The sequence below is a fragment of the Stegodyphus dumicola genome, chromosome 4 (genome assembly GCF_044657685.1).
Source record: "Stegodyphus dumicola isolate Sdum_Otavi_A_Nest chromosome 4, ASM4465768v1".
Classification (NCBI taxonomy): Eukaryota; Metazoa; Arthropoda; class Arachnida; order Araneae; family Eresidae; genus Stegodyphus; species Stegodyphus dumicola.
In genome coordinates this window covers 40,685,680-40,974,037 of record NC_140771.1, presented here as the reverse complement: position 1 = coordinate 40,974,037, position 288,358 = coordinate 40,685,680, and the positions used below count along the sequence as shown (strand labels likewise).

The window sequence follows — 288,358 nt, the reverse complement described above, 5'->3', positions numbered from 1 at the left end:
TTCTTAGTCTTAAGCAGGATGTTCTTACTAAAATATTTTTGTCAAAAAAGCTGTACAGCAAAAAACGTAATTATCAATTGCTTGTTTGACAAAATTTTTTAACTTTCTCAGACCTAGTGGAGAGTCTTTTATAAGATACTAAATAATATGCTTAAACCTCAACACTAAAAGTAAAAACATATAATAAATAATCCACATATATATATATATATAAAGCATTCAACTAGGACTGTAGCCTTCAAAAACTGTTTCAAGTCAGACAAGAGCTTACAGGAAGGGTTATATATGGTTGCAGTGGCGATAGTACGTTGAAGTATCATAGATTCGGTAACGAGAGATTCAGAAGATTGGAAGAAAAGAAGAAAGGGGTAGTTATTAACGTTCGTCAATGTAATTACGTATAAGGGTCAGCTGATACCATGGTTTTCCGGTCATAAGAGGTCTAAGCCGAACTTCTTTACTATCTCACAACCTAACGTTGTTACGTCGGGTTGCTACGCTGCAACATCACAAAAAATAGTTTATGGATTTTGCCTAAAAGTTCTAACTTTTAAAGTTTGGTATATGAAGCTACCAATCACAGCGAAGCAAACACGAATTGGTATACGGTTGATGGTTTCGCTGAGTGAGATACACATTAATGTGTGTGCAGCTTTACCTTTCCTGTTTGGCTACGGCTTAAACCCTGTTAAACAGGTGTGAATGGACATAATGGCTTTTATGGCCTTGAACCAAAAAGCCTTATAATCGATAAAGTCTTCATCTGAACTACCTTCGGATTTTCTCTTTGCTAGAGCCATTGCCGAGATTAGGGGCTTATTATTTGCTCTAGCTAATGCAAAAAGCTTGAAACATGACGATATACTTAACTGCATATTATGAGACGTTTTCCTTACAATTATTCGGAGGCAACGAAATCATTGCACAAAAACTGACCTAAACCTCTATGCTGTTTTATAATCAAAATTTGCTTTTATACTAGCATTGCACAAAACAAACACTGAACATCATTTACGCTCTTTTTCTTTTCATAAAACTAGAAATCTTCTTTGGATTTTTTTCCATAAGCCAAAAAGAAACTAATAAAAGTACGTTTCTTCAATTACTAGTAAAATTCAAACTGGAAAGAGTCAAATGATGCAAAGAGAACATTTATAAATTGGAGAATTCTTGCGAATAGATTTTCGGAAAAGCGCTTATATACATAGCTATAAGGCCTGCTATGTAATCTTTAGTATATATCTACAGATTTATCTATTTATTTAGGTACAGCAGGATCTCAATTCTTCAGACTAAGGGAACTGCAAAATGAAAATTTTGGGTGATTTGTCACTGAAAAAGCTACATCTAGAATTTTGGTTGAGGTTCCAAGTCAAAACAGTGCAAAACATATCAAGAAACAACATGATCTAACCATATATTAGAAGTTTTTTACTTGCGTATTTGTCATGCTTAAAATTAATGAAAACCTTGCACGGTTTTTACCTACATTGCGTCCCTATGTAACTTTTAAGTCGATATCAGTGATAATAAGTAAATAAAAAAGATTCCTCTTAAGTTTATGAAACCAAATCCCGACCATTCTTCTTATACTATGTTGGTCCAAACTTGAGATCATATGAAACAGGCTATTCTATAAAACATTAGGAAGATCACCTATTTGAAGATAAAAAAATTCGCCCATTGATAGTCCGTAAAAGTTCAAGTGGAATAAATGGCAAAATTTTCAATATTTGAAGACTGTGATTTAAAAAACGTTGAAGAATAATTGAAGATTGTGCTCTTATTGAGCATCAGTTCTGATTACTGAAGATATCATCACAAACATTGATGAAGATCGTTGATTGTAGTATTGAAACCCGCGTGCAACCACTTGGTTTTTACCTGAATTGAAAGATCTCTAGACCGTTGACTTATAAGGTATACCGAATTATAGGTATTTCGAAATCGGCGAACAATTAAGCTCTGTTGCAAATTACTTTGACTACCATAGCATTTTTACTCTTAATTTCCATCTCAGAAATAGACGCTAGTACGAGCTGGGGATATAAATTTTCCGACAGGCAGATGGGAAATTTACTGTAATGTGTTAATTACTGTCTGCAGGAAACATAGAATGGAGAGATACAAAAGTCCTTGATATTTGATGAACACATCGAAGGGGCAGTTAAATAAGAATACAAATGATGTGCAATAAAATTTAGATATTAGAAAGGCAATATGTATGAAAGCATTTCATACAAAGGTATGAAATATATGAAAATATATGCATAGGTAATCACAACGTAGCATTGTGATGAATTATGCGTTGGCATTTAAAGGTGTTTTCAGTAGCAGGATCGTAATCAGCTAATTTAATAATATGGGCATGATTAGAGATCATAATGTTCCTGTTATCTGAAGAAGTTATGGGAATTTGCAAAACTATAATCTTGTGCAGGCGAAATTTCAAGATTTTGGAGGAGTGGTTTACTTCGCGCAAACCATGGTGCGTTATAAATTGCTTTCAGGACTTTGTTTTGAAATATTATTATTTTCTTCCTCTAAGTCTTGAACGCTGTTGCCCACACGGAAGCGGCGTAGAATAAAACAGAACAAAATAGAGAGATATGTAAGTTTTGTTTGATTCGCACATGCAGGTTTGGTTTTCTCCCCCCTATGTGATTGTAAATTGCGAGAAGTGTTGTCTTTCTTTTAAGGCATATACTAAGTGTTCTTTGAAATTTAGTTATTTGCCTAAAACAACTTTACGGTCCAACCAGCGGCCTTTAATACTTTACGGTCCAACCAGCGGCCTTTAAGAAATGTTGAATTCATTTCTTAAATTTCTGTTGTCAACAAATGTAAAGAAACTAAGTTGTAAAGTAAGTTGTCAAAATAAACGTTTATAAGATTGTTTCTTTACGTCGATTATTCGTGCCACGCTCGGTTTTAATTAGTTCGATAATCGAGGTTTTTCTCTATATATATATACAAAGCGGACGAATAAGATAAGCATTCAAAGTATAAGAATTCTTGTCGTCTAATAAATTTTATTGAAATTGCGCAGAAACTATTCCTACCTGGTATTCCCTACCAGCCGCTACGCGGCCAACCTTCGTCTGGCTTTTAAATGTACCCAAAAAAATGTCTAAAGGGAACACTAAACCTTAACTTTAAAAACTCCACAGAATTTTACTCTGTAGAACAACTTTATCAAAACAAAATCAATAAAAAATATATTACATATAAAAAAATTTCAGTGAAATAAGCAATATCCCTTAATGTAAATATTAGTTATCCTAAGAAATGAATTCTCTCGATAAACGTCCAGTATCCAAAAGAACATTAAATTTAAAAACTGCACAGAATTATCGCCATCATTTTTTCGAGTGGCAACAGTGTTAAATGGTAACAGCGATATATCAACAACAATGGCTGGGTGCCATTGTTGCTGATATAACGACACAGAATTAACGATTCGATGCGATTTCATCAAAAAACATAAAATAAAACAAATCTGATTCGAATTTCGAAAAAATCGCTTAGAGGTGCACTGGATCTTGTCTAGATGCACCTATGTATCAAATTTCGTAGCCCTGGATCTATAAGTTTACGCGCAGCACGAATGAAAGACACACACAAGCAGACAGACTCTTTCTTTTATTATATGTAGAGATTAAAGATCTTTAAGAGAGAAAACATTAGTCTAAGTTATTCGGATTATCATAAAGTACACAAGGGTTGTCTGCCTAAAAAGAGTAGCCTTTGTGGAGGTTTCTTTTTAAGAGAAATGGGCTCATATTCACATTATATATTTTTACAGCCACGGAAGCTCCCATGTAACCGGGATCTGAACTCGGGTCGAAATATCAGTGTTTAGTGGTCTTATCATTCGGTCGCTGGTGCGCTAGACAAAAAGGATTTAGTTAATTATATGCAAAACAGACACGGAGACGGGACAGTGGTTAGTGACACTGACTGGTGTACCGGAGGGCCCAGGTTCGAATACTGGAGAAGGCAGGGATGTGTTTTGCCTGTCCCGTTATAGAAGTCAACGGCGGTCTACCTACTAGTGCCTAATGAATTGACTACCGCTTCCAGCCTTTCTAGTGGTCAACGCCTATAATGGTAAGTGGTTAAAAAAAAAGACATGCAGAACTTGCCTCAAAGGAATAAAAATGTTAGCATTTAAATCATTCGCACCCAGAGGAGAAGAGTCTAATTTAGGAATTACGCAGAACTGCGTACCATTAAATAAAAAATATCTAATTTTAGCATTTCTCAGAATACTAATTTGAAATCAATGTTTCCAGTTTTTTTGTATTTATAATGTGAAACTTGCGTTCAGAAACTTAGTATTTTCATCTGTTTTTAGCAGTATTTAAATAAATAGTCCCCAAAACTTTTAATACTACAGTTAACCAGATAAAGATTTGCTTTAACATATTTGACTATGAAAAAGGTTTTTCTTACAGGGTATGTTTTGCTAAGTCCGTATAAAAATCCAACTTCTGCACATTTTTATTAAAAGGCATAGTTGACGATCATAATAACAAAATTTTGAAGCGTTATATGATTTCATTCATTTCTTAAACGAAAGTCGTAGGTCTTCTACCAGCCATTCAGTAAGGAATCATGCTTATTCAGAGCTATTAAATTCGTATTTATGTCACAAGCTTACAGAGTCAAGGATGGAGTCATTCGCAGGTATACGTAGAAGTGGATGGGAGCCCACAATTTCACCATTGGTCGTACAGGTACAGTCCCATAGCACTAACTATGCAGCTCTGTTTCACTCTTGATGGAGAACACCTTGGGGGATGAATCCTAAGATCTCCTACTTCTCTTTCTCTACCACAAAACAGCTCGACAGGGCATTCGGCTAGACAATATTTTAAGGGCTATCATGGGGCACAGACACTATACATTTACAAACATCCATGTCTTCGGGATCGGAGCCTGAACTCAGCGATACGGCAGTCAGCATCGTTAACAACTATATCGATCATGATCGCTTGGAGTCCTTCTAAATACTGTCCAACTACATTGATGAGGGTGGTCTGAATTTTGGTCTAGGCATTAGTCTTGCCTCAAAATAGTAACGCAGCAATTAAGGAAGGTCGTTTGTTTCTTTTTCCTTCTACAGCCTATGATTTTCAAGTATAACGTGAAAAACTCAGTAATATAAATACATTACGGTCCCACCAGCGGAAAAAATAGAAATATAGTTTTTTACTTTCCCCAATTTCCGCTCTTCGAATGTTTTTATTCCTGTACAGTTCTCTCACAGGCTATTATTTTCATAAACGTTCGTCACTGTTGTAGTTCCACCACTTTACCATGATATTAATGCTATTTGTTTGAACTTTGAATGTTTCCATAGTTTCCAGTTTTTTCGTAAGCTCTAACACCGCTTTTGGCACTAGGTCTTCCGTACTGTTAACCTCCTTACAGACCCTTGAGGTCTCTTACTGATGTTCTAAGCTGTTTTGGAGTTCATGAGATGGATGAAAGCACTCTAAATCTTAGTAGTACACTATTCAAAGTGTTTATTGTATCTCTGGATCTCTAAAATCGCAGACAAAATGATGGAAATTTTAATTTTACTTATTAAGTCAGAAATGCTAGCTGCGTAAGTTTTTGACATTTGAGGTTTATTCTTATTGAATCTCTCCTGCATTTTTGGCCGAGTATTAAATTGTAATCTGTAAGGAATTTTTTTCCTAAGCTGCCACTTTAAAGTATTCATTAAGACGTTAGTATTTGATCTTTCTCTCTTTTTTCTTGAAGCGTCTGTAATATCTCAACAGCTTCTCCTCGTAGCGCAGCAGTCAGATGTCAGCCTTTGGTGACGGATTCGAACTTGTTCATATGCAAGTTCATTTTATATTGATTTTTACGTAACTTCCAAGATGATTTATCATCATGGCAAGAGTTCGATAATTGGCCGAGGTGTCGTCCCGCTAGCAAGCTGTGAGTAGCGATATTATTCACACAGATTTGAAGTGCAATATCAGTCACAGAAGAATGAACATCAGTCACAGAAATTGGATATTGTTCGCAGATTGATCCAATTCGCTTCCATGAATTTCTTCCTAGAACGTCGTACTTCTGTTTAGAGTCCTCCATTAATTCTAGAACTTTCTTCAATGGTATTAGTGATTTCTTTATTTTTACATTCTGGATTGCCTCATTCAACTAGATTTTTACTTTCCTTTTTTCATTTTTTATGGCCTTAATATACATGTTAACGACTCTTAAATTGCGATAATGCTTCCTTTCATGATTGACGCAGCACTAGAAGTCATCTCAACATTTGCTTTGATTGAGTGGCAGTTATCATACCTGTAATGGCTTTCAATTGTTGCGCTTCCATCTTTCACATTATAGGCATTCGAAAGGATTTTTAATTTTGACACAAAATGTTGTATACTGAATTAATAACTTCTTCTTAATAACTGCGTCAGATAAGCAAGAAGAAATTGACACTTTATTGCAGATGCAGTAACCAACTATAATTACCTTAAGGAGAAAAAGAGATAAAGCAAACTTTATTTCTCGAAGAATATCGAAGATCACCATATTCATAAAAGTCATTCACAGAGAAAAGTTTAAAGCAATAATTAACGAGCTTGGTGTTCAGTACAATTACTCCAGCTGAATAACTGAATTAACTATCTGTATTGAATCCCAACTCTCACGCAGCCTGTATCCATAGGGTGCTGCAAGAACGTGTGGAACTTTCGAGGGAAAAAAATCACTATTAACCTTCGAAAATGCTTTTTGATGAGAAATCCTCAAATGTCTAACACTTGGCGACAAAAATATTTGCAATGAGCACCGCTACTTTTATCGAGGCGTTTTACTCATATTTCCGCCACTAATTGAAGTAATTTTATAAATTTTTAACGTTATTCGATTCAAATTGAAAGTTTTATAACATAACATATTATGTAAACACTTAAAGACACAAAAGTGGTTTTAAATTTGACTAAACAAACATACACAATAAAATTATTGCAAAAATTGCCATAAGTAAATAAAATAAACATTCTCAAATCCCACTACAAACGCAAAATAGGAGGAAATAATGCAGTTTATTGTTATTTTTCAAAAAGGAATTTTTTTCAAATGTTTCTTAATGGGTTACAGTTTAAACGCATTACGTGTTATCTCTAAGAATATACTCACTATATACATACTGTTGTCCATAATTTGAATATTGTGCAGTATCAGTATAAATTTAATGTGAAGATAGTAAAAAATTTTTTGGAAACCAAAACACAATAGAAAATATACTTGCTTATATTACATATATGATTCGTTCTTTTTATTTATTTTACGTACCCTTTACATGTGATTTGTAATCTGAGATATAATGTTTAGTCGTTATAGAACTATTGATTATTGATATGATATTCAATAGTTTTAGAATGTAAACAATAAGTATATCTGAAATTATAAATCACTTTTAACTTTTTTTTAAGTTAAATGCCTGATATATATCTAAAGGGAATCATGTTATGGATTGATTTTAATTGTTAAATCCTTTTCGTTCTTGAACCTATGCGCGGAAAATACATTTATTTTCTTCAGTCTCGAAAGTGCGCAAAAGTGAATAGGCCATTAGAATATCATTATTATATTTAACACGTAGTGTAATATAATTATCGGGTCAGTCCATAAGTTCGTGCGCATAAAGAATATGCGTGGAATTCACTATGACCTATTTACTAAAACAGTACAATTTTGAATTTATTTAAACTTGTCATCGTTTGACTAACATATTATTAAGTTCATCACCAACTTTCGTAAATATTTAACGCATTTTAATAGTACCCATAGAACATGAATATAGATAATCAGTACAAACGTTCTGTGCTACATTTTTTATTTTCGTGTGGTGAATCTGCCAGGTTTGCAGCGATAAATATTAATAGTGTACATGGTGAACACACTATTAGTGTAAGGACTGTCCAGAAATGGTTTAAAAATTTTAAGTTGGAAAAAGCAGCATTGATGATGAACCCCATTTCAGGACGTTTTGAACTGTTAGAACCACATCAAACGATTAATTCAGAAGTTTATAGTGAATAACTTTGCCGTCTAAACTCAGAATTGATAAAAAAAAACGCCCACGATTGGTGAATATCAAGAAAGTGTTATTTCATCGTGATAACGCTAGAGCGCACACGGCTCGAACAACGCTGCAAAAAATTAGTGAATTTAATTAAAAGCTTTTACCACAACATGCTTACTCCCCAAGTGATTTTCACTTATTTCGAGCATTACAAAATTTTTTACTAGGAAAAAAATTAAATTCGAAACAGGATATACACAATGAACCTTCTTTTTTTGCATCAAAACCAGTCTTTCTACAACAATGGCATAAAAAAGCTGGCTGTAAGATGGCGAGACATTGTAGATAATGGAAGAAAATATATAATTGATTAAAATGTTAAAGTATGGGTGACACATCAAAAGACTTTTTAGGGATATGAATGAGGGGTATGGCCTAGATATCGTTTCTTGATAATTTTTTTTTCAGGAAATTAACAGTGGATTTTGACGTGTGGTGCTTTGTCTTGACGCAGTCCTACTGATTGATGACAACTGTGGGTAAAGATAAGTTATTTAATATTTAAAAATTGGGTATAAAATATGTTTCTGATAATATATGGAGTTGATCTTAACATTTTCTCCACTCTCTTTATTTTTAATTTGCCGTTATATGAAAAATCAGCAGCAATCATAAATCACTTTGAAAAACTTTGTTTAGATTATTTGAACTATGTTTTAAGATTGTGTTCTCCTCTTTGATGATAATAAATATATCTCTTTTTATTGCAGTCATTCAAATAACCCAAGATTCATCTATTGTAACAACATTTTTCGATTTTTGTCTGGGTAAATGTGTCTCATAAAGAATTCTGCAGCACGTTCTGCGATATGTCATAGGGAAAGACGGTGCAAAATATGTTTTTTCGACTTTAGTCAGCATTAATCCCCTTTTTTATAGTTGACATGGAGCATTTTATTGATTTTGCAACTGTCCTTTGGCTTGGCGGTTTTTATTTTAAGGATCTTATCTTTGCAATATTCGAAATATTCCGTTTCTTCTTCGATTTGCATTTGGAACAGTTTCTTCTACTCCAAGCCAAACTTATGACATGTTTTTCCTTTCTCGTTGACAATATTACCTACTAGCAGCTTAGCTGCCAGCCTTCGTCTGGCTTTTAAATGTACCGGGAAAACGGCTGAAAGGACCAAACGTTAAATTTAAAAACTGCATAGAATTTTACTCTGCAGAAAAACTTCATAAAAAAAAGTTATTACGTATAACAAAATTACAATGAAATAAGCAATATCCCTTAATACAAATATAATTATCCTAATAAATAAATTAACCAACTTCACAAAATCTTAAGAACTCAAATGGTATAAAAGAGGTTAAGAACTTTGTTTTCTAAAAAAATCACTCAAAACTTTTCGATATCTTAAAAACAGTGAAATGAGCAATAAATAACATAAAAGAATACAAAAAATTCTGAAAAGCAAAGTATAATTAATGATATTTTATCTTATATTTTCAAGAGAAAAAAATTAGGTGCTACTTTGGTAGACGGTTGCACGGATTTTTGGCGATTTACATTGGCGCAATTGTTGGCGCGGTTTTTACAGTCATCAGCCATCTTGAAAAATGCTGTTTTTACGTATTTTATGCATATAGTAAAGTATTAGAAACTTAAAAAAATTAATATCGTTAAAAATAATGGATTAATTTTTTGTTGAAAACGTTGTTTTTTAAGATGGTTGGCAAATGTAAATAAATACATTTACTAAGAGTATAAAATGTTAAAGTAAGGTTAAATTATTACTTTCATATAATAGAATAAAAACACCGCTATAAAAACATTGCGCCAACATTTAATTGGATTAAAATATTACTTAGATTGGATATCGAATTAAAAACATCATACCAACGTTTGAAAGAATTAAAATATTACTTAAATAAGTTTTATAGGATTTAATTATTTAGCATTAAAGCATATGTGGCAATAAATATCTCAGGAATTTTTGAAAACATTGTATTAATTTTTTAATAAAAGTTGAAGTATAAAATTATGTACTTACATTTTTTTAAAGTATTTTACCTGTCGTACATTGTTAAATACCACAAAAAAAAAAAAAGGTTTTCTATCGATCTTTATCTGTGATCCATATCTCTTGCACTTTATTGAAGAAGCAATTAGGGAGGTTTTCTCCAAAAATTTAAAATAAATTTCCTCTGACGCTATTAACCATTTATAAATAAATCTTTGATTAGGAAAGCCAGGTTGGCCAAAATAAGGTCTCAAAAAGCAATTTTTTTATTCCGATACCAATAATTATTGGTAATTATCAATAACAACGTTCATCTTCGAAACGCACATATCCATTCCATTTGAAATCTGAGGAATCCTAAGAAATGAATAATAAAATTTTAAAATGGCGCAGTAATACACAAATATTCAGTAACCAATCAGGGAGCCGATTACATCACGCATAGAATTAAAATTATTTAAATAATCATTCATAATAAAATCATTTTTCAAACAAATGCAAAATTAAATTGTATTTTAATATTTAACAGCCATATATAATGTTTAAAACATTAGATTAAATTTATAGATATTAATAAAACCAATTACTTTTTAAGTAAGGTGACGTCATTGACTACATCATCCGCAACATAAAATTATATAAAATATTATAAACAACAAAATTTTTATTTCAAATAAAAATGCAAAATTAAATTGATTTTTAATATTTAGAAGCCATAAATAATATTTAAAACACGGAATTTATGCATAATAAAACGCATTATTTTTTAAATAAAATGATAACAAAGTATCGGTTATCATAAATAAATTATCCACCAATGGGTTTACTATAAGTCGTATTACTCGCCAAAAGAAAAATTGCCAAAATCCGCGCAGCCGTCTACCAGAATAGCACCAAAAATTGCAATGAGTTAAGCTATATCCCTTACTACAAATATTAATTAGCCTAATAAAAAAAATTAACCAACTTTCCGTTGAAGAAAAAAATCATGCAAAACTTTTCAATATCTTACAAACAATGAAATAAGCAAAAAATAACATGAAAGAAACTCAAAAAACAAAACATTCCACAATTTTACTCTGCAGAACAACTTTATAAAAAACATCAATAAAAATGTATTATATATATAAAAAAATGACAATGAAATATGCCAATCTCTTAAAAATAGGTGACATAAGAAATACGATGAAAAATTGTTGCCAAACCCATATTTCTAAAAGAATGAAACTATTCAAAATAATGCAATTTCATCAAAAATCCGTCAACAACAATAAGAAAGGAAAATTGTTGCCAAAATCACATTTTTAAAGATGTGAGATGTGAGAAGTGTACTCGGAAGCTTCATTTAATTTTTTTTTTAAATACAAAATATTATCATTTTTCCAAAATTCTTTTTGTAAAAGCAGTCGCAAGGATGAAATTTTAACGTGTCCAAAAATCAAAAAAAAAAAAAAAAAAAAAAAAAATAAAATAAAAAAAATAAACTGTACATTTTTAAACATAAACTTTTTTAGAAAAAATTCCGTTGAAAAGGTGTTAAACTCACTTTGTTAAATAAATTCGTATTTGATCGATTTATAGAAACACGAAATTTATTTTAAATAGCTAAGTGCCTATATCTCATGACGATGTGAAAATGGAGTGCGTAGAGTAAAATCTCGCTTTCCTATAGCCCATTATGTCTCAAAATGACGCGATTTCGTCACAAAACATAAAATAAAAGAATTCGAATTTCGAAAAAATCGCTTCGAGGTGCACTGGCTCTTGTCTAGATGCACCTATGTACCAAATTTTGTAGCCGTGGGTCTATTAGTTTACGCGCAGCTCGAACGAAAGACACACACGCACGCACGCACACACACACACACACAGACAGAGTCTTTGTTTTATTATATGTAGAGATCATAGCTTTAGATATAAAAAAACCATGGCTTTTACATAGTGTTGAAAGCATAATTTCAAAAATATAGTTGCAGTTAAAGCAAAAATTTTCAGGCAAACGAGTTTTTATAGCGAAGCAAATCGTCTAAAAATGTGCGAATTCTCCTCTGTATTCGCAGAAAGAGATGTAATGTTAGAATTATATTTAGTATAGTTATTTAAAATATTTCCACTGAGATCCATACTATAATTAAATCGGGATTTTTTACGATGCTGGTGTGTTCTCATCCATATATATCAAATTCCTCTCCCAGTCTAATTAATCTATTTTTGTAAACGGAAAATAATTTTAGAGAGAGGTGTAGAATAAGGAAATAATAAAAGCTTTTATAAAATAAGCTTTTATTCATAACTCATAAAATCATTAATGAACTAAAAGGAGAAAATCGCCCTATATTTTTAATCACTCTTGTATTTAAAGAAAGGGAAGAGTTTGTTTTATAATTTGTGAAAAGTTCAAAATTTTATAAGCGATATATTTTTAGATGTTGAAATTTTAAAATCATAAACATGAAATAGTCGACAAAAACCAAAGCTATTCTCGAAAATTTGGCAAAAAAATCAGAAATGGTGTTAAAAATTTGGCACAATTCTTTTTTAATTTTTTTCCCCTATATGAAGGTATAAACAGCAAATTTCTGAGAGTTTTTAGCTTTTTTATTAAATGAAAGAATGTACTAAAAGTCACTGAAACATTAAACAAAAAAATATAAATCGACTTTTGAAAAACCCACTTCATTGCATATTAATCCACAAACAGTGTGCGCACGAAATTTGATCTCGATAGCTTGTTAGAAAGTATGTTAAATATCGACGACAAATTTTAATCCTGCGACAAATACCATGAGATAAATAAATAAAAGTTTATAAACGAGGAAGATAATGTAAATAAAATAAACAGCAAACTAGTGTTTTAGAAAAAAAATCAATGAATGTTGACAACCTTATATTAGAAAAAGCGAATGCGTGTGCCGTAGTCGCAGTCATATGATCAATGTTCACATTTTCAGAGTGTTTAATGTTGCCATATTTTCTTTCATATTCGCTATTCTACTTATATTTAGGACGCAAATTTATCAAAGTATCTGGAGGACCTATACCTTTACCTGTAAAAATTGTTACTGCTTGGAGTTATAAAAAGGTTTCCAAGATTTTTTTAAAAATATTTTTGTCCTTCTGGCATGTTTATTCACAAAGTTTATGCGAACTGTTAAGACGCAAAATACATTATTAAACATCTGAGAGCATTGTAAAATATCAAATGTTTAATTTCATTTTTCTTTGTTTTGACTCTGTTTGATTTTTCTTTCTGGCAACAATTCGTAAAGGAATTTAAAAAGTAAAGGAATTCGTAAAGGAATCCTGAAGTTCGAAACTTTTGTTTTGAAAAGGAGGTAAGATGCTATTTTTATATATTCAAAACGAAGAACTTTTTGATTCTAATAACGCAATCCGTAAGATATTATAAGCCTTTTTATTGTGATCTAATTTTGCGATTTGTATTCTGTGTACTGTTTTAATATTATTTTTGAGATATTATGAGATGAATCTGTTTTAAGGCATGAGTTCTGAGTTATTGATACTTTAGTTACTATTCATAGTGTTAGCCGTGGCATCAGCATCTTGGTTAAAATGATTCAGAAAGTCAAAGAGGAAAATGTGGCTGAATTATTAAAAAAGGCGAAGAGAAAAATGTGTATATAGTGGACGAGAATCTGCTACTGGCGCATTTCAAAAATAATAACTACATACTTTTTATTTAGTAAAACAAAACATTCGAAAAAAACAACTTCAATAATATGTTTTATTTTAAATGTTTTGATTCTTCTGTCGCTCTCTCATTCTGAAGAGCTACAAAAATGATTTTAACATCGATACCAGTTGCGATTAAAAGAAAATTACCAAGATTAAAAAGATTATGTTTAACAATATGCATATGTATATAAGAAAACGAAAATAAATTGACATTTCGATTTTAAACCATTCCAGATCCGCACTCAGCTGCTGGAATGTTTTTGAAAATGGGAGAAATAAAAAATGTTTAGTTCTGTCTGTGCGCTGGATGAGTTAATATCAATATAATACATCAAGAAAATTATTGGAGATAGATCATTGAGGATTGGAAACAAGGGTTGAATGTTGGAGAAGACACAGGTATATTAGTTGACCATTTTAATTTAAAGCGTTATTCGGTTTGTTAGAGAATTGGAGGCTTACTGGTAGAAGCAGCTGTATATCAGCATGAAAGGTGTCGGCAACTTCTGGCATGTTATATAAACCGTTGGTGCATTAGCAAAAAGCATAAAAACATTGATTTATTAGCAATAATTCTAAAAGCTAAAACAAGTGTATTAACGAGAAAATTAAAAATACAGTAGCATATAAGTAAGGTATTTAAAAGCGGATAGCATAGTGCAAGAAATTTGCGATCAACTAATATAAACATTTTTTTTTTCTTAACGTAATTTAAGATTTAGCTTCAACGTCAGCACGTACTGACTGAATGATTCTAATGAATCAAGAGGGGTCCGGAGTTGACCCCTCCGGCACGGTTGACGTGGGTTTAAAAAATATCCGCATGTACTGTGCGTGGACGGGGGAGGAAGTGAACATTGTCATTTCCTGTTCCCGTTAATTGGTGGCCAGGATTCCACATCCATGATTCAATGTCTCGCCGGCGCCCGACTCATCAGCGTCCCATTAAATACGAATTCATCTCTCCTTCCTTTAATCAAGGGCTATCTTTTCAGAGATCTCTCTCTCTCTCTCTTTTTATATCTTGTTTAATTTGACTGGGTCGCAACTCGCATGGCCCGAGTTTCAGAGGAACCACTAATGAATCCTGTGACAAAAGATTTCCAGTTTTGTTACGTCTGATGGTGTTTGTCAGTTGAAAAGAAAAGGAGATGCAGAATCTTTTCCTTCTTTTATTGCTTTTCTTCTTTTCCTTTCATTTAATACACTAGTATATGACTCGATATCTGTTGCGACATTTGCACAAAGCGTCCATTAAATGCCACTCAGATCATGCAGGAAGTGAAGGAAGTAAAACAGAGTGGCTGATACTCAACCGTAACTGTAAGCATATTTATGATATTAGCCAGTATATAAGTTCATAATTTAGGGATCTGTTATAAGATTTGAAATTACAGAAACTCTAGCCTTTTCTTCTAAATATAAGACAGCATTATTATGTGCAAAAAACCTGAATAAATGAAGGCTTTGAAAATGTTCTTGAGTGTAAGATGGCTTTAAGAACTCGTGTCAGTATAAGACGATATGAGTTTTTGAAAGCTTTCAAAAAGGCAAAATGACTCTGTGCATAAAAGCATCTTTTACACTCGCAAACCTAGTATACTGAAGGGATTTAAGGAGGAAGATAATTTTGCAGGTTAACAGGCTAAGGGCTATAACATGAGTTAAAACTAAGTAAACTTGTTACTTTGAATATACATATTAAGAGTGAAGTGAAATTTTACCTTTAACGTTTTTTAATTTCGAGACTGTGCATATGAAACGGGTGGGGTTTCCACGAATTACGTTTTGAAGAACAGAAATCGTTTTTCGGAGACTAATGTGCAGCTTAAATAATGCAAAATAGTATTCTTTTGCTTGGTTAAAATATTCTAGAGCTTTAAAATAATTTATTATCATCTTTTACAGTAGCTCAACTAATTTAACATTTTTAAAAAGCAAAGAATAAATATTTAATTTATAATTAACCAAATGAACTCAGAAACTAACATGTAAAACTTATTAGCACTAGAAATGTCGAAACAACAAAATGCTATTAATCTCGAAACTAACTTTATGTCAACACTACTTTTGTATCCTAATCATTTTTGAAACCGTAGTTACCAAATGTTTGCGTAGTATTTTATTTAAAAAAATAAAGGACATGTATGTATGTATGAAAGTATATTCTTCGCATTGTGAAAAACAACGGTCCCTATAAGAGGCACAGAATTTTTAATACATGTGGTATTAAAAAGCACCCATCTGCCTAAAAGAGTTATTCATAAAAAATAAAAGAACATATAATGATTTTATTAAGTCCAGTTAGAATAATTTCATAAAAAATATTAAATATATTTAACTAAGAATCCCACGATTTAAATGCATATGGTCAACTTTCGAATTTGTTTTTGATTTATTTCATATTTTTCATAAATTGAAAAAAAAAATGTTTGCGATTTGGAAGCGAGAAGTGGCAACATTGTTGAAACAAAACATTTTTATCTTCAGAATGCCAGATTGTTGCTATTCGATATTTATCTTTCAATTTTAATCCATATATTTGTTTATTTGAAAGCGATCTTTTACCACTGCCACAAATAGAATGCTTATCATCTCCATGCATCAGCGTGTTGCCGTTCAGTAAAGCGTTAAGATATTTAACTTTCAAATTTAATCTCTTACTGAGTAGCAAACCGAGCGACTGAAAAGCAATAAACGCAATTTTTAAAAACATTTTTTCTACTTTTAAATTTAACTGATTTAAATAAAAATGCATTTAAATCGTGAGATTCTTAGTTAAATATGTTTAATATTTTTTATGAAATTATTCTAGTTGGACTTAATAAAATCATTATATGTTCTTTCAGTTTTTATGAATATTTCTTTTAGGCAGATGGCTGCTCGAGCGGCTAATTATCAAAAAAATAATAGAGTGAATATTAAAAAAAAGTGCATGGCAATCCCTAACACTCTATCTGGAATTTTAAAGATAGTCTGTTTTTAAATATTTTGTGATTTACTTTTTAAATTTTATGTGACGTAAGTGCAAAGAGAGCAATGCTTAATTATTGTTAAGCAGCTGAGAAAAAAAAAAAGTTCTGTTAGCAGCAGAGAGTGCAAGAGCATATTGGTAACAAGCGATGCTGAAGAGTATAAAAGACCTTTGCAGATCCTATAGTGCGAAGTTAAAATCCTTTCAGATTTTCTTTTTTGCTTTTGGTTTTAAACATTTCTTTTCCTACTATTTCATTGCGCGTTCGAATTTGAAAATAAGGTTTCACTGGCGCTATTTAACGAAAACTATTTAAATGCGGTAGATCGCGCACAACATCATTACTAAGTTTTCTGTCTGCAGTTATAAGTAATATAATTGCAGACAGAAATAAAATATTATAAATACATTATAAGCAAGCGCCACATAAGAAAATTCGCCAGCTGTAGGTACGCAGGATATAAAAATGGTTACAGAGTTTATTAATTTTAGATATACATTCAGATAATTGACAAAAAAAGCTGAAAGATAAAATTTAACATTTTATTCCTGTTTCTAATTTCATATTTTTAGTCCAAAGGAGCTTTGTCCCTGAAGGACTATTGTTTTCGTTTTGCGATTTAGCGTGGGAACCCTACAAACGGCGTATCACTTTTCAAATCGTCACCACCAAATACTGTCGCCCTGTATTACACTCATGTCCATAAATTAAGGATAATTCGGAGTCACGCGGAAATCGAACTCTAAAATAAATATATCACCTGTAAAATCATCACACACATCTTCAAGAATCATATGCAAATTTCAGGAAGTAACCAGATGACACGGATGGTACGTCACAATGAATTGTTCGCAGGCGCTTTATAAGCATTTCAGTGCAATAACCGAATAGTTATGACACAAGGGACGCATTTAGATGATTTTTTACATGGCAGAATTATCAGCCGTCTGGAATGTGGGCGCACCCAACTGGAAGTATCAGACGAACTTGGAATTGCCCAGAGTGTCATCTGCAGGCTTTGGCAACGATTCCAAGATAATGATAATGTGAGTAGACATTACAGCACAGGTCGCCCCAGAGTTACAACGCCGAATGAGGACCGGTATTTGGCAGTTACTGCCAAAAGAAACAGGCGGAGCACAGCCTCAGACTTGTCTCGTCAGCTCTCTTCAGCCACTGGTACGACAATTTCAAGGCAGATCGTGTACAGACGCTTAGGGCAGATTGATCTATATGCTCGTAGACCTGTCAGATGCGTTCCACTTACTGCAACTCACTGTCTCCTGCGGTTAGCCTGGAGTGGAGAGCATGCATAGTGGACACCGCAACAGTGGGCTTGTGTGATGTTTTTCGACGAGTCCAGGTTTAGCTTGCAGTCTGATTCTCTCCGGACTTTCATATGGAGAGCTCCAGGTACCCGTTACCACCAAGAAAACATCATTGAACGACACCGTTAAGGTGGTGCAGGAGTGCTCGTTTGGGATGGAATTATTCTGGGTTCCAGAACTGACCTGCATGTTCAAATTGGAACCATGACAAGCCAAATCTATCGACGTCATTCTGGAACAACATGTACGTTTGTTTCGGGGTGCCATGGGCGCACAATTTGTGTTTATGGATGACAACGCCCGTCCTCACCGTGCAAACATCGTAATCGAATGCCTTCAATCGGAGGTTATCACCTGTATAGACTGGCCAGCATTCTCACCGGACTTGAATCCAGTAGAGCACGTGTGGGACATTCTTGGCCGACGAGTTGCAGCCCGTCAACCTCCTCCTCCATGTCTACCGGAACTTCGGAGAGCATTACTTTTTGAGTGGTGTAATAACCTCCAAGATCGGATCGATAATTTGATACTCAGCATGCCTAGGCATTGTACGGACTGTATTGCATCGTCTGGGAGACATACAATGTATTAACAATCATACCAACCATGTAATATTGGTTTTTTGTAAATAGGTTTTTTTGTAATTTGCTCCAGGGAGAAAAATCGCTAATTTTTTTAATAATATCAAACATATAGCATCTTTTTTTGCTCTTTACCTTTTGTTTAATAAATAAGCTTTACAAATAAGTCAAATTTGTTTTGCTTCTAACTCGTCCTTTTGCATTATTCTTAATTTATGGACATGAGTGTATATTTGAAGAAATTAAATAATGAAGAATATGCAGAAATGTATGTATGTTTCTCGCATTATGATAAAACAACGGTACCTGGAGCCATCCAATTTTGAATGACGTAATCCTACTGCGAATATGGGCATGTGGAAGCCCAAATTTGAAATTATTTGGAATTCGTTTTATTATCGATTTAATATTTTCTAAAACTTTAACGAGTTTTTGATTAACAAACTCAATGATTTAAAATCGAGTAATGGCAATACTCTACGTAGAAAAAAGACCTTTTTATTTTCAGCTCGCGAGACAGTGTATCGGGAATTCTAAAGATATGCTCATTTTAAAATTAATTTGCGACATTGCTGTTGAACTGAATTTTATGGTTTAAGTGCAGAGAACGTGATATTTAATAAATAAAAGTTAGACACAAAACGTTAAAAAAGCGCCCCTTTGGACGTAATTGAAAATCTGAAAACTTTCGTATTTTTTTTTTAATCTAGAATTAAAAAGTACTTAAAATTAGACGTTTTATTAATGTTATATGATAACTCGCTTAAAAGTGGAAGCCCAGTAAATGTGTGCCACTAGTTATTGCGGAAATCGAGCTCTAATTGCAGTGTTTCTTAAAATAAAACAGATAATTTTATGAACTTAGGGTTCTGTGAAAATAAAATCTAACTTTTTATATGAACTCAAGGCTAAGAAGTTTAATTAGTAAAGCATCTATTGGTTTTAATAATTTAAAAAATGGTTATTATACGTACAGAATTTATGGAAATAGGAATAATAAATACATTTAACTAGCTATTTACTTGTTTAATAAAGAATGCTGTTAAACAAAAGATGAAGTTAGACCACAAACGTAAAAATGGACTTTTCTCTTTAAACCTGCCCTATTAATCTACACTTCAAAATCCAATTTAAAATTGATAAGGAATATTGATGTAAGTGAATAAATTCATTCGTAAAATCTTTGCAAAATTTTCATGGGTTTGAAAAAAGTTTTAGGTTAAACGCTAAAGCCACTTTTAAACATTAGTAAAATAGGAGCTTCTGCAGACAAACTATGTGCTTCGTCAGATGCCAGTCAATCCTGAGAAGTACAACAACTGTGCAGGAAACAATAAATGGAAGAAACTTTATTCAACCATTCATTTTAGCCTTAGTTGACAAAACAGATATAGCCTTGGTGAAAGCTCCATTTCTTAATTTTTAAACGAGGTTTTAGGGAATAAAAACAGAACATTTTTAAAGCGGTGGTCTCAAACTGGCAATCTGCAGGTCTCATGAAGCCTCCGAAGCAATTTTATGCGGTCTGCTATTGAATTTTAACTATTTATTTGTTGCAATTACGGTGTTGCAAAGTCTTAAGGTTTTAAATATTTTAAATCTGAGTTTAGATTATTTTCATTACCTTTAAAAGCTAATGTAAATAATGTACCAGAAAGCTTACAAATGCATCTAATTGATTTACAGTGTGATATAAATCTTATTCAAACATGGAAAAATTCAGATTTGATTAACTTGTATTCGTAGTTAAAAAAAAAAAAAAAAAAAAAAAAAAAAAAAAAGATGGGGATGCTCATTCAGTTACGAATTTTTTGCACTAAGACTAATCTCTTTGTTTGGGAATACTTTTGTACGAAAACAGCTTTTTTTTTTTTTTTTTTGCTTCGAATTTGAAAATTAATGAGAAAAGATACCGATTGACCAAGGAGCATCTGCAGTCCGTGATGATGGTAATTTCTAGTATCTTTTTCTAATGCAAAAAATATATTAAAAAAATTATATTTACATACAAGCATATATATTTAAAATTATGTGTCGAAAAAAAGTTTAATGTATAAGAGAAAGAGACTAAATTGCCATTATTTATTCTCAAGTTTTATCACACCTAAAACGTTTTCTTTTAAAATTGAAAATAATTTAAAATAATAAATTTAAATAATTTAATCTAAAATAATTAATTAACATATAAAAAAAGAAAGAATATGAAAGAATTCGGATTCTAAACTCGCACCAGAGGATTTTTACAGGATATTTAAGCTCCCATCTGAGCATCCCAGGTTACCAGTCTGCTCTTAGATTCACTCCTGCTAAACACAGTCTTCTTTTTTTTTTTTTTTTTTTTTTCCCGAGTTAATCCGAATAAACAGCCTTTTTTTTTTTTTTTTTTTTTTTTTTTTTTTTTTTAAAGTTTTATTTTTAAGTATAGGTTTTTTTTCATTACTTACGCCATAAAAAATTCTATAAGAAAATCACAAAATATTTAAAAACAGCATAACTTTAGAATTCCTTAAAGAATTTTAGGGTTTGACAGACTTTTTTTAAAAATATTCGCCATTTTATTTCTTCGAGAACTAGCCAATCGAGCGAACAGCCGCCTAAATGAATTATCATAAATATTACATATATATATATCTGGAGAGAAAAAGAAAGAGAGATTTAATGAGTCATTTCTTAAAAATATTTAATATTATTAACCAAACATTTCATGATTTAAATGCATTTTTATTCAAATGAATTAAAGTTATAAAATTGAAAAAATATTTTTAAAAACTTCGCTTATTGCTTTTCAATCACTTGATTTGCTACTTAGTAACAGAAAGATTTGGTTTGGTTTATTTGATTATGGCAAAGCACGTGAGGGCTATCTCGCCTAAGAGGAGGTAATGCCACTGTGGAGGACTTTTTAAGGGTGGCTAGGTCATATTCGCGTTACACGTGGCTAAAACCCCGAAAGCTTCCAAGCAGACAGCCCATCAGGTGGGATTCGAATCCCGGTCGAACTACCCGTGTTCAGCGACTTTACCGCTCGGCCGAGCGAGATTAAATTCGAATATTAAACACCTTACGCTTTACTCACTGGTAGTACGCTGGTACGTGAAGGTAATAAGGATTCTATTTGAGGCAGAAGCAGCACGTTGCTTTCAGATAGCCAAACTGGCGGATTAAAACTGAAAAATGAATATCTTACATTTTGGCGAATGTCAACTGACTGGTACCGTTGGAGATAAAAACTTTTATTTCGAACGGTGTTTTCCCTTCTCGCTTTCAAATCACTGAATTTGTTAAAAAAGAATTAGTTAAATTTGTACAAAATATGAAATAAAATAAAATCAAATTTGAAATTCAAAGTTCGGGCTTCGAGGTGCGCATGTTCAGTGGAGGACTACGTGCATTAAAAATTCGGTGACTCTAGGTACTATCGCTTTTCCATAATGCGAAGGTCCATCCATCCATCCATACAGATTCTTGCTTATTTATTTATTTTTACTTCTTTGTACGAAGTAAGGGAAGTATAGTAATCGCGAAAAATTAAGAATCATATTTCAAAGAAAATATCCATTTCAACTGATCTCGAAACCATTTGAACGATGTTTTTGTGTGACATCTGTACGAACGATGATTTAAACGATGTTTTGTGAACAAAATAAACCACAATTTTTTATCAAAAAGTATTCTAAATTGGATTTAAAATGGATTCAGAAGAGATTATTTTCCATGACGTTTGTACGTACGGATGTATGCATCTTGCATAACTCAAGAACGAGTAGCCGTAGAACGTTGAAATTTCGTATATGGGACTGCTATAACATGTAGCTGCACCTCATTTTTTCGGTGCAATCAGCTTCACCAATCATATATATATATATATATTCCCACTCTGTTACCTGGTATGTTCCGGTTAAGGTTTTATTCCTTTAGATAATCCGCATGCAATAGTTGTAGAATTATTAACAATTTAAAAGTACCGAGTTAATCCGAATAAATCGCCATTTATTTAGATTTGAAATTCAGTAGAATAGTGAATTAAGTCAGTTTAGCACCTTCAGTGTCTTTTTGACGTGCGAGATTAAGAGTAAATTTTAAGTTTCGTGCCTCGGAAAATCTTCCTTCTTGCTCCCGGTTGTTTATTTTTGTGTAAAAACACTAATTTTAATTGTATAAATTATTTTTTTTTCAACTTTCTAAACTATATTTGGTTTTTACGTTTTTCTGTATTTTACAATTTTTAATTAAGATGTTTTGAATTTTTGTGTATTTTTGCTTTGCCGCGAACTGACTGAATTAATTGAATGAGAAATATATCTCTAATGAAATTCGAGGAAATAAGTTTAAATGAAATGCAAGAAAAAATGTATATAATTTAATAGGCCATACAAGGAAGTCATGTGGTGTCCACGTATTGGACTGCGTATGGTGGCAACATTTTAAAAAATGATTCGAACACAAGTTTGCTTTTTGAGACTAGAAGTGCCTCTAATGGTAAGAAAAGTCTAAGAAATCGATTATTATAAATTGAAAATATGTAATTCTCAACACCAAAGCCAGGATTGTTTCAGTACGCAGTCAGAAGTAGGTTTGAGGGCTTATGAATGACCGAGTGGATAAGACCGCTGAACATTGGTAGTTTAACACGATTTAAAGACCAGTGAAGGAGTTGGCTGCTTGAGAATTTTCGTGTATTTATGAATGAATAACCTGAAATTCGAGCCAAATTTCTTTTTAAAGTTACTCACGAAGTTATCCCTATCCTTTGATAGATAGTATTCTCGTGCTTTGCCATGATTTGTATAACAAGCAATTGTAGTAAGACTACTTTGATGGAATGATATTATGTTATTTAGTGCAATAGTTAGTGACAGTAATAACATGGCTTAACGTTTTAACTTTATGTTCATTCATATTTTAGTAATATTTAAATGCAAATTTTCAGTTTCACTAAGTTAAATTAAAGGAAACATAGAATCTTAAATTCTCTAACATTTTTAATAAATAAATTATTATATTACCTACGTAAATTATGTAAATTATAATTAATTTATTAATAAATTACTAAAAAGAGGAATGGAATATTAAATTCCTTTTGTAGACAGACAGAATTAATTTAATTTTACCAAACTTATTTTTTTTTTAATTTATTGAAAAAACAAATAGTTAATGGCGACAAATTTGAATTCCAATTTTGATTTTGAGTATTTTTAATGGATAAATTAATTTTTTCGCTTTTCTAAACAGGTGTGCAATTCTTTACTTGTAATTACTAGTTAGAACTTGATTAAGTTACTATGAGTCTATAACCTAATTTACGGTCCTTGTGAAATTAAATATTATTTAATTTTAATATCCAGTTATTATTTTCATTTTTATTTTTTTAATTAGCAGCTGACTTTTTTACACGTAATCAAGCTAACATTGAACTTCGTTTACTTATCGAAGCTTCCGCTTTCACAGTATTTAAACTAATTGCAACGAAATTTTGCGTCTTGAGCGAGGGCAAATATTTGGATCAAATCTAACTTCAAGATATAACTATATTAAGCTTTTAACGGCTTTTATGTTTGAAAGCAATAAATAAAAAAAAAATCTTCTTCTACTATTCTTTGCATAACGTGAAAAAGCACCTCACGGCGGTTCTTCATATTGCTTCATTTTAATTAGTTCTATTCTGAACAAAATTTCATCAAAGCGCTCTAACATACTGCAATTTATTATATATCAACAGAAAAAAAAGTGGGGAAGGCTTTTGGTTGGAGAGTTGAAAATTAAAAGTGCAACAAATTAAAATTCCGGTAGCGAAAATTTAATTCTTTTCCCTTTTTCTATCGCAGATTTCCGTCTAGACGGTAAATATATGGCGAGCAGACGACTTCTATTTTTTTTTTTTTTTTTTTTTTTTTTTCTTAAACCCAGCGAAAAACATTTGGAAAAGATTGAAACGGTATAAAAAATTATTTATCTTTTAAGAACTGAAAAGAATTAATTAATTACAAACCTCACGCACAGAAAAAATAATAAAAACTACCGGCGCATTTTGAAATTAATAAATAATACTGACACACAAGCCAAAAAAAAAAAAAAATGGCGCGGAACTGGAGAAATTTAATCAGTATACTTCTTTCAAAAAATTAACGCCCTAAAGTTGAGAAAATTAAAATAAAACCTTGAGGGCGAAAATAAATTTATTAAATCCTCACTGTTTTCTTCTGGTTTTGTAGCACAATGTATAATGCAATTTTCGAGAGAAAAAGTTTGGGTTTTAATGCACAGATAAAATTACCGCATCTATGATTTTTAAAGAAAAGATTTTTTTCATCGGATTTAGGAAATATAAAAACAAGCATCTGCAAATAAAAAAAAATTATTTATGTTCATGGCCGGTGTTTTGGTTTTTAATCAGTTTGGCATACCACTTAAAAACAGGCGCCGAGAATGGTGGAATATAATTTGCTTCGTTGTGAAACGTAATTTAAATTTTTACGAACGCGTTTCGCATAATTTACTTAAATTATTCCTATGAAATTTCAATTAACTTAAATTTTTTTTAAATTAAGTTTTATTGAGTATTTAGGTTAGAGAATATTTTTCCCTCTTATGATTAAAAAGAATATTTGACAACAGTAAGGAACATAATTTGATTTTTAATTTCACATTCCTTGGTAAGAAAGAGGTTTAAATACACTTATGAAAACGTAAAATATTTGAATAATTTCGCAAAATTATCCATGAGAAAAATTGAATTTTAGATGATATTTGTTTTCCTTATTTATGACAAACATAATTTTGATAACAGAAAAATATAAGTTTGTAGCAATTTTTAAAACTTTATAAGGCTGCATTTTTATTTTGATATTAGAAATGCCCTTAATAGACTTTATCCAACATTCTTGAGCCAGTATACTCCCATGAATATATTATCCCTTAATCTTGGCAAGTGTTGCCAAGACATGAAACATAAGTTTTTAAATTTATCTTCTATAGGCTTAGCTAGTTCTCAGAGTGTTGCCATTCGGCAAGAGAAAAGATGTTTAATTTATTTTTTCGAATCTGTCTACCTGTAATTGCTTAATGATTGAGCAATTAGAAAGCAGTAAACTCATTTTAGTAATTTAGATATTTATTTTATTAAAGTACGTAGTTTTTTGAAGTATTTACCTTTATTCGGAAATTTAGATGACATGTAAAGATTTCTTAATCATTAAATTGAGTGCTGCTTAGTTTAAAAATATACAAAGATTTTAGATATTTTCTAAATTTTCATGTCGAAGGTAAAGAAAAAATTATCGTGTTTGTTTCTGTTTTCATTAAAACTACTTTGATTCAATTCGTATAAATATTTTTTTCTCCTTATCTTTATTCTCCTAATCCTTATCTGGAATAATATCTCATTCATAAGAGTTATTGTAATTTTTCCATTTTTAAAAGAAAAAAAATCAAATTTTTTAATCTTTTATTTAATTTGAAAGAAATTAAGGAAATTCTTAAACATTTCTTAAAGTTCATTTAAAATATATTTAACCTTTTTTAAATAATTTTTAAGACTACATCTTCAGGAATTTCTAAGAATCTAAGGCTAGATTAAATTCGTTTTTAGACAATTTTAAACCGTATCAAATTAAAGATGTTTTCAGTTTATAAGATCATTAAGCTAATTAACCAGTTATTATGATTTTGAGCTTTACCGTGATATCTTTCTTCCATATTCCTCACGAAAATGCAAATTAGCTTTTAGAGTATATAAGCTGAGAGTTTTGAAACTTAAAGAGAGCTTCTGGCACTCACGTCTCGTTATTAGAACTCCTCGCTAGCTCTACTTAAATGTAGTATTCAGGCGTTTCACAAATTTGTCTTTCTACGGAAAAAATGATTTAGCTACAGTTCAGATTAAGAAAGTATGCATAACTTAAGTAATCGTAAACATTGTTGTAATCAAAGGCGTAGCTATAGAGTTTTCAGCGCCCGGGGACAACTGAAGATTTTGCGCCCCTTTCTCTGTGCCAAGAACGGAAAAATTCATTCTAAAAGTTCGTAATTTCAATTTGGCGCCCCCTGAATGCTGCGCCCGGAGACAGATGTCCCCCCTTGCCCCACCCTAGCTACGCCACTGATTGTAATTAAAGGGAGAAAATGAGACGTATATTACTTGAATTTTGTAAATCTTTAATAAGTAGAATATGACATTTTTTTTTTTAAAATAGCTTGTGATTTTTGCTTTGAACAATGTCTAATGCAACTCATTAAACATTTCTCGGTAAAGAGTACAAAGCTTTTCAATACTTCTTATAAAGGGTTCTCTTCTTTCTTCATTTGGGTCAATGCCCACTACGAAAATCAGACAGCTCCGTGTTTAACAAGTCGTTTATCTATTTGTACTTTAAAGGCTCATTATCTTCTACACTATCTGGCATTATTTTCTTTTCCAATGGCGGGCACTAGCCATTATATACGCTGGCCGCCACTAAGGCCGGAAACAGGGGTAGCGTTATTATGGAGGCATCTAATATGTGAGCGCCATTGATTCTAATGAAGTATCAGACGATTTTCATACCTGCCTGTTCCGGGATTCGAACCTGGGCCCTCCGATACGGCAGTCAAAGTCACTAGCCATTTTCTCGACTCATCAGCGGCCGAACGGAAAAGCTGCTGAACACTGGTAGTTCGGTCTGGTGTTCGTGTCTTGGCGAACGGGCGGGCTGCATGGGCATTTTCGTGGTTTTCCCCATGTGTAACGTGAGTACGAGCCAGTTTTCCCTAAAAAGACCTCCACAGGGCATCCTTCCCCTTTCCGTTAAGAGCATTTAATAAGTTAGGTTAACCATTTTGCCGTCTGGGCGGCTTGGCTGTTAGTATAAGGTCATTCAATTTTTCACGATCATTCGTTTTCTAGTAATTCTTTGACTTCTCCTTCCATATCTGAAAATTCTTCACCGCCTATTGCTGAACGATTTTCTTGTTTTTTTTTTTTTTTTTTTTTTTTTTTTTTTTTTTTTTTTTTTGTTTTTTTTTGTTTTGTTTTGTTTTTTCAATCAATGGGAAACTTTTAACATTATTGATAAATTTTGGCCAGTGCTGATGGTAACAAGCATTCATCGTTGATAAATTCACTTATTCTCATGCGAGCTTAATCATTTCTAGGCAGTATTTTATGTGGAATTGCTTCCAAAATGCCATTAGCGTATGATGATTTCCTTCATCTAGTGCTTTACTTGCAGAGAAACATACCTTGCATAATATGCTTTGAATACTTTATGGTTTCTTGATCAATTGGTTGGATTAAGGAAGTAGTTTTTCGTCAAAAGAATTAAACCTCTATATTCGGATGCACTGTTGGCTTCCGTTTCGAGTCACCATTATAAAGAATTAGAAAACCTTTAAAATTGAGGTTTTGCTGTTTTAAATTATGTTTCACTTCTTTAATGAATGAATTTTCAAAGTAGTCATTAAGGAGGACTATTGCGAAGCGGCCGACTCTCTGAAGCGTACAGCATTTAATAGAAATTCTTGCGTTCGACAAATCGACAAATTAAATGAAGACAATTAAAACAACGTGCATACGCGAATTAGCGTTTCTCAAGTATATATATATATATATTATACTGATTGTGTGGAACGAGTAGCAATTGCATTGTAACATTCTTTATCTTGACCTAGGATAAATTAGGATGTTGACGAACTAAAAACGTAAGACTATCAACACAACTAACGGCAAATAACTAATTCCTTTTCTTATCGTTTTTCAAATCTTGTTGAACAAACAGGAGATACCTCATTTTCGCTTTAGGGAATTTTCATACATTTCATTCATTTTTATTCTCTTTGTAAAAAGTATTTGAATTTATTTGAAAAAAATGATAATTGCCTCTTTTATTTATAGGCAACGTTTAAAAAATCCCTATTTAGAGAAATTATGATTATATGTATTATAAAACAGCAGTCATTGAGCTATAATTCAGTGGCCCTTGAGAGTCTGTGAGTTAATAATCAGGGAATTCACGAATAAGTTTTTAAATAAACTTTGATTTGCTTTTTGCTTTCATTATGAACAGGTTCAAAACTCAGTCTTTTTTCAAAAAAGCATCAACTTGTTGAAATGCAATGTGATGTCTCCGTGGAAGTTTCTTGCTATAAAATAAATAACATTAATCAAATCTGCTAATTAAATTTAAAAAATTATTTCGGTCTCTGGTCTAAAAAATTATTTCGGTACGTGTAGAATTATATTGGAAACGTAGATCTGCTATAAAAATCTCTTATCACATCATAACTTTTTGCTCCCCTGGTGATAAGCATTTGACGGATAATCATCAGTTGGCACTTTTTTCCACTTCTTTTTGTAACCTATTTTTGAATATATTCCTTCGATGAAATTTTAAAATGTATCGGTTTTGAAAGTCTGTTATTCTTTTTATCTTCTTTTAAAGATTTAATGGAATTTTATTTCTTCCCGAAAATTATTTTATTATGTACTTCACATTTTTACTACATATTGCATCAGAAACATTTTTCAAATCTAGATGTTCTATTAGATTACCTTCCGATTTGGGAATACACTTACTATTATAATGTAATTATTGAGTACTTTATTTTTTTCTTATTTTCGAGTAAATATGATAAAACATCTTCGCAAATCTAATACTTTAATGAAGTTTAGTATTAGATTTGCGAAAATGATTAGATGTTTAACAAAACCTCTAATCTTCTTTTTGACCCATAACAAAAATTAACTTTTTTTCATTTTATATAATCTCTCCTGTAAAATCCAGTTGAATGTTATTAATTGATTTTTAGCGATTAAAAGAATCATGCTAGAAAATTCCCGATAAAGCGTTTCAAAAAAGGTAATTTTAGAAGTTTCGTTTCCAAAGTTTACTTGTGAAATGTTTCTCACCGTATATTCCGGTGTATAATGCGCACAATTAATACATATATGAATATAAATACAACTAATATAAAAATCATAGATTAAAAGTAAAGAAAAAAATCAGCCTAACAAAATTAGGTATTTACATGTACCTAAATGCTGTTTATTTAAAAGAAATGACGTATTTTATGAGCTTAAAAATCTTCATTATCGGATAACATGAAAAGTTCGTACATGTTCGTCTTCCATTATATCTTCAGGTACATAATTGAATTCTGGTTCATCTTCAGCATCATTATATTCTGAGATATAAATAAAGAATCATCATCCATTTCATCTTTCAGCAACACCAAACATCCTTGTTGCAGTACGATTTCCATTTTCTTTCGCAAACTGAACGGATTTGCATTTGAAACCAGCACTGTATTGTTTCGTTTGGCAGGAGCCATATTTACTACTAGAGAAACAAAGAACACTAGATGAACTGTAACTAAAGTTTCGATGTTCATTTCAAAATCACGGCTTCAGTAGCTACACAAAGAGAAAACATCTGACTCCTAATTACACAAATTCATTCGGGTCATAAGAGCATTCTTATTTTATATTCTGTTCTCCTTTTCTCGAAACCCTAGAATAACCTTCTCGTAGATAGCTGCACTGAATACAATCCACTCTCTGTCAAGAATTATTTACTCCCTCAAGCATTTCCCTTATAGCTTGCCATTTCAGAATACCATGTTCGGAGACCCGGGAAAAATTTTTGAATGAAGAACTTCGAAAGGTAAAAGCATCGCACATGTATCTTTCAGATTCCTTCGCAAAGAATAGGCTGCGCATGATACGGCGAATATACCTAAAAATTAATAAATATAGCTTGAAATTACAGGGGCGCATTATGCGCCAGAATATACGGTAATTTACATCTTTCTATTTTGCTTCATTTAGCCGCGAGGTTTTCTCAAGTCAGAATTTATGTAGATTTCAATGGCAAGCAATTTTATTATAAAGTTAGAAGACTTGCACATAGCTATATGGGAAAATTTTGGTCTTCCCGAAATCACTGCATTGATGTGGAAAATTTTGTTCTCTCTTGATAAGTACTCGTCTCAGGCTAAACCAGTGCTCGTCTCAAACTAAATATTACAGCGCAACGATAGCATTAGGTTAGTGAGTCAAAAGTCTGAATTTCTATCGCGGTCTTAGGCGAAGCTTTTAGCCTCTATTAGGATAGATTAAACTGTTTGGATTTATAACAGTTTTGTAGAAAGCTCGTGTTTAGCCAAATTCAGGTGACTGGTAATTTGTGGTATGTATTTTTAATTCAATCCTGCAAGTGGTGATGTAGATTAAAGTTAACTATAGGTAGAACTGCAGAGTTAATGAGGCAGGAATATCCCTCACTATGAATGGTGAATTTCTGGTGGGCTGCCCACTTCTACCCGTATCTGTTCCTGTCTTCTTATTTTTAGAGTTTAGAAATTTCAGAGGTGAAAGTTTCGCCGTAGGATTCATGTAACACCTCAAGTTGTTTGCAAATCAGCTAGCTAAGTTTATCTGAACTCGAGATAGGCATTATACTGAAACTGCTTGCAACTCAACTTAATTCCAATGTTCAAAGTGAACAAAAGAATAAAAAGAATAATTTTACTGTAAATATATAAATAATTTAGTATAACCTCTATGGCAGTTTTACTGGACTGTAATACGTTACTCGTAATTTTACTAGACAGTAGTATAAAACTAGAAATATAAAAAGAAAATTTATTGATTCTGTCTATTATTTGTTTTCTTGCAACTTATTTTTTTAATTAAATTCTGATGCTATATCTTTACCTTTCTTAATTTTACTGCATTAGAAATTTCCTAAATTATTTTATTATTTCTTTATTAATCATTACTATAATTAATTATCTGCCCTTCGCATATTTCAGACTGAACATTTTTCATTTTTTGAAAAATTCTTAGAGAGAACAATCAGTGATGCAGAGAGGATATATAAACAAGGATTAGAATAAACCAGTCATGCACAAATATCGTCAAGCCGCCGCTTTGCTTTAAAAGCATAAATTTCCTACTAATTTGGTGCACACGTCTGAGCAATACATCACTAATAAAGACGAAGACATATAGTCAAACACTTTCCTGAATCTGGGCTCGAGTAATTAATGACATAACGCAGGAAGTAAACGGAAAATCGAGAAAAATGAGGCGAGATATCTATAATTTTCAATCAATGGTCTTTAAGATTTCGCACGAGGGGAGGGAGTGAGCACCGAAATCAGAATGTGATGAGTGCTCTGGTTACGACAAATAGCCAGCCTGGCGGCGGGGTAGGAGAATGAGCGAGAGAAAAAACTCAATTGAGCCAGAGAAAGCTTTGTTTCTTGCCTTCACTCATTCCCGTCGCTTTAAATGCCCGTAATTAGTCCCTGGCCCGGAGCCATCAATTAGGCAATCCGCCGCCACTGCGAATCGGCGCTAAATCAGGCAGGATCTTTCCAGTTTTTGGCACATAATCGCCCTTCTTTGGCAAGAAATTTGGCGGATGTCTTCCTTATATCCCCATGCACCCAAATTTTCCTTTAACTTCCTCCCCCTTTTCCTAATTTTATACTCTTGAATGTAATATGTAATGGGTAAATCATCGTTTCCTAGATTTCAAAGCGTAAAAGCGTTTATTAAAATAGTAGTAGTGGTTCATACAGTACCTTCCTAGTTCTAAAGTACGGTAATAATTCCGGATATTAAATATATAAGTTTTATGTATATTAAACGTTGTGGGCAAGTTAATTACAGAAATGTTTAGAGGCTAGGTGTGCATTTCGAAAAGAACATTGTTGTTCATGTTGTCTTTCCTGAGAGATGAATCCGACGTAGAGGACCGATTTCCTGGCCACCACGGCCGAAGACGTAATCCCTTGAATTTTTCTTTTAGAACTACCCAACAAGTAAAAGTATGCCTAGATACAACCGATATCTTTGAACAACTAAGAACAACAGATTTACTATTTAACTAAATTGATATTATACATGTTACTAAAGAAGTCTGCATGGAAATAAACTGACATTTTTCCTTATTTTTACCGTTTTGATTTCATGATTCAAAATCCTAATTCATAACACGTTGAGGGAGGGTTCAAGATACAAGTTTAACTGAAAATATTTTTTTTTTTTCTATCTATTCGATGTGCAAATAGTAAAATAGTGATATTCTTAATTTGTTTAAACGAAGATATGTGTGAAAAATCGTTTAATCATTAAACAAAAATATCTAAATCAGATTTTGAAAATCGCTTTAGCACACTGCATTGTGATGACAAAGAGTATGTGTAAAAATCTTGAACTGGGCTGCTTGTCCGGAAGTAATAGGTTTAAAACCGATGACAAAGTTCCTCTCACAGTAAAATATCATTAGTGAACTACTAAATAAAAGCTTAGAAAATTATAACTACATTTTTGCGTTGAAGAAACGTGCTTTAAGTGTAAAGTTTTACGGTATTACTATCTTTAACGGTTAATAAAATCGTTAATATCGCTGATTTTTTTTATATTAACAGTTTTCTATCTATTAACACATTTCTTTATTATGATCTAAAGTACCATATGATATTTTAATATATGATAAAACTCCCTTCTTTCAAATCAGCGTTATCAGAAATATTAAGACTTTTATCACCAGGAGAAGAAATTAATCTACTTAGGCTCCCTGATCTATATTCAAACTTTAAGTGCAGCATTTCTTTTACAAGAGATTAAATCTCTTATGTTCAAAAGAAATGTAATATTTATGATATTACATATGAACTGTATAATGTAGCTGAGATTACCGTTAAGCTAAACAAAAGCAAATTTCTCCTATTTTGAATTTATCCTTCCAAAATTACGAAACAGTTTATTGCATGCAATAGCAAAACATTTTCTGTTTTGTTATGCTGTTTTTGCGGTGATGTGCATTCAATTTTGTGATTTAATTTTCTTTTTTATTTCATTTTTTCTGTTATTCCTAAATGATATGATTTTGTCGTTTTTGCTATTGATATAAACTAAAATTAAGTTAAAGAATCTTTCTAAATTCGCAGAGGTAAAAAGCAAATTTCACAGCAAATCCGCAATAATACATACTTTCAAAAAAAGGTTATTAAATGTCAACGAATGAGATTTGTCATTTTATATTAAAGTGATCATATTTTAAGTAGTAACATACTAGAGTGCGAATGACTAAAATATAGATAATAATATGAATAATTTCAGAAATTAATATATTTCACTTCTTTCATTAAAGGGGGAAAATCTATTTCTTTTTCTTATTTGGTATGGGTTTATGGGCGGTTTATCCCTAGTTTGAGTCATGATTTTTTTCCCACCGTAAAATAAAACATGCCAGTCCTGTACAAGTGTATCCTTAATCTGAATCAGGCCTAAATGAATTGATATATACATAATTATCTGCTCAGAAGAGTTATTTAGAATGTCATTTTCCTTTATTATTCTCCCTGACTTTGCTACTTGCTGAGATATACACTTAACTGCTATTCTTTATGATACTAGACATTGTAAAAATATTATAATTATTTTCGAGAAACAACAGTGAATTCCTTTTTATAAATTAAAAAGTTATATTACAGTAGGCATAGTTTATCACGTTTGTCTACGGCTATTTTAATGACATTAACCGAATGATAATATTAAACTATACGAAGAAATATTCTTCAGAATAGCAATGGGATTCAAAAAACGTAATATAATAGTGTTTTTATTAGGAAAGCACAAAACCTTGTTTACGAACTGTTCATAATATGTTTCATGTAAAAATTCATTTATGAACTGCCCATCACGTTTTTGGAAGTCATTTGACCGATGATGTATCCCTAATCTTAATATACTCGGTGGACATCCCTTATTAAAAGAGGACATTAAAACTTTAAAATTAAGCTTTACAGAAAAAAAAACCGTAGTTTGAAGCAGATATTTTCAGAAAAAAAGAATTTTTTTTGTCCTTGAAGAAGAGACCCTGTGTCCGATCACTTCCAAAATTACTTTGTCAAACTAAGATTGCTTTTTTGTTAATTTAAAATGTTGACCAAAATCGAAACCAAGCTATTTGGTGACTTGACGACATTTCTTTATCGCTTGGCACTTTTACAATCTAATTAGACTTTCCTAAAATATATTCTATAATATTTTGACCACATCAGTCGAATTGTTGATCACAATAAGCAATGTATTTTTGTATACAAATGGACGGGACTTTGGCAATTCGATATTAATAGCCTAGTGATAACATAAAAGAAGATCCCATTAAGCTTCATCTTTTGTAGCCCATCGAATAATGAATGAAACAAAACGTTAATTTTTCCATAACTTTCAATATGTATCACAGAGTAGCAAAATGCAAAGCGTATTTTTTTTTTTTTTTTTTTTTTTTTTTTTCAGATACAAAAATGAAAGTACTTCTTTGAATCGATATATGACAATAAAAACAATCCATGCATTTTAGCGGTATTATCGATAAATGTTTTTTAGCTAGGAAATGGATTGAAACCAATTTATAATCTCCTATGATTGCTACTATTAAGGATTTTTTTCTTATTATTAAATCTTTGTAACTAGTTGTCAGCTAAAGAGAAGCACTTCTTTTCTGAAAAAGAAGGTCTTTCGTGAAATACTTTTAAAGGTTAGAGAAGAACTGGGTTCAAGATGTTGAAATACAACAAAGTGTCGAGTGGCTACGTTCCATATCTTAATGAAGGGACCACTAATTCCTAAACCAGATTTAGATTAGAATCTCAGCTTACTACATCAGAGTTTTCGTGGTTTTCCTCATGTCTGACGTTGATACGAGGCTGTTTTCCTTAAAAATGTGTCCTCCACTAACCCATTCCTCTCTATAGGCACACGGCACTCGAATTGTTTTGCCTTGATAACTTAACCTAATATCCTAAATCATTTGGATAGGTTGAGTTCTGTAGTGGTCGTTGTACATAAAGTTAGACATGGCTGACTTCAGCTTAGAAGAAAGGTCTGATTCTGCGGCTGGTCAGTGGTGTGGGTCATCCATGGTTTCGATAACTTTATGATATAACGCTGTCCTCATGACAATCTCAAAGTGTGCTTTCGATGGTCAGTGAAAAGGTGTTTCAGCATTTAATTTGAAGATCTTCTCCGACCAAAAAGACAGCGTTTGTTGGCATATAAAGAACGTATTCGTTTCCTATAAATGAAATACAAATTTGATGAATCAGTTCAAAGTAATTCACTTAGAACTCTAAAACCCAGGCTGAAAATTCATTCCTACACATTCAGAATAAATAAAAAGGAGTTCTTATTTCTGTAATTTAAATTTCTTTCATGAACTATAGCATTGGCTTCTGATATACAATACAGAACTGTAAAAAAAAGGGGGGCAGGCTCCAATTGAACTTTTGTTAAGCGCTTACAGTACAGGAGTTCCTCTGTTTAATATGAATTATATTTTAATAAACGCAACTTAAATTTGAACCATTAAGTCTAACATTTATCTACTAATATATCTAAACTAATATTTAAAGCGATTTGGAATGGCTACAAGTGCTTTGGTGCAATAGCGGTAGCGGCGATGAAGATCTTAAGCATATTCTTCATGAGTGTGTTCATCATGTCCAGCAGAGAAAGATGCTTGAGGCAGATTTGAAGTATCCGTCTGTATCTTGGCCACCAAATATTTTCTGAAATTTTCAGACTTAAGAGAAAACTTCAAATTTACGAAAATTCGTCCTCAGTTAAGATTATTGAGTTCCCTATATTTTATTGCATTTTTAATTTTATTTTTTACTTAGTATTTTTCTCAATAATTTTTCCTAATTTGCAGTGCGTTTAATTATTTTACTAGTGCTATAAGTTACTTGTGGAAGCCTCGTGGTATAGTTTGCGAAACAGGAGGGAGTTGAAATTCGAATTAGCAAATATATATATACAAAAAATAAGAAATATAGAACTTAATTCACAAAGACATGAAGAAATCAAATCAAATTCAAAACAAGTAAAAACCCAAAATTTCCCAATAAAAAACATCAACAAATCAAAAACCAGAAGAATTTCCGAAAGCAACATAAAAATATAAAAATACCAAAATACGGAAATAGGAAGGGGATTTCAATTAAAATTTGAAATTTTTGTGATATATATATATATATATATATATATGATCGAAATAGAAATTGAAAAGCTAACAAGTAATCATACGTAAGACCTATTTGGTCTTAAAAATTTTTGCGCAAAATGCTGCAAAAATATGAAATAATAGGAAGAAACATTCTAGCGAGTTTGCTAAAATGTTACCAGGAGCTGTAGCTCCACGAAATAGTTCAACGCAGTATTACTAAAATATTAACATAGAAGAAATTTTTTGAAAAAATTATTTGAAAAAATTATTAACATGGAAAAAAGAAAAAACTGCTTACATGCGAAGTAAAACTGTTTAAAATTAATTAAAATTAATGTTGGAAAAATTGTGAATGCACGAAAAAATTAATCTGATCGTTGTGACATGTGAAAAATTAATACATATAAAAATAGATCGACGGAACAAGTTAAAACAAAATAAAAATGATTAAAACATAAATTGCAAAAATTATAATTAAAACATAAATTGCAAAATTACAAAAATTATAAAAATTACAAAGCGGAAAATGGTAAATTAGCCCAATCGGACCCTCAACCAGGCTTTTCAAAGGAAAAATAATTGAATGTCGAACCAGGCTAAATACCATTACGCGTTTCGCCGAAACAGACCATTGAAGCTCTTGTTTGATGAAAAACATTTTTTAAAAATAAATATGAATTGTCCCGAAAAAATCTTTTTTGGAGCTTCAATTCTCTGTCCCTTTTTCTCGACGCGTCCGCAGAAAAACACATTAAGGTATAAGAAAAGGTAAATGCAACTCCGAGAAATACAAAATTAAAATCAAAATCAAAAATAAAAAATAATATAAATAGCGGTCTGCTATTAGTCAAAAATTACAATAACGTACGGGCTGGTCCTGCTAGCTTAAAGGAAGAAAAAAACCTTTATAAAGACTATGGTACTGAAATCAATTAATATGCAATTAAACACGCATGAAAACAAACGCCGTGGGTCTTATTAGGACCAAGAAAAAAATTTAATTTATTAAGAAACACATAAAACAAAAGAAACTAAAAAAAAAAAACAGATCTGGGTTGTGGCGACCTCTTGATCGCGAAACAGATTTGAAAAGGGTGCAAATACCCTCCGTGTCCTACCAACCATCCCTCTCGTCGTGTGACGTAAGTGGGTGAAACAATGCTATTCCGTATAAGCCAATGCGCTTAGATTGTAATTTTTGGCGGGAACTCTCATCCCCCTCTTTGCTAAAGAGGGTTTGAGAGACGCGAAAAGACATGGAAAGAACTCAAAATGGCGTCAGTCAAGTTGTTAGAAGAACAAAACTGCTTCAAAAAAGTGAAAATGGCTAATTCAACTAAGATTACTTGTTTTGGCCACAAAAGAAAGAGTAAAATGGAAAAAAGTCATTTGTTAATAAAAGTCGTCATTCTTCAAGCTAGAGGGCGGTCAAGCTACTATGAAAAATGAAAAGGCCCGATTTGTTAATAATAGTAGAATTTGGCCATCTAAGTAATTCAAAACTATTAAAACAATAGTATTAAATTATAGTGCCAAAATCTTTAGAGGAAAGAAAATGTAGTGACGAGAATAATCTGTACGTTTTTACAATTTTTACATTAGATTATATGAATCAGCCATCCACTTTATACCGTCCCATTGGGGTTTAAGTATAAAATTTCATTATCCAAAACAAATTATCTAAAAATTGGTAAGGCTAATGCCAGCTTTTTTTAAAGTATTTTTAATTATTTTATGAAGAATTTGGTTATTTTTCAAAATTGTGACGAAGTAAAGTATTTCTTCTTGTAAGTGTTCTGTAGTATTACATATTCTTTTTATTCTAAGTAGCTGTGAAAAAATTGTGTTAATGATGATTCTTTTGGAAATATTACAATTCCAGTTGGTTAACTTTAGTGTAGAAAAAGTGAATTCTCTCCTCTTGTCGTAAACTTTGATAAAATTGTAATCAATAATATTTAAGTCAAGGTAGACTACATTATTTTGCACCGTATTTGTATTATTTAGTTTTAAGCAAGTTGGGCAGCTTCTATTTTGTTGTGGTTGTTAAAGGCAATGATATCATCAATGTAACGATAGATGTGTTGGTAAAATATATGTTCTTCTTTACTTAGTGAACGGACAAAGTTAAATTCTTTTGTGAAAAGGAATAATTCACACACATCACTTGAAAAATTACCTCCCATTGGAATTCCTTGAATTTGTTTAAAGATGCTATTGTTAAATTGAATATGAACTTTTAAATATCATAGTTTAGTTAACCTATCATAGATGTGCTACACAGGCTTCAATATAGTTAGATATAATTATTTAATTAAAAGTTCACTTTATGAAAAAATTTGCATGTTTCTTGCGGGTGGAGAAATATTGCTAAACTAAAATGTATGGATTTGTGGATACTCATATATAGAACTGTAAAAAGGAAGGCCTAAAGAAAGGGTGAAGATTTGAACTAAAACTGGATAACAAGGATGATGCAATAAGCAAGATAATCATCTTCATTCTGTTCTTACGAGGCTGTAGATGATAATATTGACCAATGTTATCCAAGAAAATTAAATATATAAGGCAAAATACTAGTTTTGCTGGAAACATAGTGTTTCCATATAATTGTTAAGTGGAGTTATCATAAATCAACTACTTGCCGATACGTCTGCTAGGAGAACATTAAGATTTTACGTTTTAAAATAAAATCTTATATCAAGGAGACATTTCCTCGATAGTCATTATTTATCTTTTATTTATTACTTATTTTATTTTAATAGAACGTTCCAGAACAATTTTTTAAGATGATGAGCTAGATTTTCTTTGAGACTTTTATTTTCATAAACATCTTCTATATTTAATTACTGATTTAAATATCAATCTTAGTACTCAGAGCAATTAAAATCTTTAGTCCATTATTTTAGTTTATTAATTTTTCCGTTTATTTTCTGATTTTACTGAGTAGAAGATGTCGTAATCATTTTGCATTTCATATTTTAATGCACATTTTCTTCATTTAAGCAACAAAATTTGAAATAACAGATAAAGATATGTACACTTACAAGGAAAACAGTCACATTATTTAATTAGTCTGAATTAATAAATCTCCGTAAAGATATGAATTTCTTGCACGCAGAGATATACATGTTTGTTAGTTAAGTTTAATCTTATAAACCTACTCTCAGAAGTGAAACAGACATGGACTGCGAGCTAAACGCAGCACCTTAGGCTGCTATGCCATCTTAACTTGCCTCGAAAGATTGAAAAATGATAAAATTACGAACGTATATTATTACGGATGTAATTGTAAGCATAGTGTACATAAGTTTGTGTTGTTTTGACTATGGTAATGCATTATAAGATCCATATGGCGGAAAAAAACCCCTTTTTATAGGACTTATAGAAACATTAGGTATTTTGGGGAAGCAGGAAAGATGAAAAATGAGCAACACCTTCACCGGGAATCGAACCGCGGACCTCTGGAATCTGCGCCCAGCGTACAGACCACCACACCACGAAGGCATGCTAAGAAGGCGGGAGAAATACCTTATAGACAAGAAAAACTGTCTTATGTTACGCGTTAAGAAACCTACGAAAACATTCACAGGCTTTTTCTTTTATTTTCAGTGTATATTGGTGCAAAACTTTCTTGAATATTTTTCACTTCTTTTCGATACGTTTTGCATTTAAATAATAATTTCTCAAAGAGTTTCTTTGTTATTTTAAGCGTCTTTATCATTCTTATTTTCTTTCGAGTTTTCTCAGTAGATAGTTTCACATTTCTTATTTTTTTCTCTTTCTTCATTTTTATTTTCGGGGCGAAATTAGCTCGACTTGGATTTAAATTCAGGAGAACGTAAGGTGCTTGGAGCCATCGTGTTTCTCTTCAGGGATAACTTGAATACAAGTTAAGTTTCTTTATATAAAAGTCCATTGCGTCAACATCTCCTCATTTAGGCAGATAACTCTGGAATGCGTTGGCAAAATTTAATAATTCCAATCAATTTTACTTATTTCTATTTAAACGATTTATTCGCTGCAACGGCACGGAATATGCTGCTTAAAAATAAAGAAACTTGTAATAATTTATTTCAAAATAAATAAAGCATTCACATAATAATAGGCAAATCTAAATTAAATTTTTGTCTAATTTTTAAGCAGATTTATGAGATGCATTGGACATCAAATGTTATTACATGGGCTTAAAGTAATTTGTAAAATCAAAATTATTTGAAAAATATGTAGAGAGTTTTGATTTACAATATTTTCTTTTAATTTTCTTTTAATTATCAAATGCAATTATATTATAAAGTACAATATTCGACCCAACTAGTATACATGTTATTTTAAAATTAAAATGTATATATATATACAATTTCTCATGCTGAAGAAGATGCGCTTAAAATGAATAATATTTTTTAACAGTCTGTGCTAAATTATTTATTTAAAATTTTAACTACCTTAAAGAATTCAATAACGAAATGGAACTTTTCTTAGGGAAAAACAGTTACATTTCATACGTTAACGTGTTAAATTTCTTTATTATATTTCACATTTCATATTATATTTCACATTTTACTTTATTATATTTTAATTATAAGTAAAAGATTCCATTTTTCAAAATGTTACCTTTTTAATATAAGAAAAAAAAATTAGGAAATTGGAATTTGCAAGGAAAATAAGGTATCTACGATTTTTCCCTTTCTTACTTCCTTGTACGAAGGAAGTATTGTAATTGCAAAATATTCTGAGTACAATATTTCAACGACTATATCCATTTTGACAGCTATCGAATGAAATTTAACGATGGTTTGCGTGACATCTGTACGTAAAGACAGAATAAAGGACTCTATTTCCGCAAACGAATTATAAAACTGATTTAAAATGGATTCAGAAGAGATTTTTTTCGTTTTTTATGCGTCTCGTATAACGCAAAAACGAGTAGCTTCAGAAAGTTGAAATTTCGTATATAGGATTGCTATAACATGTAGTTGTGCAGCTCCCTTTTTGGTTGCAAAAAGTATATATATATATATATATATATATACCCATTCTGTTACTGGGCTCAGTGAACTCAGTTTTTTTATTATTATTATATGTTGGTGAACTGTGCATTTTTTGCTTTAAAAATGATTGAATTGTGTTCTTATCTTCCGATTAAGGGTTTTATGCCTTTAATTAATTTAGGTGCAATAGGTGTAGAATTACCAACAATTTAACAGTTGTTTAAGTACGGCTAAGCCTAATTTCCTTTACCGCAGTAGCCATATTTGCTTACATTTGAAACCTAGCAGAATAGTAAGTTAAGTCTTTCTGCACCTTCAGTGTCTTTTTGCCAAAACAAACCTCTATCAGATTTTGAAAACAGTTGCTTTGGCTCGGTAAGAGGAAAGAAGTCAAAAATCAGTTCAAGGTTTAACCCGAATCAGCCAACCAAACTAATAAAAATAAAGGAACATATACATTTGGCTAAATATGTATGTAATAAACATACATATTTATAACATACATATTAAAGAAACATACATAAACGTAAGGCCCACCAGCGGCCGAGCAGTAAAGTCGCTGAACACTGTTAGCTCGGTCCGAGGTTCGAATCCCGCGAACGGGCTGGCTGCATGGGCGTTTTCGTGGTTTTTCCCATGTGTAACGTGTATACGAGCCAGTTTCCCTTGCAAAGTTCTCCACGAAAGCATCCATCCCCTTAGCCAGATAGCCCTCGAGGCTTTGCCATAATCACACACACACAAACATACATAATAAAATTGTATAAAAATTATTTATTGCCTTAAACATATAGAATAACGAGATAAGATGAAAGTTACACGAGTCTTATCAAACATTTAGGCGAATTTGCATGCAGTTCTAGAAGAAAATGAAAAGCACTACTCTAAGAAATTTATAAAAGATAAAGCATGCAAAAGTGTCTTATTGTTTTAATCTAACGTTTAATATTAGAAACCGTATTTTTGTCTTTTGAGGAAACCAAAAAATATTTCTGACTAGTTCTATTAAATTGAACCGAGCCCGCGCAATATCTCGAAATACGGCGAGGGAGGAAGGAGACAATTGAGGGGCGTAGTGTTAAGCTCCCAGCAAAATCCTTTGCTTTTCTAGTACAAGAACCGTGTAGCCACCAACGCCCATTTCTATATAGAACTGTTTGTCACATATATTATCTCTCAATACCATTTCTTCTAATCCGTTGCCTCTCGTAGAAAGCCCTTTGGCGATTAGTCAGACCTCTTTCTTGCAACCCGGAGGCACGGAGCCAAGAAGGCCAGGCAGACCATTGCGGGGGCGGTCACTCATCCTCCTCTATTAAAGCGAATCAGTGGTGGTTAAGTAATTTATGACAAAACCCTACTTTAATCACTTCCGCCGAAATTATTATTACTGCTGTGGAACCTGTGTCATCCCGGTTTTTAACACTCGGCTTGCAATTATCTCGGAGCTGCTGCTCTTCATTGGATTTATGGGTCCTTGAGGTTATGGACGGAAAAAGAATAAATATTGTTCAATGTTTTGATGTTTTTTGCTCTTCCGATGGTGATACGTCTTCCGCCTGTTGTTTCAAAGCCCCGAGACTAGCCATAACGTCACTGCCAATCAAGGAGACGAAAAAGAAATTGTCTGTTCTTGGAAGAATCTTCTACCATCTTTCAAACGGATTCTAAAACGAATCTATAGCCATCTAAATTATTAAAATCAAGTGAACTAAGATAAAGAAGCTTTAAATATCCAAACATTCAAAATTTAATTCAGGGAGAGCAGTATTATCTTTTGATTAGTGCTTTAGTAGATGAGGAAATGTTCGTAAATACATAAGGGCAAGGATTTTCAACCCGGGAGGGGGGAATTCACAGGAATTACATAATTTCTCCACCAGCTCCCTGCTGTGCAGTTATAAAATAATCTAAATCTCAATAGATGTATGTATACGTGTTTTTCGAGTTTATGGAAGGAGGGAGATGAATGATCTTCTCTCGGTGCATAAAGCATAACAGGCTGATAATCATTGATGTAAGGTTCCTAAGATATTAATTATACATTTAAAATATCGTCGAGTCGAAAGCTCGGCGAGAGGTCGATGGCAAGGAAAGAGGGATAGGAAATTCTCAAATCTCGTCTCTAAGACATTCCCAGGTAAAACTGAAACGAACCTAGGCAGAAGTCTGACTATCATGTCCAGGGTCTTCGCCAATGATAAGCGCTCTCTCTTAACCATGATGAATACGTGGATTTAATCGCGATCTTCTCAGAACAAGATAAATATCAATAACATAAAATTCTAGACCTTGTTTATCATGACGAATCCGAGGCCATTTACTATTTGTAAAGAAACTTAACTTTGCTATTTAAATATCTACGAATTATGTCGTGTTGAAAAGTAGAAACGATACAGTAATACTACTTATAATAATATTGAAAGAAAGTTTAGCAGAGTGTAGGGTTTAACGTTCATAAATCAGTTATTTTACTATTTTGTCCATAATTTCGTTACTAGTTTCATCGGCTCTCACAAGGATGCAAATTAGTTAATGAATTCAAGCGCAGAGTTTCTTAAGTTCAAGAGAGACCCTTGGTGACTATCGCTGATCTTACACAGTTACTTGTGAAAACTTGAGCCATAAACTAAAACTTGCTTTACTTTTCAATTTAGTGTATTCATTTTATTTGAAATTTTGTTTCTAATTTTCCGCAAGCTGCAAAGACTTGGTCTTCTACTTTTGCACAGGTATTAATTAACCAATATGGTAGAGGCATGTGCCCGCGCCCTCCGTCATTCACTATTGCACACGCTGTATAACGTCAGAATGATGGCTAAATACACAAGTTTATTTTAAATCTTTTTCTGAGTTGGTGATATTTTACATAGGAGATAAAATAATAAATCATTTACTTATCTTTATGATTACTGGAGAGTGATCCGATATCTGTTTAAAGCAATAAACAGGAAAAATCAATGATGCTGTTACCGGGATTTGAACTTTGGATGCCAGAATGTTTGAGCTTGCCCCACAAAGGCATGCACTAAAAAAGGGAAAAATCCCTTACATTCTCCTCCAATTAAAGTCACCAAATGCTGCTGATGACGAATTATCATCCATCGTATTTTAGTCGGGCGCCGCAATAGGGCGGTTAAAATTTCAGAAGAAAGAATAGCAGAAAAGTCACCTATGCCCTCACCGGGTTTCGAATTCCGAATCTTCCGACTGCTAGCTGGACGTGTTACCAGTTACACCATAAAAGCATGCAGTAAGGAAAAAGAAAAGTCTTTATTATTTCCCCAACTGCATTTGGCGACTGACTTTCCTTCGCAGTATCCCTTTAAGATGGAAGGATGTAAGGCGTTTTCTCCTTCTTGTGCTTGTTTTCGGTGTTCGGGTAGTAACATTTCCGGTAAACAACAGGATAATCCGGAAGTCATTATCCTGATAAGGGCATCATTAGTTTTTCATATTTCGGGTTCTAAATAAATACCTAATCGCTTTGTGAGAAAGCATTTTAGTGAGATGAGTAGGCTGAAATTCTAATATTTTCCAAGTTTTCCAAATTCCAAGTTTTGGAAAATACTGGGGAAAATGTCCTTCAAAAATAGTATTAATGGAATCAATAATTTCAAAAGATATCAGATATTTATAGGGGAAGGAACCTTTAATAGGCTCGTCACTAGTTTGTAGATATTAAGTCAATAGATTTGCAAATATTTTTGTAACAGGATTGAAAGTTTCTTTTTCATTTTTCATTGCTAAATTTTGCCCACCAGCGGCCGAGCGGTAAAATCGCTGAACACTGGTAGTTCGGTCCGAGGTTCGAATCCCGCGAACGGGCTGGGTGCATGGGCGTTTTCGTGGTTTTCCCTATGTGTAACGTGTATACGAGCCAGTTTCCCTTAGAAAGTCCTCCACGAAAGGCATCCCTTCCCTTAGGCAGATAGCCCTACTGTCCTTTGCCGTATTCTCAATACACACATTGCTAAATTAAAAAAAAATATATAAAAAAAATATTTAGCTCACATTTCGGATATAATTCGTCAGCCTTAAAATTTAGATTACGTTCCGTTAATTTTAAGAGACGTATAGTTTTGCGTTTTGCTAAGCGCAAATTGAACTACTCATTTACATGGTTGATTTAGACTCCTCCGCTTTTTATTAGAGTTTAAAGGCACTTACTTTTGGTTAAAATTCCTCATTAGAGAAAACGATAAGAGCAACAAATATTGCATGGACCAAGGTTTATCAGTTTTGTCCTGTTCCATACACCTATATCGCAATGAAAGTATCACTTATTGCCACTTGAGAAGCAAAGGAAACGCAAACAATCCTCGGGAATGCATCACTGAGTGGATCGCTTAAAAATTGACATATTAAGCAGGTGATCACTACAGTGAAACCAAGAAAAATTATTTAAATTAATCTCGAAAGATTTTTTTCAATGAATATAATATTTAATTTAGAATAAAGAAAAATATTTTATTTGCTAATACGTCGTTTATATTTAATTTTTAAACAGCTGTTGATTCAGCTTACATGGATAATTTAATAATTAAAAATCCTCAAAATTCTCAAGCTCCTCTTTTCTATATTACCAAAGCTGTCTAATTAATAGTATTCCAGTTACAACAAGAAAGCGGTAGATTATTCAAAGGAATTCCAAGAATAGGCAACATTCAACCAGCTGTTCTATATTTTATAATTTAAAATTCTTAAAGTCGCTCCGAATTCTGGCTAGATTATTTGTGAAGAAGAAAAGAATGATACATTCAGGTACAATATTGTTTTATCATTCGTCAAAACTAAATAAGTGAACCGATTTTGGAAATGTGTCCACCAACCGCATGAATTTTAATTAAGGAATTTTTTATCGGTTTTTCCCCTCTTGCACGAGACTAAGAATTTTAATAATACTAAGTGTATGATATTACATTCGCTTTCCTCTTTTTTAAAAGCTTGAATTTTCAACAAGAACATAGTTGTTATAAGATGTTATTTATCTTTTTGGATTTGATTGAGATATAAACTGTTTTTTCAGCTTCCAGCTATTGTTATACCTTTGCAAGCATAATAAACGTTAAACTAAAATTATGTGTGAGCTGAATGGAAATGAATTATATAAACTTGCAGTTCATACTTAATGCTTAAAAGTGTGTGTGTGTGTGTGTGATTACGGCAAAGCCTTGAGGGCTATCTGCCTAAGGGAAGGGATGCCTTCGTGGAGGACTTTCTAAGGGAAACTGGCTCGTATACACGTTACACATGGGGAAAACCACGAAAACACCCATGCAGCCAGCCCGTTCGCGGGATTCGAACCTCGGACCGAACTAGCAGTGTTCAGCGACTTTACCGCTCGGCCGCTGGTGGGCCCTAATGCTTAAAAGAATCGCGAATCAAAATTTGCTAATCAAATCTTTCTACAAGAACTTTCATGTTTTACCTGCTGATATGTATATAGGACCTATTAATATTGAATTTTTGAGGTATATTAATATCAAATTAAAACACAGTTTATATTATTCGTCTCTCCTAGATAAATATTAGCAAATCTTCTTAATTCAATAATTTTAATTCACTTAAAGTTTGTAATAAACTTTTGTAAAACTATACTTACTTAAAATGAATGATTATATGCTTATAATAATGTTGTTGTAATGGATACCAAGTTAGTTATTTTTTTCCGTGACATTGTTTAATTTTATCAGAAAATTTATATTTTTAATTTCCTATATATATGTATGTATGTATTGCTCATATCCTTAAGATTAATTCTTCTGTGTTTAGACTTTCGATTTTTCCTACGGTCGTTGTATTACGTTCATAATGTTATGTTTTCCTACCCAGCATTTATTATCTACGAAACCTGGCAAGTAGTTGCAGTGTACCAGGCAATGTATGAAAATAGGTATTTTATAGAATATGTAGACAAAATGCCTAGGATGAAGACTGGATGTCAGTGCATGAATCAATTAATATTTCACGCGTTTCCTAAGCATTCTGCTTAAAGAAAAAGACCGTTTATGTATCAAATGCTCTTGCTATAGTCTGTTTCTTTAAAATAGGCACTTAAAAGCCACTACCAGCCCCTTCCCACTTGCCATCGTAATGCTTGTCGTCATCGCCGCACAACACTTATTTTCTCTCTTTTATTTGAGGCAGTTCAAGTCAGCCGTAGTTCGCGCGGCTTTCATGAAGCGAAACACAGTAAATGGAAATGGAGTGGGTAGTGGGAAAAGATTAGGCGATTCGAATCACCTGCTGCACCTGTCGCTCCTATAGTTACGAGGCAATCGGAAGAAAAATCAGAAAATGACACTGACGATTCTATTTTAAAGTAACAGACTATAATTATGCCGTACTTTTCCGTTTGCTGGCGCAGGCGATAAAGTCGCCAATAATGGTACAATCGATGCCAAATGGATTATCCTCGCTGGTAACCTTTTACGCCTCATTTCCAAAACAAGTAGCAGCCATTTCTTATCAGAATGATTATTTCTTTCAATACTGGCATACAATTACATAGAATTTTCACCAGATAGTTCAATTTTATGCCCTAAGGCCATTCGCGGTAATTAAATCTATTAGGATGCAATCACACCTCTCACCCGAAGGCAAAAATATAGAAAAGGCAAAGTCAAGAGTCATCATTTCTAATGAGAAGGCACTAGTGAAGTAAAGCACTGCGGTTTTACATAATTTCTGAGTAAGCTATTCGTACGAATTGAAATAATTCTTGCATTTAAACTTGTATTCCAAATTAAGATTTAACTTGAAATTAATGTAGATAATTACTGAGAAAATTAGAATTTTGTAGCGTAGTTTACGTGAGATGAGATCACTTGGGATCACGTGGTATGAACCGGCGAATCAGGATGTTAAACCATGAAAGCATAGTAAATTCTTAAATTAATGTCTTTTTACAAATTTATTGTCTTTCTTTATTAGCTTTTTACAAAATTTTAAACGATATTAAAATGTCTATGTCTTTTAAAATAAAAAACTCTTAGAACTAACATTTATTAACGTTTTTTATGTGTATACTGTATGTTGTCGCCAATAAAGTCTGTTTGGCGATATTTGCGCCGGCGAAACGGAAAAGTAACAATTATGCTTCTAATGTTGCATGGTAATACATGTGAATTTCGATGCTCTCCTCGATTGAGAATTTGCTATTTCAACTTCAGTCTTTGTTTAGAAATGCTGTTTTGCTTTTGGTGATGTTGAGAGAGTTTGCATAGTGCGAAACGTTGTTGCCTGCTAAAGGAGCATACTTGATCTAAGTAAAACATGAGTTCTAATGGGTCAGCTTTACAAAACTGATGAACAGGATATATCAACCTATGACATGTCAGGAAAAATATATGATGAATAACGGGTGAATAATTTGACTGATATGTAGGCAGGTACTTGGTCGCAATTCCATGCTATACTTCATATAAAGGCTGCTAGATTCCTATTCTAGTCTTTGACAATTATATTCCATACCAGGACTCTGTACATCCCATTACCGCACCACGCTAGGCAGAATCACGGCTACTGGCCCCCTCGATAACTAGGAGGACACTCACACCGGATATTCATAGCAAAAGAACACACAATCTTCATACATTTCTTGACTTCTAACGTGATTACTTTATCCTCTTTAAGCACTGAGTAACCGCAAAGGAAAATGCAAATTTTCCCAAAAGAAATAAAGAAATACGCTACGTTGAATTTGTTCAGCAAAGACTCTAGTCCATACAGTGCTTATTAAAATGGAACAACAACCTGTAGTGTCCAAGAATTATGATGGCATATTGCACGACACGAAGAACTGTCTAAAGTACGAACTAGTCTTGAGAATCTCTTCATTCTTGCACTTGAGAAACCAGATAGACGATAAATGTAGAAAGTACATAGTCAAAGTGAAACATGAAGCGTTTTGTTTAACTGATTGTGTCGTTAAGATAACGCTTTTGATTCCTCCTTGAATACAAAATATCCAAGCCTGCTTCACTTGGTTCACAAACTAAGAATAATTTTCTTGAGGAACGGAAAAAAGATCTTAGCTTCAAAGGTTATTATTCTTGTAAGAGCTTTTATTCAAATATGAGTTTATATGAGCTTTTATTCGAATAGTTAATACTATAAACTACTTTCAGTTCGAAAATTCTATCTTTGAATATCTTAATCCTTAAAAATATTTTAAACATTGATAAACAATTTAACGTTAATTCGTTGGTGATTTAACAAAAATTTTGAGAATTCTTACAAAACAGGCAGTATTTAAAATCAACTTGAAACATGGTTTCTGCAAAGAAAGATAGCAGACGGGAAATTTGTTCCCTGGAAGAGTAAAAATACGTATTTTTACTGATATTGTATGAACTTAAATCCATTTAGTGCGAATACAAGTTATTATTACTTGCGCAATTGCTGCAAAGTTAGTTAATAATAATTTATTTCCTAAACCGTATTGATTAATTGATTATATTATCTCCTAAGTTTAATTAAAGTAGAAAATTGATTATATTATCTCCTAAGTTTAATTAAAGTAGAATTATTTTAAAAGTGTGCATCCATACTGGTAAGTTATATTTTGAAAGATGTTTTGAAGTAATTTGAAAGCAAAATGTTAATAATGTTTTAACGGGGACTGGAGTTAAATCATCACGAAGAATAATATTACAATTGTAAAAGTAAAAATTAAAACATGTAATTATTGTCATTGATCGGAAATTAGTTGACTTTTCAAGGGGAACAAACCAACTCCCGTTCAATGATCAATAGTTGATAGAAATACGTAAATATGAAAGTGTTTCGTCTTTACTCGAGTTATAAATTAAAGCCAAACCGGCAATTCTAGTCAGGCCAAATATTTCCGCGAATAGTTGTTACTCAAAGAACTGATTCTCATGAAGCATTTTAGTCAATTCAATTTGGAGTAAAAATCAATTACTGTAGAGAAATCTTGTAAAACTCGAGTAATCGTCCCCGACACTATCATCTTTATGTATTTGAGTACTATATTATTTGTAGAAATTAAACATTGGAAATTGTCATTATGAAATCGAAATCAAAGTAAAGTTGAAATAAACATAGAAGATTATAAAAAAGGTAAATAATGCAAACTTTGCAAAAACAAATCAAAGAGAACATAAAAATAATATAAAAATAAAATAGAAAATAATATAAATAAGATCAGTGAATGTACATGAAGATAGAAATATCTTCATGTACAAATAGACTATACAACATATAATATATATATATATATATATATATATATATTATAACATATAATATATATATATATATATATTATATGTTGTATAGTCTATTTGTAAATCCTCCAAATTGAATGAGGAATAAAAGTTTGCTGATGTAATCATTTGTCTTCAATCTTTATCTCCACTTTTCGCGGAAAATCTTTTGCGGGTACATATTTATATTTAAATAATTAAAATCTACCTTTACGAATGTTTACAAATTATAAATCTTTGCTCCAAATGCTTAGGAGGCTAACATTCAAGACAAATTATCTCGCTATCCTAGGAGAGTACTATAGATGTTTATTCTGTACTAAATGTTCCTAGACTAGAATATCTATTATATCAATTGATTTCCAGCCAACTATCGAGATTTCATAATCTAATTTAGAAGCAAAGAAATCTGCTGGCAGCATTTCTAATTGCCTTTAGAAGTGACTTATCTCTCATTCTTTCCTGCCTGTCCCTCGGAGAAGCGACTCAGTGACTGGTAGTAACTGGAGGCAGAGGAGGGGACACCTGATGATTAACATAAGTTAAAAAAGTGTATGTCCCACGTCCTCTCCTAGCCTGAGCGATACTTCCCACGGGTAATTAGAGTTCCGCTTCGGGATTTTATGTACTTTGAGCATAAATTTTGCATAACTAATCGTTTTTACGTTGGTTACAACAGTTCATGTGGTATAGAGCGGTATCTTGGTTTGCTGATAGAATTATAAGATACAGCATATGTGCATATACCACAAAACTAAATATAGCATATAATATCTGCATGCAACATGAACTTATAGTATATATACACTGCGGAAAAAAAGGGGGGCAGTTCTATATCTCCCATTCTACTAGGCCTATTGACGAAATTCAACTTGCGTTTTTCGTGTCTCGAAAGGGCGACTTAGAGTATATATTAGATTTATATATAACATTGTTTTAAAATAGGTATTTTGACACAAAATCGGACTTTTTTCTGAAATGACATGGCAATTTTTTTCCATATTTCGATTCTACGACTCAGCATACCTAAATATTCTATTTTGTAAAAGTTGGTGCGACATTTACGGAGAAATTTTAAAATTTATATTGGCGCATTTTTTCAGTTTGTGCTAAGAATAATTCCCTTGGCGAACTTCTTAATTTATAGCAACATATTTTCCTTTCCTTTTTTTGTATTGTATATGTGGGAAAATGTCACGTTCATTACTTTCAAATAATTTTAACAAAGTGCGTACACCACATTTGGTGTTATTATCGCTTGTCAAGAATATGCCAAATTTCAAAATACGCCAATTTATAAATTCACATATATCTTAGGAAATTTTGAATAAAAACTCTAATTTTTTGCTAGTGGGCCTAGCAATACATCTACTTTAAGATGATGTTAAAAATTTGATATGTTAAATACAAAAATATTTCCGAAAAATTTATAAAAAATATTTAAAAACACAAATTTTAAAAACAAATCATAAAACATCTGCGAATTATATTTGGATTAAGCCTAAATTTGGTATTCTGGAAGAAGGAATCAAATAAGTTTAATAAAAAAAAGCTATATTAATAAATATAAATCAAATTCAATTATAACATTGAGGAGCTAACATTTTGAGAGCTAATTTTTTAAAAACTACTCTTGCGGTTTTTACAAAACTTGGCAGTTTGGCATCATTTCAGTCGTAGAATTGATATATGGAAATATTTGGTGTGTCATTTCAGAAAAAGTCCGATTCTCAGACTTTCGCAGCTTTGGAAATTAAATGTAAGTTAATAAAATAAATTTATTTTCGAAATCAAAATTGAGATGACATTGTAGATACCATTAGACGTTTTGTATGGGAGCAACAGTTGTGAAAAACGTACAATACCTTCGCCAGATTTCTAACTCCGGACTCTTCGATTGGCGGGCCTTTCCAGTTACGTCACGAAGGCATGTGGTAAAGAGGGATAGAAACCTTACAACGTTTCGAATATTTAGCTATTCCATCAAGCATAAGAAGTTTCAGACTGTGGGACGGTTATTTAATTTAGTGCATTGATAGGAAACGATGACTGTGAACATATTGATTCAAAACACATGACAGAATTTGAACACAGGATAAAATTATGATTTGTATAAGACACACTTGTTCTATTATCCGTAATAATCGGTCTTCAGCTTTCTGTTTAGCTAGGAGCATGAAACGGGCTATAGTATCTTAAAAGTGTTTAGTTCAATTACGCCATACCATTTCTCATCCTCTATTAGAATTACACACTGGGCCTTTTTTAAAAAGAAATAATATATGTATGCGAACATTAATTTTAATTGTTATTCATTTTATTGTTAGTTCACACCATATTGAGAAAATAATTTTACAGATTTTTCCCTGTTAAAAAATCCATTGCTCCTAAGAAAATTTTGAAAGGAATAAACTTTAAAGAAATAATTAATTTACATAGAAAAAATAGTATAACAAATAATATAAAATATGAGATAAAAATAAGACTAATATACAATAAAAGTATGAATATTATGATAAATAATAGCTTGTGTAAATGAGACAGGCACAGCCTGCTTAACCTGCCATAATCAGAAAGAAATTGAGTATAATGCGAAGCTCGAAGGAGATGCTGATAAATTACGAAGCATTAGACGAAGTTATTGATTGCTGGGTAGTTGTCTACCGTGGTCTTTGTAAGCAACAAGACGCTTTACAGTACACTAGACTGAAAATACTATAAATTTTTAGCAAACTTCTTATATCATTTTGTTCTTTGACAGTTGTTAAGGTATCCTTAAAAATCTCTGAAAATCTGTGTCCTGCTTTTCAGTTCAAAGAAATAGTCACAGAAAGAGAGAGATACTTCTATTGAAATCCAAATATCAGCTACAAAAGACTTAGTTTTCGAATCTAATCATCAGGTTTAACAATATTAGGCTTTGTTGTTTCAAAATATGCTTTTTTTAATTAGCAGCACTTTTTTTTTCGGCTTACATATTTTGTGAAGTTTTAAAAATTATGCTTTTTATACGAAAGAAATCACTAAAGGATTATTTTGGAGCAAAGTGCTCATCATATAGCGGAATAAATATCTTTAATTAATTACACTGTAAGGATCTTAAGTTTTACTAACGTTTATTTTATTTTAAATCTTTACTATCACTTCTTATTTTCTACTTCCGGCCAGAATTATATGCGTTAACGTATTTATGCAAAGTTTGTCTGGCGAACGCCAAGTACTTAAGTTGTGGCTTTTTGCCAAGCGAGAGAGAGGAAGCAGTTAGTCGAAGCAGGCCGCTTACCTTAGAAGTTGTACTCAGTTGCTGGTTGCCTTCCAGGCCAGAGGTTTAATCCTCTTGATAACTTTAAACGTATATTGTAGTGTTCACAGTTCTCTGTACTACATACGGCTTCCTGTTAATATAAGGCCAATCTTCCACGTTTATTATTTTAAAGTTAAATTAGAGTTTAGTTTTATTTTTATATTTTTACGTTTAGACCACAAGTAGTGGGTCTTTGTATTCCGAAGTACGGAAGTTATTGTAAATAGAGAAAAATAAAGGGTTTTGTATACCCTTCTTGTGTATCCTGTCTACTTCCCACAGTTATTGAACATAGCTTTAGTAAGCTCTCTGTTCCGAGTCAGGTCCTTGCATGTTCCCGAAGAAAGTAAGACGGAACATTGAACCTGATAGTGGCGCCCAACGAAGAAGAATAACCATGGCCGAGTTTCAAGAAGAACCTGTGCTGCCTGCAGAAGCGGCTCAGAATCCAGAAATGCCAGCTGCCGCCCTGGAAGGATTTGGTTACATCGTCCAGACCATGCGCGCTTCGATGAAACCAGAAGCAACATTTAATGGAAACTCACCGGTAACCAGTTTTTTGGAAAAATTGGATGACCACTTCATGCTCTACCCCGTGCACGAATTTCAAAAAGTTACCTTAGCTACCAGCGCTTTGAGAGGCCAAGCGCTTAACTGGTTCAAGTGTATAGGCAGAAGTCTCTTCGGTCAAGCAGGAAGTCCCACCTATACTTACGAGAATTTCAAGACTGCCCTAGTAAAAGCCTTCCCTGTTGTAAGGGATCGTGCGAAATTAGAAACGGAACTTTTTAGTATATATCAGCAAAGAATCGAAAATCTCTCAAGCTTTATTTTAAGAAAAATTCACGTCTTCAAACTCTTGTATGGAAACCGTCCGGATCCTGAGATAATTCAAGTGATTTTGCCGAGGTTACTGCCCCAAGTGCAAGACTTTATTGAATTAAGAAATCTGACTACACTGGAAAAGTTATTTGAGCTAGCAATCCAGTTTGAAAGTAGAAGAACGGCGGACATTGAAAGAAGACGCCAATATCAACAGCGAAACCAATTTGGTGCGCCAAGACTACAGCAAACTCAAGCACACGGCTACGGAAGCAAAGCGAATCAGTGGGCAAGGAAACCCGAGCATTCAAAAACAGCCGGCGAACGTCGACAGTTCAATAGCAATCCAGGAAAAAAGTCTCAAGGCCAGTGGAAAAAGAAGGAAAGCACGGAAATGAAAAATAATTTAAACTAAAACGGATTTCTGCTGACGGGAGGGTGCGGAAATTCGAAGGCCACGAAAACCCCTCTTCCTTCAAGTTAAATACAGTAATGGTGAAAAATTTGACTCTTCCGAAGATTGAAGTGTTGGTGAATAATATCCCAGCCACCGCACTCCTGGATACAGGCGCGCAGTGTTCCTGTGTGGCAGAAGATTTTTTTAGGAAGTATTTTCGTAAATATCGTATATATAATTCGGATAATACGACAGTGTTAGCGGCGCAAGGACAAAAATGTAAGTGTATAGGTAAATTACCGCTGTATGTCCGTATCAAGGACGAACAAGTAAAGGTTATGTTTTTCATAATAAAGAATCTGCAAGCACATATTATTTTAGGAATAGATTTTCTTTCAGAGGCACAAGCAACGCTGGATTTTAATGAAGCGTCCCTTAAGCTGACGATGAAACCAGTTCGTGGAGAAAAGGCTGAACCGCCGATGTTAAATCTTGACCACCTGCCTAATGACGAGCAAGATAGAATCCGACAAGTGGTAAGTAAATTTGCTTCGTTATTTAGTGATATTCCAGAATTTACTCAGGTTACTAACCATAGTATTCACACCGGAGATCCAATGCCAGTTCGCCACAAAGCATACTGGTATGATAAGAATAAGGAAAAAATTATAGAATGGCATATCACCGATATGCTACGTAAAAAGATCATAACGCCCATCTCAAGTAGTTATGCTAGCCCGGTGGTTTTATGTAAGAAAAATAATGACTATCCTTTGACACATCCAAAAAGGTGGAGATTCGCAATTGACTACCGTAAATTAAACTCCATAACTAAATATCCGGTATATCCGTTACCTATTATTGAAGAAATTCTAAGGAATATAACATCCACCAAATATATGACGACTTTAGACTTAACGACTGGTTATTTTCAAATAGGGGTCAGGCCTGAGGACGTGCCTAAGACTGCTTTTATAACCAAGTCTGGCACTTATGCATTTTTGCGTATGCCGTTTGGCCTTTCAGGGGCACCGGCAACATTTCAGCGATGTATGGACATTGTGTTAAGGCCTGTTCTTGGAAAGTCCACATTTATCTATTTAGACGATATCATTATTACTAGTGATAATCTCGACCAACATGTACAGGATTTAAGACAGGTGTTTGCTTTATTAAATGAGGCCCGTCTAAAAGTTAATGTCGAAAAGTGCAAATTTGCAGCCCCTGAATTAAAATATTTAGGTTACAAAATATCTCAGAAAGGAATCGAGACAGACGAATCAAAAATAATTGCTGTACAAAAGTATCCGACTCCGAACACGGCAAAGAAGCTCTCTTCTTTTCTAGGACTTTGTTCATATTATAGGTCCTTTATAAAAGATTTTGCAGCTATTGCTGAGCCATTGTTAAAATTAAAAAGGAAAAAGGCAAGATTCTCGTGGACGGCCCAAGCCAATAGTGCTTTCGAAAAATTAAAACAAGCATTAACGCAAGCCCCTGTGTTGAAATTTCCTGAAAAGGATGAGAATTTAGAAATTTCAGCGGATGCTTCGGATTATGCGGTAGGAGCGGTACTTTCGCAAAATCAACAGCCCGTGGCATTTTTTAGCCGAACTTTAAATCAAACACAAAGAAACTATTCCGCGACCGAGAGAGAGGCACTTGCAGTTCTGTTAGCAGTGCAAAAGTTCCGAGTCTATTTTGGAAAGGCGCCAATAACAGTGTACTCTGATCATGCGGCGGTAACTAGATTGTACTCAGGTAAAAACTTATCCCCAAGGTTAATAAGATGGGCACTCAAGCTACAAGAATATAATCTGGTAATCAAGCATACCCCCGGAAAGGAAAATATCGTAGGAGATGCCCTATCCAGAATTAAAATAGATGAAGAAGGTAATACCGTAAAGGTGGCAATGCTCACAGTATGTACAATAAATTCCCGAGAAACTGTAATAACCGAACTGGGTAAGGATCCTGAGTTTGGAAGCATTTATGAGTATTTAAAGGATCCTGAAAATTTTAGCCACCAAGATATTGTGGCGATAAGAAATAGGGCGACCCATTACGAACTAATAGATGGTCTATTATTCTATACAAAAACTACGAATTCCAACAACGAATTTCGACCTGTTATCCCAGCTAGTCTTAGATTAAATATCCTGCAGGAGCTCCATGACAGCCCTTTAGCTTCTCATGCTGGTATTCGAAAAACTATCCAACGCGTACGCGAGGCAGTCTACTTTCCTGAACTGCAAAAATTAACAAGGGCGTATGTACAGTCCTGCCCAACATGTCAAGCAGTTAATTATATTAATTTCCGCCCGGCCGGGTTTCTAAATAGTATTAAATCCGAATTTCCAAATGAAATAATTGGCATCGATTTATTGGGCCCTTTCCCAAAAAGTCAGTTAAATAAAAGTCGCTATCTCCATGTTATGGTTGATCATTTTAGTAAGTGGACCGAAATTGTTCCCTTAAAACGAGCCTCCGCGAAATTAGTTACTGATTCTATTTTAAATAAATATATTTTAAAATACGGGGCGCCCCTAAAAGTTATATCGGATAATGGTCCTAATTTTGTAAGTAATGTATTTGAAGACATGTGCCAAAAACCTGGCATACGTCATTTAAAAATGGTCCCGTATCGGCCGCAATCAAATATAGGGGAACGGGTCAATAGAAATATAGTGAAAATTATCCGTAGCTATGTTAAAAATTTTCATAAAAGCTGGGATAACAATGTCAATGAATTTGCTTTCGCCCTTAGGACCGCGAAACATGATACAACGGGCAAAACTCCTGCTGAGTTATTTTTAGGCAGAAAGATTATAACGCCGTTAGATAAATTATTTTATGTGCAACAAAGAGCCCCAGAATTCAAAATGAGTGATATAGAAAAACTAATTAAAGAAGCAAAAAAGAATACTGAAGTAGCACAGAGAAAACAAAAGCTATATTATGACTTGAAACGACGGGGAGTAACTTATAAAGTAGGGGATGAAGTATTAAAAATTAAGCATTCACTTTCTTCAGCACCAGAAGATAAAACTGCCAAATTTTTTCCACGATTTGAAGGACCATATGTCATAGAAAAAATAACTCACGCTGTAGTAGTGTTAAAAGATAGAAATGGTGAAACCTGCTCCGCAAACATTGATCAAATCAAACCCTACTATGATCGTAATAAAATGCAAATATTTACAGATCTTTTGCAGGATCCGGCACGGCAGACACCGCAGGCACAAGCTCCAGAGGTGGAACAACGACAAGTACAAGGGCAAGCCATTAAGAGGCAGGAGCAAGTGAAAAGAAAGTTTCCCCGCGGAAAAATTGAAGGTAGCAAGAAAAAGAAGCCGTTCCACCGTCCAGAAAAGAGAGCTCACGAACACCCCCAGAATGAAGAAGGGAGAAGGACGACGTATGCAAAGAGAGCCAGGAGAAATGACGGCAACTATAACCCGGCTCTAAAACGGAAGATCTACTCATCCGACAGGACTCTCCGCAGCAAATGTCGCCGAACTGCGGAAGGGCCACCAGCGGCGGAGGAAAAGTTACAAGGAAAATTTGAACGGCCAGCAACGAGGTCCAAGCAGGAACACGAAAGAAGTTTCCCGGTTCCGCCAAGACCAGCTGCCATCAAACAGCCAAGACCACAGGCAGAGGCGAAAAAGAAGGTATTCAAGGGTGACCGAACTGGAAAAAAAAGAAAGCTTCTAGAGGAAGGCACTGAAGGGCGAGCCCGCACACGAAGGAGGATAAATCAAACAAGAATCTACGCTACTTTCCAGGACTGGGCTCAGAAAAGAATGTCCGAATATCACAAAGATAAGTAAAATTTTATGTTACTTTGCAAACTTAAGTTAATCATTCATTCTTACTGCAAGTGGCAGATTTCAAGAAGTTTTACCTCATGCGAGGTCTACTTTTATCGCCAAAAGGGCGAGAAATGAGTTGTTACCGATTTTGGTATTATGTTTTTCAATTACTCGCGCGTAAAACTAAAGTTGATGTATAATAGCGATGTGTAAATACTTAAATATTGTAAAAGTTATTGTATAAATTTTATTTAAAACTTTCTGGCAAGAAAGAAGTTTTAGTCTGAAAGACTTTTTGAAATGTAGTATTTCAGTATTTCAATGTAGAAAGAATTGGCACTTGCTTTGAAAAGAATAGAAGTTAACAATGTACTACTAATGTATGTTGTCAAATGCGTAAAATTAACGGCATGTTAATATGTTCTTATATACAATGTGAACTGTTATTTCAAATGTTAAGAAATACCGTGATATGGTAAAAGTGAAAGTAATGCCAAAAATTTGTTATTCGTGTGACTGTAAAAAGACCAAATCATGGTGAATTGTGTTAAAGGTTGAATGAATGTAGTTAGGCTCTCTGACGCTACACTTCAGAGTTAGCCACTTTCAGAATAGTACCTCAGGGTTTAGAGTTGTAGATAGGGTGTGTTACGAGGTCTTGTCATGTTGAATTTTAACACGTTAGTGTTTTGATTGTAGGAGGCAGTGTTGAACACGTATACATAAGCACATTCGTGTTTGGAGTTCTTTTACAACACATGTCAGAGAGCACGGGGAGAGATAATTAAAATAGTCATGAATGAAATAAGAATGTTAAGAGAAATATAAATATGCATGTTACTTGCCATTTCATTGTGTAACATTTCATTAAACTAGTTTTCCTTCCAGATCTCTGGAAGGAACCAGATTTGAATAAAAGCTCCTGTTTAGATGCAGTACAGATGAAAAATTGGGTGTCCATGGAGCTGCTATTGTAAAAACAATTTTTTTTTAAATTTCTAGTTTCTAGTCAGAAATGTTTGTAAAAGATTGGCCTCGCGTTAGATTCTAGAGCTAAAAGTTTTCAACAAGGTCGTTTTAGACCTCAGTTTCAAACTAATTAACTCTGGCGGGAAGTATGTAAGGATCTTAAGTTTTACTAACGTTTATTTTATTTTAAATCTTTACTATCACTTCTTATTTTCTACTTCCGGCCAGAATTATATGCGTTAACGTATTTATGCAAAGTTTGTCTGGCGAACGCCAAGTACTTAAGTTGTGGCTTTTTGCCAAGCGAGAGAGAGGAAGCAGTTAGTCGAAGCAGGCCGCTTACCTTAGAAGTTTTACTCAGTTGCTGGTTGCCTTCCAGGCCAGAGGTTTAATCCTCTTGATAACTTTAAACGTATTGTAGTGTTCACAGTTCTCTGTACTACATACGGCTTCCTGTTAATATAAGGCCAATCTTCCACGTTTATTATTTTAAAGTTAAATTAGAGTTTAGTTTTATTTTTATATTTTTACGTTTAGACCACAAGTAGTGGGTCTTTGTATTCCGAAGTACGGAATTTATTGTAAATAGAGAAAAATAAAGGGTTTTGTATACCCTTCTTGTGTATCCTGTCTACTTCCCACAGTTATTGAACATAGCTTTAGTAAGCTCTCTGTTCCGAGTCAGGTCCTTGCATGTTCCCGAAAGAAGTAAGACGGAACATTGAACCTGATAACACTAATGGCGGAAATTTGTGTAAAAAGTTTCATTTGAATGTTTTAGAATGCATAAAATAAAAATTAAATGATTTTAAACCACTCTGATTCCAAATATTGAAATTTTGAAGTTAGATATTAATATAAATATTTGGAAATTTTTTATCAGAATAAAAATGTTAATATATGTATAAGAAAGAAGAAGTTAGAAATTAATTGTTTTAATACGATGAAAATAAAAACATCAAAGAAATTGATTTTTATGAAGAAATAAAAAAGAGTGAAGTGCTATTAAAAAGATTTTAATTAGTTGCTAATTTAAAAGATTAAGTAAATTCAAAGCACATTTTTGAATATTTTAAGTTAGCTGAAGTTCTAAATTTAAAAACTATAAATTATTTTGATATTTGAAATTTATACATTTTTGTGTGCAAAAGAGAATTCAATTTGTTTTTAAGAAAAGTCAAAAACTCTGATTCCTTGAGTATATTTCTCATCTCGAATATCTATTATTTCCGACTATGTGTTACACTTAAATGCAATTAATTGATTTTGGAAGGACAATTTTCCTAACTGAGTTGAAATTTGTCTTTTTTCATATTAAGATTCAGAATTATTATTAATTTTATTATTATTATTATTATTGCTATAAAATAATTTATTTAACATTTCTTTCATTTGTTTTTTCTTTGTTAGATTTCTTTTCTGGAGAGCATATTGAAACATAAATTTTTATTATAATTTGGGTTTTAAAGGATTTTATAAAGCGACGTAATTAACGATTTTATAAAATGTCATTACTTCTATTTGTGTTTAATCAGTTTTCAGTTTTAAAAACGGCCTTTTAGTTCAATTCATTGATGACAACTTTAAAATTACAAACAAATGCCATTTCATGCAGCGGTTGAAAATATCGAATCATTACTGTCTAAACATTTGACTGTTGATAAATTTTAAGCGTAGTGTATTTTATATTTGTTGTATAATAAGATTATTTAAATTTTATCACTACTTAAATCTATTAAGAGCTATATATCTTAATAAATTTCACATGTGGCATTCTACTTAATGGTTTAACAAATTCTACATATTATCCATTTTCAAATAATCTGGCCTTTCATAATACATATTTTCATCCAAAAAAATCATCTTATTATGGTCATCATTGATTTGGAAAATTTTTCTAGAAATTATTTTCTCGAGAAATAAAAAACAGCAAATATTTCTTTATTTCTCTAAATTCAGAAAAAAAAATTAAGAACTCTTAGTTTAAACTGCAGGAATTTGTGTGTTTAAATATTTTATTAGGTATTATATATATTTACTGGTATTGTTAAATCTTACAATATGCTGGTAATTTCGCAGATTTAGTGGTCATCAAATTTTAACTTAAACGTTAAGTGCTTGTGTTCATTTTCAATCTTTGATTTCTTTTTACTGTTTATTATTGTTATCATTATTTTTATTTAATTTTTTAAATGCTCGAAAAACACTGAATTTATGCATATTAACCGCTTAACTGTCAGTTGCGTTTTTTGAAAATCATAAAAATACTTATTCTGGAAAGGGCGTTGTTTTCTAGATTTTTTATTGATTTAAAATTTCTCTGAGTAATATATAGATGAAATAACAAAATGTTTCTAAATTTGATAATTCACAAAATTAATATGACTTGGTACTTCCTAAAATACATTACAAGACGTAACGCTCGAGAAAAAGCAACTGAAAAAGAATGTTACCACTCAATCTGGTTTCCGTTCTATTATTAATCTTGTAAAAGAATAGTAGGAAATTCCATTATTTTATACTTTTCCTGTTTTTAAAGAAAAGAAAACAGTGGCATTTTCTCATTTTCATGCATGAAAGTTAGTTTTAGAAATGATTAACGTCGATTAAACTGTCATTCACATAAGCTTATACTGTTTCAGAATATCATACAAGAGTTAACACTTGCAGTTGTTACTGATATTTCTAAAATCCTAAAACTAATGTAGTACGATCTATTACAGAAATCAGACAATCTTACCTCAACGTATGTATCCATTCAACAGGGCAAGTCCGTTACTACTTTATCAGACTTATTATCAACACCATAAAAAAAAGTTACTGTAGAGTCTCTACTGTGTACGCCATTACTGTAATTATCAAATGATGAATGCAAACACAGTAAACTACAAATTTTCTTGTATAAATGAATTTAAGCGTCATAAAAGCTAACAAACTGCTCACAAATTTTCAATAATGTTCGAGCAAAACATATGCTAATTAATACTGCATCTAGATTTCCAAATATAATTTATAACATCACGAACTACTTGCACACATAATAATCAAATACAGATTTTCACTCTTAACTCTGTTGCTTCCAGTGTTCCTGCTAAGCAACAACACAAGCACAAGAAATAGACACAAGAGGTCATGAAACTAATGAAAAAGACATAAAAAAGAAGCACACCACAGGTTATATGGGTACATCATGTCATGAAATTGATGGAAAAGACCTCAGATATTACAAAAATTTATATATGTTATTTCTATCATAAAGACTCCTATTTTTTAATCCACGCATCAATATTTTGTAAAAGTTGTATGGTTATCTTTTTATTTGTTATTTATTTTTACTTCCTTGTACGAAGTAAAAAGGAAGTATTGTAATCGCGAAAAGTTTCAGGCAGCATATTTCAACGAAAATATCCATTTTAACCGCTATCGAATGCAATTTAACGATGTTTTCGCGTGATATCTGTACGTAAGGACAGAATAAAATACTCTTTTCCTCCAAAAAAATAATAAAACTGCTTTCAAATGAATTCTGAAGAGAATTTTTCGTGGCGTCTGTACGAACGTATGTACGTAAGTACGTATCTCGCATAACTCAAAAACGAGTAGCCTCAGAACGTTGAAATTTTGTATATAGGACTGCCATAACGTGTAGATGTGCACCTCGTATTTTGGTTGCAATCGGCCGCACCAAACGTATATAAATATATTTATATATATATATCCACTCTATTACCCGGCTCAGTGATCTCAGTTTTACTCATATATGTTTGTAAATTGTACATTTTTTGCTTTAAAAATGATTAAATTATGTTGTTTTTATCCTCCTGTTAAGGTTTTTATGCATTTAGTAAATCTGTGTGCAATATGTTTAGAATTATCAACAATTTTAAAGTTGTTTAAGTGCCGCTAAGCCTTTTTTTTTACGGCGGCCATTGATTGTTTACATTTGAAACAGTAGACTAGTGAATTTGTTGCCAATCTAGAGAGACTTAGCTTCGCAACAACAAAGATAACGCCTACATTTATTATTGCCAATTAAATCATGCTTAATCCTTTCTGGAATTTTTTCGAGGAAATAGGTGTTTCAGATTTACTTCGTAATTTTTAATACATATATTTTGAGTTTTTGTGTATTTTTGCCTTGTCGCGAAGTGAGAACTGAATTAATTGAATGAGAAATACTCAATTATCTGTGAAAAACTGTTTCCTTTTTGTTTTGTTTGCTTAATTTTTTTTATACATCAATCTAGATTCATTATAGTATTTGAATACAGCGTGTGGCAACGATTAGATAATTCTTCAAATGATATAAATTTATATGCATTCTGAGTTTTAATATGAACGAAATATAATACTGTTAATACTGTTAAGTGAATAATACTGTTAAGTGAATAATGCTGTTAAGTGAACCTAGTGCCAGACTGTCACTATGGTAAACAAATAGAGTGAATTTTAAAGAATACATTTATTCTATTGTGGTTTATGCGCTGTCGGCGAAGTAGATTTAATTCAATCCAATACGTTTAAATGAAATGCAAGAAAAAATGAGTATAATTTAATATTCCGTACAAGGAAGTCTTGTGGTGTACACATCAGATTTTTTATTTTTATTAGTCCAAAGAATTTGAGTCCCCGATGGACTATTACTTTCGTTTTGGGATTTTGCGTCGGACTCCTATAAATGTCGGTTCACTTTTCAAAGTGTTGCCACAAAATGTTAGAGTCCTGCATTGTATTTGAAGAAATTAAATAATAAAAAATCTGCATAAATGTATGTATATTTCTCGCATTGTGATAAAACAACGGTACCTAGAGCCATCCAATTTTGAATGACGTAATCCTACAGCGAATATGGGCATCTGAAATCTAAAATTTGAAATTTGGAATTTGTTTTATGATCGATTTCATAAAGTATAGAAATTTAAGCACGGAAATATGCAAAAAATATTCAACATTCTTGGAAGCTTTTTTCAAGTCATCCAAAATTCCATGTGTCCGGTAAACATTGCCATCCCAATGCGGCATAAATTTTTGATTTATCATCCTCACAGTCTGATAAATTGACAGTTCTCAAGGTTTTTGTCATTCATTGTGGCATAAAACTTTTAATTTACTTTCAGATTAAAATTCCCAAACACTAAATAAGTTAAACTATTTTACACAATAATAAACTGCTCCAAAAAAAAAGGGATGACAGTTCTATATTTTCCGTTCTACTGGGACGATTGACGAAATTTAACTTGCGGTTTTCATGCCTTGAAAGCGCGATTTAGCATATGTATTAGATTTATATATAGCATTGTCCTAATGTAGGTATTTTGACATGAAATCGGATTTTTTCTGAAATGACATGCAAATTTTTTAATTAATTATGTATGCGACTTAAATTATGCCAAACTGCCACGTTTTGTAAAAATCGCACGAGTAGTTTTAACAAGATTAGCTCTCAAAATTTTAGTCCCTCAATGCTAATTGAATTTGGTATATATTTATTAAACTCTCTTTTTTTATTAAGCTTGTTTGATTCTTCCTTTCACATTTCGAAATTTAAGTTCATTCCAAATAAAATTCACCCATTTTTTATGATTTATTTTTAAAATTTGTATTTTTAAATAATTTTTTTCATTTTTTGAAAAAAAATTTTGAATTATAACCTATAAAAGTTTTACAATCAGTCTAAAGTAGATATATTTCTAAGCATATCTGAAAGGAAAAAAAAATAGAGTTCTTGTTCAAAACTTCCGAAGATATACGTGAATTTATATATTGGCCCATTTCTAGAATCAAAATATGGAAAACAAATTGATACGTTATTTCAGAAAAAGTTCGATTTTGAGTTAAAATACCTATGTGTAAATACCTATGTGAGTCGAAATACCTATAGAATAGTGCTAAATCTAAAATCTAATATATATCCTATGTCTCGCTTTCGAGGCACGAAAAACGCAAGTTGAATTTCGTCAATCGGCCCAGTAGAACGAAATAAACAGAACTGTACTTTTTTTTTTCGCAGTGCACATATTAATAAATTATATGTTCTATTTTCAGTACCGTAATAAAATTCTTAATGCATCTAATTCATGTAATTTATTAAATATCTAATTGATGATTTTTGTAAATATTTGCACCGTTATTATAACAATAATAATAAATGCTTGTGATGTTACGGTTTTTTGGTACAGAATAAACATTTGCACGCCATCTAACAGCTAGTTTAAATTCGTTTTCGAAAGGTGACTCTTTCTCGCCCCTTAGCGCATTAAAGGCGGGGGGATCTTGACGAAAGTATACTAGGTAACGCGGCGACCGCTTCGACTCGTCTTTCGTCCTAGAGCGGGCGATATTTTGTGTAATCATAAAAAAAAAATTTAGACTTAAAAAAGTTTATTTAAACTCTTAAAACTACAAGAAATATTAAAAAAGAACTAAACACTAATTACAAAAAATATTTTAAAGTATATATATGAGAAGAATCTAGTATTTTTTATGAGTGCGATAATGTTGATAACACTCGACACGGTGAAGAGGTGCATTGCAAAACTCGCTTTTGAAGCAAGTCAACTTTCATTTTTTATGTGCCGCACAAACTACGCAATTTCGTTGGGCATATAGCTTTTTGCCTTTATTTTCTATCCGAATTAATTTGTGCTTTTTGTTGTCTAGCGAAAGACGTCCAGGCGGATCAATTTTATATCGTGGAGTCCGTGGTGCCGAATTCGATTATCAGGTTGTGACTCTTCAATGTCCATCAAATCGTCTGCATATATATCTTTATTTTAACGTGAAACCTGAAACCATATTGAAGAATTTCAAAATTTACTGTAAGTAGAATTTGAACAACCGAACAGCTTCAAACCACAAAACATACTAAATGCAAATGTAAAGTGGCGCATGGATTGAGCAATGTGGTTATCCGTGCGCTAGCTACAGTCGAGATAAATGCGCGAGCTACAGTCGAGATGCGCAAGCTCCAGTCGAGATAAATCTTAGTACTACGACTCCCGCCTTTAAGCTACAGTCGAGATAAATCGTAGTACTACGACTCTCGGTTTTAAACTACACTCGAGATAAATCGTAGTACTACCAATCCCGCCTTTAAGCTACAGTCGAGATAAATCGTAGTACTACGACTCCCGCCTTTAATATGTTAAGATTAACTTAAATGGCAGCTGTTTAGGTTAGGTTATTTGAACATGATAAATTGCACGTGGGCTCTCTGCTTAAGAGTAGGGATGCCTTCGTGGAGAACTTCAAATGTATAGCGAATGAGAGATAACATTAAAAATTATTAGCTCAAATGGGCAGATAACATTAAAAATTGCTAGCCCAGAAAGGCTTTAAGTCCCGAAACGAAATTTCACGTTGAATGGCTGTATCCCTTTTCAAGTTGTTGCTACCAAATATCAACTATATTTAAAGAAACTAAATAATGAATAATGTACGTGAATGTATGCAGTTTTCTCGCATTGTGAAGAAATAACGGTACCCAGAATCATCAAATTTTGAATAAAGTAGTCCTCCACACAAATATGGGCATCCGGAAGACCGAATTTGGAATTTGTTTTATTGTCTATTTCGTATTCTGTAAAACTTTAACGAATTTTTGATTAACAAAGTCAATGATTTCAAAGCGATCAGTGCAACACTGTACGAAAAAAAAAAAAAAACATTTTCATATCCAGTGTGTGAGTCTGTCTATCGTAAATTCTAAAGATATGCTGTTTTTAAATATTTTTTTAGCCCAAATGCTCTGGAAACGTGTTTGTATCTGTATATGGAAAACAAGCCCATTATTTGTACGTAATATAAAATCTGAAAGCTTTCAGATTTAATTTTTTTTAAAAGATTTTTATCATTTGAGTTTAAATTGCTGATGGCTAGCTAAAGGTGGCCTTTTTCGGCAACCTTTAGCTAGCCATCATTTTTAGTGGCCTTTTTCGAAATTTCCAGTGTTGGAAGAACATTGAAAGAAGGCTAGGAAATTATCAGAAAGTTTCTCGTCTAAAGAACACCTACAGTTCTTGATGATTTGGGCCTTCTGTGGAAATGGTCGACTTATAGTTAAATGTCGATGTTAAATGCCAATGTTAATTTATAGTTTGCGAAATACTGATAATTTTCAATAATGGTCCCCATAATACGCTTTCTTATATTTATGCTAAGAGAGTGTATTCGTATTTATACGAAATATTAAAAGTTTTCATATTAAAAATCTTTCATTTCACTTTTCTGCTTTCATAATTTTTCATTCAGCGTCATTAGATAGAACATAAAATAACTAAATCCAGAGATTGAGGAATTTCTGTGCAAATTAAACGCACAGATCCAGTTAATGAATTAATATATGTATAACTTTTTTTGACCGCTGTGTGCAAGAACATTCAAAAGAAATTAAATAATATTAAGATGGTAATAGTCTTTTAACGCTGAGTAAATAAAGTTTACTCGCGAAAGCTAAAATACGAGCGGAAGAGAGCTTTCTCGGTATCGCTTTTAACCGTTTTCTTCCGAAAACCTGTTTTCTAAAATTACAGCGGAAAATCTGTTCCTGTTCAAGATCAGCGCCTCTGTCAACTCATCACCTTCATTGGGAAACAAAACTTAAAAAGAAAAAAGGCGAAATCGTCTACACAGAAAATAACTCAATCTCGAAGAGATGCGCCGCTGGAGTGTCCATCTCTTACCAACTCGGAAAAGGGGCGTGTCAAACTTTCCTGACTACATCCCATCATCTAAGACCATCGTGTGGTTCCGCCGACGTCCGCCGAGAGGCGCTGGAAACAGCCAGGCGCGGCACGCGCGCAATGTCCGCCCGTAAAAACGAGTGAGTTATTGGCGGTGCAGCGCAACCGTCGCTCGCCTTACGCTTCATTATAATAATCGTTCGCTCGTTTTTTCCCTCGCACTTTCTGTCTCTTTTTTTCCCAATTATTTATTTATTTATTGAGTGATCATTTGCTCCGACCGCACGCCGCGTTCCGTCCCTTTCTCTCCCCCCACCACTTCTTTGATCTTTCTCCCCTCCCCCCTGTCTTTTTTGGCGCGTGATTTTATTTCTTCCTCGACGGGCGGACAGTGCGGTGTGATCTCTCGCGGCGGCTCTTCATCTGACCGGGAGGGTCTAGCGATGGGTAACGGCTATTCGACCGTCCCTGTCCGGCCGGAGCCATGACGGACGGACTCTCACTCGGAGTCAAGGACAGTCCGTTGAATTTCGGAGAAATGGGCAGCGCTTTTAGAGTGGTCACTCCAAAAAGGCCGAGAGAAGGTGAGTATCTCAGAAAGTTCCTTTTTTTCCCCTGCTTCATTCAGCTGAAGAATGAATTCTCAAAAAAATATGTCTTGAAATTATTACTCAGCTGTGTCGTGACGAAAACAAAGATACTTTTAAGTAAATGAAAGCAAGTGTAAAATAATGTTTTTGGAATAGAACGTGAGCTTATGTGCTGGAAGTAAAAAAAAAATTTGAGAATCACTACAGTAAGTCCTTATCGTCTTCTTTCATTATTCTTTTTTTTTTTTTTTTTCATTCATGAGATGCTTTAAGAGCCTTAACGTGTATAACCTCTTTAAGATGACCGCTCATGTTTAATTTGGGTCACTTGTGGAGGTGGTCGCTTTGGAGAGGTAATGTTCAGTACTTGTGTTTATTTGTGTTCTAGGAAATGCTGGTGACTTTCAGAAATGATCAGCCTAGAGAGACGCTCGCCGTGAAAGATTTCATTGTGCACAAAGAAAAGTTTACAGTAAATATATCAGTTAATAAATGATTAATAAAATTTAAACAATATTTATTTAATATAAAATAAAAATTTCATTAAAATTAAATATTCATAATTAAGAGTATTTTACCTTAAAATTAAAATTATTTATGTAGTTTTGGCTCAGATATTAACTCGGAACCCTTTAATTGATCCTATCTACAGAGCACGTTCAGTTAACCAATCTCATAGATGTGAAGTTATTATATACAATCGTTCTTTTTCTTGTTAAACATCTTCAAAACGCAAGTCCGTCTAATATTCAATGGAGTCATATTATAAGAGTTAACCCAGCATCTTTTTAATTTTAAATTGCCACTGGCAATTTTCATTTAAAATCATTTCATTTTAAAATATTTCCTTTCGAATTCCTGTTATTTCACACCGAAAGTATAACATGTTTATAAATACCGATTTGGCTTTGATTTTGCGTAATTATAAACCAGTATGACTCGCTTAATCACATCCTTTCTAAAATAATAAAAAATCTTTTATTTATTAATTTTAAATGTAAATTTATTTTTTTTAATCAAGTGCCATAAGCATAAATATCCCAAGCCAGCCTTAATTTCAAAATGATCGGTGCACAACGTTAGGTATTGATTGCATTTATAGCTTCAAAATTGCTTAAGATTGTACTTTCGAATTAATTTGAAACACACGTTAAATTATAATTTTTTAATATTGAATATAAGAAGGCGACACAAATTAGGGTCTTTTAGTTTTTTGTTCAAAAATTTAAGTTGGCGTATAAAATATATCGCTGTCTAAATGGTGATCGAAAATTTTATGTCCAGAAATTTGTATGTTTTAAATTTAATCTTAAAATTAAACTTTGCAAAAAATATCGTTTCATGTGATTTGAGTATTTCATAATAATTATGAAATAAGATGTTTTACAACAATTACTCTCATATTTATTACATCTTGTCCAAATGATAAAGCAAGTACCTCATTATAGTAAAAATATAGGCACCTAGGTCTCAGTCTATATTTAAGCGTTAAAAATATATTCAAATCACAAAGCAGATATGGATATATTTATTTTAGAATTCTGGAGTATCGCACTCCTTTAGAAAAATTCTAATATATTTTTGAAATTTAAAAGCAGAAAATAAAAGGACAAATCAGTGAACGATTAACGAGTACAGTAATTTCATTTTAAAATAAAATGTATTCGATACTGTCACTTAAAAGGGGGAATATATTGTGATACCTATAACATTTTGCCGCTGCATTGAACAAAATGTTAAACTAAACTCACTACAGATGTCCAGCGTTAAATTTGGAATGCGGATAAGAAGATTCATTAAATTCATTACAAGGTTAGTTTTTTTATCTGTCCATTCCTAGTGCGTATTATACAGTAGTTACCTTTTTAGTCATTTCTGTAGCAGGAACAACTACCAAAAAATCATCTGAAAATGATGAACACCAAATCTAATCCCAACAACAAGTTTGGATTAATAATGTCCGATATGTAAAATTCGTGCAGACAACTTTAAAGGGTTTTCAGAAAAGTGCAACAGGCTTCCTTGCCAAAGAATATTTAGAAGTTACAAGATGTAACAGTTGTTGAGAGGTGGCACTAGAATCTAGTAGAAGAAGCTCTTTCTCGTTAAATATCAGATACTGACAAAAAGGCCTTTATTTAATATGACCGCAATACAAATGTAAACAGGGATTTTAATGGATTTATCAGTGACATGCGCAGGATTTAGTTCGTATTTCAGTTAATAACAAGAAATATTTAAATTTAGGTTGAAAATATTTTCTAAAATTCATTACCATAAAAGAGAGAATTATATTAAAATTTTCCTGATTATTTTTAAATTTTCTTGGCTTTGTATGAATATAACTATAATTATATTTTATAAAATATCATTAAGAAGGAAACTCATTAATTCAGAGGAAATAATCTGAATGGTGAAAAATGAAATGTGAGACTTATCTACCGTACTTATTGGCAGTTTGAAGATTTGGCATCTTAAAGAGCTAATTACTTTTCTTGATTAAAACAAAGTTTGTTTTACTGTTAAGTGTATGATATTCTGCAGCTAAAGTTCATTAATGGCAAATTAGTGACTCATCTGATCTACGCCACGAAGTTCGACATGACATATCAACATTCATCAACATTATACAAAAATTAAAAAAAAAAAAAAAAAAAAAAAACTGAAAGCTTTTGAGATTTTACATGACGCCCAAAAAGGTGTTTTTTCATTTACACATTCATACACGTTTGGAAAGCATATTTGGTCTTCTCTAGATGGTCTCCCGCGCTGTAGATTATTATTATTTTTTTTTTGGTACAGTGTTGCCATTATTCGCTTAGAAATAGTTGACTTTGTTAATCAAAACTTCGTTAAAGTATAACAAAATACTAAATAGAAAACAAAACAAATTCATATTTCCGAATTTGGGCTTCCAGATGCCCATATTCGAATAGAGGACTATGTTATTCAAAATTTGATAGCTGTAAGTACCGTTGTTTTTCCGCAGCGCGAGAAACATTCATACGCTCATGCAGATTCCTCATTATTTAATTTATTTAAACATAATGCAGGGCTCTAATATTTTGTAGCAACAATTTTAAAAGTGAAACGCCGTTTTATAGCCTTCTCTCCATACTCTCAGAGATCATATTTTGGAGATACTATTATAAAATCTTCAAAATGAGTCATTTTATTTATGAAGACAAAATTTCTTTCTTTGGTTTGAAGTACACAAAGTATTCAACTTTAATTTCAGATTTGTCCTTTTTCTTTTCAGTATAAAAATGAAGTCACTTAAAAATAATTCTGTTGCGAACAATTCTAAACATTATTAATGAAGTACTTATAAATTTTCTTTTAATATTGACTAATGTGCTCAGTTAATATTTTTTGTAAACATTTACTCTAGTTGCATCAATTAAAAAAATGGCGTTTCTAATTCCATATGTAATGTATCTAAACGATATAATATTCTTGTTTATAAAATTAGGACATGTATTTAATAGCGAAATTAGTCTAATACCGAGTAAATTTTTAATTACTGTTATTTTGCGCGTGTTAATTTTTCTTAATCATGTTCCTCCATTTTTTTTTTTTTTTTTTTTTTTTTTTTTTCTATTTATTTCACGCATTACAAAATAACCTCAATGACTTGACTATACTTATACGACTTGACTTGAAGATGTTATAGAAACATCTTCAACAAAATCCTTCCAGAGTTTGTTGGTTTGTTGTTATTTCTTTATTCTCTGCTGTTATATCGTTATCATCTATGCGGCAAACGGCTAGTTTTCAGTGATCGGGATAGAAGATCTTTAATTTATGATTTAAACTGTAACTGAGTTTCCAAACAAACTGAGCGATTTAAAAACTGTAAGTTTACCGGCATTCATCTTTTTTTCCTTCTTTAAGTGTATGGTATTTCTGGTCTAATTTTGCTTTACTTATATTATGATGTTAGTTTCAATAGTGATTTTAAAGAAATGTTTCCTTTCTCGTGTCGATATTCCAGTTCTTATCAAGTATGATTTTTAAAGTTTAAATATCAAACCTTAAGATATATTTTGAGTTTTCCAGTGCATTTTAAGAGCAGTTTCAGATCATATGTCCGTAAGCGTATGCTTGGACTCACTGTTAAAATTTAAGATGATTTTTCGTGTTACGATTTCATGTTAATGATTTCAGATTCCTTTTTAAAGTATGCTTATACTAAACCATCACACCATCAATGAACTAAAAATTATAATTTTAAAGAACCATTTCTATACATCATAACTTTTCCGTTGCTGTATTTTGCTATTTGAATTCAGATAGGGTTTGGAAGCTCGTTGAATATTTTCCGTGTTATAAGACACTATTTTTCATTTTTTTAGTCTTTATTAATTCTGAATTCTATGATGTTTTAAAAAAAATTATTATATCAAAAATTGCGGAAAGTTTGTAAGTAATTATTTCAACAAATTATTTGTTAGATTTTTACTTATGTTCGAAGTTCTTCACAACGATCGTTCCGTTACAGCCACCGGCGTAAATAGCTGATGAAAGCATACTAATTCTATTTCTGTTAAAGCGTGTGATTTCTTAACACACGTTTTCCGGGAGTCGTTACAATGAGCTTAAGTTGTGGTTACAAATTAAGAACTAACTTCAGAATTTCTAGTAATATTTATTTTCTAGCGAAGTATCAATGCAACTGAATTGTTGAAATAACACAAATTTAAAGATATGTTTATTGAAAAATACAGGGATGATTTTTCAGATGTTGCACATTGCTGCCATCAAAATAACTATCTAAACTTACATTGGCATTTATTTCAGATAATTTCCGTAATAAATATAGACTTCAGGAGAAATCGAAAACATTTGCGACATTATTTTCCTCTTATAACTGAAGCTTTAATCTCTTTCCTTAAAATAAAGTATTTAAAGAAAACGGACGACTAGATAAAAGCATATTTCAAAGGAATTCTTATTATAAAATTTCGATTTAATGAATTTTTGTAATTTTTGGTATTATTTCTCAAAATAAATGTTCTGATTGTTTCTGTAAGACATAAATCCATTCTTACTAAACACTTCACCATCTTCCTCGAGACAGATTCGTCGATTTGAAAAGTGTTGTCAAATGTCAGCAACGAAATACACACGTATCCTGGATCGTTAAACCCGAGTCAGACTCGTCGTTTTGTGTTTTTCTTATCCTCAGAATGCGAAAAAAATAAAAAGAGGAGATTTATGGCCTAATTGGCCACGCTTTATCCACAGCAGTGTTTATCAGAATCTTACAAAGCCTAGAAATAGAAACTCACTTTCAGTTGGCACTGCTGTGGGAGCTACTGCCCGTTTGAAAGCTTGCCTTTAAGAGATTGTCTTTGTTAATTTTCAGATAACATATTAAGTCGCAAACATCTAAATAAATCTTGACAGCTGATGAAAGGGAGAAAGAAACATCTCTCTCGTAAGCTGAGGCCAGTTTCAGAGGCAAAAACTTTATCGTTGGGGGAGGGGGGGAGGGAGAACAAATATTTGTGTTTTGTGGGGTAGTGAAATGGTTAATATCACAACACTGTACGTAGTTTCAATGCTCAAAATCCTCCAAAAATCTAATCTCCCAAAGGGCACAAAAAATGTACTTGCTTGTAAGACTACACCAAACAAGCCTCAGCAGACTGTTAGGAAAAGTAAAAATGATGAAATAAATTATAGGAAGTACAATAAAGCAACAGAAAAGTAATCTCCGGTAAATCAAAGATGCTAAATAGCAAATAAATCCGAAGTAAAAAAAAATTACCTTGGAGAAAGAGGAAAAGTATAGTATTTTTGTTAAAATAAGTGAGTAAAAAACATAGTTTCGAAAGAAAAACTCATTAAAATAAAATTCAAAGAAATTTGAAAAAATGTTGAGAAAAGATTGACGGCATTTCTTTATTTCTCCCCTTTTAGGGGAGCAAAAGCAAAGGAGAATCAACAAAAAATTTAATTTTTATTGCTGTTCAGAGATCAAAAATCGTGCTTTGGTTTATTGCACTTTAATTTTTTTAATTTTAACAGTTTTTTTTTTTTTAAATTTTACTTATGTTTTCTTTCAAACCTAAAATTTTATTATTTTTAGCATAATTAATTTTACAAACGTAGGTATGTACTCGTATATTTGAATTTCCTAATTTTTGTACTGTTATTTTTATATATTTAAGTTCACGAGATTACTTATTAATTCATTATTTTCTAATTAATTAAGTAATTTAATTATTTCTAATTTCTTAAGATTAACTAATTGTTGTTTTTTTTATAAAAATTTGCAAAAGTATCGAAACACTAGTGTAATTTTTACTTTGAGGCATAAAATTATGTAAGATTGGAGAAAAAAGAAAAGACTGACTTTTCTAAGACTCAGTTTTTATAGTTCAGTTCATCTTTAAATACTTGAAAAGATAACTGGATTGTATTATGCCTTATCTTATTCTCAGATAATAAAATGAATAATTAAACAACCGAAATAAAATAAAAACTACCTCCCATAATTTGCTTATAATTTGTTTGATTAGACTAGTATCTGGAATAGCGCTTCTCCCTTCTTTCTGATCCAAACGCTGATCACCCCTACCTAAAATTTGCTCTTAAATAAGATGACTTACGCTTGAGCGAGCAACAAGAAATGCCTTCACTGTATATAAAACTATCACGGATGTCGAAATTTATGACGAATATTTCGACTTATTATAACAAGGAGCGTACTGTAAAGTGCTAATGCTTTACAATACACTCCTTATTATAAAACTGATGCAATGGTGGTAAAGTGCTTGAAGCCCAGAATGTGGATTTTGTTAATATGGGCAGTTTATCATATCGAAAGTTTAATTTTGCAGAAAATACAGAAGCAAAATGACAATCGAAATTTTGATATATGTTTTAAAAAAGGATGTTATAAACCCACGTAATATAATTTTTATTTACGCACACGTACAGACATATATTCACAGTTACGTACAGTTGCATTCGCATACATACTTGGTAATTGCAGTATTTTGTATTTAATCAGTTACAACATTTTGAATGCCAATGCAAGATTTTGAAATAGCTTTCAAATTACAAATGCGTTGTTTATAAAAGTGAATTATTTCAAAGCAATAAAAGAATATTTAATAATGTAAATATGTACTTTATTCTTGAAAACTGCATCTAATGGATATAATTTAAAACACATTAATTTGTCTAGTTGGTAATAGTGAGAACATTTGCAACATAATTTATGATTAATAAATAATCTACTTATTTTTGTGACACCTGTAATTTAGTGTTTCCTTTTTTTTTTTTTTTTTTTTTTTTTTTTTTTTTTTCTTCCTTTTACGTTACGTTATTTTAAGCTACTGAAGAATTTATCATTTACGCAGCCTGAAAGGTTGTTATTCCTCGCTGCGTAAGATCTATAATTTATCAAACACGCAACCTGACAAAATGTCAGTTCTCAGTGGTGTTGCCACTCGGTATAGTATAAAATCCTTTAATACACTTTTAAAGAAAAATTATTTAACTGAAAATTTTAAAAACAGTTCATATATTTCTTATACATTGATTTTATTTTTGACATCAGAAATGTCTAACCAAGTTTTCCATTTTTCATGCTGCCTCACTTTACGCAACAAAATATTTATTGTCAACAGCAATCAAAAATGTAAGATCATTCACTTATAATCTACTCTGCTAAATGAATTGACAGGGCTCAAAGAATTTGTTTTTCGATGACATATAAAATGCTTTCTTTATATCTGAAATTGAAATAGTATATAATTCAGTTACGCCATTTAAATGCAATATTTCCATTACTTAATAAGTTACACTTTAATAATATCTCAAACTTATATAATTTAATGCATGTGTTATATAGAGTTGACAATTTTTGTGAAATTTGTATTGTTTAAACTATTGAAAGGTATCAAACATGTATTATGTATCTGTCGTTACAGGGTAGTCGTTTGCCCGCAGCCTACAACCATTAATATTTTTGTACTTTTTTCCTAATTTTGTCGCTTGGTTTATTTATTGGATCCCAGATAAGACATGAACATTTGTTATTGTAACGGTTTTAAATGATGGGAAACGTAAAACTCGCGAATTTTATCTCCACTAACCTAGGTTTTCTCGGTTAAATTTCGAGTAATCTTAGACAAGCAATTCTTGCACTCTTTATTATTGAGTATCATCTGTCCTAAAAAAATGCTTTGAAGTAAACATTTTTCATAAAAGCGCATATCCACAATCTAATCCTAATCCTCAGCATACGGAGCTTTTATTATGTTCTACATAATTTCTATATAAATATTTCTTTGTATATCCACGCATGAGAAGTTTAATAAAGCGAACAAGAAAAATTTCTTTCTTGTTTCTATTTTATGGTTATATACGTATATTTACTTTATTTATAAGTTAATTCATATATATATATAAGTAAATTATTAAAAATTACTTATATTCATTTATGATTTCTACATTATTTATTTCCGGCACCCCTTTTCCACCTCATCTTTTTTTTTAACTATTTTTTTTATTATTATTACTTTCTAGAGCCACTAATAAGCATATGATTCGCGATAAATCAGAGCTATATATGTATGTTGATCGCAAGGATTTAAAGCTTAAAAGCACCGGTTTACAACATTTGAAATATTATCTCACAGATTATACAGAAGCTATAAACGAGGCAGCTATCAAATGTTTGTCCATTTACCGTTTCAGTGCCAGCGATCTTCATAACGCTACCGGACGAAAAATTAAATCTCGTTTTCAAGTAAATGGCTAAATCAAAATGTAGATTGTACTAATTTTATTATGTTTAACGCCATAATAAACTAATATTTTCTATATCGTGCATATTTTACAGTTTCTATATATTTTAAATTGTAACGTTGTTAGAAATTATCGCATTCAATGTGAGTTTTGGCACTGCGTAAAGAGTTGTAATAACTAGCCATAGACTCTGTACAAAGGAGGGCTTTCGATCATAAGAGAAATAAGATGAGCCTAGTTAATAGGCAACCAGGCATTGTTACGTTACAAAAACCAGTTTAAGAATTATGAGAATTTTATTCTAACTTTTCGACTTTGTGCCAGCTTGGTCTAAAAACCGACAAATCACAGTAAAGGAAACACAAACTGACATTCAGTCGACGGTTTCGCTGAGTCAACTGCGTGTTTACTTATGCAAAATTTTACCTTCCCTGAATGGCTATGGCTTAAGAATTATTATGTGTGAACTGACATCTGAGTCAACACAGGTATGAACAGGTGAAACACAGGTGTGAATAGAGTTAACGACTTTTACGCCTAAAGCCACAAAGCCTTCTTCTTAAAGTCCCAATCACATATGTTTCCGCTAAGAGGGGCTAGACGTCGAAAGAGACAATTCTCAGAACCCGCACATTTCTACGAAATGTATGTAGCTAGGTTACCATTTTCACTTACTAGACTTGAACGCCAAACAGTAATCGATTATCGCTCAGATTACGATCATGTAATCCTTCAAAAGCAGAACTTTCGTCTTATTGGTTCATCTCTACACGGAACAAAGCTGCAGCCGAAACATTTTCGGCAAGGTTTCAAAATATCCCGGGTAGCCGGTACATCGTTTCCGTAGCTAGGCGGAACTTCGCTTCTAGCGGAGATGTTTTTTTCTAGGAATCCTTCCGTTTAACACAATGCTACCAGAATCTCGTTTCTCAGAAAAATCCCGTCCAGCAAGGACCATCGCTAGATGTGATAACCTCTTAATGAAGCTTTACTTTAGAATAGCCGTTTCAAGGCTATCCCGTCTTCCAATTTGAAATTTAATAACTATCGCGGAATAAAGATTGAATCCTCCAATTCAATAAAATCTCCTAATCGTCTGCGTGCTGTGATGACGACAGACGTTACGACGGAAGTAAGGGGAGAATCCCAGTGATCTGGAAAAACCTACTTTAAAATAAGAGACTATAGCAACTTAAAATACCATGGTGCGAATTTTTGCGATGGCACCGAAAAACTTATTGGATGAGCAGATAACTTGTCACTACCTGGATTTCGTAAACTGAGCCAAATGTCTCTGCCCAGCCACATTTTTAAGTGTGTAAGGGGAGGAAGGGGGAGAATATGCGGAGCTAGCGCATTCCCCCATTCGGGATCAGCATGGTCATTCGAGGTCAGCAACTGAAAAACGCTTAGTTCGAATACAGCAGCGGAAGCAAATGCTTTTTCTTTTGCCTAGTCTCGAAAAACTTTTCTACAAGTTGAATTAAACTCGTAAATTTATTACAAAGATAATCTCTGCTTTTATGAAATCATCAGTTTATATTATTGAAACTTTATTAATTGTTAAGAGCATAGTTAATTAAAAAGCAATAATTTCTATAATGTTACTTATAGCAGATATTTAACATTGCCTTTCATAAGCACATCTATACATTCATGATATAACTGTTTAGTTAATAATAAAAGAAAATTCTATAAAGCTAGCTGTTAATTACTGTATGTTGCTATAAGTTAATACACTAAACAAAAATTTTCTCTTAGTTAAAATAAAATTCTCAGCATATTGGTGAACCATTTCTTTTCGATATATATATATATATACCAAGTATACTATTTGTTATACAAATAATTTTGCGACAATTTAATTGAAATGATTGAAAAATATCATCTCTGCCATACTATATTGGTTATTTTTAACTTTTAAATTTTAATGCTTCTGTTGAATAATTTGACTGCTTCTTTTAAAGGTTCATTTTGATCGATCAACGACAGAAAGCAAGAATTTTGATTTCGCTCATGATCACTCTTACTGGAAAATATTCGGCAGCAATTAATTTAAAAACGAATTCTGGTGAACTTTAGGATTACACTAGATTATTTGGACCACGGCAAAGCATGGAAGCACCTAAGGGAGTTCAAAGATATGACGCATCTTTAAATTTTTTTGCACGCCATAAAGACAAATGCTAGTCCGTTGTGAAAGTACTTGAAGGAATTGGAGAAACTCTTCTTGTGGGTCACATTTGCAGAGGGAGACGAAAGTCGTAAAACAATAATTTGTGTAACTGGAATTCCACGAAGACGCCATAATGGAGATGGCACAAATATCTACAGTTGTTTCCATGATCGTTTCTAATATTTTAAGATAGGAAGTTAACGCTGAGTCGATTAAATCACATTGAGTTTAAGGTATCTAGTTTTCGAGATTTAAAACACCGAGATTCTCATCTTGCTGTGTTAGACAGGAATTCCGAATTCTGATTGCAAAACTCCATCATTTCGGTAAACGGTATGAATGCCATCTGGTGCTCATTTAATTTAAGATTTATTGCCCGTTGGAATTGGTTGCCTTCTAATGGCTGGCTTTAAAGGAAGCGATTATAAAGTAATTATGGATAATACTTGTTTTGAATGGCAAATTAAGACAATTTTATTTTATTGAAGAATGAGAGGAAAAGTTGATATCACCCACTGGTTGTTAATAGAGAAAACATATTAATAATAAAAGCATTTAAATTATTTTTCATGGATCTATATTTCTATCTATAAGATTTGGCCTTGCCTAGCCCAATAGATGGATGCTTTCCACTTAAGCATTCACGGGGGGGGGGAGAATACCCTTTGCCGTTTCGTATCCAAGAGCTATAGCTATATATGTAGAATGCCCGACAGAAATGGACTGCTATTACTCCTGTTAGTGGAAGCTATTACTCCTATTATTTGCAATAAATTGGGAGGTCGTTGATGGCACAAATGTTCCAACATACATCGAAGATACGTTATGAAGAACAAACTTGCAGTCATGGCAGACTTGAATAGTAATCTTTTTAATTGCCCAGTCCCAAATAACATGTGAAAGTCATCGTGGCTGTTCTAGAACATTTACATTTTTTATATAGCTGCTGGAAGAAGAGAGCAGAGCAGCTGCATTCTAGATTGGCCTAGAAGCAGAAAGCGAGTGTGATGTAGAAAACAAGTGAGAGAGGAAATCGTAATTCGAAACATTTATCAGTTTCCACATCGATATAGTTTTGATTGGCCATTGAATATTCCTCTAAAATTATTGCTGGCTGAAGCCTTATGTATTAAAGCTGAATATTTGAGTTGTTTTCCTCATAATATTATGTAAAAATCATATGGCAAGGATTAACTTGGAAATGACACGTAATAAAGAGTTTTATTATAAGCAATTACTATTATTAGAGCATAAATATAGCAGAAATGGAAAATGCCCAAAGTAAAATGAAGAATTAATGAGCTATTGCAAATTAAGTTAGTATTTTTTATTTACATATTTTTATCTTACGCACATCTCCATACACACACACACACACACATATATATAAATAAATATCTTACTAAGTCCTACCTCGCAATTAGTAGTTCTGGGTATCGCTCCACTAACCAAGATGCCGATGAGGTTTGACATTAGCTAACTTAATAACTGCCAAATAATTAGTTTAATTTGTCTCTTTACAAACTTTGACAGTAATGTTTTGACTTAACTAAAATTTAGAACATTTATTCAATTTGCTTATTTGATTAATCAACTATGACAAGAGGAAGAGTAAACAAAGATTTGCCTTTGTGGAGCACTTTCTTGTATTACAGGTTCTGAAAATCTAAAAACATCCCTGCAGCCAAACTGTTTGCTGGATTTAAACAGTTTGGCTGCAGTAACTCATGTTGAATACTACCAGGATTCAGCTGTCTTATCCATTCAGCCACTGGTAGATTAACATTAGTTAGACAGTAAGATGCAAAATCAAATTAACTTAAATTTATTTAGCCTTCATATTATTTTACATGTTTCTGCGCCAAATAAAAGGAAAATTAGAATATGAAAACTTTATATAAAGTAACCTATCAAAGTAGAGTTTAGTATCAGAACCTTATTAAATCTATAAAAAATTAAAAATTAAAATCTATAAAAAATAGATTATAAAGAAATTGCATATATATTTTTCTCTCTTCTTCAGTCGTAATAAGACGTACTGTTCCTAGCTCATAAAATTAAACGTTAATTTTATGAGTTTTTAAATTAAATAACATTTAAATTCAACTAAAAATAATTCCGCTTTTAAAAGGTTCAGCGACTGTTTCTGTATTTGTTTGGACCGTAAAATAATCTAAAAAGAGTAAAATACCAAAATATTAAAAATGTATATTATTGTTTGACAAAGACTGAAATAGAAAAATGTATTGTTACGAATTTTACATATATGTAAATAATTTTAGTTATATGTAATTTGTATTACCTCTTATTATTACCAAATTACGATTATATATTATAATATAGCACGAAAGGCTCCAGAGTGCTATTTATCGCTAGAAAAACACAGCTACAGGGGTAAGTCGATTTAACGCAGAGGAAAATGGCTATCTTGCCACCGAACTGGTGACAGTTTTGGTAGTTATTTTCTGTGCCCAATTTGGCAATTTGTATGAAATCGACAAAACATTTTGATCCAATTCCCATGTAACTGTAACTGTATCTGGCCCTATTTAAATGTAACTATGTGCGCCATCTAGCCATTTCGAGAAATCGACGGTACTGGAAATTTCTTGGCGGCTGGCGGGAAACTATATAAGATCGGAGAGAGTAATAGTCTTAAGTTTGGTTCCATTTAGCTCAAAGCATTGAGATTTCAGAGTATTATGCAAGCTTACGTATTAGAGACTCTTTGCAATGTCTTGTGTTTAACATTCTTCATAGTTTCAAATGGTAATATTCATTGTGCTCGGTCATACTGAGAAGAGCTCTAGAAAAACTTTTGTGAAAAGTTTCAGAACTGTAACGCTTTTCTAGGAAAAATAAATTTCATAAACCTATTATCGGTTCTATGTGCATTCAATGCATTATAAACCTGTACAAACGTAACAATTTTTGGTGTCAGATACTGAACTTAATGCGGCTGACCATAGCGGGAATGAGCACTTAAGGCAACTGGTGGCACCATTGGCTACATTCAAAAAAAGAGATGAAAGCAGGCAAAGGAAAGATGGAAGAAGATGTAAAGTCCGTGAGAGAAAAGATAGGAGCTGTTCGAAGGAAGATCGAAAAGGGCCCTGAAGACTGAAGCAGATCAAGAGGAAATGAAACGAGAAATGGCTGCGGTAATAGAAAACAAATTCGAGGCTACAGAAGGCGAAATAGAAATACTGAATAATATAGAAGGCGAAATAGAAATACTGAATAATATAGAAGGCGAAATAGAAACTGAAAATAAAGTTAAAAGAAATGAAGAAAATTTTTCTGCAGTCGAACAACGAATAGAAAAATGAGTTTCCGCTGTCGAACACCAAATTGATGACAGAGTTACTGCTGCTGTTATGAAAGAAATTGACAGCTTGAAATCCATAGTGACATTAAACCAGAGTTATTGTTCCAGAAGGCTCGAGGTCTCCCATTCAAGGTTTGTTAGAACTAAGACCTGTCCGAGAGGGCGCCACCCCTCCCGGTCGCTGCAGACGGAACCAATTTCCCTTAAGCAAAGTTCATCGGAGGAAAGAATTCAACTCCAACTACTTTAGTCACTCACTTACGTTTCCCACGAGAGGGGTCACCACTCCCTCTAGCGGTAATACGTAAATACTACAAATTTCAGACAACACCGTCCCTCTGCACCGACAGAGAGGAGCCTACCCCCCTCGGACGGCCATCTAAATCTGACATGGTAGTTTATAAAAAGATGGATAAACTTTGTAAAACAACAATTAGCTAAGTCATAAAATCTACATGAAATAATAAAATGGTGAACATTAAAAGGAGTAGGTATTCAGCAAATGATATGTAACAAGCTCAGCAAATGATATGTAACAAACTCAGCAAATGATATGTAACAAGCGATGAAACACATTAAAATGACACTATAATAAAAGCTAAATTAAATTAAATAATAAAAACCTGTTTCTTTCAGGTATAGAAATAAATTATTATTGGCCTCTTTCCCGATTAAACGGTCAAGAGGCAAGTCACACTCGTTAAAGTGCTTTAATCTTAGTCTGTTAAAATTCGGACACTCTATTAAAAAATGACGAACAGATAAAATGCTATCACAGTAGGGACAAATTGGCTCACTCTCTGCTTTGAGAAGATGATTGCGCGTGATTCTGGTGTGGCCGATTCGAATGCGAGTCAAGAGTACTTCTTTCCTTCGGTTTCGAGTACTTTCCCAAAGTTGCACTCTAGGCTTCACACTTCTTAGCTTATTATTTAATTGTGCATCCCAAATTTCTTGCCATTTATCTAAAATTTTCTGCTTGATGGTTTGGCTGATATCTCTGAGAGGAATGAGTTGATTAGATTCCTCGACAGCAGCTTTGGCTGTGATATCTGCCAACTCATTACCTTTTATTCCTACGTGTCCAGGAATCCAGCAGTAAAGAATTTCGAATCCACGATTACCTTAAACGTCAAGAAGAATGGGATACTTTTTTGAAAGACAAGTCTGTGACTAAAAACATTTGGGACATGCTAGAAAAATTATTTTTGTGTTAAATAGAAGGAAAACAAAGCTTAACTAGAAGTTTGATTATTTATGTGATAAAGCCCGTTTTAAAATTCGTTTGATATCTTTCTGAGAGCCACGGCTTCCTTTTATCTTTCAGTTTCTACCTTTCAGTTTGCAGAAGTGGAAACAAGTACCTATTCAGTTTTAGCGATAAGTGGATACCCAATCTCCTCTAATTACTTTGTAACACTACGCGAACTTTTTCTTCGATTCTTGCTGATTTTCTAAATAATGGTCTATCGTCATATTTTGGTGTTACTTTGTTTCGCTTAGTTTCTTCCCTGTGTAAGCATGAACCTGTTTTCTTAAAACGTTCCAAACTATACTTTATAGCAGGCCGTGACCTTAAGATAACACCGAAAATGAATAAAATGACCAAGTATTCATTTTTGTCTCATTTTCCGCCAAAAAAGGTAATAAATATGGACATGAAAAATACTTCTTTTCCGTTAATTCTAGTTATGATGGAAAAAAAAAGAACTTTAACAAATCTAATGCTCATTCTTCCCTTTGTTTCCGAAAACTTGTAAAATACTTGTACACATTTCTTTAGATTTCGATTATTTTCTAACGTGTTTTATAAATTAAACAATAAAACGTATAGAAAGTGTTGGTAACCAAACATGTTGATAGTTTGATAAATACCAAAACCCGAATGAAAATAGGTTTTTATATTCATAAACTAAAACTGAATACTTGTTAGCTAAACAAAAGCCTGGCCACATTCATCCGGAAATCGAATTCTAAACATAAGAAGAAAAAACCCAGGAATTTTAGCTTCCAAATACGTTTACTTAATTAAAATAAAATTAATTTTCTAAAGAGGAAATAAATCTAATATTTTTTTAAAGGCGAAGGTTTTAAATATGATCAAAATTTTCTTCCATTTTCCAGGAAACCCACTAGCAATCGAATTCTAAACGGAAATAATTCTACCGGGTTTCTGATCTTGGTAAAAGGCAGGCTGTATGGGAATTTTTGTGGTTTTCCCTGTGTAACGTGAATATGAGCCAGTTTCTCTTAGCTATAACTCGACTAAAGCATCTTTCTCGTTAGGCAAGTAGAGTAGCGGACTTTGCCATAATCTATTAGAACCAAATTCCTACATTTATTAAGATTTCAAATTAAGCTTATTAAAAACAGTTTTTTTTAATGTCTGCTGCTTTGTTTTGAAAGAATGCTTATTCCTGAGGTAAGGGAAAATTACTGTTTTCAAATAGTCTATAATGAAATATTTTGTTCCTCTTTCAATATACAATGAAAACAGGCGAGAAAAACAATAATAATAATAATTTTTAAAATATATAATTTAAAAGCATTTTAAAGTTATTCTGAAAGTTAAATAAACGTTATTCACTATTATTCATTTTATCTTATCATAATAGGTAACAGTGTTTTGTAATTCATTCGGAATTGTAACTTCAGAACTAAATTTGTATACACCAAATATGAAGATTTCATAACATGTAAGGCAGTTACTTATCTTTAATGTTACAAGTTACTTATTTGAGAGATTCTGATATTGCGTAACTGAAAATGAAGAAAATCATTCAATTTAGAAACCTAATTAAGAAATCATTTCTGAGATTTAAAGTAAGTTTGGGCCTCACATATGAATAGACATTGGTTGCCTCATGAAATAACTATAAACCAGTAATCATTTGTTACTAGTGCCGCCAGATGGCTCAACCGCAAAAGAGCTTATTTGATTTACTTCGTTTACTTGGTTTATTGTTTTGTATGAATTATTTAATGTTTTTATTCATCTTGCAAGGTGTATTTAGCAGTAAATGCAAGGCAATTTAACAATAAATTACAAACATGTAACACAAGTTAGATTTATAAAATAACTATTTAACTACATTGAGCTATTTTAAGGTATATAAACACTATACAAAGCCATAACAGTGTAAGTGAAATATCTAATTACTTAGTTCATAATAAAAAATCTAAAACTTTCATACAACCTGTAATTAATTTTACATTATCCAAGATTTAGGTTTGGAACTTCCTGGCTTCTAGGATATCAAAACAATCCGAAATTTCGTGCTCTTAAATACTGACATTTATGATGCTTATTATCCTTAATGGAAATTTGTCTTTCAAATAAATCATAATATTAATTTTTTCTTTATAATAATTTTCAATGAATTCTTTTTTATAACGCGTGGACATGAAATTATGTTTGTATCGCGTTACACCAATGTTAGTCGAGTGCGTATGTGATTTATTAAAAGAGAAAAGCAGAACAAGAACAATTGAGGGATTTCCGTACAGGATTTATGAAGGTCAAAATAATGTTCTCCATTCATAAAGCTTGATATTGCTCGAGTGCTAGTGGGTTTGTAATTGCCATGGTGTTTGGAAAGAGTTTGCGAAAGGCTCGTTGAATGGTTGAAAAGGAAAGGCGGTTGTTAATGATTAAAATATTTGTGCGCAGTCGAACGAAACAAGTATGAAATTAATTTTTATGAATGGAACATATTTTGTTGCTTCATATTCTAAATGTTTTTACCAATTTTTATTTAGCGGAAATTAAAGCATGAATTTTGTTTGCGTGTATTTTTTACGCTTTCACAGAATTTTCTGGATATTCTGATTATTGTAAGGAGTGAAAAAGTGCATAATGTCGTTTTGTCGTTTTTGTATGGAATTGTCTTCAGTTCAAAATAGGGTTCAGACTTAATGTAAGGGGCAAAATAAAGTAAAACGGAATTTACCCAAAATGAATGGAGAGAAACCATTATGGTTAATTTATGATTAAGTTCTTACGGAAAAAATTAATATGGCTTATTTCTGCAAATATAATTTTTAAAAATAATACTATTTTCGAATATATTACTCATATAATGAACTCCAAGATTTCCTTTTTGAACTTTTTACTTTCATTTAAATCACAAGAAAAAAAATCTGAAAACTTTCAGATTTTATATTACGCTCAAAGAACGTTTTTCTCATTTACATATACATTTCGAAAGCCGTTTTGAGAGCATTTGAGTTACCGGCCCTTTGGGCTATAAATATTTAAAACAGAATAACTTTAGAATTTTCGATAGACAGAGCGCGCTGGAGATAAACATGTTTTAATCCGTACAGTGTTGCCAATGCTCGCTTTCAAACCGTTGAGGTTTTTAATCAAAATTCATTAAAGTTTTACAAAATAATAAATACAAAATTCAAAATCCGTCTTCCAGATGCACATGTGCGAATGAAGGACTACATTACAAATTTTCATGTCTGTATGTACCGTTGTTTTTACACAATACGAGAAACATACATACATTAATGCAGATTCTTCATTATTTAATTTCTTTAATGATACAGGACGATAATATTTGGTGGCAACAATTTGAAAAGTGATTCAACGGTTTTAGTGATTCGAGCAAAATGACGTTTCGAGACTAATAGCCTTTCTGGGACAATTTTATTTTTTGAAAAAAGTGTCAGAATTTTTTTCTTTTCATGATTATAATTTTTAAGTAATTATATCAATTGACGAAATTTTAATATATTGAAATGGCAAGAAATTGAATAGATGAAAAGGGAACGAAAGCTAAGAAGCTTACAGTTTGAACATACTCAAATAAATAAATAAATTACTGTCCCAAAATAAATAAATAAATAAATAAATAAGAAAAATAAAAATTCACTTCTCCTAATCGTTAAGCTTATGATTTTAAAAACGCATTTTGAAATATTCCCCACATTACTGGTAATCCTTACTTTATTTCATGGAATGACAAAAACTGAGCTTTACTCCAAGATCCAGAGGCTATAAAAAGACTCGCAAAGGAATATCGAGGGCTTTTTCTTAAACGTCACGATGCAGTAAACTTCATACAAAAAGTTATTAGTAATTCTTTTTATTTACTCCGGATATCTGATTTTGTAACTGCTATTTCTCCTGAATAATAATAAATGGTTCCTGCTTTTTTTTTAAACTTTTCATCTGGTAATTTAAGCTACGACTAAAGCTGGTACATCACATATATATATATATATACATCTATATACATACAGGGTGTTTCAGCAAATCCGTTACAAACTTTCAGGAGAGATAGGTTACATCTGGACGATGAAAAATCGTATAGCAATGAATGGTCGGAGAGACTTTCCTGGCGCGATAGTGACGACATAAATCACAAGAAAGGAAGGACACGAACAGGGTGAGAAATTTGTTTATTATACTTAGTACAGCAGAAAGCAAGAAATAAGAGCAAAAGCGGACAACGACTGTCATCAAAGAAGGTGTTCAAATTACCACCTCGGACTGTGATGCAGGAACTGTGCGTCATGCATCTTCCATGCGTGATGCAGATCTTCCATGAACCGGAGGTGTAAGGCCTGCTTCACGGTCCGGGGTCGTGATTTTGAAGACCCTCGTTATGACGATAGTTGCATATTTTTGTTCCTATTTCTTGATATCTGTTATACTAAGCATAATAAACATGTTTCCTCATCCTATTCCTGTTCTACCTTTTTCTCATCCTATTCCTGTTCTTCCTTTCTTGTGTTTTGTATTGTCACTACCACTCAGAAAAGCGTTTCCGACCATGCATTGCCATATGATTTTTCGGCGTCTAGTTGGACACTATCTCACCTGAAAGTCTGTACCCGATTTGCTGAAACACGCTGTATGTACACCTCTGAACATAACAAAATATAGCATTTATCTTTCTTACAAATTAAATCACGATTTCCAATTAAATAACGATTCCAATTAAAATTAAAACCCAATTAATCCAATTAATCACAATTTCCTTTGTCTAAATCTACAGCTCATTTCTATTACAAATAAAGTAGAACATAAATTAAAATATTAAATACGTAAGAAATTAGAGATACACTTTCGTATTTTCCTTTTTCTCTACCAAAATTAAATAAAACTTTTATTTTTGTAAAGAAAATTATACGACTAAAACTAAGATGCAGTAAATCCCTTCTTAGATGATCACCCAAGGTTCAAAAGATTCCAGATTATTTTGTGAAAGTTATATGTTTTCGGAGAAAGACAATTAGAGAAGTAGAAATGTAATTTATCTATTAATGACTACCATTACGTTTATAAAATTATTAACGAATTGCTAAGATAACAAGAAAACCATGTGGCCAAAAAATCATATTTTCTCTTAATTTTCTGAAATACACTAATGAGTCATAAAATATGAAAAGCAGATATTACGTAAAGTACATGAAAAAAAGCATAAAGTACAAAATTCCTACACTGCACATTTTGTTTAGCAATTTGAAAAGTACTTAAAGCTAACTCAAATATTCTTATAAATGAAATGTACTAACTTCTTTTGTGGCAGATTTAAATGTTTCTTAACTTTTAACCCGTGTATCTAAATGTACTACTTTTATTTTTTGTTTTATAGGTACTTTAAAGTTAATCAATAAATATTTGCGAAATACACTAAACTGTCAACTCCAAATTAAACGCAATAGCCTTCAGACGTCTTTGAGACCTATCGCAATACGTCAGAAGCAGAAACACATTGTGTTGGAGCCATTTCTACCTGCTGCCATTAATACACTGCTGGCCATCCAAAATGCAACACGAAGAAGGACAAGAGATATCATAACCAAGTTTATTTCAAAGATTACACAAAGTATAAATGCTAATTGATAGTTATTTGATCTCAGTCGCAGCCATCTTTGGGGGAAGAAGAGAAAAATCAGTAAAGAGTGTTTGTCTCCACATTTATCAACCCGTGCTATCCGCTGTGGCATTGAGTGAAAGGGTTACAGCCGAAAACATCGCGGCAAAAACATCGCGGACGAAAACGTCGCGGAGAAAACAACGCAAGGCAAAAACGTCGTGCTACAAAACATCGTTGGAGAAAACATCGCAAAGAGAAAACATCACAGTTCTAAAATATCGTGGTACAAAACATCGTCGTCGAAAATAAAGCGGTTCGAAAGCTTCGCAGTTTAAAAATATCGTCGTCGAAAATATCGTGGCAAAAATTAAAGTGTCTACAAATCATCGCATGACGATAACATCGCAGACATGCTTTTTTCAGGTTTTAATAATTGTAAATGGATATTCCCATAATGATTTGTGAGCGCAAGCTGTGAAGAAGTATAATTTTAATTTCACAATTTTATTAACTAATAAATTTTTGCTGAGAAAATAAGACGAAAACTTAAGCATAGAAAATTAATGCAACTTATAGCACTTAACAGAATTTTAAACCGACATAGTTAACTAAAAAAGGCCATTAATAAATCATTTTTATAAAGGTTTTACTGGTAATTTTTCATGAAAAATATAATCTATAAGTTGCATTTAATTTTCTATGCTTAAGTTTCCTTCTTACTTTGTTAAGCAAAAATTTATTAATTAATAAAAAAATGTAAAAGTAAAAATTATCCTTCTTCACATCTTGCGCTCACAAATCATTATAGGAATATCCATTTACAATTATTAAAGCCTGAGCATGGGCGTTATTGGAATTGATATCGTCCTGCGATGATTTGAAGACCCTTTAATTTTTAACACGATATTTTCGACGACGATGTTTTTAAACTGCGAAGTTTTCGAATCGCTTTATTTTCGACGTCGATGTTTTGTACCACGATGTTTTAGAACTGCGATGTTTTCTCTTTGCGATGTTTTCTCCAACGATGTTTTGTAGCACGACGTTTTTGACTTGCGTTGTTTTCTCCGCGACGTTTTCGTTCGCGATGTTTTTGCCGCGATGTTATCGGCGGACACCGAGTGAAAGAGGCTTTGGATGTGTTGTTGGGAAATGGCAGCCCATATTGCCTCTCCATGTAGCCAGAGTTCACCTGATGTAACCGCGGAGGTGGCATGCCGGGTTAGGCGTTCTCCAGTCATTAACCAGACATATTCAGTGGGCGATAGATCTGAAGAATGTGTATGCCAAAGTAACAATGCAATTTGGTGGGCTAAGCAAAAAGCTTAACCATTGCGTATAACGTGTGTTCGCCCAGTGACCGGTTGAAATGTAGCCGCCGGCAAGCCTTGAGAGGAAAACAGGCTGCAAAACCTAATATACAGCATTGGCTGTAAAGTGCACTGATAATGCGTGCTGGGGAGATGCAAAGGGGAATCTAAACCCCCCTCGCACCATAACACCGGTGCATGACCAATATAAAGATGCATAACACAAAAGTTGAACAGCCTCTGTCCACGGTGTCTTCAAACTGTAATCCGAAAATTGTGGTTCTACAGGCAGAAGCGTGGTTCGCTCGAAAACACAATATGATGCCATTCGGATGTCCATCTCCGATATTCAGTGCACTATTAAAAAGCAAACACTTGTTGTTCAAGGTAAAGGAAGCAATGGACGCCTAGAGAACAGTCCTTTGTACTGTAAATGATGTCGAATTGTTCGTGCAGGCATTCTTTGTGATATGGTTGAAGTGGCAGTGCGCTCCGTCAGTAGCATGCGCACAATATGTCTGTCTTCAAGTGGAGTGGTGGGACGAGGCAGTTGTAATTTCTCCTACTTGTCAGTCGTCCTCTCCTGCATCCGCATTTCACATTGAAACTGCAAAAACAAAAAATCTCACTAGACAAAAATTCACGTTATTCAAAATGGCTATCTTCCCTCCCTTTCCATATTGATTGTAAGGAGCGTTGCAGTCACCCATGATATGCGTGTGAATTTGCATATTCCATTGCGATATACACATGAAGCAAGTTTCATGCTGTTTGGATGCTTCCTTCATGATGTTGCATTTTGGAAGGCTAGCAGTTTATGTGTTACAGAGAGGAAAAAAAAATGAGAATGGGAATGAATAATTAAGGAATATGATGAATCATTTAAAGAGAGTTAAAAATAATCGAACCAAGCTTATGTGACAAATTACATTACTCTGAGATAATAATTAATAATTATTTACCATAAAAATAGCTTTACAGTTACAGTAAGAGCTAGAAATAAATATCATTGATTTATTTATTAGATGAAGTATTAAATAATTTGATAGAGAGACTTGACAGTTTTGTTGCGGTCTTATTACATATTTAATGGTCTCAATTGCATTTTTAGTTGTAGTCTTAGAGAATATTATTGTAATTTATGGTCACTTTCAGAAGTGGTAATTTTGGCTGCCGGTAGAGGATTCACTATATTAATTTTTACTGATGTAAAATAAGGAAGTAATAAAAATTAACCATACATTATATTATTAATATAATTACATTATATTAGTACATATTTGCTCTTACATCTGTAGTATATTTATGGTTTTATTGAAATACGTTGTGAAACGTAAATAAATTACGAACAAAAGTTAATTTTATTTAATCTAGAAATGGAATCAAGTAACTTTTTTTTGTAGAAAAGTTATATTGCAGTTAGTACAAATCTGCTTTGCATATGTACAACTGTTGCTCAGTTTCAGTATCTAAGGGGCTTACTGTGTTTCCTTTTGTACATTTATTTCAACTGCCATTGTGTACCCATACTAATAATATAAGGGTTGTTCAAAATGAAAAGGTACAAAACGTCCAAATAAACAGGTTGAAATTTGACTATGCCGTTTTAGCATAACGTAATGAGACTCTTAAGGACGCCAATGTAGTGTCCGGCATATTTGTGCGGATGCCGAACATGATGTAAGAGAGAAGTAGGCAACTGATGCGGCAGTGCGTGTGAGGATATCATGGCATTCACATTGCGAAATTCGGCGATTCAGGAGCAGCACCTAGGTGTTATCGGATTTCTGACTGTGGAAGGGCTTAAACCGGCCGATATTCATTGCCAAATGATGGTCGTATACGGGGGACGACTGTGTATCCGGCAAGTGAGAAAGTGGAGTGCCAGTTTTCGTGAAGGCCTGAAGTGTTTGAGTGATGACCCAAGACCAGGCCATGCAAACACGGTAAAGATGGCCGAACTTATCGACAAGGTGAACGACCTGGTGAGAAGTGACTTCTCAAAGGGAAGCGCTTCAACTCGGAGAAGAAACTGAAGGACACAGAGGAGCACTATCTCTTGCCACGGCTATAGAAATTCTGGGAAGAGGGAATCCTTCGACTCATGGAACAGTGGGATAGTTGACTTCAGGCCTCTGGTGATTACTTGTGAATAAAGACTTCAGTATATCCATAGTGTCGTTTCGTACCTTTTCATTTGAATACCCCTTATACATTGTACACCCTAAATTTTCTGAAACCGTCCAACCGCGATAGTGGTTAAGGACACTAACTGCCGTACTGAAGCCCCGGGCTCGAATCGCAGAGAAGGTAGGAATGTTTGTAAAGATTTAGTGTCTGTGGGGCATGGAGGCATTATAAATATGCGGCGAGCCGAAAGCCCTCTCGAGAGGTTGGTATTAGAGGAAGAAGGGCGGGAGACCCTCGAACCCGTCCCCCATGGGCTGCTTTCCATCATGGTCCAGTCGCAATGCTCCAGGGCCCACTGCAGGCGTAATTAACAATGACGCTTGGTCAACAGAGACACGCGAGTGGGACATCTTCTGCGCAGTCCGATATCGAACAGCATCTGCTGAATTGTGTGCTCCTAAACACTTGCACTTGGACCTGCATTTTATTGGGCTGTCAGCTGAGCCATTGTCTGGCGCCGATTTTGCTGTACCAAACTGAACAGCCTCCAATTTTCTTTTTCTTTGATGACGCGTAGACGTCCAACATCTTGCGTCTACTGCTGCTCTCACCGTCATTTATCCACTTAGCATAAATAGCATAAATACTAACAATGGCATATCATGAATAACCTACCAATCGTGAAGTTTTTCTGATACTCGTTCCGAGTTTGCGGACCATTCCAATCTACCCTGTATAAAATTTGCTTAGATTATCGAATTAAATGCCCTTTCCATCACTCGCAAAAGTAAGTGAAAAAATGATTCCTTAATTTTTCCAAGCAGCAATTAAATAGCATTTCCAAACTTTATAAAAATGTTATTGTTATTATTTTAGTTTATTTTTTACTTATTCTACAAGTTTGTGTTTCATATTTATGTTTATCGTTTATTTTTATATAGTATACCTTATTTTCGGAATTCAGGTGGGTCACTTGAAATTATAAATGAGTCACTCAGTGATACGTGGGTCATAGATTGCTGAGGTTGTAGAGATTTATTTTATTCTAACCAATCATTTTTAGTTTTCTTTCCCTTCCCTCCTGATTTCAGTTTCCTGCCGGAAAATAAATTTGTTGTGAAGTATATGTTAATCTAAACGTGTTTCAGAAGCAATATTTAAGCTGCGTTTCAAGAGTTCGAAAAGAGAAGTAGCGGACTTAGTTCCGAGTTTATGCTACGTGTTTTAAATTAACTCTCTAGTCGGTGTTATACACCTTTCAGTTTGTACTGATATTTCTAGGCTCGGCTTTGCTGTGTGCAGCCGATTTAACATTTAATTAAGCTAAGGTTAGATATCTTAATTTATTAGTGATTTGTTATATTTTTATTTTCTGTTACATTTGCGTTAGCCGCAAGTGGTGGTGATTCGTGAGCACCAAGTGCGTGCATCTGTTTTAATTTAGTTTAAATAAAAAGTTATTTAAAAACTTCTTCTTCTACAGTATTTATTTTTTAAGACATAGCGAGAATTCGCTACTTCGTCTTCTACATAGAATCTACAGTATATGCTATCAAAAAGAACAAGCAGAATCTATAAGGTTTACTGTAAAGCAAAAGTATAGAAAGGTGAAAAAGATTGGAGGATTTAAATACCTCTTGAAAGGTTAATTTAGATGCATGATTCCATTTTAAAAGTTAAATTAGATAGTTTTAGGTCTCCATAACGGGATGATTATGATTACTTGATGTGATTTAGTGAATCTACAGTATATGTACAGTACTACATAGATCTACAGTACTACAGTACTGTAGATCTCCATAACGTGATGATTATGATTACTTGATGTGATTTAGTGACAGTACAGGAAGCTGAAACTTTTGTACAAAGCCCTGTAGAAAAATAATGCATCAACGAGAAAATATGCTTCCTATATGAATTTGTCAAGCAAAAAAAAAAAAAAAAAAAAAAAAAAAAAAACCTTGTAGCTTCCAAATTATTTGAAATAAGATTCAAATTTTGGGAGAGTACATGCGAATATTTCAAAATACAACTAACTATAGTAAGTTTCCGAAGGCGAATTTTTGAAACGTTCTTTGCACGTTAAAATGTTTAGACAGATTGGTTTTAAATTATCATTTTTAGATACGATAAAATTTGTAATGAAATTCAGGGATTAAAACCTCTTAATAGGCATTTCCCTTTCTTCCGATTAAAGGGCTAAAGCCGTGTAAATACAGCCATGGCTTTTACGGTGTCAGTTTTGCATATCGATGAATAATTTATTTGTTGATTTCTTTATTTTATGTCTAATGAACGTTCTTTGTAAGGTAACGTATAGAGATTAATTTTAGTATTTATGCTAAAAGGTATCACTTGACCAAAGTTTCCTTAGTCAGAAAAGCTAACTTATTTTATTCTTTTCCTAGATAGGAACCAGGCCCACCAGCGGCCGAGCGTTAAAGTCGCTGAACACTGGTAGTTCGGTCCGAGGTTCGAATCCCGCGAACGGGCTGGCTGCATGGGTGTTTTCGTGGTTTCCCCATGTGTAACGTGTATACGAGCCAGTTTCCCTTAGAAAGTCCTCCACGAAGGCATTCCTCCCCTTAGGCAGATAGCCCTAGTGTGCTTTGCCATAATTAAATACACCATACACCACCTAGATAGGAACCGTATATCTACAACTGACTATTCAAAGAATAATCAACTAAAGGAATTCTTTGGTAATTACAGAAAAAGTATAAACAGTTTATAGGTTGAAACCATTCTAAAAGAATAATATCAACTCTGTCGATTTTCTGCCCTTTCGGTCTTTCTTGAGATATTTGCATGTTTTATTAGTTCTTAATTAATTAGAACTCTTCGTTTAAGTAAGTTGCACATTACTGTTTGGGCTATTTCCAGATTAAATGTAATTTTCCTCTGGCTGCAGTTGCCAAAAATACTGACATTTTTTTAACAATTTACCTTATTCTTTTTTTTTTCAGGCTGAAGTCTTTTCGCTTGACATTTCGACAAATTACAAATTAAGCACACAACAAAATTTTTAAAATGCTTCCTCCAATGATTTATACAAATTTCAAAATTTATGTTTCTTGCCCTTGGTCTTGGGAAAGATTACCCTTGGTCAAGTCAATCTGCAGCTTCATGGTTGCAAGCAATGATAAATTTTTTTATTACTTTTTCTTTAGTCTTCAGTTATACCACTTTTCTGTTCAAAGACTCTTAATGTACAGCAGAGTTTAGAAGCATTTTATGAGCTTTTCCAGATCTCTCTGTCAACATCAGTGGCGTAGTTAGGGTGGGGCAAAGGGCGACATATGTCGCCGGGCGCAGCATTCAGGGGGCGCCCAGCTGATGCTACTAAATTTTTTACTGAAATGTTTTCTATTCTTGGCACACAGAAAGGGGTGCAAATTCTTCAGTTGTCCTCGGGCGCTGGAAACCCTAGCTACACCATTGGTTAACATAATTTATCTTCCTCAAGCGGAGGATTTTGAAGATGGCAATCTTAAAAGATGGGATACAGAAGTTACATTTTTATCTCGTATCAGCTGGTATTCGAGAAGGAACCTCATTCATTTACAATGCCTCTAAAGAATGCTTTTGCTAACTTAAATTCTACCGATCCGAAGGAGCTCTGGAAACTATCCCGCAGGTACAGGAACCGGAAAGTGCAGAAAAATGTCGGTCGAACCCGTTTTATTGAAGCACTGCACACCTGTCATGGAGGTAGGAGGTAAGACCCTTCCTACCTCCATGACACCTGTAGGTAAAGTCACAGTCTACAATATGTTAAATGGATAACTAGGAAAAACTTTGATGGGTACGAGTAGGCTATTCTGTTACTGCAGAATCAGTTTTTTGCAACTCTGAGACGACAGTTTTTCTATGGATTAGGATGTACGTTTTGATTCCAGCAAATCTAATGTAATGAGTTTAATAAACGGTGGGTACTGTAATGTAATACATTGAAAGCTGCGCTATTTCCAGCCGAGGAAAGCCATTGGATAGTAATGCCTCATCACTGGGCTTTATTTTGAAAATTAGAAGGGCTGAAGCCCTATGAAAAGCACTCTAGAAAACTGAAATAAATAATAATAATAGTAAAATAATTCATTATTAATTAAAATTAAACAAAATGTAAAGAAATTAGCAAAAAATAATCCATTATGAATATAGCGAAGCATTTCTTAATTGGGAATCCCGTTAACATTTCAATTTCTATCAAAGCCTGAGAAGTACTAGAGCCTGGCTCTTGTTAAATTCAGCTCGGAAAAAGTTTCAATAGCATTCAGGAGATTCATTTTTAACGTTAAAAAATGCTATTCAAATAAAAGGGCAGGTTTGATGTAAAAGCATCGTTATTTAGGTTATTCAAATATAATTTTCGTTTGCATTGTCAATCAGAGTAGTAAACTCAAAACATATTTTCGTAAACTTTTCCCGGCCTAAAAATGCCAACTCTTGTGAAAATTCTGGATAATTGAACACTAGACAATGTAAAAATATACTGGTATAAAAGTAAATTGTGACAGGTCACCAGCAGGAAGATATCCTTATTCGTGATACATGAACTAGCAATCTTACAATGAAAAATTGTAAAATTATTTACAATTACAATACTCTTTATTACAATGCAAACTGTAATTAACATAATCCACCAAGAACAAAGGTATTTGAAGTCACCTATTGAGGAAGGGCATATAATACGCAAGAATAACATTTCATTATTCTTGCATATTATACTTTATAATATTTTCTTAAAATAAAATAATACATATTTATTTAGCTATAAAAATGTAAAAAGGGAAAAGAATATTTTACTAAAAAATTTGGATATGACTAGCTTCCAGATACTTCATTCAACATAATTTTTCTCGCCTCTTCGGTTAAGCCGGTTTCCGATAAGTAGAATTCGATTAAACGATGTTTTTTCATCTTTACATAAACATCTTCTTTTAAAGGAATGATGTTTATATAAAGATGATTGCAATTGAGTGCAAAACACACGTTGATAACTTACAGTTTGTGGTCAACTCGCATTTGTAAACTGATTAAAGGAATTATGCCTACTATTACGCTCTAAATGTCTGTTATCGTAGAACACTAAATGTGATTTACCGAAGTTGAATCGGTGTTATGTCAGATATTTCAGAAGAAAATACCATAATTCTAGATGAGTCAGTGAATTACAGAAAGCTCTGCATTTCTTCCAAACCAGCTTCCTTCTTTTTTATCGTTTTTGGAAACCAATTCTAGGCTTTGAATGTGATTTCACCTTCTGAGAATTAATCGATATAATTGGAGAACAAACACGGCAATCCTCTCTCGTTGGTTCATTCGCTGATGGCGATGAAGATACTACAATCGATATGCGATGGACGAATCGCAACAGCGGAGAATCCTCTTTTTTGCTTATTACCTCCCCTTGACCCTTCATCATGAAGTAAAAACAAAACCGAAAGTAAAGAAATCTTTCGAGTGTTTTTCGAAGCAAATTTTCGTTCGAGAGGCTGTTTAAGGAAGAGTTTGAACCATCAGATATTTTAGATTACAGTTGTTTTGCTTTCGCAGTCTGCTAAACATTAAAACAAGGATTAGAATTAAGATTTGTTGTGAAATTAAAATTAAAATTTAATTTTTCACAGTTTCGGATAAAATGTCGGATATTAAAATATTTATTTTAAATTTTGCTAAATTCGACACTTGAGTAAGAACTGTTGCATGCAAATTAGTCTCGAAAGGGTATTTTGCATCGGCTCACTATAAACGACATATCACTTTTTAAATAGTTGCCACCAAATATAACCGCCCTATATTATTTTTTAAAGAAACCAAATAAGGAAGAATCTGCACTTATGTTCATATGTTCTTAGCAATGTCAAAAAACGACAGTACCTAGAGCCATCAAATTTTGAGCAACGTAGTCCTTCAGCGGAACATGTGCGCCTAGAAGCACAAATTTTGGATTTCAAGTTTGTTTTATTATTAATTTAATATTCTTTAAAACTTTAAGGAATTTTAGATTGAGAAACTCAATGATTTCAAAGCGGGCACATTCAACACAGTACAGAATAAAACATTTTTATCTCCAGCTCGCGAGATTGTCGGAAAGTCTAAAGATATGCTGTTTTTAAACATATTGTGATTTTCGATGTTAAGTTTTATGAGGAGTTAGTGCGATACTTAATAAATAAATTTATCACATAAACAATTTTTAAAAAAATTTGAAAGAGTTAAAATTTTAACGATCGCCTGAAAGGATGTGTTAAGGTTTTTTATGCTCTCGCTGAGCTTGCTCTATTGTTGCACTTACTCCTGTTAGCTTTATTATTAAGCACCGTGTTCTCCGCACTTATGCCATATACAGTTCAACAGCAAAATTACAAAAATTGTAACAGCAGCATAGTAGCATATGTTTATAATTCGAGATGCAGTGTTAAAGTGTTGTCATAATGTTTTTCTATATTTTTTTCATGTTTTCTTAGATTATTATATCAATGTTCAGTTTTATTAGTAAGATGGTTTACAAATTTTTTGTTTGTTTTTTACTTCCTTGCACGAAGTAAAAAGGAAGATTAAGTAAATATTAGGATTTGTAATCGGGAAAAATTTCGGGTATCATATTTCAACGAAAATGTTGATTTTGACTGCTATCCAATGCAATAATGATATTTTTGCGAGACATCCACAAGTAAGAACAAAATAAAGGACTCTTCCCCCCCCAAATATATATATATATATATATATATATATATATATAAAACTGATTTAAAATGAATTCTGAACAGAATTTTTCGTGGCGTCTGTGAATATGTACGTATGTACGTTCATACGCATAACTCAAACACGAGTAGCCTCAGAACGTTGAAATTTTGTATGTAGGACTACTGTAACATGTAGATGTGCACCTCGTATTTTGGTTGAAATCGGCCGCACCAAACGTATATAAATATGAGCGATATCAATTTTACTGCAGAAATTGCTTTTCACTCAAAATTGAATTGGCTAAAATGCTTAATCGGAATGAGTTCTTTGGTTCTCTGCATTGGTTCTTTATCCCTTCTATTCACGGAAATGTTTGGCCTAGCCTGAATTGCCGGTTTGGCATCGACTTATTGCTCGAGTAAAGGACGAAACACCTTCGTATTTATTTCTTAATTATTGTTCATTGAACGGGAGTTGGTTTGTTCTCCTTGAAAAGTCAACTAATTTCCGATCAATGGCAATGATTACTTGCATTTAATTACTTGCTTTTGATTTATTTCTTTTTACAACTGAAATTTTGTTATTCATGATTTAATTCAGGTCCCCGTTAAACATTTTTAACATTTTTCGAAATTGAACTTACTAAATATGGATTCACTCTTTTAAGATAATTCTACTAAAATTAATCTTAGGAGATAATATAATCAATATTCTTTAATAAATAAATTATTATTAACTTACTTTGCAGCAATTGCGCAAGTAATAGTAGAATAACTCGATTTCGCACTAAATGAATTTAAGATCATACAATATTATGTATACACTCTGTTACTAGGCTCAGTGAGCTCAGTTTCTTTATTCTTATATGTTTGTACATTGTACATTTTTTGCTTTAAAAATGATTTGATTATGTTGTTTTTATCTTCCGGTTCAGGTTTTTATGCCTTTAGTAAATCTGTATGCAATATTTTTAGAATTATCAACAATTTTAAAGTTGTTTAAGTGCAGCTAAGCCTTTTTTTTTTTTTTTTTTTTTTTTTGATGGCAGCCATTGATTGTTTACATTTGAAACAGCAGACTAGTGGATTTGTTGCCAATCTAGAGAAACTTAGCTTCGCAACAACAAAGATAACGCCTTCATTTATTATTGCGAATTAAATCATGCTTAATCCTTTGAGTTTTTTTCGAGGAAATATGTGTTTAAGATTTACTTCGTAATTTTTAATATAGATATTTTGAGTTTTTATGTATTTTTGCCTTCTCGAGAAGTGAGATCTGAATTAATTGAAAGAGAAACACTGAATCGTCTGTGAAAAATTGTTTCTTTTTTGTTTTGTTTGGTTAATTCCTTTTATACAACGTTCTAGATTTATTATAGTATTTGAGTACAACATGTGGCAACGATTAGATAATTCTTCAAATGATATAAATTTTGTGCATTCTGATTTATAATATGAAAGAAATATAACGCTGTTAAGTGAACATAGCGCTATGGTAAACAAATAGAGTGAATTTTAAAGAGTGCATTTATTCTATTGTGGTTTATGCGCTATCGGCGAAGTAGATTTAATTCAATCCGATATGTTTAAATGAAATGCAAGAATAAATGCGTATAACTTAATATTCCGTACACGGAAGTCATGTGGTGTACAGATCAGATTTTTTAATATTAATGTTTGGTGTGATTACTTTATTTATTAAATATCACGTTCTTCGCACTTACGCCACATAAAATTCAGTTCAACGGCAAAATCACAAAATATTTAAAAGCAAAGCATCTTTAGAATTTCCGACAGACATATTTATATTTTACTCTCGCGATAAAAATATTTTATTCTGCACAGTGCTGCCGCTGCTCGCTTCGTTGAGTTTGTTAATCAAAAATTCATTAAAGTTTTATAAAATATGAAATTTGAAATACAGAGCTCGGGCTTCCAGGTGCACATTTTCCCGTGGAAGACAACGTTATTCAAAATTTAACAGCTTATGTAGGTACCTGTATGATAAACTGAGAATCTGAAAAAGAAAGAAATATAAAAATACATGGCAATACTTAACACTGCATCGAGAGTTCTAAATATATATGCTGCTTTGAAGCTTTTAAAAAATTTGTGATTTTATTGTTGAAATGTATGTGGCGTAATTGCAAAGGAAATGATGCTTAATTATAAAGCTAAAAAGAAAAAAGAAATATGTTAACAGGAGTGAGTTTAAAAGCAGACTTTGTAGACAGCGAGAGCGTAAAAAACCTTAACAACCCCCCTTTTTTTTTCGATTAATAAAATCTGAAGTTTTGAGGATTTTTTTTTTTTTTTTTTTTTTTTTTTTTTTTTTTAATGCTGATATTTAAGCCCCGGATTTTGAGCAACTATTATGATTAGAAGAAAGATTATGTAACCATATTCCGAATTATCAGCGGGAAATATATTTCATTTCAATTCATCGTAAACAGGACTTAAATTCAACCGGAGCTAACTAGAGACAAACCAAGGAAAATCATAATCCTAATTGCGTGAAATGCAGAGGTTAAATTGCTCCGGAGCCCGGCTTCGGTACTCTATAGTTTTTGGGATTATTCAAAATTCTATCCGGAACGCACAGGAGTCCTAAACCAGAAGGCTTCGGCGCTTCTTTTATGTAACTGAGCAACAATTCCAGTAGAAATTTGATCTCGAAAATTCAATTTTTTGCAATAAAATTATATTACAAATCTCTTATTAAATTTTAACTTATCTCTTTACATTTTTTTAAATTTTAATTATTTCATTACTTTAATCTTTAATTATTTAACTATTTCAATGATGATAGTTAATTTTATTTAATTAAATAATAATCATTAATTAAATAATAATTGTCAAATAATAATTAAAAATAATTAATTTCGTAACAATTAACTGTTTAATATTTAAATTATTAATGATTTTAATAGTCATTTTATATATTTATTTACTTTTCTTCGTCTTTGCTGACGGTCTTCCCGAGGTCTCTGTCGCTTCTGATTTTAGAAATTAAACCCTGGTGAAATGGAAAGTTAAATGAGTAAGTCGTGATTCCAGCTTTAGAGCTCTCCTCCAGACAGTATGATGACCTCTTGTCTTCTAATTTTTACTATTTAACTACTTGCCATTAATTTAACTTGATTATTTACATTTTATTTACCTCTTTACATTTTATTCTATTTTAATTAAAAATTATTTATTTTTTTCTATTTTACCTTTTTTTTTTTTTTTTTTTTTTTTTTTTTTAATTCACCTTTCTTCCCTTCTTCCATAGGTTTCCGACGCTTCTAATTTTAGAAGCTAGTAATTTAGATTAACGTTTTATTTATATTTAAAATTTTGCTTTTTTCTCCTTTATTTTTTCCTATTCTGTCACCATCCTCTCAGACAAAAACATTTGAAGGGAGAAATTTTATTTATTATTTTTACATTTCTAAGGATGTGTATTGCTTTTTGTTTAAGATGTTAAAAACCTGTCTTGCAAAAACTAACGTGCGAAAAGAACAGAAAGAATATTGAAGCAACTCTTAGGGTTTCAGTTTATTGAGATTACGGAATAGCACACTAAGGCAATCTGCCTAAGGGGAGGGATGCCTTCGTGGAGGACATTCTAAGGAAACTGGCTACACATGTTACACACGGGGAAAACCATGAAGACGACTATGCAGCAGTTTGTTCCCCTGGAATGGAGCCAAGATAGGAACTACCAAGATAACTAAAAGATATAATAAACTATACCACATAGTTTCCGTTAATAATTTTCTAATCTGCATTTCTCAAATAGTATCTTAACTTTTCTTTACAATATTTGAATATTTGAAAACAGAAATTTGGACAAAAAATAAATCGTACGCAAATCAGTTTATACATAAAATATTATATTTATTACTAAAATAAAATTTAAAGAAAAAAAAAAACTTTTAAAGGAATTTAGAGAATATTTTTTAAGCTCATAATGGATTTTGAAGTGAGGCACAGATAATGAAGGATGGTTGAAACTCCGTTCCATTTCAACCATCTTTTATGATCTGTATTATACTTTAAAATTTCACTACAGCTATGGTCTTCAAACTGTGTTCCGTGGAATCCCTGGGCTCCATAAGTCGAACTCCGAGGTTCTGTGAGTCAAACAAAATAAATAAATAAATAAAATAAAATAATCGGAAGGAAAATTGTAAAGAACTCATATTAGTTGACTAGCGATTATTAATTGAAAAATATAAAGATAAGGGATGGGGTTCCCCGAAAAATCTTTACAATTCTAAGGGTTCCGTGAGTCGACAAAGTTTGAAGACCACTGCGCTATAGGAACAATGGCTACCAGCATCTTGAAACGCTTAATGGAGGAAACGCAATGTATGTTTCCTGAGCAATACTTTTTAATGGACTTATTTAAATAACAGCTGAACTAGCTTAATGGTATGCAGTGTCAATATTTTAGAACTCAATAAAAGGTAATGCTCTTTAGTACCAATCTAAATAAAAAAGCAGAACGTAGGAATTCAGTTTTAGTAAAACAACAGAAGCCTTGACCGACGGTCTCTCTGCGACTCGTAATGAATCGCGAACTGGTCGTCCACGAGAGTCGCCCTGCCGTCTGCGACGAGGAGTGGGCACTCCCATGGGAAGTCTAGCTCACCTCTGGTTGGCTCACAGAAACCCGTGGGTGGGGACCTGGGGTACAGCCTCTCTGGCGACGGACGCCCTCCTTTCTTGGTCGTCTGCACTCAAGAACGTAAGCTGACTGGAATTTTTATTCTGTGTCCAAAAGACTTGCTGCACAGCATCGAAAAAGCAAACTGCTGAAGAACAATGCAGAAGTATGAGGAAGTAAAATTTAACAATGCTTGAAGCTTTAGTAAAATACATGTTATTGCCTATTTGATTTTTAAACTTTGATAAATATATCAGGATAAGTCAGTTGCTTGTATCCTTCATTTTGACAAACTGAGGCAGGGCCGGGAGCTCAAATAAATAATGCTTGCAGCGCTTCGTAAATAATGGACCTGATTTGGGGAAATGTCCAATTTAATTTTTGTAAGTATTGCTAAAAAAAAACTACCATTAATAATCTTTTGCTCGTTTTTAATTTTTAATCCCTTCGAAAATTGAAGCAAAAGTAAAAATAATAACTAGTACGGCCGTGGATTACATGCTTTTTACTTTTAACTACATACAACTGGGAGGGAAAGGCAACTGATCGTAAAGAAGTAAACAAAGTTGATAGGAAATATGAGAATGAAGTGAACCAAAAATGACTGAATGAAACCAAAAAGAAAACAATAAGCTTAGGGCACCGAAATTTCTCAAAACAAGAGTAAATCGATCACTCTAAGCCTTTCTTACTGTTCACGTGCTAGATTTGCCCCGATCTATATTTTTTTAGGCCGAAAGGGATATTAGTCTCCACACACGATTTTGCATTATTTCACTTTTTATTCTAATCTGTTGCATTCGGCAAAAAGTAAGATATCTATCAGATTTGTTTGCTTTATTTAATTATGGCAAAGTACTCGAAGGCTATCTGTCTACGGTGGGGGAGGCCTTCGTGGAGGACTTTCTAAGGGAAACTGGTTCGTATACACATTACACATAGGGAAAATCACAAAAGTGCCCATGCAGCCAGCCCGTTCGCCATAATTCGAGCCCCAGACCGAATTACCAATGTTCAGCGACTTTACCGCTCAGCCGCTGGTGGGCCTGTCTTACAAATTTAATTTGTTTGTTACTGATTAACAAAGTAACCTATTGAAAAACAATAAAGGCAGTTAGGAATATTATGATTTTTACTTTTTAATCGAATTAATTTAAGTAAAAATACATTTAACTCACGGTATATGTATTTAACTGAAAACATTAAATATTTTCATCGAATGACTTTATAGATATATTTTCACTTTTCAGACATGCAGAACATATATAACGTTCCGATGTTAGTTTAAATGCATGTTCGTTGAGTAAGTACCCTTTAAAATATTTCGTTATTCCACCTGGGCCATCTCTACTGATAAACCATATTAAACTTAAAAGAGCCCTTTTCGAAGAACATTAAAATCTAAACCTTTTCAGACTTTTTTTAACTGAGCATTTTTCCTCAAAAAAATAAATTACTAGAATAAAAATTTGAATCTCATTTAAAAAGAAAACTCGTATTACAAATGTTTTTGAATACTCTTGAGGTTATAAACGCGATTATAAATTCAGTTTGTAATTTTATGACACCATTTTTGATCGAAGCAACGGGCTACATCTAAAGTATTGTATCGACAAAAAACATTCGTAAAATGTTCTTAGAATTTGTGTATCTTAAACTTTTTCAAGCTACAAAAAAGAAAATGCCGTTAGACATTTGTAAATTAGTAATTTAAATATGTTCCTCTAACACAGGAAAAATATGTTAGAGTTTTATGAATCCTTTAATTTAAAACATTCAAATTTTTTTTTTTTTTTTTTTTTTTAATATCATGAAACGTTGTTCAAATTATCGTAGAACTGAAAAGAAAAAGTGATTTAAAAGACCATCAAAACTGTTCCTTGGAGCCATGGTTCCAAAAGCTATGGTTGTTGTAAATTTTAAAATAATTCTAAAAAACTACATAATAAAAAAGCAAGAGATTAAAAATATCAGCACTTCCGAATTTGAAACAAGGCTTACTTAATAGTATCAAATTGTAGGCTTTTAATATGACCTGTTAGATATATAGCGGCGGCTGACAAGACAAACATTTTGTATTAGGAAAAGAATGGTAAACTTTCTTTCCCAAATTACATTATAACAAAGATTTTGAAGATTGAAATAAAGTTTTATACTTTCATGAGGGAAAATCCAGTATCGTGATTAACATCTTAAGTTAAAAAAAGTTATTTTCTCGTTCTATCTAATTTATTAAAGTTCTGTCTAATGACCTATCTCTGTAATATAAATCTTATTTCGATTTATAAAATAAGACGGAATAGCTTATAGTCAAAGTGATAGCTTACAGAAAAATGAAATAAATTCTTTTATTTGCATACAAATAATGCCTCATTCGCGCTATCGTACACTCTAACTTTTACTATAGATAGTTGTAATCGTGGATAAAAACTATCTTGTACATATGACACAATATTCAGATAACATTTACAAATACTTTAAACTACGCAACGGCATAATTAATATTAAATAAAATAACAATAAAGTGTCATATAGAAAGTGATGCAGTATAGGAAGAATAGTCACTAAGTTGCAATGAGAAACAAGGTTAGGTTTTTAAGGAACTCAACCAAATAAAAAAAATAAGCAAGCAAATAATCAACAGTAAAGAATGGTTAGAAAAGTTCATTGTTAAAGTAAGATAAAAGTCAAATAAAGCACTCGCTCTTTAAAGAGATATAATAGTATTTTACCAAGAAACATACTCATTAAATTTGGCAATTTTGTTAGTTAAGTTTGTATTCTAAACAAATTTTTTTAAAAAAAATTCATCTTCAATATACAGATAAAAACGTATAATCATGCTAAAATGTACTGTTTCTTAGCGTTTACTTTTTTTTTCCCTAAATTTGTCTTTCGAAAATCGAGAGAAGGAAGTTATACAGATAGTTCAATTTGTGTAATTATGTATAAGTAGTAAAAATAAGAAAGTATGAAAAGAAAAAATAAGAATAAAGTAAGAGAATCTAAGAAAAAATAAGAAAGTATTCTAATTTCGTGCAAAATTATTATAAAAACTAATTAATATTAGAGATGTCATTAAAGAACAAAAGTATATAAATAATTCCTTCGCCCTTTTTTTTTTTTATTAATTTTATCGTACGAAAATCAAGAAGGAAAAATTAGGCGAATAACTTAAAATATCTAATAAAATATCTTCCTTTCTACTTCCCTTTAACTTGAATCTCCCCCTTTCTTATTATTGTCTCTGCTACTCCTTAGGCATCAAATCATCCTTAAATAATCCGAGAAGAGAAATGGGCAGCTGACTCAGCGAAATCATATGCCGAATGTCAGTTCGTATTTGGTTCTTTGTGATTGGTCGAATCTTGTATCAGGCTAGCATAAAGTTCAGAAGTTAAGAAAAAGAAATCGGCGTGACCTTCGCAGGTAGTTTGCGAAGGTTTGTTTTTGTTGGTAAGACGAATACAACCGCTGCGTGAACGAATCCATATTAAAATTTAGAGGAGCTCATTTTCTAAATTCATACACTAATGGCTATGTTAACGGAAATAAATATTTATTTGCATTTCTATGATTGGGATACTGCTGTTTGTTCTTCTTGTTTTATGAATTTTAACTTAAAATTCTATTTTTAATATTCATTATATTTATAAATTAGTTTTATTTTATAGCTTTTATTTTAACATTATATTTTTAAAAATGTCTCTTATTACTTTGAATCCAAACAAACTTTCGCAAACTACCTGCAAAAGTTAAGTCAAACTTTTTTTTTTTTTTTTTTTTTTTAAAGCTCTTCATTATAGAAGTTCAGGCTCCTGTAAAATAGGACAATTATGAAGTTCAGCCAATCCTCGGAAGGCGGTACAAGAAAAAAAAAAGGGGGGGAATAAATAAATAATGTTGATGCTGCATTGCATAGTATTATGCACAGTTTCAAGAAATTGCATAACATTAAAAATCCGAATTAAAAAAAAGGAAGGGTTGAAAGTCAAGCCGAACATGCTTATTTGTGTTGATGGCTTGAGAATGCCGTTTGAAAATAATTCTGGGCCCGTACGCCTTGTTTTACAGTGTTTAATATTGTTAAAGCCCGTCCGATTCTAATGCGAGTATTGTAAATTATGAACCGTTTCATTCCTATACTTCTCAGTTTTCTTTTAGGGCCCTCAAAAATTTCCAGTGTAATGAAACTGCGGTAGCTAAATTTTAGGTTATGTTATTTTGAATACGGCGAAGCACATGAGAGCTATATCCTCAAAGAGACAGATGCCTTCGTCAAAAACTTTCTAAGGAAAACTGGATTGTATCTACATCACTTATAAAACAAAGAATGAGTGGCTTTTCTAGTGACGACAGAGCCGCAGACACTCGATATGTGAGTATAGAGCCATTACAAAATAACGCTTGAGTGGTTTGTATAGTGTTGACTAGATAAGGTGTTATATAATTAGTTACCTAAACTAGTTAAATAAATTATTAGAAAAATGGTTGTATTTTAATTGTTTCCATTTTCTTATGAAAATCTACAGAACATATTCTTAAATAGGGGGGGGGGAATACTTACAGTTGAATTGCATAGTGTATGAAGAAAGATACACTATTTTTTTAAATATATGATAATGGTATAAAAGTTAACAATTATTAAAAGTATATATATGTTTCAAAATAAAAGACTTAAAGAAAGTTGCAAATTTAATTAAATTGCATTTTGAAAAGTTAAAACAAATTAAAATAAATAAATATAAAATATAAAATTAAAATATAATTCGCAAAATTCTTGTTTTTTCTTCTACATTTAAATCTATATCCTTTACACCTCTTTATAATTATTCTCATATTTTAATTAAGGAAACAATTAAAAGTGGAATCTAATCAAATAAATTTAAATCAGCTTGCATTTCTTAAAAAAAATAATGTATCCTTTTATCGCATTTTTCTCTCAGAATTAGCAAATTTTGCACTTTTAGTTTATAGTAGCAAAGCTTTAAAAATTAATTCTTCATCCAGACACAAAAGATGCTACTAAAAAAAAAAAAAAAAAAGGCCTCTACTAGATAATTTTACTCTCCGCTTTCCTAAAGTGTGCAGAACAAGACGATCGGTGGGAGGAAAAAATAATGTATTGATGTTGCGGGCAGAAAGAAAGAGATTACGAAACAGCAGCGCGTGGTAACTCCACTAATAAAATAAGAAAAAAGGAACAAGGGGTGAACGGGGGGGGGATCTTGATCCGTATCTAATTACACTGGCACTTCGAGGGGGAAATGCAAGTATCGAAAAAGGGAAACAACAAGAGACTTCTAAAAAAAGTGAGTAAGAACAATCAGAGGGAGTTGTGGATAATCCCCGGAGCCTCAAAAAAGCACCGCTATCAATCCTCTTATAGCACCTCAGTGAGGATTTTTCCTACCACGTAAGTTGACACGTGTCGCGGTGTCGTTGAGAAAACACATTGAGAAGAGGGACCGTTGTTCTCAACTCTATTGGCCACTTCGATGTAAACGCTGGTGGCTAGTTCAAGAACTCCTTTAAGCAAATGGTCAATACAAGTACTTGTTTGGAAATATCAAAACTAGACAATCACTTTGCTTCAAACAACCCCATTTAGAAGTTACTGACTTTTTTATCAAAATAAATATAAAATTTACTAGATGAAGTTCTTTCTTATAGATGAAATTTCTAAACCAAGTAAATAAATAAATAAATAAAATTAGTTAACTATTTCATTAATTAAATAACTAAGTACATATAAAAATTGAAATAAAATTCTGGGTGTTAAAAATGAGCATTCTTGTTGAAGTGTTAAAAATGAGCGTTCTTCAAATTCTTGTTAAAGCACGAACACTGCTTGTTATAAACTTAAAAACAGATAAAATTCGATAAAGAAAGAAGAGAAGATATTGAAGAATAAAGAGCTTGTTGAGAAAGGAGCAACACACGTTTAAGTCAAAAGATGACATTTTTTAAAAACTAAACAACACTTGTACAACATTTGCGTTTTAAATTTGGCAAAATTCAACCTCAAACTGTTTAACACATTTCTAGCAGGTGCTTATTGCTGTAAAGAAAAAAAAAAAAAAAAAACTCCGATCACATCATGAAAACCTAATTTAATTCTGTCTTTGCAAAAGGTGAAATTTATTCTTCGTCATTTTGTCAAAATTTCGTGGCTCGTTATATAGATTTCTTCTTCTCAAACTGAATAAAAGCTTATATTTTATTTTATTTTTTAATTCAAATTTTCTATTTCTTCAACAGCTGATGTTAGGATCATCGTTACCTCTTTGATATATATTTTTTTCGATTTCGTCTGTTTAAGCGTTGAAAATTTTGGATATTGATGTACAGGCAAGGAAAAACAAAGAAGTTAGGTTGAAAAATTCTTCACAAAGGAATTGTGTTAAGCGTGCCTCAGACTGAATACTTTTTCAAAGTGTTGAAATCATGCACTTACTTTTTTATTAAAAAGCCTGAGCAGTATTGAAAATTCTCTACTTACTGAAGGCTAGTCGCCCACCAGTGGCGGAGCGGTAATTGTCAATGCTCAGCGACGTTCAGTTCGGTCCGGGGTTCGAATCTCTGCGAATGGGTTGGTTGCATCAATGTGTAACGTAGATGCGAGTCAGTTTCCCTTATAAGTTCTCCACGGGGCATCTCTCCCTTTGGTGAATACCATTGTGTGTGACGCCGTATTCAAATTATTATTATAGGCCAATCAAAGCCTTGTTCCTGAAATCTTAAAATTATTCAAAAAAATAATTCTGGTTCGATTCGATAAATTCTTCGCTAATTCTAAATTCTTTTATCGTCTACCTTTTGTTACCCAGCTTAGATTTCGGCATTAATTCTCCTTCGTCCACCAAACCTCAAGAATTGTTGAAATTATAGATGAAAGCCTTAACAGGAAAGAAACGGTAGCAGCTAATTTTGTTCATACTGGGGAACCTTGAACTTGAATAAGCCTTTAAAATTGGTTACTTTAATTGAAATTTATCTAAAAATATCATTTTAAGTTCAACTATGCTAAAATGTTTACAACCATTTATTCAATCCTGAAATCATATTTATTCGGTATGTCATTTATTCAAACTCTTCTTACTAGACCACGTAAAAGAAGGAAACCCTGTTACAGCTATTCTTATTTAATATTTTTATAAATGACATCCCCCTCCCAAAAAATAATGAAATTATTTATGCTCAGTATCCAAATAACATTGTTCTCCTCTCCTTGGCTAAATAAGTGAAAAATTAACACAAATACTCATAAAAACGCAGTGGGTGTTTTTCTGAAAAAATACTTTGCATTGATGATATTTCTCTTGATGATAATGCTCTTTCCATTATAACTTAGGTTAAATAACTTGATGTAATTTAAGATAGCCAGTTTTCTTTTAGCAATTATAATTTATATGATAGAGATGAAATTAGTAAGGCCGTGATCAGTATCTATGAATATTTGGACTCAATTTATTATTGAGTATTTAGAAAAAGAGAATCAGTTATTTCCAGGTGATTCGCCATATTTTACTGTAAGCATCTACAGCTTAGGTAGCTACAGCTGCAGCTGGAATGAATTGATTCCAGTTAAAGCGATTGCAGAACAAGGCTTTGAAATTAATTTTCATGGTACTTTGCTTCTCTGGGAGAACTGTTCGTGAAGATTTAAAATATAAGTCAGCCCATCATCAAATTTTATTTTTAAAAAAGTGAAGCTATAGCTCGTAATCAGAAAATAGCATTGGCTATTATATGCTAATTTAGTTGAGCAACTTTATGAAAGGTTGGATACAATTCGCCGCGATAGAAGATTCTAAGTGTTTCTACGATTTAGAAAATTTCAACGAATTGTTGAAATTATCTCAGCCAGAGATAATGTTTGGTGACTGAAATATTTCTTTATCGAAAAATTCTCTTCTCTTTTTTTGAGACTTTCTTGTGTTTTATCGGAAACGATATTCGATTTAAAATTTTGTAATAGATATAAACGAAAAGAATAAGGAATTTTATAACGAATAATATTCACGCAAAAATATTGAACTTAACACAGAAAGAAAATTTAAATCATTGTCTAGGCCAGTTTTATATATTCATTTCTTGCCTTCGGTATTTTCCCCAGTAACTTACTTTGATAATAAATTTTGATTTTTGAATATCCATGAACAATGCAATGCATACCAAAATCAACAACATTACAATCACAGTAAGTCAGAAACAAGGTTTAAGATTGATCCAGACGTGTTTTAGAATTACATTGAATAAACAACTTTGACTTCATTTACTGTGTATTATTGGCTATCATTGCCTTGCATCAAGGGTCAGAACTTCAAAAGATGTGGTTACAAAAATTCCTCTCTGAAATTTCTTCTTGATATAATTCTTTTAAAAATTCCGATGGTAAAATAATGATTCCCAAGTCTCTCAATTTTGATAATGTCTTCTAGATTGCCTACCAATTATACTCATTATTTCTTTTAATATTACTATAATATCCATAAAATATGTTAGTGAATGACAAGCATATTTTTATAATCACCTGGAATACACAGACCACCCAACCAAAATCATGTGCTTCGTATTGCTTAACTTATTGCCTTTTCAGTTACTGTTGAGTTTGCGCAAAAGTTTTGAACTTAATATTATTCACATTAACAAGTTCAACACTTTTACAAATTTAATTTTGTAAACTCGGTTTGTACAATAAGCTATTTTGCTGAAATGTTCATTGATTGATTTAACACTTAGCCTGATTTAATGATTAGTCTGAATTAATCGTAGAAAAGCTCGAATTTCATCCCAAAAAATGCAGCTTAAGCATAATAATTCTGTTATTATCCAAATTAACAGAAAACACATTTTCGCAAACAATACCATTTGTTTTCAGTGATCATTAGAAAAAGTTAATTTAACCCTTCGAACTTTACGTTCTTCTAAGAACTAACATGATACCAACGCTCCAAAATTTATTTACGCATTGCGGCATATCCTGAGCAACATCACGATACTGCCCAAATGCAGGTTAAAATCTCCCCTCCTAGATATGCTACGAATACCAGACCGAAAAACGGATGCAGGCAGCCCCGGAGTGTCTATGAGATGGGGGAAAGGAGGAGGAAAAACTATGTGACAAGCAACGCGAGGCATCTGGGCCTAACCTAATCCGGGATCTCCAGAATCTATCTCTCTACGTAGCATACCGCACGTCATCCGAACCTAACAAGCTTATTACCAGCATCTTGGAAATCTCACCGTGGGAACTGACACGAGAGAGAAGGGCTCGCTTCATGTCCTGGAGCGCTTTTGCGCCCAGAGTTTTCCTGGTCAGTCAAAATCTTCAGGGTTTCACACAACTGCCAATTGAGTTGGAAAAATGTGGGGACGGTTTTTCTTTCCCAGTCGTTCTAGATCTTCTCCATCTCTATGGACGAAAGTGGTGCAACTAGAAATCTGCGAATTTCGATTTGACAACGTAGTCATGAGATTAAAAAAATATCTAATAATTCAACTACGTATGTGTTTTTAAACTCTATCTGTCAAACAATAGAAGATAAAGTATTTGTTCTCGGAGATAAAATGATTTAACTAGGTATTATTACGTCCAGAATTTTAATGCCATCTCTTAAGGCTATTCTACCTCCAGTTTTGATCAAAACCACAAACCACTGTAACGTCTGAACACCCGTGTTGGCTGAAAGAAAAGAACTGTTGCCTTTTAAATATTTATTTTAAAAACTTGATAAAAAGTTCTGGATTAGTAATAAATAACCTAATAAACCATTACAGCCAATATTCACACAATAACCGCTGGATGCAGGATTGTGTCTTCTTCTGAGTCTTTTACCACATAAAAAGCTGTCACAAAAGATCCTCTCTTTCGTTTTATTCGTCGCATTGTCGGAAAAATACCTGAAATGGGACAATTACTGTCCCTTATGTCGGGAAACCGCACCAGGGGATTTCCGCTACACCTTTCCTCAAAGTTCCCTGTCAATTAGTCTCTGAACAAAACAGGAAGTTCTTCTCATTAAGCACCTGTGTGTTCGAGGTGTGCATATGTTGTCATACCACCTTCGTTCAAGAAGGATAAAAATGTAAACCATCTTCTGCACTTTGCAAACACCGTGTACAGTTAAAGCATATCTAGCCTACTCTACTTATGTTGTGCTATACAATGTAATTAATTGCCTTGTTTTATTCCTTCTTCCAGCATTCCCTCGTGGTGTAAAGGTAGCACCCTCAGCGCATATTCGAGTGGTCCCGATTCGAGTCCCAGCGAGGGCATCATTGTTCATTTTTCATGTCTCTTCCTTCAAATTAACCTAATGACTCTGCAGTCCTTTAAAAACAATTATAAAGAAATTGTAAATATCTATAAAAAAATTTAAGAATATAGCCGCAAAAAATAGTATTTACAAACCCTATTTTTTATTATGTAAATGAAGACTTTATTGTATGTTAAAAGCTTCTAATAATCTTCATGCAGTATTGCGCAGCGCTTATTTTAATATTTGTGAATTAATGTCATTAAAATTATCAGGGAAATTAAATTTTTAGGTACTCGTAAAAACTAAAGTGATAAGATGTAAATTAACGAAGGAAATAAATCATGAATTTGAAATTATTTAAAATTATTTTACATACTTGAATTAATTATTTACATTACTTAATTATTTAATTATATTTATTACTTATTTATTACATTTATAATAATGTAATAAATATGACTTATTTATTACATTATTAATGTAATGTAATGTACATTACAATTACTACTAGATATGCTTTAACTGTACACGGTGTTTGCAAAGTGCAGAAGATGGTTTACATTTTTATCCTTCTTGAACGAAGGTGGTATGACAACATATGCACACCTCGAACACACAGGTGCTTAATGAGAAGAACTTCCTGTTTTGTTCAGAGACTAATTGACAGGGAACTTTGAGGAAAGGTGTAGCGGAAATCCCCTGGTGCGGTTTCCCGACATAAGGGACAGTAATTGTCCCATTTCAGGTATTTTTCCGACAATGCGACGAATAAAACGAAAGAGAGGATCTTTTGTGACAGCTTTTTATGTGGTAAAAGACTCAGAAGAAGACACAATCCTGCATCCAGCGGTTATTGTGTGAATATTGGCTGTAATGGTTTATTAGGTTATTTATTACTAATCCAGAACTTTTTATCAAGTTTTTAAAATAAATATTTAAAAGGCAACAGTTCTTTTCTTTCAGCCAACACGGGTGTTCAGACGTTACAGTGGTTTGTGGTTTTGATCAAAACTGGAGGTAGAATAGCCTTAAGAGATGGCATTAAAATTCTGGACGTAATAATACCTAGTTAAATCATTTTATCTCCGAGAACAAATACTTTATCTTCTATTGTTTGACAGATAGAGTTTAAAAACACATACGTAGTTGAATTATTAGATATTTTTAATTAATGTAATGTTAATTAATGTAATGTAATGTACATTACATTACATTAATAATGTAATAAATTTTACTTATTTATTACATTTATACTTAATTATTTTAAATTACTTGATAGATAATTTTTTAAGGAAAGAAACTGAAAGTAATACAAAATGATTCGCGAGAAATAAAAATTAGCAGTTAAATGACAATTAAAAAAACTTATTTTTAAATGTTACTGCAATAAAATTATAGTTGTAGTAAAAACCTCTTAATCATAGCAATAGTCTTAGAATAAGCATTCAGTATTAATTAACGGAAAATGACTAGCAGATGCTTTATAAATATCAGTAATAGGTGCGGTTGAGTAATAACAGTGATTTTTAAGTGCCTGCAAATTACTATCTAGATGTCTTACACTGTGAAAGATAATTATAAATATGTTGTTACTATCATTTCTACGCATTATTGATAGGACATTGTTTTAAACTAATCTTTTTTAAAAGTGAAAACAATTATATAGAGCTAAAAATTAGTAAGAATGATGTATATTGCTTTTAGTAAATTGTTCAGGTATGTTACTAAATAATGTTCTAATATCTCTCTCTATCTTTATATCATTAAACGATGAATAATCTATATGCATGTATGTATGAAATTTCTCGCATTGTGGAAAATAGCGGCAGCTAGTATTACCAAATTTTGAACATGCACTGTCTCATCTTGAACATATGTACCTTGAAATGCAAGTTTTGGCTTTCGAGTTTATTTTTTTATTAATTTTTTATTTTGTGCAAATTCAACGAGTTTTTAATAAAAAAAACTAGTGTTTTAAAATCAATTTGTTGCCAAAACATAAGATACTTGAGTTTCAAATTTATTCAGAAAATTCCGCGGTTTTAAAATAATGTATTCCCTTTCTGGAAATAAAATAATTTTGTCTTCCATGCGCCAGTGTATAATTATTCAGCAAAGCTTAAGGTATTTAATTTTCTTTCAAATTTAACTCTATGTTATTGATTGTTAATCAATAACATAGAAATCAAGCGATTTAGCACTGAGCGATTTAAAAGCATTAAATGTTAATCGCTAGGTCGATCCGTGAATCACACTAGCTGAACTCATTAAAATCACTCTCTTTGAGGCTGCGCAGGTGGCTAGTAATTTATAAAACAGATTAAAATCTCATACTACGCAAAATGACAGCAGCTATCAAAAATTAATCTGGTAGGTTTATTGGTTAATATTACATAATTTGTGTTGCATACAAAATAAAAGGTAAGTAGACAAATTTTCTAGGCTATTTGTTAGGCCACTTTACTGATAAATTGGATGAGGGTGTTAATGTAACATAAGGTGGTGCGAAAACAGCTCTTTTTACTCTTCTGATTGTAACAGGAGTGATAAAGTAATCAAATTACACCTGATCATATATATTTTGACTTTTAATAGTCAGGGTTTTGCTGAGTTTCAGAAAATCACAGGAAATTTGCATCAAGTACATATTAAAGACGTTTTGTAAAGAAAAGACTTATGCCAGTGTTGCTCCGCATCAAGAATCACTGACCAAATATAAAAGCTGTCCAAGTTGAATCAGAAAAAGATACTACGTCGGATAAAATGCTCAGATGTCAAATATACCAGTCGAAAGCCTCGAGAAATCATACACTCGGCACGGATTAGAATTTTTTATTATCACAGACAACGTGACCAGGAATAAACTTTCTTGTTCAGTTTCGATCATGTATCTTGGGGCATAGGCGGAGATGAAGCATTGGATGTATATCGAATAGCGTAATTCTTAACACAATACCAATAGAATCTTGAGCTCTCCAACTGAAAAATACTCGTACTTCTAGAATTCGTACTTCGTAGATTCTAGAAAATTCCTTTCTCGGTATGAAAACCTAGTAAAACTTTTTGTGAATTCGGTTAAGACAAATTAAGAGAAAAAGAAACTTTCACAAGAATATGAATTTAATTAACATGAATTGCATATCGTAAATCAGAAATTAATCACTGGACAACCGTTATTTTCGCTGAGAAATATTCTTTATACAATTCTTTTAACCTTATTCCTATTAAAAACGCATCCAATGTCTTCTTCAGTTAGTGAATTGTATTTTCCTGATGCCTTCTGCATGTATCAGAATTCATTAATGATTTTTTCCAATTTTCCCAACAGAATTTAAAACCTTTTTTAAATTTTAGTTTATATTTCTTAAATACTTGGCACTACAAACTCTTGCTTTATTTATAATAACATAATTCTTTTTTATTTGGCTTCTTTAAAGGATATATTTTGAAAAAATATGAGGAATATATTTTCTTCCCTGAAGCACAAGGAATTGTGTCATTCGCCAGTTTTTTTTTTTTTTTTTTAATTCACCGTTATCCTTCTAAAAATGATTTAAGTGGTAAATTCCGAAATTCTGATACGAAGTGAACATAGAAGTAAAAATGTCTTCCTTCCATTTGACTCTCACGCCAAAACGTTAAGCAGTCAAGTCAGAAAAAAAACGAATAAAAGAAAGGTATTTACTTCGGGAAAAAGGTATCCGTATGGAGTTGAATATTGCTTATTCCAATTCGCTAGAGGTTCTCTTTCATCCATTTTTAAGATATCCATATTCAATTAAAAAATTCCACTGTATTGTTCTTTTTAAGGACCTCAGGGAGCTGTTGTTGTTTTTACTTATCAGTTTTTGTGCGTTGCAAATAAGGGGCATCATGCCAATTGATGAAGCCTGATATCTTTCGCTTGCTTACCAAAACTCAAAATTATATAGCTCATCATTGTAACAAAATCAATCCCTCAAAATAATTTAATTGTACTTCTTTAAATTCTGCAATGGATTTTATTTTACTTCATAGGAATAAAATACATTTAAAATGCATATCACATTACATAAACGCTACAAATTTTTTTTGCGGTTAATATCGTCTATAACAAATGTAAAAATAGTATTAGTATATATATTGTTAGTTTTCTGAAACTATTTCCTTTTTAATTTAATTCCTAAAGCAGTCTTTTTCAAAGAATACTACTCATACTTAAAAATTAAATACAGAAGGAAACACCAGGGTTTTCTTAAATGGAAGTTGTTTTGTATTTAATTGAATTTTAAATTCACTAAACCATACCTTGCAACGGTTAATTTTGCTAAGTTTTAGTATTAATTTCATTTTCTTCTAATTTATTCACAAACGTCAAGTCCGTCTTGTTTCATCGTCTTCTGATTTGCGCTATTTTCATCGATGGAAAGTCTAGCTTAAAGCCACTTGCAATTTCTTCGAACCAAAGGATTGAAACTCATCGGTCCATACAATTCTAAAAGATAATTTTTTATTACCTTTTGTATGTTTTTAGAATTAGATTTTTAGGAAGTAGTAAAGAGAGTGCTTAATTGTAATCTCATTTCAGGCATCCCAGGTGTTGGAGTACCGACACTGACTGCTGCTTCTCTTCGGCCATCCTTCCCTCTCCTTGCGGATGGACTTCCAACGTACTATTCGGGACTTTGGTGTGGCACCCCTCTGTCCCTCAAGGACCCAACTCTACCCCTCTTCCCTCTCTTTCCCCACTACTTGCCATCCTATGGATTTTCCGTGGAAACCAGCTCTGCTCCAAATGCTGGAGAAAGTTCATCCGCTACAGCAGGTATTCCGTTTGTTATTTTAACACACAATAATGACTGCTTGCTATTTAAACACTTGAAAAGCTAAAAAAAGGTCGGAAACTTGCGTTAGTATTCTGCATTAATACTATTTTTAAAAGAAATCTTAATAAAGACTGTAAAAAATTCTAAACTGCTCTGCGAGGAATTATGAAACTGTTCAATTTGTAGAATGCAGTGTATGTGATCAGTGTATATTAGACAAAAAAAAGCAATTTACTGTTAGTGGGTTATTTAAAATGGTATTTTAATCCTAATTTCCTTCTTCGAAAATTATAATTCTCGTAATTTTTATTTTAATTTAAATTCTTTAATTAAGAAAAAAATTCGTCAACACAATAACAAGTACAGGACTTATAATTTAATAAATACAATAGCAGCTACAGTATTTACAGTAAAAATATAATAAGCTTACCTTTTAAATTTTTGTAATTTTGTAATATTTCTGGAATTTTATCATTTTTACTTAAAATTATAAGCAGTATATGGATTTTATTTACTTACAAATGGATTTTAATTTCCTTCATTAATTATTTTTCAAGCAGGTTTTTATTATTTTATATTAATTAATTTTATACATAATTAGAATTGCTTATTTATTTTTCAATTTTAAGTATTATTTAGTAGTATATATTTAATAAATGACATCAGAAGCGTCTTTCATTAATAACTATTCATGTAATTACTGGTATTCTTACTAAAATGTTTTAAATTTTATAAATGTTTTCAGTGTGTTGTTGTTTTGAACCTTCTTGTTATTCTTTATACGTGAAATGCGAGAAAATATAAAGAACTAACAGTATAGAGAATTATAAACAGTAAATACTAATTACGAATGTTTTTGAAAATACACAGGCAGATAAAACTTAACTGCCTGTGAAATGAAAGCGTGTAAAAATTCTTCGCCTAAAGATGCTTCTGACGTCAAATTAATTACTTATTATAAGATCCATGTTATTGCACAACAGTGTGTTTATTAAATGTTAAATATTTTTTACTATTTTTCTTTTTCATGAAATTTTCCGAACACAAAGACTTGCGAATCAATTTTATTTTCTTTTAAAATTTTAAATAATATATGTCATTCTAATTTTAAGAAATTCTTCATTCTTACGTCTTCTGCTGTGCATCAATCACTTGCAAACTGATATTATAATTTTTGATACTACACAGTTTTCTAATTTCCCTAATCATAGTCTACATTTATATACTGGAGACATTTTGTTGACGCATGCATTTAGTTATGTATTATTTATAATTTTTAAACACTCGTGCATTCCATCATCATTAACTTTTTATGCATATCATTAAAGAATACGTAATGAAATATTTTGGATTGTTTCTAATATAGACTGGAAATTGTGTTAGAAAGGCGGCAGTAATTTTACAGCATCTAATTTTTTAGATGATGTAAAATAGGCATTTATAGTCTTCTTCATAAACGTTGGCACTTATACAAATCCAGTTGTATATAACTTATTGAAAACAATTATCTTGATAACACAATCTTGAAAAATATGAATCTTAGGAGCTGATTTCAAACGAAAAGCTTCCAAACATTTCAAGTGTGAAACGAAAGGATTTCTATGTATAAGATATTTCAATTAATTTATTCAAATAAATTAATTGAAATATCTTATCCACAAATGTCCATGCCTTTTTCGGGATCTGAACCAAGCCTATGTCTGTGGTAATAAGTTTTCTTAAATATTACATTGAATAAATATTGAATTTTTTTAAGTTAGAAGCAGAAAAAAGTCTTTTAGAGTTAATTGATGGAAAAGTACAGGATGGATAATTGCTTTCCTTTCTTTAGGAAAGTGAAAAGAAAAACCTGATAGCTTGTAAATATTCTCTAACGACAATCGCGTAATAAGAAAAGTTCAAGGAACTCATCAAATATCGCGAATCTTCTGTCGCTAATCAGCGTTTGTCATTTACCTAATTTCAGGTAATTCAGGTTTCTTCTTCAGGTTTGTTTCTCTGTTCATTTGACAGACTTGATAAATTAGCTTTCTTTTATTTTTCTGCATTGACAAAATCTGTCAAATTTAGTTTAACTTTGTCATAATAAATTGCAAATTTTAGTGTTTTTATCATTTATTTATTTTGTCTGAGCAGTTATTTTTTTTAATTTCTTATTTTTTATAAATTTAAATTTTAATATAATTTTTTTTTTAATTTTTACTATTCAAAAGTGTTTTTTTAACAAAATATCTCAATTTCTTCCTCTCTTCTGCTACTTTTATCAATGCGTTCTACCGTTTTCATTGTTATCTTTTTAAGGCAATTGAATTTAAGGTATATAAGCAGAAAAAAGTTTTACTGTAGTAAATCAACAAGTTCGTTTATCATTTCAATTGCAGTGAATCTGCTATAGTTTATTGCTTGAAAATAGGCACCGGTTCCGACCCCTCCCCATGTGGGATCGTAACACTTGTCGTCATCACCGCCTCATTTGAGATCGTGTTCATTCGTACGCTTTTCATGAAGGGAAACACCCTAACGGAAATGAAGTGGAAGAAAAAGAATAGGCAAGTCAAATTGTCTTCTGTAGATGCCTTTCTTGAGGTTACAAGGCAAGTCGAGTGGCGGAACATTACCTTGAAATTCCTATTACAAAGTAGCGGAGTATAGCAATGGTGATTCATTAATCATAATATCAAATACCTTCATTATCATCATTATTAATAATAATGATGTTAATGAACATCAAACATCAAACTATCAAACATCTATAATAGTCGAAGCGTTTCCTAAATGTTTGCTAACCGTAAGGAACTGTAATATACGAGTATTATAGCCTGTTGTTTTAAAACAAGCACTTTGAAGTCATAGCAACCCTTTCCTCATTTGTAATCGTAACGTGTGTCGTCACCATTGCAAACAAGGAATTTTGGGATATTAGTAAATTAGAGGATTCGACTTTTTGCCCGCAGTAGCATTGCCTTGGTTATGAATCATGGTATGTCAGTGGGAGAAATGTCCTTGAAGTATCTATTCTAAAGTAACAGACTAAAATCACTGGGACAGGCAGAGGTGTGGAATGGCAGAGTTATAGTATTCAGTAAGCCTTCAAAATGCATGCATGCAAAACCTTTCCTCAAAGTGTCAATTTAAGATTGTGGGTTATAAAAAATATAGCGTAACACAACATTTTAAAAATACAAATGTAAATCATATGTTGGGTATTCTTATACAGTACTTGCTGTGCCACAATATTTTCCGCAAAGACATTTTACTGCATAGAACGGAGTTCTTTGAGCCCGTTGCGCAAACAAGTGCTCACAAAATCTGCTCCTCCTTCGGAGAGAGGAACCAAACTAAATGTAAAATTATCCAAACCATTCGCATCTCCTAAATGGTCAAACTTTTCCAAATGAGCTGGAATCGGACCATACCTTGTCAGAAAGCAAAACAAATGTTGTATATATATCACTAACGAGTGCCTTATCAGCACAAGAAACTAAGATATGGCATTTTCAAAACAGTTTATAATTAAACATCTTATCAATTCAAGGCTCAATAGTGGATTAATGATAAAACCTCTGAATACTGGTAATTTGACTCGGGTTCCTATTCCGGCAGACAGACTGGTTGCATGAGAGTTTTCGTCGTTATTTCACCTGCAAACTGAAAACTAGCCAGTTTCCTTAAACAAGCATTTCTCCTCTTAAGCAAACAATCCTAGTGTGCTGCAACAGGATCCCAATAATCCAAAATCCAGTCCATTCCTTTTAATTGAGGTAATGCTTGAGAACAATGCAATAATATTTAACATTTTATATTAAGAAAACTTTCCAACTTCCCTTGCTGAGGATTATCAAACACTCCTGCGTATGCAATAATGCTCATCTCGTAAGCTTTCACTGATGCTAGGCTTTAAGCATCTGTGGGGACCATGTGGTCTCTTCCGAGTTTAGCTTTCGTAACGATACATTTTAAGTTCTCCATTTTAGAAGAACCTACAGTTTTAAAAATTATCTCATTTCTCCCATGCATGCTGTCGTGCATGAGAGAAAGTGGTTACCAAGTTTAGGTAGTAAATTGGAAGATTCTTGTTTCGAATCACGGCTAGGTAGAATTGATTTTTCATGTTTCCTGGTCCAAAATATCAAATAGTCTCTAGACAGCCACAAATGTCCGTGCCTTTTTCGGGATCTGAACCAAGCCTATGTCTGTGGTAATAAGTTTTCTTAAATATTACATTGAATAAATATTGAATTTTTTTAAGTTAGAAGCAGAAAAAAGTCTTTTAGAGTTAATTGATGGAAAAGTATTAAGTTTTGAAAAGTATATTAGTTAATTATATGACTTAATTAATTCTAAGCTGAATTTAAATCAAAGAAATGTTAATTACATCGTTCGGGTGCTTTGGCATTCTTCTATCAGAATAATAATTTCGTCATTACAGTAGAAAAATCCATAATCAGACTGCATTTTCTTTCCAGTCAACAATGTTTATATTTCGTCTTTAAATAATGGAAAAGGACAAGCGATAGAAAAACAAACAAGGCTAGAATTAGGCGCTAAAACTGCTTAACAAGAAAATATCACCATCTTCTAATTTTGCAACAAGTTGCTTTACATCTGCAAAAAACGTCCCTCGAAGTAATCACTGCAGAAATACAAATTGTGATTATAGAAAGTGAAAAAAGAGTGGTGAAACGTTCTGCGCCCGTTTTTTTTTTCATTCTATTTTCCTTCTTCTGCTTCTTCTTCTTCCATCTTATTACTATTCAAATGAGGCAAAGGGGAAAACAGAATCAAATGGCGCGAAGTGAATATAAATACTGTAATAACCTCGGAGATTTCCTCGCCTGGAGCCAAAACTGTCGCCGAAATCGCGCCATTTCTCTCGGGGCGCAAATAATCTCTAGTTTGCATAAAATAATCCACTTTGGCTCATTTTGCTGATTTAATCCTCACTTTTCGAATTTATGATGAAAGATAATGCAGAGAGTAGAAAGAATAAAAAAAAGAAAGGTAAAAGAAGAAGCAATGAAAAATCTTTGCGAGAAAAGGAGAGAAATTATGAAAGAAAACATGAAAAATTTTTCTTGCATCTGTAGATGGTGAACTCAGAAATCACGATGATTGTTACTCTAAACTGCGTTTTGGGAGTTGAGTTTGATTTAAAACAAGGTATAATTACATCATAATGACTGAACTGAGATCTTATGCTTAATTGCATTCTAATTCTAGCTTTAGGGAATACATTAGTCTCTTATTTCATGCTTATTAATTATTTTAACGCTCTCCTAACGTTCCACCCGTATATGATCTCTATAACTTGCAAAACGCCTTTTAACACTATTTCTTATTTAAGACGATAAAAATGATTATCACATTTTGCGCATCTGTCTGAATTATCAAAACACATAAAAGAGAGAGAGAAACTTTCTTCTTGTGGTGCTGAGAATGTAATTCCATTCCTATTAATAGTTTAAACATTTGGTTTTGAGCTGAAACATTTTTAATGGTAATAATTCTAAAATTGTATTTTTAGATAGGTCTGTCATAACTAGAGTCAACTCTGGATTAACCGGTGTAATATCAGAAATGACGTTCAGGATTAACTCAAAATCGCGGCTGATACAAGAGCACACGGAAGAGAAACGAACACAAGCAAGAGGAATAATCTGTATTATAATTAACAGAAAAACCTGATGTGGCTACCACATGACTTCCTGATATGATCTATTAAATTATACAACTCTTTTCCTGCACTTCATTTAAACTTACTTCCTCGAATTTCATTAACGACATATTTTTCATTCAATCAATTCAGTTTTCACTCCGTGGTTAGGCAAAAATACCTAAAAACTCAAAACATCTTCATGAAAAGTTTAAAATACAATAAATAAATAAATAAATAAAACATCGAATACACATATAAACAGTCAAAAATCAATTTTTGTAAATAAAATTAGAGTTTCTATACATATTCAAGAAATTTCGGCCAACGAGCAGAAATGTAAAGTTATCGGTACACCAAAGTTTCATTTTTGGCCCCACTGGGCAGAGAGATCTTGAAGTTAGTGCATCAAGTGACTTAATTCACAATACTGCTAAGAGTCTTCATATGTAAACAAAATCCATCTTGTTATTCTTGGCTCCACTTACGCATTTAAATTGTTGATATTTCTACAATTATTGTATGCAGATTAATTAAAGATATAAAATCCTTAACCAGAACGCAATAACAATATAATTCAATCACTTTTAAAACAAATAAATACGTAATTTACCAACATTTAAGAATAAAAATACAGAGCTCACGGGGTCTGGTAATAGAGACCTTTTTAATATATTGAGGATTTGTGATAATAATTTTCTATCTTTCTGGGATAAACCAACAACTTTTCCTAAACGTTGTACTTTTAATCTAGAACCTAGTTAATCCGTCTACGGAAACCAAGAATTGACTCGAAAAACAAAAATATTGGCAATTATGTATGTAATCAGTATCACATTTTCAGGGATAGTCTTTTTTATTTTTTTCTCCACTTTTTATTTTTTATTCTTGTGCTGTTTGAAGAGATTTGACGACTAATTTGCTGAACATAGTCGCTGGACTGATGTTGAAATTATGAGGATTTAGATTTGTTTAGCTATTAATTGTAATATTCATGTATCAACAGATAGCATATTTCAAAACCGTATGGAGCACTTTATTTTTACAATATGTCAAAAGATAACATTATATTTATTTGACGTCCGTTATGCCCCGTGCTTTATGAAATGTGAAGTTGTTGAATAAAACCCTTAAAATTGGCGTAAAGAACAAACACTGCTTAACCAAAGTGATATTTATAATTAATAAAAGCAGTATTCCAATTTCTGTGTAACAGAATATTTTTTGAAAACTGTTAATAATAATTTTACATAATTCAAAAACTAACAAATATAACTTATAGCAATACTTAGTAAAAATGCACCAGTGCCCATAACCGTACTGAAGCAATAAAAGATTTAAAGATCTGTCTACATAATTATTTGGTTATTTTTTGAAACTTTTAATGAAAAAGATCGACGAAATTCCTTAGTTTGCATTAGATGTGGTGAGAATATCCTGATTAACTGTATAAATAATGAAAACCGAAATGCAATAAATGAAAATGAAAATACATGAAATTTCTATAAAAATCATTTTAGCACTGAAGGATTGTAATACATATTTTCAGTAGTGCGTACATTTCTGTAGATTTTTCGTTTTATTCAAAATGTGCTTTTATAACTTTAGTTGGCAGTTAAAATTTTCTACATTTGTATAAATATATTATTTCTTTAATATTAAATAAAGTTTGAAATTTAAGCGCCTAAAACTGCAAATGTGGGAATACGTTTTATTATACAAAATTTTATTTTACGTTTTATTAAAAATCTATAGGTGTTTTTTACAATATAGTTTCTAAAACTGTAGAAAATTTTACAAATATATATACAAGAGGACGTTTTGAAAAGTGTAATTAAACTAATGTATTTGAAATTTGTTTTATGCTACCAAAAATAAAATGTTCACCATTGAAATGACCTAACATTACGGAAGCAATCCTTGTGGATAATTTCTATGCAAAACTAGTAATGTTTATATTCTTAAAGTTAATTTCTCCAGACATAATGATCGTTCTTTTTTCACTTTTTTTTAAAATTTTCATTTTCTGAATACTCTTTATAGATTTCGCTTTTGATTTCGGAGAGTAAAATTTATGACCTAATGTACTCAATGCATTGAAGCTATTACTTAATTGAATAACAGAAAAATTTTAGGTTTTTATTACATTAACTTAGTAATAAAATCTAACAAGAATTTATCAATTGCTTCTCAACGTAACATACGACGCTTTGATATCATTATGAAATGAATAATTATAAGTTTTTTCCTCTAACATGTATGTCAGTGTGCTATTACCTAGTTGGCTATTCACAGTTTACATTACTATTTTTAAAATTAAATTAAACTATAGGTAAATTCATGTGACTTTCAACAAACACTGAACGACTGGCAACTGCTTTTATCTACGTTTTAACTTAATTTTGAATTTGAAAATTCACATCTGTTTTAAAACCTCTTATGAAATTTGTTTTCACATGTTTTGCTTTTCCTAGCTTTAATCCCGTTGATAATATGTCAGTTGTCAGATATATACTTTTCTTAATATAAAGATATTAATTTATAAGGTATTTCTCCCGCCTTCTTAGCATGCCTTCGTAGTGTAGTGGTCAGCTCGCTGGGCGCGTATTCCAGAGGTCCGTGGTTCGATTTCCGGCGAAGGCGTTGCTCATTTTTCATCTTTCCTGCTTCGAAATAACCTAATGTCTCTACAAGTTGGGATACGTGAAGAAATATGAAAAATTCTCGAGATAATTCAGTGGGATATTGACACAGTTTAATTTTATTATCATTGAAAGCAAAGCAGATTGCTCAAGAACATCAATTAGTAAAATTTTGAGTTGCCTTAGGTAAAAAACATTGTTTAACATATGATTTTTATTAAGGTATTCGACATTTATCTGAAGTAACATACAGTCTCTTAGTTATAAAAAGAAGAAAAGCTTTATATTTGTGTACAGTCCCCATTCATGCAGCTTCGTCTTTCTTCAAGCAGAGAATGGACTGTTCAGGTCAAAAATTTAACATGGAAGACGTGGAGTGGCGCTGATTTCCGGGATCAACAAAGTTAAACTCAGTAATTAACCCGCTCAATCTGGCAACAAGGAAGAATTTTTCGCCGATAGATTCAATTTGCAGCAAACTTAACTCCTTTTCTCAGGCAGCATTCACTAGATGCAAACAAACTGCTGATTAGAATATCAAATTGCTTTTCCATAGAGCTTGATCCAATAAACGTTATCGCTAGCTGCTTCTTGTGCGTTGCCGGGTCTTCTTTCGGGGAAGCGAAACTTCTCCTCGATCCGGCAGGCGACGCGTATTTTTAATTCCGGACGCATTTTTACGGCGGAATGGCTCCTGATTGAATTAAAGCGCTTTAATGTGTTTAATATTCGCTATCAAATTAGGCAATGGAATCTGCTTCGCCCGCTTTCGAAGGTTAGGGATTTTAAATCTTCATCTTCTTTTTGCAATCTGGATAAGAATCTTTGCGATTTGAAGAGATTTGCATTTCTGAGATCATGATGGACGTAAATCAACTTTTTGAATAAAAGCTGTGTTTATAAAAAACAAAGCTTCCTTTGTGAATGATTGGGGAAAGGAAAATGCATCCCAAATTTTTTTAAATAATGCTTCATCGTGAGAAATAAGTACAATGAAATATTTTTGCAATCATTCAGTTCATTAAATAACAGCAGGTTTAATTCTGGCAGAATATTCAGCTTATATCACGGAAGTGCTGAAAACTAAGTGATATATTGAATGCTTACAGGTCCGATGAGAGGTTAATAAAATTTATTTTATCCGAAGAGATATTTCAGAGTTTTGGAACTTTCCTCAGAAATACTCGTACAGGTGTTCACAGTTACACGAAGTACAATCATTAATTATGCACTTCAAACTACTAAGAAGGTTTAAAACGGGACATCACAAGCAAAGCGCAATTAAAAGTCTAATCTTTCAATAATCCGAAATCGGTCTGAATTAACAGTTCACAACAGCAAACATTAAAGGCAGATGCTCTCTCCAGCCTTATATAGTTTTTATTCTGCAGTCGAGATATTTCTAGTACTTTTTGCTTCTTGAAACTACTGGAAGCATGTTAGGGCCAGATGCCGTTGCACTAATATAGTGACCAATTACATTTTACTCAATTACAATACCTATTACAGAGATACAGTGACCCGATCAAAATGCCGACGAACGGTCGCCAAGTTTGGTATCTATTTACAATTTGCCCCCCAAATTTGGTAATGACAAAAATTAGTCACCAAAACCGCAACCAGCTTGGAGATATCTCGCCAATTTATCCAGATAGCCTTTACTCAATGTTAAATCAACTTACCCCTATATTCTTATTTTTCTATCTTAGCATCCTCTCTCTAGTTTTTCATGTTATATTCTACAAACAAAATATAACAATTTCGCATATAATTTCTTTAAAATTATAATATATATTAAATATAGCAAATTCTATAACTAATTATGAACATTCTTTGAGATTTTCGTTATGCATAAGTGAAGAGTTAGTGCAAAGAGTTAATTTCAATCACTAATAAACCATTTCTAACTAACTAAAGATTGGTATAAGAACTGTTTCCAAACTTTAAATCCATTCATAAAGTGCAATAAAATTTTCATTGCGTAAAAATTGGTATATATTACATTTACAGATGTATTGTGTAAAACAATTTTACATTTTAAACTTATAGGCAAAAAGAAAGAGACAGCATGCGCTCATGTGCTTTAAAATAACTACTCTGCAAATTTAGATTAAAAGAAAATGAACAAAAAATTACAAAATAAACTTCTTTTCAAAGTTTCAAGTTAATTAATGAACTAAAAAATAATTTATCATACAATCTAACAGGAATAAGAGATTAAATAATCCTGTTTACAAAATTCTGCTGCAGTTTTATATCACAAGTAATTAAAGCATGTTGTGCCTTTGATATATATTTGTAATATCTTATACCTTTGACAATTCAATTCGATTTCGTTATTTTGACCCACACTTTTATTTTTCGTGATATAAAATTTTGTATTAATTTTATAAAGAGAATAATTTCATCTCTTGTCTCCATTAAGCTAAGTTATTTTTCCTTTTAGTTCAGTAATTATTTTATGAATTTCAAATAAAAGCTTATTTATATATTTGTAAAAAGCTTATTTTATATATTTACAGAAAGCTTATTCTATGAAATCATAAAATAAATTTTATAAAACAAAAGCTTATTTTATAAAAAAAACCTTCCCCCCCCCAGATTTTTAGGTTTTAATGAACCGTTATCAAACAATTCAATCCAAAAATCATTTTAACGATTCTGTTACATAAAATGATAAAAAAAACTGCAGCTATTTTACCAAAAAAATCATAAATTGCCTTAAAAATCTCATATAACTTCATTTCGATAATAAAAACATTGAATTTTTAGAATTTCAGTTTGCTCATCAAACGAAAGTATCTGCGAAAAATTGTTTCAACATTAAATTGTAAAACATCTAAAAATCTGTTCACCGTAATTATCGCCTACAATGAGTGTGTGTAAAATGTGAGCTGGATAGCATAAAATGAGGCAGTTTGAAAATGAATGGCAAGGTTTTCACCGTAAGAATGAAAACTAGAACTAGTTCCAAATTTAGGTAATAATCAGTCATCACTACACTGCTATGCAAGTATTGTGACCCAAAAACCACATTTACAGGCGCATTATACTGTGAATCCTGGCATAACACTGCAAAATTTTCTCATTGCAATAAAGTAAATGACGCTTTTATATATATATATATATATATATAAGTTTACGTAAAAGTTATATTCACACTTTATAGATACTAAAGTTTGCGAAATGCTAAGGACGTTTATTATTACTTAACGTCTTCATTGAATAATAATTGCACTTGTAATATATTTCAACATTTTCTTTGCTTTATTAACTAGCCTAATATCATGTATAAAGTGTAAACGCAACTTTCATATAAACTGGTAAATCAAAAGGTTCACAACATTTGTTTCATTACGATAGTTACAGTGCTCTAGAATCGAATTCGTAATACTCTTCAGACACGTTTATCTGTTTAATTTACGCCTGTAAATATGGTTTTTTTGTTATAATCCTCACCTAACAGTGAAGCTATAACTAATTACTGGACAGTTTGCAGATTAGTAAGTCTTGTTGATTAATAATTATGCCCTTTTTGTTTTGGTTAATCGAGCTTCTATTAGAGCTAAATATTTTACAGAAGAAGCAGAATTTGAGATAAAATGAAAAAAATGCTCAAAATTTCCTTTTGCTTAAGAAATAGTACGATTATTACTAACATTTACTTCAATTAATATTTATAAAATGTGGGAAATATTGTGATAATTCATAATATACATTAAAGATCTTAATATATATAAATATTGAAGAAAAGTTTGCTTCATGTGATATCTACAGTATGGACGAAGCTATACTTTTACAATCTTTTCCAAAGTCGAGCCTTCGGAATAAAAAGTGACAAGTGTCATGGTAGGAAGTAAAGAATATTTAACTGTTTGTAATACAGACGGCAGTGATAAATACTGCTCCTTGGGGATCGGTAAGCCCGAGAAATATCGTTGTTTTAAAAACTTAAATAGTAATTTACCTTGCGTCCATTTTCACCGTAAGAAAGATTGGACCGATAGCTCATCGTTTCATGATTCGCTTCTTTGTTTTAATAGTCGAATGTGGCTCATACCAGGTATGTTCTTATGATACTGGGTATATGCATAGTCCATAACATACATGATCTGAACTTAAAAAATGTAAAAGTTCACCACCCAAATGCAACAAGTCGTCTTCAGCCTTTGGATCAAGGTATTATTCCCCTTACGAAGAGGTCTCATCGCAAGCGACTTGTGACAGCTAAGATTCGCGTTGCTGAAAAAGGAAACGGGAACACCAACTTGAATATGTTTGATGCAATAAAAGCTATCACCACACCACATTAAATTTTGAAGAAGGCGTGGATGTTTGTAAATGTATAGTGTCTGTGCGGCATGTCGGCACTCTAAATATGCGGTAAGCCGTTCAAGAGGTAGGTGGTTGTGGAAGACCCCCGAACCCGCCCCTCCGGAGTGCTCTCCATCCAAATTGGGGCGAAATTGAACAAAGTCTTATTGTCATCTGTATGGTGCTCAAGGCTCTTGCCAACGACAGGAGTAGTCTTGCATTTCTTGCCACGATGAATTTCGTGGACTTGTTCTGATGCTGCTGTCAGACAATTGAGTTAAGTCACAATAACAATATTATTCCCTTCTTCTTGTACTCACAAGTCATTAAGCGAAAATTCCCTTAACATTTTTACAGTTGAAAACGCGTATCTGGAACTTTATCATTATGCGATGATTTGTAGGTGCTTTATTTTTTACCATAATATTTCGCATGACGGTGTTTTAAAGTTTTGCACTTCTTTGGTTTCTGCCACGATGTTTTAGAGTTGTTGTGTTTTATTCTCGCTTTCCTTTCTCCTACGATGTTTTCCCTTTACGTTGTTTTCTCCGACATATTTTTGCTGCGATATTTCCATCTGTAACCTTTCATTTACAGTAACATGATTTCTCCTGCGTCTGTTTTCAACAAGAGTGTTAACACATTCATTCCTTCAATCTGACAATTCTGACATTTTTCGGGAAAAGAGAGTAATACTCGACACCATTGGACCGGTAAGACTACTTTCCGTCCAGTCAGGAATTATATATTTGGTGTGGCAAAAATACCCCCTTTTTTAAACACAATGCAAACTGTATAATTTGAAGATATCCATTGAGTAATATATTAAACACATGTGTACGAATAATTTCGGAAAAAGGAAATATTGCATTGGAGTGAATCTTAAGGAAAAGAATTTGGCATATTAGTGACATTCCGGATCCTATCAAATATGCAACTCGTGAATCCAGTGAGATCCTTTTTCATTTTCTGCTACTAGACAAATGACGATGTTTAGATTTCAGGTGCATATTGATTTCTCTATAGCAAGATGCACAGATTACGAAACGCAGTTTCTTCAAATAATATATCAGTTTGCGATATTTTAGTCTGTTTCATCATTAAGAAATATAAAACGAAGAAAGCTAACTAATGTATTTCTCTCGCCTTCTTAGCATGCCTTCGTGGGGTAGTGGTCTGCACCCTGGGCGCGTATTCCAGATCTCCGTGGTTCGATTCCCGGCGAGGGCATTGCTCATTTTTCATCTCTCCTGCTTTCAAAAATACCTAATGTTTCTACAACCAAACGAACAGAAGTTTTTTTTATAACACTGTCTTTCTGCATTCCGCTTTAATCTATTATTTAATCTAAGATTGGCTAATAGTTACAGCATTAGAAGAAGTTAAATTCTTAGCGTAAGTAAAGCTTTTTTGCACAAACCTGTCCATTTTATTATTTTAATTAAGCTCGTAAATTTTTACTGTACAAGTAACTATTTTTTTTTTTAATTTACAAATTTGCAAACAAGCTGTAAAAGTTCTTTCAAAGACGAAATGTCATCACTACTTCATATGGACATAACTAAACCTCTCTCTCTCTCTAGTTCCAAGCACATTATGCACAGTAAATGAAAAATCATGGTTACAGTATATTAAGTTACTTATCATAGTTACAACATATAAGTCACTTATCATAGTTACAGTAAATTAAGTTACTTATCATAGTTACAACATATTAAGTTACTTATCATAGTTACAGCAGTAATCATAGTTACAGCATATTTTGAAAGCTTGCTTTAAGATTTTCATAAACTTTTATTTTATTATTGGTCTAAAAATAGCTAACAAATACAACTTTGAAAAAATTAAATACACTTTTTTAAAAAAATTGCGAATAAAGAATAATTTCCAGCGTCTTAAAGAAAACATTCACATGACTAAAAATGTATAATATTTTTCATTTATGTTTGGCAGTTATCTGAGTAGTTGTTTTCCAACTTCAAAAAGTACAGTTTTAAGAAAGAAAGATTTGGAACTTTTCCTTTCTAAATAAAACTCGGGGTTAAACCTCGCCATTTTAGTTTGAAGATTTTGGAACAGTATCTACTGTTTTAGTACAGTTTTCATCCAGAAGCTGAAGAAGCCATCCACTGAAGAGGTGTTTCGGCGTTACTGGATAGTTAAGTGTATAATTTATCTTTTAACTATCATTGGTAATTGACAACAAGGGAATATTTATATCACGGTTTCAGTTAATAGGTTTCTCACAATTATTTTGAGGCAAAAAATATTCTTCTATACGTACAACAAAAAGTTTCTTATTGTTCTTCTAGTAGAGTCATTCGTCTGTTTGGGAATATCGAGAAATCCTATTGGGAGCGTAAAGTGACCACAGTCCATCGCGAAACGGATCCTTTCAATCCCTGACCTCGTGATTGATGAAAATGGAAGAAATCATCACCGCCTGCCGTACGGAACGACCCTGAGGTGGGAAAAGGTTTAATGGTACGGGGGGACGTCACTGCCAATGAAGGAGATGAGGCCGACAGGGTTATTACCCGGGAGGGGATAGGGTGTCGAGGTTAACTCTCTGACATTCGTGGTTTAAGTATTCTCAACCCGGTGATTCTTTTGTGTGAAGGTTTTAATGGCAAATCCATTCATCGAATTGGATCTTTTCATGTTGTTTATTCTATCAGCAATAAGATCTATAGTAAGTTAATAGATCTCGTTTTGGTTTAGGCACTTTTAAGAATATACATGTTTGAAATTCTTCAGAAGGCTGCCAGAATTTGCTCTACTAGTTTAAAAAAGTTTTCTTTACTAATTTATAAACTTAAAGGTCTTTACTTCTGTTTGGTGATTATTTAACTTTTAGCTTTAATTTTAGAAGCTAACAGTTGTGTCAGAAAATGTTGATACATTTTGTAATAAATGTATCAACATAATCGCTTTGGATAACTATTGATCTCAAACTCTGAAACTAGTATACAGAGGTTTCTATACTATTAAAAATTTCGTGCGAGTTTTCACCAAATTATGATACTAAAAGAGTTTCAACCAAAGGACGATGAAACGTTGAGCAATTGTTTGATAATATGTTGAACCATAAATTAGCAATACTCTGAAATATGAATGGGGCAATGAATTAAGAGTATGTTGAACCATAAACTGGGAATACGTTAAACCGTGAATTTAAAATATTACACTACGGAATGGGAATATGTTGAACTATGCCTCAGAAATGCATTATGCCATTAATTACAACTATGTTTACCATAACCTGTAAAGTATAGGAAGTTGATCTCAGGCATAAAATTTCATATTTGCCATTTTCTGCTGTTACTTCTCCTAATACATTTTTATTCAGTTACTGCTATAGGCGTGCGTATTTGCTTATTTTTATAAGCATATAAGCATACCTGTAGTAATAATTACAGGCAATTTACTATCATACCAATCTCCTTCTCAAATCTGTGTAGGATTATGATCTGGGTTTGGAAGAATGAAAGTATATAATATGTATGATTAAAATACATACTTTCAATACATTAGCATATACGTAAAAATATGTTTTTACAAAAGTGAATGCCTTGTACACCGATACAAATAAGCTAAAATATCTCTTTCCATTGAAACAGTTGAATAAATTGTTTCAGGAGCTATGTGGACAGAAAATTATTCGACTAAATGCCACTACACAACTTTACTGCAACTGGTATGAGTTTCAATAAAAATTGAAAAATTGTGTTTCATATATATGTGCCTTCTCTTGCAAATTAAATTGCATTGAAATTTTGTAACTACGTTTATTGTACAATCCTACTAAATATACACTACACGCATTAGAAGAAGCAGATCTAATATATTGATGAAAAGTTTCATGGTTTATTTTACATCATCATGTGGAAATCAGTAAGAAAGCAATTTTCTAGTTTAATGTTATATAATTGCTAATTTTAGCGTTATACAATTTTGCACATCATATAACGGAATTCTAATGATATATTACAGTTTGACTCTCTGGTAATCTTTTAAAAGTAAAACTAAAGCTGTTTTTAAAGTACAACTATAGCTTTTATCTCATGCTGATTTGCTATTTTACAAACATACATAGCTGCGAGAATAGATTTAAGCTCTTCAGTATTTAAACTCAAAATAGAAATCGCTTTCTTATACAGTTTAAATTATACATTGTTTCTAATGTGTAATCAATCGATATTTAGCTGATTAGATATAAAAAAGCAACTTATTCCATACATAAATTTTATTTTCATTTATATTCCATGAGACTTACAATTACAACCTGTTAAGATTTGGAGATGAAGCCTCTAAACCAGGCATCCCCAACCTTTTTGTCCGAAACAGCATATTCTAGAATATCTGTTGGACAGCCGGCACCATTTACGTTTTCAAGGTGAATTTATAGGTAGGTAGAGTATTTAATACATGCAACACATAAAGAAAAGAGATAGGTCGCCTTTCGCATAGTGCTGGTATCTCTGTTAGACGCAATTTCTATTTCATTAAAAATGAAAAAACTTAAATATATTATGAAACATGCTAAAATGTAATCAGTAGAAACCTATGGAGCAAAGAAAATCTTCCAAAGCTATACAAACTGTTCTATTTATTCAAAAGCAAATTCCATTTTTTCTGCAGACTAAATGTATCTCTTTATAACATGATATGTAGAAACAGGAATATTTAGTTTCAAATAAGTTAGTGAAAAAAAATTAGCCTAAAACTATGATTGCAAAACCTTAATGAAGAACATACTTACATCAACGTACAAACTTTACGCAACCGCTACATAAGAAAATTAAACACTTAAGAAATATTTTTACTGAATGTTGCACAGACTTACATGTAAGCAAATCTTAACAAATTATACCAGTTATATTTTGCTTAACAAATTTATTTAGTTCATATTAGTTTTCATGAAATAATGAAAAACGGAAAAATTTTAAGCACGATGTTTGGCCATAAAACCATACATTCAAAAAGAACATTTGATAATATGGTTAATTAACTAAAATACAATGCATCTTTATCAAAAAATACTTCTTGTAAAAAGAAAAGCTTAGATAATATTTCAAAAAGACTTTAATCAAACAATAAGAGTTAAAAAACAATAAGAACAATCAAACAATAAGAGTTTTAACAAAGCAATAAAAAACTTAGTACTTCAATAAATGCATTTTATACTCAATCAATTACCTTAACACACACACTTAATAAACAGTAACCTGAATTTCTCTCACTTTCAATAGTGATTTACACTATATCAAAGTTTTTATTTAGAGAAAAATTAATCCATCAATTTAATTTTACTCAACGATATTTAAATTTTCCATTCAAAAATGCTTTTTAAACCTTTTAGACGAATTTTGACTAAATGGCTTATTTTTCATGTTTACAAACATTGGAATATTCCAGTATTGATGGCTGACAGGACATTTTTTTAACTGTAACTCGTATGGAGCATTTACTTATGCTTCTCTCTGATCTTTTCCATTCTTATCAAACACTTTTTGAAAGTTAAATAAACAAAAAATAAATTTTTATAATTACTTAACAGTACACATTATAACAAGTATTATTTGGGATAAAATATTCTGAAGTTTGCAAATTTTCTTTTTTCCTGCCTCTAATAATTCTAAAAGTGATGACTATATACATATAATACACACCCACATAAACGTTTTGATTTTTAAAAAATTGTTTAATAAATGTATCAAGACATTACTTACTCAGGGTGACAATACTCGTTATAATTTCTATTTTATTACAGTCTGCATACCCAGATAGCTAAATTATACTACGTTCTACGTTCGTTATGCGTGAAAATAAGAACAGATATTCTGAACGCCACCCACAACAAAAATCTCTCTGTGTGTCCGAAGGTCTTAGCATAGAATGCATACGATATAGTATTTATATTTACAGAAATACACATTATGTTATGAACAAACTTGCAAACATTTTTAGCTATGAATACCTGTAAATCTCTTTTGAGAGTTCTTACGTTAAATATGGTATTAACAGCAAAATGGTGAAAATGTGCTTTAGGTCTTAAAATGATCCACCTTAACAAAATCATTAAAAAATTAATGCGAATAGGTTTTTAACAGCCAATTTATACGTCCCATTTCATTAATACACAAATTTGAATGGATATACGTAACTCAAAACATTATTATGAATAAAAGCAAAAGATATGCATGCCTTGTAATTATCGCAAATTATTTCGATTATTTGCGAACACATGCAAGCCCCCATTAAACTTTCGAGAAATTGAGAAATCAGCATGCTCTGAATGTTTTGCTTTGATTGACAGCAGCATATTACCTTAAAATGTAAAAGACTTGAATGATTGCTATCGATTTCTGAGGTTTCACCATAGATACAAATTAAATAAACCAGGTCTTGGTACTACTTCTTATTTTGAACCAGTAAATGATACAACACTGAACTGAAATTTTTTGCGGTGTAGTTCAAGTTCCTCCTCGCAACTGGTAGCCATTTTCTTCTGTGGAAGTTATAGAAACAAAACTAGACACATTCAGGATTCGTGTTTACAATTTAGAATTTTTATTTTAAGCGGGCAACAATTATGGGATTATTTATTTACAGCAAATAACACCTAAGATTCATAAAATTAAATGCTGAAAGGCAACAGGATAGAAATGTTATTAACACACTAACTTAATAACCGTATGAAATAATGAAGATTTCCTTTCCCATCTATAACTAATTATTTACTCTAAAGATTTTTATAGCGTTGGTACGGAGCTATGTACCACGTAATTTCAATAGAATAAGGCGCAAGAAAGATGTATTTATCTTGATCTTTGAAAGGTAAAATTAAATATTTTATTTTACACGTAAGTCTTGTCAGAGATAAAGACCGTGATCTTTAATTTGTGTTGTTTCTTCTTTGCGATACCACCTAAAGAAACCCTGTAAAGGCAATATTGGTTTAAAAATAAGATGGACAAAAGGAACTAGTGAAATAAATATCTTAAGCAGTTAATATTTATTTCCTCGTTTAATATACAGAATTACAATATGCTATACGTTCGGTATTTTTATTTCACATATATAAATTGGATTTGCCTAGGATTTCTAAACTTTACACCTCAGTTGTAATTTTAATGATTAACATTAAACTGTTATTATTCGCGTGCTTTTAATTTAACATTTTCAAATAAAAAAATTATTACTATTTGGTCTAGATGAAGGCTCAGCGGCGAAGCGAATGAAATCTCTAAACACTGGAAATTGTTTTAATAGTGTCCAGATTCAAATTCCAGCGAATAGGCTGGTGGTACAAGCGTTTTCCCGGTTTTCCCTATGGGTAACGTGAATATAAGATATTTTCCCTTAGAAAGTCCTCTATGGAGGCATCCTTCCTGTTAAGCAGACAATTCTTATGTGCCTTGTTACAGTCTAATAAATTCAAAAATCCAATATATCAGAAGAATGTTAAAATGTTTCCAACGTTAAAGCAAATTCTAAGATTCTCGAATCTTTTGAATTCTTCGTATAAAAATATCGAATAATAAAAAGAATAAAAAGAGAGGAAGTGGAATGAAATTTACTCTTACTAGAAGTTTTTATTTAAAGGAAAATTTCCAGTCTGCTTTTAATGAAAAACAATGCAATTTTGAAATATTCACCTGTATTTTTTAAAAAGACGCAAATAAAATTCAGTGAATGAAACACAAATTTAAAAGTCTAAAATCCTGAGGTTCATTTGACAACAAATATTAAAGAAACAACTCAAATTTCGCCATTTTCAGAATTTTTTAATAGTAAAACAAGCATAGAGGGAAGAACATTATTCTTAACACCAAAAAACTGCAAAACGTTTTCGAAAAAATTATACAGTGAAACCCAACCACCATGAATAATACTGACTATCCAAAATGTAGAGAAATTATCTAGAAATATTCGTGTGCAAATTTGAATTAAATGTTTTTCTAGATTACAATAAAATTAATATTTTCGAAATTTGAAATGAAACATTTAACAATCCCATGCGTTGGATTCAAAAGATTTTCAAAATTTCAAAACAATTTCTAGGACTCAGAAGATTCAAATGATGAAAAAAAAGGGAAAAGATTCAAGTTTCTGAATGTTTCACATGATTCGCAGGGTCTGAAGATGTGAGCATTCAAAAGCCCGCAGCCATTCTGTACAGTGATTCTCATTTCCAAACTTGTATTAAAATTTAAAATGACTGCAAGATTTGGCAAGATGGGAAAGCTTCACTTTAGGAATGATACTATATGCATTATAATAAACGATTATTTATTGCCAATAAAAATAATATTCATCTCAGAAATTCTCAAATTCTTGCTTCTAAAATATATTCTTATTTGAAATAACTTTCCATTTTATCATGGGATTCGATATTCAAACCCTCAGGCTACTAAAATTACAAATGGCACAGATTTGAAATTTGGAAATCTGTTATGAAACAAATCTCATGGGGTATGCTAAACGCAAGTAAGACGTGCATCATTTTCAGTTTGAATAATACATTTTCAAAGATACCAACATTTGAAAAGGTATACATGAAGTTATATTTTACTTCTGAATACCAAAAAAATATTCTTCCCTAATAACACTCCACTGTCGATTTTTGCATTCATGGGATTTAGGAACTATTTATATGAAATAAATCTGTTTGATATGTTTATTATATTTTTGAGATGTATTCGAAAATCTTCTTATGTCTTTCGAAAGGGACTTCTTTCTGACGACTTAGAAACGGGGACTTCTACCACAGTAATTTTAAGATAGATTCAAAGTTAGAACTAGGGGATAAAAGCTCTCAAGCTTGCTTCGAAGTTTTTAAGTGGTAAAGGTGAATATGAGTTGCAAGCATAAGTAATCGTTCAAGATATATACGATATGTTCTGTACAAACTTGGGATTGCTTATTCTTATCATTTATTTATTGATGTTACAAAGCTATTTTTTGTAGCAAGTGACAAGAAATTCCGATGTATTTTAAGATTAAAGAAAAATCCTTCAGCCCCTAGCTATAATTGCTTAGATATATTTAACGTCTGGTAGAAATTTTCATTTTATAAATATTGGTTGGGCTCCTCTTTCATTTCAGGATATGGTTTGAAGAATGTGGCCAAGCGAAAAAGCTTCCTAGCATTCTGTGGTATTGAATCTCCATACATTATGCATTATTGAAATATAAAGAAAAGTTAGAGATTAATAAATGTAAGAAGACTTAATAATAAATTACAAAAATGTAATTTTTAATACTTTGTTATTCCAAAATTACATTGCACAAGAAAACGTCACTGATTTCAGAAAACTCTAATCAATATAAAAAATGACCTAAAAAATAGGAGAAGTAGAATCCTTCATTGATATTCATTAATTATTTTCTTTTTATCAAAAAAACCGGCATCAATAAAAATCGAGAAATGGAAAGGTAAAAAATGTCTTCTTCCATTATTTGGATTCGCAAAATTATTAAGTTTCAAACTGTTACACATCTTCCTCAATAGTTAAACTATACATTTCCAAAAGGAAAACAAAGCATAATCTATTTCAGAAGCATATTGTAACCTTATTCTAATACTTAAGTAGTCTTTGATTTTTTCCATGTTATCTGTTGTCGTAAAAACGTTTTCAAAACTGATGTTCAAAAAATTAAGTCCTAAATTAAAAATAAACTGGTTACTTAATTATTAGCTCAAAAGGGGCTTTAGCCCAGAAGTGCTGTAATCTCGAAACGGCATTTTTCGTCTAATCATTAAAAGCATTGAATCACTTTTCAAATTGTTGCACCAGATATTATCGCGATGTATCATATATAAAGAAATTAAATAATGAAGACTCAGCATGAATGTATTCATGTTTCTCGCATTGTGAAAAAATCGTCTGTACCTAAAGCCATTACATTTTGAATAATCTAGTCCTCCACCCGCAAATGGGGACCTGGAAGCCCGAATTTTGAATTTCGAATTTGTATTATTATCCATTTCATATTTTGTAAAACTTTAACGAATTGTTGATTAAAAAAACATAACGATTTCAAAGAAAGCAGTGGCAACACTTTACGGGATAAAGCATTTGAATGTAATGTAAATGAAAAAATGTAATGAATGTGTAAATGAAAAAAAGACCTTTGAGCGTAATTTAAAATCTGAAAGCTTTACAGATTTCTTTTATTTAATTTTCTTATAAGGAGAATTTGCGAATCGCGAAACCTTTCGATGCCATAATTTTAGGGGAAATTCCTATTTAACCATCTAAGATTTTCTTTTCATATTTCAAGATACTTATAGTACCTATCAAGACCTATATAGCACATTATAAATTCGAAACTAATAAGTGTAGTACATTGGGAGACAGAAATAGAAATACTGAATGATATTCGTACAGATGGTTTCATTAAAAGAGCGAAAGAAAGAACATCTTTCCAATAGTGATCTAGATATTTGTTCTAACTGCTCATTTTCTTCCGAAATGTTCACTATAGCTGAAATCTCATTAACAACAGCTCGAAGAGTGTAATAATGAAATACGCAAAATTTTAAATGATTTCTCTGATAATTAAGAAATAAGTAAAGTATTAAGCTTTGTCGGGTGCTTGTTACAATTTTAAAAAATAATTACAGTAAAAAATAAATATTTATATTTCCCGCTGTTTGAAAGTTAGTCTAATATCAAATATCTGAGAATTACATAGATAATAATGTAATTTTTTATAACATACTATGAGCTTTTGCGAAAATATTTAAACGTTTTTTCTGTAGATAGATGTGAGTAACTACGCTACCTTACAGAAAATTCCATAAGTTTTTAATGTTACAAGATTGAATTAGGGAGCATTTTTTTATCATTACAAGCAGATCTTTTTTACATTGATAGCACTGGAAAATTAGATTTCTGAAATTCTGAAAAATTGACAGTCGCACTATGTAGCTTAGAAATATAAAAAGTATGAACAAAATATTAGACATATCATGACTGCGTAAAAAAAACATGGATACTAATCTGTTTCTTCTTGTACTACTGGTAATCTTGTATTGTAAAACCTTTATTATTCTTGATCTCTGGTGTCGTAGTCTATTATTGTAAAATAGATACTTTAAGATCGTTACAGCCCTTCTTCAATTGCTTTTGTAAAACTCGTGTCGTCATCACTGTACATCCCTTATTTTCTAGTTCTTGATTCAGACTGTAATTAGAGTCAGCCGTCAGTCATGCACTCTACCATTTTTCGCGGCTGTCGTTACAATTGTTACGGGGTTAGACAGGAGGAGAATATGAAGTCTATTATTCTAAAATAATAGACTACTACAATACGCATAACAACTATAGGATTTTGCTTCATTTGATATAAATGCTAGTAACAGGTATTGAATTCATGTACGAAACTGACGTAAACTTAACTGTAAACTAAGTAGTGTTTCATACATACGTTCTCTTATTTAATATTCGTTTTGATAAAAAATTTTAAATTATATCTTACGTTATAATACGAAATATTATGGAGTGTATATCATACATTAAATGTGCCTTAATCAATCTTTACATTAAATATGCTTTAATGCCATTTATGTTATACGTAATATTATCACTATCGGAAGTTACGTTTTTAGGAAATCAAAAGTTAATACGGATTTTCGATAACTTATTTTTTACTGAGTTGCTTAAAGATTAACTACATGCTGCAATTTATAACAGAACCTAGTATCATCTGGTCTAGAATACCATGTGATATTTTGAAACGAGTTTAGGACAATTCCTGACTTAGAACAGGTTTCTTGAAAACTTTCTTGTTACTTGTCAATATTTCTTTCAGCTTGTCTATCAGATTATTAAAATGTTTATTAAAAACATAGATCTCGAATTATTTTATGAATTAAGTGACGCTCATTCCAATCACAGCGCGTATGGTTAATGTATTTTGCAATCCATTTTCAATAAAGTATTAAATGCAGAAAAGTTTAAGCAGAGTGGGACCTTTTTGTATCAACTATAGCCAATTTTATATTCTTAATTCAACAGTTGAGTGATTGCCCATCTTCAAGCTATAATCTCTTCTATTCTGTTTTCTCCTCCTGCACCAGAAACGCGGAATGTGAAACTTCCATCCAGATCTTCTTTAGAATCATATCTTTAAGAAGGCTTATTATTGAATTACTGCGGAGTTATTTTTTACTGTTTTATTGCTTTACGAAATGCATTTATATTCTTGCTCCAAATCCCTTTGTTATTGTGCGTACCGAAAATCTTTAGCAGGGTTCAGAAGCTTATAGCCGATTTGGAATTCATTATTTCGAATCAAAACACTTCCCCTTTCTTGCTGAGATACACTCAGTCTCCATCCGCTATGAAATACCTGATGCTCAGAAATGTTCCTTCCTTTTTTATGATTCGGTCTCATCTTTTAGGTGTGAGGCGTGTGCCATTAACTATCTCCTTATCGCGATGCATATATGACATAGCCCCTGTTCTTTCTTCCTCTTTTTTTTTTGCACTTTTATTTTTTCGCCACCCTTCGGAGCGTCGTACACATAGCCTGAAGAGAAAATGGTGTGGCTTAGCGCGGAGGAAGATGTAATTTTTCCAGGCGCCAAAATCTCCTGTCGCATTCCCACGATTTCTGGGAGTCGCGCCTGCTTACCCGGACTTCCGTTTCCGGGAAGAGTGGTGTAAATGAGAAGTGCCCGATTTGGAAAAGAAATTTAACTGCGCATACTTTCAGTGGAATTCGTATATCATAACAGATGATTTAGCATTTTCATAAATTTCTTTGAGAAAGAGTAAACCAATCGATCATTATTATGCTTGATTTTAAAAACAAGTGCTGATGTTATAATGGTACTGTGATAAAGAATAAGACTCAAGATGATATTAAGATATTTTATTTGTTTTTGCTGAATAGAATTTCAGCTTATTTTATTTACTTTTAAAACTGTGATTATATGTAAATAAATCTTCCGAAAGGATTTAATCCTATACCCTTTTCTTCGGACTAACTCCTATGTGCACCCAAATTAAGAATTTTTGCACGGTACTATTGGTCCAGCATTGCAGTTCCTTACATTAAAAGGCTTCTACTGATTCATATTTAAAACAAAGGAGAAGTTATTCCGTTCAAACCTAATTGTATTCCAGTTTTTCTATTCATTTTTAGAACTTGTGGTTAGAGTATACTGATGGGTATCCCTTGTATTATCGCGAAGTTGTTTCATTTATGGCAACCTGAGTAGTTGAATGTTTCGTAAATATACTTTTAATTATAATTGGGTACTCTTTTGACTTTTTAAGTGAAAACATACATGTGTACATGGACAAAGTCAAGGGAGTGCGCAATACTAAGTTTGTATAATTATCTGATTTAAGTAAAAATAGGTTGACGTGTACATGGATAAAGTCAAGGGAGTGCACGATGCCTAGTTTGTGCAATTTTGTGATTTTTTTAAAGTAGGTCAATGTGTACATGTGTACATGGATACCGAGTTTGTGCAACTCTTTGACTTGCTATTTTGTCTTTGTGTAGCGGCAATTTTAGCAAAATCGCAGCTACACAAAGCCAACATAACAAGTTAAAGAATTGCACAAACTTGGTATTCATGTACCGCCAATTTTCGCCAAGGAGTACCCGTAAATATACTTTTACCGAGTTTGTCATTGTGTGGGCATACACATATATAAGTGTATATTAAAAAACAAAAAAACAGAAAACGATAGCAAAATATGATACATATCAGAATTTAAAATGCTCATAAAGCTACAGTAATATGAAGTAGTTCATAAATATGTAAATTTTCTTGTTTGAGTTAAAATGAAATAACTAGTAATATGAGATCCCGTCATCCAGGGATATTTTGAAAATTATAAAAATGTATAAATGGAAAAGTAAATATATTGAAAAAAAATAATAAATAAAATTATTATAAAAATATGCCGCCCAATCGGTATACTGGTTAACGTTGCTGACTGCCGTGCCGAAGAGAACGGCTTTGAATCTCGGAGAAGAAATGGATGTTTATAAATGTATAGTGTCCGTGCTGCATGGGGGACACTCCAAATATGCGGCGAGCCGAAAGTCCTCTCGAGAGACTGATGGTAGCGGAAGAGAGGTTCTCTTCCCTCCGGGATGCTTTCATTCCCAGAACTGAGTTAAATCACACTGTTACCTGTAAAGTGTTCGATGCTGTTGTCAAGGCATAATCTTGCGTTCCTTGCAACGAGAATTTCGTTGGCTTGGGCAGACTATAGGTCAGACAAGTGACCATTATCAACAACAACAACATGATAAAAATATAAAACTTTGAAGTATAAAACACAAGAAAAAATAGGGTATTTAAACTAAATAGCAAAGTGGAAGTGCTGAAGCAAAGATCAGTATTGCACAGTCAAATAATTCACAAATTTCCTTTGTTTAAAAAATAAAAGGATATAAGTAAGAAAGGAACATTGCTTTATACAATTTGTTTTGACAAAATGTATATGTACATATTGCCGTGTGTGTAATCTAGAGATAAAATTAAGAAAAAATAAAAATTTTCAAATTTAAATGAAATATATGTATTGAGCTACAGTTGATGTAAAATAACAGACGTAAAATACTTCGCATTAAGCTATGGTTTTCAAAAGGCATTAAGCTATAGATGACAAAAAGTACCATATATGCATTGGTAAGCTTACTAAATAAGCAAAAAACGAAAGTATTTAGCGAAAAAAATCTTCGATTATCTAAAGCAATTTAGCGAAAAAAATCAGTTTGTAAAAATACAAGTAAAACAAGACAGGAAATTAAAAGAGAAATGGGAGTTTTCCGCTAGATGCTTATTTTATTTCATTTTATCGAGTCATTTACATTCTTCTTTTAAATAAGACTCTCAATCGTTACGTAAATAGTTTAGTTATGAATTGTGTAAATGAGTTAGTAATTGTCTTGCTTAAAAGAGACTTTTTATGAAGTATTTTGAAACAAATTAGTTAGCTCTTATAGCTCATGTTACATATTAGGAAAACCCTGAAATATTAGGAAAATTCCCTAATAACACATTCCCTAAATGTGCTATTAACACATTCCCTAAATGTGTTATATATGTTTCCCTGTTATATTAGGAAAACATATATAACACATTTCTAGCTACCAGAATGAGATTAGGCAATTAATAATATGCAGTATGATTTGGCACAAAAGGATTAAACTTGCTGTACTGTAATTATGATAACTATAAAAAGCAAGAAGGTTGTTAATCATGCAATTTAGTTAAGATTCCTCTTACTTCTTTTTACTTTCTTTAGGACTTCTTTTGCATGTTCTTTTGTTATAATTGCTACAGTTATCAGCGATTAGCTGATTTGATCAAGATACTTAGTTTTTAAAACTTAAGATACTTAGTTTTTAGTATTTTTAGAAACTGTTACTCTAGTAACGTTATTTTATTTTTAGAATTATATTTTAAATTTGCTTCTAAGATTGAACTAAAAATGCATTGGAAATGAATTATAAATTTTAATACAAGGAAAATATTTTTGTGGGCGACAGGTTGGATGATATTTCTATGAATGATTATAAGGTATTTTATCCTTCCTCCCAGCATAGGGTAAGGCTTACCCCCCTTATTTTCGTTGGTCGTAGTTATATACGTCTAAGTGTTAAGTATATTAAGTAATGGAAATGTTCATATTTGAGCAATTTCAAATTTAAAACAGTTTATCTTGGACAAATAACGAAATCTCATTTTTAATGCAGTATCCCGGTACCAATGATTTTATTTGGGAAAGCTTTATACTAGTCAGAAAAAAATAAAACTGTAAGAGGTTTTATTCCAGTACAAAAAAAAATTGACTAGACTATTTAATTTCAAAATCTACAATTTTTTATGTAATTTTTAAATTGTCTTGAGAGAGCCATTAATTAAGCTAGAATAATTTGATGAAACACTTTAAATAAAGTGCAGCAAAAAAATTTTATAATTTAACAGACATATAAGGAAGTCATGTAGTATCTACATCAGATTTTTTAGAGTCGCTTACATGGTCAACCTAAAATAGCTATAATAAAAAATTAAACATATGTAATGATTTTAATGAGTTTAACTAGAGTAATTCGATAAAAATATTTAATGATTTTATTAATAAACCGAAAGTGTTGCATTTTTTGATTGCATTAATTTAATCAGTCATGCCATTCCAGGGATTCTAGACGTAAGATGCAATGGAAATTATACAACAAACTTCATCAAATACTTCTTTCAGATCCTTTCAACAATATTTACAATTTTTTAAAGGCTATTCCATTTTTCAATATCTATTAGTAGTACCGATATTAGCTAAAGTATAGATTGTTGAATATTTGCTGAATATTAATAAAACTGCTGAATATTTGACTTCTATAATGTTTCAAATCGCAGCGAGTTGGCTGGCTGCATGGAAGTTTCTTGGTTTTACCAATGTGCTGCGTGAATACGAACTAGTTTCCCATGAAATATCCTTCACTACGGAATCCTATCCCTTAGGCATATAGTCCTACTATATTTTAGCATAATCAAATAATCAAATCTGATAAATACAAAAAGCAAAATCTTCTAAATATGAGAAAAATTGCATAGGATCTTGGTGGTTCAGATTCATAGATCATTATGTTTTAGCCATCGCAGTGCTGTCGTCATAAAAATTTTTATTGAAGAACTGACTTGGCTTACATTTCAGTAATAATCCCAAAAATTCATTTTATTAAGAAAAGAAATAGTGCGGTTTTGCCTTTTAAAGATACAGGCTTAAGAACAGTTTCAAGTTACTCGTGCAGAATAATACGAAATTCCACCTATGTATAAAGTGAAGTGTTAATGGAGACTATATAAGTTCAATGAGTGAGAAATTTTGTCTCTGACTTTTTATGATTGACTATCAAGCGTGAAACTTAATTTTTTACATGCTTGTACGAAGTAAAGGAAATATTGTAATCGCGAAAATTTTCGTGTATCATATTTCAAAGGAAATATCATTTTCCCGCTCTCGAATCCGACTTTTGCATGACATCTGTACATGTGGACAGAATAAAGGACTCTTTTCTCCAAAACGGATTATAAAATGTATTTAAAATGGATTCAGAAGAGATTTTTTCCTGACGTCTGTACGTACGTACGTATGTATCTTGCATAACTAAAAAAAAAAAAAAAAAAAGCTGTAGAACTTTGAGATTTTGTACATGGGACAGCTACAACATGTAGTTGTGCAATTCCCTTTTTTAATTGCAATGGGCCACACTAAACATATAAAAATTGCCACTCTGTTACCTGGCTCGAAGAGTCCAGATTTTTTATTCTTATATGTTGGTTAATTGTGCATTTTTTTCTTTAAAAGGTTTCCGATTAAGGTTTTTGTGCCTTTAATTAATCTGCATCCAATAACTATAGAGTTAGCAACAATTGAAAAGTTTAAGTGCCACTAAACGTAACGAGGCCGCAATTTACTTAGATTTGAAACTCAATTAAGTCATTTGGTGCACCAACTTCAGTGTCTTTTTGCACAGGGTGACCAGAAGTTAACTTTAAATATTTGTACACCGAAAATTTTGTATTTCTGGCCGCTGACTGAATTGCTTGTTTGGCTTAGAACGTTTAATTATAAAAAAAATTTTTTAAACTGCTTTTAGCTGTATTTGGTGGTTTTTTTTTCTGTATTTTACTATTTTTAATGAAGATTAAGCTTTATGTATTTTTGCCTTGCCACGAAGTGAGATCTAAATTGATTGAATTAGAAATATATTTCTAATGAAATTCGAATGTATAAGTTTAAATGAAATGCACCAAAAAATGTGTATAGTTTAATAGGTCGTACAAGGAAGTCATGTGGTGTCCACATCAGGTGTTTTTCATGTGTAATGATAAAAAGAATTTACAAAAGTTTTATTATTGCTTAAGTATATTAATTGGGATAAGATTCTTCAACAGCCAACTATGGGTAGTTATTGTAAAAAGAATTAGTTTATATTGCATGTATTACCTTTAAATATAATGCATTAATTGTCACTGAAAATAATTTACGTAATTCATCATACCATAATATATCATGCGAAAGATTAAGATCACTGAGCACTGTTAACTTGGCTTCAACTTTCTTTAACACTTGACATTTTAAGATCGTGATTACGAATTACAGGCTGTTTGCAGTGCACGATTTACTTCTCAAAGCAAAAGCAACAGAAACAAATTTTTTGCAGTAAATGACATAAATGTAATCAAAATATTTTAACGTTTCGTAAAGGCGCATATAATGCACCATACTGTTAGCCGAGAGAATAAGTTCTCTGAGCATTGTTAACCTTGGCTTAACTATAGCCCTTGAAGCCGCCCAACTGGTTTAGTTTAGTTTAGTTTAGTTTACGAGTATGCTGCAACTCTCCTGGCCGACAATAATCGGCCTCATAATTAACGCAGCACACCCGATTCAGACAAACAACAACAAAAAATAATAATAATAATGAAATAAATAAATAATAAAATAAAAGATTAAAATATCTAAAGTCCTATTCCTATGATAGTCTTGTTTTCATTCACAGTCCTCATAATTTCTGTTGCATAGTTATTTAAGAATTTTCTTTTTTCAATTACATTTTGTTCATTTATTTTTCCAAATCTCGTCCTCACACTCTCGGTCAGTTTACATTCTTCCATAAAATGAGCTGCATTTCCGTACTTCCCACAAGCCAAGCATTTATCATTGCCCTGGAGATTAAAACGTTTTAAATAGGCCGCGAATCTACCATGATCCGTGATAACTTGAATAGTATCTATATTATTAAATAGTTCCATTTTCCTTTTTATGGTCAAAATCCTCAAGTAACCTTTATTTTTATTTGAACCATTCCATTCCCGATCACATTTCTCAATTATACTTGCTTTCATTTTTCTCAAGGTAATTCTTCTGGAATCATTAATAGCCTCATAAATATCACCCTCTCCCAGGGCAGGCTCTTTAGCTAGCATATCCGCCCTTTCATTCCCGATAACACCAATATGTGCCTTGAACCAATGAAAATATATACCATTTTTCTCTCTTATTTTGTTATAAATGTTTTTTATATCCAAAAGAAGTCTATTGCTTGGTTCCGGATTTGCCAAGCCTTGTAGGGCCGAGAGAGCATCAGAATAAATATGTATTGTAAAGTACTGTTTTAAGTTTTTATAACTCCACCACAGTGCCTCTCTAATTGCAACCGCTTCAGCTTGATACACTGATTTATTTACTTCTAATCGTAATTTTCTAGTATAGATAGACTCCGTAATAAAAAATAACAAAAGCGCAACCAGTTCCACCTTCATATCCGGAGCCATCAGTGTATATATCAATCATGCCAGTACTCATATAATCGTTATCGTACGGTATACCGCCTAACTGGTACAGTAGTTAGCGTCGCTGACTACCGTGTCGAAGGGCCCGAGGTGGAATCCCGGAGAAGGCATGGATGTTTGTAAATGTATAGTGTCGGTGCGTCATGGCGGCACACTAAATATGCGACGAGCCAAAAGTCCTCTAGTGTAGTTTGTCGGAAGAGGAAAGGGGTAGAAGACCCTCGGGCCCGTCCCCCCGTGGTGTCCTCCATCAAATTTGAGGGCAGAACTGAGCTAAATCGTATTGTCACCTGTAAAGTGCTCAAGGCTGTAGCCAACGACAGGCTTATCCAGCGCTTCTTGCCAGGAGGAATTTCGTGGACTTGGGCTGATATTATTGTCATATAAGTGAGCATAAGTAACAACAACAAAAGCATAACCTTTGACCTTTCAAGGGCGTTATTACGAACTGCAGGCTGCTTTGCAGTGCGCGATTTACTTCTTAGAGTAAGAACAACAGATATAAATGACTTTCAGTAAATGATATAAACGTAGTAAAAAAATATTTCAAAGTTTCGAAAAAGCCAAAATTATGCATATATCTTTATGCTTGAGAAATAAATTGTCAAATGATGCTAGCTGAAGCACACGTAACGAAATACTACTCTAAATTCCATGCATTCTGTCTGAATTGTGTTTAAACTACTATTTCTGAAACAGTTTACTATTTTTGTTAAAATTAGCAGAGCAGGAATCTTTTTGTATGTGAAAATTTTCCGTATTGTTTTATTGAAAATTCTTTATAATAATAATAATATTAATTTTTAACCCCATTTTTTATGAGTAAAATTTAATCTGCAATATTCATAAAAAAACTAAAACATTCTTTTGAGATTTAGTGTTTTATTTACATATTTTTTAATAATTTTACATCGGTCTTCTAATAAGATTTTTCTAGACATTCTCTTTATCATTCTACTTTTTCTTATGCTTTCTCGTGAAAATAGTTTTCCTTCTCTGCTTTCTAAATTCCGGATCAACATCAGCTCGATTCAGTACAGATCTGGATTATTGGAGATGAGCAGACAGGAAATAAAGCATTCACCAGTCTATATTCTCGGAAGATTTTGTTTTTTAATATTTATCTGTGAAGGATTCTATGGAGATTTTATTCTTTATTATTTTGGTCCCCAAGAGCTCTGCTTTAAATCGCATTGTTTTTATCAAAGCAAATTTTATCCTTGGAGGAATTTTGTTTGCTTGTCAGACAGTACTAATATGAAGAAAATGTTGATCGTTAGTCAAGCTCTGATCGCCTGGAAGAATAATGCATTTTCTTAGCGAAATGATTAGGCGTAGCAGGGAAAAAATGTTATGAATTCTTTTTCAAATGTTTTAAGCTCTATATTTCTTTGAATATCGAAACTGAGTTATCATTGTCATAAACGATAATGTTACTTCAGAAAAAGTTGAAAAAATGTTGACAGACTTTAAATATAATGTATTCTTTCAATTATTTTAATTTTTAACTTTACATTTAAGTATGTAAAAGAGAAATTTCTATTATCTATAAAACGTTTGGTTGATGCTCGAGACTTAAAATTCTCAAGAAACTTAAAATCCATATTAGTATCATACATTTAAGCAAATGAACTGCTCTTTTTTAAAATGAAGTTATGTGTGAGCATAGTTCACTCAATACACATTCCTTTATTGCTGTATAATTTTCTAATGAAAAGAGTCATAATGTAAATACATAAAACTGATAACCTTATTAAATGCTCTTATGGTAAATAATACAGTCGGTGAATAATTTAATCGAGGCTGATATTTACTGTAATAAAACAAAATAATTTTTTTCATATACATGTTATTTTCGCATCTTGTTCAGTTCTAATCGATTCGTATTTAACTATTTTGTCTATTAACCAATTTATTTATATTTTATTAAAAAAGATAATAAGCAAAAAAAATTCTCAATTTAAAGAATCCTGGAAAATTTCAAAATTGTATCAGCTTTGAATTTTACAAAATTTTCTAAAATTATGCCTGTCATCTGTAATATATACAAGAGCTTCCTTCTTACGCAAATCTGCGTTATCCTTACTTCATACACTTTGGGTTAAAAAGTTAATTTTCTCACATCAGTCTATACTAATATGGTAACAATACGATAACAGTTTCTCCTAAACACCCTGCAGTTTTAGATGATATGTGAGAAAGTTTTGATCAAAACTTCGATCACCAGTATAGGAAACATATACAAATACATAAAAATTCAGCGATATACTCTCAGACTACCGCATCAAAAATTAACGTTCTTAATGTGATTACAAATCACGGCATGGCAAGAAGTTATATCAAAAACTATTAGTAACTGTTTAAAGAAGGCGCAATTTTTATTGCAAAGTGAAGTCGAAAGCAGTCTATTTACTATAACAGAAGATTATATCAAAGCGGGGAATGAAATTTGTCAGGCCTATCAACTTACGATAATGAACGCTGATTTATGATTTATTGATTCTAGGACAGGGATTCTCAACCTGCAGGGAATTCATAGTTTCATAGTTTCAAGAGGGAATGCGGTCAACCATTTATTTACTTGCAAAGTACTTAGTTTTAGTTTATGAATATACAAAACTACTTTTATTCGAGTTTTGACATTTATCAATATTTTCTATACTTGCTCTTGTTTAATTTATAAATCACATTAAAAATTTACCTAAGTTTAAATAAATGTATATGTTTTTTATAATGTCTAGCAGTGGTGAAAGGGATGCATGGAGCAAAAAAGTAGAGAACCATTGGGTTCTGTGCATTGTCATCACATTGGGTTAGAACGTTACGATAAGCAAATAAGCACTGGGCTCTGTTTTAACAACCAAGATGAAATGCAGTAAATAAGGTTTGCTGATCCTTTTTCTAATACAAGAACGCAAAAACTACCATTGAAATAAATACGAAATATAAGGCAGAGTATTCAGAATTTAAAAATTAAAGAAATCTTCGACAAAAGTGCTAATTGTGATACTGCACTTGTTTGTTACAAAAATAACTTCCTCGGAAAACATTTAATTCTAAATTAATCATGGTGCAAAATATTTTTTTCAAATTCCATCTTTGATAACTGCATGTAAAATACTTTTCATTTAATCGCCTACTTTATTATGCCCATACTGAGGTAAGTACATGATTTTTGCAACTGCAATACTTATTTGCAAGCATTTTTTAATATCTTCCTGTTTAATTAATAGCCCTGATTTAACAAATTTCATCAATGATTCGATAAATCCGAACTGAGCTATAATTAGATAATCAATAGGAAAATAAGCTATGTACCTACAGATGCGTTATAAAAAGATACCCCACTAAACTAACCATTAAAGTTGAAAAATGACGTATTGGTACTTTTGTTGGGGTTCAGAGGTAAGAGAATATATTGAAAAGAAACAATCCAAATTTAGTTACAATTAACTTACGTAATGCATTTTTCCTGCTGACGGAATTGTAAAATATCCGTATCATTGGATTTAAAACCATAGCTCGTTAAATTGCAGTGGACCTGCAATTCCTGAGGTTTCTTATGCAGAGAGATCATAAAAAAAGGTTCCACGATATATGAACCCATAGCAGCCTATCCGCTCAACCAATCAAATGAAATTTTAGATATTATTATTTGAAAGTATGTGCTCGAGATTGTGATGATTCAAAAACAATAGAGCTCTCCTGGTTGCGATTACAATGAAAAATTTCAAAATTTTCGAATGGCAATACTCATTTTTTTCCTGTGCAAATTGAGCAGGGTATTGAAAATGTTAAATGACGTTGAAATGGTACACGTATGATGAAAACTGCCTGAGTAAAACATTTGCAAAAAAGATTATTGTAAAAGGACAGATGACAACACAAGAGAGGAGAGGGATAAAAACTTTTAAGGGAGTTAGAAGTTTTCAACGTTCCTATTTGCAGACAATAACTCATTGCATACGGGAGATTGTTGGCAGCAATGACGAACGTAACATCGCAAGAGGAATCTGTATAACTTCGCGTTTTATGGCATCCCTCAATTCTGACAAATCTCGTGGATCTGCCTCAGATTTCAGGCCTACCAGTGGCCGAGTGGTAAAGTCGCTGAACACTGGTAGTTCGTCCGAGGTTCGAATCCTGAGAACGGGCTGGTTGCATAGCCGTTTCCGTGGTTTTCCCCACGTGTAACGTGTACACGAGCCAGTTTCCTTTAGAAAGTCCTCCACGAAGGCATCCCTCCTCTTAGGCAGATAGCCCTCGAGGCTTTGCCATAATCTCTCACACACACGCCTCAGATTTCAGGTAACCCCAGAATCAGAAATCTATCGGAGTGATGTCGGGGGATCGCAGTGGCCGCGAAACTGCAGAATTACGGGAGATGACTCTATCTTGAAACTTTACATTTGAAAACTTGTAATTCCAATAAAAGTTTCTTCTTTCTTCTGTTATTACTGTCCTTTGAAATGGTCTTCTTTACAAACGTTTACGCTGGCAAATTTCGTCATACGTGTACGTTCCATTGCCATTTATGTTTCTTTTAATGCGCTGATATGTTTGCGGGATAAAAAATAGTGGCTTTTATTATTCGAAAATTTCCAGATTGTTTCACTGTAATCGTAACTGTGAGAGTTCTATTGTTTTAAAGCATCATAAACTCGAGCGCGTGCCCTGATATCTGAAATATATATCTGAAATGTCATTTCAATTGATTGAGCGAATGGACTGCTAAGGGTTCATATATCGGGGAAGTTTTTTTTTTACCATCCTATATTTCGCTTATCCCATGTTGTCGTCCAATTCATAGTGAAAATTTCATTTAAAAATTATTCCTATATCATGAATATGTTGTTTTATTTGAAATTCAAAACGTAGGTGCTTTTTACAAAGAGATATTGAAGAAGAAACTCATCAACATGGTTAGATTAGGTTATTAATTCTTTAAGTATTTATTACGATCAAGCATTCTTAAGTTTTAGAACAGAGGCCTTTCGAAGGACCTTATGGAGGTACAGGTTCATATTCGCATTACACAAGGGGGAAAACCAAGAAAACAAAACAAAGTCAGTCGTTCAAATCACTGAGAACTGAGCCCGGGCCAAACTGCTGTTGTCCAGTTACCTTATTTCATTTGGCTCTTAATGCCATTAGTTAGAAGTGACTCGTTAGAAATATAGAAACAACTAAGGAAGATACGAAGAAATAATAAATAAATTTCTAAATAAAAGGTAGGTTTTTAAGACGTATTTAAAATTTTATGATATATATGCAGCGTAATTTTATGCGTGTTGTAATAAAATAATGTTAAGTTTATTTAATTAATAACTTATTAATAGTGTAATAGTATTTAGTGGTTTTCGAAACTTAACAGTGAACTATAAATTAGATAATACTACACAAAACACACGTTGTCATCATGATTTTTTTAACACAAGATCGATCCATTCCTGCACTTGATTGCTTAACAAAATTTGCTATGACATGTTGCGGAAATACGAAAATGTCTACCCGGTGGACATACTTTCCGCTCTATGACTGATGAAGAGTGGGTGGATAACTCTAGCAAAATTGAGAGCTGAGCGAACGTGGGGGATTGGGAAGTCCGCGTTCCTCAGGCGAGGTGTTGGAAGGCATCATCGCGCTATCAGACGGTAGTTCCGAGAGCATAATGATTGAAGAGCATTAAAAAGGATTTCGTTTCCTATCCGCAGACCACTCTTCCTCTGAGTGTAGAAGGAAGTCTCGCCCACAGGTATTGACAGAGGAGCGATTCGCAGCAGGGCTTGTTTCCCCGGCGGTCCCAGAGACTGGGATTAGAGACCGCTGCCAATAAACTGCGCGCAAAGGATTTGGTGGATCCCGAGACATCTGGCTATTCTCCCGTCCGCCCAGCCCGCTAATGATTTACGCTACGCTGGGCTTTTCTCCGCTCGCGAATCCATGATTGCTATGCCTACGCCCTCCGCCCACCGCGCGTAACAGCTTTATTCCTCCACTTGACTGACTGATACACTGCGGTTTTGCAGATAGGGTTTCCACACGGTGGCGAGGTAGCGCGTTTTCATGGCAACCTGCAGTAACTTTGGCGAAAAAATTTATCTTACAATATGAATTAATTATTACCGTGTAATTTTCACTAAGAGGCATCCATGAAATTGGCTTTTTTGTGCCTTTACTGAATTCTCTGAAGAAATAAACGCTTAATAAATACCAGATAAATAGACTGTTTAATTTATGGAGGGATTAAGGATGTGAATTATTTCACTAAATCTTTTCTTTCCAGTATCTAAACATAATTTTGACTTCATAGAAATTTTAGCATTTTGCGTCGAAAACTTTAAATGTCCGTTTCCCTTTTTACATAGTTGCCGCCAAATATTATCACTCTGTGTTATATATAAAGAAATATAATGAAGAATGTGCATAAATGTACGTATGTTTCTCGCATTGTGATAAAACAACAGTACCTAGAGCCATCAAATTTTGAATAATGTAATCCTCCACCGAATATGGAATCCGGAATTTTGAGTTTGTTTTATTATCTATTTCATATTTTGTAAACACTTTAACGAATTTTTGATTAACAAACTCAACGATTTCAAAACGGGCAGTGGCAACACTGTAGGGAATATCTCCAGCGCGCGAGACTGTGTATCGGAAATTCTAAATATATGCGCATTTTAAAATTATTTTGTGATATTGCTGTTGTTTTATGATTTAAGTGTGAAGAACATATTTAATAAATAAAGGTAACACAAAAAGCGTTATAAAAACTTCCCTTTAAAGTATTGTAAAACCTGTAAGGTTTCAGATTTTTTTCCAATTTATTTAAAGATTTCCTTTCAAACATTCTTGACCGTAGAACTTTCCAGCTTAACTTCTTCGTCTCTTTCCAGATCCTTGGAGCATCTTTCTGTTATGTCATCGACTACAAGAATAAAAGCATTGGTAGTTTCATGAATGTTATCAGTGCATTGTTGCCCAAAGATTTCACAATTATCCAGCATAAGAATGTCACTATAAATACTTCAAGCAGTTTCACATAATTAGGTATATCCAGGATACTCACTTAAATCAATGACACTGCAAAGTGAAATGCTTGTCTTCTCAGAACTTTATTTAATCCAACTTTAATTAAAGTTTAATAAGAGTTGCTATTCATTATATTCTTTTCAACACATCTTGATTACTATCTTAATAGAGAGAAATATCCATAAAGTAATGCCTAATTTCGGTGGCTTAAAATTTTTGCAGAATTTTTCTCTAAAGACAAACACGTAAATAGAAAATATAACTTTTTTTTTTTTTTTTTTTTTTTTAAACAATCAAGAGCATCTAACTTGCAGGATTATGCAAATCATTTGCATCGATGTGATGCGAAAAAGTGACATTTAATCACTATAAAATGAAATGTAATTTAGTACGTTTGAATGTTAGAACATCAATTTATATCATTGGACAATGAGTTTAACAACTTTTTGCTTCTCATTATTGTAACTGTAACTAGTTGGCTACCTAGGAGAAACGGAACAATTGTCGATCAATCAAAGAATAGTTAACAGAGGACTACAATAAGACATTATTCAGTACATGAGGCTGGCAACACTGTGAAGCTCAAAAATGACCAGCCAGTAACGATGGCGATCACTTCAATTCACAACGTACCAAGCATTTTCCGGTACATATTCAATGCAAACGTATTATACGACACAAATTGTGCAGGTGCAAAAACTGTGGGATACGTACGTTTGGTTCTCAAGAATTATCTTTTTTGTGAAAATTCTTAAACTAATAAATTCTTAAATTAACCCTAATATTTAAAACTTGATAAGCGTAACTTGGAGGAAATGCTTTTCAAATGATACAGTCTTTATTATTAGAATTCATATTATGTTTTAAATGATGTGCATTTATCAAAATACGCGTTTTCAAGACATTATAGGACTCAAATACTAAGCTATGCTTCAAGTAATGTGGAATTGTCGACATTTCTCTCTTTGTTTAGAATGATCTTTAGATATATTAACATTTAAATATGTGTTTTAATTTACAAACATTGTACAACAAGCAACTATGTGTAAGATAAAGGATGTTTCAATCAAACCGCATGATGAAATATTTTTTTTAATGAATTGTCATGTAGACTCAGAGCTTACAAGCTTCCAGATTGCTATACTTTTGATCGTGTGGCACCTTTTAAAAAATATTTACAATATTTTTTTTTTTATTTTTATAAAGTCGTATAGAGAAAAAATATCAGCGAGTAAAATAATTTCTAGTCTGAAATAGTCAAAATGTTAGTACATTTCTGCCTTTAAAACGAACAATCAGAGAAGGTTATAGTAACAAGTTAATAATGCATACCTTAACTATAGAAAATTATGTTGCTAAATTGAATATTTAAAATTTATCGTTTATTAAACTAGAAGCATAACTAATGTTAAAAGATTTTATTTTAATAGATAAAATCTTGAATTTAATCTTGTATTTAAAGATCTGATAAAAGATCTTTAAATTGATCAGGTAATCTGTATGATAAAACAAAATCCAAATTTAAATATTTAAAAGAAACTTTAAATAGATGCACTGAATTACTAAATAAAAATTATAGCATGACTACTTTTTCTACTATTATTGCCAAAAAAAAAAAAAAAAAAAAAAAAAAAAAACATGGTGAAAAAGGCCCAAAGGCCCTTTTGAAATATTTGTTACTGCATTTGCAGGATTTTAAACTGTAATACTAACTTCAAATATTATAAGCACACTAGCTAGAGGAATATTTCGGATGGCACTCAAGATTTTGTACAAATTAAAATATTAATAGCCTTCTAAAGTAAACTTGCCTATGCTGAAACTTACCGAAAGAAAACATCTAATATCAGAATTATTTTACAATTTACGAAAGGGAAGCATCGAAAAAGATTGATTATTTTGAAACGCATGTATTGCGAGATTTTATAGTCGTAGATTATAGTAGTGAACACTTCCAGGAATTCATATATATTTATCGAACTTGGCCGAACTGCTTGTTAGAAAAGGCATTTCGCATTCCGTTATAAAGAAAAAGCTCAGCATTCAAACTTGCAACTCAGTACATGGAACACTTCAAAACACTTCAATACACGAAATATTTTCATTGAACTCTATGAGTTTTAAGCCATACGCCTTTGACATTGTGGTTAAAAACCGAAATCAAGCCGTTAAAAGGAATAGAGGAATGGATGCCTTCGTGGAGGGCTTTCTAAGGGAATTGGCTCGCATTTTTGTTACTCACGAGACAAAAATTGCCCACGCAGATAGCTCATTCGTTGTGATAAGAACCTAAAAGATTTGCAGAAAAGTAAGCTATCATCAAAGTTTGTGTTTTTGCCTTACGCTTTTGCAGATTTTTTCCCTACAGCACAAAGTTCTTTAGAAGTTATCTATCAAGAAGGGAAACGTCCAGAATACTTCACATTCTACGTCGTACTCTACAGATTTTCTTAATTGCTATGAACACCAATAGGATACGCAAAATCAAGAGATTAAAAAATCCTAAATTATCCCCAAATACTTTTTTTATCCAGTGGCCAATTACTTATTAGTTAAAGCGTTCATTGGGAATAACTGAAGCCGTATAAATCATTCAGCCGCTTCATCACGTTTTAAACATGTGTTTCCCAGATTGCACTGCAGGGGATGATCGATTTTACTTCCGCAAAAAAAAAAAAAAAAAAAAAAAAAAAAAAAAAAGGTGCTATTCGATTACCAACATCTATCCTTCTTCTGGATTCGAATTCTGACGCATTGCTGTAGCAGCCAGCTTTTCTACCACCATGTCGAAAAGGGTCGATCTTATCTCAACATGTACGCCTGTAAAACAAACTGAGAAAAGTTCACAAAGAAAGCTTAACAAAGTTTTTTTACCTCAGCGACAGATATTGAAAGCAATAATATAAAAATGGGAAACTGATCTTACACAAAATGCTAATTTTTCTATTGTTTTGTAAGAATGAAACATAGATAGTGTGCTACGTTTCCTTAAACCTCGATCAATGTACATAATATTTTGTATATGGTTTATATTCAGGTTTCTGCATAATACACAGGAATAAAAAAATTACTTTGTTCTAATACTTTTCCTTAGTCTCATCTGTATAAAACATTTGTTATATTTATGCATGCAGATATAGCTAGTGAAAATAGATTCTTTATTTCTATTGATAAATGGGAACTTTCTAAACAACACTACAGGAGCAGGTACAAAAAACCTCAGTCAATTTGAACTCGCAAACTTGAACGTTGCAGAGAGTTACAATAAGCATTTAGGGAAATATTTTTCGAAAGTCATTGACACAGACTCTCTTCTTCACACAATTAAAGTATTCTATTCAAAAAGCATTCTTTAGTAAAATTAATCCCAGTCTAATGTTGAATTTTAGCTAACTTCTAACGAATGCTCAGTTTTCGAATTTGAGTTTGTAGCGTTGCGCGCCTCCAACTTGCACGCAACCAAGAGGTGACTGTGAAAACTGGATAAAAGACAGAGTCTTGTTAAGGGTTTAAGTCCCTTTTTTATTCAACGTAATAAATTACAAGTGCGTGCTCTTGACGCTCACAAACTGCGCCAACTCGGCGGTCAAATAAAAATAATAACCTGAAAAGAAACTAAAGACAAGACTCTAACTACGAGGCTCTCTAAAAGTAACTAATCTCACCGCGTTTTACAAGACCGCTGCTAATTCAGCAAACTTGAAGATGACTTGAACGATTAACAATTCTTCCAGGACAGCACACAGGCCGAAACGCGGGGTTCTTCAATTTCTGGCTAACTACCTCCGCGCTCGTGAAGTAAGAACAGCACGCCTCGAACTCGTTTCCTTTCTATTTAACTCAGAATACTTCCGCTGATAATTTGAATCCTTGCGCGTTCTACTAAAATTTACATACTCTGGCATTGGCAGTTCTAGGGGAAAGTAAGGCTTGACAGGAAAGATAGTTTAAACTTAAAATAAATGTTAGTTAAAATAAATATAAACCCTACATTTGTCGCTGCCAGAATTTGGTAAACTTGGAAGCAGGTCCTACAAACGACCTGTTGTAAGTTTCTATAATTCTGAACTAACTGTCGAGAACCTCGTTTACACAAAAAAAAATCTTATGTAACAAATTGTATACTAAAATTCTGTGTATACTTATAACTCTCTCTTCTTACCGCAATTTTTCCTGGACTTCATCAATCAATCTTGGTCTTTTCCTTCCAGCATCTGGAAGGAATAAGTATCAGTATCTTTCTATATACATTATAATTTACACTTTCTTCACACAATAAATTTTTGTTTTTAAACGATTCGTTTTCCTTAGTTATTGCTTAATTCACATTCATTCAATTTTTCAAGCCTTAATTTAACTTTACCCTGGCTCTCCACCATGTGTGGTGTCAAACGGGAATATTCGTGTTTTAGTCTTACAACACTTACCACCATGATTTGTTAGAATTCAACGACCAAATAGACACACCTTACTCGACATTCTATAACTCAATGAGCTACTTTAACATTCTTAAAAATTCAAGTGTAGGTGGAGAACCCTACAAAGCACATTCATTCTAACTTCCCCCTCATTCATCTTTAAACATGCAGGCTTTCGCTCTAAAGCATGACTTTATCTACAGTTTAATACTTAAATTTTGAATTCATTCCTTTTGAGCATTTTATTTTAGCATCTAAAATTTTATGCTTCTAGACTAAATTCTACTTTTACATAACATTCAAGTATTTACGTACATTTACAAAATTTTAATACATATGATTTTTACAATTTATCATAAAATGAATAAGAGAAAATAAATTTTTACTTTACTCATTCTTCGCCAAGCTGGCGGCACTGAAACTAAAATTCTTATTAATACAAGAATACGAAGTTATTTTTATCTTCGGCCAAATTTTGGCTTTAACATAACAGAATTAGTCTTTCGACCAACAGAAAATGCTTGTTCTTAGCTTTTATACTTAAAGAAAATAATACTTTCGCCTTAGCTAAATAAAGTAAAACAAAACTAAGTCTCAACCGACACATATTGACTTTCGTCAAAACATAGAACTTCGTACTTATGCATAACATTTCGGAACAAAAGAGAAAAAAATTTTATAGATTTTTACTTATCTTTGAGTTTTCGATGCTTGAAACTCCGTCATTCTTTTGTGGCAATATTGTTCCCAAGTTATAGTTTTCACGGACGTCAATCTTCTCCTTACTGACCTCCGAGTGTCGTCCACATTAGTTTTTCTTTTGCGTCCTCTGCATGCTGGCCTCTTGGCGGAGTAATCGTCGGGCTGTTGTCGTTTCCGTTTTTCCATGAGACGGCTGGTCTTGACGTCCTCCGGCCTGGAGTCCTTCTTGAATTTCTTCTGTTCCTGGTATTTTTGTTCCTCCTGTTGCCGTTTCAGTTTCCGGAACGGCGGCCTTGCTGGCACCTGACTCTCTGGCCCTGTGCGCGTTCTCCTTGATGTATAATTTCTCCTGCGATCCGTTGTAGGTGGTGTTTTGCTCTTTACCACGGTTTCTTTACGCGGTGCATCTGTATTCTTGTTTTTCTTAAATGCCGGAGTTTGAAAGCTTTTCTTTTTTCTTTTTGGTACCGTCGTCCGGGTTGTAGAAGGGCTAGGTCTCTCTTCAGTTCTCTGCTTCTTGGGTGGTGGAACAGTTGTTGTTATCTCTGGACCTTCTACTTCGTTTAGACTTGAGTCCTGCAAGAAACTTTTAAGGATTTCAAAACCATTTGGATTATAATATTTTTTCACCTGGTCGGGACTTGCTTTACAAACCTCCCCTCTCTCGTTCTTAAGATATAATACGACACCTTTTATTTCCTGAATTACATATGGGCCTTCAAATTTTGGAGCTAGCTTTGCCGTAAAATTGTCTGGGGCGCTTGATAAAGAAAATTTCCGCTTCAACACTTTATCCCCAACTTTAAAATCTGCTTCACGGTGTTTTCTATCGTAATACACTTTTTGCTTATTTCTTGCTGTATCCGAGCTTTTAAGCGCCTGATCAATCAGTTTTTGCACGTCTTTCTGTTTAAACTCTTGCTCTCTTTGTTGCACAAAGAATAATTTATCTAAAGGCGTAATTAACTTTCTGCCTAAAAATAATTCTGCTGGGGTTTTTCCCGTAGTATCGTGATTTGCCGTTCTTAAAGCATAAGCTAATTCATTTATGTAGCATTCCCAGTGCTTGTAATGTGTGCTCACGTAACTGCGAATTATTTTTACTATGTTTTTATTCACTCTTTCTGCTATGTTTGCCTGTGGTCTATACGGAACCATTTTGATATGGCGTATGCCAAGTCCACTGGATATGTTTTCAAATATTTGACTAATGAATTGTTTTCCGTTATCGCTAATGACTTTTATCGGTGCACCGTATTTTAAAATTTATCTGTGTAAGAATGCATCTGCGACTGTTTTGGCTGACGCGCGTTTAAGTGGAACAATTTCTGTCCATTTTGAAAAATGATCTACAATTACTAAAAGAAAACGATTTTTATTTAACTCCCTCTGGGGAAAAGAACCAAGAAAATCTATGCCTAAAATTTCATTCGGAAATGTAGCGCGAATGCTATTTAAGTACCCGGCCGGTCTGTAATTAATATCATTTATTAACTGACATTGATTGCAGGACCTGACATACGCCGTTACTATTTTGTATAATTGCGGGAAATATACCGCCTCGCGTACCCTTTTAAAAGTCTTTCTGACCCTGAGGTGGCCCGCTGTTTTTTTTTCATGCAACTCCTTCAAAATGCTTAATCGAAGCGAGGCTGGGATGACTGGCTTATACTCAAGATTTTCGTTTGTTGTTTTCGTATAGAATAATAAATTATCTATTATTTCATAGTTTTTTGCTCTATTTCTTATCGCATCGATATCTGTGTGCTCAAAGCTTTCGGGGTCTTTCAAATAAGCATAGATATTTCCAAATTCAGGATCAGCTTTCAGTTCAGTAATAACCGTATCTCTAGAATCTAAAATTTTTGAAGTCAACACAGCGCATTTAAGTTCATTACCTTCATCGTCCAGCTTTATACGAGAAAGTGCGTCAGCTACATTGTTTTCCTTACCCGGTTTATATTTTATTCTGAGATTATATTCTTGGAGTTTTAAAGCCCATCTTATTAACCTGGGCGTTAGGTTTTTCCCCGAGTAAAGTCTACCAACAGCCGCATGATCCGAAAAGACTGTTACTGGCGATTTGCCGAAATAAACTCGAAATTTGTGTACAGCCATTAATACGGCTAATGTTTCTCTTTCTGTAGCTGTATAATTCCTTTGTGTCTGATTCAATGTTTAACTAAAAAATGCCAGAGGATGGCTATTTTGCATAAGAACCGCACCCACCGCATAGTCTGACGCATGTGCTGCAATTGCCAGGTTTTCGTCCCCCTCCGGGAATTTTAAAACAGGGGCATTGATGAGCGCTTCTTTTAATCTTTCAAAAGCTGTGTTTGCTTCCGCTGTCCACGTAAATTTACCTTTCTTTCTTTTGATTACTATGAGTGGTTCAACAATATTAGCGAAATCTTTTATGAAAGACCGATAGTAAGAACATAACCCAAGGAAAGAAGAAAGTTTCTTGGCGGTGTTGGGCGGTGGGAAGTTCTTGATGGCTTTTATTTTTGAATCTTGCGTTTCTATACCCTTTTGCGAAATTTTATTACCGAGATATTTAAGTTCTTTAGTTGCGAACTTGCATTTTGAGGCGTTAATTGTAAGACCGGCCTCTTTTAATAATTTAAAAACTTGTTCTAGATCATTAATGTGTTGTTCCAACGTACTACTCGTTATAATTATATCATCTAGATAAATTAAAGTTGATTTTCCTAGGACATGCTTTAGAACAATGTCCATAGCTCTCTGGAATGTTGATGGGGCCCCACACAACCCAAAGGGCATGCGTAAAAATGCATAAGTGCCCGATTTTGTTATAAACACTGTTTTATGTACGTCTTCGGGTCTCATAGCTATTTGATAGTAGCCAGACGTTAAGTCCAAAGTAGACATGTATCTTGTCGATTTGATCTGTCTAATGATTTCCTCTATAACCGGCAAAGGGTAAAATGGAAATTTAGTAATACTATTTAGTTTTCTGTAATCGATAGCAAACCTCCAAGCCCTTTTATCCGACGGAGGAAACTCGTTCTTTTTCCTACATAGTACGACTGGACTCGCGTACTCACTATTTATGGGCGTTATTATTTTATTCTTTAACATCTCCTGAATATGTTCTTCGATGATTACGTCTTTTTGTTTGTCGTACCGATAAGGTTTAGTCCTACAAGGTTTTTCGGCAGTTACTTGTATCTTATGCGTAACTATCTGACAATTTCCCGGTTTTTCTGAAAACAAATTAGAAAAATTACTCACCACTTGCTGTATTGCTTGCCTTTCATGGTCATTCAGATGGCTAAGGTCCACTTGCGGTGTCTCCACAGGTTCCGCCACCCTCTGGTCCATCTCCAGCATCACGGAACTGTCTTGAAAATTCAATTTGGCCCTCGCGGCCCTTAAAAACTGCATACCTAAAATAAGAGGGTTTTGCAGATTTTTCACTACAAAAATGAATACTTTGAGGCTTTCCTCTTTTACCTGTATGTTTAATGATAATTTCTCGATGCAGTGACATGTTTTTCCTTGCGCCGCTATAATTTCCGTATTTTTGGTTTTAAATAATCGTACCCTATAAAAATTCTTTTTGAAGAAATTTTCACTCATAAAATTTCCTTCTGCTCCTGTATCGATGAGAGCTTCTACTGGTACATCGCCAACCAGGACTTGTATAATTGGTAGATGTGAGTTTTTTACGATGACCGTATTTAAATGTCTTTTTGGGGGTTTTTTAAAACTTCCGGGGTCTGGACCCTCCCTTTCACAGGCCCCTCTACTCGTTTAAAGCTTTCCTTTCAAGTTGTGCCTTCTGGGTACGCGGATGTTTATCTTCGAATTTTCTTTTTGGGCCTTGACCTTCGAGTTTCGATGAGTTAGCTTGATAGCTCTTTCCCCCATAAGAGCGATTTCCATTTCTGGTTTCCTCATTTGAAGATTTCCTTCGGGTACTTTGAGAATATGTTGCCCCTCTAGCTTTTTCCGCTATTCTGCGATTTTGAAACTTCACCGCCAATTCGAAGAGCTCCTGCAATGTGCTTGGGTTTCTAATTTCGAAGTAGTCTTGAACAGCGGGTAACAATCTTGATAAGATTATTTCAATAATCTCCGCATTGGGTTTCTTCCCATACAGCATATCCGTCAGCTTAATTTTTCGTAGAATAAAGTCCGTAAATTCTTCTATATCCGGTTGATAAAAACTATATAGTTCGGCTTCCAGCCGTGCTCGATCTTTCACTATGGGGAAGGCCTTTACTAACGATTTTTTGAAATTTTCAAATGTATATGTCTGGCTCCCAAATTCCCCTAATAAAAATTTGCCTATATTTTTCCACCATAGCGCGGCCTGTCCTCTTAGTGCAGATGTGGCGATGGCAACTTTTTGTCTTTCAGGAACAGGGTAGAGCTGAAAGTGGTTTTCTAGACCTTCTAGAAATACCGCCACCGAATTTTTTCCGTCGAAATGGACGTTTGGCTTGATTGACGCTCTCAAAGTCTGGACCAGGTATCCAAATCCTTCCAATTGGCTTGTCATTTCTTGATGTTGTCCAGCGGCTTCCATCCAATTTTCGGCCATTTCAGTTCGATAAGTGTTCGGGCGCCAATGTAGCGTTGCGCGCCTCCAACTTGCACGCAACCAAGAGGTGACTGTGAAAACTGGATAAAAGACAGAGTCTTGTTAAGGGTTTAAGTCCCTTTTTTTATTCAACGTAATAAATTACAAGTGCGTGCTCTTGACGCTCACAAACTGCGCCAACTCGGCGGTCAAATAAAAATAATAACCTGAAAAGAAACTAAAGACAAGACTCTAACTACGAGGCTCTCTAAAAGTAACTAATCTCACCGCGTTTTACAAGACCGCTGCTAATTCAGCAAACTTGAAGATCACTTGAACGATTAACAATTCTTCCAGGACAGCACACAGGCCGAAACGCGGGGTTCTTCAATTTCTGGCTAACTACCTCCGCGCTCGTGAAGTAAGAACAGCACGCCTCGAACTCGTTTCCTTTCTATTTAACTCAGAATACTTCCGCTGATAATTTGAATCCTTGCGCGTTCTACTAAAATTTACATACTCTGGCATTGGCAGTTCTAGGGGAAAGTAAGGCTTGACAGGAAAGGTAGTTTAAACTTAAAATAAATGTTAGTTAAAATAAATATAAACCCTACAAGTTAATTTCTCATAGCATAAATTAAAACGCATTCAGAAAATAATAACCAAAATTTGATAATATTGCGACTTAATTTTTTAGTTTAATTGATTTATATTGCAATTTTTTTATTAAAAAGGCGAAGAAATTTTATTTTGAGCAAATTTATTGTTCTGGCAAAAGAAAAGTATTGTCACTTAAGGAAAGGATTTGCTGCAAGCTTCGTACGTAAATGATTTGGTTAAATAAACGAACACCTATTTCTTAAATAACTAAATCTTTTCTTTATCAAATCTTCTATAAGTCTGGCATTAATTTATGAAGAAGTAATCTCACACCAAGTTTTCCTTATAATTCGGCATTTTTATTTTCATTAATTCGTTTTAAACAAGTGATTCTATACTGTTCATTTGGAAGCCCTAGAAGATTAATTCTTAAACTTGTAAGCTAACCTTAACTATATAATTTAAAGTTGCTTTTAATGTTAAACTGGAATTTGCATACGAAGATTAGATTGCGATATAAGCCGTCTTACTTCTACGGCTTTTACATTTTTTAGATTTCTAAATATTATTTTGTTAAATTTTTGAAAATGTAATGACAAACTCCTCGAGATGTTAGACTTTCACTCTAAATTATTTTTTAGTTTTATTTTTTGTATTTCTAGAATTACTTGTCCTTATTTCGTTATGGGTTTAAAACTTATCCAAGCAAACCTTTAAAAAAAAAAGGCGATCCAACAATTTCGGAAGACCTTTTTTTAAAAAATTATCTTTTAAGAAAGGTTTAAAAGGGACCGATTATAGTCTTGCGATATTATATTTTTATCATTTTCCAATCATATCTTGGCTGCATATCTGCGTCGCCAAAATATTATTCCTCGCCACGGCAACCCTCGAAGTATAACACTATCCGACGACTGCTAAGGGTGTCCTTTTGAAATGCATGACAAAAGGGCGACAGAGCATTATAGAGTTCGAGTCGCCCTCACGCCGCCCCTTCCCCTCACTGGAGGCATGAATAATAACGAACACCCAGAACAAAAATGAAAGAGGAAAAAAAAAAGTTGTCGCGACACAATGATCCGCGGAAAAAGACGATTCCCGAAACCGAAAATAAAGTTTTTCCGAGGGATAAACCTCGAGAAAGGTCGGAAGGCTGGATTCGTTGATGTAAAAGCATCAGGGGGCATTTTCAGGAATAGATGGATTTTTTATTGAGGCTGGTCTGAAGAGTATTATTAGGAAGCAGAAAATGTAGATATTGCCAAAAAGGAGAAATATAATTTCGCTACTGAGTAATGCAATGGTAGTGGAGAAAATATTTTTATAGTATATCAATGAACAGGTTCATGATAATTGTCTATAAATATTATGAAGATATTGAGTGAAATAATTGGGTATTCCCAGTTCTACTCTATCTCAAGTTTCAGTCTTTCAACCACTCACATTAAAATTCTTTAAAAAGTATTTTTCTCAAGATATACTTTAATAAGACCGTTAAAAATATTTTCTAATATATATTTCTAAAATGTTTTTAGTCTTTCTGAATTTCTTTTAAGTAACCTAAACTTTTCTTAAATAGCTTTTCTTAAACCTCTGAAAGAGCCTAAATTATATGTCTATCATTTTCTGAGTCTTTCTTAATTAATCTAATTTTTTTTAAGAAAATACTTAGCATTTTTTATAAGCTAACTCTTTCTTATATAATATAAGCTTATAAAACCTAACCAGATATTTGGATTTTCTTTTTTTCGTATTATGATCATGTTTGCTGATATTTTTATTAATAGTTACTCTTAGAATGCAATACTTGCTTCAGATTTCTAAACCTAAGTTGTCTGAAGGTATCTAAAGGCATGCTGTTATTTGCTGATTGGTTTAAAATAACAATACATCGGATTTGGAGGCATTTCTTCACGAATGCATGAGATCAAATGCAGAGATAAAAATTGTGTACTTTATTCTTAACACTAAAAATCGACTTCTCGACCAGGTAATAAATGGCTTTTGAAATTCTCATGTATATTTGACTAACATATTTACAAGAATAACATAGGAGCAAAAAAAAATAATAATAATTTAAAAAAAAAATCTGAAGGGTTTCAGATTTTAAATTACGTCCAAAGGGGCGTTTTTTTAACGTTTTGTGTGTTATCTTTATTTATTAAATATCATGTTCTTTGCACTTAAACCATAAAATTCAGTTCGGTAGCAATGTCGCAAAATAATTTTAAAATGAGCCTATCTTTAGAATGTCCGATACACATTTCCGCGCGCTGGAGATAAAAAGGTCTTCCCCCCCCCTAGAGTGTTGCCATTGCTCGCTTTTAAATCGTTGAGTTTGTGACTCAAAAATTCGTTAAAGTTTTAGAACATGTGAAATCGATCATAAAACAGATTTCAAATTTCAAATTTGGTCTTCCACATGCCCATATTCGTAGGAGGATTACGTCATTCAAAATTCGATGGCTCTATGTACCGTTGTTTTATCACAATGCGAGAAATAGACATACATTTATGAAGATTTTTCATTACTTAATTTATTCAAATATAATGCAGGACTCTAACATTTAGTGGCAACAGTTTGGAAAGTGAAACTGACGTTTATAGTGATTCAACGCAAAATCGCAAAACGAAAACAATAGTCCTTCAGGGACAAAGCCCCTTTGGACTAATAATGTATTAAATTCTCTAATAATAATAATAATCTATATAATATATCTCTAATAATGTATTAAATTCTCTAAATTTAATATATTATTAGGTGAGTTTCCCTTTTAAAGTGTGAGAGCTCGGTTAGATTGTAGATCATTTGTTAAACATTAATTGAAGAAAATAAAGTTATGTTTTAAAACCTAAACGATTTTTGAGCAACAATTTTGATTAATGATTTTTTTTCATATTTAAAAATAGTTAAGGATTTTAATTACTTTATGTTAGAAATTAAAAATAATTTTATTTAAATTTGCAGACAATAATATGTCTTTTACAAATTTGGCAACATGAAAAATAATATATTACAATATGCAGTGCAATGTAAGTCGTATTTAACACTAAAAGCGCTTTTTTTTATGGTTTTAAGTTTTTATTTTCACCCAAATGTTATGATAATGTTAATATTTTTTTAACTTCGGTTACTTCTAACTGGAGTTACAATTTGCGCTATTAATAGCAAAATATATTAATAGCAAAATATTATCTTCTAAGTTTTCTTCTTTACCTTGATTTATGAACTTAGCTTGTAATCACTTAGTATATAAAGGCTGCAAATATAATCAGAAGGGAACTAAAGTAATAACTCCAAGCTGTCAAAGGATAACTCTTGTTAAGAACTCTGCAATCCCTTTTACTGTGAAATTAGCATATAATTTTAATACTCAAAAGCAAATCTGGTAAATTCGAAATTCTCAAAGGCAAATCGGACGTCATTTCTAGAAATTCGCATAATACAAAAATATGAATTCAGATTATGTATATTTGCAGAAATATTTTCAAGATGCAGTTTTAACAGAATAGATACACGGAAATTTCCTAGTGACTACAGAGGTAAAAATTAAACAGCGTACATAAATATAAAGTAATTTATTTTATTTTATTTTATTCTTTTTACTTTTTTTTTCCTTCTTGAACTCAAATGTGAATTATAACATAAAAATATCAAACTTGACAGGCAAAAAAAATTGTTTGATTCCATTAAAATTACTTTAATAAATTTATAATTAAAATTAAAATTTGGGACTATTGTATACTTCACAGTTACTACTTACTGTATTAAGGAACTATATTTAATTTCCAATAGAAAAAATCACATTAGTTTTCTTACAACAATAAACATGTATATGTAAATGTGTCATTTTTCATGAAGATTTCTTTTCCTGTAAATGAGTGAATTTTCATAATGTTCAAGAGAAATTAAACTTCAGTAAATGATTTCGATTCGTAAAAATTTCATTTTTATGGTATATTTTTATTATACATAAAATGTTTGCTTCAAAAAATCCAAGAAACTTAAAAACTAACAATTGCCTTACAATTTCTTTCGATATTTGACAGTAATTGTATGTCATTTAGTTAAACAAAGTGCAAAAGCACTTGAAGATTTAAAATTTTTATCGTTTTGAAGACTATTGCCACTCATAAAAATACTTGGGAGCAACAATGTTTTGGTGAAATTTTTCCACCTTGCCATAGGTTACATATAAAGCTACCAACCAGTGCAGGCTGATATTCCATAATATCCGTTGAGCAGACTTTTCGATGCTGATAGTTGATGAATGAAAGACGAATGATTTTTTTAAAAACTTAATGGATAAGTACTAGAACTTTAATGTCTCAAATCAAAGAACATGATAATATTTTAAGAAATCATTAAACATACAACTAATGAGATATATCCGTTTATTTTATTTTCAGCGCGGCTGGCCAGTGAGGGTTCATCAGCATGGGAGACTTGCGGCAACGAAAAAGACATTCGTTCATCTTTAACGCCTCTAGCCATTGGTGACTTTAAGCCACTCGGTTTGTCATCGTGGCCCACGGACTTAAGGGTGAGACCAGTGCCTGTCTCCACTTGTCATGGATCAGCTAATCTCTTCAGGTCGCAGGCTCAGAGCTCTTCTAAAAACGGCGATGGAAGCCCTAGGTTGGTAAGTGGAGGACCAACCAGCAGCCCATCGCTCTTTCGCCCAGCTTTCACTGCCGGACTTTCGTGCTTTGGACTGTCTCTGTACAGCTTTGGTGCCCATTCTGGATCTCATGTGGACAAGTCATTGTCAAGCCCTGATGGTGTCCTCAAGTCATCTCCTACAGGGGACGTATACTCGTGCGTTAAGTGTGACAAGATGTTCAGTACACCACACGGCCTAGAAGTGCACGCGAGGCGATCTCATAGTGGAAAAAGACCTTTCGCCTGCGAACTGTGCAACAAAACTTTTGGCCATGAGGTTAGCCTCAGCCAGCACCGGGCCATCCACACAGCGGAGCGGACTTTCGAGTGCAAACAGTGCGGAAAGTCCTTCAAGCGGTCTTCCACGCTTTCAACGCATCTGCTGATCCACTCCGATACCAGGCCCTACCCTTGTCAATATTGTGGGAAAAGATTCCACCAGAAATCAGATATGAAGAAACATACTTACATACATACTGGTAAGCATAATTACAATTATCAATTAATCATAATTAGATAACTTTATATGAATGCTAAAAAGTACCATAAAATTATTTTTTAAATTAAAAAAGTTTATTATTATTATTATTATTATTATTATTTTTTATTTTCGAATGAAATTTATCAGTAACCTTCGAATGTAAATTTTTCTTAAAAGGGGGTGCATTGTGATATCATTTAAAAGTTTTCTCAAGTTCATATTCTGAGTACTTACAAATCTAAAGTTATAAGAATAGCTTATTGTAAAGTTTAAACACCTGTTCTTTGAAACAGTTATTCTGAAGCAATATTTTTTCCTACATAGGGATATGAAATTTTTTTCATCGCTCAGTTTCATAATCAAGAGCCTCAAATTGTAATCTGCTTATCTGTTAGCAAAGGTATTTCATATGTTAAAAAAGATCATTAAATTTTCTTTTGAAATTTTACTTATTCATATACATTCAAATGCAAAAGTTAAAGCATGAAGAATGGCATTAAATATAGTATAAAATTTTTCTCATCCTTCAAATGCATATCAACATTAGTGCACATTTAAAAGTACAGCTATTATGTAATTTATCAAAGTATATAAAAACAGTAATAAAAATACATAGCTTTTTCTGTGAAATACTGTAAAATATATTATAACATTATTTTTATTTTATTTATATTAAGCTATTATAATTTAAAATGAATGATCTTTGAAAACAGTAGTTTTTCCTCAAACATTAGTTTTATTTTTCATTCAATTGTGCTCATTAATCTTGTGGTCGAAGGTTTTTCAAAATGTGATTAAGTGATTTCATTTGGATTGCGTTAAGCGTTTTCATTCGCGTTAAGCGTTCCACTCATGCCAAGGAAAAATTAACATATGCTGGTCGCAGAGGAGAATCTAGGACATTTTGGGCTACGTGTGCAATAGTATTTTCCTGCGTAAAGTTGATTCAAGGACGATTCAAAAAGAGCGACAAGACTCTTAATTCCAAGATCAAAAATGCATACTACTGATATTTTATAGTTCCTACAATTCACAGAAGGCGAGATAGCGAATAAAATTTAATGTTTCCATAAGCCATGACACTCACACTGCAACCACTTTGACACTTTGCATTGTAGTTTTCTACAATAGAAGCCGTTCCAAGTTTAAGCCACGAATGAGATCCATTCGTCATTGGTCCAAAGATTGTTCTAAAATTCGTCGTAAAAAACAGTTTGTGCCCAATTCAGTATTTGTTTTGTTTTCTAAATCATTAAAATTGCTGACATGTATGGCAAATTACCAGTCTTGCAATAACAGTCACCGAAGTACAAGCATTCTCTGCAGTAAACGTCGGCGATAACACTACTGGCAGATTTCTCCAGATTATTCGTTATTCTCCAGATTTCGTTATTGTGATAATATCATATGTTTGTTGAGGTACTATCCATTATCGATATGCTTACCATGTGTCTGTATTCCCGTTTTGGCAAAAATCTACTCCAGATCCCTTCCTGGCAATGCATCGAACTTTCTTCCGCGCGTTATCTCCATGCACGCAAAACTGTACTTGTTTTCCGCCTAACACGAGCAGTACTCTCATGTCGCGAGAAAACGAATTCTCTCCGCAGAATTATTTTCCCTCTTTCGAAGTCCGTCAGCTGTTTATAATGTCACGTTTTTGTGCCGAGGTATGTTTTTGTATATTCACAGAGCAATATTAATCGATTACAATGAAATACTAGTGTTAGAAAAACTTTTTAATGCGTTTTTATTACCGGTTCTTCCATTTTCAACTAATATTTTTATTGCTCTAATTGTTTATGCAGCTCAACTTACTCATTTGCACTTCTCGTAACAAATAACGCTTCTACCAAATAAATCTATGGTGTATCTCATAACTCCTTTTACGTATTTCCTCCAAAATATCGCCATCCAGACTTTTTACAACTTTTTCTCTTTATCTGCGCAAAAAGAGAGTAAAATTCTTCTCTCACACTGAAATTTATAAAATTTTAAACCTGGTTTTAATTAGTGTAACTTGTGCGCTTCAGATTACCATCACTTTTATTATCTCTAGAGTCTAATTCCAACAATTCTATAATACCTCTTTTATAAAATGAAAGAGAAAAAAAAAACATTTCTCAGGCGTTCTTTGAACGCGCACACACACACCGGAAAAAAACTGTAACTACAATAAAGATCTTTTAATGTCTCAATTAAAAAGAACGGATAGCTGAAACAATGTGCTGATAATAAGAAGTCTACCCTGGCACACAGGTACACATCGCTCCCACAGAGCGAACTCTGTCGCTGAAAGCTGAACTCTTGGCACAAAAATTTAAATTCAACGCTTATTATAAGGGGGAAGAGATATCGCGAATGAATGGTCCTTTCCCCCCTCCACCACCAGTTTTAAAGCCCGGGTGATTAGGATCCAGCATCCACGGGGTAACAGAAGACGGAGGAGCGACGGGGAGGATGGAATAGAACCGGCGCCAGAAGCTCGGGAAATGGAACGAAAAGAAGAGAGAATGAGAGTCCTTCAGTTTCCGGGGACTCTCCTTGTTTTTATAATCCCCCACGCGGCTGAACAGATTGTTATTCCTCGGAAACTAATTCAATTACCATTTTGCACCGCTGCCGATCTATGAATGGTTTTCCCCAATCCCCCCAGGTGATATTATGGGTCTGAGGGATAGGGTGGAGGAAGGTACGGGGTGAAAGGGGGTGAGAGACACAGAAAAGAGCGCAGGGAACACGGAGTTTAATTCTCCCGCGTTCACAAATTGCCGAAGCTCCTAATTCTATTAGGAAAAGTAATACTTTTCTTCCAGGTTTTTGCAAAACCGAAGACACAAACTGGAACTTAAACTGGTCTGATTACCGGCGGAGCAGAGAAGCGAAGAATAAATAATAATAACACAATGATTGAAGAAGGAAAAAAAAAAAAGAAAAGAAGAAGGAGGAGGAGGATGAAGCAACAAAAACAAAAAGCAAGATGGGGTTAAATCACGAGCGCAGAAAATCCCTCGTAATTGGAAGGCCAAATATGATGGAAGCTTTTGTTGCTTACTTTACCAATAGCGAAGCAATCAAAACATGGACCCCGCCGCGAAGGTTTTGATCTTAGGGGTCGGAAGAGAAGAGAGGTGGGTAGAGAGATCAGTGCAAGCGACGGACTAACTCACTCCACCCCCTTACCCTCGAACTAATTCATTTTGAAGCGCTCTGCAAGGATATTTCCTAATTTTGGCGGACATGTGGCGAACCGCAAGACTTTCAGCTTCAAAAGAGACCGCGCGCAGCAAACACCCCGGTGCCTAGATTGATTATGATTTGAGCTTCTGGAGAAGGGTATAGGGGGTGGTTCGCAGGGTGATGTTCGTTCGAGGCGATTGAATTCTGGATCTCTCATCAACCGGCTCGGCCGCCCCTCTTCCGCTTTCGAGTTTCATGTAAACATTTTGGTTGGCAACGAGTGGTATTACCGAGGTTGGTACACAAAGATGATGGGCGGGATGTTCCAAATGTCACTCCAGATCTTAAGCATAGATACGTCAAACTACTCTGTGTACAAGTGGACCAAACTGTGGATTCTCCATGTCAGTTCCGCACATCAAAGTGGTCATACGACAACATAGTTAAAACCATCAAATATGAACTGAGTTGGGGAACAATACTCACCCTCTTGACATTCTGGCATTGCTTTTATTAATTAATGTTAAAGGCACTAACTTGAAACACATAAAATTTATAGAAATCGAGATGGAAAACAATAAAGATTATTAAATTGGTTCCAAATACTAATCTTTTATCTGACATAAAACTGAGATTCGTAAGCAATTCCACACATGTTGAAAATCTGAAAAATTTTTGACAGTCGAATAAAAGTGTAAAAACATAAAAATATGAGATAGAATAATCCTGTTAGAGAAAGTTAATAACTGGAAAACAAAATTCAGATTATTTGAGGAAGAACAGCTATTCATTTGTTTCGTTTAAGTTTTAGAGAACAGGACTATAATCCCATCTTAACAAAATCTTTTTTTACAAAATTAAGATTTTTAAAGACCCCAAAATTTTCAGTTTCTATGCATGTAACGTTTTCAACCTGTTATTTGATTGTGAGGGTATAAGTGTAATTAAAAATATAAGAAATTCTAAAAGCATATGATTTTTTACGTAAGCATATGATCACGTAATTTACAAATAAAATCATTAATCTTTATCTTAACATTGTATTCATAATCTTTACATGAGATTTAGGTATGCTATTTAAAGTTTTGTAGTTGATCACTTGTGAATTTATCCGAACATAAGCTGTCTACGTAATGAAAGTTGCAAAAACAAAATATTTTCTTTTTAAGGCTGACTTTGAGCAGCCTGATGCATCAGATTTAGCAAGTAAAATACAAGTACTACAATAATGTATATTCAAGAAAATATTTTGCTTAAATTTTAAAAAATAATTAAACAGCTTAGATACCGTAATACTTTTGAACTATAGATTTGACCTGTTTGAAAAGTGTAAATATAAATGCCGACTGAGGATGTTGAAGTTATCAAACAAAATGAATTCTCTAATCGTGATCACGTTCAAAAAAGGACCATCTCTAAAAATGAGCAGAATTTCTGAGAACATAAGTTAAGATAACATTGAACATAACCTATCTAAAGTGACCACGCCCGTAGAAAACAAAATCGTTTCGAAACGTGGGTAGTTGTCTTTTAGAAGATAAATTATATATGTATGGTAGTTAAAATAAGTTGTCGGTGAGCATGTTTTAGCATTCTTTTAGAAGATAAATTATATATGTATGGTAATTAGAATAAGTTGTCGGTGAGCATGTCTTAGCAATAAGTGATCACACAAGTGTTGAATTAAGAGCACAACGAACCTTCTGTTTGGGTTGCATCTCAAAGAATACCACCTCGATAAAATATCAAAATTATCTAGAATCGTATTTGGTCGTCTTAGAGAAGGTTATTTAAAATCGGCATGGGAAAAATATCGATAGGATGAAAGATTACTTAGCAGAATCTTTTACCATTTGAGCTAGGAGAATTATGTTAGCCAAATGTAAAATTTCAATTGATATTCGTTAAAAATGTTATAGCATACGGTTTGTTTTACCTAACTCATTTTCAATCGCTTGCATCAGTAAACACAAACTGGGCTTAAAGCATCAATTGAGTGACACAGTAACCAACAAAATCAACTCCGTATTAATAAGTTATTCAAATATAAATAGAAAATCCTTTGAAACCGGAAGAGAATCAATTTGTTTTGTCACTATTCAATAACATAAATTTCGAATAATCTCTTGTTATTCTAGTACTTAATTACCCTTTTCTCCCAACCAAGATGGCCCACCAGTGGCCGAGCAGTAAAGTCGCTGAACACTGGTAGTTCGATCCGAGACTTGAACTCCGGCGAACGGACTCGCTAAATGGGCCTTTTCGTGGTTTTCCCTATGTGTAACGTATATACGAGACAGTTTCCTTAAGAAAGTCCCCCAAGAAGGCCTCCTTTCCCTTAGGCAGATAGCCCTTGTGTACGTTGCCGTAATTAAATGAACAAAACCTATATTTCAGCTATTTATGGACAATAGAAAATACTGAGCTGTGTGGGGGGACGACTTTATCTGCTTTTATCCTCACGGGTGACCCCTTTTCAGAATTTTGGGACACGTTTCAAAAGTTCCCGCTTTTGAAACATCTAGCACCAATATTGCCAAACACTTTACATGCTGCAATTTTAACTATACAAAAATATTTACTTAAAATGAACTTTGTGCCCACCAGCCGACGAGCGGTAAAAGTCGCTGAGCACTAGTAGTTCTGTTTGAGGCACGAATTCCAGCGAATGGACTGGCTGCGTGTGTTTTTTTCGTGATTTTTCCCAAATGCGACGTATCTATGCGCCGGTTTCTCTTAGAAAGTCTTTTACGAACGCATCCATTCTCTTGGGTAGGTAGCCCTAGTGTACTTTTCCATAACCTAATAAACCAAACAACTTAAAATGAAATTTACCTGAAGTTTAATTATTAAACAGCAGATCATTACGGTACAGCAGATCATTACGGTAGTGAAGGAGTAATGGTGAGCCCTGCATTCGACTTCAGGGGAATTTGGTCCTGGGTTCCTGTTAAAGGCTGACAACGCTCTTCCACACAGAGCTCAGCTAGTCGATGATTACCTAGAAAGGGAGGATATTCGCCGCATGATTTGGATGTCTTTGTTTTATTCAGAAATTTATTCAATTTTATTTATTCAAAAGTTCCAGTGAATCTTGCTAAGAGATAACTATTTAGACCCATGGAAAAAATTAATTTTAAACTAGTGTAATATTTTATGTATGAAAGCTCGGTACTTGTGGATTCCTTATTAGATAACATCCAACATTTACCTTACAAGTGATGTCTCACACGTAGACCTGCAAAAGTGTCCACAGACTAATTTTCATTGATTTTTCTGGACGTGCTTATGATGACATCCTAATGGTGGCATTCCTAAAGTTGACAAATCTCATCTTTTACTTCCCGCCAACCTATATACATTAGTAAGGGAAGTAATGTCTTAAAATTCAATAATGAGTTTTCGATGAATAAGGACGATTAGGATCCCCACAGCCTTTATTTCTGCTTTCAGAATGATCTCGCTCCATGTCTGCGTATGGCTGTGACGATTTTCGTCTACGATGACTTTTAAAATAAACTTTAAAAAACATCCAGTTCCATTATTGAAACTTCCTGTATTCATATGAAAAGTTAATAAGATTTTGGTTAAAACTGAACATCCGGAAGTAGTACTTTACATGAGGCCCATAATAGTTTTTAATAGACAACCGGAAATGATATTTTACTTGAAGGCCAAAACAATTTTAAGAAAAACTATATCAAAATATAATCCAAAACTCTCCAGTTTTAGTACTTAAGACTTATATCAACGGGAAGAGCGACTTAAACTGGTAAATTTTAAGTGACAATTTACTTGAAGCTCTCAACAGATTTTAGGAAAAAAAATATATTATGATATAGTGACAAATTTCTCAAATTTGGTATTTAAAATTCGTATGTGATTGAGAATAACATACTGTATTTAAAAGTATTTAATGTGTTTTGGGAATAAGGCAAAATGTAACGAGAATAAGCTCATTGTGAAGGCAAACGCTCGTTATGAAGCAATTATATGTAGATTCAGCTCTCAATTTTGTGTTCTTTTTATATTTGTGTCAAATCACGCTTCAGAAAAAAGATGCTGCCATCAAAATGTTATCGCTATGCATTACTTTTTAAAGAAATAATACATCAGATATAAATAGTATAGTTCAAAAATATATGGCAACATTTAAAGTTCTAATTGGAAATTCTACTGATATGTTAGTTTCAAAGACTTTGTGATTTTTTTTTTTTTTTTTTTTTTCCAGTTTATATGGCGGGAGTGCGAAGAAAGTGGTTTTCAATAAATAAGGCTAAAGTGACAAATAAAAATGCTTTTCATCTGGTTAAGAAAACTGAACATGTTACCATGAACTGAGAAAAAGAAACTAAACAAAAAACATTTATATAACGAACTCTTAACCCCGCATTGGGAATTCTAAAGCTATGCTACTTTTGAAAATTTTATAATTTTTATAATTGTTAAGTCATTGATTTGTGAATCCGAAACAAAAAAAAATCTGATGTGGACACCACATGACTTCCTTGAATGGCCTATAAAATTACACATATTGTGCTGCATTTCATTTAAACATATTTCCTCGAATTTCATTAAAAATATATTTCTCATTCAATTAATTCAGTTCTCACTTCGCGGCAAGGCAAAAATTCCTAAAAAGTTAAATCATCTTCATTAAGAATTGTAAAATACAAGAAAACATAAATCACTAAATGCAGTTAAAAACAATTAATTTTTTTTTTTACATTTAAAATTAGAGTTTCTAGGCAAAAAACAAGCAATTCGGCCAACGGGCAGGAAGCCAGATTTTTCGGTGCATAAAACTGAAAGTTCACTTTCGGTTTCACTCGGCAAAAAGACACTGGAGTTGGTGCAGAAACTAAATTAACTTTCTAAAAGTTTCAGCTGTAAACCAAAAGGCGAGTTGTTAGACGTATTGACCGTAGATTAATTTACTTGTCAAGAGGAACGAACCGATCCTGTATCAAATAACAATAACCAAATTAATTGACAGTGTTTCGTCTTTTTTCCAAGTAAGGATCAAATTAGTATTTTCCTACAGTTAAATCAGGAGTTACGAACAAAACTCAAAAAAGAGAAAGATAACCAAAGCACTTGTCATAAACAAGACCGGAAAAAATTAATTAATAAGATTTTCTTTTTAATTTGAGGTATTTGTTTAGAACTAAAATGAGATCCTCGCTTTAGAAAAAACATTGCCCGACCCTTCCACAGCATAGTAAAAACAATAAAAAAAAATCTCTTGAGATCTGTAAAATGAATTGGACTGTGTACAAAAAATGGTATTTGAAAACAACAGAAATAGGTACAAATTGATACATTTTTTTTAGATTTAAACGCAAAATCAAAAGTAGGTATTTAAATGCAGATTTAGGTACAAATCGATGTCAGAAAGGAAATTAAATTAACTTATTTTTTGCACAATGTGAAAGGAAATGGCTGTAAATGTAAATGTACTCAGTTGTGGAATGTAATAGAGGTTGCCGTATTTAGTTGGAGAAGGTAGTGGTGTGTTCTACTCTATTTCAGAAACTGAAGCCATAAATTTGGCGAGATAAACTTATTGTTAATTAAAGCTGACGTTAGAGACTAGCTTCTTATTAAAAATGTTTTATCAGACAGATGAAATTAATATATTTCTGGTCAGAAAAAGCATAAAGAAGAAGGTATCTTCACTGGTAAATGGCTATTTACCAGGCTGAGAAAGATAAAATAAGCCCATGAGTTAGTAAATGAATAGCATGCTAGAAAAAACTTATAATTTACATTATATTCAAAAATTAATTACAAAATTTACAAATCTTGAACTAATAGACATCCAACTAATTCCGCCTTTTGCAGGTTTAGGAATAAATTATCATAATCCAGACAGAAACACCCAGGCAGATAACCCAGACTATATTTAGACCAACAGATTTAAACTGAGTATTTAGCGCATGCTTTTTAAAACAGAAATTAGTAAATTTATCTAATACCAAATTCTTTTTAAGAACTTGAATAAGTATTCATATCTCGTCTTGAATATCTAGTGTAATCGGTACAAATATTTTGATTCGTTGTATTTGACTATTGACTGTGTTACTAATTACTTTTCTGGAAATGTTTGAAATTCAATTAATTAATTTATTAGCTGCAAAATTCAAGTTCCTGGTTTTGTCATAGAGTTTAATCTGCTATTTGAAGATCTAGAAATGCAATAACCTTTTTATAAGAATTAGTTTTAGAATAGAGTTTTTTGAATAAATCTGGGAATTTTTTATTTTGTCAAAATTATTAAAACTGATGAGATAATCAATATACCTGAAAGTACGGGCATAATAAATTAAATCTTTTTGTTGTAGTGTATTTTGAAATTTAAATTCTTGAATAAACAAAAAGATGTTGCAATGCTATTGGACGTGTGAGTTCCCATTGATATACCTGATACTTGTTTAAAAAGTTGATTGTTAAGTTTAATATAATTATTAAAACAATTGCATTTAAGGAAGTTCTTTTATTTTTTAAAATCTAGAATAGTGAGAATTGTAGGAAAGAGTTCTGGAAGTTCAAGAAGGTTTAGCGTCAAAATATTTCTTCTAATGGAAGAGAAGTATATAAGTTTTCAAAAGTCATAACAATAATATTTTATATGTTGACATAAGGTGTTAATTACAGGAATGTTGTTATGGATAATCCAGCAAAAATGATGTTCTGTGTTACAAGTAGTGAAGATTAAGTTACAAAGCTTTTGAAGTTGTTGTGCAAATATATAGTTTATATTTTTCTTGTAATTATTAGTGCAATTTGTTGGGAATCTAAATGTAATTGGTGTCTTATGAAATTTAGGAAGAGCATAAAGGTTAGCGAAACTGTTATATCTAGATATTATAGAAATGTGAAGTTTTTTATGAAATTCACCAATTTTGATTATTATTGAGGTCTCAGTTGTGTTGGTTAGTTGATAAGTATTAGAGTTGTAGAGTTCTGTGTGATGAATTTGTCTGTAATAAATTTTTCAAATGCTGTTAAAATTATTATTTGCTTTATCTAGTTTAATGATTGTAAATTGCTTTTTTAAATTTTAATACTAGAGAAAAGTTTAGGTCAATTTACAGTATGAAGAAGTATTTCATCCTTCCATTTCAAAAGTTACATTCATACGTACGTACGTACAGACATCACGAAAAAAATCTCTTCCGAATCCTTTTAAATCCATTTTACAATCCGTTTTGGGAAAAGAGGCCTTTATTCTGTCCGTCGTGCAGATGTACTTGAAATAATCGTTGAAATGGATATCTTCGTCGTTAATATGATACCCAAAATTTTTCACGATTACAATACTTCGTGCAAGGAAGTAAAAATAATATACAACGATGTGATATTTATAAATGAAAGCATGAGAACGCACGCCAACACGAACATGTATAGTTATTATTTTCCTCTGTATCGGAGAGTAAGTTAATAAAAAACGAGTAGTATTTATAATTAACATTGAGCCATAATGCTTGCAAACATACTAGATTTTATTTACAAACCATCAGCCAATACCGTATTTTAAACAGCAAATGAGTTTAAATAATGTATCATTTGATACTTATTTCAAACATGGAACTGGAGAAAGGCTGGCGATATCAGGATTTATTTCTCTCGCAATGTCTTTGTTTTTTTAATACCATAAAGAAAAGTCGAATTTTGCTAAGAGAGGCTGAATTTTATTAAAAAATGGACTAATGAAATTCCATATTTAAAAAACAGGTTTAATTGATACATAATGAGAATTCGTAAATTAATTTAAATAAATCGCCTTTTTTAAATATTCATCTTAAAATTTAATATTACAATGAAGAAGATTCATGCAAAGAAGAAAAAGAATATTCAAGCACCGCATTCGTTCCTTCGGGAACACGTGAAAAAATAAAAACCTCAAAGTTTCCGAAACTATTAATTCTTGATTATCTCTCTTACCCACGCCATCTACTTTTTTTTTTTGGGGGGGGGGGAATTTTTTTTTCTGCTTGCAGAAAGAGGTATTGCTGAAAAAAGCAGTAATTAATGCTGCTGCTGTAATATTCTTGCATCATTAATTTAATTAAAGATTAATTAACAATTAGTGATACAGAGATTAAATCTGAATAAATGAAAAATAAACGAAAGCGCAATCAAATCAATTTGGAAAGATGAAACGTAATTTGCTTCAACTTTGTTTTTCAAAATGTTTGTTTAAGAGATGTCTGAATATGGGGGAGGAGAAAATTAGAACGCCCTACTCCAAAATCACATGAAAAAAGGAAAAGAATTTTGGAAGTTTTTCTTGAATTTCTGGAAGTTTTTTTTTTTTTTTTTTTTTTTTTTTTTTTTTTTTTTTGTGTGTGTGTGTGTGTGTGTATTAAAATGAGCTGATCTAGTGTTCTGATATGCATAAACACTTTAAAATACAATCTCTATCGATTAAAAAAATCAAAGTACGTAGAAAAGTTATTCGATTACACTTTGATATGAATAAGTAGGAGATAAAAATTTTTAAATTGTTGTATTTGTTGTTTATCTTACTTACCTGGCAGTAACATCAGAACAAGCCCACGAAATTTATAGAGGCAAGGAGTGCATGTTTGTGCCTGTCATTGGCAAGAGCTTTAAGCACAATACAGGTGACAGCACGACTTTGCTCAGTTCCGCCTCCATTTTTGACGGAGAGTACCCAGGGAAAGACGGCTCCGAGATTCTCCCACACCTCATCCCTGCTCGAGAGGACTTTTGGCTCGCCGCAGTTTCAGAGTGTCCCCATGCCGCACAGAAACTATACATTTACAAACATCAATGTCTTCTCCGAAATTCGAACCTGGGCCTTTCGGTACGGCAATCAGCTAAAAACGTTTAAACCTAGATAGGAATTAATTCATTTATTGAACATAACGTAAGTGCCGAAACATTACATATTTTGATATGATGTGTGGCAGTCTGATGTTCGACTGAGTGCGCAGCCAGACCACGTCATGTTGTGTACGTAAAAACTGCCAGCGCGACGGAGAACTCGCCCACTTCGAAAACTGTGATTCATCGCTGAATATATGACATTGCTTCAATCCGATACATTTTAATGTTCTTTGCGCCAGCAACACCCGAATCGTTATTATTACTCCAGCACAAGATTTAATCGTAAGTATCGTAACAAAAGCCAGCAATAGCGTCTGGTCTTTTAAAAGCTTTTTACTTTGGGCGTACCTTAATTCTGCATGTCCCAAGAGATGAGAGAAGTGGTTTTGTATAGAAGACACAGAATCTGTCTATCTTTTTCTGATACCTCTGACTATGTCATAGTGTCGAAGCTTTATAGTCTTTCTACTGCCTTTGTGACCTGTTATGGACACTCTGCTGGAATCACTTGTAAGGGCATTATCGTGCCACTTTTCGCACCAGGCATCATCGGTACGACCAACACGCTTCCATAAAGAGAGATTGAGGGTACAGCTTCTAGCCAACTCGCTCATTGGTCTGCTTGTCTTCAGGTTGGTTTGCGTGGCATATTCATTTTTTAATGACGAAAATATTCATGTTTTGGTCTATGCAAAAATTTTAAAAAACATTAATTTTCAATAAACAGCGAAATTTAACTTTTATTGCAATTTCCCGTTTCCTATACATGGAAAAGTTTTATACTCATTATGAAAAAATAAAATCATAAGAATTTGTACTCCCGTAAGACAAAAATTAACCGGGTATTTAATTTCAAAATTTGAAATTTTTTGTCATTTTCATCTCAATTGTCAATTTTTTATATCATTTCAGTTGGAATAATTTGAGGAAATAAGTTTAAATGAAGTGACAAAAATATGTATAATTTAATAGGTTGTACAAAGAAGTCATTTGTTGTCTACATCAAATTCTTTTAACAGCGCGAAAAGAATACGAAATGTTATTTAGATAGAAAGCATCATACTTACAAAGGCACAAATTAATAATGTAGGTAAATGCACTCATGTCCATAAATTAAGGATAATGCAAAATCAGGCAAAGGAAAAGTTAGAAGCAAAACAAATTTGACTTATTTGTAAAGCTTATTTATTAAACAAAAGGTAAAGAGCAAAAAAAGGTGCTATATGTTTGATATTATTAAAAAAATTAGCGATTTTTTCTCCCTGGAGCAAATTACAAAAAAAAACCTATTTACAAAAAACCAATATTACATGGTTGGTATGATTGTTAATACATTGTATGTCGCACAATACGATGCAATACAGTCCGTACAACGCCTAGGTATGCTGAGTATCAAATTATCGATCTGATCTTGGGGGATATTACACCACTCAAAAAGCAATGCTCTCCGAAGTTCCGGTAGACATGTAGGAGGAGGTTGACGGGCTGCAACTCGTCGGCCAAGCATGTCCCACATGTGCTCTACTGGATTCAAGTCCGGTGAGAATGCTGGCCAGTCCATACGGGTGATATCCTCCGATTGAAGGCATTCGCTTACGATGTTTGCACGGTGATTACGGGCGTTGTCATCCATAAACACAAATTGTGCACCCATGGCGCCCTGAAACAAACGTACATGTTGTTCCAGAATGACGTCCCGATAGATTTGGCTTGTCATGGTTCCAATTTGAAAATGCAGGTCACTTCTGGAACCCAAAATAATTCCACCCAAAACGAGCACTCCTGCACCACCGTAACGGTGTCGTTCAATGATTTTTTTTTTTTTTTTTTTTTTTTGGTGGTAACGGAAGCTCTCCATATGAAAGTCCGGCGAGAATCAGACTGCAAGCTAAACCTGGACTCGTCGGAAAGCATCACACAAGCCCACTGTTGCGGTGTCCACAATGCATGCTCTCTACTCCAGGCTAACCGCAGGCGACAGTGAGTTGCAGTAAGTGAAACGCATCTGACAGGTCTATGAGCATATAGACCAATCTCCTAAGCGTTTGTACACGGTCTGCCTTGAAATTGTCGTACCAGTGTCTGAAGAGAGCTGACGGGACAGGTCTGACGCTGTGCTCCGCCTGTTTCTTTTGGCAGTAACTACCAAATACCGGTCATCGTTCGGCGTTGTAACTCTGGGACTGTAGCGCCTACTCACTACTACTATGCTGTAGCGCCTACTCACATTACCATCATGTTGGAATCGTTGCCAAAGCCTGGAGATGACACTCTGGGCAATTCCAAGTTCGTCTGATACTTCCAGTTGGGTACGCCCACATTCCAGACGGCCGATAATTCTACCACGTAAAAAATCATCCAAATGCGTCCTTTGTGTCATAACTATTCGGTTATTTCACTGAAGTGCTTATAAAGCGCCTGCGAACAATTTTACTTCTTTGCCTGTATTCTCTATACTATATCACTCTCTTACACACTCGTCATTGTGACGTACCATCGATGTCATCTGGTTACTTCCTGAAATTTGCATATGATTCTTGAAGATGTGTGTAGTGATTTTACAGGTGATATATTTATTTTAGAGTTCGATTTCCGCGTGACTCCGAATTATCCTTAATTAATGGACATGAGTGTAGTTATAGGTCACACAATGTTTTAAAGTACTAAAGCTGCTCTCAGAAGTAGACTGCAGTATCGTCATTACAGTCAAACTATTTTATATTTCTGTTTTTGCAGATTCTTCTCCATATAAAAGTTGGCTAAAGTATTTTTAGGAATTATTTTTTTGTCTTTGATAAATTATAAATGTAACGTAATGAAATTTACAGCAGTCGTGTACATTTTCTTTCCTTCTGTGTATATTTTTATCTCATTGTTCAAATAATGAATATTATTCTTTGAAAAATAAATAAACTAATCATAATAATTAAATTATTTTTAAAAAATGAAAACAACTGCCATTTTATCACTCAACGGAAGTCACTCTAGTAACGTATGCCATTGCCATGAAAAAGCTACTTCGTGTAGTATTTTTATCGCATCCTTGTGATGCTTTCCGGCAGCTTGTGATGTTCTGATTAACGCATTCAGCTAGCAGGTAACGGAAGATGGGGATATCAGTACTTTGTCGTCACATTGGACAGTTAGACAATTAGTATAGTCCCACGTTCCACGCTATGCTAGAATCAGAATCCGCTTCACGCTGTGATTTGACAAGGAATCAAAGAAGCTTTAGTGAGAATGATGTTAAAAAAATATCACAAAAACGTCTGAAAGCATTCAGATTTTATATTACGCCCAAAGGAGATGTTTTTAACGTTTTGTGTATTACCTTGTTTATTAAATATCATGTTTTCGCACTTAAACCATAAAATTCAATTCAGCAGCAATATCACAAAATAGTTTAAAAAGAGCATATCTTTAGAATTTTAGATACACAGTCTCGCGCGCTGGTGATAATTTTTTTTTTTTTTTTTTTTTTTTTTTTTTTTTTTTTTTTTCCCCGTAGAGTATTGCCTTTGCTCGCTTTGAAATCGTTGCATTTGTTAATTAAAAATTCGTTAAAGTTTTACAAAATATGAAATCCATAATAAAATATACTCTAAATTCCAAATTTCGGCTTCCGGATGCCCATATTCGAGTGGAGGACTACATTATTCAAAATTGGATGTCTCTAGATACCATTGTTTTTAGACAATGCGAGAAACATACATACAGCCATGCAGATTCTTCATTATTTAATTTTTTTTAATATAACACAGGGCTGTAATATTTGGTGACAAAAGTTTTAAATGTGAACCGGCATTTAAAATTTTCAAAGCAAAATGCCAAAACGAAATTAATAGCCCTTCTGGTATAACGCCCTTTGGGCTAAAAAAGGCGAAAAAATAAAATACTCTAGCTTGCATTACTACAAAGGTACTCACAGATTACAAAAAGTAAACAACCGAAGTGTTCGAAATTTCTGAATATTTGAAAGCTTTTGATTCAAATTAAAATGGATACTTTAGAGTTTTATTGCTATTTTAATAAATTTTTAAAATGTTTGAATGAGTACATTATTATCTCCCCTTACTCTGAAGTTTAAAGGTTAACTTTATTTTATTTTACATGATTAAGAAATGCTAGATTTTACTTTTTCAATAATTTACATTTTTTTATTTATTTTTCTCTAAAAGTCTTTCCTAAAATATGCTAAAGATTTCTAAAGCCTTCTAATAACACTGTGCTGCCCTAAATATATCAAATAATAGAATAAGTTCCTATAAAAGCTTGTAGTAGAACCGGAATGGAAAATTATATATTTTTTCCAGCATCAAAAACGTATCATTTTTTATCCAGAGTTATACAAGATAAATTTGATGTATTTTGATATGAATTAATGCCCTGTTTATTCTGAACGAAAAAGCAATAAGAAATTTGAAAAAGGCACTGTTTTTTACTGTCATCCTTGCCAACTATTTTTGATAGCTAATGGTAAATGTTTTAATTGCGATATGTTTTACTTGGCAATATTGTACTTAAAATATTGCAATATTTTAGGCAAAATTATTTATTATAATAGAATTATTCCTTGCTATGCATTTAGGTGCCTATATTACTTATTATAATACGTTATCTTCTCAGTTTTGCTTCATTTCCAGTTGCTTTTTGTCGTAGCGTATTTTACTGAAAAGTTACATCGTCTCCTAAGCAGAAATTTCCCAGCTCGTTATTTTTAACGCAATGCGTTACAATTTTTCTTCCACTGTTATTAAAATACGTTAAGGTTATGTTGTTAAATCCTGGGATTTTTGGAAAGTTAAGTTGAAATTTTATTCCTAATAAACTTCTTTTTTGTAGAGTTGTTTTTTATCGAAATATCACATTTTCTCATGCATGGTCGTTTTGTTATATAGCAAGCTCTCGGGTGATACTTGAATCTGATACTGATGCAACTGGTTTTCCTTTTCAGTTCCGTAAAACCTGATTATCTCTAAAGTGATGCCCGAACTAAACTGTGGTAGACGAGATCATCCCCACTTGCATTTGGTTTACTGGATATCGTACCAGTGCTCACTCGGGCATTTTAAAACGGTTTTTATTAAAAAATATCTAAATGTTTCAATAGAATTCGCTGGCAGCAGTTAATCATTTTAGAATTCCTTCAGTGCCTACTGTGGTTGTGTACTACTTTTGTATAAACATGTTTTGGATAGAATTTCCGAAGAAAGATATTTTTAGTCTTCTATGAAAAACATTGCATAAATATTGCAATAGACATTCTAAATCTTGTGTAAGAGGTCTTTCAACTTAGCTCCAATAATCCAAACTCCGAATATTTTACACAATTTATTTGAAGAAATGGGCATTTTTACTAATTAAGAATTATTATGTAAGGTATTTCTCCCTCCTTCTTAGCGTGCCTTCGTGGTGTAGTGGTTCTGCACGTTGGACCGGTATTCCAGAGGTCCGTGGTTCGATTCCCGGTGAAGGCGGTTGCTAATTTTTCAATTCTCCTGCTTTAAAATAAATCCTAATGTCTCTACAGTGGCGCCCGAAATAAAAGGATGGTGAATGATGATTTCTCCCCACCCAGGATTTGGCGATTGGGTCCCCTAAAAACCCCAGTCGCCCTTTAAAAGGGAGAGTATATAAAGTATTTCTCCCACCTTCTTAGCGTACCTTCGTGGTGTAGTGGTGGCTAGGCTGGTATTCCAGAGGTCCGTGGTTCGATTCCCGGCGAAGGTGGTTGCTAATTCTTCAATCTCTCTTGCTTCCAAAAAAACCCTAATGTCTCTGCAATTATAATGCAAGGAATTCAGTTTAAAATCATGTGAATAAGCAAATAAGCTGCTTACTTCAGTCAAAAACATAGTGCGCACTCGCGAACTTTATAACGCAAAGCTCTGAATCGGGTAAGGTTCCATATGGACTACACGAATTTACTCTAATTAAAGGGATGTTAACAACCGAGAATCAAATCTACAACAGGAAGGGAAAAAGCAGCCACGTGCGTTTCGCAACAGAGTATCCGCCCCCTCTTTGCTGCAGGGGAAATTATTGCCCTCCGCTATGATTTTTGGCACTTCCCTACACCCTCCTCCAAACTGATGAGGCGAAGGAAAAAGGGAGGTGAGCGTCGGTGTGTGCGTGAGAGTGGGGGTTAGCAGTCAGAGGCATCTTGTTCGTTGTCAGGTAATGAATGTTTAAGGCTATGTGGCACTTTGCCGGTAGAGGCATCTAAATCTCTACGAGATGAGCGCTCCAATCTGAGACGCTTTGGAGGTGCAATGGTGTTAGTGGTAGAAAAGTCTTGGTGATACCTTCGTGGAAAGTGAAAGCAATAGGAATTATAATTTCTGAATTTCTAACATCAAAACATATCGACTGTTTTTTAACTTTATTTTATTTATTTTATTTTATTTTTTTATTTTATTTTTATTTATTTTTTTATTTATTTTTTTTATTTTATTTTTTTTTTTAATAAAATGTACTCAAAATTTTACATATTATATAGCTCAACTAAAAAATGATTATAACCCTCCGACTAACAAATTTACGAAAATTGTAATATCAGGTGCATATATAAATTAGTTCCACTTTTACTTGTCTCGTGTCGGTATGCTACCAGGGCATTTATTATCCTTGTGTGCTGTCATTCTAATTGGCATAAATTTCTTAGTTTATTATCCACGCTGCGTAAGTCTCTGTTCCTCGAAGTTATTGTTTTTGAGGATTTATTAAATTTTCATCTATCTTTCAGTTAAATTGTATCCATTGCTTACTTATTGAAAGACTTAAAAACAATGTACATACTTCTTAACAACTTATAATTTCATTTTATTTGTAATTCTTTTAATTGTTCTATTTTATAGCACATCTAGTTCATGTGATTTGCAGTATACCTACCTAATCATTTGATAAACATCTGAACTATTACTATCATTATCAAAATCAAATCATTATGAGAATATTATCATCTTGTAAATTACTATCATTTTTAAACTATGTTTCTAAAACTTCATTACCTAACAGGAGCCGAAATTCGTTTGCCACTAAGTTTAGGAAGGACTTTTTTAAATAATAGTTAACTTTTTGTTCTCACAATAATATAAAAGTGATTTTAAATTAAGTACCAACAACTCTACGATGACGTTAAATTTCTCCTTTGTTATTAAAGAATTTTTAAAACTCAGAAATAAATGAATACAAGAGTTGGAGATGAAAATATCAATGAAGAATGTTTAATTTGTATTTTACTTATATCTTTAAAAATTACTTTGTATTCTCTACCATAAAAAAATATTTTGACTAAATAACGAAACATTGAAATCGATATAAACAGAACATGTTTATCATAATAATTTTTCAGTCTTTTAATTCTTATTTCATAGGTTCCTGTTCCATATTGTACATTAGACGGAGATATTTATAATACCTTTATATATTCAGTAGAATTATAGAATATCAAAAGTATCGCAATATTCTTGATATTCTACTGTACAGCCTTTCATTGACATCTTCGCTGTACTTTTGGTTTTATAGGTTAGTAACCAAATAAAAAAAATTAATATTTTATACATAGCTTCTTTAGATCTCCAATTGTTCTAATTGTTTTTAAACAAAAAATCGGAAACTTCTTGCGTAATACTAATTCCCATAAATGTTGCACAAAATTTGAACACCGTTTATAGATATCACTGTCTAATCGCTTTAAGAACGCTTCGATTTGATAAAAGGAGTAAATTTTAAGCATCGGTTATTAAAGCATCGATTTAAAAAAAAAGGAGTAAATTTTAACTTGGTTACTATGATAACTAGTTGAAAAGTTTCTTAAATTAGGTTTTCTTAAATTAGTTACTAGTTGAAAATTTTCTTAAATTAGGCATTATGCGTATTCAGAAATATTGCGTATTTGTATGCAGGCTTACAAAGAAATAATAATATTACTGTAAAGATAAGAGCACAAAATATAATTTGGAAAGAAATCTTCTGGTAGTATGATTTCAAAAATTTTGGAAACCACAAAACAATAAAAAAGAAGCTTTCAACGCAAGTTATTATTATGAAAAATTTTGCATAATTGATACGTTAGTTAAAAAAATCGTTACACAGGGAAAATTTAATAATGATACTTATCATTAACACAATCTTATTAAATTCATTCGTCGGGTTTAATATTTTCTCATGCAGTTCATATTGAGAAATGTAGTAGTGTATGTTAGTAATAATTAAAATCCAAAAAAAAGTGGAATTGCGAGACTTTTTTGCATTTCAGGTGCATAAACTGTGGTACTAAACTAAAGGAAAACTTAATAAAATCTCAATATATTTTATCAAAACTTCTAACTATTTTAATTCTTTACTTTCTGAACAAATGGTTCTCCTAGAATATATGAAATGTAAGCATTTAAAATTAAAACTATCGGGCAGAAAATATTTTCCATGCTATAAATTTTTACAAAACACCAAGATTTTACTTCAATTAATTTCAGTAAAAAAAAAAGGCTGAATAAGTGCAGAGAGAAGTAATTAAGTTTTGTTACTTAATAATTGTTTATCAAGATTTTTTTCAGATGATTCAAGCTGAAAGACGGGACAATATTATCCACAACATTTCGAGCAAAATAAATAATAACTGAAATTTAAAATATAGCTCGCATCTAATGCGTAAGTAATTGTTTCGACTGCATTAACTCAAGCTTTTCACTGAAATTAGAGAAGTTTACTTGCCCTGAAGACTAAGATTCATATATACTTAATTGATTACTAATTTTAGATCTCTCTAGAAGATTAGTTTGAATAGTTTATTAGATTCGCATTTTTTTATTTATTTGATTTTAAGAAATAATAATAATTAATTAACTATGCAAATAAGTATCCATTCCATCGAGAGTGCTTTTACGTAAGCTTTTACTTTTTTAAGTAGTTATTCAGCCTAGCTGTTGAGCAGGAAAACCTTGATTCGAACAGAGGGCGCTGTGGATTTTTCGTCTTTTCTACTACAGAAAGCCTAACTTCTCTACAAGCGATAACTGAAACTTGGAATTTTATGTTATATTGTCCCTAGCATAAGAGGACCTCAATTATAGGATGCGTCTGCCTCTCTTGAAGGTAGTGTTACGAGGAATGAAAATGACTTCATGTAAATAGTTTCCCATATTATGTAAACTTGGTGTCCTGAAAATGCTGTGTTAATTAAATGAAAAAAATACGACAGTTCTAAATAAAGAATAAATAAAAGCGTTCTTCTTTTAAAGCAAATTTAAAATGTATTTGAGGAATTAATGCAGGTTTTTAATATTAGGCTGTGCATATAGGCTGGGTTTGATTTTCCAAAAGCCATTTTAAACAAAAAATACTATGGAAACATTTTGTCGTAAATGAAAAAATAAGAATCTCTCTTGCTAATACTTTTTCAGATTTACTGTCTTTGTTTTAACTTAATAATGTTATGAACAGGCATTTTATCACTTCAGTGAAGCCTAAACATCTGCCGAGGTCTGAATAAATTTTTTTCCACTGAATGAATTTCTTAAAGGGCGAAGAAAAAATTCTCAAATATATTGTAAAATAATATATATACTACAGATTAAATAAAGAATGATTCTTAAAAAATTCCCTTTCCTATTAGTTAATAATAAAATATAAACTTAAAATTTTGTTATTAATTTACAGAACTTCATTAGAAATTTTCATGCATCCTATACAACTATGCAATAACCTAAAGTATATCATTAAGAAATAGGATAAGGGGATAAAATTATTAAAACAGAAATATGTTTAGATGGAATCACATTCATTCAGTCACCTTACCACTAAAATTTACTTACTTACTTTCATTTAAACGAATAAATTCAATGAAAAAAATACGACAGTTCTAAATAAAGAATAAATAAAAGCGTTCTTCTTTTAAAGCAAATTTAAAATGTATTTGAGGAATTAATGCAGGTTTTTAATATTAGACTGTGCATATAGGCTGGGTTTGATTTTCCAAAAGCCATTTTAAACAAAAAATACTATGGAAACATTTTGTCGTAAATGAAAAAATAAGAATCTCTCTTGCTAATACTTTTTCAGATTTACTGTCTTTGTTTTAACTTAATAATGTTATGAACAGGCATTTTATCACTTCAGTGAAGCCTAAACATCTGCCGAGGTCTGAATAAATTTTTCCCACTGAATGAATTTCTTAAAGAGCGAAGAAAAAATTCTCAAATGTATTGTAAAATAATATATATACTACAGATTAAATAAAGAATGATTCTTAAAAAATTCCCTTTCCTATTAGTTAATAATAAAATATAAACTTAAAATTTTGTTATTAATTTACAGAACTTCATTAGAAATTTTCATGCATCCTATACAACTATGCAATAACCTAAAGTATATCATTAAGAAATAGGATAAGGGGATAAAATTATTAAAACAGAAATATGTTTAGATGGAATCACATTCATTCAGTCACCTTACCACTAAAATTTACTTACTTACTTTTATTTCAACGAATAAATTCAGCGTCACACAATTTTTTTAATTTTTACATTTTCATTTAATTTTAAAGAAACATATTGTTAATATAAAATCAAGAAAAAGATTTGTCATTTAAAAAGTAATTTATTTCAGCATGTATTATAACCATATGGCATCTTATAAAAGCTGATACCAATTGACGAATGCGCTGTTGAATTCGACCAAAAATATCGGAAAACATATTTGAATTCCATTTTTATAGTTCGTAATTTTATTAGCTTCCATGTCACTTATATAATCACTTAAAGATTACACAAAGCCAATAAGTTATCCATCTTAACGTTTGAGTTTTCATAAACAAATGAGTAACTTAGTCTATTGGTTATCATATTTTACGACACTGGCTGTTTGGTAACTCAGTCCAAAAGCTGGCTGGAAAACCATTAAGCAAAAAAACTTGTGTGAATAGTTTTGTGGCAGGAATCTGATGTCGTATGAGTAGTCGAAGAGGGTTCCTCATCTTTTCAAAAACCGAGTTTGATGACAGAAGACTTGAACCATTTGTGCTGCGGACGCATCTCCTGCTGCGGCCGATGCTTTTGCAAGAGAGAATACCACCATCCTCTGTGGAACTTGAAGGAGGCTGGAGAGAGGAAGAAGTGATAGTGGAAAGGTGGAGTGGAGGAGGGATAGATGTTAGAAATGCAAGACTGCCTCGTTGACTGCAACGGCGCCACACTACCAATAATAGCGCGCCCATTTTTCACCTCGTTTTCGGCCCAAAGTATGGAAGGGCCTCTCTCTCTTTCTGCTCTCTCTAGAGTGCGTCATACTTCAGTGAGATTAGGGGGAGAGGCGCTTTTCGGACAAGATAAATGGCGGACCAAATTGAATTTGCGGAGAACAATGCGCTTTGCTCAAATCATTGCCGCGCGATGCCTTTTGGAAAACCCTTCGGTCGGCCGCCACTCACCCAATAACGGGCGAGTGGCTTGGGACGGATTTCAGACGAGGGGGGACCTTCTGCCTGTTGATCTGCAGACAGTTTCTAGGGCAAGATTACTTTTACGCTCGCTTTAACACCCTTTTTATCTCTGACATATCAGCTTAAGGATACCTTCAACAATCCAAGTGTTCAACAGTTACGGATGCGATTATGTTGCAACCGGAAAAAGAGCTAAACGGTCGAAATCGTCGGGAGAAACAGTCTTAAATTCCAGGTATACGGATTTGGTGGGCCATAGAAGAAAATACATGTAAACGCATGTAAAAGAATATTGCTTTCTGGAAAATTTAATAAAAAATATATATAACGCCTTGATCAGATGTCTGTAGACTGTTTTGATTAATATTAATATCAAAAATGAAAAATCAGTTACTGATAATTTTGTTTCCTCAATAATCAAGATTCAAGATTAATCAATACTATATCAATTTGATTTTTCTCTTCTGTTAAATCCATAAGCAGCAAATAATGGAAATTTTAGTTCCCATATTATAAAAGGAATGTTTCATTTTCTTTTTTTTTGGGGGGGGGTCAAATTTTCTATGCAGTATTAGTTATTTCGTTAAAATTAACCTGGCATTTAATTATAAAAAATATAATATTTTTTGAAGTAATGAATTATGACATAAATTATTTGTTAATCTAATTTAACTAATATTTTGGAATTATTAATAGAACAATTGACGAATGGAATTTTATGATAAAAATACTTTTATCTAGCTATAATAGAATTAATGTATTTAATGTTGAACGAAAACTTGCTTTATTCTTTAGCAGCTTAAGCATTAAGGGATAGATTAAAGATCTAAAACAGTTTTCCTCAAAACTCTTTAACAGAGTTTTCTCAAAAAAAATTTTCGTTTTTTTTTTTTTTTTTTTTTTTTTTTTTAAATGCTGTTGCATTTTAATTTTTATTAGTAAATACATAAAATTTGTAATTTGTATTGTTGATTCTATATATAATAAAAATTAATATTCATTTTATAACTGGAGCTCATAAAAATCTAATTAAAGTCTATTAAAATGTGATTTTTGCAAATGTTAAAATTGATGTTCTCGAATAGAAAATTGGATTTATTTATTATTTTGAAGATTTAAGTTCTTAATTTTAAGAATGGGTTTTCCTTACCTCTTATTTAGAAATATTATTAAAGAAAATTAAATTTAAAACTTAAGTTCTGCATTTTTATTGGAAATTCAAATTGAAATCGTTAGCACCTTCATAGTTCATAGTTATTAGTAGCTTTAAAAACTTATTTTATTTATAAAACTCAATGTTTAAAGTAATATTTATTGCAACCATTGTTAAGAAGTGTAAGTAAAATTACTTTTTAATGTGCTTAACTTTATTTTCGAGATGAACACACTCTTCTATAAGATGGGAGATAAAGGTAAAACCTTATGCATCTTCAATTGGCAACGATAGTTATTTATGAAGTATAAAATTTCATTGCTCACGGAAACAGTAATACCAGTCCCACGCTAATAAATTAGTAGTGTGCATATTTATATAATCTATGAAAATATATCTCTTCATATATTAACGTGGTATAACATTGTAACATTGCTCAGTATACTTTGATTTCGGTTATTACATAGGTGGTATCTGAAACCACGTGTAACAACAGGGTTCTGCAATAATACGCTTTAATAACAGAATAGTAATTCTTCAAATATCAAAATGGCTTTTTATGAAAACGTTATCTCGAAATATCGGGTTAGCAAGTAAGTAATTTCGGTCTTTTAGTATGAAATGAAACTCAATTTTTTTTCTATATAAAAAATTAATTTAATCAATCAAGTATCCTCCATTCTGTTTGACGACCCTTTGCCGTCTTTTTAGTAACTTCATGATTCTGCGCTTGTAAAACTATAAGTTATTTTCTCCTTCCTTCCAGCATGCCTTCGTGGTGTAACGGTAGCTCCCTAAAAGCATATTCGAGAGGTTCAGGTTCGAATCCCGGAGTGGGCATTGCTCATATTTCATGTCTCCTGCTTTAAAGAAATCTAATGACACTACACAACTTCTGAATTTTATCAGCAAAAACCTCAATTAAGTACGATTTGAGATCCTCGATATTACCGAAATTTTAAATTTAAGAAATTTTGTAAACTTTGAAATAAATGATAATTCGATAATGCAAGGTCGGTATTATATGAGGGATGCGACATCAGTTCCCAAACAAGTTCTGGTAATAAAAATGTGTTACCCATCACATCGCGATGGTGGAACAAGACTGCTTTGTGATTTGTCGATTTTGGCCTTTTCTCTTTAACTGCTTCCCCCAGTTTCATAAATTGTTGACAATAAATATCTGAGTTGACCATTTGGTTGCTTGGAAGCAGCTGAAAATACACAACATCTTTGTAATCCCATCAAACTAATATCATGATAATTTTCTGATGCAGTTTAGCTTTCGATATGATTTGTGCTGATTCATCATGATTATACATTGATTTTTTTCAATTAATGTTATTGTAGACGATCCACTTTCATTAATAGTTATAATTCGTTCCAAAAAATAGTCGAATGCATTAAATCTGAAATGTGTATCTCAAATATTAATTCGTTCTGTTAAATAATTTTTTTCAATTCATGCGGAACCCAAATATCGAAAACGATTCAATAATATCTTATGCGATTTTCGATTGTCTTGTGTGACACATTTAACATTTTTGAAATCTTTCGCGCGGTTTTATGACGATGACTTTAATCATCAGCCTCAGGAGGTTGGCCAGATCGTTGGTCACCTTCAAGTGAAAAATCTCAAAAACGAAATTTTTTGAACCGATTCTGATGCAAGCGTTCTGTTAATCAGTCAACACCATGAGCATCGCATATCTCTTTATAAGCCTCAGCCGCTTTCTTGCCTTTACAAAAATAAAAAAAAAATAAAATATGTCGAAAATGTTTATTTTTGCAGCCCGTGTTAAAATTGGCTAACAGTTGCGTAAACTGACATTTGCAAACGAAGATACGCGGAATTTATTTCTATAGAAACCTAAAAGTGTCAGTTGTCAAATATCAAGAGAAAACAAATATATTGACAGAAGATATTACTTAACCTCTTAGAAGCGCAAAAAAATAATAACATTAATATCAGGAATTACTTACGATAAAAGTTTAATTTTGAGAAAATGTACAGTCTAAACAACGGTAGAAAATTTCGTATTTGTGATGTTTCATTTATGTATTTTTAATTTCGTGTGATGTAACATATCCTTTACGTTAATGTGATAAACAAATGCATGTCCTGATATACATTTTGAATTTCTAATTTACAAATAATCTACTTAAATCAGTTAGTATTTCCGTTTTGGGTATAAAAAAATTGCTTTGTGTATTTTAGCATTTTATTTCTTTAGTTTATAAAATTTCTTAACTGGCATGCAGAAAAAATAGCTTTTGAAACTCATTGTTAAACCGATATCTATATATTTCCTCTCATATTATATATTTGTAAATATTAGACTTTTATTATAAAGAAAATTTCTCTTTCAGTATAACATGCATTTGAGTCTCGTCCTTTACACCCACTTATGACAAAGCTTATGAAAATGAGAAATTGATTTGCCCAATTTAATTTTTGACATTATGTGCAGCAACAATAAAGAATAAATGTTAACAGATTTCTTTTAGAACTATGGCTGCTTAATTTCAATTTAAGAGAGATACTCGTACGCATTTAACCTGTAAAGTATGGTGATTATTTCTTAATTCTGAAAGCCTTCTTTTGAAAGGCTTAAGAAATAAAAATAGAAATGGAAAGAAAGACTTGTGCCCAGCGAGCATAAAATTGTTGATTTTCCAGCCAAGTATGTTTCTAGCCTCATTTCGTGATTATAGTTTTCAGAATACAAGTCAAATTATAGTTGAAATTCACCCTAGATTGCATAACGTCCATTAATGAACCTCATGAGAGGTGTTTCTTTGAGTAAATGCAGTAAGAGAATTGTGTTTCTTTTTCATGCAGAGATCCGTAGAATAAACTACAAGGGGAAAGGAAGTCTGTAATGCTGCTAGTTTTCAACAATTTATACATCAGGCCGCAGCAGTGATTGGTCGACAAACTACAAAGTAATTTTCGCCTTTCTTCGTAAAAATAAAAAATTCTCATTAAATCCCTTTCTTTAACCGAAGCAATATACTAATTCATATATTTCGTAAAGCGAATGTTCGTAATGTTCGTTCGAGGAGTAATGTACTTAAAAGAGTAGTTTGAGGTAATTTATCCCTTATTCCTTAAATTAAGAAAGCATAAAACGAAAATTTAAAATGGGTTAAAAAAATCATATTTTGCTGTAGATTTTGGTAGCGGTCATCATTCCTCCCGTTTTGCAAAGATTTTTTACTTCTGAAGAAGACAGATCAGTGCATGGGACCGCATTCGAAATAAATTGTGTTTTATTCTAAATCTAAGACAAAATAAGGTTGATTATTTTCCTCATTTTAAATTAATAAATCTTATTTACTTCGTTAGGCTATGAAGTACTGTAGTTGAACTATTTTCCTATGAAAATTGTCGTGTACGCAAGCCGCTTTTACCTTAGCAATATAATCGTTTTCTGTACGAAACAAATATGTATTTGGGTTGATGAAATAAATAAATATTTTAGTTTATATTTTTCGTTATATTCACAAACTGCATAAAGTTTCACTTTGTTTAGGTTGTTATTGATATTTTGACTTTGTTTCTTAATTTACGGAAATCAGCTTACTTCAGAATCGAAGCAATTTTTCAGGATATTCTGATGTAAAATTTCTAAATTCATTTATGCGCGCATTCAGACAATTACATTTATACACAATGCATAAACAGAATTATAAAATCATCGTATTTTCATAATGAAAGTGGGCAAACATATGTTTTAATAAAATTGTCAGCTTAAAAAGATTCATAAGATTCATAGTAAAAAATCATCTTTTTTAGCATAGATCAGGTTTGAAAATGCTATGAGTAAATTATCGTTTACTGTCGTCTTGCTTCATGATCCAAACTTCTGTGAAATACTGTTTTACGAAAGCAGTTGAACGAAATGGGAAGAACTCAATGTTGAGAAATCCCCTTCTTGGAGATATCATATTAAAAACGGTGTTGGAAAGGCTTTTCTAAACCGGTATATTTCACAGCCATATTTAACGGGGCTGGTACGTATCAACCAAACTATTCGACGAATTTTATGTTCTAAAGATATGAAAAAGGAAGTGGTTTACGAGACGTAAAATCTTACTTTGATTTTTGAGGTAAAGCATTTCACTCTCCTGTACGATCTGATGCCATTTTTGCCTCAGAAATATGGTTATTAAAGCAAGGTTCGAGATGTTGGCTTTACATTATTATATAGTCAACTGTAATCATAAAGACTGTACTGAACTTCTTTTAATCTATATCATAAACTAACATTTAGTTAATTAAAACTAGAGGTGAGGGACAGAAGACCGTTTTTCTATCAATAATTTTATTTTTATTGTGTTTTAATGAAGGAAATGTGTACTTGGCTAAAAGTGTTCGTTGTATGTCAATTGTATAAAAGATAATCTATAAGATAATAATCTGTTAATTAATACTAAAAAATTTTGCAAATTAATAACTTAGCACTTAGATGACGTGAAAGCATAAAAGTACTCATAGAACGTATGTTAAATTATTCCCAATACATGTGTATTAAAATGTTGCTATCATTTCCGTAAAAATAACTATGCATAGAGTATTTTATAATAGAATCCTACAGCTTCACATCGGAACAGAAAGTAAGCACAATAGGTTAACGATTTTTCATTAGCCTACTAATTAGGAAAAACTTTGAAATTTCAGTTCAGAAGTAATCTCGCTGTAACTATTTCCTTTGTTTTTGTTGATATTAGTAATTCTAGAATGCAGTTCATCAACATTAGTTTCGTGGCCCTAATCGTTATGGTTTTAAGGAATCATCGCATTCTATCAATGCATACCTTCGTGATGTAAGAGGTAGTAAGCCTATGGGCTCTTCCCTCTTAGCCATCATTGAATCGTAGATCTAATCTGAGCAGATATCTCAAAATCAACAGTCAAGTAAAAACAACATCAGCATTTGTTGGCAGCAATGTTGTTTGGTTTTAGTTAAGAGTAGAAATAGCCCGTCGAAACTTTCTCAGTAGATGAATACCTCATGCATAAATATACGAGTACAATAAATGTGCAGTGTTTCATGAATTTTGACTGAGTTATGTACGGTGGCTGACTACGTGTAGAACTTTATAAACATTAATGCAAGCCTTAACCATCTAGTCCAAATCTAGTCTCCTTGCCATGTGTATCGCCATATGTATCGCTATATATTTTTTTTTTTTTTTAAGTTCGAGTTAAAAAATATACTTTTTTACAAATGGAAAGCTTGCGGCAATCCTTCATAAAATAATCGATCAATGCCATAATTATATTTTCTTGCTTCATGTTTTGCATCATATTGCAGTAGTTGTTCTAATTTTTGCTTATTTTTATATTGAAAAATGACCAAAAACACAGTCATATGGAATTCTTCAGTTTCAAAAGAGTTTTGTTAAACTCTTCTGCATTTTTAAGATTTTTCCTCTTTTAAGTATTTTCTCTTTCTTTTTTTACATCATTTCTATAAATTTTACGTATTTAATACTCATACACAAAAGAAGTTTCCCCTAACATTTCATGCCTTGCCGTTAATCCCTCTATTGAAAATAGGAAGATCTCGAGCAAAATGCGTGAGAATGTATCGAACCTAACCTGAACGGAGCAAAAATGCAAACAGAACTGGAACTATCCTCCATAGCAAAAAAAGTGTTAGAGGCATCAACTGTGAAAGCATCGATGCAAAAGATTTATTTCTTTCCAGATCAGACAAAATCCTGTCACAGAGCCCACGGTGTAGAAAGCATTACAAGCAACACCTGGCGGGGACCCTTGTTCGGCCCCCGTGGAATGTAATTATTATTGTGGAATCTGGGTAATTAGTGCGGCTGGACAATACCTACATCGCCAAAGCTTAAACAATGAATGTCCACCGCATTTCACACATATCCATACACCCCCAATGTATTCTTCATTTCTCCCACTCCTGTAAGTAAATGACGTCAACATTGGAAAGAGCGTAACCTTGTTTGTCTTGTCTAGTCAACTTGCTTTTGGATTAAAAGAAAAAGCATTGCGTTTGTTGCATTTATCCTTTTTATATTCTTAGTTAAAATAATACTTATCTTTATTTCTTTGTTTTTGAGGAAACTGGAATTAATGACGGTTTACAAGATCAAACTGTGTAGTATAGTAGCCTTGACGCAAATATATCGCTGGTGCTTTATAGCGATAATATGTTCAGTCCGAGCATAATTTTGAAATGCAGTTGGAAATTAAAATGCAGGGCATCTTCTCTATTATGACTACAGTCGATTGCAGATGATTTTGGTCCTCTGTGGAAGTGGTCGTTTTGGAGAAAGAAAGTTCGTGTTGTGTTTATTTATGTCCTCAGAAATACTGGTCACTGTCACAAATCAGTAGGGTGGTCGCGACGAGAAGTTCAATCTATAACTCGATTTAGTTCGATATTTCCTTAAATGCTGCGGTTGAATGAAATCGAATCCATCGTAACTGAAGGTATGCTTTTGGATTAAAATACAATATAACTTTCAAATCCCCCCTCAAAAAAGTGTTTTTTACTGGTAGTTCTTCATTTAAAAAAAAAAAAAAAAAAAAAAAAAAAAAAGCTGCATATATTCCTTTGCCATCGCAGTATGCTTCCATTACAAGAACTTTTCGTCTTCTCTAGAAGCTATTTACACCTCCCCCTCTCTAAGTGGAAACGAGCTACAGCTTCCTTAAACGGTGCTTGAATCTCTGCCATCCTCTAATCGCTCACGTTCGCAGACACATCCGAGATGAATGTTCGAAAAGGCCTAGAAGAATCTTTAACGGAAGCGCCGAACAAAAGCAGTTTCCTCCCCCTACGCACACGCATACAATTGAACCTGCATTTTTAATGGGACTTACTGGCAGCACCACTGATCAAATTTCCACCCACTTTATAGGGCCGGGCCCTCAAATCGGATTTTCGCTCTACACAGCTGAGTCGTCGACCCCTTGAGACGCCGGAGAAGTAGGGGGCCCCCTTTCGGGCCCGAGAGTCATGAGTCATTGTCAAGAGCCAACCACTCGCTTGTACTAATAATAATAAACTTTTCCCCTTTTGTTATTGAGGAAGAAAAATGGATGCCCAAACTTGCCAGTCCCTTCACGCGGCCTGCCAGTGAAAGAGCTGTCGGAAGTGAAAGATTGTTAGGATGCTTGTTGCGCTTTTGTAAGGAGTTTCTAAGGAGGTGGCGCTCAGGGACGTAAGCCATTAGGAGAGGTTAAATCATTTCGAGGATGAAACTTTTGTATCGGGAGGTGTAAGTGGCTGCGATGGTCTCATGCGGATGAACATAAAGTTGTTATGCATTAAGTAAAGAAGCAGTTTTTAATGTCTGCAGGTACTAGTTTTGGGGCTATTAGAACGGCTTTTCATTACTAATATTCAGGCAATATAACAGTCAAGTAACAAAAGATAAAATTGATGGGATAATTTTGACAAAGAACTTTCTTCTTTTTACTAGTTTCAAATTCCTTTGCATTCTAAATGACTGCATATAGAATAATAGTTCTGGAAGTAATCTGGAACTTTAAATGTCGGTATTGATAATTACTATAAAGCAAATTGAAGCTCATATTATTGGCTGTTATTAAAAACGTAGTATACTGACAAGCAATTATACCAAAACGGAGGCATTTATCAACGATATTAATGACTGTATTTTTCGAAATATCTTTAGACATATGCATGATTCGAAATTAATTTATAAGCAAATTAATGAGAGATGAATTTTATGAGCAAACTAATGAAAGATGAATTTTGTCACTCAATACGTTCTTCTAAATATCGTAAAATAGTTCAGAAATGTTGTCATGAGGATACCTCAAGAGTGTCGTAAAAGCATGATTTGAATACGTAATAAAAGATTAATGGTGCAGTTCATTTCAGAGAACTAATGATTTCTTGTTTTGAAAGATTCTAAGGTTTCAGTTCTTTACACAGTGATGCTTCAAAAACCGCTTTTCAAAATTGCGTTAAAGCACTTTCATAACTATCAAATTATTTAATACACATTTTAGAAGTCCCTAATTTTCTGAGGTATTTAAAAGTGCTCCTTTCAAAGTAATTTACAGAAATATCTTTAATTATCATTACAAAATTAAAATTTCTTTTACTATTGATATGAACGTCTCTTCGTATATGAAGCATATTTCTTTGTTTTATATAGGGCAAGCATCTTAATTTTGTAGAAAGCTTTTAACCACGCTAATGTATCGATAAACTGAAAATGTTTAAAAAAATTTATAGCAACAGTGAAAAATTTCTAATTTTCAGAATTTTTTTTTTTTTCAAAATTCTATCGACATTAATAATTTTAAGAAATATTAATCCTTTTTGATATTACATTTGAATTTCACTGACAAGTTTGATTTTAATTTACATCTCTCCTGTTGCCTTTCACATTCATTCCAGAGATTATGCCGATTTGAGTGGCAACTGTTTAGTATAAAGTTAGAGGAAGAGCTATGCGTGTTTTGGTCAACATTGTCTGACACTTAGCTCGCTTGCCTATTTGCGAAAGCCTCTGCTATCGAAGGATTTACAATCAAACACTTAGCTTGATTGGTAAATTAAGATTTTGAGCATCTGTTAGTTGGCGATCTGTGACTTTGTAGAAAGTATTTAGAGTAGCTACAGCCACTTTTAAATGCGCGCACTTGTGTTCAATGACAGGGTCAGGCGATTGACAATTTTTTTTAATATGTTATTTTAATACTCACATGTGGTGAGGTAAAATAAACATTAAGCTAATTTAAATACCTGTATTTGTTGCTGTTCAGGAAGCAGTTAAGCTAGAAGTGATATCTCATTCGAGACCTGTTACATAATATTTTAGATGTAGGATTTGGATCTGAGTAGTTAAAGAAGCAGAGGTAGCCCTTTATAAGTACTACAGTTTTAAGAAATAACTTTAAGAATAATATTGATTATTTTAAGAAATTTTTTAAGTAATATTAATTTTAAAATTATTATTAATTACTTTAAAAATAATTTAAAGGATATTAATATTAACTATTTTAAGAAAACAGGACACAGATGCATTTTCAAAATTTAAAGCTGTTATTAATTTATGAGTTTTTCTCGAAGTATCTTATCCAGTTTGCAGATCTGTGTTTGTAAAACATCGTTAGGTCCTTGCTTGTAAAGCAATTTCGGTAGATAAATTCATAAATGTCAGACTGTTCCATAATATTATACAATTAACTGAAATTTTGGCTTAAATCTTTGTAAAATATGTCAGTAATACCATTTCAGGAAACTATTAAATTTAACAAAGTTTTTACAAACTTTTCCACGTGCATTTAATAGCTGATAAGATTTATATCTCGAAATAATATCGGTTTGATTCCACTCATCTGCTATGAAATAAGTAATCAATAAAGCTATATACACTGCTGGCCACCCTAATTGCAGCACCAAGAAAAACAAGAGATATCACAAAATTTATTTAGTAGATAACATGTTGACCAAGTATCAAGTGATTAAATTTATAGACTTCTGTGAAGTGTGGTTCCTTCCAGAATCAGTAGCCAGAGTAGACGCCCATTGTTGGAGATCACCTCTGCCACACGCCTCGGCATGGATTCAAAGAGACTTTGGATGTGTTCTTGGGGTACAGCAGACTAAGCAGCTTCCACAAAGCAGCCAAAGTTGATCTGGTGTGGCAGCTTGAGGTATAATCTGGGTCAATCGTTCAGCAACCATAGACCACATGTTTTCTATCGGCGAAAGATCCGGAGAGCGAGCCGGCCAGGGAAGCAATTCATTCTGGCGATTGACGAAGAACCTTTGGACAATGCGTACCACGTGTGGTCGCGCATTATCCTGTTGAAATATGGATGTGGGCAAGCCCTGAAGGTAAGGAAGGCCAATTAGCTCCAACACCTCGGAGATGTAGCGCTGGCTGTTTAAAATCGCTTTCTCTCCACACTAGCATGCACAATTTTCCATAAGATCTGCCTTATAGAAATCATAAGATGCCATTACGATAGAAGAGTGCACTGAATGGTAATATTTAGGCATTACAGACAGGATGGGCTTGCGAAACCTAAACATAAGATAATTGACGTTTCTGGATAGTATTACTTTAAAACCTTATTTTATGCCATGAAGTCATTCATCTGCCATACCCGAAAGATTCCACCACCGGGGTAGAGTACATTGGCTTAGCTATCATACTAGGGTAGTAGCGGCTCTTGGGACATAGTAACAGGAAGCATGTTCCCATTGCTAGAAAGGACAGCCTATGCTTTGCCGGACGGTAGTGGCTTCTTCCATCCCAGTAGGTAGCGTAACGGCCATGATCACAATGTCATAGTCTTTGCTACCTTCCCGTCGTGGTATCCGACACCCAAGGTCTGATGAGCATCTGGTGGGGAGGCTCAGAGATGGCGTTCTAAGTGAGTTCATTTTGAGTACGTCTGCTTTCCTGAACCGAGCCAATCAATAAGGAATTTTTCTATCCTCTCTCCGAGGTAATTCATGGCTAGTTTTCATCTCTGCCTAACAAGCACGGTCTTCAGTTGGGAAAGGTCTCTTCTAATTGCATCAGTTTCTAGGAAGGGTGCATAAATTTTGATTGACACTTAAAGCTGAAATCTGTTATGGTTCAAGTCAGATTTATCTTGTCATCCTCGAACATGTGTTGTTAGAGTTGGAGCACAGACTGGATGTGATCTGTAGATGATACGGATTATATAAGAACTAAACAGGTTCTATAAAATTTTATAATGAGGCCGGATTCCTAGGGCACCTATATAATTGCTTATCAAAATAATTACTTATATGCAATTATTTAATCAGTAAGTGTTTCTATAGAAAATCATTTCCAGTATTAAGAGGAAGTAACGAACACCATAGATAGGCATGCTGTACCATTTGTCCTTGCTAATGCAGAGTTATTTATTACGATTCTGTTGAAATGATTACGCATTAGTACAAAATGGTTATGAGGGTATCACATAACACTATTATGATCGAGCAGTAGCAACTTGTTTTCAAATAAAGTCATTGAAAATCTTTCCTTCGTGGTGTATAAAATGTCTGAAGTTTCGCAAAGCTTTTTGTTCATGAAATATTTTGTAATTTCTTGCCCGATTGCGTTTATCGAATTCCTCAGAGATCCAGAAACTAAGGATCAGACTTCCATTTTCTTTTTTCCCAAGAGACATACTGGGAAGTTGGGAAGTCTTGGAAACTACTGGATATCACCAACTGCGAAATAAGGGTTTGTTGAAAGAGTTCCTTCGAAAGGTGTCATGAATGCTCTTACTATGCAGCAATAACATTAACATTCTAAGCGTCCACATTTTTACGGCAGTTTAAGATCTTCAATAACACATGCACATTCTAATTCTTCTGTTTAGATAATAAAAATGCATATCTTATGTTTTTATTCTTTGCCTTTCATATTGAGAATTTTGGAAAATTTTTAAATAAACAGTTATGGATTGTAGATGTAATGATCCTATATTTGACTGATGAATCTTAAACTTCGAATTCGTTTCGAGGAAGTCATTTGTTTTTAAGGCAAGGAATAAAGCTTAGAACTCTCGATATCGAGGACCAGAACGTGCGGAAGTCCGGAATCCTCTTCACAACACTTCCTTCCCCCTTCCAAAGCAAATAAATGTCACAGGCGACGCAATTGGAAATACCCTCATCTCCTTCATCCTCCCTCCCCCCTACTGAAATGAATGCGAAATCCGTCACCTGCAACATCGGGAATGGAAACCAGCAGAATAACGAGGCGATAATTTTTCGCCCAATTTAATTTACCTCGTTGTTCTCTGTGCCCCCTTTAGTAATCCGAGGCGGAATTCCACTCCGCATCGATCACTTATCGCGAAGAAGATTCCACAAATTTTCCATCCCTCCCTCCCAGCTGACTCACCCATTCTGTGACCGTTACATACCGAAGTCCTTGAGGGGGGATGGATGGAAAGGACCTTTTTGGTCTTTTATGGCACTGTCGCTTTCAATTTAATATTCGCGGTCATAAATCACGATTAAAGGCGATGTTTAATTTACTCTGCGGTCTCTTACTAATGAAGGAAGAGAGCGAGCGTCTTTTCGCGCGGGAAACTAAACTGAGCCACGCGACCGAATTCGATTGTAGTCTCAGCGCGCGTGTACTCGATGAAAATATTTTATCGCATTCACGTTCGTTAATTAAAAACGAAAGCTTCATATCAAATTCTCGACCGTTTAATACTCGGCTGAATAAATATTTGGCTTTATTTTCAGAATGGAAGCTCCTATTCTACGCTTAATTAGACGAAATATTGCTTTGTTTATTGACATGAATGCTTTCTTTTTTTAAGGCACAAAAAATAGGCTATTTGAACATAAAATTTTGGAGCATCATTTAAATATTAAAAAAAGTAAATTGTTATTTATTAACTACCTTTACCCGATATCCCAATAAAAGTTCTTTTCTTTCCTTTCATATCTAGTAGCGTTGTGTACTTAGAATTCATAGCCTTCATAATGTCAGTATATATGAATGTGTAAGACGAATGGTCACTGACGGCATTCACTGATGGCAAATCTGTAATAAGTCGATGATTTAATCTAAAATCGCATCAGTGGAATGAAAGTATTTCTCGAGAAAGAATGGATCTCGTTTTTGAATAAAAATAACATTATTTAGGGAAGTTTTAACAATCTGAAAATTTTACTATTTATATTGTGATATATCAATCAATACATCGCCACTGCAACTGACAGCAGCTATACATCGGATATTTTTCACAAACATGCAGCTTCGTGCAGCGTCTGCCTACTGCAGTGTGCAATTTCTAACATTTGTTGCCATGCAATAGGTTGAATATCTTGGAGATGTGCAATAAATGTCACAAGTATATTATCTACTTTATATATTATATTATTTTAATAATAACTCGAGATTTTCTGCTGCGAAACACCAAGTGTTTATCGTAAAACCCTAGAGCTGTTTATTCTGAAAAGTTCAAAGCGAGCTTTCATACTTTTAATTATTGGGTCTATTTACATATTATGTTCGTCAGGGTTATTAATTAATTCAAATAAGTATCATAACATGAAAAGAAAGTACTCGAATAAACGAGTGCTATGATGATGAAATTGTATTGCCGTATTGCATTTATTTGATTAATATTAATATGCATAAAACTGTCAGTCGTCTGCTGCTAAACTAAGAAACCATTATCTGTAGTTATATGCTTGTCTTTCTTAGAATCATAGTCATGATTATTTTGAAAAATCTGATGCTTCCGTTTGAACTGCGCTCAAAGAAAAGTGCTCTGTTGCCACATGTTAATGGGAATAACAGAATTTCTCTAAGTTTCAACTAAGTTCAAATTCAATTGAGTTTGTTTTCGTGTGAAACGAGAAATCTTAAAAATTAATGATCAGTTATAACATTTGATTTCGAGACAGATAGCATTAATGTTTGGATAGGAAAACTTCTTAACTCACTTCCTGCTTAGTAATACTTTTAATTCGCTGATTTTTATGACTTTATAATTCATACTGAATTGAAAAGATGTGAACTGAAATTGAAAGCATAATATTAAAAGTCAGAAAATTTTTCTGTTACCCTTCTTTAGAAAACGAGCTTATGCACGAACAAATACCCTACAGAAATTGCGTTTCTAGGAAAGCTTTCTTCCTGTAAAGTATTATTACGGTATTCTGCAGAGTTAAACATCCCCCCCCTTTAAAATTACATAAGTTTAATAATAGGACTTCAGAAGGTATTCTGATAAATTTAGTTACTATTAATTTAAAAATTCCCTCTTTTTTACTAACTTCAGGAAGTAATGTAATCACGAAAAATTTCGGATATAATTTTGCAATATCCATTTTGAACGTTCCCGAATGCCTATGGACGTTTGTTTTTACTGAGGTCTGTACGGACAGAATAAAGGACTCTTTTTTTTTTTTTTTTTCAAAACGGATTGTAAAATGGATTTAAAACTGATTCGAAAGAATTTTATTCGTGACTTTTGTACACGCATATATGTATGTATTTCGCACAAATTAAAAAGGATTAGTCGTAAAACGTTTAAATTTTGAATATCGTACTGCTGTAACATCTTGTTGTACACCTCCCTTTTTATTGCAATCGGCAGTACCAAATGTCTAAAGTTTTATACTTGTAATGAAAAAATAAAGAAGTGTGATTTTCATAAGAAAAATTTACAATTTTTATGTCATTTTCGACTCTTCTTGAGGAATCGCTTAATTAAGTTAGAATAATTCGAGGAAATAACTTTAAGTGAAGTGCTTATAATTTCATAGGCGATACGAGGAAGTCATGTAATGTCCTCATCAGAGTTTTTTAACTAACTATTTCTTTCCAGTAAGTAAAAGAAACGTATGCATTATTAATTTGCTGATTATTTTAGAGATTAAAAAGTCATTTTAATCAAAATCAGCTTGCCATTAATGGCATATTCTTTTTTTTTTTATCGGTATAAATACAGCAGCATTAAATTTCGGGACGAACGTGTTGTCTTTGTTAAGTTGAATCTGCCAGCGGCTCAGTGGTTAACATCATTAAACACTGGTACTTCTTTTAAACTGACTTTTTCTGACTTTAAACGGGCTGTATAAATTGAGGATATTCATTGTATTTAATTCGAATACTAGCCATTTTTCTTTAGAAAACCTCGAAAAACTGTATTCCACTTAAAGTTAGCCAGTTAGCCGTCGAGTTGCATTCCTTAATCAATAAACCTAACCTAATCCTCTTTAAAATAAGTAACTCTCAAGAATTTTGCTGTAATAAACAACCTTGTGGCGTTATGTCTGAGTTTCACTTATAAAGTTTTATTTAATTTAAACTTTTCCTTTTGTCTCACATCACCACGAAGTTTGTTCACTCCGTTTATGTAGATCTGAGCGGCAAGCTGTTCCACCATAAATTTAGAAAAATAGCTCTTAGCCGATGTGTGTGAGAATGTTTTGGCGTTTACGATGCTTGCCTGCCACAAAAATTCTCTTCTGAAGAGTACCTGTTGCCTAACGTCAGCCTGAAATCCATAAGATATCTTTGGCTTGGTAAGTTACAGCTTTGAGTCCCTTAAGAGGAAATAGGTGAATTTTGCAACCTTCGGTCAGAATAAATTAGATATTTTAATTAGAAACAGTTTTAACGATAGCTTTCCATCAAGCTAACAGATACAAATATACTTTAAATTTATTCTACCTCAGCACATGTGATGGTTAAACTAAAATTACAGAACACAAAGATACCAGTCACCTGAACTTGGCTGAAAACACAAGCTTTCGTTAAAACTGTTTCTAATTACAATATCTAATTTATAGACACAGACTGCTACATTCACCTATTACCTCTTAAGGGACTCAAAGCTGTAACTTACCAAACCGAAGATATTTTAGGATTTCAGTCTGACGTTAGGCAACTGGTATTCGTAAGAAGATAATTTTTGCTGCGGCAGGCAAGCATCGTAAACGCCAAAACATTCTCACACACATCGACCACGTAATATTACAATAATATTAAAATAATACCAATTAGGCTTGCAAGTTAAGCCCCAGATTGATGTTAACAATCTAACTTAAAGTTGTTAAAATGTTTGTTCTGAGAGTGTTAAATAAACATCCTTTGAAATTTTAATTAATGTAAATGATTTACGTTATTAATATTTGTCTTTCATCTCTTTTTATTAAGAATTGTTTAAAAAAATAACACTTAAGATAGTGATTTATAAATGTATTTAAACACAGCATAAAAATCATCTTCTAAAATCAGATTAGAATACAAATGTATCTATTGACTGGTGTAATTTACTTTACTTCATTTCATAATATGTTGTCTATTAACGATCAAAATTCTCCACTTAGCGCAGCAGAGATCAAGATGTCTATGTTTTGGTTTTTTTCACTAATTGCTGCAGTATTAAGAAATTATTTCAAGTAGGATTGATGAAACCAAAAATTTCAAAACCCATTTGTGTTAATTCTAATCCCTTTAATACATAAACGCTACCCCCAAAACAATCAAGTGTTGTGCGTAAAGGATGGACGTCCCCCGAAGAGCTCGATAAATAAATAAACCAAAAACAAAAGTTGAGGACAAATGGTCCGGTTGACAGGAGACCGCGGACAAGTAATTAGGTTTCTCCTCCTCAGGCCATCTGCTTTGAATCATGCCCAAATGAAGGGGCCATTAATGGAGGGCACGAGCCCCTCTTTTGGGAAAAAATAGGGTTGGGGGTTAGAAAGCGGAGCAGTAGACCTTCTGGAAAAAAGTAGTCTTGCTAATCTTGTAACTGCGTTTAGGCTAATGTAGATCAGCTCCCCCGCCCCTCCTGCTTGCTTTTGGTTGCTCAGTTTTTGAATGGTAAAACTGGGAGGGGCGGATGAAATTACACTGATATGTGATTTTTACTGTCTTCCAAATGTACATCGGAAAAAGTATTTTTAACGCTTTTTATGTTACTGTTGATAGCATAGTTTCGCTTTACGCAGCTTAAAATATGTTCAGTATTAATGAATGCCATTAAGATTTTTCCAGTATGTTTCGTAAGATTTTCTTAAGTAAGTAAATAAAAATAAAATAACGGCTCTTTTTTAAAGAGTGTCATTTTGAATTTTGTAGTTATTTCTTGGGAATTTAATAAATAAAATTAATTAAAAAATGCCCTTTATTTGACTTAAATTTCGCAAGCGAATAAATCGAAGTAAATCTCTTACTTAAAGCTGAGATTAATATTCTTTCAGACTCTAGTATAGACATCAGAAATTTTCTTACCTGCAAAGGTTATTAGGCAAGTTACATTATTGTAACATTTATCTTTTTCTTTCCATAATTAAGTCGTTGTAATAGTCATCAATAACAGTATTATTGTATATATATCGAAATAAATTCTTGTAATGAATGTTCTTTGTTACTGCCTTTAATTGTTTTAGTAATTTTTTTTTCTGGTGTGTGTGTGTGTGTGTGTGTGTATGTAAAATGAGTGTTCGTGCAATAACTAATCAGTTGATGTTAATTATCTTCCCGTTCCTTTTAAATGACTGAAAGGTGAACTGCAAAAGCATAGTATTGAGTTACAACATTTAGGAAAAATGAGGCCAATTATGCAAGACCTCTTTGCCTGAAATCCAATTTTAATCTTCTGTAGAGTGTCATATAGTTACTTCAATTTCAATGGGTAAAGAAATTTCAAAGATTTCTTTTCTCTCAGAGTTCTGTTTCCTTGTGCATACTCCACTCCATTGCTTTCTCTCTCATGAGTACGTACACGTTCATATTCATGTTTTCTTTTCTCCTTTCGCAAAGAAAGAAAGTCTTCTTTTCTCAGAAGGAGACTTTCTGTTTGAGGAACCCGTGAAAAATGGGTACATACGCTATAAAATGTAAGCATTTTGTTTTTACTTTTTTCATACGTTTTCTCGCACAGAATTAGCTGGTTCTGTACATAAAAAATAAAATAATTGTTTATAAAAAGTCATATGACTGCACGCGAACATATGTCAGTTAAAACATTGCGTAAGGTTATTTCTTAGCCTGTGATTTGGCCTTTATTATTGCATTCAGCAGTAACATAATATTACAAATGGTGTCATCCTCTTTATTTCTATGCAGCTGCATAAAATTCGTTAATATTCTTTAAAATATTTGCTTAAAAAATCATCTGTAAGTACAGAATTTTTGTCTTTAGATCCCATTAGGATGCTACTCTAACCACATTTGAGCCAACCTAATTTGAGAAAATAAAATTTATTTTACTCTTCACTTTGATGCACCGAGTGAATCAAAAACATGATTACCCTTTTGATCGTACAATGAGATGACAGAAATGAGATTGCGGTTAGTCACGAAAAGTGAGAGAATGATACTGAAAAGTAATTTCTTTAGAATGAAGTTATGTCATTAAAATACAGTAAAGATCTCCTCTTAAAAATTCTTCATTCAAATCAAGGCTTTCCAGTTTCATGCCTCACTAACATTCTGGCCTGTGCTGCAAGAACTTTTCGAAGTTCATGACATATGAGTAAATATTTTTCAGTATAAATATATTGATTTCTACTTCGTTTACTTTATATTTAACATATTTTTAATTACAAAAAAAAATTAACAAATTTGCGCAGTTGATTTTATAAGGGATTAATTTCTTATTTGTTAAAATGAAATTTAACAAACTGCATTGTGATTTTAAATCCAATGAATGATAAAAAAAGTACTATAAAATAGCCGTATCTTACAGATATGACAGCAAATTTTTGAAAGTGTTCTCATAAAATGAAGCATAAAAATAACTATTTATATTAATTAAACAAAGTGCGTTTTTATTATAGCTTGTATTACTTAATATTCATGACATTTTAAAGACATAGAGAAAGAATTACTAGTCTTTAAAGGTTTAAAGAATTAACTGAGTTTTCGAATAGCAACGGAAGAACGGGCAACAAAATATTTCATTCTTATGTCAAGAAACTTGTTACGGCTGGTTGATTGCGTTTTGTTGGCCGAATTTCGCAAATGTAATACAAGTAATTATCATTTCTGATATTTAATTTCAAGCTTCAAAAGTCTCGAAAATCTTCGAGAACTAAATAAATGTTAAATTTGTAGTTAATTATACCATGCAATCTGCATAGGTGTAAGAGCATGTATTAGAAATCAAATACCCCACCGCATACCGCCAGAAGGGAGCCTGAATAGGATATCTTGAAGCCGAAAGATATAGTAATTTGAAAATTCTTCAGTTAAATTGTCATCCACTCAGAAATTGCTTGCTTTGCATAAAATAGTAACAGTTATTTATAAACTCTGAACGTTTTTAATGCGACGAGCGTTTTGATTTTTAGAATTAATGCGCATTTGTTTTCATTTCTTGAAGACCTGAAATAAGTCCCATAAATAATATGTACGATAAGAATTTATCGTTGCTGAAACTGATGATCTTGGAATTTATAATGCTGAATAATTAAAAGTAAATTAAAGCGTTTTTTAACGAACTGAATTTAATAATCTTCACCTAGCAAAGTAATGGTGCCATATGACGATTACCTGCAATTCAACATTTCTGAAAAGAGATTTTGATCTGCACCGGCTTCAGAATGAACAAATCTACGTGAAGAAGGTTGGTAATTAATAATTAGAAGAAAATATCGAACTTAATGGCATTGATAAATCAGTCTGCATGAAGCCAGACTTGGTATGCTTAAAAAATGTAATGGTTACTTAGAAAAAGCTTACAAAATAATATTCACAGACTATTAAATGAAAAATTAGTTTAAAAGAGTATTTATGTATTTTTGCCTGTTTTTTTTGGGGGGGGAGGAGAGGTTGAAATACGATATCTACATTTTTGCTAATTTTTAGCATTACATTTTTATTGATATATTATATTTTTCAAAATCTTATATTTATCTAATTTTTTTAAAAACAGTTTAACTATAGCTACTAGTACATATAGTCTTGTAGAGAGAGAATTTCTATGAGATAAGGCAGCGATTAGCAATTAGCTACTAATGTTAAAATAGCTGAATAAGCAAATTCTTAGAAGATCGGTTTTCGAAGATGGTCATTTACAAAATTATCAGACTAAAATCTCCAAAGAATTTGTCTCTTCTCTTTTTATTCAATTCTTTTCAATCGAAAATCATTGTGACAGTTTGTCTCATAATTTCGTTGTAAGAAAGCAAAGATCTTTAACACGCGTTTGAACTTTCAATTACTAATTATATTTTAAGCTACACTAATTACATTTAATTCTATTAAAGTGCTAAGCATCTTCTAACAACATTACCCTCTCATTACGGTTCGTGAGACCAATTCAATTACCTTTTCTTCTCATTACATCACATTCTGTTAAAAGGGCTTGCAGCTCCACCTGTTGTATTCGCAAGAAGCGAAGTAAGTTTGAAATTAATACCACAGTTTAATGATACGGAACATTGCCTGTGCTATGTGACTTGGATGTGTAGTAAGAATTTAGCCATGAGTCAGTTTCGAAAAAATTTAAGACAATTTCTTATAATAATTCTGAGCAATCTTCCCCCCCCCAATGCCTGACATTTCTTTGCACGCAAAGAGTCTGTCTTTAATTGCACTTTCACGTCCTGCTATCAGATTAAAGAAATGAAATTTCTGTTGTAAAAACCATCACTGATTTTATTTATTACTTAACATTTTAGTTGTTAATTTATTAATCTACCTATCTTTTTAGGTAATAAGTTTATTATCTTTCTCTTAAATTAGCAACAATTAGTATTTTTTCTGGATACCTACTGAAAAATATTAAGTAAAGTTTCTGATTTCTCAAAAAAAAATAATTAAAATCTCTTCGTTTAAAAATAGGTTCATTAAAAATATTTTTAAAAAAATAAAGAGTTTTTCATTTCGGATTGTAAAATATTTTGGTACGACATGAATATTGCGATTCAGTTAAAAGCAGCATGTCAAACAAAATTACTCTTGGTCTGATATACTATTTTTTAGAAAGAAAAGTTTGCTTAGCAAAAGATACAAAGTGGAAAGACAGTTCAATGAAACTGTTGTTATATAATTGGTAGTCTGAGTTAAAATAACACTCCAAATAACGATTATTGAATGGCAACAAAAATCAGCTTAATTGTCTTAAATTTGCAGTAGTGTTTACGAAGGTTTAAATACAGAACCTCCTTCTTCAGCTACAGAAGTGCAAATGATGAAATAAAGGGCTTGGTAGACAGGTTTCTCTTTCGCCATTTGCACTTCTGCTATTTAAATCTTCGAAATTAGTCCTGTAAATTTAGGAATATTAAGCTGGTTTTTATTGCCTTAGCCCTTGCAGTATAATTGGTGAATTAGAAATTGTTGGAGTGTTTAAAATGAGTATATTCAGCATATTTAACCTCGGAAGGAGTAGTGAAATATCTGTTTTCGAATTTAGAAGAGTTTTACCATAAAATAATTCAAGAGTGTTTAAATGAAATGAACAAAAGAGCTTTTAATATTACATCTCTTTAGAAATTTCTCGAGAATCCCAGTGATAAAAAAAAAGAAATGCGCACGAAATAGCGAAACGGTAGTAAAATAACTTCTTCGGAAGCAATCAAAATATTCGATTAATTAACGATAACGAGAATAGAATTCATCAAATGCTAAATCCACCAGCAGCCAAGCGTTGGCGGCCGAGACTAATAACATCTGGTAATTTAAAACGAGCTCATGTCTTCGTTGTATTCTCCATATGTAACATGAATACGAATCAGTTTTAATTAAAAATTCCTTCGCAAAAGTAGCTAGAATCTCTCATGTACTTCCCAATCATTTAACATAACCTAATATCGTTAGATACTATCAGATACTGCAAAAATATTTCCTTTTCAAGATCAATTAAATTTTTTTGTTATAAAATGCTGAAGTGAACCAATATTTAATGGTATATACAAATATCGGATTTTTACTCAAAAGTTTAATGTTTTGAAATAATGACAAAGAATTTTAGACGAAGAAATTGATGAAAGAAAAGTTTTGACGATGAAATTTGGAACAATTAAGAGATTTGTCTTAGCATAAAATTAAATTCTACTAGGCTTTCTGGGTGCTAATGCTTTTATTATTAAAATATGTAAAATGATTAAAAAGAAAAAACTATTTTAAAGTAAATTAAAAAGCAACGTTAAAGATAAATTTTTCTACACAGTAATTTTGAATTATAAATATCTAAATTTTTATTATTATTATTATTTTAAAAACAATGTCAAATATATTTGAATTTAATTGAAAAAATACGTCAATATAAAATATAAATTTAGCCCAAAAAAACAATCTAAAAAAGTATATTTAAAATTTCCCACCGAGAAACGGGAATCTTATGTTCGAAAAGCAGAAATAACTATTTTTTCGACACAAGTCATAATTAACCATTTAACTGTAATTTTAACTTAAGTTATACTAAAAGTATCTCAAGCTTTTTTAATTGATGAGCTGGATTTCCTTATTCACGAAAATTTGCCTTATTTAGTTAATGACCTTAATTTCAATCCAGTTTTTTCAAGTTTTCAAATTTGTAATATCTCAGTTCTTTACTTTAATTACTGTTTTTGTTTTTGTTTTCTTGAATTTTGCTACCATTATTTCCTCTTTCATCAACTATATTTCTTCGCCATTTTTCCGCATTCTTGAGAATTTTCTTTTTATTTCTGAAGAAGCAAAACTCAAGATATCCTTTGAAATCAGCAAAATTTTCTTTAAAACATTTTAAAGAAATCTTAGGTTTCCTTTTTGTTTAATTTTACAATATTCAACCTGTTTATTACTAAACTTGTTTCTTTTATTTCCTTGTTTTATATTATTCATTTGTTTACGCATTACGAAATGTACATAATATTAATAATGACATATATCAATATTTTACTACGCCCAATGTCGTATTTGTTTTATTTCAATAAATTACAACATGTAATGTAGGCTACAACTTTTTTTATTTAAGTAAAAAATAGGACACGTATGTATAGCAAATATTAAGAAATTATTTATTTTTTCCGTAGATGTCGTTTTGTAATAAAACCGAACTGAAGTATATTTATTATTATCAATAACTTTTCCAACATATGCTGAGTAAAATGTCCTTTGCCGAGAAAAGAATGTTGTCAAGAATTACAAATAATAAATGTAGAAATGGGAAATTCTAAGCTATATGTAAATTATTCTTCGCAGAAAAGATAAAAATCAAATTGATATTGAATGACGGCAAAGCAAAAGTTTTAATATTGAGAGCAACATCACCAAAAGTAGGAGAGAAAACATTTTAGTTCACCATTAAAACACACTATATAATTAGTTTTTCTTTCCTAAAAAATTGCCTTTATTTCGATCTAAAAATCTTAGCATTATACCTTCTCTATTGTACTAAGATCCTAACTTCTTCCATGGTATGTTTTATGTTCTCCATCACTGATTTACCTTCACTTAATATTTTGTCTATGAGACATTTTAATATTATTAATTTTTATATAATGTATTTAGGATGAATAAATTATCAAACAATAATTTTTGAATCAATAGAAAAAATATAGTTTTTGATTTATATTACTTTTGCAGGTGAAAAACCTCACAAATGTGCAGTTTGTGGCAAAGCTTTTAGCCAATCCTCCAACCTCATAACTCACAGCAGGAAGCACACTGGTTTCAAGCCTTTTGCCTGCGAAATATGTGGACGAGCTTTCCAGAGAAAAGTAGATCTGAGAAGACACAAAGAGACTCAACACTCCGAGATCCACCACATACCTTGAATGACAGAGATGGTTTCAACTTCCTTCTCTTTGAAGTCCTAGGCGATCCGGGCCAGAAATCAAAACAGTGGACCAATCATCCAAGACTTACTTGCTTCGGACTCTCAGAATGGAATAGAGTCTCCAGGATCCCTTTTATATGTCACAGACACGTGATTAAGAACGATATAATATGGAGAAATAAAATTTCAGGCACTGAGTTCAAAACAATACTTGCCACCTTGAAGAATAACTCTTTCCTATCATTACTTGCTAGTGTTATTTTCAGCAGATAAATAATTTTAAATCGCAAAAATCCGTGTTTCTTAATCTCACATACGTTAACAAAATGCTTCTTCTTTTTATTACGTATTTCTTTGATAAATATTAATAAATAACCTAATATTACGTTTTCTCGTAAATATAATTGTATCCTTAATTTTGAACATTATGCAACATATGATGGAGAATCCGATAAAATAACTGGAAGAATGATTTTCCCAGGTTTTAGTGATGAAACCTTTAAATAGCATTTTATGATGTAATAATGCAACAGGTTATGGCAAAACGATTATGCACACAAGTTGTTGCTGATAATCATCCATTTATTTGTGTACCGAAAGCTAGGATTCAGGATTTCATTAATTCATTTTGCAGTGTTCTGAAATCTTTTTCGTAATTCCAAAAAATATTCCCGGGAAATTCTTAGGGATAACTTTTAAATCTTTATTCTATTTTAATTTCTTTACTTTTAAATGTTTATTCTATTTTATTCTATTTGAATCATGCATTTTGTTTAATATGGTCGAAAATTAATTCATTTACGTCACTTTTTATTATTGATTCGTTCTGAATATTCATTTGATTAATATAATAAAAGTTAATTAATTCATCTTAAAAACTGAATATTTTTTAAATATTTAAATGTTTCCAGTTTTTAGTCTATCGAAAAAATACGTAGTTGTATATTAAAAATTTCAGTTACTGGTGAATTTTTTCTGTCTTTTATTGATAAGTGAAAATCTTGCTATAATGAATTTAATGAATAATTTACAGCAAAACGTGCTGAATTACGATAAGTTAAATTTTCATTACCTACGCACATTAGTTACGCATTTCACCATTTATTATGAAAATATTACTATTTTTTAAATTTAGTAATCCCAAAGTAAAATAGTTTAAAGCTTAAATCTAACAATAAATTTATATATTTCATTTGATGCGCAGTACTTCTAATGTTCTACATATTGTGGTTTTCAAGAAACAGCATATGGTGCCCAAAAATATTTCCAAGACTTTTAAAATTTTAAATGTTTACTACCTAAAAGACTAGGATTTTGAAATGTTTATCTATGTGAAAAAACTTTTTTTTTTTTTTTTTTTTTTTTTTTTTTTCCATAAAACTTATAAATAAATATTATTTCTTCTTTAGCCAAACTTAATTGTGTTAAAGAGCACTAATGTTGTTTTCAAAGTAATCTACACTGATAGGGCAAAACTGCAATTAAATGAAATTTTTGTATATATTTCGAGCATTTCGTTTTATGAACTGTACATTTTGTGACAGTTTCAGACAGCCGGTGACGCTTTTACCTGTGGGTGTTGTAAAAGCTTAAGTTCCTAAGAAGAGAAAAATAAACAGTGATGTTCCTGTAACGTCTATATTAAAGACACATTGTCTAGCTGTTGTGTTACATAATACCCAAATTGTAAATCGATCTTTGTGCTTTGGAGACAAGGACTTATTCAGAACACAAATTAATTTGTGTCTGTAAAAAGAACTCCTGTAGCAAAGTCGTTGTATATGTAAAAAAATAATTGTATAAATGTTTATGTATTTTTGTCTTCAGATTTTATTATCTGCTTTTTTAGAAATATGCTTTTATAATTTTTTGTAAATGAATGAATTTTGTGTCCGAAATTATTATCTTAAAGCAGTATTTTCCATAATCCTGCTTCTAAAATTCCTTCACTGTTTTTTCTGTTTGAAAATGAAGTCAAAAGATGAAAATATGTACTCTTACATATCCTCTGGTATAAACATAATCCGATAAATATAGTTAAATAACTAAGACAGGATCTAATAATCAAGAATTGCATACTGATTTTAAAAAAATTTTAATCAATTAAATAACATTTATCATTTTCAATTCTGTTGGATTACAGTATATTGTAATCAGCATCATTTTTATCAGAACCTTACTTTTATAGAAATATTTTAATAAGTTTTACCAACAGGAATGTAAAAAGGTAAGAAATCAAATCAATAAATCAAGATTTATTCGTAATGAAATCTTATGTTTACAACGCTAAACATGTCAAAATATCTTTCAGCTGTTTCCTCTTTGCTATTTCTTTCCTTTAAAATGTCACATAAAATTATCACGCCCCTCTTCGCATTTTATGGTGCTTAAGTATTATTCTCATCTAAATGTAAATATCATTAAAAGTTTCCGTGATGCCGAATAAAAACCCATTTTATGTTTTTTTCCACTAGATGTAAAGTCGTAAACAAACTGAAAATGTTTCTATGACTAAAATAAATTCTATCTTGCAAAAATATTTCCCCTTTCCACCTCTTCCAACAAAAGAAATATGCTTGAATTACAGATAACACACTAAAATTATGTTTTAGATCCTTAGTTAATATTATTTCTCCGAAAACAAGCTGTGTTTTTGCCTGAAAAGCTCGGAAAGAATGCCAAGCCTATTTTTTATTTATATTTTGCTTTATTAGAGTTTAATATTCATGAAACTTGTTCTGTACCTTTTTCGAAACTAACTGATAAATTTTCTGAAACCTTGACAAACAATTTCTTATTCATTTCTACAGATTGAAGTAATAACATAGATTATTAAGTTCTGGAAAAAAAAAGAAAGAGATATAATAAAAGTAAAATTAATCAATTATATATTATGAGTGATTTACTCAAGAAATTAATAGCATTTTTCCAATGATCAGTTTATATAAGAGTAGATTCATTAATTAATTATTTCTATCTAAATTAACATGAGGATCTTATTTAATATTATCGTTACAGAAAACTAATTTAAATATTGAATGCAGAGAATTAATGTAAATAAAATATAATTTCTATCCCTCAATAGTTATGAATTCATTTTTATTATAGCTTTTATCTTAAATATATATGCTGGAATTTAAAAAAAGAATAAATTAAAAACTATCTTTATACATATATTACTGTCAGGTTAAACTAATTGTTCAAATATAATGCTGAGAATTTTATGAAATTTTTGGCATTTAAATGTTTTTCCTCGTTTTCTAGTTTACAGATTTTAATCTGTTAAGTTCCATTGAAGACTTATATTACTAACTTCGCATTATATTTTATGAAATAGTAATAGTAACAAATTTAAACGTGGAAGTTTCATATTCCAAACATTCTACATATATTGCAGTTTAAAATAACAAATTTAATTTGGTTGCATAAGTTATCTAAGCAAGTTAATAGATATATCTCGTAATTTAAATCTAAAGAGCATGTATCTGAATTTAATAACTTAATTTTATTTAGTTTTTTTTTCCAACACATTTGCGATTAAAGAAGAAAAAGAACATATCCAGTTATTACTATTATTATTATTGATTTTACTGTTTTGAATGTTAATGTAGTTTCTTATAATTATTATTTATTTAAGGAGAAATATCCTATAAGCAGCGTATCTGTATTATTCATTACTCTTTCAGAAAAATTATCAGCTCTCTTAAGCATTTTATTTGAAAGAATGATTCTAAAATTTAAAAAAATGAATACATTAATATGTGGAACAAATACCTTTAAAGTCAAGAATTAAATTTCATCCATTTTAAGAAATTTTGCATTATTCATGTGAATAGATTTGTATTAAGGCTGTAATGTAATTGTATTCAATGGTAAAAATTTCCCTACAAAGATGAATTTTATATTGTGTTATAAAAACGGTGCTGACGAAGTCTGAATTTTCCTTACTGGAAATTTCACAAATTGTTTCGCTTCTTCATTTTCTTGATGCGAATAACAGACTGATTTTTATTGTAAAATGTACATAACTGACTTTTTGCTGAGCATTGGCATTATATTATATTATAAATATTGTTATCTGAAAGTAATAAATATATGTCATTTATTAGTTTGTCATTTTATATTATCTTAAGAAATGTGCACTTATTTCATGCTCTATAGCAATCATTATTCAAGTCATTGGATTCAAGCCTAGTCATTGAGGAGGCTATATTCTGTTCCGCCATAGATTAGCTGAAAGATTCATATAACGATTAAGATTTGATGTATCAGTGTAATTTAGAATTCCTTGTAAGCACAACTGAACCCCCCCCCGTATACAGTTTAAAAGGGAGTTAAAAGGATGATGTAATAGAACCCATAATGGAAATTCAAAAAATCCAGATGATTGTGGTGTCTCGATGAGCAAATAACCGCTGTCATGTTTAAACAACAGTTAAATAACCATTATTGCTTGATATTCCTTTTAAGTATAGCAGAACTATTGAATTGACTCGGAACATATCTCAAATAATCGGAAATTCTACATTCCTATAAGCGTTCTTATACGCCTAAATATGTATGTAAATCCTTTAAATCCGTTTAAATACGTATAAATGCTATAAATACGTCACAATAAATACACCTGTAAGCGTTTTATACGACTAAATATGTATTTAAATCCGTTTAAATACGTATAAATACGTCACAATAAGTACACCTATAAGCGTTCTTATACGCCTAAATATGTATTTAAACCCGTTTAAATACGTATAAATGCGTATAAATACGTCACAATAAAGTACACCTGTAAGCTATATACATATTTACTATAACAAAATTGTACATTTTCATCCATCGCATTTTATTTCAAGTAATATTATATTTAACAAAATACTGGGTGCTTCCAAAATTAAGCAATGAAAAATTATACTCATAAACAAAGGAGAAAGGATTTACACCGATAGGCTAACAGAAAGCAATGAATCGCATTTATGCTAAGCTGCGGGACAATGAATAGAGAATTAACGCAACGTTACCATATTTTGTCTGGACTGTTATTAGGAAATTATTATGGCAAAGCAATAATTAAATAAATACCACAAATTTTTTATCAAATATCATTGTGTAAATAATATGCTATTATTTTTCATTAATGTTTACGGGCTGTATATTTATTGAATGCTGTAAACCGATTTACATATCATGAACATTCGTCTAAAATTACTTTAATAGCATCTTTGAAAAATACATTTTTGATCTTTTTGACTGTTTAAATCAACTATAAGTTAAAAGCACATAACTAAAATACAATAATCTTTGTCTAAAAAAAGGATTATTGGATCTAGATTATTGGAATACATTCGAATAACTGAAGTCTGGATAATTTCTCTAATATAATAACATCTTTTGATTGAAGGCATAGTTCTTATGCATTGAATAACTGTAAACTGATGTAATAAAGGTAATATGCATGTTCCTGAATTTTAAGAGAGAAATTCCCTTTACTACCGAGCAAGGCATTGTCTGGAAGTATATTACATGACAAAAATACTATATGGTTCATATTACTATTATGATCTAAGAAGAAAAAATCTCGTGAGGGTCTAAATATAGGATTTGTCATACTTTTGGTTTAGATTTCCATAACAATGTTTTTCAGGATTTTACATGAAATCGCCAAATATCAGAACATTACATCTTATTTTTTTGCAGGTAATTTTTAACCATTTGGTGAATTTTTAGGAGTGACAGAATTCCAATAGGATAATACGTCGGTGTTTACTTCGAATGCTCAGAAAAATGTTTCCAAATATCATCGTAAGCCGGATTGCATTACAATGGAGTACCTTTGGGATGTTATGGTCTGTGAAATATTAAATAACAGCAAGAAGAATTACCTACTGATGAATTGAAAATTTCCGCAAAAGAAATTGGATACTCTTTTTTAACGTGGGTCCAGTAAGATGCGATATCTTCCATAGTAACTGAAGTGTTTTTATTTATAATGTGTGTAATTTTATTAAGTTGTAAAACATAATAAAAACTAACTTAAAAGGAAAAAAACGAAAGCTTTCTGTTTTGTTAAAGCAAAAAGTTATTACAAGCTTAATATTTAACTTTTGTCATATTTTATTTGTTACATAACATGGAATTTTAATTTTCCTATTATTATACAACGAAAAGCAGATATTGCAATCGTTTTATGCCTTAAATGCAAAGTAAATAATTTCATTTGCTCAATTTGTATACAGTATACACATTCGCGAATACAGTATATTACATTCGCGATTAGATTTACCGGAATTTTATCTTTTATTAAGATCTAGTTTGAAAAAAAAAAGAAAGGAAGAAAGAATTATTCTTGTTCTAAATCTAAAAATAAATAAATAATTCGAAAGTTGGTTTTAAATTTTGTGGGTTGTTTAATAAACTTGCGTTTTCAACAAAATATTATTTTAATCTTATTCAACTCAAGAACTGAGTCATATAAGTAGGAATTTAGTAGGATTAAACGGGAAGTTCAAGAACAGAATTTTAAACTCGCCAGCATAATGTGCAGGAAATCCGCAGACAGATCCTCAGCTAAGGAGATAAAGGATACTGTTTTTCTCTTTAAATAAAAATAAATAGTATAAGGTAAATAAATGTTTACTTTTTACGGGGCTAAAAAATAAAAGGTAATAAATTTTTAAAAAAGGTAATAAAATAAAAATAAAGGTAAATACATGTTTACTTGCTTTGAGGGTAAATAAAAAGGAATTTATAGGGTAATACTATGATAAGTTGTTGTAAGCAGCTATCCTATGATCTCTGGTGTTTTATTGGTAATAAATGATTATAAGCTAAAACAAATTAAGGACTGTATCCACCACTACCTAGTGTAATCGTAGCTCATCGACTATCCCGGAAATTTGCAATAGAAAAATGTATGCATAGCTTTGTTGTCTATGCATACAGTGTCTATGTCTATGCATCATAATTTTTCAGTAGGCCAAATTGTTAACACCACAATGGAATGCCTATAATCTTCAAAAAACTTCAAAGTACCTATTATTAAACTAGAGCATTAAATTAATGCAAAAATAACAGGGAAAATGTCAATTACGATTAATAAGTCTAAAAACATTTATTATATAAAAGAGAAATTAATTTTATCAAATATTATTTAAGAAATCAAATACGTAAAAAAATTCACCACACTTTAAAAAAAAATCAGTTAATAAAATCATAATATCTAAGAAATATAACTATGCGCAAATGAAATTAAATATGCGAAATATCTTTAAGGATAATCAATTAAAGATGTACAAAATCTGTTTAAATTCAAGAAAAATCAGTTAATAATTACATAGAAATGAAATTGAATAGGAAAAATATCATTAAGAAAAATCAATTGAAGATAAATATGGGTCAAGGACGAAAAAACTTGGCAGAAGTAATTAAATCAGTTACTAATTTGTAAAAGGACCATAATTATGTCGTTCATTTTTGGAACTTTAAATTTTATTGAGAAAAAGATAAAAAAATTACAAAAATATACAAAATTTTAAATTTTTCTCCAGAAACTCTGGTAACAAAATATATATTGAATTTAATATCGAATAAAAGACGAAAATTAGTGTTACATTTTATAAGGATTCATTCAAATTGGTAATTGGTTTTATATATAGAGAGAAAAACATCAGAAATAAGGTGAATAATACGAAAACGTCACAAAGATTCGTCGCGGCTACATCCATCAAGAAGTTTAACATATTTGACGAAGTGGGAATTCAAAGAGTGAAAAATGTTATATAAGTTGAATCGACCACTTATGACGGTTTTGAAGTCCTGGACCAAAGCAAACTCCATATGTACTAACTTCATTATAAATCACATAAATACGTGAATATACATCAAGAGTATAGTTATTTATCTCTAGTATAGTAAATTCTGTGATATATTCAATACAAATGGACTATGTTAACTAAAATACGTGTCTATATTTGGACTTGTATGATTCGTCGGACTGTCCGAAGGAACAGCCGTCTACAATTAGAAAAACAAAAAACGAATTGAATGCTTAGGCAAATTGAATGGGATTCCGAATTTACCAATTACCGTTTACTAATTCGTCAGACTGGCAGCTAAAATGTACTCGCTTACTTATTGCTTGGGGAGAAAAAGATAACTGCTAAAAGTGTGAGTCTCAAACAGTGCTGAAGAAACACAGTAGTCGTAAAGAATGTCTCTTCAGCGAGATACCAAAACACGAAACGCAATTTCACATTACAAGTGGAAGACAGAAACTGCCATACTGTTTAAGTGAAAAAAGCGCCTCTGTCATCTTAAAAATTTTAAGAGCTAATGCATGATTTCATTTGGAATTTTATTTATTTTTCTTCTGTAGATTTAATTTTACGCATTTGATTTATTTGATTTCCCTTAATTTTTTACATTTAAGTGTAATGAGCCCACCAGCGGCCGAGCGGTAAAGTCGCTGAACACTGGTAGTTCGGTCCGAGGTTCGAATCCCGCAAACGGGCTGGCTGCATGGGCGTTTTCGTGGTTTTCCCCATGTGTAACGTGTATACGAGCCAGTTTCCCTTAGAAAGTCCTCCACGAAGGCATCCCTCCCCTTAGGCAGATAGCCCTCAAGGCTTTGCCATAATCACACACACACACATTAAGTGGAATGAATTTTTGTGTATATTTAATTTTAATTGAAATTTTTAGTGATAATTCCTGTATTTAATTTCACTTCTAATACAAAGTAATTTTTACTAATTTTTTTTATTTTTCATTAAAGTGTGATTAATTTTTATATATATTTAACTTCAGTTGATTTTAATATTTAAGCAAATTATCTTAACGATATTTCGCATAATTAATTTCTCTTGTACTTTTTTATTTTTATTAACTGATTTTATTAACTGATTTTTTGTGATTTTTGCCTTTTAGTTTATTGCTGCTTTTCTGAAGCTCTTAAAAATAGATAAGCATTTCTTTAACCACTTTGTGAGAATTTATCTATTTATTTTTGACTAATAGTTAATTTTTAGTTAAGTAACTTTTCTATCGCTTTCCTTTTCACCCAAAGCTTTTCATACCAGAATGTAAATGAGATACCAGCGTTTATTCAGATTGAGAGAAAAAAAAGTGCTATTTAAGCAAAATGCTTCTCAAGTTAATTTTAGAGCGTGTTCTGCCTACTGGAGGCTACGTTGTTACCGTGACTGTGGAGTTGAATGCCTCTAGCCATTAGCTTTGTCTCGCCGGTTTTCTACAAACCAGAGCCTTCCTGCGAATTACTTTATCCTGTGAGCCGTTGAGCTAATCTAACTACATTTGATTTTAGTTCAACATTACTTAATTTTAGTTCAACATTAAGTTAAGCCAGACGTGTTGGGTTATGTAAACCCAAGTGGGGGCTGACTGTGAAGATCTTTGTGTTTGAATAAAAGGGTCTTATACACACTTCTTCTGACTTTTGTTTGTATCATAAGATTTGAAGATAATTCTTCTAGTCTTTTTAGAACTCGTTAGGGTTCTCTCGTAGGATAGGATAGACTCTATAGCTTAACCAATAAATAATACCCCTTATCTTCTTATCAATCCAGGCTCTGACTCCGCAACTGTTTGCAAAGTTCGTTCGCGCGCTTTTACGCATTGCACCTCCTGTCGATAAATTCTCTAGTTTCATACTACTGACCTTGAATGGAAGAAAGTAAAAAAACACAATTGACAAAATAGTTTTAAAATTTACCTAAAAATTAGGTAATTATAGTTTTTGTTGTCATGCCTATATTACACTGGATAATGGTTGTCAAAACCTACCCCAAAGGGAGTTTGGACTTCTATTTTTCCATCCCAATTTTGAGAGAGAGCACCCCTGGAGGGTGATCCGAGGGCCTCTCTCCCCTCTCTCCTTCACAAACCACACGAAAGAACTTTAGACTCGCCGCATATTTAAACTGTCCTCATGCCGCGCGGACACTATACATCTACAAACATCCATGTCTTATCCAGGATTCGAATCCGGGTCCTTCGCAGTAGGCCCTCCTAACCACTATACCGTCTGAGTAACTAAATTAGGTAGTTAAAGTAATCATTAGAGGCAAAAGTATTCTCTCTGCGAAAGCGTTATTCGGTTTATGTTTTTGAATTGAGAAATAATTTTTATCTGCTTTCTTCTTTTGAGTCACAGCATCAAGATGATTTGGAAAACTAAACAATATAATTTCATTTAACAGGATAACATACCTCAAGCAATCCTTTATTGTTTTCCTTTATTCACATTGATTTGTCAACTGCACTTTAATTAGACACGTTTTTTTATCCAATCAAGATACAGATTATGCAGAAATTCAAGCTTAGTAAAGTTATGAAACTTTTTTAAAGTACTAAAAAGAGATAATTCGTCCAAATGAATCTAACGATTGCTTCGAAACTGCTTTAATTTCTCCCAGACGAAATCCAATTAACTCTAAAGTCTGTGTGGAAATGTATTAATGTTTTCTTATTATTACTGTTCTGCTAACTAAAAAATGCACTCATTAAGAAAACTGCTGGCGAATGGAATGGAGTAATTAATTTTTAGATCTTTTAATTAGTAAATAATAGACTAATTACATTAATGGCAATTACACCAAAGGTATTTTTTTCTCTTAGAACATTTTTCTCTATTTTAACACTGGTGTTCAAAAAAAACGTTTTGGGGTCTCCAATTTGCCTCAATGCATCCAAATGAATGCTGATGGTACATTTCTTAATGTCAGTTGAAATCATTTTCTGATTAATTCGAGGAATTTATTATTTTTCATTATAAGTATACTAAATTTGGTGATTTTATTTGTTACTATACATAATTCATTAACTCAAGATTGTTATCGAATACTTATAAAAATGCAAATTTTCCAAAGATATAACTTTTACAAAATCAAGTTCAGGAAGGTTGGTTACAGTGCATATGGCAAAGAACATGAGGGCTATTTTTCCAAGGGGAGAGATACCTTCGTGGCGGTTTTTTATGGAAAACCAACTGGTATTCATGTAACACCCAGAGAAAGCCACAAAAACCAACTACGCAGCCAGCCCGTATTCGAGTTATGTTTTTGTATTGAAAAACAATTTTTATCTGTTTTTTTTCTTCTGAGTCATAGCACCAACACAATCTGAAGAACTATAGAACACTTCTTTATTAAATAATATTTATTTATTTATACAAACGCCAGACATTTGGTTACTAAGCCATTAACCTTGATCTTCCTTTCCAGTACTTAAGAACAATAGAATCAAAAGATAATAGTGCAGTGCATTCGTCAATATGTTTCTTATCCATGGACTGTCCAGAATTACAAAGAGTACAGATAGAAGAGTCCTTAAGTCGAATTTTAAAAAGATGGGTATTCAGACAATCGTGCCCATTCAACAGACGAAATAACGTCACGGCTATAGAACGACAAAAATCTCGAATAACTTCCTTTGAACTAGTGAGACAGTCCCAGACTTTTCCCTTTGCTTCATTTGATAGATGGAAAGCAAACCTCCTCTAAAATTCTAATTTAATTAGGAGTTTTGCAGAATTAAAAGTAATACGGTTATAAGTAGTTTGCAGAATATTCGTTTTTTTTTTTTTTTTAGTCCAAAGGGATTTGAATCCCGAAGGACTATTAGTTTCGTTTTGGCATTTTGCGTCGGACTCATAAATGTCGGTTCACTTTCCAAACTGTTGCCACAAAATGTTAGAGTCCTGCATTATATTTGAAGAAATTAAATAATGCAAAATCTGCATAAATGTATGTATATTTCTCGTATTGTGATAAAACAACGGTACATAGAGTCATCGAATTTTGAATAACGTAATCCTCCAACGAATATGAGCATGTGGAAGACCAAATTTGAAATTTGAAATTTGTTTTATGATCGATTTCCTATTTTTTAAAACTTTGACGAATTTTTGATTAACAAACTCAAGGATTTCAAAGCGAGCAATGGCAACGTTGTGCAGAAAAAACATTTTTATCTCCAGCACATGAGTCTCTGTATCGGAAATTCTAAAGATATGCTTGTTTTAAAACTATTTTGCGATATTGCTGTTGCACTGGATCTTATGGTTTAAGTGCGAGGAACATGATATTTAATAAAGAAAGGTAACACACAAAATGTTAAAAACGCCCCTTTGGACGTAATTTAAAATCTGAAACATTTCAGATTTTTTTTTTTTTTTTCCCAGGAAATCGGCTTTTTCGATCACGATGCCAGATGCCACAGTAAGCAGAAATCCACTGCAATAACATTTATTGTTGGAAATCGCTCAAAAGCGGCTTTGCTATCGGACAAAATAACAGACCCACAGAATTACTTTTCCAAGCACTCAATTCATTCAGAGCAAAAAATATAGCCTCAACTACAATATAGAAAGTAGCAATATCTCTTTATAGAATGCAAAATGGCTACAATGTGTTCCTGCACCTCACTTAATTATGGATCTATCGGTGTAAACATTGGTCCATATGTTACTGTTACTTTAATTTTTTCTCAATAGTTTCATAAGCAATGGCTCAGATCTGAGCAGTGGGAAATTAACAACATATTATACAATATAATTTCATTTAACAGAAAAAGTACCTCCAGCAATCTTACTACTAATGCCCTCCTTTCCGTTCCTTATTTTTCGGGGGCCTTCTTTCCTTTTCCCTTTTTCCGAGTGACTTTTTTTCAGCACACCCAAAAAACCAGTATTCAGCAGTCTTCAACCACTTGGCCACTGACGGTGTTAAATCAAACGTAAGACACTACAGCTAAGACTCAATGATTTTCTATATACGATCAATTGCTATTGCTGCACAACTGTTTGAACATTATATGGATTCGAACAAGAATCATATAAATGTGCTTAATTTTAATTCATAATTGTAATCAATTGATAGAGATTCCAGTACGTACAGAGAAAACCTTTTCAAATTAAAAAGCAAAATTCCGGTTGTCAGTGTTATTCGCGGCTATAAATCTAATGGAAACTGCTCAGTTATCTTTTAAACTTTAAACTCTAATATAGTTTCAATCAAATATTAAAAGTTTTAATGCAATTTCACTTTTGTGTGTTTTCCTATATTTAGTCTACCACATCACAGACATATATCACACGAGGAAACAATGCATAGTTGCCAACTTGAAATGCGAAAAACCGGGAGTTTTCGGGCGGTTTACATGCTGCGCTGCGACGTGAAATAAAATAAAAATAAAATTCGTAACTAATATATTTACTTTAATGTAATATATTTACTTAATATAGTAAACTTAGCAATGTACTATATATAGGTGAAAACAAAACTTATATGCAAACATTAACTGATAAAACATGGGTTAAATTTTCATAAAAATTTCTACTATTGTAAACCGTAAATTGAGACAATTCATATCAATTTAATATGAAAAACTATGCTGAAAATCAGCAGATATGGAGGAATGGAATTTGAGCAGAATTGACAGCCATCAAAGATCCCAGGATACAAACCACCTTTTTTTTTCCCTAGAAGGCAAAACCTTTGCATGGTATTGAAAAATGACACTATGATATCTACTTTGCCGCAAGCAACCATTTCAGGATAACGTGAACACTTTCTTTTTTTTTTTTTTTTTTTTTTTTTTTTTTTTTTTTTTTTTTTCTAAATAATTTTATGGAAATAATACTAATTAAAAGACGCTGGGAAAGATCTGAAAATGATCTTAGCTAAATCTTAGTTGTTTTAAAGTAAGAGGTAAGACCTTTTAGGAGAACTTTCCTTATTGTTGTTATTTCTATTATTATAATTATTATTATTGCAATTTTTTTTCCGCTCTCTTGGCAACAGCCATCATACCACTAAATAAAGCATCCTATTTGTTGTCTATTTCTTCTATAACAACATTTTTAACCTTTTACAACGTCGCTGGGGCCATTCTAGTATGGCGAAAGGCACTTTAATTCTTTTGCAACAAAATCCCCAAGACGTCTTCAACACCAAACTTTCAATAAGGTTATCAGATTCCAGATCATAAGATGGAAATTACCTCTTTCTGATACTCGAATCTTTCTGGTATAGTAACAGCAGCCACTTCAGAATCGATCTCCCCAGTATCCTAACCCACACTCCTCTGCTTATTTATATACAGGAACCAAAGAAATCCTCACAGGAAGCCCCTTGCAGCCGCAAGACACTCGTTCCACACCCCCTCCGAAACGCCGAAGACTGGTGGTATCTATCTGTCGAGGGGCGTCGTAGAATGCAGCCGAGTAAGAATCGTTATATCGACACAGCAAAGCCGCAGAAGACCGTTTCCTCCACAATTCCCCCGGAGGCCAAAATCATCGACGATGGAAAGCGACGGGTCGCCAGCCAAACAATCAGCGGCCTCCCTAGTGGCTTCGGTCCCTCCTCCACCCGTTCCTTTACGCCGCCCTGTTTAACTCGGGGGGCCGTATCCACCTCCGGATTGAAGGAGAGGAATTTTAAAAGTTTTTCACTGGTAGGATTTTTGCTGTTCTTCGATACTTGAGTCTGTTCTGGCTTCAACTTCTTCTTCCCCTCTGAGGATTATTTTTGTGCATATATATATATATATATATAATGTGTATAAGATAATGTAGATTCTTATAGTTGTAGCAAAGAAAGGTTTCTTTAGCAATGAGATAAAATCTTTATGTTCTTGAACAAGATTTCTAAGTTCCACAGCAATTATAACTTCATTATAGTAGAGCTATAACGCTCTGAAGATTTCTTTTGTATTCTTAAATCTGCAAAGAGATCGTTAAAATACCAGATGACTAAATCTGATTTTAAGCTTTAATTCCTTTACCATACGTGGTTAATGATTTAAATTAGGATAAAATACTTGAAAGCCCTTTCCTTGAGATATGAAGCTTTTAAAGAATCGAATTTGGTTGACATATGAAAATGTAAAACTCCTGCTTACGGCTGTTCTTACTCTAGAACTATGGGAGCGGATTAATATCCAACCATGCTAAGTTAAAGTATTAATCTTGAGCTTGAATATTAAGCTGAATGGTACTGTCTCCGCATTTGGATAAGCACATTCTCAAGGCGATTATAAGAAAAAATTGGTACCTGAAAAATAAGAAAAATAGAAGTAATGTCACCTCAAAAAAGGAAACGGAAAGTAAGGCTCCATTATTTTGCCTTAGAGGAAATAAGACATGTTTAGAACTGTATCCAATATGGGAGAGAAAATCTTCTTTATGATAACTATAACTTTGCACTAGTAGATCCTTCGTGGTTTGCAAAAAGTTAATCCAGCTTCCTGTACATCCGTACAAAGGATCATTTCCGACAATTTACACACTGCTTAATGCAGGACTGATGGAAGGGGCTTCCAAGTATTTACTCAATTCCCTTTTCGCCTTAGAAAGGACAATCTAACTTTGGGATTCTGAAGTTGTAATCAAACGCCTCCCTTTCCAGTTTCAAGGACAATATCGTATGAACTCTGGATAATGTACTCAGAATTCTTAATAATGTCAGTATGTTAAATTCTCTATGTGAAATGCATTATCTGTCTATGTTTCTATGTCCCCCCAACTAGTATAGTATTATTTGTAGTATGGTAACCTAACCATTATGGTAGTTAGTGGCGCTGCTTGTAAGCGTATAGTGGGAATACTCAAGATACACGTCGAGACGAAAGTCCTCTAGAGCGATTATTTTTAGGGCAAGAGGGCGTGGAAGACCTTCGGACCACCCCTCAAAATTAAATCTTAAGGCTGCTATCAAACATCGGTTTGTTTCGGATGAACAACTGTTTGGAACAATTTTTTTGCTTTGTCACAACAGCCAATCACCACAGATCACTTTGGGTATGACAAAGGAATAATAATCAGGGCATCAATACAAGCTCCTTTGTATTATATGTAGTAGCTTCAAGCTACTTTTCCCGCACACCATAACTATGTAAAAAACGGATTGTTGTTTAGTTACTGTTCATCTGAGCGTAGGTTTAGGAACGCGTTATAGTTCCAATTCAGAGTCGCGCCCACGATATTATTTACATTTTACATAATTTAGTATTGCATAATTTTTCTTCATATGATCTTAGGCAAAAGCAGAGCATTTTCAATTTGAGGAAACCAATATTACTTTATCAATACTGAACTGTGAATACGAAAATTAGAGAATTACAGCCAGTAAAAGTTAAGAGGGTTATTTGAAAATATTTCTAAAATTTAATATCAATGAATCTTCTTGTGGTGGTCCTATGACGAACACTTCTAAAATTAATCAGCATTCCCGAGAATATAGAAAATTTTGCCGAACATCCCATCTCTAAGATTATCTCCACAAAGACTAAAACCAACTAGAATCATGGATGGTTTTCTTAGATGATCGTGGATCGAAGCACTTCACTTATATTTTACTCATAATAGTGATATTCATTAAAGTTTTAAAACTTTTACTTTTAATAATCATATAGTAAGTAACACATAGATTGAAAGGAAACATATACTTTGAAACATTGAATGAATTAATTATGTTTAATTAGCACTTGAGCAGTGATACTTCGTCTCATTTTTAGATGAAGGGAACTAACAAGCTGCTGCATAGAATTTCATGTTTTTCTCGAAAGTAGGTACCCTCTAAAGAAAGGCAACCTTAGAGTGCTTAATAAACAGTTTAATGGAAATAAAATTTTCTGCTGCTTCAATAGAAACAGAAAACACTTATGCTAAAATCTCTCTGTGAAATAAGAGGTAGATATGTTATCGTATGAAAATCGGAGGGATATGTTAGGGGCAAAATACCGAAACTCATATGAGATGAGGCTCAGATGTCTGGAGTTTTCGAACACATTAAACTGTATTTATCAAATGTGATAAAAAAATCTAATAAATTATAAAAGATAGTTTAATGGTAGTCCTCTTCCAGCACTCAAGTATATACACTCCAAATATCTCATGCTTAACCAAATGCCATACTCTCTTCAATATATAGTTCACTATACTCTTTCCAATACGCATGAATTTTCCTTTGGTTTTTTAATTGATCAATAATATAAGGTCTATCAGAAAATTCTGTCCGATAATGTTATTTCAAGATTCAGTTCGCATGCACATGTTCATTTAAGACACATTATACATATTTCTCTTTATCATTGCATTTATTAACGGAAACAAAAGTGTCTCTTTTTATTATTAAGGCGTGTTAGAACACAAAAATCTTCAAAAAAATGGTGATTTCGGATTTTTTGCATTTTCAAATTCTCTACAATCTTTCTAAAAATAGCATTCTTTAATCTCTATGAAAATTAGAACTGTAAAAAATGTAGTTTTAATTTGTCATCGAATGCTTTGATGAATGAGGATTTTTCACATAAAAACGCGTTTTCTCCAAACGTGATTTTTTTATACTCGATGTACTTTTTCTCAGGAAGTACGGCTCACAGGTATCTAAAATTTTTTTGGCTTATTTATTAGGCTTCCTAATATTTACTTAAATGAGAATTTTTGGGATAAACTAACAAAAAATTTTTTTTTAATTTTTTGTTTGAGTAAAGTGCTAAATTTTATTATGCCTAACAAAATATTTCGTAAATTACTCTAAAATTCAAAATGTTTCAAAACCTCATTTCAGTATAGTCAAATAGGTATATTTTAATTATACAAAAAATTTCAAGCGTGTATCTACAGCAGATTTTCAGAAAAGGTACATCTAAAATGGCCATTTTAACAAGGGGTTGCTGATAACCCTTAAGTAAGATGCGATTGTAAAACATAGCTATCGATAAAGTTCATTTACGATACTTCATTTTGTATCAATTCCAACAAGGAAGAAATGCTACAGAAAGGTGTCGAAATTTAGTGAAAGTTTTTGGTGGAGATGCACTTTTGGACAGAATGTGTGAAAAATGGTTCGAAAAATTCGAAGCAGATGATTTTGATCTTAATGATAAACCACGCCCAGGGCAGTCATCGTTTGATCAATGACGATATTGTCAAGACCATTACAGAGCTAGATCAGTTTTTGACAGCATCGGAGATCGTGATAAAGCCTACTTCAACTCAACAAACCATATAGAACCATATTCGAAAACTAGAATTGACCTATAAATATTTAAGACGGATACCTTGTGAGTGAAGTGGGAAAAATTTGCTTGATCGAGTCGCCGTATGCGCGTCTGTGCTTGCTCGGAATAATAATGAATCCTTTCTCGGACTGGAAGATGATGAAAAGTAGATTGCCTGCGAAAACATGGTAAGGAAAGTTCCCACAAAAGTACTCGTACAGATCTTTCCAGTATAACAGAGCACAATCAGTAGTTAACACTTCAGAGCACTAACAACATTTAAAAAACGCAATACAAATACTCGCATCTAAAGAGCGAGGCTCGCAAAACTCCGAAGTCAGTTTTGAACTAAAAACTGAGAATTGATGCTCTCTCCGGACTTAAACAGTTTTTCCCCGGCCACGGAGAAATCTCTAGTACTTTCCATTTTTCGAAATTACTGAAAAGCAGATGCAGATAAAAATACATATTACATATTACATGCATATATGGATATAATTACGTATAGGAATCAATTACAGTTATTCAACCACAGTACCAATTACAATTATACAGGGACAGGACCAGAATGTTGCCAAGTTTGGCGAATTTTGACGATTTCTCACTAAATTTACCTACACAAATTTGGCGCCAAAACAATCCCCAGCTTGGTAATGTTTTACCAATTTAGCAACATAGCCATTTACCTCAACGCCCCTGTAACCCTTATTTTTCCGGCAGAGCTTGGCTTTCTCAAGCATTTCCTGTTATATTACGCGAAAGATACTAAAATTTGACAAATAATTTTACTAAAATTATTTATATATATATATGTAAGAAAAATTAAAGGATATGTAAAAGATTAACTTAGCAGCGTAAATTAATTTCCCTTCTCTATTCTAAAAATAGCAATATCTATTTGCACTGCGTCATTTCGAGAAAAATCGATGTCATATGACTCTTACGTAATTCTGGTGATGTAAATTGAACTAAAACTCAAGCAGCCAATAATAATTTTACAGCAATATTAACTATCCAATCAAAATAAGAGAACCAAAACTAGCTCAGTTTGACTTACGATTTCATCCTGAACATAACGCACTTTCTTTCCACGCTTTGGCCTAGCTAGACTGCTGTCTGTCTGCTGCTGCTTATCAAAAATGTAAGCCCTTTGGAACAGGCACATTTAATGTGCCGACCTGTGTGTAGCCGCAACATGTTGCTAAAAATAAAACCGAAGATTTAATCTGCCTTCGCCTCCAATTTCCTAGTCATTATGGATCAACACTTCTACGCCATCAAAATTCCTGCTCCTGAATTTATTACATTATATATATATACAAAACTGGTAACAATACTTTATTGTATTTTACTCTTTTACTAGACTAAAGTTGGTATTTATTTGTATAATTGCTGTCAGAAATCTTATTTCCTTTATATTTGAGGATAAAATATTTTTCCCCTATGGATCGATGGTTACCTTTTAGCAACTTGAGGTAACGGACGCAGATGCAGTGTTACATAGCATCTTCAAAGAGGATCATTTTGGCTATGGAGAATATAAAATTATCAAAACTAGAAAGACACATTGAATCCAAGTATCATTCCTCAATAAACCAAAAGAAGGTTACGGATGACTGTTAAAATCTTCAAATAAAGAAACCAGTATTTCGAAAAATTTATGACTGTGTAATGTCGCGCGCTCCCAACCTGCACGCAACAATAGTGGTGACTGCTATGAACTGGAAAGTATACAAAGTCTTGAGAAGGGTTTAAATCCCTTTTTATTCAACTTTAGAAATTACAGATGCGTGCTCTTGACGCTCACAAACTACGCCGACCCGGCGGTAAAATAAAAATAAGAAATTGAAAAAAGAATAATAACAAGTGACTAACTACAAGGCTCTCTAAACGTAACTAACCTAACCGCGTTCTAAGATACCGCTGACAATTCAGCAAACTTTTGAATATTACGTTGAAAGATTTAACTATCTACCGAGGCAAGCACACAGGCCGAAACGCGTGGTTCTTCAATTTCTAACTAGCCACCTCCACGCTCGTGCAGCAAGAAAGCACACTTTCGAACTCGTTTCCCTTCTATTTAACTCAGATTACTTCCGCTGACTATTTTGAATACTTTGCGCGTTCTACTAAAATTTACATACTCTGGCATTGGCAATTCCAGGGGAAAGTAAGGCTTGACAGGAAAGATAGTTTAAACTTAAAATAAATGTTAGTTAAAATAAATATAAACCTTACATTTGCCGCTGCGAGAATTTGGTAAACTTGGAAGCAAGTCCTAGAAACGACCTGTTGAAAAGTTTCCACAATTCTGAACTAAAATTTAAGAGCCTCGTTTACATAAAGAAATTGTTTTCTCACAAATGGTAGAATAAATTTCTGTAGATACTTATTTAACCCTCTCTTCTTACAGCAACCTTTCCTGGACTTCAGCAATCAATCTGTTCTCTTCCTTCCAGCATCTGGAAGGAATAAGTATCAGTATTTTTCTAAATACATTATAATTTACACTTTCTTGACACTGAATAAGTTTTTGTTTTTGATCGATTTATTTTCCTTAGTTATTGCTTAATCCACATTCATTCAAGTATTCAAACATGAATTTAACTTTACCCTGGCTCTCCACCATGTGTGGTGTCAAACGGGAATATTCGTGTTTTAGTATTGCAACACTTCCCCTAACCACAATGATTTGTTAGAATTCAACGACCAAAGAAACACACCTTACTCGACATTCTAAAACTCGATGAGCTATTTTAACATACTTAAAATTCAAGTGTAGGTGGAGAACCCTACAAAACACATTCATTCTAAATTCCCCCTCATTCATCTTCAGACATGCAGGCTTTCGCTATAAAGCATGATTTTATCTACAGTTTAATACTTAAATTTGAATTCATTTCTTTTGAGCATTTACTTTTAGCATCTAAAATTTTATGCTTCTACACTAAATTCTACTTTTACATAACTTTCAAGTATTTACGTATATTTACAAAATTCTAATCCATATGATTTTTACAATTTACCATAAAATGAATAAGGGAAAAATAAATTTTTACTTTACGCATTCTTCGCCAAGCTGGCGGCACTGAAACTAAATTTCTTATTAATACAAGAATACGAAGTTATTTTTATCTTCGGCCAAATTTTGGCTTTAACATAACAGAATTAGTCTTTCGACCAACAGAAACTGCTTGTTCTTAGATTTTATAATTAAAGAAAATAATACTTTTGCCTTAGCTAAATAAAGTAAAACAAAACTAAGTCTCAACCGAGACAAATTGACTTCCGTCAAAACATAGAACTTCGTATTTACGCATAACATTTCGCAACAAAAGAAAAAAATTTATAGAAGATTTTAACTTATCTTTGACTTATCTTTGAGTTTTCGATGATTGGAACTCCGACATCCTCTTCTGGCAGAACTGCTCCCACGATATGGAGTTCATCGACGTCAGTCGTCTCCTTTGTGTCCTTCGAGTGTCGTTCATGTTGATATTTCTTTTTCGCCCTCTGCATGCTGACCTCTTGGAGTGGTAGTCGTCGGGTTGCTGTCTTTTCCGTTTTGCCTCCTGCTATCCTTTGTAGGTGGTGTTTTTCTCTTTACCACGGTTTCTTTACCCGGTTCATCTGTATTTTTGTTTTTCTTAAACGCCGGAGTTTGAAAATCATTTTTTCTTTTTGATACCGACGTCCGGGTTGTAGAAGTGCTAGGTCTCTCTTCAGTTCTCTGTTTCTTGGGTGGTGGAATAGTTGTTGTAGTCTCTGATTCTTCTACTTCGTTTAGACTTGAGTCCTGCAAGAAACTTTTAAGGATTTCAAAATCATTTGGATTATAGTATTTTTTCACCTGGTCGGGACTTGCTTTACGGATTTCCCCTCTGTCGTTCTTAAGATATAATACTACCCCTTTGATTTCCTGAATTACATAGGGGCCTTCAAACTTTGGAGCTAGCTTTGCCATAAAATTGTCTGGGGCACTTGATAAAGAAAATTTCCGCTTCAATACTTTATCCCCAACTTTAAAATCTGCTTCGCGGCGTTTTCTATCATAATAAAGTTTCTGCCTATTTCTTGCCGTATCCGAGGTTTTAAGCGCCTGATCAATCAACTTTTGCACATCTTGTTGTTTAAACTCCTGCTCTCTTTGTTGCACAAAGAATAATTTATCTAAAGGCGTAATTAACTTTCTGCCTAAAAATAATTCTGCTGGAGTTTTTCCCGTAGTATCATGATGTGCCGTTCTTAAAGCATAAGCTAATTCATTTATGTAGCCATCCCAGCGCTTGTGATGTGTGCTAACGTAACTGCGAATTATTTTTACAATGTTTTTATTAACTCTTTCTGCTATGTTAGCCTGTGGTCTATACGGAACCATTTTGATATGGCGTATGCCAAGTCCATTGCATATGTTTTCAAATATTTGAGTAATGAATTGTTTTCCGTTATCGCTAATGACTTTTATCGGTGCACCGTATTTTAAAATGTATCTGTGTAAGAATGCATCTGCGACTGTTTTGGCTGACGCGCGTTTAAGTGGAACAATTTCTATCCATTTTGAAAAATGATCTACTATTACTAAAAGAAAACGATTTTTATTTAACTCGCTCTGGGGGAAGAGACCAAGGAGATCTATGCCTAAAATTTCATTCGGAAATGTAGCGCGAATGCTATTTAAGTACCCGGCCGGGCTGTAATTAATATCATTTATTAACTGACATTGATTGCAGGACCTGACATACGCCGTTACTATTTTGTATAACTGCGGGAAATATACCGCCTCGCGTACCCTTTTTATAGTCTTTCTGACCCCGAGGTGGCCCGCTGTTTTTTCTTCGTGCAACTCCTTCAAAATGCTTAATCGAAGTGAGGCTGGTATGACTGGCTTATACTCAAGATTTTCGTTTGTTTTTTTCGTATAGAATAATAAATTATCTATTATTTCACAGTTTTTTGCTCTATTTCTTATCGCATCGATATCTGTATGCTCAAAGCTTTCGGGGTCATTCAAATAAGCATAGATATTTCCAAATTCAGGATCAGCTTTCAGTTCAGTAATAACCGTATCTCTAGAATCTAAAATTTTTGAAGTCAACACAGCGCATTTAAGTTCATTTCCTTCATCGTCCAGTTTTATACGAGAAAGTGCGTCAGCTACATTGTTTTCCTTACCCGGTTTATATTTTATTGTGACATTATATTCTTGGAGTTTTAAAGCCCATCTTATTAACCTGGGCGTTAGGTTTTTCCCGAGTAAAGTCTACCAACAGCCGCATGATCCGAAAAGACTGTTACTGGCGATTTGCCGAAATAAACTCGAAATTTGTGTACAGCCATTAATACGGCTAATGTTTCTCTTTCTGTAGCTGTATAATTCCTTTGTGTCTGATTCAATGTTTTACTAAAAAATGCCAGCGGATGGTTATTTTGCATAAGAACCGCACCCACCGCACAGTCTGACGCATCTGCTGCAATTTCCAGGTTTTCGTCCCCCTCAGGGAATTTTAAAACAGGGGCATTAATAAGCGCTTCTTTTAATCTTTCAAAAGCCGTGTTCGCTTCCGCTGTCCACGTAAATTTACCTTTCTTTCTTTTGATTACTAAGAGTGGTTCAACAATATTAGCGAAATCTTTTATGAAAGATCGATAGTAAGAACATAATCCAAGGAAAGATGAAAGTTTCTTGGCGTTGTTGGGCGGTGGGAAATTCTTAATAGCTTTTATTTTTGAATTTTGCGTTTCTATACCCTTTTGCGAAATTTTATAACCGAGATATTTAAGTTCTTTAGTTGCGAACTTGCATTTTGAGGCGTTAATTGTAAGACCGGCCTCTTTTAGTAATTTAAAAACTTGTTCGAGGTCATTAATGTGTTGTTCCAACGTACTACTCGTTATAATTATATCATCTAGATAAATTAAAGTTGATTTTCCTAGGACAGGCTTTAGAACAATGTCCATAGCTCTCTGGAATGTTGATGGGGCCCCACACAACCCAAAGGGCATGCGTAAAAATGCATAAGTGCCCGATTTTGTTATAAACGCGGTTTTATGTATGTCTTCGGGTCTCATAGATAGTAGCCAGACGTTAAGTCCAACGTAGTCATGTATCTTGTAGATTTAATCTTTCTAATAATGTCCTCTATAACCGGCAAAGGGTAAACTGGGAATTTAGTAACACTATTAAGTTTTCTGTAATTGATAGCAAACCTCCAAGCCCTTTTATCCGAAGGAGGAAACTCGTTCTTTTTCCTACATAGTACGACTGGACTCGCATACTCACTATTTATGGGCGTTATTATTTGGTTCTTTTACATTTCCTGAATGTGTTCTATGATTTGCTCTTTCTGTTTATCATAGCGGTAAGGTTTAGTCCTACAGGGTTTGTCGGCAGTTAACTGTATCTCATGCGTAACTATTTGACAACTACCAGGCCGTTCTGAAAACAAGTTTAAAAAGTACTCACCACTTGCTGGATGGCTTGGCTTTCATGGTGATTCAAATGGCTAAGGTCGACTTGCGGTTGTTCCACTGGTTCCACCACCCTCCGATCCATCTCCAGTACGATAGAACTTTCCTGAAAATTCAGTTTGGCCTTCGCAGCTTTTAAAAACTCCATACCTAAAATAAGTGGACTTTGCAATTTTTTTACTACAAAAATTAATACTTTAAGGCTTTCGTTTTGAACCTGTATTTTTAAAGATAGTTTTCCAATACAATGACAAGTTTGTCCTTGCGCTGCTATGATTTCTGTGTTTTTATTTTTAAATAATCGAAACCTATTAAAATTCTTCTTAAAAAAAATATCACTTATAAAATTACCTTCTGCTCCTGTATCGATGAGGTCTTCTACTGGTACATCGCCAACCAAGACTTGTATAATTGGTAATTGTGAGTTTTTTACGATGACCGTATTTAAGTATCTTCTTGACGGTTTTTTCAAAACTTCCGGGGTCTGGACCCTCGCTTTCACAGGCCCCTCTACTCGTTTAAAGCTTTCCTTTCAACTTCTGCCTTCTGGGTACGCGGACGGTTGTTTTCAAATTTCCTTTTTCGGCCTTGACCTTCGAGCTTCGATGAGTTAGCTTGATAGCTCTTTCCCCCATAAGAGCGGTTTGCATTTCTGGTCTGCTCATTTGAAGATTGCCTTCGGATACTTTGAGAATATGATGCCCCTCTAGCTTTTTCCGCTATTCTGCGATTTTGGAATTTGACCGCCAATTCGAAGAGCTCCTGCAATGTGCTTGGGTTTCTAATTTCGAAATAATCTTGAGCAGCAGGTAGCAATCTTGTAAGATTATTTCAATAATCTCCGCGTCGGGTTTCTTCGCATACAGCATATTCGTCAGCTTAATTTTTCGCAGAATAAAGTCCGTCAACTCTTCTATATCCCGTTGATAAAAACTATATAGTTCGGCTTCTAGCCTTGCTCGGTCTTTCACTATGGGGAAGGCGTTTAATAACGATTTTTTGAAATTTTCAAATGTATGTGTCTAGCCTCCGAATTCCCCTAATAAAAATTTGCCTATATTCTTCCACCATAGCGAGGACTGTCCTCTTAGTGCAGATGTGGGGATGGCAACTTTTTGTCTTTTAGGCACAGGGTAGAGCTGGAAGTGGTTTTCGAGGCCTTCTAGAAATATCGCCACCGAATGTTTTCCGTCGAAATTGACGTTTGGCTTGATTGACGCTCTCATCGTCTGGACCAGGTATCCAAATCCTTCCAATTGGCTTGCCATTTCTTGTTGTTGTCCAGCAGCTTCCATCCAATTTTCGGCCACTTCAGTTCGACAAGTGTTCGGGCGCCAATGTAATGTTGCGCGCTCCCAGCCTGCACGCAACAATAGTGGTGACTGCTATGAACTGGAAAGTATACAAAGTCTTGAGAAGGGTTTAAATCCCTTTTTATTCAACTTTAGAAATTACAGATGCGTGCTCTTGACGCTCACAAACTACGCCGACCCGGCGGTAAAATAAAAATAAGAACTAAAAAAAGAATAATAACAAGTGACTAACTACGAGGCTCTCTAAACGTAACTAACCTAACCGCGTTCTAAGATACCGCTGACAATTCAGCAAACTTCTAAATATTACGTTGAAAGATTTATCTATCTACCGAGGCAAGCACACAGGCCGAAACGCGTGGTTCTTCAATTTCTAACTAGCCACCTCCACGCTCGTGAAGCAAGAAAGCACACTTTCGAACTCGTTTCCCTTCTATTTAACTGAGATTACTTCCGCTGACTATTTTGAATACTTTGCGCGTTCTACTAAAATTTACATACTCTGGCATTGGCAATTCCAGGGGAAAGTAAGGCTTGACAGGAAAGATAGTTTAAACTTAAAATAAATGTTAGTTAAAATAAATATAAATCCTACAACTGTAGGTAAAAAATATTTATTAGCGTCATTGAAGTTTTGTGTCTGGTTGCTAAAAGTAAAAAGCCGTACCTTTTTGGAGAAGATTTTTACCTGCTGTTTTTAAAATAGTAAATATGGCAATAAAATAAGAAAATTTCCTTTTTCAAATTACCTCGCCCGCAAAACAGAATTTCTGAAATTAGATGACCAAGTCGAGTAACTTATAACTGAACTTAAAGAAAGCCCAATTTTACAACTGAGTAGAAAACAGTTGATATTTCATAAACAGGGCTCATTTTTTAATATATATCAGATGCATTATAAGGAAAACATTGATGGAGAATTATTTTGTCGTATTTTAGAAGAATATGCAAGAAGACAAGAAATATATAGTAAAGTTGACGATTTTTGAAATAGGAGGTTTAGAATTAAAAATTGCTCTCGATGGTGCAAAAGCAATGAAAGAAAAAAATGTTAGTTTTAAATTATGTGTTAAAGCTACTGGTAATGAACATGTAACTTTTATACACTGTCTGATTCATGGAAAGGCCCTTGCAGCCAAAAAACTTCAGAAACGGAATCGAACCATTTGCTTGAGGATTCTGTCAAAATTAAAAATATTATTAAAAGCTGTGTCCTTAATAACGGTTTATTTTCAGATCTCTGTAAAGACATGAAATCCGAATATAAAGCTTATTATTATTCGCAGAAATAAAGTAAATGTCAAGAGGGCGAAGTTAGAATATTACTATCGTTAAAAAAAATAAATCCTTATATTTTAAACTGAACAAAAATCTGATCTTGTTGCTGTTTTTCAAAATGACTGAAGGCCATCAAAGCTGTTCTATTTGTCAGACACTTTTTTTTTCTAATTAAACAATCTCAACTTATCTCTTCAAGGACATATTAGCAAGATTTTTCCTTCGATTGATAAAACTGAAAGTTTTCTTATAAAGATCAATATTTGGGAAATCAATACGGAATATTTGGGATCAATATTTGAAGGATGGAAAACACTTCATTTGTTATGTTTTCTACTGTCGACAATTTTATAACCGAAGAAAAATAATTTAAAAGTTTTAAATCGATCACTTAAAAACCCTAGAAATAAAACTTCGCAGATATTTTATGTCGAATTTCGGTTTAAAAAAATATATCTTAAATTTAAAAACCACTTTTTTTGACATTAATGGAATTAATCACCTGCAATATACAGCGCGAGAGGAATTTGATGAGTTATCGAATGACTGAAATTTAACATTAGAGTTTCCACAAAAATCTTTGACTGAATCCTGGATCGGAGAAGCTGGAATTGAATTTACTACAATTTCTAAAATGGTACTAAATATTCTTCTGATATTTAGTACTATTTACTTATGCAAAATGACATTTTCAGCTTTTGAGCTTTATAAGGTATTTCTCCCATCTTTTTGGCGAGCCTACGTGGTGTGGTGGTCTGCACACTAGGCCGGTATTCCGGAGGTCGGTGGTTCGATTCCCGGCGAAAGCTTCGTTAAGTTTTCATCTTTCCTACTTCCAAAAATACCTAATGTCTCTACACTGGCACTCGAACTAAAAGGGTGATGGATGACAATTCCTCCCCACCCAGGATTTGGCGATTGGGTCCCCTAAAAATCCCAGTCGCCCTTTAAAAAGGGGGAGTATGTAAGGTATTTCTTCCACCTTTTTGGCGAGCCTTTGTGCGGTGGTCTGCACACTGGGCCGGTATTCCAGAGGTCCGCGGTTCGATTCCCGGCTTTGTTAGTTTTTAGCCTTTCCTGCTTCCAAAAAATACCTAATGTCTCTACAGCTTATCTAATTCAACTATTTATCTACAAATTGTTTAATCCAAGCGCTGAAAACATAAGATGCTTTTACATCTAGAGGAAATATTGTAGTAAGATTTAATTTGTCATGCAGCAAAAACAAGCCGATCCGTCACATTAAAACGTGATTCTGTTTCATTATTTTTTATATACTTGGAACAAATCTTGAAACTTTTCATGTGGATGTTGTTTACCAAAGAAACAAATTAATTGTTAAAAATGTTCATTTTTATATCTTTATTTTATACTTACTCTTTAGGGTCGCGAAAAGATATCGATGATAAGGGGGCGGGGGGATGAAAGCAGTTAAGAATTGCAACAAAACTACAGAACAGTTAACTGTTTTAAAGTAATAAAACTTCATAAAAATATTAATAACCTTAGAGAATTTATAAATTGCTCATGTACAGATTCTTTTCGCATACTAGTTGCAACAAAGTTATAAATAAAAAAATCTCATGTGTACACCACATGACTTCCTTGTACGGAATATTCAATTATACGCATTTTTTCTCGCATTTCATTTAAACTTATTGGATTGAATTAAATCTACTTCGTCGATAGCGCGTAAACCACAATAGAATAAATGCACTCTTTAAATTTCACTATATTTGTTTACCATAGCATCACTCTGGCGATAGGTTCACTTAATATATACATATATATATATATACATATTGTTGCTTTATTTTCTTCGTTCGGGTTCATACGGGGTTCGTGTATTTGGAGTGAATAACGACGACACTTGATGAAGTATCGAAACACACTTTATTTAGCCAATGTTAATCAGGACAGCTCTAATGACACTTTTTACAGTCATCGAAGATCTACAATAAACACGTTGGAGCAATCAGTGACAGTGCCACCACACTGTCAGGCAATAACGGTGGAGACAGCTTCACTGCAAAGCACCCGAGTATAGCTCCCAACTCTGCTTGGTTGTTCTCGGAACTCCACGTACTCTCGAGACTCTCCACGCGATGCACTCGACGATACACAAGAGTATAGCTCTCGACTCAGCACAGTCTAAGACAAAACTCGACGATGCACAATTTGCGATGCACTAAAAGACTCTCTCCGATGCACTCGACGACCAACTCGGAGCTAGACTTCGAGACACTCGCTCAGTGACTGACTATCAGATCGCTAGACGAGACACACACACTCTCGATGAGAGACACACTTCCTGACTGCAGACCAGCACGGTTTGTATAGCTTTCGGCTTGTGTTCGGGAACATTCTGGACTAAACCGGTAAGAATTCGTTCTAGAAGGTTCTCCAACCGTCCATGGTATATCTCCAATCTTGTCGCCGAATGTCGCTAAATGGGCGATTTCTCGCCAAATGTGGCAACCCTGCCCTCCTTGCTATTTTATAGCAACCCTAAAACTGCTTTGCGGGGAAGCTATCTTACTGCGCCTTTACATTTCGTAACAATATATTTATGTACTTTTGGTGAAGCTGATTGCAACCAAAATAGGAGGTGCACATCTATATGTTATAGCAGTCCTATATAGAAAATTTCAACGTTCTGAGACTACTCGTTTTTGAGTTAAGCGAGATACATTTATCGTACGTGCGTGCGTACGCGCAAACACCACAAAAAATTCTCTTCAGAATTCATTTTAAATCAGTTTCATTTTTTTTTTTTTTTTTTTTTTTTTTTTTTTTTTTGAAAGAGTCTTTTATTCTGTTTTTACGTACAGATATCAAGCCAAACAACGTTAAATTGCATTCGATAGCGGTCAAAATGGATATTTTCGTTGAAATATGATACCCGAAATTCTTTGAGATTACAATACATCTTTCGCGCAAAGAAATAAAAAATGTTACACGCTATTAATCACAAAGGAATGCCTTTAAATTGTATTTAAGGGGAAATAAAATTCGAATTATTATAATTTATTCATTAACTTACCCTTTCAAGGCAAGTTGAAAATAGCGTCAAATATCCAAAACTTTGATGTTAAAACATCTCGGTCAATTTTTAGTGCTCGAAAGTTAAATTTCATATTTTTTATTTTTTATAACAGGTATAAAATTTTCCTAAATAAAAACATAGGGACCTCAAGATACTGTAAAAATTTAAATTTCGCAATTTTTGAATTTTTTTTTTTTAATTAAAAATTGCCAACACATGAATTTTTTAAAACTTTTCTTGTATTTGAAAGTACATATCTTCTATAAAAAAGTTACGAAAATAAAGACCGGATAAGGAATTCTGAGACAAGGTGTGTATATTATATATCTGCATATAGGCGCAGAATGGTTCAAGCAGATAGTTAGGTGAATGACGTGAAAAGATGGGCACGCGCGACCATGGACGAACAAAGTGCTGGAAAGAGACTCTATAACTTGTTTGAACATGTCTAAGAGCTTTGTTAGAATAGAGATTATGAGTTTGTTAGAAATATTCTGTTCTATAAAGTGCAGCAGTGGCTGTAAAATAAAGTATCGAACTTAACTTAAAGTTCTCTTTATAGCTTGGCCAAATCTGTGGAAAAAAGTCATGACATGCTGAACAAATTTAAGGAGTTGAAGCCGTATCTTTAAGGAGCGTTTATGAATGAGTAACACGTTTTTGACATGAAAGGGATTCTATTGAAGTTGCCGCCCAAAACAGTAGTCCTACAATGTCTCGAAGACTCGGAAGCACTGAAAAAGTGAAAAAGACTTTTGTCAGAAAGAGTAACTTGTGAATGCTAACATGCACAAGGATGTTCAAGCAAATTCATTGAAATAAGCTCCGTCGTGTACATTTATGTCAAAATATTCTAAGGTGGGTTCTTAATTTCTTCTCCTTGATAATGCCTGGCCGCATGTAGCCCTAGTCGTGCAGTTTATGACTTTTATAGGAACTGCAACTCTCGATTATCCACCATACTCATCTGATTTTGCTTCAACACACTTTCCCGAACCTGAAACAAGTCCTAAAAGAGAAAATATTTCCGTTATTCCAGGCATTCAAAGTCATGGGATGAGGAATTTCCATAAGGTACCGAAAAGAGACTTTGTCCGAAGGTTTCAAGAACTGCAGAGTCGTTATCAAAAGTACATTGCCTTAAACCAACATTACTTCAAAGAAATGTGAAACATTTTACCCGATTTAGGTAATATTTTTTGTCTATGAACACATTCCTCAAACTCTACTATGTGATATCTTCTATTTTTTTCGTTATGTATGGGTGCAAATTTATATTTCGGATAACTGGATCACAAAATCTGTCTTCTTTGTATTTTTGCATTTCTTTTGCATTTTCTCTAGCCTTTATACGAGGGTTGGGGCAAAAGTCATGGCAACTATTTTTTTTCTTGTAGATATGTAAACGGATCACAAAACGTATATGTGTCGTGTGGAAGTTCTGCAGGCATAGTGTGTATGCAGAGTAACAGAGGGCTCTGGGATAGCTGGCTCTGTGGTAGTAAGAGCTCTGAAATCAGTCAGTTGGTGAGTGTCGTGCGAGATGGAAGTAATCCGTGTTGAGCAGCGCGCTTACATCAAAATAGCCGTTCTCGGAGGGAGAATTGAGATGGAATGTCACAATGAATTAGTAGAAGCCCTTGGTAATAATGCCCTACAATATCGTACAGTAGCACGATGGGTAGTAAAGTTTCAGCAAGGACGTGTGTCAACCAGTGATGAGTAATGTTCGGGACGACCGGTGAGTGCGCCGACCGACTTGGCACGTACCGTCATCGAGTCCCTCATGGGTAAGACAGACGATGGACGTTACTGGAGTTAGGGAGGACAAGTGGCATCGAGAAACGCACCGTCAACAGGCTATTGCGTAATGAGCTACAGCTACGCAAAATGCTACAGCTACGGTGGGTACCGCATGCACTGATGGAAGTTCAAAGGTGGGTGCGCTATGCAATATGCTCCGACGACTTTGCACGCTGGCAACAGAACGACGATCAATTTTTGTCACGAATAATCGCCATCGATGAATTTTGAGCCAGGGCATACGAACCAGAACTGAAACGTCAGTCCGCGGAGTGGCGACATCCTGGATCACCAAGGCAACAAAAGGTCCCTCAGAATAGTTCTTCAGTCAAATTAATGGTGATCGTCGCGTATGACATCAGGAGTGTCATTGTTTGCCGCTTTGTTCCTCATGGCAGAACAATGACCGCATAGTACTACAGGGACTTCCTGTTGCGACAGGTATGACGTGGCGTTCGGGATAAAACGTCCGGATCTTGTGGACAGTGCTATAATCCTGCATGACATTGCAAAACCGCATAAAGCTGAGTGTGTACGACAGCTACACCGACGTTAGGGATGGGATGAATTGGAGCAACCACCGTACTCTCCTGACCTTTCGCCCTGTGACTTTGATCTAATTCCCAAGATTAAAGAATCAATTCGTGGTAGGCGGTTTTCAACACGAGAGGACATTGCTAATGCTGTGCGCCGACAGCTGACCCTATTCACACATGGGCCGGCAAATGCTGACGCAGATGGTACTCAGCGCCTCCCACATCGTTGGCAGCGTGTGGTGACAGTATCAGGGAACTGCATTGAGGGTTATTAGGCCCAGGTTTGTCATGTCAACTTTATGTGTATTTGTGTTATCATTCTTTTGCACGGTGAAGGCCATATTGTCCTGTATACTACCGTAATAAATTCGTGTGCTACGATATTTCAGTGCTATTCATTGTTCACACATGTAGTTAAGACCTTGCCCTTTCGTCTATATATGTCACATTTTCTAACAGGACTGATATCTTCAAGAAAAAAAAATAGTTTCCGTGACTTTTGCCCCAACCTACGTAGTTATCATTTCATATCTTGTCTTCTGTTTTTATAGCTATGCATTTTTTTCTCTGATACTTACGAGAATAAAGTTTCATTTCCTCATACTTATGCGAAAGCTCCCGTTGTTTCTAAAAGTCAATATAATTCCGCACGGAATTACATGATATATAGCGTTAAATACGCCTTCCGTTAATCGCAATAATGTTGTAAATATTTATAAAAATCATCAATTCGATTGAAATATCAGATAGGAAGTGCATTTCAAATTGTAGATGGTTATTAAGAAATAAAATAAAATTTCAGTATGTTAAAAATACATTTATTGTTTTAGAGTCACCTATTTAGGCAACTACAGCTGCAATGGGAACAATAAATAGATCTTTACGGAGTGCCGAATGGAAAAATTTTTCTTGCTAATCGTAAGGCTATATACTAAAAGACAAATTATATCTCGGAATAGCAATACTAACTAGACCGAGTTGATGATAAATGCATCGTTAGTGTAACATGACGTACCATTGTAAGGATCCTAAGTTTTACTAACGTTTATTATTATTTTAAAACTGTACTATCACTTCTTATTTTCTACTTCCGGACAGAATTAAATGCTTTAACTTGCTTATGCAAATTTTCTTGCTAACGCCCAAGTATTTAAGTTGTGGCTTTTTGCCGAGAAAGAGAGAGAAGGAGATTTAGGAAGCGAACCGCTTGCCACTGCAGTTTTATGAGTTTTCACTCGGTTACTGTTTGCCTTTAAGGCCAGAGGTTTAGCCCTCTTGATATTTGAAAACGCATTGTAGTTTCAGCAGCTCGGCGTACTACTCGTATATACGTACCCTTTTAAATAAAGGCCAGTCTTAGTGTTAGGCATTTGTATACTAAGTTAGCTTTTAGTTGTTTTTAGAATTTTAGCTAGTAGTTTTACATTTTTACGTTCAGACCACAAGTGGTTGGTCTCTGTATCCGAAGTTCGGGAGTACCTGTAAAGTAATAGAGAATAAAGGGTTTCGTATACCCTTCCTGCTTGTGTTGTCTATTCCACACAATCTGGAACAGAGCTTCAGTAAGTTAACTGTTCTTATTCAGGATACAGCATGTTCCCGAAGCAAGTGAAGGGGCATACGTCACCTGACAGTGGCTCCCGAAGAAGAATAACCATGGCCGAGTTTCAAGAAGAAGCTGAGGTGCCTGCAGCAGCGGCTCAGAATCCAGAACTGCCAGCTGCCGCGCTGGAAGGATTTGGTTACATTGTCCAGACCATGCGCGCATCGATGAAACCAGCAGCAAGCTTTGACGGAAACTCACCGGTGGCCAATTTTTTTGAAAAATTGGATGACCACTTCATGCTATATCCAGTCCATGAGTTCCAGAAAGTCACCTTAGCTACCAGCGCTTTAAGGGGCCAAACGCTTACTTGGTTAAAATGCATAGGAAGAAACCTCTTGGGTCAAGTGGGAAGTCCCACCTATACTTACGAAAATTTCAAGACCCCTTTAGTAAAAGCCTTCCTTGTCGTAAGAAATCGTGCCAAATTGGAGGCGGAACTCTTCAGCACATACCAGCAACAAATTGAAAATCTCTCAAGCTTTATTTTAAGAAAATACACGTCTTTAAACTTTATGGAAGCCGCCGGATCCTGAAATAATCCAAGTAATTTTGTTTAGGTTACTTCCCCAAGTACAAGACTTTATTGAATTAAGGAATCCAACGACATTGGAAAAATTATTTTAGCTCGCAATCCAGTTTGAAAGTAGAAGAACGGCGGGCATTGAAAGAAGACGCCAGCACGAGCAACAAAGCCAGTTTGGTGCGCCAAGACCACAGCAGAGACAAGAGCACGGCTACGGAAGCAATTTGAATCAATGGTCAAAGAAACCCGAGTATCCAAGAACAACCGGCAAACGTCGACAGTTCAATAATAAGCCAGAAAAAAAAGTTTGAAAGCCAGCGGAAAAAGAAGGAAGGCCTGGAAAAGAAGAAAGAAGATTTAAACTAAAACGGATTTCTGCTGACGGGAGGGGGCGGAAGTCCGAAGGCCAAGAAAATCCCTCTTTCTTCAAGCTCAATACAATGATTGTGAAAAATTTGATTCTTCCAAAGATTGAAGTTTTGGTGAACAATATTCCAGCCACCACACTCCTGGATACAGGCGTGCAGCGTTCCTGTGTGGCAGAAGATTTTTTTAGGAAATACTTCCATAAATATAGAAAATACAGTATTAGCTGCCCAGGGGGAACGATGCAAATGCATAGGTAAAATACCACTCTACATCCGTATTAAGGACGAGCAGGTAAAAATTATGTTTTTACCGTAAAAAATCTGCAAGCACATATAATTTTAGGGATAGATTTTCTTTCAGAAGCCGAAGTAACGCTTGATTTTAACCAAGCGTCCTTTAAGCTAACCATGAAACCAGTGCTGGAAGAAAAAACAGAACCGCCCACATTAAATCTCCACCACCTGCCTACGGGAGAGCAAGTAAAAATTCGCCAAGTAGTAAGTGAATTTTCTTCTTTATTTAGTGATATTCCCGGATTTACTCAAGTCACAATTCATGAAATCGATACAGGAGATTCACTGCCAGTTCGCCACAAGACATATCGTTATGATAAGACTAAAAAGAAAAAATTATAGAGTGGCACATTCGAGATCTGTTAAGTAAAAAGATCATAACGACCATCTCAAGTAGTTATGCCAGCCCGATTGTGTTATGTAAGAAAAATAACACGTTTATGATTTTAAACTGTTTCCCGTTTATGATTTTAAAATTTCGAAAAATGTATTGGGCATAAAGTTTTTAAATTTTCGCAGCTTATAAAACAAACTTTTCGCTTTCTTTTAAAACAAAAATGATAAAACGTATTAATTGAAAGATTTCTGCATTTACTTAATGTATAGGAGTCTGAAGCAGAAGAGAGAAGAAAACGTTTCTCGCAGAAAAATTGATTCTGTTTTTGCAATCTTGGCTCACTTAATGATGATTTGGCGGTATTTGTTTTTTTCATTTTAGCCTCAAGTAAAATGGTCGTTGTATCATCGTTACTATATCTATCTAATTTCCGAAACTGTTTTGAAAAGCGATTTTTTTTTTCACGATCTGAATGACGTTAAATTATTTTTTCATAATTTCTAATAATTTATTGCTTGCGTTTTAATAACGACTGAAATTTGTCACTGATAATATGTAATTTGAAACTGAAAACAAAAAGAGCGGATAAAATACATTTTAATAAAAGTTTCCACGCGGTAAGCTTTTATTTAAAATAAATACAGTAATTTACGCACTAAAAGGAGAAAAATAAGTTATCGTAAAATTTAATGGGAATAATAGATTAAATTATTCTATTTACAGAATTTACCAACAGTTTTATACCGCGATTAATAAAATCGTGGGACTCCGAAACGCAATCTATTACTTTAATTGCATTATCAAATACATAGATTATTACCTTTTCCAATTTTCTATTAATTTCATTGCATTGTCAAATGTAAGAGCTATTATCTTTTTTTAATAAATCAGGCACCCCACGCTTTTATTATTCGGAATATAAAATCGTACATGAATTCTGTAAATAAAATTATTTAATCTATTATTCCCATTAAATTGCATGACAAATCATATCCATTTTAAATAAAAACTAATCCATTTTAAATCAAAAATAATAAAATAAAATTAATGCATTGTGCAGTGAATATATTTGTAATAAAAGGTTTCAGATTAAAAATAATAGGTTTCAGATTTTAAATTACGTCCAAAGGGGCGTTTTTTAAACGTTTTGTGTGTTTCCTTTATTTATTAAATATCATGTTCTACGTACTCAAACTATAAAATTCAGTTCAACAGCAGTATCGCAAAATAGTTTTAAAATGAGCATGCATATCTTTAGAATTTCCGATACACAGTCTCGCGCACTGGAGATAAAAATGTTTTTTCTGTACAACGTTGCCATTGGTCGCTTTGAAATCGTTGAGTTTGTTAATCAAAAATTCGTTAAAGTTTTAGAACATATGAAATCGATAATAAAACAAATTCCAAATTTCAAATTTGGGCTTCCAGGAGCCCATTCGCAGGAGGATTACGTTATTCAAATTTTGATTGCTCTAGGTACCGCTATTTTATCCCAATGCGAGAAACACACGTACATTTATGCAGATTCTTCATTATTTGATTTCTTTAAGTATAAGACAGGGCGATAATATATGGTGGCAACGATTTGAAAAGTGATACAGGCTTTTAAAGTTTTCAACCAAAATGCCAAAACGAAATTAATAGTCCTTCAGGGCAAATTGCTCCTTTGGACTAATAAAAAGCTTTTATTTAAATGTATTTTATTAGAGTTTGAATCATTATAATTATACTGTTGCGTGCGTACGGGTTCGTTACGAAATGAATGCACAAGTCCGATGAAAAATGAACGAAAATTTATTATTATCACAACAAATATGCTTAAATTTTCTAAAATATTCGTGCAGTATTACAATATCTCACAGTAGTTATCTTTTAACTAATCAAATGTTCAAGAGAACTTAATTCAAAAGAGCTAGAGAAAGCTAATCTACGAATTCGCTACAGTCAACAAGAGCAGTTTTCTAAACAAACTCTTAAAACAGCAACAAACTAACTAATCATCGAATTGAGAGGTTTTCCTCCTTTCTATGTGATTTTAAATCGCGCGCGAGAAATTTCTGGAATTTTCTCGAAAGCAAAAAAAAAAAAAAAAAAGAGAGAGAGATTTATTTATTAAATGTTAAATGCACGTGCTCTTGTATTTTTAACTTTCCGGCTTAGCTTTCCTTTAATATTCGTCACGCTCTGCACTGCACGGGGAATAAAACAATTTAATTTATAATTAAACTAATATTAGCTATTTAAATACGAAATCAGTAACACTGCCCCCTTCCCAAGGACTGCACGTCCCTGGCAGTACAATCCCTGGACAGGAAGCCAAACTTACAACTAAAGGCATAAATGCAATAATAAGCATTACATTACATTAACAAAAAAAAAAAAAAGACATGAACAATAAATGCAATCAAATACTAAATACAAATCAAATGCTATCAAATACTAAATACAAATCAAATCAAATACACATTTAGAAACAAAAAGGACCATGGTCTTACACTATTTACAATTATTTACATTACGTACTATGGCCATAGTAATGAGCTAACCTGTCGTAATGAACGAATTTAGGTTTAGAGTTCGAAGACTTACGAATCCGAACCACGACGTCATTCAGCCTGTTTAGGACTGTGTACGGACCATCCCAGGGTGACTGTAACTTCGGACAGAGTCCCTTCTGTCGAGTCCACAACCACACCTTGTCTCCTTCGTGGAATTGATGTTCAGTAGCTCTTGTGTCGTATCGAGTCTTCATCTTCTCCGTCGTGAAGCTGACTCGCTCTCGTGCGGAACGGTGCATCTCTTCAAACCGGGCCTGGACATCTTGCATGTATTCCTCAGGCGATGAAGGCGCAATCGAAGGGAGACCAAACAGGCGGTCACAAGGCAGACGAAGGTCTCGACCGAAGAACATCTGGGATGGAGAAAAGCTGGTAGTCTTGCGTCTCTTTTCGACCCTAGAGTATGATCTCAGCAGCTTCCGGAGCTGAGTCTTTCGGACAAGGAGTCGGCATTTCCAGGTGAGGATCCCTTCTGAGGATGGATAGTCATGTCATCAGATGCTGAAAGCAGTTTGTTGTTTTTGAAGTTAAAGAAAATTTGAATTTCCTCAAAAAGTCCAATCCAAGTACGCATGGATCTGTAACATCCGCCACATAAGCCGTGTGATGGTAGGCGGCACTTCCAAACGTGATGCTCACGTTTAACTTCCCAGTTATGTCGATCTTATCACCAGACGCAGTCTGAAGGGTAACACAGGATGGCGTCCAAATAAGTTTATCTTTAAACTGTTCAGCTAAATCTTTCCTAATGATGGTAACATTAGCTCCTGTGTCAATGATCATATTGCAAGGAACTCCATCGATATTCCCATTGATGGTCAATCCGTTACTGTTGCCACTCACTGTAAAAGTCTTAAGCGCTTTAAAACAGGGTTTTCATTATCTAGTAACCTCCGTTCCTCGATATGGCCATTTGAATGATTGTCTCCAAAGGCTTTTTACTTCCTTGTACGAAGTAAAAAAAAAGTATTGTAATCGCGAATAGTTTCGGGCAGCATATTTCAACGAAAATATCCATTTTGACCGCTATCGAGCGCAATTTAACAATTTTTTTGCGGGATATCTGTACATAAGGACAGAATAAAAGACTCTTTTCCTCCAAAAAAATTATAAAACTCCTTTAAAAGGAATTCTGAAGAGAATTTTTCGTGGTGTCTGTACATACGTACACGTATGTACAGACACCTACTCATAACTAAGCTTCGCAACAATTAAGATAACGCCTTCATTTCTTATTGCGAATTAAATCATGCTTAATCCTTTCTGGAATTTTTTCGAGGAAATAAGTGTTTAAGGTTTACTTCGTAATTTTTAATATAGATATTTTGAATTTTTATTTATTTTTGCATTGTCGCGAAGGGAGAACTGAATTAATTGAATGAGAAATACTGAATCGTCTGTGAAAAACTGTTCTTTTTTGTTTTGTTTGCTTAATTTTTTTATACATTGTTCTAGATTTATTATAGTATTTGAATAGAACATGTCGCAACGATTAGACATTCTTCAAGTGATATAAATTTTTTGCATTCTGAGTTACAATATGGACGAAATATAACGTTGTTAAGTGAACCTAGCGCCAGAGTATCGCTATGGTAAACAAATATAGTGTGAATTTTAAAGAGTGCATTTATTCTATTGTGGTTTATCCGCTATCGACGACGCAGAATTAATTTAATCGAATAAGTTCAAGTGAAATTCAAGAAAAAATGCGGATAATTTAATATTCCGTAAAAGGAAGTCATGTGGTGTACACATCAGATTTTTAAAAGAGGATAAAACGATGAATATTCATTCGGTAATGATTACTAATGAAGAACATGAAGAATAGAAGAGGATTTGTGGACACGATTTTCATCTCAGTATAAAATGGAAAATGTCGAAAAGGGAAATTTACATGTTTGATCGGGATGCTTAATATCGGTATTCTTCACGGATATTTGATCACATGAAACAAATGTTCAGTGCCTTCAAAGAGGGGGGAAATGAGATTCATTATTTTATACTTCTATTCATCAGCTCAGCTAATTAACCATTTATTAGAACTAATGATCTCTATATACGTTTAAAAATTAGATGTGTTAAATGTGTTGTTATTCGGGAAAAGAACAGCATTACCATATGAGAAAATCGAGAAACATTCTAAGGAATTTAATCATGTCATGAATGAACAAATTCCTCAAATATAAGTTTTATCGTTATTGAATGCTAAAGATTAACCTCCATAAAATAGCGACATTTCTTTAACGAACCCTAATCAAAGCTGAAATTTTAGTTCTTCCACGAGGTTTCAGTAATAAAAAAAAAAGTGCGATCTACTAGTTTAAAGGAAAAGTGCTGGTTCAGGTATTGCCTGTCTCACTATTAAAAGACATCCTACTTTACGCTTAAAGGCGGCTACACTGTGGAAAGATTTATATCTCTACTTTGTAGGTGCTTCGAACTGGGTATGCTTTGCAACTATTTTCAAGAGGGGTAGGACATCGGAATTCGGAGTTTATAAACAGGCATGTGTGGGAAGTGAGACGTGAATCGATCCCAGCACCCCTCCCCGTTCATCTGAACCCAGCATCTTATTCCGATACATCGCAAACGATACATGAGGAGAAAATCCCCCCTTCGAAGCCAGGGGCAGTTTAGCAGCGCTGCCGGAGCGGACCGAGAAAGCACGTCGCCTGGTCCACCCGTCTCTTGCGCAAATAGTAGTGGCTAATGAAATCACAGAGCGCAGAGCCCGCGGGCCGGTATGTAGCCAACATGAAGGACCTAATCACTCATTAGCTTAGTTCAGCAACTGCAGGACTCGCGTCCTTTGGGATCCGGTGTGATTTGGGAAGAGAAGCAGAGGGGAGGGAAGGGACGGCCCCTCCTTTCAGACTGTTTGTCTTAAGTGATTGGACGGACGGAAACCACAAATCGGATTCTCGTCTTACCGGAGACTTGCCTTTGTCCCGAGGACAAATGGCGCATTGCTGCTGCATCTGTGCATGAGGTACTAAGAGAGAGGTTTCCCAGGCGTAGTAGAACATCCGATGTTGCAATCTATCACCGCTTGAGGGTGGTTTGGGCTTCTTCTTTATAAGAAAGCAGTTGTTAAGATTTCCTAAGATCTTTACGAAGTTAATTTATCTCTTAACAACTCCTAAAGAATTATTCTCTCTCTAATGTTATTCCCCAAATCAAAATCGAGTGAAATTCATATTAATTAAGTAAACAATAACAACGTTCGATCCAAATAAGCAGAAAAGTTTTCTTCAGAAACCGTAAAATAAATCTAGAATATCAAGAATTCAGTTTTGCTTTCCATTAAAAATCCAAGAAATGACAAAGACTGAGAAGCTTCTACAGTATATGTATATGTTAAATGCTCTCCACAAATATTGAACGAGGAATGTAATATGGAAGTCATAGGAAGGTCATTAACATTTTATTAAGTATGCTTGCATCATTCCGTAAGTATCATCATTAAAATATTGTAATAATGCCACGATTATCTACTTTAAAAAGAAAATTATTTCAGATTGTATAAGCTACTTAAGTAATAAATTCACTGCCAGATTGGACTTTCTTTAGCGTTATTGTTATTAAATACTTCAAAAAAATCGTCTTTGCGGTATTTATTAAACACCTGAAAATTAAAACAGTAACCACTTGAAGGAAACTCCTTAAAGGTGCTTATTACTTCATTCACAAGATTTGCAAAACAGAAAGTCGAGAGAAATATTTGCTGCAAGTCTAGTGAGAATGCGATCCACTGAAAAAAAAAATGTAATAGTACACAGCACATAATAATTACTACATAGTAAATATATTTTTTATTATGTTATTGTTAAATAAGTGTGTCCGTTTCCACGAGGAATTAATTTACAATGAAATAATATCGTAACGCTTTTTCCTCCCGTCAGCATTTTGTTTTGCCGTTTAGTATAAAATCTTAATTCAAGGTTTCATATTTTAAATATTTAGTTTGTCAAACTAATTCTTAAATTTGCTAACCTAAAAATTACTTTAAATGTTAAACTGAAATCTGTATGCTAAGATCAGATTGCATTTCGTCTTTACAGTTGAAAAAAAATTCTTCAATTATAGTACTAAATTCTTCTAAAGTTTAAATATTACCCAATTAAGTAAGTGCTTTAAATTCCGAGTTCCTATCGCTAAGAATATGAACTAATTTTTGACTGATTCCTTCATTACTCACAAGATGGCGCTGTTGCATTTCTTCTCCTGTACTTTCAAATAATTATTTCAAGTATTCTTTTATGGTACCTGGGGAGAGGAAAAAAAATGTATAATTTTTACATTATTGAATTCATTAAATCTACTTCTTTTCAGAATTTGAAATAGATGGAAAGCATTTATTAAAAAATTAGCATTTTTTTGGTATGCTAATTTTGTCCAACACGTGTATGTCAGTTGCTGTATGCATTTAGTACAGTAAATCAAACAAGATTAATCACATGAAAAGGCAGACATTTTTAAATATTTTTAAAAACAAATAATATTGTTTTTAACTGACTAAGTTTTTTTGAGCTAAGTAAATAGTTACATTTTTTGTATGAATTAAAGAAAAATTCTTTTTGTATTTTTTCCTTTTTTGCATTACGATTCTTCATTTTAATGAAAATTCTACTTATTATTATCTTTTCTTCCGTTAATTCATAGCAGAAATGTACAACCAATAATCATGTAATAATCTACATATATCTGAAAGCTTAATAGAAAAGTTATAATCCGCATTTAGTTTTTAAGTGGAAGAAAAAAGCTACGTAATTAAAAAATAATAACAGTTTTAAATGTGACAAAAATAAATAATAAATAATGAATACTTTGCAGTAATTGGCTTACACATCCATTCAAGTTTTTTACGAAAAGAAGAGCTCATCTTCGTGCACATAATCATGACATGTAATTAAACTTCGAAAATTTTCTGATGGAGTTTATAAATATATTGGCTTGACTGCACTGTTCCATTAACTAATAGTACAAAATTAATGATGTGTAATGCTAACTGTATAATGCTAGTACACGTAATTTTCAGATTTTTCAAGTGAAATGTAATGAAGGAAGACATTTTTCTAAGCTATTTTTTAAAAAATGATTATTAATATAAATTCTGAAAGATTTAACATGAACTCCTCAAAAGCAATCTGACAAGTTACAAGACACAGTTATTATTTCGCTGCCTAATATTAATTAACTAAGGTAATTGTCTCGCAAATTTGTGTTAATATTTTTCTTCCCAATATAATAGCAGCTTCAAAAAAAACTTGTGTGTCAGGAGTGGGGTTCGAACCCACGCTCTCTTTCGAGAACCAGAGCTTAAATCCGGCGCCTTAGACCGCTCGGCCATCCTGACGACGGCGACTGATGAAGCTTTCGTTTAGTCCCCAGAGCAAACTTCTGAAAGGAAAAGCATTTCTGTATTTCTAAAATTTACTATTCTTAGTTCGAGATAATGCAAGAGGCAAATATTTGATAGCAATTAACCGAAATTTTGGCTCTAGTGTAGAATTGGGTGCCCCTTCGATTAGCGACAATTCTTTTTTTTTTTTTTTTTTTTTTTTTTTTTTAATTTTGGCAATGAAACCTCACTTCTGGTTACCATGATAGTTTTAACTATCATGGTTGTTTTAGCTTCCTGATTTTATTTATTTAAATGAACATAGATTGATGTGTACATGGACAAATTTAAGGCAGTGCGCAATGCCTAGTTTGTGTAATTATAGGATATTTTTTTAAGTGAAAACAGATCGATGTGTACATGGACACAGAGTTTGTGTAATTCTTTGACTTCTTATTTTGGTTTTGTGTAGCGGCCATCTTGGCATTGTGCCTTCCTGGCGCTGATCTTGGCGTCAAAAAGAATCGCCAAGAAACAAGGGGCACCCAATTGTAAACTTTTACCGAAATTTTTTATACTTACAAACGTTTTACATTCAGGCATTTAAAATTTCATAAATGAAAAAGAAGCCATGAAACTAGTAGCGCTTACTATGCTGCAAAATAAGACATTGCTTAAGCAGCTTTCAGTACTTTCTGTAGATAAATATGCGACATTGAACTCAAGTAACAGCTTTGCTCTCTGATCAAAAAGAACAAAGTATTCAGCATTATTCTTTATAATACCAGTGTTTGCTTCTTGTGATGTATATTAAGCAAAATAAGCACATGCTTAAGGGCATCAAGGAAAGGAGGTGCCAATAAAGCTCATTAGAAATTCGGGGAAAGGGAATAACCACAAATAAATTTCCATTGCCGGTTTTATCACGGAATGAAGCAGCTAAACCAAGACAGAGAAAGAAGAAATGTAGCAGCTTTAGGAGTAAATGCGTGTGGGCGGGCACCAAAATCTTTTAAGTGCTTAGGGCCTCTAAAAGGCTTCATCTGATCCTGCATGAAATCAACACTTCCCAAGGAAGGTATTCATCGAATGTTTTACTACAACTAATTAATCAATAACAACTTGATATATGCGAATTAATCATATGGTTGCATTAATAACATATACAGTATAATTCCAGTTATCCGGACTCCGACTATCCGAATCACTGATTATCCCAATCGCTTTCCGAATTTCAGAAATTTTCAGTCACCTGAAGAAGAGGAATAAAAGGGGAATAAAAAGCTTAAGGCTATTCACACTTCTCTCTTTTACACCATTTTTTTTTTTTTTTTTTTTTTTTTTTTTTTTTTTTCTCTACGCCTTTCTGAATCATATTAAACAAAATGCGGGTCACTGCTAATGCTAAGAATAATAACTAAAATAGGCAACTCATGCCTTAAAATTGATTCACGTTGTAATAAAGCTATCATCAGAAAAGTTAACAGAATGCAAATCATTAAAATTAGATCATAATTATAAGATCTTATGGATTATATTACTGAAATTTTAAAATTCACAGATTTAAATATGTAGAAATAAAATATTACTTGTTTTCCAAAATAGAATTTCAAAACCTTAAATTTCGTTTTATGTTCTTTTACAAATTGTTGCCATCCACAGCTTCCAAATAGAGAATAATTAAATTAAGCTGTAATATCGTGTTCTCTTTGCTATCATAAAATGTACTCGGCTTTGAAAACTGTTTGGTGAATTATCACTAAATCCTTTAAATTACTACGAAGTCAGTAGAAGGGTGTAAAAAACCCTTTACTAACTCAAATCAGCACCAACTCGTGCTTAAAAAAGCCAACACTTTTGCCTTAAGTTAAAAGGCAATGAATAGCTTAAAAATTAATGAAGTGTACCCTAACAGCTTCACAAGTTAATTTCCCCCAAGGTGGCTCTGACTCGAAAATCTACATAACCAAGACTAAAGGCAAGAATAACACAACACCACAGAATTCTAACAACGTAAAAATATTTGATCGCTAGAGAATCAAAGTTAGCAACGTGGCCTTCAAGCAGGCAGAAAACGTTCTGATTTCACCCTCCAAAACATCTCCTTTAAATATTTCCTTCCTTCTACTTAATTTGAACATCGCGCATCATGGAAATTTGCATTCTGGCAGAAAAATGAAATGAGAATTGAAAGGAAATATACTTTGACTTGATTTAGGTTGGAAAATTAAGAAACTTGGGTTAGAAAATTAAATAATACTCTACGAAGCATTCCAATATTTTCAGATACCGAATTAGTATCTTTGTGTGTTAACAGTTTGTATAAACTTTGTGAATAAACATGTCAAAAACAAAACAAAAAATATTAAACAAAAATTTGAAACCTTTTCTACTACTCCAAGCAATAATAATTTTTACAGGTGAAGATATCTGGAGCAAATTATTCAGACACTTTCATCAGTTTACAACCATTGCATAATGACTCTTTCCGTTCATTACATAAGTATACATTCTCATCATTTTGATGATCATTTGATGATTTTGGGAATGATTGTATTTTATCTTAATATAAAATGCTTAATTATCTCTATAAATAAATTAATAATCAAATTTGAAAAAAAATTACCAAAATTATTGATTACGGTTATGAATCAATAAGGTATCAATTAAGCACAAATTTCTCATTTTACTAGCTAAAATTTAACAACAAAGGTTGTAAATAAATGGCTGTATCTAAAATTTCGATTTTCCGGAAATATTGCAAATTGTAGTGTTTTCAATTGGAGTGGAGTAGTTTGATCCATCAGGATCTCTTCATTTATTTATCTACATTCTTTAATCAGTATAATCAATAAAAATCTAAAATTTATGAATAAATCGTATATTTTTCATAATGCTTGTTCAGAAGCTAACTTATATTTACGATGAAAGTCTTCCTTCAAAAAACTACGCATTGTCAGAAGTGGGATTCGAACCCACGCGCGAAGAACCGGACTGCGACCTGAACGCAGCGCCTTGGACCGCTCGGCCATTCTGACACGTCGAAAACCTTCGTAAATTCTGGTTATAAGAATTTATTATAAGGCTACTTCGAAGTTTTAGATATGAAAGTCGTTATTTTCTAAAGCGTACGCAAATAAAAACATCTCCTAATCTTATCAGAAAAGAAAAATCATTTCCAACTTATTTCTAAATAAGTTGAAAACGATTCTGTTTTTATTATGAAATATGAAAACATTATTTGAAAACTACGTTTCTAGTTGCTTAATTTCAAAATTTATAACTGTAGAGATGATTTAGCTTTAATCTGTAACTTAGCTTTTAAGAACTGGCAACGCCTTGTTATTTATTCCTTTCCGATCATGGAAGCCTCGCTATATAGTAAATGTTTTGCTGTGTTTTCTAAGTTTTATTGTTTATTGCGTACGAATTAGATAATTTTAAATCTTCTGTTTTAACAATGACGTTTGTAAATAATTTAGTAGAACACATAATATAATATTATAAGAGTTTCTTCAGTAGCCAAAGAGGTATGTTTTTTTAAAAACTATGAATTAAATATATTATAAATTATATCAAGTAGGCATGTTTTTAAAATATAAACATAAAAATTATTAAACGGAATACATACTCTTTTTAAAAAGAAAGACTATAAGAACACTATAAAGAAATATGCTTAAAATATTTTAGAATCTTATGTCCAAGATTGGCAATAGTCATAAAATTTACTATGAAAAATAAGTAAAAAAATCTGCTACACTTTTAAAACTCATAATTTGCTATGTCTCGTTGATAGCTAGTTCTGCGGTTACATAATGTGACATTTAAAATGCAAAACGTGAAACTGAAAATTAGGACGATTCAATTGTACGCATTTCTAATGTCAAAACGTGCAGAAAGAGTATAATCTTCAATATATACAGCACTTGTAAGATCTGTTAAAAGTAGTCAGGTTCTTGAGTGCGGTATTTTTTGGGTCCAAGCGCCCGTTTGCTTTGCTTTAATGAGATAAAAACAAGTTTACAAAAATTATAAAACTGTTTGGGTTATCATCTATATTTTTTAACTCCCGCTCCCTTCATTAAAGAGGATTTCAGGGAGACAATTTTGAAGAGACATTCTGGAGCCACTTCTTGCGGGGAGACATTTTTGAACCCCATCCTAAGTTACAGAAACAATTCATCGGCCATCCGCTTAGTATATACAGTCATAAGGCTGAGGGCATGTACAGACCGTCAGACTTAGACTGTAAAATTGGTTAATTTCGTCAACGGGCTCCACTGGTCTCTTCTTAAAGAAAGCAAAATACTGCAATAATATACTAAGGTACGAAAACATACCGTATATACCCGCGTATAAGTCGATACCGCGTATAAGTCGACCCTCCACTTCGACATAAAAAATTCGTAGAAAATAAGAAGCCCGCGTATAAGTCGACCCCCCACTTTCGAAATTGATCGAGAAACTTCGAAAAAAATTTTTTAAGTACTACATTTATTCAAAATCATCTGAGAAAAAAATTAAATATACGATAAAAAATACCTTGGTAAATAAACAAAATCAAAATCCTTCAACGTTCGATTCATGGTCAGATTCGCCAAACATTTCGTAGAACTCTTCTGTCGTCATTGGCTCATCATACATATTTTCAGTCTCGAACTCTGTATTGTTACAATCACTACTAGAGCCTTCGTCGTCATTTTCACTTTCAAAAACAGTTTCATCTTCCGTGCCGTCTAGTTCGTTGCTCATACATCATTTTTTAAATGATTTTATAATCATTTCAGAGGGTATTTCGTTCCAAGCATCTTTGGTTTAACCGAAACTTACTTTAGTTAAAGTATGAAACTCTGTGATTAGTTCGTCACATAATTTAAAACATGAAATTACTTCAAGTAAGTGACTTATTTGATAAGTCGTCCAATTTGAGTGCGGAAAGAAAACAACTGCATTAGATAAAGAAATTTTTGAACTTCCGATTCTTTTAATTTTTTATGGCCCCGCGTATAAGTCGACCCCCCCCCCCACTTTGAAGTCTTTTTTTTTTTTTTTTTTTTTTTTTTTTTTTTTTTTGTCCAAAATATCTCGACTTATACGCGGGTATATACGGTATACAAAATATACAGATGTCAAAACACTTGATATAATCTTTTTTTGCTTTACATATGTAAAAAAGATTAGTCATAATTTTTATTTGTTCTTGAATGCTTACTAATCCCTTATCTAATATGATTAATTATTTATAAGCATCGAAACTACTGTTTATTTTGTAATTTACTGAGGTGCAAGCACACACTTTGCACTCTAGAATAAATCTTTGGCTGGAATTTTGTTGCAACTCTCGGTAGATGCTTTGTTCTAATGGTTGAAAGCAATAGATATTGCCAAATTTAACTCTTGGTATCTGCTAAATGTGCTGGTGTTCCGCACCCATATTTTACATTTCTTCTCGAGAATTACTGAAAATTTTCCATGATTTTTTGCTAATTGTATTAGCATAAAATTTGTTTCCCTTATTTTTAATGATACTGGTGGAAGTTCCCTCAGAGATTGTTTAGAAACTCTATATTTGATAAATATTGAAATAGGAAGACTAATACACGCACTGGCCAATGAATTAGAAACTCAAGGTCATTATTTTGTCCGGCCACCTTTTGCGCAGATAACTGCTCTGATTTATTTGGGCATCGAGTCTACATCCTTCTGGACTGCATTTACGTTCAGAGAATACCATTCATTGGCTAAGCAGCTTTTTATATCTTGTAAATTGGATGGAAGAGGAGAGTGCTGTCGATGCGTATTTTTACCATATCCCATACATTTTCTATGAGGTTAAGATCCGGGCTATGTGTATTATTATGTGTTGGCCAGGGAAGGTGTTGAAAGTCAGACTGATGTTCAGCGAACTGATTTTGAACACTTCTGACACGATGTACAGTTGCATTATCGTCCATGAAGTATTCGTCTACCACCAGGATAAAAATGCAACATTGTAGATCTGCCAGTATATCTAGGTATCTCACGACTGTTTGTTTACCCTCGAGGAACACCATACAAGCTGAACATGCCCCATATCATGATACTCTCACCAGACCCTTGCACAGGCGAGTAGGGCAAAATGGATTCATGACTTCATGGGGTTCTCGCCAAATTCGACATCTTCTGTCAGTGCAAAATAAGGTGTATCGCGATTCATCTGATTACATTACCCCGTTTTCAATCCTCAGATGTGCAGTACCTTCTTTCCCGACACCACTGCAAAGGAATTCTTGCATGTCGGGCAAAAATGAGTGGTTTTCTCACAGGAACCCAGTTATGCATTCCTATCCTCTGCAATTCTCCGCGCATGTTCAAGCTGCATAGCTTTTAAATAGCTTAAATGAACTACAAGCTCTCCAGATGAATAAGTATGATAATTTAAAAATTAACAACTATTTATTCAGTTAAAATCCAGCTTTAAATTAGCACTGCTAACATAGACATCATAAAAAAAAAGCTGAAAACACTGAGTTCTAAACATTACGTAAAAAAAGAAGAGAATATTTTCCTTAATAACAATTGTTGCCATTCAACAACAGGAAAAGTAATAACAAAAACATAAGTTGAAAATGATAAGTGAATTAGTAGTTCAGTTTACATAATGATATTAATTATTGTACAAGCTTTCATAGTAAACATGAAAATTTCTGTGCATCATATTTCAACGAAAATATCCATGTTGACCGCTATCGAATGCAATTTAACGACGTTTTTGTATGACATCTGTACGTAAAGCCAGAATAAAGGAATTTTCCCCCTAAATGGATTTATTTAAAATGGATTCAGAAGAGACTTTTCCGTGACACCTGTACGCGAGAACGTACGTATATGTATGAATTTCGCATAAATGAAAAACGCGTAGCCTCAGAGCGTTGAAATTTTTTATATAGGACTGTTATAACATGTAGTTGTGCACCTCGCTTTTGGTTGCAATCGGTCGCACCAAAACAATATAAATATAATATATATATAATAATTTATTTCCTAAACAATATTGATTAATTGATTATATTATCTCCTAAGTTTAATTAAAGTAGAATTATTTTAAAAGAGTGAATCCATATTGGTAAGTTATATTTTGAAAGATGTTTTAAAGTTTTTATAGAAGAACTTTAAAACTTAAAAATTAAAAAAATTAAAAAAAGGTTGGAGATAATATATAAAGTGGGTACATTAGGAAAGAGATAAATAGCGCTATATCAAATGTTGTATGATCTTAAATTCATTTAGTGCGAAAACAAGTTACTACTACTTGCGCAATTGCTGCAAAGTAAGTTAATAATTTATTTCCTAAACAATATTGATTAATTGATTGTGTGCATTTTTACATGAAATATGATTTTTTGCATTAAAGTCCTGAGATTATGTGTCTGATTTAGCGCCTCCACATGCGATAGTGAGTAGTGATGCTAACTTCCATAAAAGCCCAAGCTCGGATTCCGGAGAATGAATGGTTGTTTGCAATCATATAGTGTCTGTGCGGCAAGGAAGCACTCAAACTACACTGGCGAAATTCTTTTGAGAGTTTATTGCTAGGGGAAAAAGAGGTAGTAAACCCTCGGACCGCACCACAGGGTGTTCTTTCTCGAAAAGGAAACTCGGATATTCGGGCGGAAACTTAGCAGTTAGCAAAGTTAGGCGATATCTAATATGCCTGCTTGGATGCCTTGATTCGTCTTGTAGTAGTTGCAGCAAGTTAGCTCTCGTAAAAGCAATGATTTCTTAATGTGAATGGGGGTGCTTGGCAAAAGAATTTTATCACTGAATTTTATCGCTGAAAAGAATTTTATCGCTGGACATTAAGTCGCCAATATGTAAAAGAAGGATTCGTTTCCTTGCGAACCTCGACTACATATAGGATTTTAGAAGTCATTGGAAAGAGTTTTTAGCAAGGGCATATGTACTTAATAATAGCAATGCTTGAAACTGCACAACTGTGATTATGAAACATTTATCTGAAAAAAATATTACGTAAAATTACAGTTTTTTTTTTTTCAGTGTTTTCAATATAATTTTGTCAAAGCATGATAGGTGAGTTTGTACTAGTTCTTTTTACGTTTCTAGGTTTCTACTGATTTAGAACTTCTGGTTTTCACGTTTCCATCTTTCTGTCAATCTAGAATTTCTATCTTCTAGCCATCTGTCGAGCAAAGGCTATCCCTACTTTTCTCTCAACAAAAAAAGAACATTCATTCAACTGTAAAAGTCTTCTTCTCTACCGACTGTGCCTCCGTAATATAACTGGCAAGTAATCGGAAGATTCGGAGTACGAGTCCCAGCCAAAGCATTCAAGTCTCTTGAAAAAATAAAATGCCTCTTATATCGCACATCTAACTTTCCCCTCTCTCTATTAATTTATGAATTATTACAAGCGCTAGTGCTTTGAAGAAAAGTTTCATGATTTTGATTCTAAGATTTGCTTTTTAACTCAAAAACAAAAGCTACTTTTACGATAAAAATTCTTATAGTTCAATGAAACACTACACTGATGTAACGTTTTATGTCTTTTTAAAGGCAAAGACACGCTACGATTCTTTTGATCTATGCGACAGCTTACTTTATTATATTAACAATGGCTAACGATGTCAACTTTTGTTACAGAGACATGCGCGGTCATTTACAACAAGAAACGGATTTCTATCCCGCAGTAAAACATATTTCATTTATAATCAGTTTTCAGCATAATAAAAGAAGCCTAATTGACAAGTTACTAGAGCAGACCTAATCAGCAGATAAATCAGTTAAAGGGAAATAATCCTATTAGTTTAGTTTAGTTTACGAGTATGCTGCAACCCTCCTGGCCGACAGTAATCGGCCTCATGGTTAACGCAGCACACCCGACGCAGAAAAACAACAACAAAATAATAAATAAATAAATAAATAAATAAAAGATTAAAATATTTAAAGTCCTATTCCTATGATAGTCTTATTTTCATTCACAATCCTCATAATTTCGGTTGCATAGCTATTCAAGAATTTTCTTTTTTCAATTACATTTTGTTCATTTATTTTTCCAAATCTCGTCCTCACACTCTCGGTCAGTTTACATTCTTCCATAAAATGAGCTGCATTTCCGTACTTCCCACAAGCCAAGCATTGATCATTGCCCTGGAGATTAAATCGTTTTAAATAGGCTGGGAATCTACCATGATCCGTGATAACTTGAATAGTATCTATATTATTAAATAGTTCCATTTTTCTTTTTATGGTCAAAATCCTCAAGTAACCCTTATTTTTATTTGAAACATTCCATTCCCGAGCCCATTTCTTAATTATACTTGCGTATCCTATTAGTATCAATAATCCTATTAGTATCAAAATACACAATTTGATAGAATCTTTGCATTTTTCCTTTTTGTTTTCAGGTTTGCTCAAAGTGCTGCTTATGATAATCGGAATCTTTTTGCAGAAAAGAAAATTATACTTATTTATTTAAGCAATTCTTTTTGTACAAAACTTTATGGTTAACATTCACACTCTTCCTCACGAAAATGATTTATATGGCTGAGAAAATATCTCATGGTTTTGTACGTAAGCACATTTGCAGGTTCAAATAAACTACTCGAACTATGGGTAATCCAAAGAACTGGTGGGGAAGTTGTCCTGGTTTGTTTCGAGGACTACAAATCAGCTCTGAGAGCTGAAAGCTTAGAGAGCCACTTCCAAGAGAGTGGGCAATGGACAAACACAGACTGCTTTGATATCAAATGAGAGTCATGGACGTAGAACAAAAGCCAAGAAGCAGAAGGAAAAAAGAGATAGCGGGGAGGGAAGACTTTATCTGCTTAAGAGTCCGGTCGTGTGGGCGAGTTGCCAATTGAATTGTGGAGCCTCTCCATCCTGCCAAGAGGGTCTTCTCGCCAACAAGCTCTCCCAGGGACTCACCTTCACTTATCACTGTCAACTACCTAAACACCATAGCTGTGAGTTGACTGATCAAAGTTTATTCACCAACGGAAGTATCTCAGGAAATCTGAAAGAAACTAAAAGACGTAAATATTCGACTAGCTAGGCATTGCTTTTCTTACCACTTCCCAGGAAGCTTGAATTAATCCTTAGAAAACTAAAATGTACGTACGGGCAGCTAAATGATTATTACGCCATTTATTATATAGCTTTTTTATATAATTGTGAGTGAACTCAATTTTAATGAATTCAATTTCACTTTTAAAAGTTTTTTTTTTTCCTTGTTAGAGTTAATATCTATAAAAAATTTCCCTTCAATTTGCAATTCATTTTTAATAAATTACTTTACACCGGATATGTTAAACCCTCAAAATTTAACGGGGTAACACCGTGAAAATTACTTTTTTATTAAAATTTAACGAGGTAACACTGGGAAATTATTTTTTATTAATATGTTAATGTAGCATTTTAATAAAATATATAACTTTTTAAGTTAACTTTTATGAGTCATTTTTAAGAAAGAACTTTTTAAGTTAAGTAGGGATGCTAGCCCACCATCGGCCGAAAGGTAAAAGCCGCTGAACATTGGTAGTTCGGTCCGGGGTTCGAGTGCCGGAAAAAACAGGCTGGATGCATGGGAGTTTTCGTAGTTTTCCCTATCTGAAACGTGGATACTAGCCAGTTTCCCTTAAAAATTCTCCACGGGGCATCCCTCTTTTTCGTGTAGGTCCTAATCGTGGAGCATATGATAAAAAAAAATATGACGAGCGCTAACACTGGCAGATATTAAATCATTTTGTCAAAGAGAAATTTGAGCAAATTCAATGTATAGCCTAATATTTCTATGTATATATATAGTCTATTATTTCTGTCGTTTCTCAATTTTCTGTTGATACCCTAATACGGTTCGTAGGTAGCTTCACAGCGATTTTTTTTAGTATATATAACCAGGCCATACATTTAAAACAACGAAAAAGATTTTTTTAAATTTTAGAACATTTAACTAAATCTAATAATTTGAAAAACTTTTTAAATATTTAATTTTATACTTTCTAGTCAATAGAATTCAATAAAAATAACAATAAACACCTTTGAAGTCATAAAATAATAAACACCTTTGGTAATAGGAAAATTAATTTTTCTAACTATGAAGTATGCGTGAAATCACTTTTCTTTTGAATCTATCTGATGATGTAAATATACATTCAATACGCGTTTAAAATTCCAATGGAACAACAAACATCCTCATCATTTGAAATCATACAGCTATGAACAATAAATGATTAAATCTTTTAGTAGAAAACTGAGCAATTTTGCGTAGTTAAACTCGGAAACTTCTGGGAAACGTTCACCAAACTATTTAAAATTAGCAACATAAGATCAACTATGAGTCATTAAACCATGCAGCCATTTCAGCAATTCTACCATTCGATCTTTTCGTAAATGATCTCGCAGCAAGTACATCATGTAAAATATTTTCTCGAAAGTACGGAAATGATTAAGATAAAACATTTTCTCCAGCAGTGAAATAAACCACAATTCAAGTTTTATTAGCATGAACTGCATGTACTATAACACAAACGTACATCAACTCATGTTAAAATTGCTTTTCTGCATGGCAAATTAAATGAAGAAATATACGTAGGAACAGCCAGAAGGATTCATAGTTCAGGTAGAAAAAAATTAAAGTTCGTAAATTAAAGAAGGCGATTTATGTTCAGTTCAAAGTTCAATGTTCAAAGTTAAAATACATACACATAATTTTTTACTTATATTTTGTCACCTTTTAGCAACCAATGACTAAAAAACGAACAAATCTTAAAAAATAGACTGAAATTCTCAAAAACGTTCATTTATTTATTACGTGCTCCTACATTAGGTACTACATGAAAAGGGGGGGATGCACCGAGGGGGACTTGGCCCCTATCCACGTTACACATGCGGAAAACCACGAAAATGCACATGCATCCAACCCATTCCCCGGGACTCGAGCCCCAGACTGAACTACCAGTGTTCAATGGCCTTTACCGCTCAAACAAAGGTGGGCCAAAACTTTCATTTGGATGTATTGTTTACTTAATAGATGTGCAAAGAATCTTCTATATTTTTTGGAAGCAGCCGATACGAATCCTTCTTCAAAGAGCAAATATCTTCTATATTTTTTGGAAGCAGCCGATACGAATCCTTCTTCAAAGAGCAAATATCTTCTATATTTTATTGATTTTACTTTGCTTTATTTGAATATGACAGAAGAACTCTAGGATTATCTGTGTACTATATTTTATTGCATTATTCTACTCTCTTTATTCTTTTATATTATTAAATTGAGATATTTGCTGCTTAGAGGAAAGAGACTTACGTCAGTTCTTGAAGTGCATAGAATCCTTTCTGTACATTTAGATTTATCCTGATCTTAAATATAAAATTAAAGCTCTTTTGACCTATATATTCATGACGATATTGCACATACTTTATTTTGGTTGAAAATTTTTCAATTTCAGTTTTTTATATTCATGAGAATTAAGCCTCTTGTTGGAAAAGTTGCGGGAAGCCGGTTACCGTATTCAAATCCAGGAAAAGGCATGAATGTTTGAAAGTTTATAGTGTCTATGGGGCATGGAGGCACTTTAAGTACTGTCGAACCGAATTTTCTTTAGAGAAGCTGATGGTAGGAAAAAGAGAGGTAGAAGATCCATCCTCTCTGGACTTCTCTATCAAAATTGGGACGAGACTTGAAAACTCTTACTGTTATCCGTAAGATGCCCAAGAACACTGCCCTGTTGAGCACGATAAAATTTGTTGACTAGATCTGACTTAATTCAGATTAGAAGGATTCATAATAACGTAAGATATTAGAAAGAACATTCTCAATAAATCTAGGAATAATCTACTTTTTTTATTATTTTTAAATATTGCTACCCTTTTAAATCTCAGTGGACAATTTTAAAAAAAAAAAATAATTATCCCTTTCTGAAAGGAGGGAAGAGGAGGCATTAACTTCATACATTTGGCAAACAATTGTTAAGGCAGCTAAAGCTGAATTATAAAACTGCTTAAACTGTAGATACAAAAAGTTCTTGCACCGTATTTAACGCAATTGCCGAAATACCAAATCATTAGATAAGTATCTCCTAATCTTTCAATCCATTGAAAGAAACCACTTAAAAGGCAGGTCAGGGGAAAAAAAGAAGGGCAGGGGAGTGAGCAAAGTGAGGCGGATATAAAACATGTGTTCGTGTAAAAGCATTGCCCGGATAGTGGGTGGTGAAATGGATTAATGTAGTTGTAAAACATTATGCGCAATACAGGGAAAGAGTCATGCTCCATTAGCAACTCGAACCTGTTGGAGCGTTGAGTATTGTCCTTTCGTCTCCCTTCCAGATTTGGCGATTTATCCCTCCCGAGACGCGTCGTTTAATTTCTGGATTGCAAAATTTAAAATTTAGATTCTGTTAAGATGGCACATCAATGAATTATTTATTTGTTTATTCACATTTCGTAGTAAGATTTTATCTCATCTTAAAGAACGGCAAAAAAATGGCAATGAAAAAGAATTTTTAATGTACTTTTAAATTAAAAGAAACCAACATGAATCTCACTCATTAGAAGGCAGCACTAGAAAACTAGTTTTCTAATTTATTTTTTAAATAAATAATGTCAAAATGTTGTTTTGAAGTGAGGTCTAAATAGACTATTTTTTTACTTAATCTAAAACATTTTATTGTATATGTTCTGAAAGTGCCAAATTTCCGCGCTTTATAAAAAAAAAACAGTTTTAATAACTTGAACAGACAAATTTAAAAATTCATTATCAACATAGAATACATGATTACATTCAAGCGAAAATACAACTTCTTTTCTCTTGTAGCTCGACCCGAGGTTGGATCCCTTGCACTTTCGTGGTATCCTCCACGTGTACTCCGCGAAAGTCTTGGGCTGATAGTTGTGCCGGTGAATGTCAACATTCACATAGTCTCTTGGTGTATGTCCGAAATATTTTCCAAATACTCTTATTTCTGACTTACACCGTTCAATGTCGACATTCGTTCAATGTCTGGAAATCTATATATAAGTATGGGGTTAAGACCAATTTTGCGAAAAGGATTGAGATTTCGGGAATTAAACTCCCGGATGGCAGTGTTACTTCGAGTTTGAGTGATACAATTGTTGCTATAATGACAAAGAATTTCCCAAGAGATAATGCGCGTGATGATAGAAATTCTCATAGAACTATGCGCATTGAGTCTGATGGACCTTATATTTCTTTTATGGACTGTCCGTTCTCTACTTCAGAAGTTAACAGTGTTATTAAAAATCTCAAGAAGAACAAATCACCTGGGCTTGACTCTCTTTCTAATGAAATTGTACAGCACTTTCATGCGGTGGATAGCACATTTCTACACAGACTTTTCAACCTTTGTTTACAATTAGCAGTTTTTCCAGCACATTGGAAGAGAGCTCGGGTTGTTTTGATTCCTAAAACTTTAGATACAAGAACCCCTTATCTTGATAATATTAGATGCATTAGTCTTTTGCCTACTTTGGGAAAATGTCTTGAAACTCTCTTCATTAACAGAATAAATTGGTATTTGAGACAAAAATGCTTTTATAATGATTCTCAGTTCGGATTTACTCCTCGGAAGTCCCCTGAAGACGCCAATATTCGCCTTTGTAATATCTTGCAGTGTGCAAAGAAAATGAAGTATACTACACTTCTTATTTTCCTGGATTTCAAAGGAGCTTTTGATAATGCTTGGTGGCCATCTAAAATTTTAAAAGATGCTGGTATGCCACATAATATCTATAACCTTCTTAAAAGCTTCTTGAACGAGAGGACTGCTGAGCTTCAGCTTAAGAACGAAGCTAAGGTTTATTCTCTAGAAAAAGGCTGTCCTCAAGGCTCTGTATCCGGACCTACTCTTTGGAACATAATCATAAATGATCTTTTAAGTCATCTCGACGGTTGTTTAAAAATTGCGTTTGTAGACGACTTACTATTAATTTTCCAAGGAAGGATTTTGAATAACATTCTTTTGAGAGTACAAGAAGTTCTAGATTTTGTCTCCAGTTGGGCGATTTCTCATAAACTCACTTTCAATCCTTCAAAAAGTAAAGCTATGCTTGTTCCCAGTACGTTTGATGAACAAAATATTGCTTCTTTGATGCTCGATAATTCTCCGTTGGAATTTGTAGAAAATGTTAAATATCTTGGTGTCATTCTTGACCAAAAATTAACATGGAAAAAGCACATTGAATTCCTTTCTGCTAAATGTGAAAAAATTATTAATGGCTTTCACCGAATTGCCAAAAATACTTTTGGAGTAAGCTATGATGTTAAGAAACTCATGTATAAGCAGTATATTGTACCTTTCATTTCGTACGGCTGTCGTGCTTGGGGACATGTTCTTGCCAAGAAGGTTAACAAAAGAAATTTAAGAAAGATTCAACGGAGAATTCTTCTTCGTATTATTAGTGGTTATAGAACCTTAAGCTATGAGGCTACTTTTGTTCTTGCAGGAGTTCCGCCTATTGATTTTGAAATTGCATATAAGAATAATATTTTTGAGTCATTGACAACTCATGCTTCGGAAGACTGTATTAATGGAATTGTCCCCTTCACTGATCTTCCTCATCCCGCTTCTTTAGAACCCATAAATTTCTGCGATTATAAAGAGACTGCTGAAATAAGTTTTCATATGGTTTTCTTTACAGATGGCAGCAAGATGAACAACAAGGTTGGCCTTGCATTTGTTCTTTTTGAAGGCCATTCCGAGATTTGCTTTCTTAGACACCGTATACGGAATGAATGTACAGTTTTTCAAGCAGAACTTCTGTGCATTTATCTTGCCGTCAAATGGATCCAGGATCATGGGACAACATCCTCAAAATACCTTATTTGTTCTGATTCTCTTTCTTCTCTTCAACTTTTGAACAGTATTACCAGCTGCGATAAATTAGTTATCGAAATCCTAGTAACTGTTAGTTCACTTAGAATTAGAGGTATTGATATCTGCTTTGCTTATGTGCGTGCTCATCATGGTTTCTACGGAAATGAAAGAGCTGATTTCTTAGCTAAAGATGCCTTAAATTTACCCATTGATATCAACATTAGCATTCCAAAGAGTTATTGGAAGTCATTTCATTATAAAAAGCTTTTAGCTATGTGGAATGAGGAATGCATTTCATCTTGTAATGCTGAAGTCACCAAAAAGTTCTTTCCTTCTATTTACCATAGACTGAATTACGTCTTTCCTCTCGTTAAATTTTAAAGTGTCTCAGTTTTTATCTGGTCAACGGTAAATTTGCAAGTTATCTGTTTCGTTTCAATCTACTATCAAACAATTTATGTGAATGTTCAAAAAGAGTTCCTCAGGATGTGGAACATTTGATTTTCTCGTGCTCTACATTTGATGGCCCTAGATTATGCTTACAGAACGATTTGAAAATGTTCGGAGTGACTTGGCCAGTGAACTTATCTGTTTTCGTGAAGTCCAGACTGCTGTTCTCTGCTTTTGTTCGCTTTATTTATGCATGTAATTTTTAATGTTTATTTATACATGTAACCTTTAATGTTGTAGTTAACTTACTTCTTTAAGCCCCGTGTTGTACATATGTGGTGCACGGGGAGTCTGTATGTTCTCAAAGGAAAAAAAAATGTCGACATTCACCATGTTCATGTTCACATGAATGTTGAACATATAACAATATTATATTTTCTTCTCCAAATTCAGTCGCGAATAAACGCACATGGAACTTGAAATAAGAACTTAAGAACACGAGAACCTAAAACACACAATACATTCAAAAGGAGAAAGGAAAATAATAGAAGTTAAAAATAATAATACTTAATTATACAGTACGTTCTAAATGAGAAAATAAAATAACAGTAAAAAACTTACTAAATTATGTGATTCAAATCTTATTTATTGCAACAACTTAAACTATTATGGCACTTTATGACCTCTCTTTTCGACTTACACCAGAGCATATCTGTGATTGTCGACATACACCGGTGAGGTCCGAAGATACAAGAATGTAGTGCAATATTCGATCTTTCACCGACGTATTTTGTGAATGTTAACATTCTCCGGTGAAAGTCGACATTCTCCAATTTCGGTCTTTCACGGTAACATATACAAAAATATCTTTCTCCTACCTAAGAAGGTAAGAGATTCTGAAGTTATAACTCTTCGGCGGTTACGAGATTAAGCAGTTCTTTCCTTCTCATATGTGTGCAATATCTGTTAATCATAAGTTTCTAATGCGAACTGTGCTGGTTTGTGCCCATATAGACTTTCATTCTATTTTCAAAATTTAATTATGTAATGTAAATTCAAATGCAACTATTTTTACATATTATATATTCATTGTCACATTGATGGAATATATATTCATTGTAATCATTTATATATTTATTTTAATAAATGCCTGGCTGTTGGTGGATGGTATCTATCAATACAGCATAAAAGCCCGAAAGTCTAAACGATGGTGTGGCTGCTCTGTTGACGGCCTCCTGTCCACTGCAGTGCGTAACTGGAATGCGAGCTGAGCTCGTTCATGACCATCAAAGGATTAATCCATAAAAGACGAGTGTGACGTATAGAAATGTAGTTCTACTAATATGCTATATCAGAACATGGTAAAAATAAAAAACGCTCCTTCTTTGAAGACTAATAGCGCATTAATAATTTCCAACCAGTTGTATTGTAATTATTCTTATATTTTCACATTCTAAATGAGAGGTTTTGGATAGCTGTGATAATTCGTTACTAACGAGAATAGAGAGAATACTAGAAGCAAAAGTGGAAGGAAGTTTAAAACGTATGGATGCATACTTGTGCTGAGATTTGACGGCAGGATTTGAGGTTTCCCTTTAGCCTCAGGCCCCATGATTAAAGTGTATACGATCCAGTTTCCCTTAGAAAGACCTCCACGAAGACATCCCTCTTCTTAGGCAGAGAGTCCTAGCGTGAATTGCTGTAATGTCAATAAACCGAAAAAAAAACATGATTAAAGGCTCCTGAATCCAAGTAGTTGTCCCAGGTTCAAACCCTGTGAACGAACTAGCTGTACGGTTGGTTTTCGTGGTTTGTTTTCCTTCAACCCATTTTGCTTAGAAAGTCCTCCACGAAGGCATCCCTTCCCTTAGGCAGATACCCCTAGTATGATTTTTCATAATCAAACGACCTAACCTTCCTGTACCCCCACAATGCATTTAAATTACCGCAATGGTCATTTCCATTCCCCTTAGTTACATCGTCCTGAAACAAATTTGCAGATGCTATTGGAAGACAGTAGTTGAGACTGCTACATTTCGGCTCTGTATCGCATCGACACTTGAAAAGAATTTTGGAATTGACTTTTGGAATTTATGGTAATTCTTTTCGCTACTGCTCTGAAACGAAAATAAATAAACAGCGGTAGAAACAGAGGATAATTTTCTTATTATTATTGTTGTTATTATGAGAAGTAGTTGAAATAATTTGATATCCACAATATTAACTCAAATTTCGTATTAATCTGATAAAACTCTATTGTGGGTTTAATTTATTCAAACACTTCAGTTTTTCTAACGTAATGAGCCTTTAGCTCTATAGTACTAACAATTGATTTTGTCCTAAAGGATTTATTTGTAGGAATGAATCAAAACCTTCGTGCGCATTGAAGAGCTTCATGAACTCCAGCACCTGTCATGAAGAATTGCAGCAGCCATTGGAACCGTATCTATGTAATTTATCATAAATTTGCGCTTTGCCCCGACCATACTATCGGTTGTAACTGGTAGCATGTTAGGCTTGCATGTATTCATGTAAAGGTAAAGCTGTTCGTATTCCAGTAAGGGTAAAGCTTATTTTCTCACCTTTCTCGTTCAGAATACTTAATCTCTCTAAACGACTCCCGACTAAAATCTGGTAAACGGTAATTTTTCACCGCGTATTTGGCCGTATGAGTCTCGTCTCTCCCCAGTCGCCCTTTTATGTGGAGAATAATATAAGGAACTACCGTTTATTTCCTTTACCTGCTCTCGTGGTGTAACTGATACTACGTTTGGTTAGCATCGAGAGATCCGTGGTTCGAATTGCAGCGAAATCGTACCTGAATTTTCATGTGTCCCCAAAAAACAGTATCAATATCCCCTTTTCAGGGTTTCCCCAAATGCGATATCAAAATCTTCTGGAAAAAAAAAAAAAAAAAAAAAAAAAACCAGAAAATTTCAAATAGATTTTAGCATTCGATATTTGAATCATTTCGATAGGGAAGCAGCTTTTGAATAAGGTAATTTTAAGTTCAAGCATAGGAGACTTTATAATTGTTTTGCAAATGGCGATTTTTTGTGTTAAATACTTTTCCCTCTGAGTGTGATTAATTACACATAAAATTTTCTTAATAGAATTTTACATGAAATTTGCGCCTCAGTTTATGTCTTTGAAACAACTGTATGTCTGTTATAGGTCACTTGTTTGAGTTCGTGCTTGAAGAGACGTTACTACGCCCATCGAGATAATATGTCCTTAAATATGAAACATAAGCGTCCAAAGACCTCCATAGGAAGTTTAGGACTAAGTTCGTTCAAAATTGAAAAATTGAAGAAAATAATCTTCAGTTTACAATCCTCTTAAGTCTACACAATTCTTGGAACGTTCATACAGCTTGTTGATTTCTTCGTATAACACACTTACTAAAATGCCGTTTAAGACTCTAGTCACAGTTTTCTGAATCACTTCAATGCTGTTAAAATTATGTGACCATTGATTATGACCTTTGTAGTGAAACTGAATTTTAGGAAGGAGAAAGTAGTCTATAAGTGAGATATGTGGTGAATGAAGTGAGTGGTTGAGAATTGTAATTCTATTCTCTGGAAATTGCTTGAGAACGATAGAATTGTTTTACAGCGCGTTGTCATACAGCGAAAATTGAAACATTTTTTTTTTCTTTTTTCAAGATCTTTCAGAACTATTTTGTTTCAACTGATGTTAAGCTCATCAGCTATTATTCGAACGGATAGATTAAAAGTTTTTAGCAACGATTTTCTAACTTTTGAGATGTTCTCCCGCGATTGAGAGTGCAAAGGGCAACCATCATCAAATTCATCGTCAGCATTTTCGCGTACTTAAAGAAACAAATCATCCGTGCCAAGGAAAAACATTGAATGGTGTTATAATGCTTGACTTCCATGAGCTATACTCAACATTTCAGATGTTTCGGTTGCTCTTTTATCCAACTGATAGCCAAACATTAATGTTATTCTTTGTTCAGTTTCCGAATCCGTGATAGCAGATTTTCGCTGTATCAAAGCAAATGATTACTTTTATATAAAATTTTATCCTTCAGCAAAAAATATTTTACATGTAGCAAGCTGAGATGTTATAATAATAAATAAGGCCAATTATACCAAGGCAGTTTGCTAGATTTATTAAAAAATAGTCATAAAACTTTTTATATGCACTGTATATATTTATTCATAGCCGACATTGCAAGATGCCTCATTTCTATTCGGAAAATTAATTATAAAAATTATAGACCATTTACAAATAGCAAGAACACGGGTCATGTGAGCAATGCAGCGAGTTGAGAAATAATTTTCATAACGAAAAGACTAATGGCACTCTTACTACAGACGCTTTTACAAATAACTGTGCAATAAAATTCCAGTTATGCTTTCCTAGATATCTGTATTTTCAACAATGGAGCTCCCTTTTTAAAAGGCCAAGTAAAATTTAGTTCACTTTTAATTTACATATTTTCAGTTTTTCCCATTTGTCAAAGAAGCTATCAAATTAGTTTTATAAACTTTACTGTTAAATTAGTAATTATTCAATTATATAAAATGGACTAAAATGTTTGACAAGTCCACAACCTACAGCCTTTAAAGGAAAAGCAGTGACGTTCTGTACATCAGTGTGCTAATCTTTGTTTACTCTATTCATTGCTTAGCTCTTCCAAAAATAGATTAAACAGACGAGTAGACATTACGTCAGATATGTCTCCCAGTAAAGAATTTTAGTACTATGCGATGTGTTTCATAAAACAAATATTAATTAAAAATAATTCCTAGACCAAAACATTAATTCCATTGCTTTCTTTTAATCGGAATGGAAAGGGATCGATGAACTTGTAAACACTTTTTTTATTTAATTTTATTGAAATAAAGGTGCTTTAGTTTTTCAGAAATAAAAAAAATATATAGTGTCTCCCTAAACTCTGTCTCTAAAAGGACCACTCGCGTTTGCAGGTAATTTGGGTCTTCAGTGAAGATAATCGCCTTAGACGAGTGACGCTTAAAAGTTATATTTGTTTATTTTACTGATTACTTTCGAATGTGGTCTTCTTAGAAGCAGAGTTTCAAGAACTGCATATATTAAGATTAACTGCATGTATTTTTTTAACCGCAGTATCTTTGTTGAAATAAATATGATAAAAAAAATCAAATTCGCTCATTCGCTTCACAATAAATGCGCATTTGCTCTACAGAAGTAAAAAAAATAATCCGCGTTTTTCCAAACCAACTCCCAGTTAGTCAGGATATTAGGAGTTCTACAATATCTCCAGTAAAGTCCATGTCACCGAAACGTGCCAGTCTTTCAATCTCGCCAACCTTTGGCGAGAAGAGCATTGACATGAAGCAACCCCATTTCGAAGCGGGAGCAAACTGCCTCTGTTTCTCAACATCCGACCACTGCTCATCAGAAGCAATGGGCACTCAATTAGCAAAAGCGGCCTACACCCCATTGACCGTCCCTTACCAACTATCCCCCACCCCCACTCCATGGCCCTTCCGTGCAGCCCCGTGCAAACAGGGGCGCAGCTCACCTTTTGTTTGCGCTCGCCTTTTTGGCTATTTATGAATTATTTAGACTGCGGCCGTAAATCCTTGATGGCGACCATCCTGGCGTGGGCAGGGTTCTGATACCACCTGGTCAATTACTTAATGAGTTGGAAGTCGGGTGTGGAAACAGATTGTGGCAGTCGGTAGCTGGACAGGTAGAGCATCCTTTTTTATAAATAATTTACTTAAAGTGATTGACTTTTAATGAGAGAACTAATGGGCAGAGGGAGATGGCAGGGACTGTTAATGAGGAATGGGTGTTGAAGGGTAAAGGTACATCAGATTAAACGACACATGTTCGACATGACAGTCAATGCGTGAAAAGATTTTTGATGATGATAAAGACTTTGTATCCATCCTAACAATTTATGATAGGAAGAATTTGTGTATATGGTCAT

General features: G+C 32.8%; 1 protein-coding gene and 2 non-coding genes across 3 annotated transcripts; 1 reads left to right on the top strand and 2 right to left on the bottom strand.

Moving 5' to 3' along the window:
- Window positions 1-68,998: 68,998 nt before the first annotated feature.
- On the top strand, window positions 68,999-226,804 carry LOC118187160 (uncharacterized). The gene is made up of 4 exons (XM_035357368.2): window positions 68,999-69,458; window positions 120,183-120,419; window positions 174,086-174,817; window positions 222,504-226,804. The coding sequence occupies exons 1-4, from the start codon at window positions 69,359-69,361 to the stop codon at window positions 222,692-222,694; spliced, it is 1,260 nt and encodes a 419-aa protein (XP_035213259.1). The 5' UTR covers window positions 68,999-69,358; the 3' UTR covers window positions 222,695-226,804.
- A 39,315-nt stretch (window positions 226,805-266,119) lies between these two features.
- TRNAL-UAA (transfer RNA leucine (anticodon UAA)) lies at window positions 266,120-266,203 on the bottom strand. Its single transcript has one exon. It is a non-coding gene; the product is annotated as a tRNA-Leu (tRNA).
- A 2,939-nt stretch (window positions 266,204-269,142) lies between these two features.
- Window positions 269,143-269,226, bottom strand: TRNAL-CAG (transfer RNA leucine (anticodon CAG)). Its single transcript has one exon. It is a non-coding gene; the product is annotated as a tRNA-Leu (tRNA).
- Window positions 269,227-288,358: the final 19,132 nt, after the last annotated feature.

Excerpts from the sequence above, each read along its gene's own strand:
- LOC118187160 (XM_035357368.2), top strand. The coding sequence starts at position 69,359 with ATGACGGACGGACTCTCACTCGGAGTCAAGGACAGTCCGTTGAATTTC. Across the intron at positions 69,459-120,182 it reads TCCAAAAAGGCCGAGAGAAG|GCATCCCAGGTGTTGGAGTA; the intron begins GTGAGTATCTCA and ends ATCTCATTTCAG. Across the intron at positions 174,818-222,503 it reads ACATACTTACATACATACTG|GTGAAAAACCTCACAAATGT; the intron begins GTAAGCATAATT and ends TTACTTTTGCAG.